This window comes from Mesoplodon mirus, assembly GCF_964341445.2.
Source record: "Mesoplodon mirus genome assembly, chromosome: 17".
NCBI classification, from domain to species: domain Eukaryota; kingdom Metazoa; phylum Chordata; class Mammalia; order Artiodactyla; family Ziphiidae; genus Mesoplodon; species Mesoplodon mirus.
The window spans coordinates 20,582,508-20,870,865 of record NC_138993.1 but is presented as its reverse complement, the minus strand read 5'-3'; the positions used below and the strand labels follow the sequence as shown (position 1 = coordinate 20,870,865).

Below are 288,358 nucleotides of genomic sequence, written 5' to 3'. Positions count from 1 at the left end.
TGATTCCACACAAATACAATATTTGCTTTTCTCTTTCTGACTTCACTTTGTATGACAGTCTCTAAGTCTATCCATGTCTCTGCAGATGGCACTATTTTGTTCCTTTTTATGGCTGATTAATATTCCATTGTATATAGGTACCACATCTTTATCCATTCCTCTGTTGATGGACATTTAGCTTGTTTCCATGTCCTGGCTATTGTAAATAGTGCTGCAATGAGCATTGGGGTGCATGTGTCTTTTTGAATTATGGTTTTCTCTGGGTATATGCCCAGGAGTGGGATTGCTGGGTCATATAGTAGTTCTATTTTTAGTTTTTTGAGGAACCTCCATACTGTTCTCCATAGTGGCTGTACCAATTTACATTCCCACCAACAGTGTAGGAGGGTTCCCTTTTCACCCCATCCTCTCCAGTATTTATTGTTTGTAGAATTTTTGATGATGACCATTCTGACCGGTGTGAGGTGATACCTCATTGTAGTTTTGATTTGCATCTCTATAATAATTAGTGATGTTGAGCATCTTTTCATGTGTTCATTGGCCATCTGTATGTCTTCTTTGGAGAAATGTCTGTTTAGGTCTTCCACCCACTGTTTCATTGGGTTGTTTGTTTTTTGCTACTGAGCTGCATGAGCTGTTTGTATATTTTGGAGATTAATCCCTTGTCTGTTGCTTCGTTTGCAAATATTTTCTCCCATTCTGAGGGTTGTCTTTTTGTCTTGTTTATGGTTTCATTGGCTGTGCAAAAGCTTTTAAGTTACATTAGGTCCCATTTGTTTACTTTTGTTTTTATTTTCATTACTCTAGGAGGTGGGTCAAAAAGGATTTTGCTGCAATTTATGTCAAAGAGTGTTCTGCCTATGTTTTCCTCTTAGAGTTTTATAGTGTCTGGCCTTACGTTTAGGTCTTTCATCCATTTTGAGTTTATTTTTGTGTGTGGTGTTAGGGAGTGTTCTAATTTCATTCTTTTACATGTAGCTGTCAGGCTTAAGCTTTTAAGATGAGCAAGGGCTTCCCTGGTGGTGCAGTGGTTGAGAGTCTACCTGCCAATGCAGGGGACATGGGTTCGAGCCCTGGTCTGGGAAGATCCCACATGCCGCGGAGCGGCTAGCCCCGTGAGCCACAATTACTGAGCCTGCGCGTCTGGAGCCTGTGCTCCACAACGGGAGAGGCCGCGATAATGAGAGGCCCACGCACCGCGATGAGGAGTGGCCCCCACTTGCCGCAACTAGAGAAAGCCCTCGCACAGAAACGAAGACCCAACACAGCCAAAAATAAATAAATAAACTTAAAAAAAACAAAGCAAAAGAAATCTGAATGAAGTATGGTCTTAAAAAAAAAGAATAATAAAATAAAATAAAAAAGATGAGCAAGCAGGTCTCTTTCACAGAAAAACTGGCTCATTTCAGTCTGCTGCCTCTGCCCTGGGTCCCGGGGGGTTAGCCACAGTGTGTTCACAAGAGCCCTTTAAGAACTGTGTCTTAGTTCCCCATAGCTTTGTGTTTTATGGGTGCAAGCCCCACTGGCTTTCAAAGCTTGATGTTTTGGGGGTCCATCTCTCAGGTGGCAGTCTTAAAAGTTTGGGCACCAGACATGGGGTCCATTACCCTTCACTCTTTAGGGAGAAGCTGTGAGTTAGTTCCCTCTTAGCTATGGGTCACTGCATTTGGGGTGGAGTTTATGGTGAGACTGTTTCTCAGCCTCTCCTACCTAAACCCTTCTGTGGGTTTTTCCTCATTTGCCATATGTGTAAGAGCCACTAAGCTAGTTTCCAGATTTATTTCAGAGGAAATTGTTCCATATGTAGCTGTAGATGTGGTGTTCCTTGAAAGGAAGTTAATTCAGGAGCCTCCTATGTTTAACATCGAGTCAAAACCCTCTTGCCTCTTCTGAACTTTTTAAAAGATAATCTTCATTCCTTCCTTCTACTTCCTCACCACCGTCTCATTTTATTTTTACAGCAAACTTTTTACAGTATCCCTGAGTGTAAGCATGACTCATAATTAGTACAGAAATGTGGAAAATACAGAAACTATAAAAAAGAAAGTGAAAATCACTTATAAGCCCACAATGTAGATATAACCATGACTACTAATGTTCTAGCAAGTTTCCTTTTTAGTCTTTTTATCTGTGAGACTAGGTGCATAAGTGGTAGGTATGTAAATAGATCAATAGATACCGATTTTTTATTTTACAAAATTTGACTCATACTAAATATGTTTTATATTCTGAGCTTTGATTAAACATGATGTTGTAATCCTAGGTGATTAATGTCCTTTGTACACATACTAGTGGTAGTGACTAATATTTCACCTTTGATAACCAATTTGGGACATTTAGGTAGTTTTCATTTTCTCATGGTTGTAAGTACTGTTGTGATAGACATTCTTATGCCCGCATCTTTGTCTATAGCCATGCTTAGAAATGAAATTCTGAGCCAAAGGGTATGAATATTTTTAAAGCTCTCAAACCATGGTTACATAAATTTATACCTGGTGAGCTGTGTTTGAAATCTTACGAGCACTGGATACCATCCTTCAGTCACTTCTAATGCCTTTTAGTCTAGCTTTTTCTTGAAACTATGCCAAAATTGCTCTTCACGTTCTCAGGTGAGCTTCTAATTCTTGAATCCAAAATCCCCCTTTTTGTGCCTTTGTCTTCTCTCTGTGTGTGTGTCTGCTGTGTTTGATTGCTTCATCTCCCCTTGAAGCCCTCTTCTTCCTCAGTATCTTTTACTCTCTACTGCTCCAATTCCCCATGACCCCTCTGATACTTTATTGAATACAGGAAGGGCTTATGAGGAAGTGGAAGAGGCAGATACTGTCCTCAAAGAAGTCAGGCCCATCTGAAGTAAACATATGGGATCTTAAAAACCCGAAAAATAAAATCACAGAGGGAGTGTGGTCATCTAAAATAGATTCATTAGAAGGAGGCTACTCTGGAGGGAGCCTATGGCTTAGTGAAGAGGAGGGGGGGGAGGACAGACTACACTGAGAAAGGAGGTGTGACTGGCGAGTACCGTCCTAGTGGCACCAGGTGGAACCTCTGCAAGGCCACATCCTGGTCCTGTGGACTGCCCTCCTCTGGGCTGGATCTCTGGCCCCTTCCTCCTGTCTAATCCCACTGCTACTGCGGGGAAGGTGAACAGCTGAGCCTGGCAAAGCGCAAGCAACTCAGCCACAGTAGAGCACAGGAAACTCAGAGACCAGGACATAGTTTGTGTGTCATGGGTAGGCTGTGGGAACCCGAGGGGAGCTCCAAGCCACAAATGGAAATTCCTAGTTCCTGGGTCAAGCCCCGTGAACCTGAGGGTCTGCGTCATACGGCTCACGGCCGTGCTTTCCTGCCCCCCCTCCACCCCCGCCCCTCCAGTTAGCGCTACTTCAGGCTCAGGACAAGGTCTCACCTTTCTCTGTTCAGTTTGCAACCAGTAGACATGAAAATAGTAAAACCATATGTAGCATTCCTAGAAATTCTGCCCCAATTTGTGGTGTGTGCCTGTGAAAACATCAGGACCAAGGACAGCAACGCTGATTGGCCTCTCACCCCATCTATGTAGTCAAGCTCCTCTCTTTTTCCTTTCTTCTCATTACCTAGAGCATTTTCTTTTACACCAGGAGAAACCATTACTTAGAAAATCATAGGGCTTTAACATCTTAATGGAAAGAAAATGACCAGTGTGATCACAACCAGAGACCTTGGTTAATGGAATAGTAACCCTTCCCTGACCATCCCAGGACTGTGGAAAGGGCGGAGAACCTGGCATTTGCAGAGTTAACATCTGAGTCTTAGACTCTCTGCAAGAACTGGTGAGCCGGAGTCAGTCACTTAGCGAGCATCTCAGTGTGACTTTGTCTTTAAAAAAAAAAACAACAAAACTGGTTTTATGGGGAAGATAATATGCTTGGGAGAATTGTGAAGGTCACAGAAGATTTCTTACATATATTAGAGTTATATATACATCCTTATAGGGTGTTTATATTCAATCAGTCAGATTGTCTGAGTGCCTACAACTCAGTGCCTATAATGTGCCAGGAATAGTTGTAGATGCTAGGGCTGTGCTGTGATTAAGACAGACGAGGTTCCTGCCCTCACTTAAGTCTACTTGGAAGAGAAGGAGAATAAACAAGGAGACAAATACGTAAGGCAATTTTAGCTTATAATGTGCAAAAAGTAAAACAAGGCTAGAAAATGATTGGGGGAGGGGTGGCCAGGGTCTCTGCGGAGGTGGTGTTTGGGCTAAACCCTGGGGAGTGAAGAGCCAGCAAAACTATAGAGCAGCCTCACCTCTCTTGGCTACAACCTGCTCACCTCATAGAGTGAGGGTGCTTGGGTCACAGGGCTGTGTTAAATAAGGGGGTTGGTTACGCCACTTCCAATAGCAGTTGAGGGCAATAAGCCCCTTGCCAGAGGCCAGCCTCAAATCCTCTGTGGAGGGTACTGGTGAGGTTCTCAGATCCCTGTTCCTGGTGAACAATTCTTAGGTAGATTAAAGTCTATAAAACAGTATGGTGGTTCCTCAAAAAATTAACATTGAATTACCATATCCTCCAGCAATTCCACCTCTGGGTATATAGCCCAAGGAATTGAAAGTAGGGGTTCGAACATGTAGTTGCACAACGCTGTTCATAGCAGCAGCATTCATGGTAACCAAAAGGTGGAAATAACCCAAATGCCCAACAACAGATGAATGGATACACAAAATGTAATACATACATCCAATGGAATATTATTCAGCTTTAAAGAATAAAGTTCTCACACATGCTGTAACACGGATGGACCTTGAGAACATTACGCTAAGGGAAATAAACACAAAAGAACACATACAGTATGATGTCATTTATATGAGGTACCTAAAATAGGCAAACTCAGAGAGATAAAAAGTAGAATGGAGGGGAGTGGAATGAGGAGTTGTTGTTTAACTACAGTATATCTGTTTGGGAAGATAAAGTTCTGGAAATTGGTGGTGGTGATGGTTGCACAACCATGTGAATATACTTACTGCCATTGAGTTGTACACCCTTTAAAATCAATCGAAATGGTAAGTGTGTGTTATGTATATTTTACCACATTAAAAAAAAAAGCCTATGGGAGACTGAGAAGAGACTGGTCAGGCAGTGGCAACCTTGCTCTTAGACGTTATTTCAAGTAGTCCGGAAGGGTGTGGAGGCTGAGGGGAATCACACTGGGTCTCTGCAGGCAACTCTCAGGTTGCCTCCTATTCCACGCCCCTGACACCTCCAGGACAGACCTTGCAGCCCCCATCAGAGTAGAAAAGGGGCTTGGGGAGGGAGATAAACCTCAGACTGAGACTAACCAACAGCATGCCAGCCCTGCAGACCAGGAAGAGAACCACTCGCCCACCTGCCACCTCTGTCAGCACCACCAACCGCTTCTGGTGGCTGGTGTGGCTTTCAGGTAGAGGAAGTCAGTACTGAACCCAGTGGGTCTCAAAGGGTGGTCCCCTGGGAATGCTATAAATGCAGATTCTTAGGCTCCACACTGGACCTGTTGATCCAAAGCACCAGATATGGGGCCCAGCAGTGTGTGTTTTAACAAGTCATCCTGCGGGAGATTCTGATGTTGGAGAACCACTGTTCTCAACTGTTACAGAAAGGGCTGGATGCTCTTCTGGGTAGTAACTCAGTGCACTTAGCACCTCCTGAATGCAGAGCCCCAGACTGTGCAATAGGGGACACAAAGCAGGCCATCTCGGGGAGCACCATTGCTATGTGATGCTAGGACCCCAAGGGCATCAGAAGGCGTGAGTGGCTGTCAGCCCAAGTAGGGGACCTGGGCCTGCGTCACACCCTCTCCTGGTGTGGGCACATCTGGCAAGGTCTGCCAGGGCCCCTTCATCAAGGGTGCTGTGGTGCTGCCGTGTCAGCATAATGATCTCAACTCAGCCGCCTGTATACATAAAGCAGATGTGTCTTTCCTCCACTTGCTCTCCCAGCCGTGCTCTGTGGACGCTCACCGTACCCCTGTTGGGTAGAGGATTCCTTCAGAGCATCCAGGCCAGATCCCGCCGTACCTTTCAGGTGACTGTAGATGTTCATTACAGCCCAGTTTGAAACTTCCGGTCTCACGGGCATTTCCTAGCTCACCTTGTCCTTTCCCCGGAGTGCCAGGACCTGCGGTGGGAAAGTAGGAAAGGCAGCACGATCTGCCCTTGAGTTGCCACCTCCGTCTCTCTTCTCAGGAACTGAGCGAGTGAAGGGAAGGTGGATGGAGTAGAGGGAGAGGCAAGCGTCTCTGCACTGGGGTTCAGATGCAGCCCCCTTCTCATCGGGGTCCGGCACTGCTTCTGTTGATGCCCTCGGTGAGGCAGACGTCCCATCAATGGCCCTCTCACGAGGCACATGAAGACTTTGAGTTCCTTGATCCTGTAGGGCCTCCCCATGGCTCGGTTCCCTGGTGTAGGGGGGCCTGCTAAGCCCAACATCGTTCCCTAGTCCACTTCAGCCTCCACCATCAGGAGGCCCCAGTTTTCTTGCTGCCAGGGTCCCTTTGCATGGAGATGGATTTCTGTTAGGATATCAGCAAGATGGGTTACCCTTAGCTCTCTATCACTGTGTCTCCTTGACCAATGGAAACCCATATATCCTTGCCACCTCAAATGGGAGGAAGTACTGAGTGCCCTCGTGCCACCCTTTCGGTCCTGCCATCTCTTTCCTGTTCATGGAAGCACAAGGATAGAACAGGAAGTTCACTGCCTGGGCAATGTCCCCATAGAGAGTGGATTGCCCTCAGGATGGGCCCCTTAATTTGCGGGACCCAGTGCAAAACTGTTGAGCTAGTAAGAATTCCAAGATGGTAACAGCAGAACATTAAACCAAGTGTGGGCCCCTCCTGGGTGCTGGCCCTGTGTGACTGCACAGCTCCCACACCCACGAAGCTGGCCCTGAGTGCCAGGCTCCCATCCTCGTTGGCCCACCTCTCCAGCATGATTCTCTCAGAGCCTCCCTTCTCCCTTGGCTCGGGGGCAGGAAAGCACCACTCTCCTTGAATCATCTCACTGCATTCAAGGTCTAAAGCCCCTCGATCTCTCTCCAGTCATCTTACAGGGGTTAGGAGGGCCCATCTAGCACGATGGTAGGGTCAGCTTGTCAATCTCCTGGATGCCCTGGAGGTGACGCTCTTCACAAAGTGCAAGCACTAATGCCTCCTTTAGAAACAAAACAAAAACAAAAAAACCCAAACAAATAAACAAACAAAAAACTGGAGTTGAATTCACCAAATCTAGGCAACAGGAAAATTCTCCTCAACATCCTTTGACACTGGAGTATGTACTGTGACTTCCCAGGCCTGGCCACGATGATTTATCCAGGGCAGGACACCTGGGCGAGCAGGGCCAAAGAGGCCCCCAAGTGGGCTTCTAGAATTGGGATTCAAGAGTTGTGCCAGCCTCCCTCTGGTGGTTGAAATGGAAGCTCTAAAGCTTGGTTACGGGTGGCTGAGTGTTTACTGACACGTGGCTCAGAACGGAGAAGAAGCTGGCCTGGAAGGGACGGGGGAGAAGGAGATGGGGGAGGGGACAGGACAGGGGGTGGGGGCACAAATGTAGAAAGGTCCTGTCCGGCTTTCATTTCTCCCCTTCCTCTTTTTCCTGCGTCCCAAACACCATGCTCACTGACTTGTGGGGTGGTGGTGACCTCTTGCCAGGGGGAGATTTGAAGCAACCTGTGTGAACACCCACTTCCTCCATCACCATCCGGTACTAAAGAAGGGCTTCTCTCTCTACTCTCCCTAGTCCAGGCGCCAGAAGGGGCCTCCCCATCTCCCTTCCCTTCCTGCAGGGACATGTGTGACATCCTTAAGATCCCAACTCTGACTCCCTCCAGGGTGTCTTGATGGCTGAGGCGGTCACTTTAATACATAAAACTGCTTTCCTCCTGTCTTTATCTGAAACCTGCAGACAGATCGTGTTCACAGATAAGACTCTGACAGACCTAAGCACTTGGTGAAATCCTAGCCTGCCGGACTGCGGGTAGCTAATGCTCTTGGGTGTGGACTGTTAACACGAGGCAGGTCTGAGATAAAATCAGGAGCAACGTGATGGAAGGAAGGCTCCAGGGTCTAGGGCAAATCCAGGTTTTGGGGGGGGCCCAAAGCTTATACAATTTTAAGGATCTTCTTTAAGACGATAATACACAAATGTCTTGTATTCTTAAATTTTACAAAAATATGTGATCTTATGAACACATTTTTAGGAGCCTGTGCAAGGGAGGGAGATTCACCATGTGGCAAGGGGTCCCCAGACCAGCAGCATCAGCAAAATCTGGGAATTTGTTAGAAATGCCAGTTCTTGGGTCTAAAGCTACTTAATCAGAAATTCTAGAGTAGGGCCAGATATCTGAGTGCTTCCCAAACCCTCCAGGCGGTTTTGATACCCACTCATGTTTGAGAGCCACACACATGGTGGTTAAAAGCATGGATTCTGGATTAAGGCTACCTGAGCCCAGTTTGGCTGTTTATTATCTGGGTGACCTCACCAAGGTACCCAATACTCTAAGCCTCAGTTTCACTGTCTGTAAAATGGGGGAGTGATAGCACAGATCTCAGAAGTTTGTTTTGTGGATTAAATAAGATAACAGAAGTAATGCTAAGCATAGTACCTGTCATGCCGTATGCACATAAAAAATTATAGAGTGTTATTCTGCAGAGTGTACATGTAGTTGTTGGCTGGAGGGTAAGGAGGAGAGATGGGGACGTAAGAGGTCCTCTTTAGGCGTAATCACGAAGAAGTTCAGATGTGACCTTGACCCCTTTCCCCTGGGTCTGCTGTGTGGTCCTCCAACTGGTTTGCCCTTCCTGGCAGTCCCTTTCCAGGTCACCTGCTGGTTGTCTCTCTTTTTTAGGATCCTGGGCTAACCTTTTAAAATGTCAAATACAACAAATTTAATGAGTCTTACCCTTTGGGGAGTCATGGACCTCCTTGAAAATACAATGGGAGTTAGAGACCTCTCTCTAGAGGGCTATGTGCATGTAACATGTGCACTGAAGTGACAGATCTTGTCAGGAAACCACTGAAGGACTGGCCTGGGACCTCAGTTCAGAGCCCTTTTGGTCTGTTTTGTTAACAGAATTGACTTTTAGCAGATGCCTTCTGAACTCAAGGTCATACCCCTTTAACTGTGGGAATTTCAGTCACTGTGGCAATGAAGAAGGTCTGGGATAGGGGGTGCCTTTTAGCACTTTTCAAATCACATCAAAAAGCTCCTTCAAACTCTTATACATCAGGGGAGTTCTGTGTGGAAATGTTTACTTCAAAGACATTTACAATCCCAAAAGGACAATTTAGTGGCTGAAGATTATCTAATGCTGGTAAAAGCATAAGTGTGGTTAAATCAGAAAAAACAGACAAGTCAGAGATGTGTGTGTGACATATTAATTTTTCAGCCTGTTTCTGTCATTCTCACTGTGCTTATGAGGTTTGTGACATGTTTGTGTTGTATTTAGCTGTCACCTAGCTGCAATTTACAATGCTTCTTGGAATCATACTTTGGGTTGACTGGGTCAGAGAGAGATTCATGATGACAGCCTATGTGGCTTTGGGCATTTCAAGTCCCTCTGATGATATTGTTCCTTGGTTTGAAATCAGATTGGAAAGAAAATGACACCTGTCTCTAAACAGAAAGGCAGTGGGTCAGGAGATACGGGCAGGATGTAGCCTCGGACTTGGGAAATTTCTCAGGATCTGCCCAACGTTCCCGTTGTCTACTTGCTCTGGGTGCACCAAGCAAAGATAGAAAGGGCTTCCCTGGTGGCGCAGTGGTTGAGAGACCGCCTGCCGATGCAGGGGACGCGGGTTCGTGCCCCGGTCCGGGAAGATCCCACATGCCGTGGAGCGGCTGGGCCCATGAGCCATGGCCGCTGAGCCTGCGCGTCCGGAGCCTGTGCTCCGCAACGGGAGAGGCCACAACAGTGAGAGGCCCGCGTACCAAAAAAAAGAAAGAGCGAGCCTTGGAGCAGCGGGCGCCGGCCTGCCTGACCTCCAGCCCGCTGTGTGCCGGGGCTGCCCTTGGGCCAGTTCATGGGAGGGGAGGTCAACTGCCAGGTGGTCATGGGCTCAAGCAATGGTGAGACAGGAAGAGAGGAGACAAACGGAGGGGAGGGCTGAAGCCTGGGGCAAAGCAGGAGGGGCAGGGAGAGTCCTTGACAGAGCAGGTAGACCCGAGGAAGAAGGTTCCGGGTTCCGCTGCCACCTCCCTGCCCATCACACACACACCCACCGCTTAATGGAATGGGGCAGGCCTCCCCAGCCTGGGCGTGGTCCAGGGCAGTGGAACCCCGAGCCTGAAACACTCGGGCCTCCCTGGCCTCACAGCTACCGCCCTACCAGCACTCTCTCTCCAAACGCCAGGGACAGACCTCTGCATGGCTGCCTGGGCCCCAGTGAGTGCCCTCAGGCCAGCCGTGCCACCCTGTCCTGTGACCGCTTTGTGAACGTGGCCTGCCGCGGCAGGGCAAGCTCAGGGACAGGGGCCCACCGTGTACTTGTCCCCTTTGCCTCTTTGGGGGATGATGAAGCGCTATCTTGGGAAGTCCCAGCACCTTCCCTCATGGAGGGTCACCCTCAGCCGTCCTCCTGCCAGGCCCCGTTCCCAGGAAGAGCCCTTGAACACTGACCCTGACTCTTGGCTCTGGAAGGAGAGAGAAAGGGAAGGGGAGATCTAGCTGAAGGGTTGGCCAGTCGTGCTGTAAGGACCCCTGATGGGGCCGCTGCTTTGGAGCCAGCGGGTGCCTGGGCTTCCTGTTGCTGGGCGGTCACCTGACCTTTCTGAGCCTCAGGTTTCTGCATCTGAGAAGGCCTGAGGTGGAGAAGACCACATGACATGGCAGGTGTGGCAGTGCCTTGCGGATAACGTATCATGATGCGGGCCACTCCCCCTTCTTCCCGTTCCCCTGGCGATGAGAAGGTAGCAACATAGCTGTCCGTGGGCAGTTTGTAAGCAGGAGGTGGAGGATGGCTGGGACAGCCCAAGCCACCATGCAGACAAAGCTAAGGGTCCCTGGCCACCCCCTGGCCCTGCCTGTCTGCCCTCCGGCCCCCTCCCTAACGTACCGCCTCATTTTCTTCCTTCTCCCTTTTTAAATGGGGCAGAGAGAGACAATGGCTCGCTTACTGTATTCTATGGGTTGGGATCTGTGTGTATTATTTAACTAATTTAATCCCTGTCACAACACCGTTTTTTTAGCTGATGAAATAGATGCAGAGAGTTTGAGTACCTTGCTCCAGGTCACAGAGGTAGTGATAGGCGGGGACCAGGACTTGCACACAGGCAGTCTGGCTCCCAAGTCTATGCTGTGAAACTGACTAGTCTGTCATCCAGTGGTTCCCAAAGTGTGGTCCCTGGAGCATCAGCCTGACCTGGGAATATAGTAGAAATGCAATTTCTTCCCCTCCCCCCACAACCCCACCAGAACCACTGAGTCTGAAACTCAGAGGTTGGGGCCCATCATTGGTGTGTTGCCAGGCTTTCCAGGGCATTCTGAGCACATGAAAGTTTGAGAACCACTACCCTCATATCTTCCAGCAAGCCAGTGTTTCATTTCCTTAACGTCTGCATGAACTCGGCTACAGCTGGGGCTGGCTGGGGAAACACGGGTCTGTCTCCAGGTTCTGGTTGAGAGAAGAGGAACCACAGGTGCCAGGGAGAAACCTGGCTCTCGAATTGGCCTTCTCCTGGATCCTCACCTTTGACCTGCTCATGCAAAATGACTTCTTAAAATGTCTTATTTTGCTGTCTCCCAGGCAAGGCCTTCATGATTAATCATGCAGCTCAGCACAGAGAGCCTGGAAGTGCTCGTTTTATTTTATTTTTATTCTGTTTCTTTCATACTTATTTAACAAAAGATCCATGTATATGTGTATGCATGCATGTGTGTATTCTCTCCCTCTGCACGGCCACCCCTGACCTGCCCAAGCTTGACTCAACCTTATATTTCCAAAATCTATTTCTGGAAATTTTTGAGCCAAGTTGGTGCTTCTCAGAGCTGCGAGGTATGGTTACGCAGGCTGTGCACTGCACAATCCAGGAGGTGCCATTTACAGATGCAACCACTCACCTGGCCCAGGAGAGTTGACTCCTGTCAACCACCTCCTCCCTTCTCTCTCCCTGGTTGGCCTCGCCCTCTAGCCTAGACCTTGCCTTCTTTTTTTTTTTTCTCTCTTCCAAGGCATTCTTGCTTTAAACGTTTGCCTCAGGAGTGAGGGCTGCTTCCTCTTCAGAAGCCCTTCTCTCTACACAGTGTTGGGTTTGCCTGCTCAGAGCTCCACAGACCCTTGGTTTCCAGGACTGAGCACAAAGTCTCCTGTGGGCCCTCTCACCCATCACCATCATTCCCAGACCATTCTAAATACCCCCGGGTGATGGGGGAGAGTGACACTGTCCTGGGTTAAAGCCACAAGGAGATGGCATCCGGCTGCTACTAAATACTGTTAGGAAATGATCGGTTCTTACCAGAAACAGGAGCCTCCAAGTCTCTGTTATAGACATGAATCATCATGAGAAGAGCCCAGGAGAAGCATCTCTGGTCCTGGACAGCATGGGGAGGTGATGACTCTGACCCTGTCACTTAAATGGCGTGTGTGGTGAGGGGCGGAGTGGGAGGGAGGAGACAATCTTACATAAGAAAAACCACTTCCTGGAAGTTTGCTTCCCTGGTGACACCAGAAGAGCTTATGGCTTCCTTCCTCACGTGTATCTTTTTCACATTTATTTCTCGCATACCTATGGTTTGTAAGGGTTTTGTTTGCTTTTTTAATTGGAAGATAAAAAGTTAATGAAATATCAACTCTGGGGAATTCCCCGGTGGTCCAGTGGTAAGGACTCTGTACTTTCACTGCCGGGGGCCCGGGTTCAATCCCTGGTTAGGGAACTAAGATCCTGCCAGCCGTGCAGCGCAGCCAAAAAAAAATAATTAAGGGCTCCCCTGGTGGCGCAGTGGTTGAGAGTCCGCCTGCCGATACAGGGGACGCGGGTTCGTGCCCCGGTCCGGGAAGATCCCACATGCCGCGGAGCGGCTGGGCCGGTGAGCCGTGGCCGCCAAGCCTGCGCGTCCGGAGCCTGTGCTCCGCAACGGGAGAGGCCACAACAGTGAGAGGTCCGCGTACCGCAAAAAAAAAAATAATAATAATAATAATTTTTTTAAAAAGATATATCAACTCTGAATATTCCAGACCCTTTTGGCTGGTATTTCAGTCCCTGCAGCCTCTAGCTCAGGGCTGGTTCTCAACATCCACAGGCTAAGTGTTGATTGTCCGACATGTTTTAGAGAACAAACCTGCCTCTGTTTTTTCCTCCAAGTCAATGTCACTTGGCCGGAAAGGCCTTCTCAAAGGACCGCCCTCTGGTGCCCAGCCTCGCCCATATCCGACTGGCTTCAAAGTGAATCCTTACATGGGGGAAAGGCATTTGGCTTTCGGTTCAGCTCTGCCAACCAGTTCTGTGTCCTTAAGAAAACATTTCTGAGCCACTTGGTTTCATCCCAGGTTTTTTTTGCCACCTGTCACTTGGAAATAATGATAATAATTGCATTTGCTTCCTGGGATTGTTTAAAGCAGGGCTGGCAAAACCTTTTCTGTAAAAGGCCTCATAGTAAATAGTCTAAGCTTTGCAGACCATAATGGTCTCTGCAGCAACTGCTCAGCTGTGCCATTTTGGGGAAAGCAGCCATAGACAAAACATGAGAGAATGGGGTTGGGTGTATTCCAGTAGCAAAAATAGGCAGTGAGCAGGATTCTGCCCACTGGCGGTAGCTTGCCAACTCCTGATTTAGCAGAGGAAGCAAGAAATGGATGTGAAAATAAACTGTAAAGTGCCATCAAAAAGTGAGGGACGGCGAGGTGAAGAGGCCGCACGCAGCAGGGTCAGGTGTACGCCAGGAGGCCTCACTGGTACACACTGGAATGACCAGTGGAAAGGCCAACCGTCATGCATCCCTGCCCCTTGTCAGCCTGGGGAGAGGTACCCTGGGACCCAGATGCACAGGTGTGGTGGTCATCAGAGGATACTCCTCCCACTGACACACTCCCTTTCATTGGAATAAGCCTGAGAATGGTTTTGCCCTGAGCTTCCAGTCCAGTCTATGTTTGGGCAGCAAATGATCTGAGTCTGGTTACCAGCTATTTACAGCCATGCTTGGGAAAGTCACCTGCCCACATCTGGAGACCTTGGGGGAGCTTGGCTCAGCCCATCTTCTGGGGAAAGAGAAGCTTCTGGTATCTGCTGGCTCATTGCAGGCCCCCCGGGGAGAGTCCTAAGGCTCTTTCCAGGCAATCCCGTTTGTTTCCAGAGATGACAAGGACAATTGTGCCCCACAATTCAGGGGGGCGGCGTGGAGTCCTGGAGAGACCAGGAGCTACAGAACTAGCTAAAACTGGATTCCCACCAAGGCCCATTCCCACTGTATAATAGAGGGTCAGCATATAGTCAAGTGGCACCACCTGACTATAAATTAAGTAACTTCTCTGAAATTCTTCACTTGTCGGAGTAAAGAATACTACTTACGGCTGTTATGATTAAATTTGATAATATACCTATAGTATGTAGCACAGTTATCCTTCAGGAAATCTTAGCTCCTTTCTTTGTATAAACGTGTCCATCGGATGACTTTCCCCCATGAGGGAGGCGTAGTGATCTTGGATGAACAGGAAGGCTGAACAGGGAAGCTTGTCCTGCTTTGCTTGCGGTGATGTTATAATACTGGGGGGCCAGGATAGGCTGTTCTCTCTCCTCCACTGAAGGTTATACAAAATTTAATGGGCTTACATTTCAGCATGAACAGTTCAAGGCTTCCTGTTAGACCTAAGAATTAATGACTTTTGGATGAAGGAAGACTTGGAAAATTGGGTATCTGTGAGGAGGTAGCATTTTCTTACCTAGAAATATGAGTCCTCTGATCAGGGCCAGAACCACTGTCCACGTGGTCAGCAAATGATATTGTCTGTGCTCCACCTTGAGATTCAGATTAAAGACCCTAGTACCAGTTCTCAACTCAGCTTAGTGGGGACACGTTTATGTAAACCGTGATGGTTGGTTCTATGTGTCAACTTGACTGGGCCTCAGGGTGCCCAGATATTTGTCAAATGTTATTCTGGGTGTTTCTGTAAGGGTGTTTTTGGATGAAGTTAACATCTTTTTTTGTTTGTTTGTTTCTGCTTTATAACAAAGTGAATCAGTCATACATATACATCTGTTCCCACATCCCTTCCCTCTTGCGTCTCCCTGCCTCCCACCCTCCCCATCCCACCCCTCCAGGCGGTCACAAAGCACCGAGCTGATCTCCCTGTGCTATGCGGCTGCTTCCCACTATCTATCTACCTTACATTTGGTAGTGTATATATGTCCATGCCTCTCTTTCGCTTTGTCACAGCTTACCCTTCCCCCTCCCCATATCCTCAAGTCCATTCTCAAGTAGGTCTGTGTCTTTATTCCTGTTTTACCCCTAGGTTCTTCATGACATTTTTTTTCTTAAATTCCATATATATGTGTTAGCATACGGTATTTGTCTTTCTCTTTCTGACTTACTTCACTCTGTATGACAGACTCTAGGTCTATCCACCTCATTACAAATAGCTCAGTTTCGCGAAGTTAACATCTTTTTAGTCAACTGATCTTTGTTATTTTTTCCTAAAACCATTTTATTGAGGCATTGTTGATATTCAAAAAGCTGCATAAATTTAATGTATACAACCTGATGAGTTTGGAGATAAGTGTATACCCATGAAGCCGTCGCACAATCTATGCCGTAAGTGTATCTATCATGCCCAAACTTTTCCTCCCACCCCATCATTATTATTGTGTGTGATTAGAACACTTAACCTAAGCTCTACCTTCTGAGCACATTTTTGAGTATACACTACAGGATTGTTAGCTATAGATACTTTTGGTGGAGTAGATCTCTAAGACTCATTCATCTTGCATAACTGAAACTTTGTACCCTTGAATACTTCTGTTTCCCCCACCCCCCAGCCATTGGCAACCACCATTCTTCTCTGCTTTTCTGAGTTTGACTATTTTAGACTTCTCATACAAGTGGTGTCGTGTATAATAGTATTTGTCCTTTTCATGTTTGATTTATGTCACTTAGCATATTATCCTCCAGGTTCATCCGTGTTGTTGCAAATGGCACGATTTTCTTTTTTATGGCAGAATAATATTCCATCATATGTATATACCACATTTTCTTTATCCATTCATCCATCAGTGGCCACTGAGGTTGCTTCCATGTCTTGGCTCTTGTGAATAGTGCTGCAGTGAATATGGGTGTGTAGATATCTCTTTAAGATCCTGGTTTCAATTCCTTTGGGTATATACCCAGAAATGGGCTTGCTGGGTCATGTGGTAGTTCTACAGACAGACCTGGTTTTTATTGTGCTTTGCTTTATCTCACTTTGCAGATATTATGTTTTTTTGTTTTGTTTTTTGTGTGTGTGTTTTTTTTTTTTTTACAAATTGAAGGTTTATGACAACCGTGAATTGAGCAAATCTATCAGCACCATTTTTCCAACATTTGCGCACTTCCTCTCTCTGTGTCACATTTGGTAATTCTAGCAATATCTCAAACTTCAAAATTTTCAAGTATATTATATTTGTTATGGTGATCTATGATCAGTGATCTTTGTTAATATTGCAAAAAGATTATGACTCACCGAAGGCTCAGATGACGGTTAGATGTATATATGTGTGTGTGTGTCCATCCTAACTTGTTGAGGTGAAATCTCATTGTGATTTTGATTTACATTTCCCTAATGATTACTGATATTGAGCACCCTTTCCACGTACCTGTTTGTCATTCGCATGTCTTCTTTGGAGAAATATCTATTCAGTTCCCTTGCCCATTTAAGAATCAGGTCATTTGTCCTTGTTTTTGTTTTTTTGATTTTGAATTGTAGAAGTTCCCTACTGGTGATGGGCACTGACACTGGGGCAACCAGGGCCTCTGTTAGAGGCACACCCAGCCTCTATGAAAGAGTTTTAATAACAGGAACATGTACTGAGCCCTTACTATTTGCCAGACACAGCAGTAAGTGCTTTCCAAGCAGTTCTCAGTTAAGTCCCCCAACAAATGAGGGAAGTACCCTTATCACTCTTTCAGAGAAGTCAATGGACTTTCCTAAGATGACCAAGGGTAGTACAAGGCAGAACTGGGACTCAAAGTGAAATCTACCTGATTTCAAAGTGCATTACTCTACGCGCCATAGGCTCTCCATTTTACCAGCCTCCAAGGCACTGGGCTCCCTTGGTGTTGTCATCTGTTTCTACCCTGCTGCTGGCCCTTATTCCCATTCACCCTTAGAGATCTCTAGATACTAACTCACCCTGATCTTTATTAATTCATTTACTCACTAAATATCGAGTATGTACTAGTGTGCTCAGCCATGAGCTAGGCACTGGGTATAGAGCAATAAACCAAGCAGACATAACCTACCCTCTTGGAGCCCACAGTCCAGGGAGGAAGATAATTGCACAGGCAGTACCATCTGTGTGATGAAGGATGGGGTGATGAGAAGCAGGATGCAGGGAAGCACAGAGCAGGTGACATCTTGGCTATTTGGAGGAAGGACCACTGCCTCTGAAACCTAAAGAATGAGAAGTTGTTTGGGGCTTCCCTGGGGGCGCAGTGGTTAAGAATCCGCCTGCCAATGCAGGGGACACGGGTTCGAGCTCTGGTCCGGGAAGATCCCACATGCCGCGGAGCAACTAAGCCCGTGTGCCACAACTACTGAGCCTGCGCTCTAGAGCCCGCGAGCCACAACTACCGAGCCCATGTGCCACAACGACTGAAGCCCGTGCGCCTGGAGCCCATGCTCCGCAACAAGAGAAGCCACTGCAATGAGAAGCCTGCGCACTGCAACGAAGAGGAGCCCCCGCTCACCGTAACTGGAGAAAGCCTGCGTGTACCAGTGAAGACCCAACACAGCCATAGATAGATAGATAGATAGATAGAAAGAATGAGAAGGTGTTTAAGAGGCAAAGACTCTTCTGAGTCAAGAGCGGCATGACTAGGTTTGAGTGATGGTTTGTAATTCTATCAGATGCAATATGCCATTTTCTGTTTAAAACAAAATTGTATGCAAGACCCCTTTCAGTTGTAATTTACCTACACGCATAATTTTTTAAAACCGATATAAAGTCCTAATTGTAATATAGAAGAAACAAAGGGAAAGTAGTTTAAATAAAATGGAATGCCTTTCCGTTTACAAGTGCTCAAGCACTAGGAGATAGAGTGAAGCAGGCAGAAAATTACACCTCTCCGTGGAGTGACAGTGAATGACGAAGACGATCGTGTTATGTCGGCAACTCCAGCACGTGAGCAGTATTGCCAACGGTGCTTGGAATTTCTAACACATGATGAACGGTGTTTGGTAATGTTACAGATGAAACAAAGGGCACTCTTTTTTAAATTTTATTTATTTATTTTTTTGCGGCACGCGGGCCTCTCACTGCTGTGGCCTCTCCCATTGCGGAGCACAGGCTCCAGAAGTGCAGGCCCAGCGGCCATGGCTCACGGGCCCAGCCGCTCCGCGGCATGTGGGATCTTCCCAGACCGGGGCACGAACCCATGTCCCCTGCATCGGCAGGCGGACTCTCAACCACTGCGCCACCAGGGAAGCCCCACAGTGCAATCTTTGTTTGATTTACACAGCAGCTGTGTCCTTGGAAATCTTAGTTTGTGCAAAAACCAGATACCTGTGTTTATATGTAAAATGGAATTTGGTTTAGGCTCAGATCATTATAACCAATTTTTCATCTATCTCATGTCTGGTGGGACATTCAGAGTGATGTGGAGTCATGACTAACTCTTCCATTGCGTCAGACTGCTCTGGTAATTACTGGACTCACCCGTTCCTCATGCCCAGCGCACTAGATGTCAGGAGCACCTCCCCCAGGCAGTGTGACACCAAAGATCCTCCAGAGTTTCTAAAAGGCCCTCTAGGGGTGACAACAGCTCCCCACCGCCCAAGAAACACCAAGCTACAGAAACTCTAGAGCAGTGGTGACTTATAGAAGTGTGTGAGCCCCATAATGTAATTTTCAATTGTCCTACCTCTGTTGGAAAAAGTAGAATGAAGCAAAGTAGTTGACTTTTTTTTCCAAATTTATTTCATTCAAGTGTAGTTGATTTACAATGTTGTGTTAATTTCTGCTGTACAGCAAAGTGATTCAATTATATATATACGTATACATTCTTTTTCATATTCTTTTCCATTGTGGTTTATCACAGGATATGGACTATAGTTCCCTGTGCTATACAGTAGGACCTTGTTGTTTATCCATTCTCTATATAATAGTTTGCATGAAGTTGACTTAGTAATATATTTTCTTTAACCCAGTTTAGCCAAAATATTATCATTTCACCAACATAATCAACATAAAAGATAATTACTTTTTTTATACTAAGTCTTTGAAATCCAGTATATATTTTACACTCAGAGTGCATCTCAGTTCCGACTGGCCATGTTGTAGATACTTAACAGCCTCGTGTGGCTACTGCTGTCCTATTGGATGGTGCAGCCCTAGAAACATTCTGTTCCGTTCCTTGGCACAAGGACTTCTTTTTTGAATCCTCAGTTTCCAGAACTCTGACGCTTGGGGAAATCCAGACTCAGGGTTTTCAGACGGGTGTGTAGAATCCTACAAGCAGGGCCGGGACCCTGAACCTCAGTGGACACACTGCTTGGATTGAGCCACAAAGCACATGAGTGCAGTGGCTGGGTCCCACCATCCACTCCCAGCTCCTGGACGTGGCACTGTGTGAAGTCACAAGTAACTGCTGATAACCGCGTGGCTCAGTGCTGCCTGCAAATTGAAGGCCCCCTTGAAAATGCTGGAAACAGATGTTCGGAAATCTCTGACCTCTCATCATTAATTTCAGAATTTAAATGCCTGTTAATTTCCCCCTTTTATTGCTGAGCTCCACACAGCGGCATGCTCAATGTCAATGGGAATATCCTTTGGAAACATTCAATATATCAAATCTGAAGGTCGCTGGAAATCTGGGCGCTTGGAGGAGAGGACTGGGAGAGAAGTGGAGGGGGCTCTGGGGGCAGAGAGTGAGGTTGAGAGGACGCATCTCTGGCCAGAATCAAGGCCTGAGCAGAAGACCTGAACACTCACCTTCCTGCCCTTGGCCTGGGTGCACACCAATAAGGCCTCCAGGGAGGAGACATACAGGAGTGTTGGGAAAATTGAAAGCAGTGATCTGGGGGAGACTTGCTCCCTCCTTGTGTCTGACAGCTGCCTTTCCCATCTGATCAGCTGAAGTGGCTTCCCGGGAGCTGTGCCCGGCAGTGGACAGCAGGCAGACTTGCAGTCAGGCTGACCCAGGTTCAATTCTGTTGCCTTTGCTTTCTAGCTGGAAGATCTTGAGCATGTACCTTCACCTCCATTTGCTTGGTAGGAAATGGAGGTAAAAGCCCACGTTGCAGCTGTGAAATAAAATTCATGTTTTATGGCAAGACAAGAAAAATTTAAACATAAAATTTCTTCTCTGCCCTTTGGCATCCTCTCTCCCCGCACTGTGCATCTGCATTGTGCATCAACCAAACCTCCCCATCGGTGAAAATACCTGCTCAACCATAAAGAGCACCATTCTCCCATCATCAAGACAGCCCCTTAAAAGAGAACATTCCTTCTTAATCTTGTAAGAAGCCACAATGACCTACTACTCGCTAGATTGTATAAACTATCAATAACACGTCACTTAATATACAGTCCTGTCACCAAAACGTATAACTATGCTTTGACCTCTAACGGGTAGAACTGTTCCCGGAGCTTTCTGAGAGGCTGTTCTCGAGTTATAATCCTCAGTTTGGCTCAAATAGAATTTTCCATTTCTTTCCTAGGTTGACTGATTAATTTTTCATCAACACAGCTTTATGAGAATTTTGTGCTATAACAGATACTGCATCGGGCACTGTGCCTGGCACACAGTGAGGTCTTAAATGTCTGTTCCTTCCCCTCTTTATCTCCTGTCCTCAGAGCCTTGGTTGATGGCACTGATGGCATTTACAGTGACACGTGATGCCTTTAGAGTGCTGAAGTTTTAACCATCTAAGGCATCTCCCAGTACTGTGCTCTGGGAAATGGAGGTGTTTTGAGCCCAAAATCTCTGGGAGAAAAATCAAGGCAGTTCCGTCCTTAGACCAGAGGCCCTAGAAAAGCGCTGTGGCTGACACCAGACTGGTACCTAGTGTGTCCAGATGATAAGCCCCTGAGCTCTTGGCTGATCTGATGCAGACCTGCAATTCCACAGAGAGTGAGGGGAGGACAATCCATTGAGAACAGAGAGAGCATCCCCATCATTGCCACCAAGGAGAGGAGACCCCATGGGGCTACTCTGGGCCACCCCATTGCAACTGCCTGCCCAGCCTGTTGAGGATCACACACAGCCTCGCCTTGGGAATGGGCCCTGGGAGGAGCTGTGACCTTGACTGCCCATTCCTCCAAGATCCTTGGTCAGGAGCTCCCCCTCTCCCACCATGAAATCACTTCTCATCTGAGGCCTCCTGGGCTTTCTTTTCTTTAGACATTTCTGTGCAGTGCCCTAGTTTGGCCTTGAGTTTTCAGCCAATTTTTTGTGAAGGAAAACGATTACACTTTATCAGTACTTTGGAGAAAATAGTGTTTCCTTCACAAAAGTAAGACCCTAGGGCTTTTAACTTCCCTTCTTTAAGAGAGGAGGGGAAAAGCTCTCAGTAGCCTACAGGGTGTCACACAAAACTCCAGAGAACACCTCGACTTTCACATTGTCGTTTTTTACCCTTGTAATTTTGCCCACTCCCTAGGGGCAATGGCGGGAAAGGACACAGACTCTGGTAATGCACCCGGAGAGCTCCTTCTGAGCCCAGGTTTGGGTGGGGGGTGACCTCCAGCTGCAGAGCTGGCTGGTGAGATGACCTCACCGGATGGGCCTTGGGTCACCTTTCCTGCCCTCACCGGTGCTGATGAGACCACTTTCCTCTACTGAATGGGAGCAGCAGTTACCAGACTCGCCAGATTTGTGGCCTTGTGTTTGGTGTTTGCGCCCCTGTTTTACAACCACCTTGAGCCCGGACAGGGAGGCCAGTGCCTCCCTGTGTTTGTTGGAAATGATCCTTCCTCCTCTACCACCAGATACTGTCTCAAGTTCCTTGCCATGAGGGAGGTACAGAAGAGGAGTTGGGGGCCCAGTCTTCCCTGTTTGCCAGGATCTGTTTCAGGATTGACATTCAAGACATTGACATGCAGAAGTATCTCATCACAGTTCCATGTCCTGATGGGGTGGCGGTCATACAGATCTATATGTGTGCTAACATTCCATAGTACCACGTGCTGTGCACACACACACACGTGTGCATATTAAAAGTGGCAAAAGCTGAATGAGACCTACAGTTTATCTTTTTAAAAATTTATTGAAGTATAGTCGATTTACAATGTGGTGTTAATTTCTTCTGTACAGCAAAGTGATTCAGTTATACGTATATATACATTTTTTCATATTCTTTTCCATTACGGTTTCTCACAGGATATTGAATATATTGCCCTGTGCTATACAGTAGGACCTTGTTGTTTATCCATCCTGTGTATAATAGTTTGCATCTGCTAACCCCAAACTCCCAATCCATCCCATCCCCACACCCCCTCCCCCGTGGAAGCCACAAGTTTGTTTTCTATGTCTGTGAGTCTGTTTCTGTTTCACAGATAAGTTCATTTGTGTCATGTTTTATGTTTCCAAATATAAGTGATATCATATGATATTTGTCTTTCTTTTTTTTTTTTTTTGCGGTATGCGGGCCTCTCACTGTCGTGGCCTCTCCCGTTGCGGAGCACAGGCTCCGGATGCGCAGGCCCAGCGGCCATGGCTCACGGGCCCAGCCGCTCCGCGGCATATGGGATCCTCCCAGACCGGGGCACGAACCCGTATCCCCCGCATCGGCAGGCGGACTCTCAACCACTGCGCCACCAGGGAGGCCCGATATTTGTCTTTCTGACTTACTTCACTTAGTATGATAATCTCTAAGTCCATGTTGCTGCAAATGGCATTATTTCATTCTTTTTTATGGCTGGGTAGTATTCTATTACACACACACACACCCCCCACATCTTTTTTATCCATTCATCTGTTGATGGACATTTAGGTTGTTTCCATGTCTTGGCTATTGTGAATAGTGCTGCTATGAACATAGGGGTGCATGTATCTTTTTGAATTAGCGTTTTGTCTGGATATGTGCCCAGGAGTGGAATTGCTGAACCATATGGCAACTCTGTATTTAGTTTGCTGAGGAAACTCCATACTGCTTCCCACAGTGGCTGCACCAATTTACATTCCCACCAACAATGTAGGAGGGTTCCCTTTTCTCCACCCCTCTCCAGTGTTTGTTATTTGTAGACTTTTTAATGATGGCCGTTCTGACTGATGTGAGGTGGTACCTCATTGTAGTTTTGATTTGAATTTCTCTAATAATTAGCAATGTTGAATATCTTTTCATGTGCCTGTTAGCCATCTGAGACCTACAGTTTAATTAATAGCATTGTACCAATGGCAGTTTCCTAGTTGTGGAAATGTACTATGGTTGTGTAAGATGTTATCATTGGGGAAAAGCTGGGGGAAGGGTACACAGGAACTCTCGATGCTTTTTTTTTTTTTTTGCAACTTCTTTTGAATCTTAAATTATTTTTAAATCAAAGGTCTTCCCCAGAAGGTCCCTCAAGTCCTCAGGGAAATAAAGCCCTGGAGGCCTGCCCCCGCCCAGCCAGGGAACGGTTCCTCGGGGGAGCAGCATATCTGGCCTCTCTTTGGGATGCTGGCTCAGGAGCACTTTCCTCACTGGGCACGAGACAGTGGTTCATACTCACTGTGCCTTTGGTTCTCAGGTCTAGTCTCTGTTTCTTTAGCTATTGGGGAAAATGTCAATTTAAACAATTTTTGTTTCTGGTCTTTTTTTGGAGGGGTGCAGTGGGACTTGACAAGGAGACGTTGGTGGATCACATGCTCCCCAACATACTTTGTCATGGCTACTTAGAATCAACGTCATTCAGAGCATCAGCCTGTGAGTATCACCAAAACAGGAACAGTGAATTTCTTCCTCCCCACTCCATCCTGAGACCACTCAACTTCTTCCCTTTGCTCTCCCCAGTTACCACTGTATCCCATGCCTGGCACAGAGTACATGTTCAAGAAATGGGTTTTTGAATGAATGAGTCCTAAATAGAATCAGATAAGAACCAAGGGTGCCAGGTAGATCCCTGAAGTCAAACAGTTTCCTCCTGCTTTTGGCCAGCCAAGGAAAATTTTCCTTGCATTTGATTTGTGGACCTCAGAGGAGAGGCATGATGGCTAAGTTAAGAATGAGCTGGGGCTTCTGAAAACATCTCTCCTGCAACTGCAGAGAGCCTGCAGGCTGAGCAAAGACTAGCAGAGACAAGCACGACCTCAGTGGCAGGTGTAGGGATGGGGGAGCTGGAGAGAGAATGGAAGAGAAGAGAAAACCCTGATGTCATTGCTTGAGGTCCTGGATCCAGCTGTGCCCGAACCTTCCTTGTTGAATGCACAGAGCTGCCTGCCTCTTCCCCTGGCACATCTACCTGGAGCAATTCCTGCTTTTAGTGCAGCACATAGATCCCTTTCAGCCTGGCCTAACTTGCCTGGAATCTTCCAAAGCCAAAGTGAGCCTGGAATGCAGTGTCCATTCCCCTCGAGCTCCCCAGGCACACCGTTCTTCTCCCCTTCATCTCTGCACTCTCCCGGGGTTGGTGCAGCAGCTGTTGTGAGATGCTTGCACACTGACAAGATCCCTCTTCTGGCTGATCACGAATGTGTGTCTTTACCCAGCTCATGGGTCCTCCACGCTTCATTGCTCATCCTCACGCATTTGAGCCAAACATGTCCAAAATGTCACAGGTGCTCCAATGGCACAAAACATCGCCATCGAACAATGTGGTCTGAGGTAGTGATCCCAGGAGACTTCTTGGATGTGGCGCATTTTGAAAAATAAGCATTATTTAAAGTAACGGGGAAGTGACGTCAGGCAGAAGGGTGGCATGTGGGAAAGCACCGCAGGGCTGTGAAAGGGGCCCCGTGTAGCATTTGAAGGATGAGCAGAGGAAGGACCAGAGGGAAAGGTGTGTGGAGGACACTGGGGGGGGGGTGGCGGGGGCTGGGGGCAGAGCGTGAGGGCCTAGGACGTTACATCACAAAGTGAGTTTGTCCTGACAGCTGTGTAGAACCGTGGAGAGTTTCAGGCAGCAAATGACTTCAGAACTGTGTGAAAAGAGCTATCCTGGCAGTCGTGTCCTCAGGATTCATCCCACTCAAGACAGAGATCCTTTGCTGGGGTCACTGAATGTCAGAAGCTTCATTTGACAAGCAAAGGAACCCCACGCAGAGCATCTCTTTAAGCCTCAGGTGTGCATATAAAACACAGGGCAAGGGTGTTTGAAGAAGGAGCAGTAAACCCAGTGGTGCTCCTTGGATAATTAAAGGGGAGGCAAAGGTTGCGTTCAGCAAAACCAAGTCCGTCCGCGTGTATGCTGGGCTCACAAATGGACAGGGCAGGTGTCGGTTTATTCCTGCATGAAAAAGGCAATTGGCAGAGTATATCTGCAACCCCTGTGCCCAATCAGTGCCCCGCTTGTTCGAAAGATGATAGCTCCAGTGAGAACTTTTTTTTTTTTTGCCGCGCAGCATGTGGGATCTTAGTTCCCCAACCAGGGATCTAACTCCAGGCCCACAGCAGTGAAAGCATGGAGTCTTAACCAGGGGGTTGCCAGGGAAGTCCCAGTGAGAACTTTTTAAAAGGTCATCTAGAGCAAGAAAAAAAAACAGGGAGGGGCTGTCGCATCCATCCAGGATTAGGGACTTTCCTTTCCTCTTTTCCAGCTTTGGCCTCAAAGGCCAAAACTGTTCATCAGACTGTTAGATGTAGAAGCCCTACGTCAGGGGATCAGTGACACTATCAGTTCCCAGATGCTTGTCATTGTGTGTCAGCCCATGCAAAATAAACCCTGCTCACCAGAAACACATTTTGAGATGATTCTTGTTCTGAATGATAGAAATGCATCCTTAGGGAACATCCAGCAGAGTGCTTTTTTGATTGGAAATTTAGATACCTGGCAAGAAATCCTGGGAGAGAGAGAGAATCTAGCAAACAAATTTCTTCTGACTGTTGGACCACCCTTCATGCTAACAGATGTTTTCATTAGTTAATGGGTCTGTCCAGAGAACTGATAAAGCTGGTTAAATATTGATCATCTGATCAGTATTATTTAAAGAACTCAAGGGACTGCACTAATTGAGATGTCTTTTCTGACTGGAGAAAGGCAAGAGTTGAAAGCAGCAAGGCCAAAAACAAACCAAAAAATCCTATTAAAAAACAAGGACTATAACAAACAGGAAGATAATGCCATTTTTCTTCAATACTAAACTAATTGCTCTTTTTTTTTAAACTAATTGCTCTTTAAGCTGCCAGTCACAAAAGCATTTTACAAAGTTACTGAAACGTGAGTCACTATTGACTGTCGTTTGTTGGTGGCTCCAAAAACTTCAGTCTTAAGTTTTTAAACTCTACCGAAAAAGAAGTGCTATTCAAAAGGAACCTGTTGGTACAGCTGGCTTCCTGGAAAGACTGGGGTCCTTTACAGACATGACCTAATCCAGTCCTCAGAATAATCTTCCTGCCATTTCTATCCCCACTTTGCAGCTGAGGCATATAAAGTTTAAATAACTTAGCTGAGGTCCCACAGCTGTAATTCAGAGGAAGGAGGATGTAACCCATCTCTCAAGCTCGCCAAGACAGAGTGTTATTTTCAGAATTATACACTGACCAGAGACGGGCAATCAAGTCACTTTTAAAGGACAACATATAACACTAATATCCGAGTTTTGAACTACAATGTTTTATACCAGAAGGTAAGGGGTAGGAAATTTAAAACACCCAAGGAAAGAAAATGTAAGCCAAGGACTATATATTGAGACAAACTGGCCTTCAAGTATAACATCCACAGACACATTGTTATGAACATATTAGAATTTAGGGACTATCATTCCTATGAGGAATCTTTTTGAGAACAAGCTTGAACCAACCAAGAGGATGGGTGAGACATAGGCATAAGGACTGATGGTGAATATTAAATATTTACGTATAGAACTAATATTAAATGATAGAAATATGGGAGATAGGGTAGTAAGAACTATGATTTGACAACGTGTATGTAGCTCAACCGTCAAAGTATAAAGAGAGAAGATTGAGAGTATATGGAAGCTAGAAAAGCTAATTGACAGCTTTATAATATTTACTGTGAGTAAAAATAATATTCAGATTAAATGCTGGATGACAGGGAAAGGAGGAGAAAGAAGAGGTTACTTTGCTACTGTCAAGATTGGGCAAAGTAAAAAATAGATGGTGTCCAAAAAAGTGGAATAAGGGTATTAAAAGGAAGCATTCGTTTAAAGGACAAAAAATACAAACCTTCCTAAACACAAAGATACATCAGAGAGAATAAGACAGGAGGTCGCATAACCAAAGAATATGAGGCAGAATATTTCAATCATACCAATAAAAGTGAATGAGCTTAATTTACCTATAAAAATAAAAAGACCTGGACTTCCCTGGTGGTCCAGTGGGTGAGACTCCATGCTCCCGATGCAGGGGGCCCAGGTTCGATCCCTGGTCAAGGAACTAGATCCCACACGCATGCTGCAACTAAGAAGTCCACATGCTGCAGCTAAACATGCCACAAGGAAGGTCCCACGTTGCACAACTAAGACCCAGCACAGCAAAAATAAATAAATATTTTAAAAATAAATAAAAATAAAAAGATCTTCAGATTGACTAACAAAGCAAAATAAAAAATTATGCTGTATTAAAGAATTTCATTTAAAACAAAGATTCAGATAGGTTAAAAATAAAAGGGTGAAAACTGAAAAAAAATTGCAAACCTATTTTAGTTATTGGTAGTAGTGTTTGTATCAGTATTCTGAAGTTATTACATGAGCTACTGGGGGTGGGGAGTAAATGACTAGTTATGTTGATGTGAGTAGTTATGCTGATGTTGGGAAGCAGAATTTTTTATTGAGATATAATGGGCATATAACTGTATCAGTTTCAGGTGTACAACATAATGATTTGATATATAATATATATTGTGAAATTACTACTACAGTAAGTTAACATTCAATACCACACATAGCTACAATTTTGTGTGTGTGATGAGAACTTTTTTTTTTTAATAAATTATTTACTTTGGGCTGCTTTGGGTCTTCGTTGCCGTGTGCAACCTTCTCTAGTTGTGGCGAGTGGGGGCTACTCTTTGTCGTGGTGCGCAGGCTTCTCATTGCGGTGGCTTCTCTCATTGCAGAGCACGGGCTCTAGGCGCGTGGGCTTCAGTAGTTGTGGCACACAGGCTCAGTAGTTGTGGCTCATGGGCTTGGGCTCTAGGGCACAGGCTCAGTAGTTGCGGCGCAAGGGCTTAGTTGCTCCATGGCACGTGGGATCTTCCTGGATCAGGGCTCAAACCCATGTCCCCTGCATTGGCAAGTGGATTCTTAACCACTGCACCACCAGGGAAGCCCAAGAACTTTTAAAATCTACTCTCTTAGCAACTTTCAAATATACACTACAGTATCATTAACTGTTGTCATTATGCTGTATATTAGATCCTCGGGACTTATACTTATCTTATAACTGAAAGTTTGTGCCTTTCAACCACTTTCACCCATTTTGCCTACCCCTACCTACTCCCTGCCTCTGGCAACCAGAAATCTGTTCTCTGTACCTATGAGTTTTTTCTTTGTTTTAATGAGTTGTTGTTTTTTTTAAAGATTCCACATATAAGTGAGATTATAGAGTATTTGTCTCTGTCTGACCTCATTCACTTAGCATAATGCCCTTAGTGTTCATCCATGTTTTTGCAAATGATGGGGCTTCCTTCTTTTATGATTGACTACTACTCAGTTGTGTTACATATATCACAGTTTCTTTGGCCATTTATCCACTGATGGACACTTTGGTTGTTTCCATGTCTTGGCTCTTATAAATAGTGCTGCAGTGAACATGGGGGGCCGATATCTTTTCAAGATTGTGATTTCATTTCCTCCAGTTAAATACCCAGAAGTGGAATGGCTGGGTCATATGGTATTTATACTTCTAATATTTTGTGGCTGTACCAACTTACATTCCCACCAGCAGTGCCAGAGGGTTTTCTTTTCTCTAAATCCTAGCCAACACCTGTTATTTCTGGTTTTTCTGATAATAGCCATTCTAATAGGTGTGACATGATATCTCATTATGATTTCAATTTGCATTTTCCTGGTGATTAATGTTGAGCATCTTTTCATGTATCTGTTGGCCATTTGCATATATTCTTTGGAAAAAATGTCTATTCAGATCCTCTGCCCATTTTTTAATCTGATTATTTAGGTTTTTTCTCTTGATTTATACGATTTCTTTATATTTTTTGGATTTTAACCCCTTATCAGATATATGATTTACAAATATTTTCTCCCAGTTGATGGGTTGCATTTTCATTTTGTTGATGGTTTCCTTTGCTGTGCAGAGCTTTTTAGTTTGATGTAGACCCACTTGTTTATTTTTGCTTTTGTTGCCTTTGCTTTTGATGTCAAATCCAAAAGGTCATTACTAAGACTCATGTCAATAAGCTTACCCCCTGGGTTTTTTTCTATGAGTTTTATGGTTTCAGGTTTCACATTCAAGTCTTTTAATCTATTATCCTTTCCCCACTGTATAATCTTGGCTCATTTTTTTTGTAAATTAATTGAATATATATGCATGTGTTTATTTTTTTAAATTTTTTAAAAATCATTATATTTGCAACATATAATGAAGTAATGGATGTAGACAATAATAGTCAATAGATGGTACCATCACAAAAAGAGATAAGCACATAGCACATGCCTCCTCTTGGAAGTACACACCACCACCCATGAAATGTTTTTGCCAAAATAACCTCATCTCGTATTCAAGCCTCTATTCCTCAGAGAGGTTACTACTTTAAAATGGCACCCCTGCTCTTTACCCAGGTTCACTTTTCATCATAGTACTTATTATGGTAAAAATGTATTTTATGATGATTTGATTGACTTGTTCATTGTCAGTTGACACTACTAGATTATAAGCTTTCATGGACAGGGAATTTGTCTTTCTCCTTCAACATTTTATTCTCAGCACACTGAATACTGCTTGGTACATAACGGGCACTAAGTAAATATTTGGGTCAATGACTTCATGACTCTCAAAGGATCAATCTATCGTCAGCTAATACCTTATGGAGGATTAGCTGATAAACAGTTGAGGGTATAATTCTGCAAGCGTGGAAAAAGGGAGGCAGCTGGAAGTTTGGAGTAAAGAAGAGAACTGTAGAGGGTGAGTGAGGAAAAACGGAGGTTTGGGGGGCAAGAGAGGAAAGACAAGACGAGCTTCAGAATTTGAATGGCAGTTTCACAAAAATGAATCCTTTTAACATGTGGATTCCTCTTTTCAACACTGGTTTTGCTTTGATGGTGGCATATTTCATGCATGAAGTCTGCATGGCATAGGGTTGAAAATACGCTTTGAAGTATGATATTGTCGCTGTTTGACCTTGGGCAATCACGTAATTGTTTTGAATCCCCCTTTCTTCATGAGAAAACTGAGGTTGATGACATCTTTCTTAGAGGTTGATAAGAATTCAGTGAACAGAATGGGAAAGGGCCTGGCACATAGCAGTCACTCAACCCATGGTAAGGCTAGTCACTCTAGCCTTGTCATAGATAAACAAAGGGGTCATCCATGAGTCCGTTCTAAGTCTGTGGGGAAGGGTGGTTCTTTGCAGTAAGCCATTTCTGGGACACACAGGGCAAGGCTCAGTTCAACACTGTCAACTGAATCCCAAGAATTATGTAAAATGCCTATAATAATAGGAATGTGAGAAAGAATAACACTGGACACCAGTGTTATTTAACTTTCACTTCTCTGATCTATTTTACTACACCATAACACTAAGTACTAGATAGGGTGTGCATCTAAGACAAAGTGCATCATGATTAGGACAATAATATCTGAGTTATGAAACAATAATATTACATTTCAGTGTTATCCATAAAGCCTCTGGCATTTGGGATTTTCATTCAGATAAAAATATAATTTCAGCCCGCTTGTGCTTAAGATTAGGTTGAAATCTTTTTGATTCAGTGCAGTTGTTTTTAGGTCTCAATTTTCAATTTTTAAAAATTGTTTCCAACTGAATAAATCTTTAACCAGCCTAAGTTACTTACAGTTTAAAGTATGTATGCAGTTAGATTTCAGAGAGTTCATTATTTAAACTTACATTTTATAAACTCATTGTTAGTCATTAAAGTCTATTACTTACACTCAGCAGGTTTATTTCAATTCCCAGTATTTAAGCTCTTCTCGCAGTTAAAATACCAAAAAGGCTTTACTCTACATTATGTACCAACAGCAGGAAAAAAAAAAACATTTTCATAATTGAAGTAACTCTCAATTTATGAATACAAAACACGTTCAAGATCAAAGAAGTGCCTGCTACCCATCCGCTGTATCATACACCAGAGGAATTTTCTTTTCCCACACGGACAAAGAGGAAAGAAATGCCCACACAGATGGTTTTTGGAGTGTGGGTGGGGGAAATGGGAGAATGGTATTAATGACAAGCAATTACCAGCCCCTTGAGAAATAGGCATCCCTACCTTAACCTGTGCTTATAGTCTCCTTCCCTGAACACACCCGACCCTCGAGGCAGGGTCCTTTCCTGTTTCCACGAATGACTGTTTATTTCATTCACATTTCACAAGGGAAAGAAAGCCAGCACAGCAGTCCTGGGACACACACTAGGGATTAACTAGTTACCAGTGTCCATGGAGCGCCCCTACAAGCCGTGACCAACGGGGCTGCTTCTGCCCACACGTGAGCCCCACGTGACAGGCCAATGCAAAGTAAACAGGACTCCCCTCATTCAAAAAAACGAAACAAAAACCCTGTCCAACAGGGCCTTCCTCTGGTTTAATGATATAAAGTTTTGGATAGAATTTTTCTAACCTAACGGATTCCTGGTTGAACAGGAACACCACCGGCACGTGCTATTTTCCCATCCCCACCGAAGTCTGCTTGTTAAAGATAAGCGCTCAGGGCCTCCCTGGTGGCGCAGTGGTTGAGAGTCCGCCTGCCGATGCAGGGGACGTGGGTTCGTGCCCCGGTCTGGGAGGATCCCATATGCCGCGGAGCGGCTGGGCCCGTGAGCCATGGCCGCTGGGCCTGTGCGTCCGGAGCCTGTGCTCCGCAACGGGAGAGGCCACAACGGTGAGAGGCCCGCGTACAGCAAAAAAAAAAAAAAAAAAAAAAAAAGATAAGCGCTCCAAGTTTAATTTATGCCTTTTCCCGTGGAGTCTGATGGAGAATAAAAGCCAGTATCTATTTAAGAATTGTAATAATGAGATTCTTTTCCAAAGGAACAGGCACAGATCTTCAGGAGAGGTGGTAAAAATATCTAACGTGTAGCCACTAGAAATGTCATGGACTTATTATGAAATGATCTACTAGCCCTTTTAACTTCAAAATGGCTAAAAGAGCTTCTTGGTTGGACCGCTGACTTTAATAGGAAACCTGTCCACATTTGCCCTTTAGGGAATTCGCATTCTCTCTGAACCATCCAATTCAAGAATGGATCTACTGAACATTTTCATTAGCACAATACAAAGGTTAATTAAGCACTAATCTCTTCAAGGCTGCTCACTAGGGGTTGTAACCAGGTTTGCTAGTTAACTTCCTGAAGCTGAATCCAAGATGGTGAATGTCCTAGGCAACTGGTTAACCGTAGAAACAGTTTTGACAAAGTTTATTGCTGCCTTCAATTGCCCTTGATGGTTTGGAACAGTTGTAATGAATTTATAAATATTACACATGAGACAGCGGTGCAGATGGAAAACATTGGCTTTTATCCACGGGGGGGGCCTGAGACGGAGCAAGAACGAAGATAATAATTGAAATGGGATTGCTGCCACCGATGTCAAAAACTGTCTCCTAGTTTTCAGTTTAAAATAAGTATTTTTAATCATTTTGTCCTTTTTCCCCATCACAGATGAAATTGACATGGAAAAATAATGCAGAGACCTAAAGTCTGGGAACTAGAGAGTAAAAAGTAATGAGGTGGGCTTCCCTGGTGGCGCAGTGGTTGAGAGTCCGCCTGCCGATGCAGGGGACGTGGGTTCGTGCCCCGGTCTGGGAAGATCCCACATGCCGCGGAGCGGCTGGGCCCGTGAGCCATGGCCGCTGAGCCTGCGCGTCCGGAGCCTGTGCTCCGCAACGGGAGAGGCCACAACAGTGAGAGGCCCGCGTACTGCAAAAAAAAAAAAAAAAAAAAAAAAAAAGTAATGAGGCCTAAGAAAATCTCCATGACCTATATTTGCATGTTAATATGAAAAAAAAAAACTACACTAAAAGGATGAAAATTTTAAGTGGAATTAACTAGAACCTGACCAAGTATAATGGTTCTATGACAAAACTCCTGTCCTTACTTAAAGGAATAAATCCAAAGGAAAAAAATTGTATGACAGAGTAGAAAATTTTAACCTACCACAACTGGATTCAGTAAATATCTGTGTTCACTATTGTTAAAAGATAAACGGAAGCATGTTAAGAATCTTAAGAGTTTCAGAAACAGAATCAGGGGCATTGAGAATAGACTGGTGGTTGCCAAGGGGGGGTGGTGGGGGAGGGATGGATTGGGAGTTTGGGGTTGGCAGATGCAAACTATTATCTATAGAATGGATAAACAGCAAGGTCCTACTGTATAGCACAGGGAATGATATTCAATATCCTGTGATAAACCACGATGGAAAAGAATATGAAAAAGAATATATATGTATAACTGAGTCACTTTGCTGTACAGTAGTAATTAATACAACATTGTAATTCAACTGTACTTCAATAAAAAGAATCTTAAGAGTTTCAAATTGGGCAGCACCAAACTGGAAGTGGTTAGGAGCCCCTTCTCCAAGGGGAGCTGCAACATGACTTTTATAGAGTAGAGGAAGAAGCAAAGCAAGGAACTTATTTGATTGGCTGTAGCTTAAGTGGTTGCCTCATCTGGGAAAGCTTCATTGGCTGCCCGTGATTGGTTGTCCTTAGGTTTGTTTTTGTTTTTGCTGTTCTTTTTTTTTTAATTTTATTTTATTGAAGTATAGTTGATTTACAATGTTGTGTTAATTTCTGCTGTACAGTAAAGTGATTGTTACATATATTCTTTTCCATATGGTTTATCACAGGATATTGACTATAGTTCCCTGTGCTATACAGTAGGACCCTGTTGTTTATCAATTCTATAAATAATAGTTTGCACCTGCTAACCCCAAACTCCTAATCCATCCCTCCCCCCATCTCCTCTCCCCTTTGGCACCTATCAGTCTGTTCTCTGTGAGTCTATTTCTGTTTCGTAGATAAGTTCATTTGTGTCATATTTTAGATGCCGCATATAAGTGGTATCATATGATATGTCCTTAGGTTTTGATTTCTGAACCTTGAAGCATTTCAGGCTTATGCTTTGGTTTGCCTGCATAGGCTGCTAAGGCGTTAGAGCCGCCTCAGTCTAATGGCCTCCTTGTTGAATTAATTTAACACTATGTTCAAGTGAAAAAGCACTGGAACGACATGGGAATGGGGACTAAAAAGTTCAGTTTAAAATGGTCTCTGGGGGGAATTCCCTGGCGTTCCAGTGCTTAGGACTCTGTGCTTCCACTTGAGGGGGCACGGGTTCGATCCCTGATCGGGGAACTAAGATCCCACATGCCGAGTGGTGTGGCCAAAAAAAAAAAAAAAAGCAAAAGCAAAAAATGGTCTCTGAATACAAGTTGTTTCTAATCTGGAAAACAATCTGGACACATATCCAACCAACTAGAATGTAACTGCAGAAGTGACATAATAGGGACTCTAATAATGTACAGTGGAGATGTGCTATGATAGACAAAAAAAAAAAGTGCAGAGAGAACAGAGTGTTCAATTTGGAACAGGAAAAGAAAAAACTCACCGAAGTGGCATTTGAACTGTATCTAAAGGATAAATACAAATGTGATAAATAATAAAGGAGGCACTGGAGTGATAAATAGGCAGGTGGTATTCAGGGCAGAAGCAACATCCAACATTTATTAAGGAAGTATTTCTATGTCTGGCACTGGGATGTAGGGGAGGAAAAAGTTTTCCTCAACCCTTTTAGGATCCCTGGCTAGGTCTGAAAATTAAGCTGATAGATTAACAGGAGAAAAGCATTCAGATTTATTTGATATAAATTTATATGACACAGGAGCTTTCATAAGAAAATGAAGACTCGAAGCAGCAGTTAAACTTGAGTGTTTTTCTGCTAGGTTTGATGAAGAGTGGAAGGTTGTGGAGAAATATGATGGGACAAAGAGGGTAGCAGCTAAGTGTAATAAACTGGGGGAAACTCTGCTTGCTTCGATGCTTCTCAGCATCCCACCATCTTGGAGATAAGGGAGGGCACCTCTCACACAAGGCTCTTGTGACCTATTTCAAGGGAAAAGGGTGGGGGAAGGTCAGAGATCTTTCTGCTGCTGTTTTTCTCAAATTCCTTCAGCTTAAAATAGCACACCAAGGTGCCATATTTTGGGGTAGCTTGTTCTTTGGCTGTGCTGGGTCCTTGAAAGCTGCACGTGGGCTTTCTCTAGTTGTGGCGAGCAGGGGCTACTCTTTGTTGTGGTGCGCGGGCTTCTCAGTGCAGTGGCTTCTCTTGTTGCAGAGTGCGGGCTTCAGTAGTTGCGGCGTGTGGGCTCAGTAGTTGTGGCGCGTGGGCTTAGTTGCCGCGCGGCATGTGGGATCTTCCCTTACCTGTGGACCACCAGGTAAGTCCTGGGGTAGCTTGTTCTGAACCCTGTCAGTATCCTCCATCAGACACACAAAGGTAGATGAAGACACGGTATCCAAGATGCTCAGAGTCTCACAGAGGATGAACAAGCCCACGGAGCCATTGGAGGTCGTGATGGGAGGGAGACGCAGCTAGAAGGTAGATTGGGGAGAGACTGTGAAGGGCCTTTACAGACCAAGCATGTGTATGGATTTTGTTCCATGGAAAACAGGAAGCATTCACAGATTTTTTAAGTGGAGGAGTGACAGAGAAATTCCTGGAAACTTAAAACAGCCTACAACCCAACTCCCTTACTTTATAGCTTGAGAAAGTGACACTCAAGAGAGACTAATTGACTTGCTTAAGGTCACTATTTGACAGTGCCAAGACCCCAGCTAGAAAACAGGTCGATCCCATCTGTATTTTAGGGTAACTTAGAAAGATTATTCTGGTGGCTGTGGGGAGAATGGATCTGAATGGGGGTGTCTGAATAATAAGCAGCATGGTCCAAATCAAGAAATGAGACTGAGGATTTAGTATTAATGGATGTTTTTGTGTCGTTTTGATGTTTTTGTTTAGTTTCCAAACTTACTGTGCTTTTAAATCAGAATCATCCTTTGTATTCATTTTCATATACTTCTCCCAATGCTTCTTATCATGAGTTAAATAAAGTGGAATTCCCCGTTGCCTGCCTGCAAGTGCTAGGAATCCTGTATAAATGGCAGGGTGTTTTGCCCTAATTTGTTGGTTACTCAAGAATGCACTACCGTTGGGCTCAATTAATTGTAGGTAGATGGTTGTATGTATACTTAATGGTTGTTATTGGATGCAATTTGCAATGTTTAATAAAAAACTTTATTCTTTGAGTATTTTAAAGATAATGATGTGAACCTCCTATACTTGAACTGTGGCTATAAGGATGTACAGGATGGAGAAGGGACCAGCTGTATCCATTTGCTAGGGCTGCCATAGCATGGCACCACAGAGTGGGTTAAAAACAGAAATTTGTTTTTTCTCAGTTCTGGACGCTGGAAGTCCAAGGTCAAGGTGCTGGCCGGGTTGACTTCCTCTCACCTTGGTGAGCACATGGTTGTCTCTCTTGCTGCCTCTTCACATGGTTGCTCCTCGGTGTATACACACCCCTGGTGTCTCTTCCTCATAAGGACATCCGTCATATTGGATTAGGGTCCCATCCTGTCTCATTATAACTTAATCACCTCTTTAAAGACCTCATCTCCAAATATGTTACTTTCTGAGGTATTGGGATTTCAAAATATGAATTTGGTGAGGGGGATGCAATTCAGCCCATAACATTATTCTATAAAGAATTGGTTAGATGAAAATGATAGCTGCAGGTATCTTGCATTTGTATAGTAAATTACAGTTTACACAGCAGTTTAAAATGCTTATCACATTTAATTTGAATAGACTTTTGTTATTTGGTCCAATGTTTTCTTGGATATAGCTGCACCTACAGAAGAATTCTGCTGATAATTAGAGTTTATGTGGAATGATTAAAGGATGCGGGTTGAAAGATCTGCAAATTATATTCCAGTAATCTTCAAATCCCAGCTATCTCTAGATACAGCTTATTTTGCAGATAATATGTAAACAGACAAATGTAAAAGGTGTGATTTAAATGACATATCTTTTACCTCTTCTGAGGAAGGAACAAATCCAGTTTAACCACACTGAACTAAGCTAAAGAATTAGAAAGAAGGCTTGAAGGCTTGACTGGGGCTGGAGGATCTGTTTCCATGATGGAACACTCAAATGGCTATTGACAGAAAACATTCCTTTGTTTCTCACCACATGGACTTCTCCTAAGAGTGGTTGGAAATGTTCTTGTGACATGGCAGCTGGCTTCCCCAGAGCAAGTGATCCAAGAGAGCAAATAAGAAGCCAAAATGCCTTTTATGACCTAGGCTTGTAGTCACTCACCTTCACCATCCATGCTTCTCCATTTGTTAGAGATGAGTCATCAAGTCCAGCCCATGTTCGAAAAGAGTTCCCTTAATTATTTATTTTTTTATTGAAGTATAGTTGATTTACAATGTTGTGTTAATTACTGCTGTACAGCAAAGTGATTCAGTTATACATATATGTACATTCTTTTTAAAATATTCTTTTCCATTATGGTTTATCATAGGATATTGAGTATAGTTCTCTGTGCTCTACAGTAGGACGTTGTTGTTTATCCATTCTATATATAAAAGCTTATATCTGCTAACACCAACCTCCCACTTCATCCCTCCCCCAAACCTCACCCCCTCAGCAACCACAAGTCTGTTCTCTATGTCCATGATTCTATTTCTGTTTTATAAGTAGGTTAATTTATTTCATATTTTAGATCCCACATATAAGTGATATCATATGGTATTTGTCTTTCTCTTTCTGATTTACTTCACTTAGTATGATAATCTCCAGGTCCACCCATGTTGCTGCAAATGGCATTATTTCATTCTTTTGTTATGGCTGAGTAATATTCCACTGTATATATGTACCATATCTTCTTTATCCATTCATCTGTCAGTGGACATTTAGGTTGTTTCCATGTCTTGGCTATTGTGAATAGTGCTGCTATGAACAATGGGGTGCATGTATCTTTTCAAATTAGTTTTTTATGGATGTATGCCCAGGAGTGGGACTGCTGGGTCATGTGGTAATTCTATTTTTAGTTTTTTGAGGAACCTCCATATTGGTTTTCATAGTGGCTGCACCAATTTACATTCCCACCAAGAGTGTAGGAGGGTTCCCTTTTTTCCACATGCTCTCCAGGATTTATTATTTGTAGACTTTTTAATGATGGCCATTCTGACTGGTGTAAGGTGGTACCTCGTTGTAGTTTTGATTTACATTTCTCTAATAATTAGCGACATTGAGAATCTTTTCATGTGCCTATTGGCTATCTGTATTTCTTCTTTGGAGAAATGTCTATGTAGGTCTTCGGCCCATTTTTGGATTGGGTTGTCTGTTTTTTTGTTGTTGTTGAGTTGTATGAGCTGTTTGTATATTTTGGAAATTAAGCCCCTTGTAGTTGCATTGTTTGCAAATGTTTTTCTCCCATTCTGTTCCCTAAATTATTACTTGGAGGAGTAGATAAGTAGATAGAGCATCTGTCTGTCTGGCTAGCTAAGATATATTTAATCTATATTAATGTCAGGAGGAAAATTTGACCCAGAAGCCATAACCTGAATTAAAGTTTGTGATGCAGGAAGATTGAGAAGCATTGGAGGATTTTCATAGTCAAAATCCTGTCCTATTTCTCACTCTCATTGCTAAGCTTTGAGACCTTTTCCTGTCCTGTGCTCTTAGTTCCTGACAGGCCAGCTGACACATCTCTGGCCTGTCTCTGAGCCATTGTATGTCAGCTTTCTGTCTAAATCTTATGATTCTCTAGCACCTGCTTACTTGATAGATGAGAAAGCCAAGGTACAATGGTTTGCTTGAGGTCCCATTGCCAGTTTGTGGCAGAAGTAGGATTAGAACCCAGGTCTCTGGACTATTGTTAAGTTTTAAGAGGTTGGTATCAACAGGACTGAACCTGTGTCCGTGTTCCTCCTTACTACTGAAATTGTGGAAGACACCATTTTTGGCAAACCTAACATCTATATCCAACCCTCATCTCCTCTGGTCATTTCCAATATAAGGGCTAGAAAATTGAAATATTCAATTTCCTAGCTTCCTTTGCTTCTAGAGTTGGCCATGTGTTAATTATGAGAAAGGAAATGTGGACGAAGAGAGGAAATATAATTCCCACCTATCAGAATGACATCAATAAAATGAACTAACCTTCATTTATTTGGTCTATATTGATATAATAATTCCAAGTATTTATTATTGGTGTTCATCTAAGACAGAATGCATCCTGATGGAACTGTATGAGCTGAGAATTAAAGTGCCCATTGGATTCAGTTTTGGTTTGGAGAGGACTTCAGTAGGAACATGGTGGCATAAATCAATATTGATCCCGATTTTCCTCCTTTAAATTGTACTGAAGCAACAAAGTGATTGTAAAAATACTCCGCAAGTTCTATTTCCCATCAAATTAGGAGACCGATATGATCTTCAAATGCCAAAGCAGATGAAAGGGCTGAGATTGAGCAGAAGTGTGGGGAGAAAGTGAAAGGAGGCAGTGCAGTGAGTCAACAGGGACGTGACAGCACCAGATCTCAGCAAAAAATACTCTCTCTGGACGTGCAACGTTCCCCTCTGAAAAGCAAAAGCTGTGTCCCTTATTTGTAACAACCATTTAGGAGATGCAGAAGAGCAAGGCTGGCTGTAGAAGTCCTCCTGGACATGGTCTGGCTCAGAGAAAGAAGGCAGAGCCCTATACAATTCCATTATCCCTCTCAATGTTCACCTTGAGATAAAATTCTAATATCGTCTGTAGCCTGCACTTTCTAAACTTCAGTTATTTGAGCACCAATAATTTTTGTCCTATCTCCATACCACCTGTTCTACTTAATTTCTTCAGCCATTTATCCTAAAAGGAAATGTCATATTGCTACAGTTAATTAAAAAGAATCTGTACCACTTGCCGAAAATAGAAATAACAAACATTAAATATAAAAGTTACAACAAAAAGGTCTTGTGTACCACTTTGGAAAACACTTTAATACTGTCTGAAATGGTAGCCACTAGTCACACATACTTGTTTCAATTTAGTTAATGTTGCACAAAAGTTTAAAAACACACACTGGCTACATTTCAAATACTCAGTAGCCACGTAAAGCTATTACATTGGGCAGTGCATATACAGAGCATTTCCATTACTGTAGAAAATTCTGTTGAATAGCACTGTCCTAGACCCTCCCTCTAGCATTTCCCCCACCCAGTTCCCCCCACTCCATCCAAAGATGAGCTACAGTAGGATTTCAGTTCTTGTAATGGACCAAAGCTCTTTTCCTAGTTCAGGGCTTTGCACATTGCAATCCCTCTGCCTGAAATTCTCTTCCCATTCCTTGTCCTGCTAGCTGCTTTTTAGGTTTTAGGTCTCATTATATACATAAAACCTTCTCCGACCATCAATCTAAACTAATACCCTGCCCCAATCTTCACTGCATTATTTTCCAGCTGACTGGAACTGACTCTGGTTTTTCCTTTCATTGCAATTATTGCCGTTTACAGTTATTTTATTCATATGTCTCTCTACTTCCCCATCTTTGCCAAAGCTACTCCACTTATATTTCGAACACAACCAAAAGAGCGTTAGTTTGGAAAAGAATGTGTCTGAGTTATTCAAAATGACTAAGTCCACAAAAATGCATATCAAGACAATATGATAGAAAATATGAAAGACGAAACAGTTCAGTAAAGTTGGGAAGTTGTATCTGTAGGTCCATGTAGGTTATTTTTAAAAATCTTATTTCACATCTCCAAGTACAGGTTTCCCCTAGAGTATGCCATTGCTTTCAAAATACTCAAATAGATAAAAGAATGAATGAACAAATGCAGTTTATTATATAGTTTAGAAATTTTTAAAGAGAACTGATACTAAGGCAAGTCCAAGTTCAAATTTAAATACAATATTTAGAAAGATGGCTGTATAATTTTAGCTAGGGAAATAAATAAAAGGAAACACCCCTTGAAAGTGGGAGGGGTTCATACACGGTTTTTTTTCCGCATGTAGGAATTTTTTTTCTTGAGATATAATTGACATAACATTATATTAGTTTCAGGTATACAACCTAATGATTCAATATTTGTGTATACTGTGAAGTGATCACCACAGTAAGTCTTGTGAATATCCATCACCACATGTAATAACATTTTTTTTCTTCTAATGAGAAACTTTAAGATCTACTCTCAGCACCTTTCAAATATATAAGGACAATATTATTAACTATACTTACCATGCTGTACTTTACATCTCCAGGACTTATTTATTTTACGACTGGAAGTTTGTACCTTTTGACCACCGCCCCCCCTTTTCACCCACCCCCTATCCTCCACTTCCTTCAACCACCAATCTATTTTCTGTATCTAAGATTTTTTTTTTTAGATTCCACACATGAATGAGACCATACAGTATTTGTGCTTATATGACTGACTTATTTCACTTAGCATAATGCCCTCAAGGTCCATCCCGTGTTGTTGCAAATGACAAGATTTCATTATTTTTTATGGCTAAGTAGTATTCCATTGTATGTATGTGTATTTATATACATACCACACTTTCATTATCCATTCATTTACTAGTGGACACATATGTTGCTTCCATGTATTGCATATTGTAAATAATACTGCAATAAACAAGGTGGTGCACATATCCCTTTGAGTTAGTGTTTTTGTTATTTTGAATTGAATTTATTTTTTTATACAGCAGGTTCTTACTAGTTATCCATTTTATACATATTAGTGTACATATGTCAATCCCAATCTCCCAATTCATCACACCACCACCACGCCTGTCCCCCACCGCTTTCCCCCCTTGGTGTCCATACGTTTGTTCTCTGCATCTGTGTCTCAATTACTGCCCTGCAAGCCAGTTCATCTGTACCATTTTTCTAGGTTCCACATACATGCGTTAATATACGATATTTGTTTTTCTCTTTCTGACTTACTTCACTCTGTATGATAGTCTCTAGATTCATCCACGTCTCTACAAATGACCTAGTTTCATTCCTTTTAAGGGCTGGGTAATATTGCATTGTATATATGAACCACATCTTCTTTATCCATTCGTCTGTCGATGGGCATTTAGGTTGCTGCCATGACCTGGCTATTGTAAATACTGCTGCCGTGAACATTGGGGTGCATGTGTCTTTTTGAATTATGGTTTTCTCTGGGTATATGCCCAGTAGTGGGATTGCTGGGTCATATGGTAATTCTATTTTTACTTTTTTAAGGAACCTCCATACTGTTCTCCATAGTGGCTGTATCAATTTACATTCCCACCAACAGTGCAGGAGTGTTCCCTTTTCTCCACATCCTCTCCAGCATGGGTTGTTTATAGATCTTCTGATGATGCCCATTCTAACTGGTGTGAGGTGATACCTCATTGTAGTTTTGATTTGCATTTCTCTAATGATTAGTGATGTTGAGCAGCTTTTCATGTGCTTCTTGGCCATCTGTATGTCTTCTTTGGAGAAATATCTATTTAGGTCTTCTGCCCATTTTTGGATTGGGTTGTTTGGTTTTTTAATATTGAGCTGCATGAGCTGTTTATGTATTTTGGAGATTAATCCTTTGTCCATTGATTGGTTTGCAAATATTTTCTCCCATTCTGAGAGTTGTCTTTTCGTCTTGTTTATGGTTTCCTTTGCTGTGCAAAAGCTTTTCAGTTTCATTAGGTCCCATTTGTTTATTTTTGTTTTTATTTCCATGACTCTAGGAGGTAGATCAAAAAAGATCTTGTTGTGATTTATCTCAAAGATTGTTCTTCCTATGTTTTACTCTAAGAGTGTTCTTCCTATGTTTTCCTCTAAGAGTTTTATAGTGTCCGGTCTTACATTTAGGTCTCTAATCCACTTTGAGTTTATTTTTGTGTATGACGTTAGGGAGTGTTCTAATTTCATTCTTTTACATGTAGCTGTCCAGTTTTCCCAGCACCACTTATTGAAGAGACTGTCTTTTCTACATTGTATATCTTTGCCACCTTTGTCATAGATTAGTTGACCATAGGTGCGTGGGTTTATTTCTGGGCTTTCTATCTTGTTCCATTGATCTATTTTTCTGTTTTTGTGCCAGTACCATGTTGTCTTGATTACTGTAGCTTTGTAGTATAGTCTGAAGTCAGGGAGTCTGATTCCCCCTGCTCTGTTTTTTTCCCTCAAGACCGCTTTGGCTATTTGGCGTCTTTTGTGTCTTCATACAAATTTTAAGATTTTTTTTTCTAGTTCTGTAAAAAATGCCATTGGTAATTTGATAGGGATTGTATTGAATCTGTAGATTGCTTTGGATAGTAGAGTCATTTTCACAATATTGATTCTTCTAATCCAATAACATGGTATATCTCTCCATCTGTTTGTATCATCTTTAATTTCTTTCATCACTGTCTTATATTTTTCTGCATACAGGTCTTTTGTCTCCCTAGGTAGGTTTATTCCTAGATATTTTATTCTTTTTGTTGCAATAGGATATGGGAGTGTTTCCATAATTTCTCTTTCAGATTTTTAATCATTAGTATGTAGGAATGCAAGAGATTTCTGTACATTAATTTTGTATCCTGCAACTTTACCAAGTTCATTGATTAACTCTAATAGTTTTCTGGTGGCATTTTTAGGATTCTCTATGTATAGTATCATGTCATCTGCAAACAGAGACAGTTTTAATTCTTCTTTTCCAATTTGTATTCCTTTCATTTCTTTTTCTTCTCTGATTGCCATGGCTAGCACTTCCAAAACTATGTTGAATAATAGTGGTGAGAGTGGACATCCTTGTCTTGTTCCTGATCTTAGAGGAAATGCTTTCAGTTTTTCACCATTGAGAATGATATTTGCTGTGGGTGTGTCATATATGGCCTTTATTATGTTGAGGTAGGTTCCCTCTATGCCCACTTTCTGGAGAGTTTTTGTCATAAATGGGTGTTGAATTTTCTGAAAAGTTTTTCTGCATCTATTGAGAGGACCATATGGTTTTTATTCTTCAATTTGTTAATATGGTGTATCACATTGATTGATTTGCATACATTGAAGAATCCTTGCATCCCTGAGATAAATCACACTTGATCGTGGTGTATGATCCTTTTAATGTGTTGTTGGATTCTGTTTGCTAGTATTTTGTTGAGGTTTTTTGCATCTATATTCATCAGTGATATTGGTCTGTAATTTTCTTTTTTTCTAGTATCTTTGTCTGGTTTTGATATCAGGGTGATGGTGGCCTTATAGAATGAGTTTGGGAGTGTTCCTTCCTCTGCAAGTTTTTGGAAGAGTTTCAGAAGGCTGGGTGTTAGCTCTTCTCTAAATGTTTGATAGAATTCACCTGTGAAGCCATCTGGTCCTGGACTTTTGTTTGTTGGAAGATTTTTAATCACAGTTTTGATTTCATTACTTGTGATTGGTCTGTTCATATTTTCTGTTTCTTCCTGGTTCAGTCTTGGAAGGTTATACCTTTCTAAGAATTTGTCCATTTCTTCCAGGTGGTCCATTTTATTGGCATAGAGTTGCTTGTAGTAGTCTGTTAGGATGCTTTGTATTTCTGAGGTGTCCGTTGTAACTTCTCCTTTTTCATTTCTAATTTTATTGATATGAGTCCTCTCCCTCTCTTTCTTGATGAGTCTGGCTAATGGTTTATCAATTTTGTTTATCTCAAAGAACCAGCTTTTAGTTTTATTGATCTTTGCTATTGTTTTCCTTGTTTCTATTTCATTTATTTCTGCTCTGATCTTTATGATTTCTTCTGCCAACTTTGGGTTTTGTTTATTCTTTTTTCTCTAGCTCCTTTAGGTGTAAGGCTAGATTGTTTATTTGAGTTGTTTCTTGTTTCTTGAGGTAGGCTTGTGTAGCTATAAACTTCCCTCTTAGAACTGCTTTTGCTGCATCCCATAGGTTTTGGATCGTCATGTTTTCATTGTCATTTGTCTCTACATATTTTAAAATTTCCTCTTTGATTTCATCAGTGATCTCTTGGTTATTTAGTAATGTATTGTTTAGCCTCCATGTGTTTGTTTTTTTACCTTTTTTTCCCTGTAATTCCTTTCTAATCTCATAGCATGGTGGTCAGAAAAGATGCTTGATATGATTTCAATTTTCTTAAATTTACTGAGGCTTGATTTGTGACCCAAGATGTGATCTATCCTGGAGAATGTTCCATTCACACTTGAGATGAAAGTGTAATCTGCTGTTTCTGGATGGAATGTCCTGTAAATATCAATTAAATCTATCTGGTGTATTGTGTCATTTAAAGCTTCTGTTTCCTTATTTATTTTCATTATGGATGATCTGTCCATTGGTGTAAGTGAGGTCTTAAAGTCCCCCACTATTATTGTGTTACTGTCGATTTCCTCTTTTACATCTGTTAGCAGTAGCCTTATGTATTGAGGTGCTTCTGTGTTGGGTGCATATATATTTATAATTGTTTTATCTTCTTCTTGGATTGATCCCTTGATCATTTTGTAGTGTCCTTCCTTGTCTCTTTTAACATTCTTTATTATTTTTTTATTTTTATTTTTAATTTTTTTTTGCGGTATGTGGGCCTCCCACTGCTGTGGCCCCTCTTGCCGCAGAGCACAGGCTCCAGACGTGCAGGCCCAGTGGCCACAGCCCACGGGCCCGGCCACTCTGCGGCATGCGGGATCCTCCCAGCCCGGGGCACGAACCCACATCCCCTGCATCAGCAGGGGGACTCTCAACCACTGCGCCACCAGGGAAGCCCAACATTCTTTATTTTAAAGTCTATTTTATTTGATATGAGTATAGATACTCCAGCTTTCTTTTGATTTCCATTTGCATGGAATATCTTTTTCCATCCCCTCACTTTCAGTCTGTATGTGTCCCTAGGTCTGAAGTGGGTCTCCTGTAGACAGCATATAGATGGGTCTTGTTTTTGTATCCATTCAGGAAGCCTGTGTCTTTTGGTTCGAGCATTTAATCCTTTCACGTTTAAGGTACTTATTGATATGTATGTTTCTATGACCATTTTCTTAATTGTTCTGGGTTTGTTTTTGTAGATCCTTTTCTTGTGTTTTCCACTGAGAGAAGTTCCTGTAGCATTTGTTGTAGAGCTGTTTTGTTGGTGCTGAATTCTCTTAGCCTTTGCTTGTCTGTAAAACTTTTGCTTTCTCCATCGAATCTGAATGAGATCCTTGCCGGGTAGAGTAATCTTGGTTGTAGATTCTTCACTTTCATCACTTTAAGTATATCATGCCACTCCCTTCTGGCTTGTAGACTTTCTGCTGAGAAATCAGCTGTTAACCTTATGGGAGTTCTCTTGTATGTTATTTGTCTTTTTTCCCTTGCTGCTTTCAATAATTTTTCTTTGTCTTTAATTTTTGCCAAGTTGATTACTGTGTGTCTCGGCATGTTTCTCCTTACTTTTATCCTGTATGGGACTCTCTGCGCTTCCTGGACTTGGGTGGCTATTTCCTTTCCCATGTTAGGGAAGTTTTTGACTATAATCTCTTCAAATATTTTCTCTGGTCCTTTCTCTCTCTCTTCTCCTTCTGGGACCCCTATAATGTGAATGTTGATGCATTTAATATTGTCCCAGAGGTCTCTTAGGCTGTCTTCATTTCTTTTCATTCTTTTTTCTTTTTTCTTTTTTTTTCTTTTTGCGGTATGCAGGCCTCTCACTGTTGTGGCCTCTCCTGTTGCTGAGCACAGGCTCCGGATGCGCAGGCCCAGCGGCCATGGCTCACGGGCCCAGCCGCTCCGCGGCATATGGGATCCTCCCAGACCGGGGCACAAACCCATATCCCCTGCATCGGCAGGCGGACTCTCAACCACTGCACCACCAGGGAGGGCCCCCTCATTCTTTTTTCTTTATTCTGTTCCGAAGCAGTGAATTCCACCATTCTGTCTTCCAGGTCACTTATCCATTCTTCTGCCTCAGTTATTCTGCTATTGATTCCTTCTAGTGTAGTTTTCATTTCAGTTATTGTTTTGTTCATCTATGTTTGTTTGTTCTTTAATTCTTCTATGTCTTTGTTAAACATTTCTTGCCTCTCCTTGATCTTTGCCTCCATTCTTTTTCCAAGGTCCTGGATCATCTTCAGTATCATTATTCTGAATTCTTTTTCTGGAAGGTTGCCTATCTCCACTTCATTTAGTTGTTTTTCTGGGGTTTTATCTTGTTCCTTCCTCTGGTACATAGCTATCTGCCTTTTCATTTTGTTTATCTTTCTGTGAATGTGGTTTTCGTTCCACAGGCTGCAGGATTGTAGTTCTTCTTGCTTCTGCTGTCTGCCCTCTGGTGGATGAAGCTACCTAAGAGGCTTGAGGCTCCAGCCCCGTTTTTTCCCCTCAAGGCTGCTTTGGCTATTCAGCGTCTTTTGTGTCTCCATACAAATTTTAAGATTCTATGTTCTAGTTCTGTAAAAAATACCATTGGTAATTTGATAGAGATTGCATTGAATCTGTAGATTGCTTTGGGTAGTATAGTCATTTTCACAATATTGATTCTTCCAATACAAGAACATGGTATATCTCTCCATCTGTTTGTCTCCTCTTTAATGTCTTTAATCAGTGTCTTATAGTTTTCTGCATACAGGTCTTTTGTCTCCCTAGGTAGGTTTATTCCTAGGTATTTTATTCTTTTGTTGCAGTGGTAAATGGGAGTGTTTCCTTAATTTCCCTTTCAGATTTCTCATCATTTTTACCTAATGAAATTTTACCAAATTCATTGATTAGCTCTAGTAGTTTTCTGGTGGCACCTTTAGGATTCTCTATGTATAGTATCATGTCATCTGCTAACAGTGACAGATTTATTTCTTCTTTTCCAATTTGTATTCCTTTAATTTCTTTTTCTTCTCTGATTGCCATGGCTAGCACTTCCAAAACTATGTTGAATAATAGTGGTGAGAATGGACCTCCTTGTCTTGTCCCTGATCTTAGAGGAAATGCTTTCAGTTTTTCACCATTGAGAATGATGTTTGCTGTGGGTTTGTTGTATATGGCCTTTATTATGTTGAGATAGGTTCCCTCTATGCCCTATTTCTGGAGAGTTTTTATCGTAAGTGGTGTTGAATTTTGTCAAAACCTTCTTCTGCATCTATGGAGATGATCATATGGGTTTTTTTAACATCTTTATTGGAGTATAATTGCTTTACAATGGTGTGTTAGTTTCTGCTTTATAACAAAGTGAATCAGTTATACATATGCCTATGTTCCCATATCTCTTCCCTCTTGAGTCTCCCTCCCTCCCACCCTCCCTATCCCACCCCTCTAGGTGGACACAAAGTACCAAGCTGATCTCCCTGTGCTATGCAGCTGCTTCCCACTATCTATTTTACGTTTGGAAGTGTATATATGTCCATGCCACTCTCCACTCCCCATATCCTCAAGTCCATTCTCTAGTAGGTCTGTGCCTTTCTTCTCGTTGTGCCCCTAGGTTCTTCATGACATTTTTTTCCCCTTAGATTCCATATATATGTGTTAGCATACGGTATTTGTTTTTCTCTTTCTGACTTACTTCACTCTGTATGACAGACTCTAGGTCCATCCACCTCATTACAAATGACTCAATTTCATTTCTTTTTATGGCTGAATAATATTCCATTGTATATGTGTGCCACACCTTCTTTATCCATTCATCTGTTGATGGACACTTAGGTTGCTTCCATGTTCTGGCTGTTGTAAATAGAGCTGCAATGAACATTTTGGTACATGACTGTTTTTGAATTATGGTTTTCTCAGGGTATATTCCCAGTATTGCGATCGCTGGGTCATATGGTAGTTCTATTTTTAGTTTTTTAAGGAACTTCACACTGTTCGCCATAGTGGCTGTATCAGTTTACATTCCCACCAACAGTGCAAGAGGGTTCCCTTTTCTCCACACCCTCTCCATCATTTATCGTTTGTACATTTTTTGATGATGGCCATTCTGACTGGTGTGAGGTGATACCTCATTGTAGTTTTCATTTGCATTTCTCTAATGATTAGTGATGTTGAGCATCCTTTCATGTGTTTGTTGGCAACCTGTATATCTTGTTTGGAGAAATGTCTATTTAGGTCTTCTGCCCATTTTCGGATTGGGTTGTTTGTTTTTTTGATATTGAGCTGCATGAGCTGCTTGTAAATTTTGGAGATTTATCCTTTGTCATTTGCTTCATTTGCTAATATTTTCTCCCATTCTGAGGGTTGTCTTTTTGTCTTGTTTATGGTTTCCTTTGCTGTGGAAAAGCTTTTAGGTTTCATTAGGTCCCATTTATTTATTTTTGTTTTTATTTCCATTTCTCTAGGAGGTGGGTCAAAAGGGATCTTTCTGTAATTTATGTCATAGAGTGTTCTGCCTGTGTTTTCCTCTAGGAGTTTGATAGTGTCTGGCCTTACATGTATGTCTTTAATCCATTTTGAGTTTATTTTTGTGTATGGTATTAGGGAGTGTTCTAATTTTATACTTTTACATGTAACTGTGTGGTTTTCCCAACACCACTTATTGAAGAGGCTGTCTTTTCTCCACTGTATATTCTTGCATCCTTCATTAAAGCTAAGGTGACCATACATGCATGGGTTTATCTCTGGGCTTTCTGTCCTGTTCCATTGATCTATATTTCTGTTTTTGTGCCAGTACCATACTGTCTTGATTACTGTAGCTTTGTGGTATAGTCTGAAGTCAGGGAGCCTGATTCTTCCCACTCCATTTTTCGTTGTCAAGATTGCTTTGGCTCTTTGGGGTCTTTTGTGCTTCCATACAAATTCTGAAATTTTTTTTTCTAGTTTTGTGAAAAATGCTAGTGCTGGTTTGATAGGGATTGCATTGAATCTGTAGATTGCTTTGGGTAGTAGAGTCATTTTCAAAATGTTGATTCTTCCAATCCAAGAACATGGTATATCTCTCAATCTGTTTGTATCATCTTTAATTTCTTTCATCAGTGTGTCTTATAATTTGCTGCATACAGGTCTTTTGTCTCCCAGGTAGGTTTATTCCTAGATACTTTATTCTTTTTGTTGCAGTGGTAAATGGGAGTGTTTTCTTAATTTCACTTTCAGATTTTTCATCATTAGTGTATAGGAATGATAGAGATTTCTGTGCATTAATTTTGTATCCTTCTACTTTACCGAATTCGTTGATTAGGTCTAGTAGTTTTCTGGTAGCATCTTTAGGATTCTCTCTGTATAGTATCATGTCATCTGAAAACAGTGACAGCTTTACTTCTTCTTTTCCAATTTGTATTCCTTTTATTTCTTTTTCTCCTCTGATTGCCATGGCTAGCACTTCCCAAACTATGTTGAATAGTAGTTGTGAGAGTGGACATCCTGGTCTCGTTCCTGATCTTAGAAGAAATGGTTTCAGTTTTTCACCATTGAGAATGATGTTTGCTGTGGGTTTGTCGTATATGGCCTTTATTATTTTTGAGGTAGGTTCCCTCTATGCCTACTTTCTGGAGGGTTTTTATCATAAATGGGTGTTGAATTTTGTCAAAAGCTTTCTCTGCATCTACTGAGATGTTCATATGGTTTTTCTCTTTCAATTTGTTAATATGGTGTTTCGTATTGAATGATTTGCGTATATTGAAGAATCCTTGCGTTCCTGGGATAAACCCCACTTGATCATGGTGTATGATCCTTTCAATGTGCTGTTGGATTCTGTTTGCTAGTATTTTGTTGAGGATTTTTGCATCTATGTTCATCAGTGATATTGGCCTGTAGTTTTCTTTCTTTGTGATATCTTTGTCTGGTTTTCGGTGTCCGGGTAATGGTGGCCTTGTAGTATGAGTTTCGGAGTGTTCCTCCCTCTGCTGTATTTTGGAAGAGTTTGAGAAGGATGGGTGTTAGCTTTTCTCTAAGTGTTGGATAGAATTCGGCAGTGAAGCCATCTGGTGGTCCTGGGCTTTTGTTTGTTGGAAGATTTTTAATCACAGTTTCAATTTCATTACTTGTGATTGGTCTGTTCATATTTTCTATTTCTTCCTGGTTCAGTCTCGGAAGGTTGTGCCTTTCTAAGAATTTGTCCATTTCTTCCAGGTTGTCCATTTTATTGGCATAGAGTTGCCTGTAGTAATCTCTCATGATCCTTTGTATTTCTGCAGTGTCAGTTGTTACTTCTCCTTTTTCATTTCTAATTCTATTGATTTGAGTCTTCTCCCTATTTTTCTTGATGAGTCTGGCTAATGATTTATCAATTTTATCTTCTCAAAGAACCAGCTTTTAGTTTTATTGATCTTTGCTATCGTTTCCTTCATTTCTTTTTCATTTATTTCTGATCTGATCTTTATGATTTCTATCCTTCTGCTAACTTTGGGGTTTTCTTGTTCTTCTTTATTTAATTGCTTTAGGTGTAAGGTTAGGTTGTTTATTTGAGATGTTTCTTGTTTCTTAAGGAAGGATCGTATTGCTATAAATGTCCGTCTTAGAACTGCTTTTGCTGCATCCCATAGATTTTGGGTCATCGTGTTTTCATTGTCATTTGTTTCTAGGTATTTTTTGATTTCCTCTTTGATTTCTTCAGTGATCACTTCGTTATTAAGTAGTATATTGTTTAGTCTCCATGTGTTTGTATTTTTTACAGATTTTTTCCTCTAATTGATATGTAGTCTCATAGTGTTTCTGTCAGAAAAGATACTTGTGAGTTCAGTTTTCTTAAATTTACCAAGGCTTGATTTGTGACCCAAGATATGATTTGTCCTGGAGAATGTTCCATGAGCACTTGAGAAGAATGTTTATTCTGTTGTTTTTGGATGGAATGTCCTATAAATATCAATTAAGTCCATCTTGTTTAATGTATTATTTAAAGCTTGTGTTTCCTTATTTATTTTCATTTTGGATGATCTGTCCATTGGTGAAAGTGGGGTATTAAAGCCCCCTGGTATGATAGTGTTACTGTCGATTTCCCCTTTTATGGCTGTTAGTATTTGCCTTATGTATTGAGGTGCTCCTATGTTGGGTGCATAAATATTTACAATTGTTACATCTTCTTCTTGGATCGATCCCTTGATCATTATGTAGTGTCCTTTTTGGTCTCTTCTAATAGTCTTTATTTTAAAGTCTATTCTATCTGATATGAGAATTGCTACTCCAGGTTTCTTTTGATTTCCATTTGCATGGAATATCTCTTTCCATCCCCCCACTTTCAGTCTGTGTGTGCCCCTAGGTCTGAAGTGGGTCTCTTGTAGATAGCATATACACAGGTCTTGTTTTTGTATCCATTCAGCCAGTCTATGTCTTTTGGTTGGAGCATTTAATCCATTTACATTTAAGGTAATTATTGATATGTATGTTCTTATTACCATTTTCTTAATTATTTTGGATTTGTTTTTGTAGGTCTTTTCCTTGTCTGTGTTTCCTGCCTAGAGAAGTTCCTTTAGCATTTGTTTTAAAGCTGGTTTGGTGGTGCTGATTTCTCTTAGCTTTTCTTGTCTGTAAAGGTTTTAATTTCTCCATCAAATCTGAATGAGATCCTTGCTGGGTAGAGTAATCTTGATTGTAGGTTTTTCTCCTTCATCACTTTAAATATGTCCTGCCACTCCCTTCTGGCTTGCAGAGTTTCTGCTGAAAGATTAGCTGTTAACCTAATGGGGATTCCCTTGTGTGTTATTTGTTGTTTTTCCCTTGCTGCTTTTAATATTTTTTTGTAGTTAATTTTTGATAGTTTGATTAATTGTGTCTTGGCGTGTTTCTCCTTGGATTTATCCTGTATGGGACTCTCTGTGCTTCCTGGACTTGATTAACTATTTCCTTTCTCATTTTAGGGAAGTTTTCAACTATAATCTCTTCAAATATTTTCTCAGTCCCTTTCTTTGTCTCTTCTTCTTCTGGGACCCCTATAATTCGAATGTTGGTGCATTTAGTGTTGTCCCAGAGGTCTCTGAGACTGTCCTCAATTCTTTTCATTCTTTTTTCTTTATCCTGCTCTGCAGTAGTTATTTCCTCTATTTTATCTTCCAGGTCACTTATCCGTTCTTCTGCCTCAGTTATTCTGCTATTGATCCCATCTAGAGTATTTTTACTTTCATTTATTGTGTTGTTCATCGTTGCTTGTTTCCTCTTTAGTTCTTCTAGGTCCTTTTTAAATGTTTCTTGCATTTTCTCTATTCTAGTTCCAAGATTTTGGATCATCTTTACTATCATTATTCTGAATTCTTTTTCAGGTAGACTGCCTATTTCCTCTTTATTTGTTAGGTCTGGTGGGTTTTTATCTTGCTCCTTCATTTTCTGTGTGTTTTTCTGTCTTCTCATTTTTCCTGACTTACTGTGTTTGGAGTCTCCTTTTCGCAGGCAGCAGGTTTGTAGTTCCTGTTGTTTTTGGTGTCTGTCCCCAGTGGCTAAGGTTTGTTCAGTGGGCTGTGTAGGCTTCCTGGTGGAGGGGACTAGTGCTTGTGTTCTGGTGGATGAGGCTGGATCTTGTCTATCTGGTGGGCAGGTCCATGTCTGCTGGTGTGTTTTGGGGTGTCTGTGGCCTTTTTATGATTTTAGGCAGCTTCTGTGCTAATGGATGGAGTTGTCTTCCTGTCTTGCTAGTTGTTTGGCATAGGGTGTCCAGCACTGTAGCTTGCTGGTCGTTGAGTGAAACTGGGTCTTGGAGTTGAGATGGAGATCTCTGGGAGATTTTCACCGTTTGATATGTGGAGCTGGGTGGTGTCTTGTGGACCAGTGTTCTGAACTTGGCTTTCCCACCTCAGAGGCACAGCCCTGATGCCTGGCTGGAGCACCAAGAGCAGTTCATCCACATGGCTCAGAATAAAAGGGAGAAAAAATAGAAAGAAAGAAATAAAGAAGATAAAATCAAATAAAGTAAAATTAAATAAAGTTATTAAAATAAAAAATAATTATTAAGAAAAAAATTTTTTAAGTAAAACAAAAAACGCACAGACAGAACCCTAGGACACATGGTAAAAGCAAAGCTATACAGACAAAATCACACACAGAAGCATACACATACACACTCACAAAAAGAGAAAAAGGGAAATATATATATATATATCGTTGCTCCCAAAGTGCACCTCCTCAATTTGGGATGATTTGTTGTCTCTTTAGGTATTCTACAGATGCAGGGTACATCAAGTTGATTGTGGAGATTTAATCCACTGCTCCTGAGGCTGCTGAGAAAGACTTCCCTTTCTCTTCTTTGTTCGCACAGCTCCTGAGGTTCAGCTTTGGATTTGGACCCACCCCTGCGTGTAGGTCGCCGGAGGGCGTCTGTTCTTCGCTCAGACAGGACAGGGTTAAAGGAGCAGCTGATTCAGGGTCTCTGGCTCACTCAGGTTCGGGGGGAGGGCGGGGTACGGATGCGGGGCAAGCCTGCAGCAGCAGAGGCCAGCGTGACGTTGCACCAGCCTGAGGCGTGCCGTGCGTTCTACCCAGAAAGTTGTCCCTGGATTACGGGACCCTGGCAGTGGCGGGCTGCACAGGCTCCCAGGAGGGGAGGTGTGGACAGTGACCTGTGCTTCTCACAGGCTTCTTGGTGGCTGTAGCAGCAGCCTTAGTGTCTCATGCCCGTCTCTGGGGTCCGTGCTGATAGCCACGGCTCGCGCCCGTCTCTGGAGCTCCTTTAAGCGGTGCTGTTAATCACCTCTCCTTGCGCACCAGGAAACAGAGGCAAGAAAAAGTTTCTTGCCTCTTCGGCAGCTCCAGACTTGTTCCCGGACACCCTCCCGTCTAGCTGGCGTGCACTAGCCCCCTTCAGGCTGTGTTCACGTGGCGAACCCCAGTCATCTCCCTGGAATCTGACCTCCGAAGCCCGAGCCTCAGCTCCCAGCCCCTGCCGCCCCGGCGGGTGAGAAGACAAGCCTCTCGGGCTGGTGAATGCTGGGCGGCACCTATCCTCTGTGCGGGGATCTCTCCGCTTTGCCCTCTGCACCCCTCTTGCTGTGCCCTCTTCTGTGGCTCTGAAGCTTTCCCCCTCTGCCACACCCCGTCTCCACCTGTGAAGGGGCTTCTAGTGAGTGGAAACCTTTCCTCTTTCACAGCTCCCTCCCAGAGGAGCAGGTTCCATCCCTATTCTTTTGTCTCTGTTTTTTCTTTTTTCTTTTGCCCTACCCAGGTGCATGGGGAGTTTCTTGCCTTTTGGGAGGTCTGAGGTCTTCTGTCAGCGTTCAGTAGGTGTTCTGTAGGAGTTGTTCCACGTGTAGATGGATTTCTGATGTATTTGTGGGGAGGAAGGTGATCTCCACATCCTACTCCTCCACCATCTTGAAGCTCCCCCCGATCATAAAGTTTTTATTCTTCAATTTGTTAATTGTATCACATTGATTGATTTGCATACATTGAAGAATCCTTGCATCCCTGGGATAAATCCCACTTGATCATGGTGTATGATCCTTTTAATGTGTTGTTGGATTCTGTTTGCTAGTATTTTGTTGAGGTTTTTTGCATCTATATTCATCAGTGATATTCGTCTGTAATTTTCTTTTTTTTTTTTTTTTGCAGTATCTTTGTCTGGTTTTGGTATCAGGGTGATGGTGGCCTCATAGAATGAGTTTGGGAGTGTTCCTTCCTCTGCAAGTTTTTGGAAGAGTTTCAGAAGGCTGGGTGTTAGCTCTTCTCTAAATGTTTGATAGAATTTCCCTGTGAAACTATCTGGTCCTGGACTTTTGTTTGTTGGAAGATTTTTAATCACAGTTTCGATTTCATTACTTGTGATTGGTCTGTTCATATTTTCTATTTCTTCCTGGTTCAGTCTTGGAAGGTTATACCTTTCTAAGAAATTGTCCATTTCTTCCAGGTGGTCCATTTTATTGGCATAGAGTTGCTTGTAGTAGTCTGTTAGGATGCTTTGTATTTCTGGGTGTCTGTTGTAACTTCTCCTTTTTCATTTCTAATTTTATTGATTTGAGTCCTCTCCCTCTTTTTCTTGATGTGTTTGGCTAAGAGTTTATCAATTTTGTTTATCTTCTCCAAGAAGCAGCTTTTAGTTTTATTGATCTTTGCTATTGTTTTCTTTGTTTCTATTTCATTTATTTCTGCTCTGATCTTGATGATTTCTTTCCTTCTACTAACTTTGGGTTTCGTTTGTTGTTCTTTCTCTAGTTCCTTTAGGTGTAAGGTTAGATTGTTTATTTGAGATGTTTGTTGTTTCTTGAGGTAGGCTTGTATTGCTATAAACTTCCCTCTTAGAACTGCTTTTGCTGCATCCCATAGGTTTTGGACCATCGTGTTTGCATTGTCATTTGTCTCTAGGTATTTTTTGATTTCCTCTTTGATGTCTTCAGTGATCTCTTGGTCATTTAGTAATGTATTGTTAAGCCTCCATGTGTTTGTGTTTTCTTTGTTTTTTTTCCTGTAATTGATGTTTAATCTCATAGCATTGTTAGATAAAAGATGCTTGATATGATTTCAATTTTCTTAAATTTACTGAGGCTTGATTTGTGACCCAAGATGTGATCTATCCTGGAGAATGTTCCGTGCACACTTGAAAAGAAGGTGTAACCTGCTGTTTTTGGATGGAATGTCCTATAAATATCAATTAAATCTGTCTGGTCTCTTGTCTCATTTAAAGCTTCTGTTTTCCTTAGTAATTTTCTGTTTGGATGATCTGCCCATTGGTGTAAGTGAAGTGTTAAAGTCCCCTGCTATTATTGTGTTACTGTCGATTTCCTTTTTACAGCTGTTAGCAGTTGCCTTATGTATTGAGGTGCTCCTATGTTGGGTACATATATATTTATAATTGTTATATCTTCTTCTTGGATTGATCCCTTGATCATTATGTAGTGTCCTTCCTTGTCTCTTGTAACATTCTTTATTTTAAAGTCTATTTTATCTGATATGAGTATTGCTACTCCAGCTTTCTTTTGATTTCCATTTGCATGGAATATCTTTTTCCATCCCCTCACTTTCAGTCTGTATGTGTTCCTTGGTCTGAAGTGGGTCTCTTGTAGAAAGCATATAGATGGGTCTTGTTTTTGTATCCATTCAGCAAGCCTGTGTCTTTTGGTTGGAGCATTTAATCCATTCACGTTTAAGGTAATTATCGATATGTATGTTCCTATGACCATTTTGTTAACTGTTTTTGGTTTGTTTTTGTAGGTCCATTTCTTCTCTTGTGTTTTCCACTTAGAGAAGTTCCTTTAGCATTTGTTGTAGAGCTGGTTTGTTGGTGCTGAATTTTCTTAGCTTTTGCTTGTCTGTAAAGCTTTTAATTTCTCCATCGAATCTGAATGAGACGCTTGCTGGGTCGAGTAATCTTTGTTGTAGGTTCTTCCCTTTCATCACTTTCAATATGTCATGTCATTCCCTTCTGGCTTCTAGAGTTTCTGCTGAGAAATCAGCTGTTAACCTTATAGGAGTTCCTTTGTATGTTATTTGTCTTTTTTCCCTTGCTGCTTTCAATAATTTTTCTTTGTCTTTAGTTTTTGTCAATTTGATTACTATGTGTCTCGGCGTGTTTCTCCTTGGGTTTATCCTGTATAGGACTCTCTGCACTTCCTGTACTTGGGTGGCTATTTCCTTTCCCATGTTAGGGAAGTTTTTGACTATAATCTCTTCAAATATTTTCTCTGGTCCTTTCTCTCTCTCTTCTCCTTCTGGGACCCCTATAATGTGAATGTTGATGCATTTAATATTATTCCAGAGGTCTCTTAGGCTGTCTTCATTTGTTTTCATTCTTTTTCCTTTATTCTGTTCTGAAGCAGTGAATTCCATCATTCTGTCTTCCAGGTTACTTATCCATTCTTCTGCCTCAGTTATTCTGCTATTGATTCCTTCTAGTGTAGTTTTCATTTCAGTTATTGTATTGTTCATCTCTGTTTGTTTGTTCTTTAATTCTTCTAGGTCTTTGTTAAACATTTCTTGCCTCTCCTTGATCTTTGCCTCCATTCTGTTTCCGAGGTTCTGGATCATCTTCACTATCGTTATTCTGAATTCTTTTTCTGGAAGGTTGCCTATCTCCACTTCATTTAGTTGTTTTACTGGGGTTTTATCTTGTCCGTTCATCTGGGACATAGCCCTCTTCCTTTTCATCTTGTCTATCTTTCTGTGAATGTGGTTTTCGTTCCACAGGCTGCAGGATTGTAGTTCTTCTTGCTTCTGCTGTCTGCCCTCTGGTAGATGAGGCTATCTAAGAGGCTTAAGCAAGTTTCCTGATGGAAGGGACTGGTGGTGGGTAGAGCTGGCTGTTACTCTGGTGGGCAGAGCTCAGTAAAACTTTAATCCACTTGTCTGCTGATGGGAGGGTTGTGGGTGAGGGGGGGCTGTGTTCCCTCCCTTTGGTTGTTTGGCCTGAGGCGACCCAACACTGGAGCCTACCTGGGCTCTTTGGTGGGGCTGATGGCGGACTCTGGGAGGGCCCATGCCAAGGAGTACTTCCCAGAACTTCTGCTGCCAGTGTCCTTTTCCTCACGGCGAGACACAGCCACCCCCCGCCTCTGCAGAAGACCCTCCAACACTAGCAGGTAGGTCTGGTTCAGTCTCCCATGGGGTCACTGCTCCTTCCCCTGGGTCCCGATGCGCACACTACTTTGTGTGTGCCCTCCAAGTGTGGAGTTTGTTTCCCCCAGTCCTGTCGAAGTCCTGCGATCAAATCCTGGTAGCCTTCAAAGTCTGATTCTCTAGGAATTTCTCCTCCTGTTGCTGGACCCCCAGCTTGCGAAGCCTGACGTGGGGCTCAGAACCTTCACTCCACTGGGTGGACTTCTGTGGTATAAGTGTTCTCCAGTCTGTGAGTCACCCACCCAGCACTTACGGGATTTGATTTTACTATGATTGCACCCCTCCTGCCATCTCATTGTGGCTTTTCCTTTGTCTTTGAATGTGGGGTATCTTTTTTGGTGAGTTCCAGTGTCTTCCTGTCAATGAATGTTCAGCAGTTAGTTGTGTGTGTTTTTATTTTTTTCAGATAAATAATTAGAAGTGTAATTGCTGGATCATATGGTAATTTAATTTTTAATTTTTTGAGGAAACTTCATACTGTTTTCCATAGTGGCTGCACCAATTTACATTCCCACCAACAGTGCAAAACGGCTTCCTTTTCTCCACATCTTCACCAACAATTGTTGTTTCTTGTCTTTTTGAGAACAGCCATTCTAATAGGTGTGAGGTAATATCATGTGGTTTTGACTTGCATTCCCCTGATGATTAGTGATGTTGAACACCTTTTCATGTACCTGTTGGCCATCTGTGTGTCGTCTTTGGAAAAATGTCTGTTCAGATCCTCTGCCCATTTTATAATGGAATTGTTAGGGGTTTTTTTTCTGTGTGAGATTTTTGGTTTGAGTCCTGTGAGTTCTTTATATATTTTGGATGTTAACCTCTTACCAGATATATGATCTGCAAATATTTTCTCCATTTGGTAGGTTTCCTTTTCATGTTGTTGATGGTTTCCTTTGCTGTGCAGAAGCTTTTGGTCTGATATAGTCCCACTTGTTTATTCTTGCTTTTTTTTTTTTTTTTTTTGCTTTTCTTGTCTTTGCTTTGTAGTTCCAAAAAATCACTGCCAACTGATGTCAAGGAGCTTACTGCCTATTTTTTCCTCTGTGTGTTTTATGGTTTCTGGTTTCACATTCAAGTCTTTAATCCATTTTGAGTTAAATTTTTTTTATGGTGTAAGATAATGGTCCAGTTTCATTCTTTTGCATGTGGCTGTCTGGTTTTCCCAGCCTCATTTATTGAGGAGACTGTCCTTTCCCCATTGTATATTCTTGACTCCTTTGTCATATATTAATTGACCATATATGCATGGGTTTATTTATGGTCTCTCTATTCTGTTCCATTGATCTACATGTCTGTTTTTATACCAATACCATACTGTTTTAATTTCCATAGCTTTGTACAATAATATAGTTAGAAACCAGGGAGTATGATGCCTATGGCTTTATTCTTTTTTTCCAAGATTTGCTTCAGTTATTTGGGGTCATTTGTGGTTCCATGCACATTTTAGGATTGTTTGTTCTATTTCTGTGAAAAGTGCCATTGGAATTTTGATAGGGATTGCACTGAATCTGTAGAGTCCTTTGGGTAGTATAGACATTTTTACACTAATTCTTCTAACTCATGAACATGGATTATCTTCCCATTTATTTATATCTTCAATCTCTTTCATCATTATCTTATAGTTTTCAGAGTACAGGTCTTTCACCTCCTTGGTTAAATTTATTCCTAAGTATTTTATTCTTTTTGATGCAATTATAAATGGGATTGCTTTCTTTTTTTTTATTACTTTCTGATTTATAACAAAGTGAATCAGTCATACATATACGTCTGTTCCCACATCCCTTCCCTCTTGCGTCTCCCTCCCTCCCACCCTCCCTATCCCACCCCTCCAGGCGCTCACAAAGTACCGAGCTGATCTCCCTGTGCTATGCGGCTGCTTCCCACTATCTATCTACCTTACGTTTGGTACTGTATATATGTCCATGCCTCTCTTTCGCTTTGTCACAGCTTACCCTTCCCCCTCCCCATATCCTCAAGTCCACTCTCAAGTAGGTCTGTGTCTTTATTCCTGTTTTACCCCTAGGTTCTTCGTGACAATTTTTTTCTTAAATTCCATATATATGTGTCAGCATACAGTATTTGTCTTTCTCTTTCTGACTTACTTCACTCTGTATGACAGATTCTAGGTCCATCCACCTCATTACAAATAGCTCAATTTCTTTTCTTTTTATGGCTGAGTAATATTCCATAGTATATATGTGCCACATCTTCTTTATCCATTCATCTGATGTGGGACACTTAGGTTGTTTCCATCTCTGGGCTATTGTAAATAGGGCTGCTATAAACATTTTGGTACATGACTCTTTTTGAATTATGGTTTTCTCAGGGTATATGCCCAGTAGTGTGATTGCTGGGTCATATGGTAGTTCTATTTGTAGTTTTTTAAGGAACCTCCATACTGTTCTCCATAGTGGCTGCACCAATTCACATTCCCACCAGCAGTGCAAGAGTGTTCCCTTTTCTCCACACCCTCTCCAGCATTTATTGTTTCTAGATTTTTTGATGATGGCCATTCTGACTGGTGTGAGATGATATCTCATTGTAGTTTTTATTTGCATTTCTCTAATGATTAATGCTGTTGAGCATTCTTTCATGTGTTTGTTGGCAGTCTGTATATCTTCTTTGGAGAAATGCCTATTTAAGTCTTCTGCCCATTTTTGGATTGGGTTGTTTGTTTTTTTGCTATTGAGCTGCATGAGCTGCTTATAAATTTTGGAGATTAGTCCTTTGTCAGTTGCTTCATTTGAAAATATTTTCTCCCATTCTGAGGGTTGTCTTTTTGTCTTGTTTATGGTTTCCTTTGCTATGCAAAAGCTTTTAGGTTTCATTAGGTCCCATTTGTTTATCTTTGTTTTTATTTCCATTTCTCTAGGAGGTGGGTCTAAAAGGATCTTGCTGTGATTTATGTCATAGAGTGTTCTGCCTATGTTTTCCTCTAAGAGTTTGATAGTTTCTGGCCTTACATTTAGGTCTTTAATCCATTTTGAGCTTATTTTTGTGTATGGTGTTAGGGAATGATCTAATCTCATACTTTTACATGTCTCTGTCCAGTTTTCCCAGCACCACTTATTGAAGAGGCTGTCCTTTCTCCACTGTACATTCCTGCCTCTTTTATCAAAGATAAGTTGATCATATGTGCGTGGGTTTATCTCTGGGCTTTCTATCCTGTTCCATTGATCTATCTTTCTGTTTTTGTGCCAGTACCACACTGTCTTGATTACTGTAGCTTTGTAGTATAGTCTGAAGTCAGGGAGCCTGATTCCTCCAGCTCCGTTTTTCGTTCTCAAGATTGCTTTGGCTATTCAGGTTCTTTTGTTTTTCCAAGCAAATTTTGAAATTTTTTGTTCTAGTTCTGTGAAAAATGCCAGTGGTAGTTTGATAGGGATTGCATTGAATCTGTAGATTGCTTTGGGTAGTAGAGTCATTTTCACAATATTGATTCTTCCAATCCAGGAGCATGGTATATCTCTCCATCTATTTGTATCATCTTTAATTTCTTTCATCAGTGTCTTATAATTTTCTGCATACAGGTCTTTTGTCTCCTTAGGTAGGTTTATTCCTATATATTTTATTCTTTTTGTTGCAATGGTAAATGGGAGTGTTTTCTTGATTTCACTTTCAGATTTTTCATTATTAGTATATAGGAATGCCAGAGATTTCTGTGCATTAATTTTATATCCTGCTACTTTACCAAATTCATTGATTAGCTCTAGTAGTTTTCTGGTAGCATCTTTAGGATTCTCTATGTATAGTATCATGTCATCTGCAAACAGTGACAGCTTTACTTCTTCTTTTCCAATTTGGATTCCTTTTATTTCCTTTTCTTCTCTGATTGCTGTGGCTAAAACTTCCAAAACTATGTTGAATAAGAGTGGTGAGAGTGGGCAACCTTGTCTTGTTCCTGATCTTAGTGGAAATGGTTTCAGTTTTTCACCATTGAGGACGATGTTGGCTGTGGGTTTGTCATATATGGCCTTTATTATGTTGAGGAAAGTTCCCTCTGTGCCTACTTTCTGCAGGGTTTTTATCATAAATGGGTGTTGAATTTTGTCGAAAGCTTTCTCTGCATCTATTGAGATGATCATATGGTTTTTCTCCTTCAATTTGTTAATGTGGTGTATCACGTTGATTGATTTGCGTATATTGAAGAATCCTTGCATTCCTGGGATAAACCCCACTTGATCATGGTGTATGATCCTTTCAATGTGCTGTTGGATTCTGTGTGCTAGTATTTTGTTGAGGATTTTTGCATCTGTGTTCATCAGTGATATTGGCCTGTAGTTTTCTTTCTTTGTGACATCCTTGCCTGGTTTTGGTATCAAGGTGATGGTGGCATCGTAGAAAGAGGTTGGGAGTGTTCCTTCCTCTGCTATATTTTGGAAGAGTTTGAGAAGGATAGGTGTTAGTTCTTCTCTAAATGTTTGATAGAATTCGCCTGTGAAGCCATCTGGTCCTGGGCTTTTGTTTGTTGGAAGATTTTTAAACACAGTTTCAATTTCAGTGCTTGTGATTGGTCTATTCATATTTTCTATTTCTTCCTGATTCAGTCTTGGCAGGTTGTGCATTTCTAAGAATTTGTCCATTTCTTCCAGGTGGTCCATTTTATTGGCATAGAGTTTCTTTGTAGTAGTCTCTCATGAACTTTTGTATTTCTGCAGTGTCAGTTGTTACTTCTCCTTTTTCATTTCTAATTCTATTGATTTGAGTATTCTCCCCTTTTTTCTTGATGAGTCTAGCTAATGGTTTATCAATTTTGTTTATCTTCTCAAAGGACCAGCTTTTAGTTTTATTGATCTTTGCTATCGTTTCCTTCATTTCTTTTTCATTTATTTCTGATCTGATCTTTATGATTTCTTTCCTTCTGCTAACTTTGGGGTTTTTTTGTTCTTCTTTCTCTAATTGCTTTAGGTGCAGGGTCCGGTTGTTTACTCGAGATGTTTCCTGTTTCTTCAGGTGGATTGTATTGCTATAAACTTCCCCCTTAGAATTGCTTTTGCTGCGTCCCATAGGTTTTGGGTCGTCGTGTCTCCATTGTCATTTGTTTCTAGGTATTTTTTGATTTCCTCTTTGATTTCTTCAGTGATCACTTCGTTATTGAGTAGTGTATTGTTTAGCCTCTATGTGTTTGTATTTTTTACAGATCTTTTCCTGTAATTGATGTCTAGTCTCATAGCATTGTGGTCGGAAAAGATACTTGATACAATTTCAATTTTCTTAAATTTACCAAGGCTTGTGACCCAAGATATGATCTATCCTGGAGAATGTTCCATGAGCACTTGAGAAAAATGTGTATTCTGTTGTTTTTGGATGGAATGTCCTATAAATATCAATTAAGTCCATCTTGTTTAATGTATCATTTAAAGCTTGTGTTTCCTTATTTATTTTCATTTTGGATGATCTGTCCATTGGTGAAAGTGGGGTGTTAAAGTCCCCTACTATGAGTGTGTTACTGTCGATTTCCCCTTTTATGGCTGTTAGTATTTGCCTTATGTATTGAGGTGCTCCTATGTTGGGTGCATAAATATTTACAATTGTTATATCTTCTTCTTGGATCGATCCCTTTATCATTATGTAGTGTCCTTCTTTGTCTCTTCTGATAGTCTTTATTTAAAAGTCTGTTTTGTCTGATATGAGAATGGCTGCTCCAGCTTTCTTTTGGTTTCCATTTGCATGGAATATCTTTTTCCATCCCCTTACTTTCAATCTGTATGTGTTGGGATTGCTTTCTTAGTTTCTCTTTCTGTTAGTTTGTTGTTAGTGTATAGAAACACAACAGATTATTGCACACTGATTTTGTATCTTGCAACTTTACTGAATTCATTTATTAGTTTTAATAGTTTTTTGATGGAGTTTAGGGTTTTCTTTATATAGTATCATGTCATCTGCAAATAGTGAGTTTTAGTTTTTTCTGATTTGGATGACTTTTCTTTCTTTTTCTTGACTAACTGATCTGCTTGGGACTTCCAATACTATGCTGAATAAAAGTGGTGAGAGTGGGCATTCTTGTCTTGTTCCTGATCTTAGAGGAAAAGCTTTCAGTTTTTCACCATTGAGTATGATAGCTGTGGGCACATCATATATGGCCTTTAGTATGTTAAGGTATGTTCTCTCTATACCAACTTTGTTGAGAGTTTTTATCATGAATCGTTGTTGAATTTTGTCAAGTGCTTTTTCTGCATCTATTGAGATTATCATATACTATTTTATCCTTCATTTTGTTAATGGGGTGTATCACACTGATTGATTTTCTGATGTTGAACCATCCTTGCATCCCTAGAATAAATCTGATTTGGTCAAGGTGTATGATCCTTTTAATATATTGTTAAATTTGGTTTTCTAATATTTTGCTGAGGATTTTTACAACTATGTTCATCAGGGATATTGGCTTGTAATTTTCTTGTGGTGTCCTATTTTGGTTTTGGTATCAGGGTAATGCTGGCCTCATAAAATGCATTTGGAAGTGTTGCTTCTTGTATTTTTTTGGAAGAGTTTGAGAAGGATTTGTAGTAATTCTTTAAATGTTTGGTAGAATTCATCAGTGAAAACATCTGGTCATGGACTTTTGGACTTCATTGGGAGGGTTTTACTTAATGATTCAATGTCTTTACTAGTATGAGTCTGTTCAGATTTTCTGTTTCTTCATGACTCAGTCTTGGAAAACTGTATGTTTTTAGGAATTTGTCCATTTCCTATAGGTTGTCCAATTTGCTGCTGAATAATTGTAGTAGTTTCTTATGATCCTTTGTACTTCTGTGGTATCAGTTGTAACATCTTTTTCATTTCTGACTTAGTTGAATCTTCTCTTTTTTCTTGGTGAGTCTTGCTAAAGGTTTGTCAATTTTATTTTTTTCAACCCCCCCCCCCAGCTCTTAGTTTCATTGATCTTTTCTATTGGCTTTTAAATTTATATTTCATTTATTTCTGCTCTGATCTTTGTTATTTCCTTCCTTCTACTAATTCTGGGGTTTGTTTGTTGTCCTCTTTCTAGTTCTTTGAGGTATAAATTTAGGTTGTATATTTGAGGTCTTTCTTTTTTCTTTTTCTTTTTTTTTTTTTTTTCTTTTTGCGGTATGCGGGCCTCTCACTGTTGTGGCCTCTCCCGTTGCGGAGCACAGGCTCCGGATGCGCAGGCCCAGCGGCCATGGCTCACGGGCCCAGCCGCTCCGCGGCATATGGGATCCTCCCAGACCGGGGCACGAACCCGTATCCCCTGCATCGGCAGGCGGACTCTCAACCACTGCGCCACCAGGGAGGCCCTCTTTTTTCTTAATGTAGGGATTTATTGCCATATCCCATAACTTTTGGTATGTTGTATTTCCATTTTCATTTGTCTCAAGGTTTTTAAATTTTCTCTTTTGATTTCTTCTCTGACCCATTGGTCATTCAGTAGCCTCCCTACACATACTTGTGAATTTTCCAGTTTTTTTTACAACTGATTTCTGGTCATACCATTGTAAGTCAGAGAAGATGATTGATATGATTTTGATTTTCTTAAATTTATTAAGATTTTTTGTGGCCTAACATATGATCTATCCTGGAAATATTCCAAGTGTACTTCAGAAGAATGTTTGTTACTTTTAGATGGAATGTTCTGGATACGTTTCTAAGTCCATCTGGTATATGTCCTTTTAAGGCCAATGTTTCCTCATTAATTTTTATCTGTATGATCTATCCACTGATGGAAATGGGATATTAAAGTACCCTACTATTATTGTATTACTGTCAATTTCTCTCTGTAGGTTTGTTAATATTTGATTTAGGTTCTTCTCTGTCAGGTACATAAATATTGTAATATATCCTCTTGTTGGATTGACCCCTTTATCATTATACAGTGACCATCTCTGCTTCTTACTAGTTTTTGTCTTAAAGTCTATTTTGTTTGATGTAAGTATAGCTACTCTAACTTTGTTTTGGTTTCCATTTGCATGGAATATCTTTTGCTATTCCTTCACTCAGTCTGTGTGTGTGCACACATCTGAAGTGAATCTCTTGTAGGCAGCATATTAGATGAGTCTTGGTTTTTTTTATCCTTTCAGCCACTCGATGTCTTTTGATTTGAGAATTTAGTCTATTTATGTATAATCTAATTATTGATAGGTATGTACTTATTGCCATTTTGTTAAATTGTTTTCTGGCTGTCTTGTAATTCCTTTGTTTTTTTCCCTCTTCTCTCTTTGTAATTTGATGATTTTCTGTGGCGGTATGCTCAGGTTTATCTTCTGTGAATCTATTATAGGGTTTTGCTTTGTGGTTACCATGAGGCTTACAACACTTATTTATCATAGTCCATTTTAAGTGGATAAAAACATAAGTATCAACTCAACCTAAAGCTCTACATTTAATCCCCACCATTTTATTTTAGTGTTAAAATTTATTTTTTAATCTTGTATATCTATCCATTAACAAATCATTTTGGCTGTAGTTTTTACTAATTTTGTCTTTTAACCTTCATACTAGCCTTATAAGTAATTAACCCATCACTGTTACATTAGATTTTTCTGAATTTTACCATACATTTACCTTTACCAGTGAGGTTTGTACTCATATGCTTTCCTGTTAGTAATTAGCACCCCTTCTTTTCAGATTAAAGAAGTCCCTTTAACATTTCTTGTAAGGCCAGTCCAGTGGTGATTAACAACATTAGCTTTTCTTGTCTAGGAAACTCTATCTCTTCTTTAATTATGAGGGACAACTTTGTCAGAGAATTCTTGATTGGCAGTTTTTTCCTTTCAGCACTTTGACTATATCATGCCACTCCCTTCTTGTCTGTGAAGTTTCTGTTGACAAAATCTGCTGATAATCATATAGGAGTTCCTTTATAGGTATCAAGTTTGTTTTTTTTTTCTTGCTGCTTTTAAATACTCTCCTGGTCTTTAACTTGAACTTTACAGCGTGTCTGTGTGGGTCTCTTTATGTTGTTGTTTGGGGGACTTGTCTCTCAGTGGCAAGTTTTAAAAGTTGGGGTGCAAGATGTAGGGTTCAAACCCTTCACTCCTCAGGGAGAACCTCAAGGTTGCAAGTTCCCTCTTGATTGGGGGTCTCCATACTGAGAGTGGGGTTTATGGTGAGATTTTGTCTCAGCCCCTCCTACTAGCTTAGATGTGGGTTCTTCCTTATAGGAGTCTCTCAGCTAGTTTTGGGTTTTGTCCAGAGGAAATTGTTCCATATGTAGCTGTAGATTCAGTGTGGCCATGGGAGGTGGTGAGTTTAGGATCCTCTTATGTAGCTATCTTGTGCTGGAACCCATACACCTTTTAAAATAACAAATTGAGGTTCAGATGCTGGCTCTTCTTTCTGAGATTTAAAAGCATCATTGACAATATAGATACTATTTACCTTAATCTTACAGTAAGGAATAATGTGGGATGTCCTGCTGATGCCACAGATTTTCAAATTAATAAGGATAAGTCATAAGTGGTCATGGGGAAGGATGGGGACAATAAGCTGCAGTTACTGATCAGAATAAAGAGAAGTGATGGGTCAGATTTTAACATTTGAGTATAGTTACAAATTTTTGTGAAGAAGCTACCAACTATTATAAGTTTAGTATAAGACTTTACTAAATAGTGAGGACATCTGCCAAAAAAAAAAAAATCAAACAACTGACCCAACAAAATATAAGTGTCTGGTAACTCCCGTTTTATTTACTTTGGATGGCAGACATAACTCTGCCTCTTCTGTAGACAGACAACTCCTTATCACTAGCAGCTGGCGTCCAGTTGTGCAGTTATGGCAAATGGACAAAGTTCATCATCAGTTATGAGACAGAAGACCATTAACTGTACTAACAATTTATAGATTGGAAGATGTTTCCAGGAATACTGGTTTGAGACTTTATGGTCCAAGAGCTTTTATGGAAAATTCAACAAAAAGATTTGCTTTAGAAGAACTTTATGGGTATATGATTAGCAATACACAGAATGTTTGAATTTTTTTAAAATTATGAGACTTAACAGGACATTCCCACAGGGAGCATAAAGCTCTGAATACTGTGACTAAGCAAACAAATGGTTTTAACATTTTCTTTTACAACCTAACAAAAAGATATTCAAAACTAAAATGGCAACGGATTTGACTATATGGCAAACCTACCTACAGAGTTTTCATTTCTGTGGAGAAATAACTTGTGAAATATTCCTAAAGTCAGTGCACAAAACAGGAAAACCCTTATTTCTGTTACACTCCACAATTCTTGGAACTAATATTAGAGGTTCTATGACTTTAAATCTTTATGCTACAGAGAATGATATTATCCACTAAAACAGGAAGTAGTTTTCTAAAGGTTATTCATTCTCCAGGTCATTAAAGAACTTTATCTTTTTTTTCTTTATTCAAAACATTTACCAATTGGAAGAGGAAACACACCTGAATCTTTGTTTACAAGTAGCAAAACAAAAACCAAGAAGGTAGTTTTCTTATACATGATTTCCAGGTCATTTGGAAATAAGACTATTTCCTTTGCTGGGTAAGTATTTTGTAAAAATTAAGTGCACAATGAATGTTTCTTGAAATGAATATAACCTTTCAACCAGTAACATTAGGTTACCTGTAGGAAAAGGATACACAACTACTGAGACAGGTAACAGGATTACAGTTTTAACAAAAACCTCTGAAAGGCAATCATCAAATTACAATTTTCATTGATTTCCTTCATTATCATCATTACTGTCTGCCCACAAATTCTGCAGTGGAGTCCATTTCAAATCCTTCTAAGAGTCCACTTCATGAGATAAATACGTACATACAAAATAAAGCAGATATATTATAATTTATAAAAAGTAAATTGTTTTATATATTATTCTTCTAGGATCTTTAAAGGAAGAGTGATGCCTTGACCACATTTGCATTATAAAAAATATCTTATACGTTATGATACAGTAAAACTGGCTTTTTATGTATAGTTCTGTGAGTTTTCACTCATGTATATATTCAAGTAACCATGACCACAATCAGAAGTGTCATCATTCAAAAAAATTCCTCTGTTGTCTTTCTCAACTGGGGTTCCTTACCCGAACCAAACAGAAAATAATGTTTCAGTTTCCTTTATTCTTCAAGTAAATGCTTACATAAAATCACTTGTATTTATTCCCTCTCTTCAATTTGGTATATTCTCATATAATCTCACCACCACTCTGTATCTGGAGGCAGGTTAATGTAATCAAAGGTTATAGCTCTGAAAAGTATGATGGTAGGATTTTAAAGCTCAGATTACATAGGTTGGTTAACTCTTGGTTTGTTTCAAGTATTACTGAGCTATATTTGAAGTACATCCTCAACTATTAATGCATTATTCACAGCTGTCCAATAATAACTTCAGCAGTAAAATATCTGAAGTATGAAACATGTAATGGTGATGACAAATGTTTTAGAACATCAGGAGTAAGATTAATGAAGAGCCAAGTAAATCTACAACAAGAAAAGGGAAGGTACGTTTATTAAAAATAAAAATAGTCCACAGTCTCTGATAACAAACAAAACCATTCAGACTCGAAATATATCCAATATACATTGTAACAATGCACATATATTAAAAAAACCAAAGAGCCATTAAGTCGTTTTGTTACAATTTTAGAAAGGAAAACAGGATTGTGGCTTGCTCCTGCCTACACACAGCATGCAGGCCCAGCCCTGCTTTCTGTAAGGATGATCCAGTACGTAAATCAGTGGCTCCATTTCATAAAAAAATCTGTGTAGGCTGGAAGAGCAGGGATGACCGTTTTCAAAGTCTTCAGTTTTTTGTTTTATTTTCTGCAGCATGCGGGCCTCTCACTGCTGCGGCCTCCCCTGCTGCGGAGCACAGGCCCCGGATGCGCAGGCCCAGCGGCCATGGCCCACAGGCCCAGCCACTCCGTGGCATGTGGGATCCTCCCGGACCGGGGCACGAACCCATATCCCCTGCATCGGCAGGCGGACTCCCAACCACTGCGCCACCGGGGAAGCCCCAAAGTCTTCAGTTTTAACAAAAGGTACAGAATAAACTACTAAATCTAGATGTTTCACATTATTTTACATGAGTATCAATCAAGTACTGTGTAAAAATTTTTGTAAAATCTTGTTAGCCAAACTAGTGTCTTTAAATCAAAGTTTGTCACTCTTTTAGCATGGCTGATAAGTCTTTTCTGCCTTTGTCACTAATAACACTTGTCAAACCAAAGAACTTTGAAAAAGAATATGCACTGATGAAGGGAAATAGTACCGAAAATGTGCCTGGACTTCAGTCTTAAGACACACACAGTTCCTGTTGGATACTGGACTGTGAGAGTTTATTATCTTCAGTCTTTTCAGGTCCTGAGGCCTGGCAAGTAGTCTTCCGCTTAAATAATCGAAGACTCAGTCGTAAGAGTTCATTGTCTACCATTGGAGCATTTGTATAAGCTTGTTTTATGGTGCCCTATTTGGAGAAAACAAAAACAAATTAAACATGTAAATTATTAGTTGACAGTAGAAAAGACAGGTTAACTGCTAAAAAAAATATCAGTTATAAGAAAAATTAGTTTGTGATGAATATTAAATTAGCTGTATTGGATATTTAAAAGCAAAATTAAGAAATGTTTGCAGACTCAAGGAATCTTAGAAAAGAAAGCCATCTCTAGAGGGTGCCTAGTCTAACTTCTTGCTTAAAGTAGGAATCTTCTCAACAATCCCTGACAGGTAATCAAGTAGTTTTTACTTCATCATTTCCAATGACAAAACAAAACAACAAAAAACACACTGCACATTCTATTGTTGAATGGTACTATTTCTTCTACATTTTGAAATAAAATCTCTTCTATGGAGCTACACACTAATTTCAGTCTTACTTTCACATGACAATCAATTCTCTGAAGAGAAGCACCGAACATTCCATACTCCTTACTGGTCTGTTGATATGCCATTAAGATGTAGGCTCCAGAACTGAACAAATTCTCCAGAAGACAGCTAGCCGATCAGTGCAGGCTACTAGAGAAACTACTATCTCCTTTGTTCTAAGATGTAGATCTCTAGTATTGGAACTTAAAGCTACATTAGCAGTTTTGAACATTATTGTCATAAAATTTTGTTAAATGTTCTCCAACCATGTGTATAATGAAATAAAGATTTGAATATCTCCAGCATTCTGCTATTTCTCTTCTAGGATCTTTAAAGGAAGAGTGATGCCTTGACCACATTTGCATTATAAAAACTATCTTATACATTGGGATACAGTAAAACTGGCTTTTTATGTATAGTTCTGTGAGTTTTCACTCATGTATATATTCAAGTAACCATGACTGCAATCAAAAAAATTCCTCTGTTGTCTTTCTCAATTGGGGGTTCCTTACCTGAACCAAACAAAAAATAAGCTGAGTTTCAATTTTCTTTATTCTTCAAGTAAATGTTTACATATAATCACTTGTGTTTATTTCCTCTCTTCAATTTGGTATATTCTCATAAACACTATATAATCTCCTCACCACTCTGTATCTGGAAATTTTTTTTCCTTGACCTTCAATTTAAATAAGTTTCTAGTATATTTCATTATCTAAAGAAACTTCGCAAATGAAAAATATTTCACAGGAATAGACTATTTACAATTTTTTCCAGTACCAATAACAATTTGTCATTCAAAACAAATGTTATTCAAAACTATTAAAGTAAAATAAAAAGTACTACAAATTCTAATAAAATTCTTTCTTTTGCATGTGTAAAAGACTGGGAAACTAAACTCATAAAAGCAGATAATGAGACCTTAATTTCACCTTAAAGCAATCAAATGAAGAATATGTCATCCATACTACTCAACAAACATGTTCCAATTTTTCTAAGGAAACAACAGTACCTTCTCATTTTTAACAAGCTGCTTTCGGATTGCAGAATCCCGCCTGAAGCATAATGCTTTACAGCATGGTCCAAGATTACTAAGAAGACTTGCTCTTTCCTCTTTTCGTAGTAATGCAGCCATGTTGAGAGCCCCCAATTCATGTTCAAAAAGATTGTCTGCGTCTTTCAATAAAAAATAAACACATTAAGGCTTCTGAAAATAGAAATGTTATCAACTGCTTAGATGAATATTCCACAAAGTCTATCTATACTAAGTTTATCTATACTTTATCAAAGTTACCAACAGTGGTGAAAACTATTTCATATTAAAGGCAATATGTTCTCTGTGAGAGAACTCCAGCATGTAGTTTTGGTGCTGGGCTCAAACAAAAATAAATACTCTGATAGCCACTTTAAGATATAAGAAAAGCAGAACTGGGAGACAGAATTTAGACACGGATTACTAACTATGGGAAAAAAGTTCAAGTTAAGAATGAGTAAAGTCAAATTCAAAATATTGCGTACCATCAACTACTAAAAGTTCTAGATTCAGGACTTTATTATGGCAAGATTCAAATGTAGTAATGTGACTACATTCTGTGAACCCTAAAAAACTTAGGAAAGGGATTAGCTGTTTGCTAGATAATCTGCAAATTTTATCCAATATTTGGTCACTGTAAAAACCTGGGACAATGTATCAAAATCACTTAGTTTTAAGTCATAACATGCAAAGTAGGGAGAAAACACTTAATAAAAATAGAGAGTGAGTTAAAAATAGACAAGAAATCAAAATTTACAGAATAGGGTCAGTCATTAATCTAAATAAATAACAGAAAGAGTAGTAACTTCAAAGTTAACGTTCCAGGGGTTGGCCAAGAGTATGAATGGTATCAGGTAGTGTTTCTATAGCAACATGATCAAACAGGTTACTGCTAGAACCCACAAAGGGAAATAGTAAATAACACCTAGGTAAAAACAAAACAAACATTTGAGAATTAATGGAATTGCATTACATATTTCATTTCCTGAACTGCAGAGCATAAATAGTGAGATTAGATAACAAGAAACCTGTCTCATGTAATATACCTAGTCGGTAAGTTATACACCTAGTGAATAGGTTTATAACAAAAGCAAAAATAAATGTAAACAAAAACTCAGAAATAGTTCATAAACTTTGATGTCTATCAGAATCATCTGAGGAGTTTTTAAAAATACAGTGCCAGGGCTCTACCACCAGACCTACAGACTCTCCAGTTGGAACTAGGATACCTTAGTGGGGGGAAAAGGCAGTTCCTCAGGTAATTCAGCCATACCAATGTTTGAGCCAACCAATGACAGTCATATAATGCACACCATTAAAAAAAAAGCACCAAACATTCACCACCAATCTACTATAGATACAAATAAAGAAATCTCCATTGAGTCCATGCACTTCCTTGAAAATTGCTCATTAAGACAAATTACTTTGTATATAAATCTTTTCTGCTTTCACAACAGTAGACTATAAAACACACTTGCAAACCTCCCTAGAATGTATAACATGTCTAAGCTTAGTCTCTTCCTGGTTTTGAACTGACCAGCACCAAATAACTCGAGACAGATTAAACACGTATATAAGTACAAGTAAACCAAAGGAACTAAGATAACTGGGAAAGTTTAGCTTCAAAGAACTTAATCATACTAAAATCATAAAACCTGGACAAAAGCAATTTAACCAATAACCAATTTGCTTAGATATGAACAATATCTAGTTCACTTCCCCAGGCTCTATTTCATTTAGCCCTGGGTAAAACCACTGAGCACTTTGACATTAGAACTTACCTGTTAAAAAGTAACTTTGATACAGTAAGATCATTGTGCTATGTTTACAACTTTTCTGTAGGCTTAAACTTTTCTCAAAATAAAGTAAAACAGACTTTGACCGTGAGGATTAAATACTGAAAATAAGTGAGTCCTCAAAAAAAAAAAAAAAAAAGTTCTTATACTGTATGTAACTGCTACATGAGAACAGAACAGAATCCTTTTCAAAGGCACCTTAATATTTATATTAAACATTATATAGTCGAAGTGGGACAGAATTACCTTTGGGTTTTTCTAAAAGTCTCTGACATGTTTCTTTGACTTTAGTAAAGAGTTCAGAACCAGCCAACTTTTTAGAGATCCCAATTCTCAGCATAACGGCTCCAGGTGTGAATTTTAAGAGTGCAGCCCCAGGCTCTCGGGGTTCTTTTGGATGCTTTGGCATAAGACCAGACCAGTCCACATCTATCACATCTAATGGATCTAGAAAAAAGTTAAAGAACAGAATTTTATTACACCAAGAAATATTCTCGTTATCTATAGAGAAATATAGATTCCAAGCCACAGAAGGCGTTAAATAACAAGTAATATAAATCAAAAAAGGCATATTCTTAAAACAAAAGATTTTCTATTAAAAACTAATATTTAGAATCTTAAGGACCTCTACAAATAACTTTCTCACCAAAGGAAAAGAGGCGAAGAGGTCACAGGCGAGTGCCTCCACCCCCCCCATTTCATTTATATGTGGAATCTAAAATGAAAAGAATCAAACAAAAAGAAAACCAAACTCATAGATACAGAGATTGGTGGCTTCCAGAGGGGAAGGAATGTGAAGTTTAGACAAATGTGTGAAGGGTATCAAGAGGTACAAACTTGCAATTATAAAATCATGGGGATGTAATGTATAGCATGGTAACTATAGTCAATAATATTGTATTTCAACATTAGAAGTTGCTAGAAAGTATATCCGAAAAGTTCTCATCACAAGAAAAAAAATTTGGTAACTTTGCATGGTGACAGATGGTAACTAGACTTAATGTGGTGATCATGTTGCAATGTATACAAATGTCAAATCATTAGGTTGTGTACCTGAAACTAATGTATGTCAATTATACTTCAATAAAAAACACAAACCCCCCCCAAAAAAAAGGCAAGCAAACAAACACCTAAGCAAACCCATTCCTACAAATAATGCATTTAAATTGCCTGAGAGATCCTCAATGAAAGAACTCCATCATTTCACTAGATTAGGTCTGACATTTTGAAGCTTGGTACCAGTCATTTCAAGGGTTAGTTAAATCCAGGAGTGTATTTAGTCTGCATGTGTGCATGCATACACAGACACAGTTTACCTTTTAAAAACAGATGATTCATTATGAAATAAATTTAAGAATCAGGTAGTGGCTATGATTAAAATTGAGAATAATCTATCCACTGATAAGTCAGAGTTTAGGAAATTAACAAAATAATGTTCTATTCAGAAATACCTAATAGCTGATAATAATAAAGATAACACTCATATATACATTATACATTAGTAGAAAAAACTGTAAAATACAAGAGCAAATTAAGTCAAAATAAGAATTTAATATTCTGTATACCCAAACAAAGCAAAGACCCTCACTATGATAAAAAAAAATTGTTAGTAACAACTAGACTAATTGGGATGATTCAACAAGAACACTGAAGGTGGCTGCTTCATGGTACAGTCACTGGAGTAAGTTCTGGCAACGAATAAAGTACTATAAATGGAAATAATTACTGAATTTAGAAAATTGAGAGAGAGAAGTATATAAACAGTGTTCAAATATAACCCCAACCTTTCGAAATTTCTGAACGGTCATTTCAAAAGTTGGTTTCTGGCAGCACAGTTGTGAAGCTCTGTACCATACACCTACCATCTAGAACACTGCTAGACAATCACTGTTTGACAGGAAATCTTACAATTGTGCTATTTTAAATAATGCCCTTTCCAATTTATAGGCAATGTCTACTTAAAAATGAGCAGAGCATATTAACTATAATTTTCATTTTATTGGCCCTTCTATGTTAATTAAAACAAATGGGAAAATTCTAACTGCATTTTATCAATTCTTACAGCATGAAAGGGAACAAAGAATATCACAATACCATAATTAAATATTTCTTACATTCAACCACCTCTGCAAATGATTACCTGGCATCTTCTCCTCATCCTGTTGGTCCTCCCTCTTTTCAGCATCACCTGCCAGAATTTCATCTAGTTCATCATCACTAATTGGCTCATATCCTTCTCCAGCACCAGATCCTAACGAATGCACATCATCTAACTTGGATTCGTCATCTCCTGCTAAACAGAAAAATTAATTTCATGCCAAAGAGAGTGTTAAGGGAAAGGGATATCTAAGTGAAACCAAAGAGGAGAGGCTGTGCACACTAAGCAAAGTGGAAAAGCATTTTTTTTTTTCTTTGCAGTACGCAGGCCCCTCACTGCTGTGGCTTCTCCCATTGCGGAGCACGGGCTCTGGACGCGCAGGCTCAGCGGCCATGGCTCATGGGCCCAGCCGCTCCACAGCATGTGGGATCTTCCCGGACCGGGGCACGAACCCGTGTCCCTTGCATCGGCAGGCGGACTCTCAACCACTGCGCCACCAGGGAAGTCCCAAAAAGCATTTTTTTATTTGAAAACTGTATTTCTTAATTATTCAAAATACTTGATACCTCCAAAAGAAAACTTAAAAATTAAATTTAGGCAAGAACACAATATGGACAGCAATATCAAAATAGGTTATAAGATTACAATTAAAATGAGAAATAAAATCTACCACTAACATGTTAATGTTGATATTATGTTAAGTTTTTATAATAAAACTTTAAGTCCAGAGAAATCTAATTTCAAAAGGATGCATTAATTTCTTTATCAAAATAAACTCATTAATTTTAAAGAACTTGCAAACTAATTAGTAAAATTTATTTGAAACTTTAACCACTAGCGTACCTTCCATTTCTTTATTTACCAACTTTTCTCAACTACCTAGGCTAAAGCTTTGTCTCCTGGTGACTTAGTTGTGAACTTGAATTATCATAAAACTATACAGTACACTTAATATTTCTAATCAGGTGTTATCCATACACTTTAGAGTTTACAACACTAGTTTTCAAAATGCAACAGCATGCTTTATAAAACTTACAGCAAATAAAATATAATAAACTATGAGATGTTTCTAGTCATTCTAATAATTTTCTACTCTACTAAATTCTGTAGTAATCTCCTCATACCCCCACCATTCACTTCTAAAGTAAACAATTTTAATAACTTCATTACACAGATATACATCTAAACATAAATGCAAATAATAGGATTTTTAACTTTTCAAGCTTTATCAAACTCATTGTCCTACTTTAACTGGATAAAATTTTGCATTTCACAATAGGTAATTCACCTCTAAATTTCTATGCTATGTTATCTGTGATCACAACCAATGAATGGTATATTTTAGGGATGAAGGGCACGAACTCCAATCACAAGAGAGATATTACAATGATTAGTTAAAATTATATTCAATTATACCCCAAGGTTGTACCTCCAATAGTACTACGGCTCACAAATTGATGCCATTTAAATTCAAATTTGAGATAAAAATGTGAAGACCACTGAGGCAGAAATGTTTTTGTCAAGTAGAAAAAATATGTAACAGTTGGCGTATTGGAATATATCTAACCAAATAACCTAAAGATGTAAGGATGTTTATAGTTTTAAAAGAATGTGAATTTTATTCTGGGACTAGTGCTACAATACAGCAAATAAAAAGAATATAAAATATTACTGCTGATGTACCAAGTATCCCAGAAGTTTCTTGGGGGCTTGAAGTAGAGAGGTTATGTCAGAACAATGGTGTAAGCACCAGCATCAGAACTGGACAGTTCATGGAGGCAGAATTTCCAAGAGAATTTTCAGGGGGGCCATTACTATTGTCAACCTGGGCTATAATTCACCAAAGACCTGGGCTATAATTCACCAAAGAATAAGATGCAGAACATGTATGCACAGCAGAACATATTTTCATTCATCAGCCATTTATTGCATCCTTGCTAGAGTCTTGATGATAAAGAAATGAAAAGCTATGGTGCCTAACAAAGGAGTACAGTATAGTGGTGAGAAAACTATGGAAAAATAATTATAATACAGCACAGAGATGCTATTAAAGATGTATAAACAAGGTGGTATGGCGATTTGAAAGAGTAAAGCACCTTTAGCAGAGAAGGCTTTGTAGAGGAAGTAATGCATAAACTGGGACTTGCAGTTTGAGTAAGAGAAGATAAAAGAGAAAAGGCCTATCAGGCAATGGGAAGAGCAGGTACAGAGAAGGCTAGAGAAGGAAGCCTGTGCAGAGGCGTAAGTCAGCTTGTACAGCATTATCAGGGGTGAAGGATTGGAGAGTGGATGTCCATAGCTGAGGTTGGCTCTGAGTGGGCAAAAGGGTGGATGTGGCCTTCTCAGGGTCCCTCATTCTAGGAGCGGGAAGTCATTTTAATACGGGACCTGAGCATCCCCAGATTTTACTATCTATGGAGGGCTCTGGAACCCATTCCTGCAGATACTGAGGGACTGAGGGACGACTGTAATCATTTATTTCATTTAGGCTTACCTGAACCAAGTCTACCTTGATAGTACTAATGAGCGGAACACATTTTTTAAGTATCATAAGGCTTTTCCTTATAAACTCTATTTTCCCTAAAACAACGGAGTCAATATGCATATCAGATGACCTTTCAAAAGGAAATATTTGTTTGCTATGAAATATGAAAAGGAATGGAGCATTGAAACAGACAAAAAGGTGTGACACTCACCTTCCATACTCTCTGTTCTCTCAGCTTTATTTGTATCTTCAAATCCCTGCAGAGATCCTAGATCTTTATCCATTCTTTCTTTATCCAAAGCTAAAGAGTCCCGGGAAGTGCCTTCTAGATCTCTTTCATGTTCACTCTCCAGTTTTGCTTCACTGCGTTTTACAGACTCTATTTGAGGACTCTCAAAAGTTCTGTCTCTGTCCCTGTCCCTTTCCCTTTCCATAGAATCAGAGATTAACCTCTCCCTTTCCCTGTCCAAGTCTCTCCTTTTGTCTCGTTCTCTCTCCCGTTCCCGTAGTCGATCTCGGTCCCTGTTCCGGGGCCAATCTTTATCGGCATCTCGCTCCCATTCTCTCTGCCGTGCATCTCTCCTCTCTCTCTCCCGCTCTCTCTCATGCTCATAACGATCACGATCTTGAAGCCTATCTCTGCTCTCAAACGACCCTGATCTTGAATGGACCTGTCGATCTGACTCAGGAGAACTTCTTCTTGAACTATGGCTTCTTGAATCCTGGCGATCTAAAATAAATACACCATATACAAAGAGTTAACACGTGATAAAATGGAAATAAAAGGCTTCATTTTAAGGCCCTTTAAAACTGACAATTTTTCTTTTTCTGTATTTATTTTAAATTATCCAAAGGACCCATCTTAATGAAAAATTCCATCTCTCAAAGTGTTAATTAAAATATGTAAAAAGCTTGTTTCCTTATTTCCGCTATAACTACAAAATATCTTCAAAGAAATAAATACATAAAGTGTTTAAGCAGTAACAGAAATGATCATTTCATTATCTGACCTCTTCCTATCCCCCTACCTTATTTTCTGTGGTCAAACGAGAAAGTACTGGTTGCAGGAAGAAGAGCCAGAAGGTTAAAATTTTAGGCATCAACAGAGGACTTGAATACGTAAGTGCTTCCACCAAGATACACTACTAAAATCCTGATATTAAACTGACTTCATTGAATGTGCCTCTACTATAATGCTGCTAGGAATGTGATTAACAGGTAACATTTTGGGGGGATGGTTAAGCTTTTAGGTTCCTTGAAATTTAAGGCAGCATGTAAAGTAACCAATTTAGCATTTACTTTAAAATTATGATTTGAACAAAGCATAAAACTGTACAAAATATACAAATATACTAACACAGGAAACAGTGGTTAGATTATAATTCATTCTTATTACCTGAAGAAGTACTTCGACTGGGCTCTCCACGCTTTAGCTGATCAATCCTAGACTTTCTCTCTCCTGTGATTTCTAGACTTTTTGTTTTTTCTCTGTCTCTTGAGCCACTATGCAGTACTCTCTTTCGACCACTTTGGTCATCCCCACTTCGATGTGCAGAGTCATTGGACGGGGAGCGGAGACGGCCAGATGTATGACTACGAATACTCCGATTGCTGCCAATGCTGCTACTCCTCTGTTGATCCACCGGCTTGCGATGTGGTGCATCCTCTATAGTGACGTGAGGTGCCTCTACCTTCTCCACTCGTGTTCTGTGGCATTTCCGATGTGAGTCTTCACTGGTAAAAGTGTTGCTGGTGGTGCCTGGGGTGAAAGAGGTGGAAATGGTGGCGGCCAACGTGTGGAAGGTGGTGGCAGCAGGAGTCGTCGTCGTGGCAAGAGGAGGAGGAGGAGGAGGAAGAGAAGACGGGGAAGGAGTCCTCCTGGGAGTAGCAGCTGTGGCGGCGTGCTCTGGTTCTGTCACCTCGGCACGGTCAGGCACGTCCTCATCAGACCAGTCACTGAACGCTGTATCTTCTTTCTTCTGAGGATCCTCCAAAGTGCCATCCTTATCACTGGGCATTTCAACCAATTCCTCCTTGGTTGTGATAGGGGGAGTCCGTGGGCCTCTCTTCTTCTTACTCTGCTGGACTGCTTCTTCATCAGAAATGTCAGAATCACCTCTGGACCTTTTACGCTTTTTTTCAACGCTTTTCTTCTTCTGTCCTTTTTTTGGTGAAAATACTTGACCATCTTCAGACGTTGTCTCTGTGTTACCCCTGTCCATTCCAACATCATCTTCTTTCTTTTTCTTAATAGGTTTCTTCTGAATTTTTGCTTTTTTCTTGTTTTCATCATGAGCTCGATCAGATGTGTCTCGATCTTCAGATGGGTGGTGTCCTATCATGTCTTGTGAACGAGTTCTTGAGCTCTCCGTGATTTCTGTCTGTTCTCGCTGCTTATCTACAGAAGAAACTTTCTCTTTGAACTCCTGCTCTTCATAGCGCCTTGAACTTTCTTTTCTTTCTGGTTTACGATCTTCCTCTTTCCACCTACCCTGCCTGTCTTCTGTAAGGTGGGATGGACTAAGAGAACGAGATTCTTGAGGTCGAACAACCTGGCTCAAGAGTCTGTGTTTTTCATCTATACAGAAGGATAAAAGTAATCACACTTTCACCATGTTAACAATATTGCATGCTACCTATAAATAATAAACCAATCTCTCCCTTTTCATTTTAAAAGTTTAAAAATAACAACTTCAGTAAAAATAAAAATATGGCTTTACTACAACTAGTAGGAAATGACAATGCCATTATGGTAGAATGACTATTTCTAACACATACTTTAGTCACAATGGGAGATATTCAGAGGCAGTAGAGCAAGAAAACATTTTAAATCTTAATTCATCATTTCCTATTGATGTGAAAGAATGGTCTCGTGGTTACAAATGAATATGACTATAGAAACGTGGAAAACAGATCCTGCTTACTTTTATCATCTCCACTGTTGTAGGTGTCACTGTCAGGAGAATGTTCTCGCCGGCGCTTAGGTGACTGACGAGGGCTAGGACTCCCTTCATTTCTATAGCGCTTCCTAAATTGGACAAATGTAATTTATAAAATTCCAGGGGATGAAAAAGATTTCTTTACTACATTTTTACTATTATTTTTTGCTGTAACTAGAATGTATAATTGTAGGATTATAATACTATCAGAAGCTAGTGGGAAGCAGCTGCATAGCACAGGGAGATCAGCTCGGTGCTTTGTGACCACCTAGAGGGGTGGGATAGGGAGGGTGGGAGGGAGGCGCAAGAGGGAGGGGATATGGGGATATATGTATACATATAGCTGATTCACTTTGTTATACAGCAGAAACTAACACAACATTGTAAAGCAATTATACTCCAATAAAGATGTTAAAAAAAAAAAGAGTGATGGAGTATGGCAAGAAAGAAACAAAAAAATTAGAATGAGAAAATGGTAGTGATGGAAATTCTATGGTAATTTTCTACTATATAAATGAATGAATATCCAGTAATCAATAAATTATGAATTTTAGGTCTCAAAAAATACTGTATTCCTGCTTCATCCAGAACTTTAAATGTCCATCACAATTAGCATTCTAAGTAAAGATAACACTCAAATGAACTTATTCACAAAACGGGAGTTTGTAGAAAACTAACTTATGGTTACCAGGGGATAAGGGTGGGGAGGGATAAATTGGGAGATTGGGATTGAGATATACACACTACTATATATAAAATAGACAATAAGAGTCTGCTGTATAGCACAGGGAACTCTACTCAGTACTCTGCAATGACCTATATGGAAAAAGAATCTTAAAAAAAAAAGAGTGGATATATGTATATGTATAACTGACTCACTTTGCTGTACACCTGAAACTAACACAACATTGTAAATCAACTATACTCTAATAAAAATTAAAAATAAATAAATAAAGGTAACACTGGAAAAAATAAAGAGAACACAATTAAAACCAAAAAAAAAAAAAACAACAACAACCAATACTCTCAGAACTATCTATATCATGCAAAGGGTATTCAGCATCTTTAATAAAATTCTTCATTTGTTAAGGCTTACAATTGTGGACTTAAAATACATGGCACCACCTCTGCTTTTTTTCATGTAGATGTAGAATCACTCACTGAAATTCACCAGATTTAACTACTACAAAGTGGTAACATATAGCAGAGGAATCAATGTACCCTCTACTGAAACTTATTCATTAGTTTTACCTTTTTATGGTATAGAAATACCTTATGTTGGGAAGCCAAATGAGAAAATCTAGTATTGGCTTTGGAGTCAAAAAAGACTTGAGTTCAACTTCTAGTCATGTTACTTATTATGCAACCTTAGGTAAATTCCTTGAAGTCATTCTTAGCTTTCTCATCTGAAAATAGGCAAAAAAATGGGGGTCCATCTCATAAAACTGCAATGAGGAATAAGTTAGTTATGTCATAAACCCAGTGCCAGTCATGTTGTGGGTACACTGTAAAAATCGGTTTCTTCTCATCTCTTAGAACTAAATCATCTGCTTGGTGACAAATTAATAAAATAATTCATATGTTCACTATATTTCTTGTTCTTCAGTTAAACTTTAAACGACTAGTGATTTATATCTCTGGATACTTAAGTTATTCTAGTGTTTTCCTATATTTTTGTTAAATTTTGACTTTTTTTTTTTTTTTAAGCTAACAATGTTTGTAAATACTATGGCCAAAAGTTGAGAAACACTGCAGCACATGAGCACATTATCTCCTTGACAGCTCATTCATAGAGATGAGCAACCAGGTGGAAAAGGAGACCCCAGATGTAGTATGACAACTCACAGGCCCAAGCTTATGCAATTCCTTATCAAAAGCTCCTGCCATCATTAGGCAGTCTCTGTCCCCATTCTTTGAATCTGGGCTGGCCCAGTGACTTACTATGACAGGAAGATGTGGTGAAAATGACAGTTTAAGTTTGGACATTTAGGCCTCAAGGCCTTGCAGCTTCTGCTTTTGCCTTCTTGGTATGTTTCTACTATCATATGCAAAAGCAGAGTTTAGACTACTGGAGGATGAGAGGTCATATGGCAGAGAAAATAAGATGCCTAAGCAACAGCCAGCACCAGTTGCCAGACATGTGAGTGAGGCCATTTTGGGTCATTCAGACCCAGCTGAACTGCCAGACTGACTGGAGAAACATGAGTGATCCCAAGTGAGACCAGGAGAAGAGCCACTCTGCTGAGCCGAAACAAAATTGCTAACCCACAGAATCATGACCAAATAAATGGTGGTTGCTTTAAACTTCTAACTTCTCATGTGGTTTGATACACAGCAAGAGATAATTGATAACATAAGAAAATATAAAACATGCAAAAAACCGAAATTTAATTTCAAGGAAGTATCTACAGAAACAAAATTAGAGTAAAATAAATACTACGGCAATTCAACAAACCTTCCTCATAACCATGGTTAAAAACAAAAGTGCTGGATAAATTCAACTACTGAGATGACAATATAATTGATGAAACATCAAGATGTTAACCTCATATAACTAGTTATTTTATAGAGCTGTTGACTCCTAAATTTCTGGGGCCCTTGTCAATGCTTGGAATGTTTAGCCATGAAAAACTAGAAGAAATTTTGGCTACTGTAAGCTGAGATGAGAAGCAGTAAAATATAATCAAAGCATAGGATTAAATAATAATAAATAAATAACAAAGATTTCAGAATTTTAATCTTAGAAGATAGAGAGTTAAAGAGGTCAGAGGAGAGAAGAGAAATAATATGTACTGTGTGCCTGCATGTGTTAAAGGTATTATCAATTTTATGTTAATGTGAGATTTTTTTTTTTTTTTTAATGTGGGGAGAGGGAAGCCAGAGAGTGAACTGCAGAAAACCTTGGCTGCAGACTGAAGGGAAGGCAAGACCTAATGGAAGAAGCCTCCATTTCTGTGCTACGTTGTTTGTTTATAACCAAAATCCATAATAGCAATGATGAAAAAAGCCTAAAGCAGAGAGTGTATTCACCATGAGGCAAATGAGGTAGAGGCAGAGGCAAAGAAATGGAATATACATAAATTATTTCCAGTTTGTCTTAACAAACTTAAATATACCCTCTATTCTAGTTGGTATTTAAAAAAAAAAAAGCACTTAATTTTGATATGTTTGGTTTTATGTCTATAAAACCTCAAAATTGACCAATCGGAGTCCAGATTCCTCATGGCTATAGTGATTGGCTTAGCTCTCTTATCTAACTCCTCTACTGATGAGAGCCCCAGCACAGAGAGGGCTACTGAGCTGATAGGTATAACCCTGGGGTCATCCTAGCCATCATTTGGGTAAAAGCCTTCTGAGTCTAAAACTAATACAGAAAAAGAACAGTGGAGATACACCACTCTACGCTTTGTTTGAGAATCTGGATATAGTCATATCAAAACAAATAAAAACTAACCCTGGACTTCCCAGATACCAGAGCAAATAAATTCTTATTGATATTTTTTTTAAAAAAGAAAAAAGAGAGAGAGAGAAAAGAAAGGAGAAGAGAGAAGATGCCCTCAGATATATAAGATAATAAGAACACATCTTTTTATTCCAATAATCTACTATAACTCCACAACCCAAGAGAGGATACCTCTCTATTTCTCATCTTCTTCTAGCCATGCAGTGGTTCCAGAACTTCCTCAGTTCTAAGACACTGTGAATGCTTCTGCAGCCTGGGGGTAGTGACTCTAGACTTATACGTACACAAAACTCATAAAGGATTATCAGGAATAGCACAAGCATTATGTCTTGGTGACAAGCCAACTCCATTAACTAGTTATAAAGTGGATATGATGGGACATAAACCCACTGATTCTACTACTTTTAGGTTGGATTCCAGTTAAAAACAAGTCTGTAGCAGTCAAATAAACCAATGTACCATCAAAAATGGCTGTAACTGGGCTTCTCTGGTGGCACAGTGGTTAAGAATCTGCCTGCCAATGCAGGGGACACGGGTTTGAGCCCTGGTCCGGGAAGATCCCACATGCCGCGGAGCAACTAAGCCCGTGCGCCACAACTACTGAAGCCCACGCGCCTAGAGCCCGTAAGCCGCAACAAGAGAAGCCACTGCAATGAGAAGCCCGTGCACAGCAACAAAGACCCAAGTCAGCCAAAAATAAATAACTTAATTAATTTTAAAAATGGCTGTAATCAAACAGTAAATAAGAATTATTAACTATATATCTTGGATACAGAAATAGTAGAATGAGAAAACTGTTTTTTCCTAGACAATTCAAAAGATGTTGAACACCAAATACACATAATAAAACTAAAATACAGGAAAATGGAGAGAGGAAAAAGAATTAAGAGGATATTAGGGGCCCCCGAGAAGCATTAAATGGAACTTTCTGAATTCCTCACTAACATGTAAAAAACTGGCTCACAATCACTTACTTTGATTTTCTCTCCTCGTGTCCATCTCTTGGATTCCTGTCTTCTCGGATATCTTCCCGCTTTTCTCTGCGGTCCTCTCGTCCTTTGTCTTTGTCTTCCCACTCCCTCTGGCGTTCTCGCTCTTTCTCCCTTTCTCTTGCTCTTTCTCGCTCTCGCTCTCTCTCCCTCTCCCGCTCTCTCTCCCGCTCCCTTTCTTCTCTCTCCCGCTCCCGCTCCTTTTCCCTGTCGCGCTCCCTCTCTCTTTCCCTCTCTCGATCGTGGTCCCGATCTCTCTCTCTTTCCCGGTCTCTCTCTTTCTCTCTTTCTCTCTCCCTCTCCCGTTCCCTAGCGCGCTCTCTCTCTAGTTCTCTTTCTTTCTCTCTCTCCCGATCCCTCTCCCGTTCCCTCTCTCTCTCCCGCTCCCGCTCTCTTTCCCGATCTCTTTCCCTAGTCCTTTCGTCTCTTCTATCATCCGTTCTGTCTACTCTTCGTTCCTCTCTTCTTTCATCACGCTCAATCTCGTCATTCCTTCCCTGATGTCGAATTGGTGAGCTTGGTCTTTGATCTACAATGAAAACCAAGTTTCGTCAGTGATTAATTTCACAGATAACCTATTGGTAAGACAGTATGGCAAATCTTACATTTTATCTGTGTATAGGGTCACACTGGCAACAAACATAAATCAGGTACTGTATTTACTTTTAATTTAATCATCCAAATAATCACCACTAGATGTTTAAAAACATTTCTTTTTCTTAAAGGTAATTTTTATTTGCCCTCTAACTACCATGTTTTCTGCTCCCCATCAACCCCCCTCCCGCCTCCCACTGATCCACCTTTGATCCTTCTCTGCATGCTCCCTACCCTACCTCCAGCCCACTGCTCCAACCCCACTTTCTGCCATCTCTACCCTTCACCTCTGATCTTCTCTGTCCCCCCAGCAGGACCTGAGAACACTGGTGGCAAAGGATAGGGGCAGCAGGAGGTGAAGAAGATAGGAGCTGAAGGAAAAAAAAAATTTCCCTCGTAAGTCACACCTCTAATTTCAGGCCGAAATATATACACATCAAAGTGCAGCTATTATGTGAGGAAAATATAGTAGAACAAAACATCTGTCAATATTTGTTGCTGCAACATCAATTTATCATAAACTAGAATATTAAGGGTACTGATGCTTAGCAATCTTGAAATAATCAAATGTAAAAAGTGTTTCATATTAGTGATATATAATTAATAACTACTGATCGACTAAAAATTGTATTTAATCATATAACTGATTACTCAGATGAAGAACTGTTTTCTTAAAATGTTAAATGATAACCCCATCACATTTATGTGTGTATATATATATATATATATATATATATATATATATATTTATTTTTTAATACATGAATCATATAAACACAAACTGAATGCATGCTGCCCAGTATGCCCAGTTGAGCAAAAAGTTAGACTGGGATCAAAAGATGTCTAAGAAAATGGCATGAACTTTTCCACAGAGATAGCCATTTTTGAAAATAGGTCACTGTACTATGATCTAGGCTATTGCGATGTCTCTATTTTCACACTACACAGTACTGTTTACTAGTTAGTCATAAAAGGCATACTAGAATATGGCCAACAGGTTTGTAAGTGAAATCTCTGACATCAACTTATTAAGCAGAATAATTTTAGGATATTTTTAGTGAAGGGTTCAATCTAATAATTTGAATTTCCTTTCTTATCACAGATGAAAAAGATAAGAATTATCCATATTTATTAGATCAAGATATGAAAATTCACAGAATTTTAAAGCTAAAACAAAACAAAGCTAAACCTTGTCCAGCCCCTTTACCCCTTTTCTTCTTAGAATTTATGGTCAGAAGTTGATTTGTCAAAGTCACAGAGATGGTAGATACTTGGGACATCAGGACTAGAAGTCAATTTTCTTACATTCTTTTTTACTTTTGCTGAAACCAGTTTAAATTTAAAATGGTTCTATTGTACTGCACTCTAGATTCCTGGAAGGCTGTACACTCATGTCTTAGACTGTCTGAATTCTTGGTTTGGGGATCATACTAATGTCACAATGATTACAAAACAACCTGAAACAAATTCAATACTGCAACTTATAGCAATTCATACTTGAAATTCCTGATTATAGCAATGTCAGGGAACAGACTCCTTTACTCAGGCAAGCTTTTTTTGACAAATAAAAACTCTACTTTCCCAACCGCAATGACAAGGTTACTTACTTCAGAGAAAATGGAAAGGAACACCACTTTAACACATCTCAACTATCTTCCCTATCTTTCCTCAAAAATGTGTTCTTCAAAAGCGTGCTTCTCTTCATGTATTTCCTTATTTTAATGAATGGTATACCCATTCATGAAAGCTGGAAACCTCTGAGTTTTCCAAGTACCATCATATTCAAGTACCATCAATTTCACTCTCAAAATATTTCTTTATTCTATTTCCTCTCTCAAGCCCTACAATTAATATTGTTAACTTAGACTCTGATCAGCTCTTCTTAGATGCCCATGTTATCAATGGTCTAACTGGTTGGTATCCTTGCCTTCAGTCTTTTGCCAGACTCCTTAATACCTTTTTCCTTTTTTTTTTTTTTTTTTGAGGAAAACTCTGTATTTTTTTCCAGCTGCTAAACAAACAAACAAAAAAACTGCTTAAAAGCACTTATCTCGTAGGCAATGAAAAAGGCAAATAAATCCAAAATTTTTAGCCTGACTTATTAGGCCATTTACAACGTGGTCTGTAGTCTCTCACGCATCCTCCTTCCTAGCTGCTTTCCTTCCCTACCGATTACAGCACACGTCTACTCCAACCTCATAACTCTTTACTACTCCAAAGCATATGTTTCTTTTAGTCCTGTGTGTCTGCACATGCTGCACCCTCTCCCTGCAGTGTTTCTTCCATGGTTCCTTCTAGCCAACTCCTATTTACCTTTCAGGCCCTAATTCAGATGTCTCTTCTTTAGGAAGCTTTTATAGATTGCCTCAGTATTCTGTCTGCATCTTGGTCTTCTCACAGAACTTTATATAGTTAGTAGTAGTGTTTATCATATTTAACTGTCTATTTGTACCCTAATTAGGCTGTGAAGAACGGGAAGATTTAAATTCCTGAGCACAGAACAAGGTCCTGAACACATCTCTACCTTCAACCTTTATCTATCTCCCTTTGCTCACCACACTCCAGTCACAATAATCTTATTTCAAACTCTAGGACATACTGAGCTACTTCCTATCTCAGGGAATCGGCACACGTTCTTTCCTCTGCATGGAATGTTTTTACCCTCCAATACCTGCAATGCTAGCTTCTTCCCTTGCATTTATGCCTCTGCATAAATGTCATCGCAAATTTTTCATAAGCACACTACCTGAATAAAGTAGGTCCCTCTCATCCTTTATTTCTATCTGGATCCCTTGTATGTTTCCTTGGCAGCACCCAACAATCACTCTTCTTTTCTCAGGGGGTATCGTCCCCTTTATAGAGTTCTGCAAGCACAAGTGTTGTGCTCCAGAAACCTAGCAAAGTGCATGAGTACTCAATAAACATTTGTACAATATATCATTAGCAAAAACATATTTCTCTCTCAATCATACCACTGGTATTTACTGAAGTAGTTACAGTAAAATAAAATAAAAAGGGAGTAAGACTCACAGTCAGAAGACCTGAGCTTGACTTTTAGCTTTAGAACTTACTTCTCTAACACTGGAAAAATCACTACCCTTCTCTTAGCCCAAATCTCCTAAAATATGAAACACAGATTCTCTTATCATACATAAACTCACGGATACTGAAAGATAAAAGGATTTAAAATATACATTCTCTGACTTAATATTATAAAGAATATTTGATTTAATTCAGCCCGCTGTGAAGCATCAATACTCAATTCCCTACTCCATCCAGTCTTGTACTATATTAATCTCAGTCAGCATTACAGCAAACCTTACTTTAGTAACCAGGCAAGGTTAGTAAGACCTTCATAAGGTCATAAATGTTTAAAGGCCCTAATCTGTACAGAATAAAAGCTTGTTAAAGAAAGTACTTATAACCCTTCTTAAATGCCTTCTAGTATGTTGCTTCAAAACTGATTTAAGGGACTTCCCTGGTGGCACAGTGGTTAAGAATTTGCCTGCCAATGCAGGGGACATGGGTTCAATCCCTGGTCTGGGAAGATCCCACATGCCACGGAACAACTAAGCCCGTGCATCACAACTACTGAGCCTGCGCTCTGGAGCCCGCGAGCTGCAACTACTGAGCCCACATGCCACAACTACTGAAGCCCATGTGTCTAGAGCCCGTGCTCCGCAACAAGAGAAGCCACCACAATGAGAAGTCCCCACACTGCAACAAAGAGTAGTCCCCGCTCGCCACAACTAGAGAAAGCCCGCGCGCAGCAACGAAGACCCAACGCAGCCAAAAATAAATAAATAAATAAATTTTTTTTAAAAAAAAAAAACTGATTTAAGAGATCATCTAGTAGAGTAACAGAACACTTTTAGCTTAAAATATACAAGAATTTAAAATTAGCTAAACCAAGTATTACATATTCTCAGGAAGGAACACGAATAAAACATTTCTCCAAACAACCCTCAGCCCTATCTTCATCAGTTTTTTCTTGTTTCTCCCTGGCAGTCCTTACAAGACTGTGTATCACAGCTAGTGAGTGAGTGGCCAGGATACTCAGGTGAGAAACTTTACCTCCTGAATCAGAAATACCTGAAATGTCACCCAAGCATCTATATTCTTTAAAACGTTGTGAGCTGTTTGGTTAAGGTAAGAGACATACAGCAAGGCACCTTAACTCTTGCATTATGCAAGTACCTACTAATTCAGTACCTGCTCTGTTACCAAGTAGGTACTGGGAGCTAGCTATTTACATAATCTCTCCTAAACTAAGTAAAAAAGGAAGATTATATGAATAAGTATAATAATTTACAATGTGTCAACAAGCAAAAGTCTTAAAAGATATTTTATGTTAAAAAGTAAACTGATAATGGTTGAAAAAAACCCCAATTCTCCCAATTGATGTTGGTCACTATTTAGTAATATTTCATTTAACAAACCTCTCTCTCTGTTGTCACGACGGTCTCTCTCTCCGTGTCTTCTCTCAAAGGAAGAATCTCTCGCTGGATCTCTGTTGTCTCTTTCAGGGTATCTGTCTCTTTCAGGGTAGCTACTTCGAGTTTCCCAGCTGTCATGATAGTTGCCAGTACTACTGTGACTATCAATTTGGGAACTTCTTGTGCCTCGACTTCCTAAACAAAGGATATTCAAACAAATATTTAACAAGTACACTTTATTCAACAAGTTGTCAGTCACAATCTTTCCTCCTCAAAACATATAAAGATATGTGGGGTTTTTTTGGTTTTGGTGCGTTTTTTTTGTATTTCAAAGTGTGGTATTCATTGTCAAAAAGGATACTAAATGTTGGATCAGAACACCCAAGGTGTCTAATGACTGACTTGGGTAAGCTAAGTGCCAGTTTTCCCTATCTATAAAAAAGGACATATAATGGAATCACAAAACAAAGAGACTCATTTCAATTCAGCCAAAAACCAACAAAACAAAAAATAAAAACTATTAATTCATACCTAAATCACAGAAATACCATAAAAATAATTAAGGATATGGATATATTGCACTGGCTACAGTTTATAGTGAAAACATCCCAACACAGAACCAAGGTACTTTGCTGACAGTAGGTGGTACCTGAAATTTTTCATTAAAAAATTGGGAAATGAATGTTCACAGTAGTAACATTTTAGAATGTTCACAGTAGTTATAGCCCCAAACTGGAAAGTACCCAAATGTCTTTCAATGGGTGAAGGCTAAACAAACTGTGGTACATCCAGACGATGGAATATTACAACAAGGAGCAAACTGTTGATACACACAACAATTTGGATGAACCTCAAGGAAACTGTGCTGAGTGAAAAAGCCAATCTCAACAGCATACAGACAGCAGGATTCCATTTATGTAACATTTGTGAAATAACAATTATAAAATGATGGACATATTAGTGGTTGCCAGGGGTCAAGGATAGGGGAGGGGATTTGAGTGTGGCTATAAAGAGGTAACACAGGGAGTCTTGTGATGATACAGCTGAGTATCTTGATTGTGGCCATGGTAATACAAGGCTACACAGACACTGTGGAAAATAGTATGGAGGTTCCTCAAAAAATTACAGAACTACTATATGATCCAGCAATTCCAATTCTGGGTATAGAGCTAGAGGAACTGAAAACAGGATCTGAAAGACATATCTTTACTCTCATGTTCACTGCAGCATTATTTACAATAGCCAAGACATGGAAGCAACCTAAATGCCCAATGACAGATGAATGGGAAAAAAATGTGGTAAAAAAAAAAAGTGGTATATACATACAATGGATTCAGCCTTTATAAAGAAGGAAATCCTGCCAGTTGCAACAACACTGAGGAACCTGGAGGATATTATGCTGAGTGAGATAAGTCAGACACAGAAGGACAAATGCTACAGCATATCACTTATATGTGGAATCTCACACAGTCAAACTCATAGAAGCAAAGAGTAGAATGATGTTGCCAAGGGGCTCCAGGGAGGGGGAACAGGGAGGTATTAGTCAAAGGGTACAAAGTTTCAGTTGTACAAGATGAGTAAGTCCTAGAGATCTACTGTACAGCACAGTGTCTATAGTTAATAATACTATACTGGAAACTCAAAAATTTGGTAAGAGGGTAGACTATATGTTAATAGCATTCTCACCCCCCCACACACACAAACAGACAAGTAATAAAGAGCATGAGAAGAAACATTTACATGTTAATGGCACAGACTGTGGCGGTGGTTTCAAGGGTGTCTACGTGTCTCCCAGCTCAGCAAGTTGTACATATTAACCATGTACAGCTTTCTGTATGTCAACACACCTCAATAAAGTGGTTTAAAAAACTGTATAGAGCTACACACACACCTTACATATAAGAGGCTTTGAGCACTGAAAGAATTATAGCATAATTCTAAATATTTTAACGGGGGTATTTTAATAATCAAAATATCTGTAAAGAATATTTTAATAATTAAAGACCAGAAAGAAGAAATTTAAAACATTTTTTAAAAAGACTACAAATGGTCTACATATAACATCGAGGAATGGAAAGGTTAAATGTCAGAACAGATGCTGCTAAGAGAAAATTAGTAAAAAAAAGTTACGTCTGAGGATACAACTCAGAAAACGAAAGAAAGATACAGAGATGGAAAATCTGAAAGTTAAGAATCAAGGAAGATACAGTGAGAAGATTCAACATATGTCTAACATGTCTAACTATATGCTATTTAGATAGAAAGGTTGAAAGGACAGAATAAGCTGTATCATACAAATACTAACCAAAAGAAATCTGTGAGTGGGATAATATTTTTAGACCAAAAAAAAACACCATTTGGGGTAAAGAGGATCATTCTGTAATGATAAAAGGAGTATTTTGCCGTATGTGTACCTACTAGCAAAGCCTGAAAATATTCAAAGCAAAAATTGATCAAATTACACAAAATCAACAAATTCAAAATGACAGTGGAAGATTTAACTCACATCTCTGTAATGACAGAAAAAAGCAGACTAGAACAAAAATTAAATGTAGATTTGAAAGCATGGTTAACAAACTTGATCTTAGAGATACACCTTTCATACTGTGCAACCATTAAAAGCATATGTAGAATACGTGAAAACTGACTGATGAGCCACAAAATAAGTCTCAACAAAAACAAACGCCAAAAAACTGACTTCAATCTTCTCCAATGACAATTAAAATTGGGGTAGGGGATTTATTTTTAAAAGCATGACTGGAAATTTAAAATCCTATTTCTATACAACTCATGAGTCAAAGAAGAAATCATACTAAAATTCAGAAAGTGTTTAGAACAGATAAATATTATCAAACTGTCAAGAAACAGATAACTAGGACTTCCCTGGTGGCACAGTGGTTGAGAATCCGCCTGCCAAGGCATAGGACACACGTTCGAGCCCTGGTATGGGAAGATCTCACATGCCGCGGAGCAACTAAGCCCGTGCGCCATAACTACTGAGCCTGCGATCTAAAGCCCGCGAACCACACTACTGAAGCCCGCACGCCTAGAGCCCGTGCTCCGCAACAAGAGAAGCCACCACAATGAGAAGCCTGCGCACCGCAACAGAGTAGCCCCTGCTCGCAGCAACTAGAGAAAAGCCCACACACAGCAACGAAGACGCAACGCAGCCAAAAATAAAAATAAATAAATTTATATATATATAAAAAAGATAACTAATCATTTATACATAAATTGTTCCAAAGAAGAGAAAAAAGAAGCAACACTTTCCAACACGTTTTATACGGCTACTATAACTCTGATCTCCAAACCAAACAAAGACAATATAAAAAACAAAAGCTATGCAGTGGTATGGTGGAACCGGCTAACTAACTGGCTCCAAAGAGCCAACTGTGTGCACCTCTTCCCATGTCCACACTGAGTGACATTAGTAGCTCAAAATCTGCTATGGCAGGAGTAATTTATACCATGGAAATTGGCATTAGCTACAAGCCAGGGCTTTTTTCCTGAAGAGTAAGTTGTTAAATATTTACCATCATACCACTGATTATATGCCAATCTCAATTAAAAACAAAGATGCTTAATTCAAAATTAAATTTTAACACACCTATTTTAGAACTTTCTTAAGTGAAATGTGTACTTATCTTAGAAATGCAAGAATAGTTCTAAATTTTAAAAAAATACATTAACATAAGTAACAAGGTAAAAGAGACTGACTATACGATCTCAAGATACAGAAAAACAGTCATGATAGAAGCTGTCAGCTAAGTTTGGAAAATTAGGAGACATCCTTAACACAATAAAAAGCATCTGCTAAAAATTTACAAACACTATACTTAATGGTGAAATGCCAGCAATAATCCTTTAAAATCTGAAACAAAGCAAAGAAGCCCATTATATCACTTGTAGTAAACAGTTCATTGAAACAGTTGCTCAGCAGGTTACTTGACAGTAAATAAATAATTCTCAGAAAGGAAGAGCCAAATCTGTCTGTTCCCATACATACATGTTTAAGACAATCTAATTAGATCTACTAAGAAAATACAGCAACATCACAATGTAAGATTAGTATAAAAATATTATCATTTCCATATACCAGCAATAAGCGTCAGAAAAAATGTTTTAAAATATATTATTTGGTGCACCTGTACACAGTTATTCACTTAAGCAGTATTCAAAAACAAAGAAAAGATTAGAACACCTAAATACATAGGATTTATTAACTTTATGGTATATCCTACAACATACAGTATGCACCCTTTCAAAAGGAGGTGGCTATTTAACAAGTTGACTGATATGGAACCATCTCCAAGATTTTTTTTAAAAAATGAATTTATTTATTTATTTATTTATTCATTCATTTATTTTTGGCTGCGTTAGGTCTCTGTTGCTGTGCACAGGCTTTCTCTAGTTGTGGCGAGCAGGGTCTACACTTCGTTGTGGTGTGTGGGCTTCTCATTGCGGTGGCTTCTCTTGTTGCAGAGCACGGGCTCTAGGTGTGTGGGCTTCAGTAGTTGTGGCACACAGGCTCAGTAGCTGTGGCTCGCGGGTTCCAGAACGCAGGCTCAGTAGTTGTGGCACACAGGCTTAGTTGCTCCATGGCATGTGGGATCTTCCTGGACCAGGGCTCAAACCTGTGTCCTCTGCATTGGCAGGCGGATTCTTAACCACTGCGCCACCGGGGAAGTCCCCAAGATATTTTTTAAGTGAAAACAGCAGGGTATAGAGTATATAGTTGTGTGGTTTTTTTTAATAAAAAAATTTTTTTTAATTATATTTGTAAAACCAGAGGAGAAAATGAATAGACATATACATCTACTTATGTAGAATATTCTTCAGATGGATACATACAAAATTGGCGAAAGAAGGAACCAGGTCAGGGATAGAAGGGAGGCTTTCACTATACATCCTTTTGCAGTTTTGAAATTCTGAACCATGTGAATGCATTATTAAAAAGAGAGAATTTTTTTTAAGTACCATTTACAATGGCAACAAAAATAGAGGGTACACAGGAACAAAACATGTACAAGACCTTAACAGAAAGTTACACATCAATAAATTTAATGTACGTGAAATAAAAATCCAACAGTTTTTCATGAAGTTAAAAAAGAAGAAAAGACAACTCATTTTTAAAATGTATATGAAAAAGCAAAGGGCCAAGAAAAGCCAAGACAACTATGAAGGAGAAGGTGAGGGGCCTTCATCTTAATGTGAAACTGTAATACTGACCAGGATAAACCAACAGGCCTATGGCAAGAGTAAGAGTGGTCAGAATTCTGCAGCAGTGTTTTGGGGAAGGGGAGCGAAGTGGGTGGAGGAAGAGAGAGGTCAAAGCTAACTCAGTTAAGGCAGTTCGGAGACAGTCAAAAACACATAGGTAGGTAGTTACTGATGACAATAGTGATGGCAAATGCTTTTTAGAGGAAGATGAGAAAAATGGCTCAAGATGCAGATATGTGATGTTCTGAGGTGGCTTTGAAGCAAGCACAAGTACTGATGAATACACAAGTCAGTCATTTCTGACACCACCAATTTTGAAAACCCACCATTTAATCCCATTTTAATGATCATTTTATCTATATACCTGTTTATTAGAAATTACTTATTTTTGATGCTACTTTTTTGCCTGATAGCAATTTTCTTAGTGTTCCACATTAAACAAGACGGTAGGCATGACTGGACATAATTCAACCAGGAGGTCTAAGTCAGGCCCCATCTATCTTCTGCTACTATAGCTAACAATTCCTATTCGGAACTAATAGGGAAAATCACAAATTCAATTAATTGAAAATTACTTTGACAAAGTGATAATGAACGTCAGACATAATGTCTTTAGAAAACAAATCTTAGGAGGTTAATAATTTCTCTATGAACATACAACATACAGTTCACCGACAAGTCAAAAACCTTACCCTTTTCAGGTAACTCTGGACCTCTTCCCCTACTTCTGCCCATCCGATCATTCCTAATTTCACTTCGAGACTCACTTCTGGACTCATTTCTTATTTCAGTGCGAGAACTTTCTTCTCTCAAATGGTTTCTGCCATAACTTCGGGATTCTTCCTGATATGCATCCTCCTTTCGATGAGCATCTCGACTTTCACGGTCCCTGTAGTCGTGGGCATCACGAGTAGACCGAGAATCTCTGGGATCGCGGCTCTCTTTGTTATCTCTGCTGTAATCTCGCATCTCCCTGGAGTCCCGAATGTCTCTGGAGTCTCTTAGTTCCCTTCGGTCTCTAGTATCTCTGGCATCTCTCCGATCCCGACCATCTCGAGGTTCTCTGTCATCTCTGTGGTCTCTGGAAGAGCTCTGATCCTGTTCATACTCTCGTTCTTCTCTTGTGTCCTTTTCTCTATCCCTTTTTCCTCTAGTCTCTGTAATGCAATTTTGGAAATACACTGTAATTCCTTTCACAAAATTTTAGGAAACCAGATGATGTATTTAATACAGAGCTTTAAACTTTTAATACAATGGTAATTCATACTCTTTACAAAAAATAAGAGGAGAAAACATGGGCAAATGAGAAAAATAAAACTATCTGTAAGCTAAAATTCCAAAGGTAATTTTATTAACACCTGGATTATTTGTCTTGATTGGATAAACTTTGAACACGATCTTCTCGTATCAACGTACCCATACTTACAAATCTTAAACAACTGAAACAAGTAAGTTGATCTATCAATGATGGCCTAATTTTTAGAAATCACTTTTAGATCCAGAGGCACAAGTGACTTTAATCATCTCTACCAAGTATTAGGCCAGACTAGAGCACACATGACTACCTCCAATGTACTTAAGCACTTGAGACTAGCCTACAATTAGTATGCTGGCTGGTAAACACATACTGTTATTCTCTCTCTCTCTCTCTCTCTCTTTTATTTATTTATTTGAGCTGTTTAATGAAATCACACTTCTGTCTCTAAAGATTTTTCTACTTAAGGCATTTTCTAACATGTCATAGAAAAATTAAAAAAAATAATTTCAGTTTTAAAAAAGCTGGAATGAACCTCAATAGTTATTTAATCCAAACTTGTCACTGTATACATGAAGGAACAGAGGCCCAGAGCTTAAACGGTTTAGTCAGCCCCGGACATCACAGGAATCTGCAAAGATTAGAAACTATTCTTTAGAGATGCCTAGAAAAGTATACGTTGATTACAGCATAAATCTGATATGAACTGAAAGAATTAACAGGAGACCCTCAAAGAACAAACGCTGTACTTTTTATCAGATTCCTTCATACATTGCTCTTACGCTCTGGAACAGCCCCAGGATCTGAGGCTATTTTAGCAACTGCAGCAGCTCTTGGTCGAGGACATTATAAGTTTACCTATGGCTGGGTCCACAGACTTTCTCCGCCTGGCATCCACAAGACCCCTAGATTCGCATCAATAACTTATCTCCCCTGCAAAATAACTCTGCCCATATGCCTACATCCATAAATGCCATATAAGGATAGAAGCACTAGGCAAGATTCTGACAACATCCCCATCTCTTTTTGTGCACATCCATCCCTTCCAGTCCTCCTCCAATACCAACTGTGCCTAGAAATTTGTTCACTTAGTATTAGATTCTCTTTTTATGATGCCCCCAGATGTCTTTATGAATACATCTAGTTACTATATTTTGTTCTTTATCTACCTCCCCATCCTTTCACTAAAATTATTCTTATTTCAAAAAATGACCTCTAAATAGAGAGGAATAAACACCTACTACATCTCTTGTATGGAAGGTTAAAGAAACATCCTCTTTACAAAGAACCTAAAAATGTATGGTTTATTATTAAAAGGATTCCTCCTATAACATAAACCTCTCTTACTACAAAAAAGCATTCCTATGAGACTCAACTGCATACTAAATTTCCCCTTCATTAGGATATTTAATCAATTATGTTTTGAAATAATAGTTTTCATTCAGTAAGTAGTCACGAAATATATACTATATTCCCAGTCAACTGTAGTTGTTCATAGATAGGTATAAGAGAATTTTCCCATCTTACCAATGTTCCATAAATACGGCTATGCTGATCTGGTTCCAAAATCATGTACACAAGGAATAATTCTTTAAAATAGGTGCTCTCTCCAGTGCCTACCTATGCACCCATCATTTCTTGAATAAAATAACTTGCACTGTTGATTGGAAGAGAAAGACTAACTTCGACACGTTTCATAGACGACTGCTATGCGATACTCAAATTGTGACTTTTTGTCTGTCTTGTGTGGGGTGCAGAAGCATGCTGTACGATGCTTTAAAAATGCACATTAAACAGAAATGTTGTTGCAAGTCAACAAGTACTGTATTTCCTGAGTACTCATTATGTTAAAAAACTAACTCAGGAGATGTCAGGAAAAAGACTTAAGTTAAATAAACAAGGACAAGAAGCTTAGATAAGAAATACAGAAGGAGATGAGAGCTATTAGATTGTATTGCCAAGTTTTGATGATAATAACATCTCAGCGTGAACAGGGAACAGCAAATTCAAAGTTAACATAATTCTCAGGGATCTAGAAAGGAAAACTGCTTTGCTTAACTTCTTTGTTGAGTTAGACCTGGAATATTGATCACTTGGTTCACACTGACTTTCTGAACATTCCCCCAGCCCTCACCTCTTAGTCAAAATATTTCTGATATGTTCAAACTCTGCTCCCCGGTTTGCTGCTTTTCTTTCCTTCACCGCTGTTGTTTTTAAAGAATTAGCTAAGCAATTAGACTGACACTCTAAGAATCATACCATCCCAAATTTCTAGAACTTGAAAGTACTCAAGTAAAACATCATAACTAAAGAAAGGACCAACTTAGCATACATATAAATGCTCACTTACATCTATTTAGTAGCTTACATTTCTGTGTCCTTAAGCACCTCCTATTGCCCTCAAGAGCTATCATCCACGTGTTACAGAAACGTAATATAACACAGTTCTCTTCTGTCTCTTATTTTAACAATAAATCTGAAAGTCCATTTTTTTAATAAAGAAAATATCCACTTAAAGAACTCTAAAAAAAAAACCCACTACCTTCCCTCCTTTCATGACGCCGATCGTGAGACTGTGAAGTTCGTTCATGATCATGCCTCCCTTTTTCTCTCATTGGAGACCGATGTCTTGGGGGACTTTGCTTTCTCTGAGGAGAAGACAGAGAGTGTGACGGATAGGGAGAAGCAGAGCGGCGTAAAGGTGGAGTCACTGTCCTCTGATAAGATGGTGAAGGAGTTCTTTTTCGGCGAGGAGAAGGAGAATGTCTTTGAATAGATGATCCTGATTGTGAGGAAGATGAGTGATGTCTAGAAGATATAGGAGAATGATGCTGTCCTGCTGGGGAAGTGGACCTATAAAGAAAGCAACAACAATAAAAAAAAATGTGTTCAAGAGCTTTCATTTCTAGCCAAAGGAAAATCTTCTTTAAAAACAAAGAAACAAACAAACAGAACACCTGAATGTAAAAGTTAAAGCTAAAACTGTGAGTCATAATTCCAAGATAAATTTTAATTCACAATGATGTAAAATCATTAACAAGTTGATTTTTAAAGATCTGACTGATTTTGAAGTCAGCTTGAGACAACGGTTCTAGATGAGACATGCATTGCCCTTCTCCTGAGCTCTGGCTCCAAGGCACACTCCCTTTTCCAGGTAACATCCTCCCTGAGCACAGATGGTTCTTACTCTCATGTGAAGTCTGGAACTCACTCTTACCAGAGATCATCTCTGACAGTGTAAATACGTATTGGAGGAGGGAACCCACAAAGAGATAAAGAGAAAACATACTAGTAAGATCTAGATAGAAAGTGGGTGTAAGAACGCCTGTAATTCAGGGCTGTGGGAGAAGGGGAAAGCTATCACCAGCTACGCCAAACAAAAGTTTGCACTGCCTGGGCTGACATTTAGGATAGGGAAAGAAAGCTAGAGTTAAGGAAAGGACATACTGTCTACACTGTCTTTATCTTAAATAACCTGCCTTCACTCTTGGGCAGCACAAACTGAAATTTAGTTCATAAGCTTTGGTTTAACTGAGGCTTCCCCTGCTCCCTTCAAATCATCTTCTTTGACTGTTGCCAGAGAAATAACTTATAAACTCATGAAGCACATCTGAATCACTCCTATAATCTGTAATGTCTTGGGCTGTGTCTTCAATGAATATGCAAAAGGTGTGTCTGACGGAGAGCTAGAATACACATTTGGGCAATAACTAAAAAGAAACAGGACTAATGTTTAAAAAACAATACTTCAGACATCACATGCTCAGATGAGTAACATATTTCTCAAAGTAATCATTTTGAGGACAGATGTTTGTTCAAAAAAATTATGAGTTCCTGTCAAAATATTTTAGAATTACCTTCACTGCCTATGATAAATATTTTTTAACTTCCGCAATGTTGGCAAAGTCATTATTAATCCTAAACCAGGATTCCTCAATTTTGACACTATTGACATTTTGTATTCAGTAATTCTTTGTGGTGGCGGGCTGTCCTGTACATTGTAGGATGTCGAGCAGCATCCCTGGCCCCTATCCACTAGAAGCCAGCACCATCTCCCTCCCATCCCCATTCATGCCGATAAAAAACTACTCCAGGTATCTCCAAATGTCCCCAGGGAGGTAAAATCAACCCTGGTTGAGAACCACTGCTCTAAACTATGCTGTTTATAAATGATGCCTTAGTATAACTTTTATCAATAAAAGGTTTAAATCTATAAAATACATGTTACTGAGTCAGGAAAGTGGTCAGATATATAGGAAAAGAATTTTGCAAAACAATAAATTAAGCAAATAAATAAAATCACCTTTTGGATAACAGTTGACTTAAAAAATAAAAGTCAGCTAACTAGAACACCACATTATCCTAAACATTATAGTTATTTATGATTCTGCAGTACTTTCATGCTTTTAATAAAAATTGTTATTCCTGGGCTTCCCTGGTGGCGCAGTGGTTGGGAGTCCGCCTGCCGATGCAGGGGACACGGGTTCGTGCCCCGATCCCGGAAGATCCCACATGCCGCGGAGCGGCTGGGCCCGCGAGCCATGGCCGCGGAGCCTGTGTGTCCGGAGCCTGTGCTCCGCAACGGGAGAGGCCACAGCAGTGAGAGGCCCGCGTACAGCAAAAAAAATAAAAAAAAAATAAAAAAAAAAAAAAAAAAAAAAAAATTGTTATTCCTTTCTCACATTAAAAAAATAAGACATAAACCACCATAGCTTAATTGAGTCTAAACTGAAATTTATTTACTAACAGATATGAGTACAAATGCTCAATGGGTCTTGCCCAAATTTGGAAAACCATTTATGACCAATGGCTATTCAAATACTGAACAGAAAAATCACTGCAAGACTAAGAAATTCTAATTTGACTATCATTTGGTGCTTTCCAATTTCCATTTCATTAGGTTCTAGTCAGTTTGGAAATACCTAAACTGAAAAAAAAAAAGAATGTGGCTCTCCACTGAACTGACATTTTGGTTCGTTTTGAGTTTATTTCTGGGGTATACTCAAAATTGTTTCAGGAATGTCTGCAATACCCTTTGGTGATTTGTTCACAAAACTTAAATAAAACAGTTAATAATACTATCTTTTAAAACACATTACAGTGTAATCACATGTCTATTCCAATTTGGTGTCTATAACATGGAAGAAAAAATCTCGGTTCAAGCTTACATAATCAAGCTATCATATTAAGGCCAGAGCACCAATGTGTTGTCACATTATGGCTTCAGCATTTTAACCACATTTTTCTTCCTACTTATCCTTCAGGGAAAAAATAAGTTTGTTGATTTAATCATCCATTATCAAATGAATGTTTGTGTCCACCCTCCACCCCAAATTTATATGTTGAGGCCCTAACCTCCAATGGGATGCTGGAAGGAAGGGAGGAAGGGAGGGAGGGAGGAAGGGAGGGAGGAAGGAAAGAAAAGAGTCATTTTGATTCACTGGACAAATGTTAAGTGAGTACCTTTTATGCTAAGCATTATTTTTGACACTGAGGATACAGAAATGAAGAAGACAGACAAAATCACTAACAAAATAATAATGATGATTATAATAATATTAACAATAGCAGGTAACATATGCTGCTACTATGTCCACAGCATTGTTTTAAGTGCTTTTGTATATTAACTTATTTCGTCTATGAGGTAACTGAGACAGAGAGGACTGAAAAACAGTCTATCTTAGTTGCAGAGTCCAGGAGTAGCCCACCACCAACAAAAAAAGCCAATTTCGGCTAATTAATGCAACATACAACTCTATACAACAGAGTAATGAAGTATAAACTGTTAGGTCCAAAAAAAGTACATCGGGGGACTACATTAGGTGCTTGGTAAGGAAAGGGCCTTTACTAAGAAGATGGCTTTTGAGCCAAGAGCTGAAAGTTTGAGGGAAGAGCTTTTCACGCTGAGGACTCAGCAACCACAAAGGAGGCAGGAGGGATGGTGATATATAAAAAGAACAGAAAGAAGACAAGTATAACTATGATTCATGGGAGAATGAAAAGTTCATGAGAGGGTCAGAAAGCAGGCAGGGGACAGAGGATATGGAGTCTTATAGGTCATGATAAAAGTTCAGATTTTCTTCTAAGTATAAAAGAAATCACTGGAGAGTTTTGAGCAGGGAAGTGTCATTCAGAAATTGAGCAACTTGCCTAAATAAATATGTAAGACAGAGAAAGAAAATGCTTCTGTGTGATGATTTGTTTTAGACCTAGTAGCTTGCTCTCCCTTTGCAGCAGGTGATAAATACTCCTCAGAAGGGGAATTATTTCTAACCAAATGATCCACGGAAACGAGGAGAATACTTTTGTTGTGGGAATCTTTTGAAAGATGTCTCCTCCATAAATAAATGGTACTTGAAAAACAGATTTGATTCAAGCAAACTAGTAAGAAGTACATAATACAAGTAAATCTAAGCCAAGTACTAATAATTTTGGTTCAATTTCATTTTTGCATTTATGTAGAAATGAATTGATTTCAAAAACCTCAGTCTAAGAATGGAGAAGAATGTTAAGATAAGCATTATTAGCACATACTTCAATGATATTCAAGTCCAGAATTATGTGCCATTTAATTATAATAATTTTTCAGAATCTGGTTCAAGAGCCTTACATGAACTTGTTCAATCCCATGACTTGAGTGAGCTAAAAACTGTACCTATCATTGTGATCAAGAGTCAGAAGAGACAAATATCCAGTATCCCTGGCACATGGGGAGATTGTTTTTAAGCTCTAGGAGAGTTGGTATTCCAAATGCAATAAAGCCTAGAAACAATATACACCAGCATAACAAATATTAAGACAGCTGGCTCCTATCTTCTACCTGGTGGAACAAGTTAAACTTATCACTTTCTCCTGGGACAGGATGGGGTGATGAGGAGATGGAGAGGCCCAGCCCCTGCCTAGAAACAGCAAGCAATCCAGTCTTGGGAAAGAGGGAGGTAAAGAACGGTTCTCAAGTCCCTAGTCCGACTTCTCAGACCCCAAATCTCCTCAGCTCAGGCCAAGAAAATGGATGTCAAATAAGGGAGTTTCTTGAAATTGCTGCCACTGTCCTGGAAGTTCGATCCAGTCACAGGTCATTTAACTGTCAGTAGAAAATTACCACCAGATAACACCAAACCAGAGCCAGACAGAAATGGATTTTGATAGTGTGGCTGGGTATCTGTTATTTCATTAATCTCACTACATACCACACAGTCCCACATTTTTACCAGATTAAATTTTTGGCCTTTGTATGCCGTGTTATGCATTTCTGATTGGACCAATTATTAAACAGGGCTAAACTTCCCAACCACCTCCTGCTACTGAAAACCTCCCCGAAGAACAATTTTCCTCTCAAGTCTCTAATTCCATCAAACATGATAGACAAAGGGTTAAGAGCACAATTTTTAGGAACATAAATACCACTCTAGATTTTGGCTGCAAAACAGGGGCTTTTCTGAGTTCAACAGATTTTCCCAATATCACACCTATAAAAGGAAGTCCAAGCCTTGATCAATTGGACTAAATGTAAATGGCTTTTTTGCCCCCCGATGAAGTTATTTTGATATTTATAAAATGATTTCATTTTTAACACATCTACCATGAATTCAGTATATTATATAATTATGTTCAGCTATATTACATATTTCTTTAAGTGTCTTAATTTTATATCCTAGCCTAAATTAGTATTCATGTAAAAATACTTTTTAGGTCTATAGACAGGGCTCAATTAAATGCAGAAAAAAGACAATGCCTCAGACAAGCAATTCCCAATCTGAATACAAAGGTTCCACATTAATATTAAAAGATTTGCATATCCTTCATGATATTATTTGTGCTAATGTCCACTAATTGGGAAAATATTATAAAAGATATTACAAATTCATCGATGTTTTTAAAGTCTGAATTTTAAAATTACATTATTTTCCTTTTAGATGGGATACTGGTATAGTGATTGTATTTTTTTTTTTTTAATGTATGGTTATTTACAACATTGTGTGAGTTTCTGGTACACAGCAAAATGATTCAGTTATATATATATATAGATTGTGTGTGTGTATATATATATATATATATAGATAGATATAGATATAGATAGTGATTGTATATTTTTAAGTGCCTTTCTCTTTTAGAGATATATACTAAAATATATACAGATGAAATGAAATAAGAAGTCTGAGGTTTGCTTCAAAGTAACACTGGATGGGGGAGGTGGATGGGGTACAGATATGGATATGAGGGTCATTATAATATTCTATTTTTATGTTGTGAAATGCTCCGTAATAATAATGTGAATGTAACATTAACATGTAATTCTTCCATCCTCTATGTATAACTGAGTAACACTGGTACACCTTTACTCAAGAAACTATCAATTCAGTCTACAGAAATGCTTAGTGCACACATGGATTCCTCCCTGTCCTGTCCTTCATGGCCACAGAATAAGATTCACCAGTCCAGACCATGGTATTTGAACATGAATGGTAGATAATGAATAAATTAAAGAATTAATCCAATAGGTAAATAGTCTTTGTCAAACATCTGAAACATTCTGATTTTAATTATTCAGATGTGTGCAATCAGTGAAAGAAAATAAGACTGTCAATTTGGTGGTAATTTGCTTATTCTACTAAGCTGATGTCAAAGTCAGTAAGGTTTGAATGATCACATCTGTCTTTAAAATCTGAGGAAGACTCATGCAGGCATTTATAATCCTATCAAGACGTATTCAGGTAATTATAATAAAGTGATTTAAAAAAATACAACTTACTATGCTCTTAATACTATCTTACTAAACCACAAAATTCTGCATTTTGATTAGTATTTTGATCAAAACATATTACCTATCATAAAACCATATTTAACCAGCAGAATGAACTATACGCACTTGTTAGCTAACTTCTCTGGTTAACTACTATCCAAAAAGTTTTTGTGTTTCCTTAGGCCCTTGTTCTTAAACTACACTAATACACTGGTTGCTCCTAATTCAGCAAAGAATATAGAATACAGATTTTCATTGATAAAGATGATATTAGAGGTCCACTGAAACACTGCTGAAATATCCAGTTTAGGATTATCTAGATACAGTAGGTTAGGAATACTGATACAAAGTATTCCCTTCACAAGTGATTTTCTGACTAAATACCTAACTCAAACTTAATTTTCCTGTGAGCTCATCTCTTCTAAAACAAATTACAGAATATAAATGGTTTAGTTGAGTTCCAAGTAATCAAGATTTTGCTGTTTTCTGTACTGAACAGATCATAGAAAGTTTATTTTTCAAAATATTACGGGAAATTGCTACATTCTCTAAAAGCAGAGTAACAAAATAAATCCATAAGGCATTTTGGTTTTTTTGGATAAACAAATGGTATGCAGGTTTTGATCAATGTTGCATAAATAAATCATTGCTGAGTAAAGTCTACCAGTCAAATTGTAAGACACTGATACAGAATCCCTTTAAGAACTATGGCCTGGAAACTATTTGTTTCAAAAGCAACTATATAACAGAATTTAGTGTTATTCAAATTAACAAATATTCTGGGAAGAGAGTATATTCTTAACTAGGTTGACACGGCCAATAAAGGTTTGGGATGAGAGTACTGAAATCCTCGATGCCAGATTAGTGGCAAAGGCATAAAGAGTGATTAATAACTCTTAAGAATTTTTGGAGAATGGGGAAATTATGAATTTTTCTGGGAGGATATGGACACTCTCCCCCCTCACGAAAACATACACGGGCAAATTTTAACTCACAAATCAGACCTCTAAAATCCAGGTTAGTAGCTCCTGGTGTAGAAAGTTTAAGAACTGAGACACAGAAGACAGGGAAAAGGACTTAAAGTCATAGGATCATGTGGCTTTGTTACATCATTTGTCTCACATTTTTGCATATGCATTTGGGAACCACCCTTTAAGAAATGTAAGCAATCCCCTATATCCAATAGGCCTAGTAAGTCTTACTTTACTTGGAAGGAAGAAAAACAATCCACATTTGGAAAGATATTATTTTATACACACATGATTACTGTATTACTTCCACCTGTAGTAACAAAGTTTCTGACAAGATTTTTGTTCACTGCTGCATCACCCATGTTTAAAGCAGTGTCCACCACACACTATTCAGTAACCTAATAAATAATAAATGTATTAGCATACTTTCACTTAAGCACAGCACATCCTGATAACCAAAATACTCCCAATAAACCCATTATAACATCTAAATTAATATTAAATGGCAATTTTCTCCAAAAGGAATTTAGATACTAACCTTTAATTACATACCCCAGAATCTGAAAGCAGTGACAAAGATTCTTAAATATACTGTTTGGCTTTAGAATTATTCTTTATTCACAGTAATGGAGATAAATTAAATGAATGAATCGGCCTTTAAAAAAAAACACCTGGAAATCAAATTAACTCCTCCTAAATCAAAATGCCCCCTTTCAACCTTGTCAAATATGGCTTTAGAACTCCAGTGACAATCAGGTACCCATGCAGTCCTTCAGTAATCTGCTGCTTAGTTTCCTTAGACAGAAGAAATAAACCAAGTTCAGATTTTTCTATACACTGAGCAACAGGTGAATCCTAGGCATACCTTACTGCTCCTGGTAGAGATGGCCAGGGAGAAAAAAAATGGAAAATGAAGAATTAACCTCTGTAATATTATATTCATCATAATACAAAATGTGTTACCATTTCAGTGGTGAACTACCCAGGGATATAAGTTAAGAATCACCTCTCAAAGATTTCTGGGTCAAAATAACAAAACAAGAGCACCAAGAACCATTAGAGAAGAATAAAGACTTCTTAAAATGTAAATAAGCAAGAACATTTAACATAATTTATATCTGATTTACATGTCATTTTCAAAAACAAACCTACCAGATTGAATAAGATAAAGAGTGTATTTTAGGAAAATATGTTCAAGAATTATGGATGCTCCAGTTAACCATTTTTTATTGCTCCAATAGACATAATAATGTCGCTAGGTCCTAGCGACAGCTGACAGAATCATTCTGGTTCTTCTAAGTCACCAAAGGGAGGAGAGAAAAAAAAATTGATTCATCTAAAGAAGTTAGACAAGATGATCTCTTACCAAGACAAAGAAAGGGCTAAGCTTATCACCAAAATCTTTTTGGGGGAAAAGACTGGGTTTTGTTGAACTTATATATCATAAAACTATTATCAGCTGCTTACTGGATGGATAATTTATCCTGAATGACTGCAACATAAAAAAGGCCATTTAAGAAAAGTCCATAGCAAACATCATTCTCAATGGTGAAAGACTGAAAGCTTCTCCTCTAAGGGACAAGGCAAGGATGCCCACTCTCACCACTTCTTTTCAACACAGTATTGGAAGTTCTAGCCAGGGCAATTAGTCAAAAAAAAATTTTTAAAGGCATCCAAGTTGGAAAGAAAAAAGTAATTATCTCTACTTGCAGATGGCATGATCTTATATGTAGAAAACGCTATACATTCCACAAAACAAAACAAACTGTTAGAACTAAAAAATGAATTCAGCAAAGTTGCAGGATGAAAAATCAGCATACAAAATCAGTTGTGTTTCTATACAACAATGAACAATCTGAAAAGGAAATTGTAAAAAACAATTCCATCTACAATAGCATAAAAAAGAACAAAATAAAGCATAAAAATTACTTAATGTAAAAAATACTTAGGAATAAACCTAACCAAGGAGGTCAAACACTTGTATACTGAAAAGTACAAAACACTGCTGAAAGAAATTAAGACACAAATAAACAGAAAGACATTCCATGCTCAAGGACTGGAAGATTTAATATGGTTAAGATGTCCATATCAACCAAAGAGATCTACAGATTCAATGCAATCCCTATCAAAACCCCAAAGATAGTTTTTGCAGAAATATAAAAATTCATCCCAAATTTATATGGAATTTCAAGGGACCTCAAATAGCCAAAATAATTTCAAAAAGTAATAACAAAGAGGATTCATGCTTCCTGATTTCAAAATGTATTATAAAGCCATAGTAATCAAAACAGTGTGGTACTAGCAGAAAGACAGACAAGCAGACCAATGGAGTAAAACAGAGCCCAGAAAAAAACCCTTGCATATATGGTCAAATGATCTTCAAGGGTGCCAAGAACATTCAATGGGGAAAGGCGAGTTCCTTCAAAAAATGGTGCTGGGAAAAGTGGTTTTCTACATGCGAAAAATGAAGTTGGACCTTTATCTTACACCACATACAAAAAATTAACTCAAAAGGCATTAAAGACTGAAATATAAGATCTAAGACTTTAATAAAACTCCTACAAAAAAACATAGGGAAAAATCTTCATGACACTGGAGTTGGCAATGATTTCTCGGACATGACACCAAAAGCACAGGCACAAACATAAAACTGACAAATGGGACTACCTCATGCTTTAAAAACCTCTGCGAATCAAAAAACACTATCAAGAGGATGAAAAGGCCACCTATGAAAAGGGAGAAAATATTTGCAAATCATGTATCTGCTAAGGGGTTAACATCCGTAATTACAATGGATTCCTATAACTCAACAACAAAAATCAAATGGACTCAATTAAAAAAAGGATTTAAATAGACATCACTCCAAAGATGATACACAAGTGGCACAAAAGCAATGAAAAGATGTTCAACATCATCAATCATCGGCGAAAACGCAAGTGAAAACCACAGTATCAACTCATACCAGTTAGGATGGCTACCATCCAAAACACAGAAAATAAGTGTTGGTGAGGATGCGAAGAAATTGGAACTCGTGTACACTGTTAATGGTGTACAGCAGCTGGTATGGAAAACTGTATGAAAGTTCCTCAAAGAATTAAAAATTAAATTACCATATGACCCAGCAATCCCACTTCTGAGTACATTGCCAAACGAACTGAAAGAAGGGTCTTGAAGAGATGTGCACACCCATGTTCATAACAGCACTATTCACAACAGCCAAGAGGTGGAAGCAACCTATACGTTCATCAGCAAATGAATGGATAAACAAAACGTGGTATATAGACAATGGAATACTATTCAGCATTAAAAAGGGAAGTAATCCTGTTACATGCCAAAACATGGATGAACCTTGAAGACCTTATGCTAAGTAAAGTAAGCCAGTCACAAAAAGAAAAAAGGATTTCATTTATATGAGGCATCTAAAGGAGTCAAAATCAAAGAAACAGAAAGTAGAACGATGGTTACTATGGACTGGGGAGCCGGGGGATAGGTGGGGGAGTGAAAAGGAGCTGTTTAAGGGTTATAGAGTTTTACATTTGTAAGATGAAAAGGTTCTGGAGGTCTATTTCATGTCACTGTGAATATACTGTATATACATATATATAGTATATATATATATAAAAAGCTACCAAATTGACATTTAAAAATGGTTAAAATTAAGAAATTTTATGTTTTTTAAATCATGATTTATATTACGTTTTATAAACATATTCACATTGATTGAAGTATTCATATTTCAATATGGTAAGTATTAAATACTTATAGTTTAAAAACACTAAATAATCCATTGTAGTAATGCCTAAAAGCTTCTGAAGAGTAGTTTAGATTCTAAGAAAGTAAGATTATTAAAAATATACAATCCTACTTACCTTGGCTTGTCTCTCTTTTCTCTTTGTCTTTCAAAATCTCGTCCTCTGTCCTTTCCATCTCTTGGTTTTTCTTCTATCCTGTCTTTTACTTTATATTTTTCTTTATATTTTTTCCCCAGAGCAATATCTTCCTGTATAGGAGGGGGTGGGCTAGGAGTACGAGGTCCTTTCTTCTTACTTTGGTTGCTTTTTGAATTCCTGAAGGTAACACAAAGCTATCAGAAGTCTAAAGACTTTTAGAAGGTCAAATAAATATTTTTTTCATTTTAACAAAGCACTTTTAAAAAATGGTAGCATTCCTTTCAATAACTTGCCATTTACTATTTTATATACTAGCAATCAATATCAAAAAAAATTTACTTGCTACCTACTTCATTAACACTGCTTATTATATAATTTTAAAGGGTATATTTCTGAGAAAAGATAAGAGGTGGAGTAGGAAGAGATTCTTTCAGGACGGAAAAGATCATAAAATAAAACAACTGCATGAACTGAATTTTTTTTTAAAGCTTATTATAGAAAAGTAGATGAAAAAGTAAAAGTCACCTATAATTCCATTACCCAAGGATAGCCAATGTTAACACCTTGGATATATGTCCACACTTTTTCCATGTCTCTTTCCCTTCTTCCCTCCCTGCCACCCCATATGCACAGTCATAATACAATGTTTTGTAAAATTTTTTGTACTATAGCATGAGTATCTTTCTATAACAAAAAAGTGGATTTGATAATTATTCTTATGGACTGTACAGAATTTCCTTTAATAGATATGCTCCATAACTTCTTTAAACAATTTCACATTGGTAAGTTTTTCAGGTGGCTTCCATGTTTTCAGCATTATAAAGAACAATTACATCAACTATAAATGAAACCTTAAGCACTGTTAGTAAATATTCTTTTAAATCTTTGTTTTAAATCTTAAACATTCATTTAAATCTTTTCCAACTCTTAGATTACAGAGATGATCCTTTAAATTTTAGAATTTTGTATCTCACAGTTAATCTACCTGGGATTGTTTTTTTGGGGTCTAGACTATCCTCTTTAATTTGGCATTTAAAATCGTTTTATCTAAATGCTATAACTTTGAGTCTTTACACATTACAAATTGTCCGTCTTTACTTCATACCCTGACAACAGTTTGAGCATTTTGGTGTCATATCCTTTTCCCTCAGAGCTCTATAAATATTGTTACAATATTTTGTGGCATTTAGTGTTTTGGATGAAAAGTCCAAAGGGAGCTAATTTCTTTTCCTATGCAGGTTACCCAGCTCTTCTGCCTGTATGTATTATTATATTATTCCTTGCAAACTAAAAATTTCAAAATAAGTGTACGTTCTCTTTTTTTTTTAACCTTTTCCATCACTCAGTGTGCTGCTTCAATCTGAAACCCTTGTCTTTTACTCATTTTTTTTTCTATTTTTATTTCATTAATTCTCCATATGACCTGAGTCTCTCTGGTTTGCTTTATTATAGTTACTACATCTCCTAGATCACTCCTTCATTGTTTTCCATTATTCCATCTCTCCTTTTACTTTCCAATATCTTAAAATATTGGAAATATCTTAAATGTGTTTTCAAATTCAGTAAATTTTCTTTTAAATTGCACTTATTCTACTAATATTAAATTTGGCAATCTCTTTATTCTGCTATTTCCAGTTTTGTTTTGTTTTTTTCCTGCGGTACGCGGGCCTCTCACTATTGTGGCCTCTCCCGCTGCGGAGCACAGGCTCCGGATGCGCAGGCTCAGCGGCCATGGCTCACGGGCCCAGCCGCTCCGCAGCATGTGGGATCTTCCCGGACCGGGGCACGAACCCGTGTCCCCTGCATCGGCAGGCAGACTCTCAACCACTGCGCCACCAGGGAAGCCCGCTATTTCCAGTTTTAAAAATCATTTTTCATCCAAAATATCTCTGTTCACAGATCGCTTTTATTTTCACGATCAACTGCTCTCAACAGATCAATCAATATCCTCTCAAATCATATTAAAATTTTGAATTAATTTCTTATTTAAATTTGTTCCTGTTTTTTGCAACATTGAATGTTCAGTCTGGTACTGAGTTTTTAAGTAGCCCTTTCTCTTCACACATCTGGTAAGTTTTCACCAGCTACTTATTTCACTAGTTATTGATATTTATAAATGACAACTTAGGCCAAAATCCTAGAACTTACTTCCTGTGACCTAGAGTTCTCTAATCCCAAGATGCCTTAGCTGTAAAAAAGGTAATGGATAGTATCTTCCTCAAAATTGCTGGTAAGATTAAAAACAGATAAAAGCAACTGACTCATAGCGGGCATTCAGAAAATTTACCTCTCTTAGTCCTTATCCCTACTTCTTATTGTCATAGATAGGGTCAACGATCTAGCAAGTCAGAAATTATTAAAATATGACCAAATCTACTTTTCATCTTTGTCTTCTGCCAAAACGATTATTAGTTACATATCTCACTGCATATTTATGAAGTGACTCAAATTTTTAATGTATTTAATGGATAAGTGATGTGTCTACATTTCTAAATATTTTTCCACTTAAAAGATACACACTAACCAACAGTTGGTAGATAGTATGAAAAATTACTTTAAAAACCATTTTCAAGATAAAATGATAGAGAAGTTCTTGACACAGACTGTATTTTCACATTATTGCCTGTGACAGAAACTAGCTAGGTGTTTACTACACTTTTGTCCTGGCCATACTGTTGAACCATACTGTCTAGACTTTTTTGAAGTTAGATGTGGCCAATTGACCAAGCTCTGGCCAAAAAGAATGTGAGAGAAAGTGATGTACACCACTTCCAGGCCTAACTAGTAAGGAAGACTCTCATACTCCAGGTAATTGTAAACTATGTAACTAAATAAGTACAATACTCTTTTTTCTTCACATATTGCATTTTTTGGTATCCTCAAAAACCTAAGAAAGTAAAGCCATGGTCAGAACGGGCCTAGGTACTGAAGCTGCATGTATAGAAGAGTCACATATTAATCAGAAACACCCACTTCTTACTTGAGTGAGAAATAAACTTCCGTTGTGTTAAATTCACATTCTGGGATTAAGCTATTGTAACAACCAGGATTATGCCAGTACACTCACTGGCATAAGTGCAGAATTTCTTCAAATACCTTAAAAAATATATGTAGTTAGAAAACATAGTTGTGTTACAGATACAGAGTTTGCAAGTAACTTCCAACAGAATGGGCCAAAATTGATTTTGTGCATTCTGAAGTCAACAAGATCTTTCAACATTTTTTTTTAAGTCAAATGATTATCCTTTAGTGTCAAAGAGCCCACTTCCTATTTGTGGCACACAGCTCAATTATCTACTTCTATCACTTTCAGAGCCTTTCTCTTTCTCTCTCTCCCCAAAACTTATTTCTTTTGAATAGCTTTTGACACACTTCACATGTCTCAGCTTAAAAGCTTTCCATCAGGCTCTCTCTTACAATAAATGTCTAAGAAAACTGCCAATTTTTACAGAGAAGTGTGAGTCTTAATTTGTCTGTGATTATCTCTGCCTACTCAATATGATAACCATGTAAAACCAAGGAGTTTGTTTACCTGACTGTCACCTCAGTTGATTTACTGGCAGTGGCTGCAACATTCCATTGAATTTTAATTGAAATTTCAATCCTTAACTTGTTGAATGTATTCAAACAGTTTATAGTATGATCCACAATGTAACTAAAAGTTGATGATCTGACCCACTCTAGGCAATGTAAACTGCACGACTACAGAAACGCTATACCCAATTCAGTGTTTTCTTTGTACTTTTAATGTACTGTTTTCCAGATCTTTCTGCTTCTATTATTAAATTAATGGTGCATCTTAAAGTCAATATCTTACAATACAGAAATATAGTAGTTAAATCAATGTGAGTAATTATTCATGCTCAATATTCATCAAAGGATAAGTGAATTACTAACAAAGCAGTAAGAGAAGACTACATGAAAATGAACAGGATGAAACTAACCCTTCATTTAAATAGTTATAGAAACTTTCTATGAAGAGATTAAGTTTTGAAGATTTTATAAATATTTAGAAAGGATTAGAAAATGAAAAGGAGTATTTCTGGTATGCTGGCGGTTTTTTTGGGAAATGAATGGAATTGAGGGAAAGTTATATAATTGGTTAGTCAAAAGAATAAAGAGCAAGTGGGGTAAATCATATCACTCTATAGTTCAACTTCTTTCATATCCCTTTATTCAATCTTAGGAGCAAAGGAGAGAATCAAATCAACTTTACAGAGTGCCTTATTACAATACAAAGCTCTTTGTAGAGCAGGTGCTGTGGGGAGATAGAACAGTGAACCATCAAGATTGCAATCTTCAAGGAGCTTAAATTTAATAGAGGTTGTAAAACATGTGTGCCACAGCTAAAATATAATGCAAATAGCAATTAGTATTAAGTGAGAGGTACAAATAAAATCTGATATATAAAGGGAACAGAAATTATGTTCAGTAAGGAGAAATGGGAAAACTTAATAGAAAGACAGAATTTGAGCTGGACGTTGAAGGTCTGAAGGTGATGAGTATAGGAAGAAGGCTGGACGAAAATATGGACAAGAGTGGAAAGATCAAAGTATGAATGCTATTCTAAAAAATCTGAATTTCAGCCAACAGAATGGAAAACTACTAAGTTTCTCAGTGGCATAATAAATTAATTGTAATTGTTGTTTTAAGATTTCTCTCACATCTCTAAAGTGAAGGGTTAGGGCAGCTGAATGAAAATGTTTAATGTGTGGCAGAATGGACACTAGATAAATAGAGTGAGTAGGATGATGTAATAAACTGGGTAAAAAGTAAATGGAATCTAGAATAGGGTTAAAGCCTCTAGAAACTAGAAGGAGACAACTATGAGTTTCATTATGGGTTCAAATAGACATTTGCCAACTGGTCAAATACTGGGAAGAGGTTTTTAGTTTAGCCTTTTTCTTAAATAATAAATTAGTGTATGTCCTTTAATAAAATTTAAATAGTCCATAGTGACATTAAATGAAAAGGTATCTCCTGCCTTATCCTCAACCCCTCAATGTAATTTATTTCTATCTTTATTCTTTCAATTGACCACTACAATAATTCTAAATAATATATTCATACTGCTTCATACATACTATAAACAATTTAATCTCTTGATCATGTACACAAGGAGACAAGAAGAATGTTCATTGTGCATAATTTGTAGTAACTAAAACCTGAAATCAACTTAAATGTTCAACAAAAGTAGATAAATACATAAATACTACTATGAAAGAACTACAGCTACATATATCAATACAGATAAATGTAAAAAAAATGCTAAGTGAAAAAGTTGCAGAAGAAAAGTTGTATCTATATTAAGATTAAATAGATGAAAGTAATACTATATATTGTAAGACAATACATATTATGGAAGTATAAACACACATGCATAGGTATCATAAACAACAAATTCAAGAGGGAAGGACCAGAAATATAGCTGCTTATTTCTTAAAAAATAAAAAGCTCTGAAGCATATATAGATGTGACACAGAACTTTGCTTTATTGTTCTCTATAATTTTCTTTTAAATGGAAACTTTTCACACTTTTTTCTTAGAAGAAAAAAGTTTACATTAAATACTGAATGTATTAAAAGTATCTTTATGTAATCTACCAAGTAATTATTTTGAATATCACTTCAGAAAAAGCAATTTAATTCTGGTACTATTTATCACCCTACTGACCTCTGCTGGTCCAGCAAGGGAGAGGATACTGCAGTTGTCTTCCTGTCTTTCTTGCTAGTTGAAGATGATGACTTAGGGCTTGATTTTCGCTTTGGAGATTTGCTAGACTTTCTTAGAGAAGGTGATGGAGATAACTTTGATCTAACCACTTCTGGTGAAACCTTCCAAAAGAATTCAGTAACTCAATTCAGAAACTCTTCCAATCATGGTTGTTATAATCAAACAACAAAGCACGTGTTTTAAAATTATACCAAACTTCAGATGAAGTATTAAGTGTTACGATAGCCACCACAAATTAATATTAGTCTGGCTCCTGAACCTATGCTGTTAACCAATACTAACTGCCCCAACATAACACTAATATCAATAAAGCAAACTAAAATTATGAAATTTCAAAATCTCCTCAGAAAAAACACAAATTATTAAAGAGTAGAAAGATACAATATATTTGAATATAATGTATCTTTCTACTCTTTAAAAAAGAAACAAGTATTCTAGAAATAGCATGGGCCTAAAAACCAGATGTATATAGATTCAAGCCCCATTTTACATTAGCTGGTGACTCCAAGCAACAGAAACTCAGTTTTGTTTATCTATTCAATAACAAATATATGTCCTATTTACCTAATAGAGAAATATGAAGATTAATTAACATACGTGAAGTATCAATATTCTAATACAACTTAAGATGTAGCAAGCAGCTAGTGAGTTCTCTGATCAATACTCATTTTGATGTTAATTACTAACATATTTCAATAAATAGCATACCTCCTTTTTAATAATAATTTCTTCTCTTTTCTCCATGTTTTCTTGTTCCAGCTTCATTAATTCCCTCTGTATCTTTTGACGCTTCATTTCCAGTGACAACTCATGAACATAATCATAATTAATATCTCCATTATCAGAATCTTTAAAATAAAAATTCCATTACTTGTCGGAAACTATTATAATTATCTATACCAAAAATTAGAGAAAATTTTTCAACAATTTTTTATACAAATTAAAATGGTAGACTCTTTAACAAGAACATACTTCAAAAAGATAAAAGAAATATACACTGTTTCTATAAAGAATTAAAATCAATATGGCTAATTTCTTTATGAAAACAAACATTTTTAAGGTTCCTGGGTTTTCTGGAAGTGATTTTGGGCTGTTTGGGTTTTTGGTTAGGAGACGGAATTTTTAAAAGATACACTTAAAACACTCAGCTATAAATTCTAAGCATTAAAGGCACCAAAGCCTTCAATATTTCATGCTGCATATGATATGATTCATTATCTTCTTCATTTTCTTAAAGACTCGTTAGTATTAAATTAAAGTCACATTAGGTGTGCAATACTGTTTCCATAGTTTTGTTGCTTTTTAAAAATTAATATCCTGATTTGTATCTAAAAATAAAGTTAAGTAATTTTAATACTAATGTGTACATGAGCTAATTTTGGAAGGATCTATAACATTTTCATTATAAGTGATTTGTACTAGTTTCTTAGACTAGAATTGTCCATCTCTTCAATGGATCTGATAGCATGTATCTATTTCTATTCATCTTTTCCAATGAAAAGAATCTGAGGGTTGGTTTGGGTGGGGGAAGAGTGGTGTGAAGAACTATTTCATCACAACATGTAGTTTTCAGAGGCTCCTGGCACTGCTACCTATTTGCTAATAATGCCAAAAGACTGGAGGAGGAAATTTCACTGACTTCTATTCTAACACATGAACACACTGGGCTTGACTGATTATAAACTGAGGTGCCTTCTCAAGCCATACTTTTAGCACTTAAGATCATCACTTCTTAACCTGGGGTAGAGAAATAAAATGAAGAACTAAAAAACAATAAAGATAAGGAGTCCTACTTGATTGCTTAAAGCACAAAAAAAACGGACATCATTGTCATGTACAGGTAAATACATTAGAATGAAAACTATCCATTCATGCTTGGGGACTAAGAGGGTAATTATATATCTTATTATCTGTGTCACAAAACTTGATTACTCATCTTATATTGGTGTATGATGATAAGTTCTCAGTAAATACATAACACTGACTAAATCATGCCTTTCAGTCAGCAAGCAATTACTAAATATTTATGGGCATGTAGTTTTTACTACATAAAATAATTAAAGATACTGAATTTAATTAAATGAATAGTGGCTATCTCTAGTTACGATTTTACACTCCGTTGAGACACTTTACATCAGTGAATAGTAGGGTTCGATGATCCAGTTTGTTGTGTTCTTAAATTATTAACAGATAAAATTTCATTACTAAATACTAAGGGTAAAACAAAGGAAAGGGTAATTAATTGAGAAGAATGATTTACAGTGTTTCTGAAGGTATTATCAGTAATGTTCTGCTCATCTAAAAACTGCTATCTGGGAATATCACCCATACAGAACACATGTAAAAAAATGACAAATTGGCTTTCAGTCTTTAATCCCTAACCACTCAACCAAGGGGAAAGTGCAGGTAGGGGGAGACCTGAGCAGTTAAAATATATGTCGAAGTCAAGGTACTATAGCTAATATATTTTGCTTAGAGGGAAAGCTCTCAAGTCTTTACTCAGAAACTACTTATTCTAACTTTATGCATATCTGTTATAATCAAATGTAAGATGTTTTCCCAATCTATAAGAGATGGGCTATGAAGTAGGCACAATGCAACTGATAGTCTGACAAAAGAAGAAAAATCAAAAAGCACAAAACATTAGGAGAGGACTCAAAAATAGAGTCTGACGAGGGGAGGGATATAATGGGATATTGGGACTGACAAATACACACTATTATATATAAAATAGATAACTAATAATAACCTGCTGTATAGCACAGGGAACTCTACTCAATACGCTGTAATGGCTTACATGGGAAAAGAATCCTAAAAAAAAGAGTGGATATAGGTATATGTAAACTGAATCACTTTGCTGTACACCTGAAACTAACACAACATTGTAAATCAACTATACTCCAATAAAAAATTTTTTTAAAAAAGGAGTCAAACCATTTAATAAGTTTAGAAAATGTCTCTCATATCTTACAGCTCAAGGTTATCATTACAATTACCTTAGAATCATCTATATGAATCAGCTGCTGTAAGTCATCAGGAAAATATTAAATATAATTAGAATGGCACATTTAACAGGCAGAGATTTTTTAAGAATATGTAACAAAAATACATGCAGTACATAAGGTTGACATTCTTTATATATAAAGAACTCTTATTAATTAAAAGAATGGGCAAAGGACACGAACAGATATAAACACAAAAAGAAATGCAAATGATATATAAATAAGCCTTTTTCATGTATTAAAGAGCCATTTTTTCCCTAATTATAATATTTGGTACTGGCAAAGGTACAGATAACAGGCATGTTCATTCTTTGGAGGTAGCAATGTAAACTAGTATTTCTAGCCTGGAAAATAATTTGGTAGTATGGGTAAAAGCTTTTAGAACATTCATACCCTTTAATATGACAATTTTACTTCCAGCAATCTACTGTATGCAAGTAATCATATTCAATAGATATAAAAATAAGCCTTTATATTTATACTCTTCTACACGCATTGCCCCATAGAAAGATTTTTCCATGTCATACACAAAGGTAAAACACCTCCATTTTAACATCTGCAAAGCATTTCATGATATGAACATATCATAGTTTAACCATTTTCCTTCTGACATTTACTTTGTTTTCAACAGTTTGCTATTATAAACAAGACTTCAGTGAACATTTTGATACCTACCTTACTTCACAGGAACAAGTATTTTTTTTAGAACAAACTAGATTTGCTGGACAAAAGATAAATATGATTTTTATTTTTAATATTGCCAAATTATACTCCAAAACAGCTTTACCAATGTAAACTTCCACTTGATAATACTAGTATTTTTCATTTCTGCCAATCTGATGGGTGAAGAATGCTATCTCTATTTTCATTGGCATTTCCCTGTAGTAAGGCTGAGCATTTATCGTCCATTTCTATTTCCTCTATGAATTTCATAACCAATTTTTGCTTTTTTTCCCTGTTTTCCAACTGTACTATCTTTTTCTTATATATTTGTGGAACTTCATTATAGGTTTATACAGTGCTTTTATTATATAGTTACTCATTACACATGTCAAATACTTTCTTATAGTGATCTATTTTTAATAGATCACTTGTGCGTTTAGTTATACAAAAAAATTTAAATCCTTATGTAATCAAATCTTTTATAGCTTCTGGATTTTATGCTTTATTTTAGGCGGATGTACGTACCACCAAGATTGCCAAAATATGTTCATTCATTTTCTCCTCTACTGAAATGATACTTTTGCTTTTTATATTACTGCACTGGTCCTTATGGTAAACAAATATGGTAAGTTTAGGGAACCAAATAAAAACAAAGACTTGGGAGTGGGGAGCCGGAAACACAGAAAGCAATTGGATAATGAAAAGTTTTGTAGGTACAGAAGAATTTGTACTTGATCCTCAAGGCAATGGGAAATCAGAGAATTTTAAATAGGGGAATGAAATGAACCAATTTATTCTTTTAAAAGCTCACTCTAACTCAGAGAATGAGAGAGATATTTGCAATACATATATCTGATGAAGATCTCATATTCAGAATATATAAAGATACTCAATTAAAAAAACAGTAACACAGGGCTTCCCTGGTGGCGCAGTGGTTGAGAGTCCGCCTGCCAATGCAGGGGACACGGGTTTGTGCCCCGGTCCGGGAAGATCCCACATGCCATGGAGTGGCTGGGCCCGTGAGCCATGGCTGCTGGGCCTGCGCGTCCGGAGCCTGTGCTCCGCAGCGGGAGAGGCCACAACAGTGAGAGGCCCGCATACCACACACACACAAAAAAAAACCACAGTAACACAATAAAACAATAGGCAAAAGTCGAGAATAGAGTTTATAAAACAGGTTGTACAATGGCCAAAAATGTAAAAAAGTTCTCAATTTCATTACTCATTAGGGAAATGCACACTAAAACCACAAAAAGATACTACCACACACCTCCAGAATGGCTAAGATGAAAAAGGCAAAAAACAACAGAGAAAGGAGAATCATTTTTTTTTTTTTTTTTTTTTTTTTGCGGTACGCGGGCCTCTCACTGCTGTGGCCTCTCCCGTTGCGGAGCACAGGCTCCGGACGCACAGGCTCAGCAGCCATGGCTCACGGACCCAGCCGCTCTGCGGCATATGGGATCCTCCCGGACCGGGGCACGAACCCGTGTCCCCTGCATCGGCAGGCGGACTCTCAACCACTGTGCCACCAGGGAAGCCCAAGGAGAATCATTTTTGACTTGACATTATCTACTAAAGATGAACATATGAAAACTCCATGGCCCAGCAATCCTACTCCCAAGCATAAACTCAAGGGAAATGGGTACATGTTTACCAAAGATATGATTAGGAATAGTAATAGCAACTTATTCATAACAGCCCAAAACTAGAAATTACTCAAATGTTTATCCACAGTAGAATGAATAAATCATGGTATATTCAGTGAAATACTACATACCAGTAAGAATGAATGAACTATAACTATACGCAATAATCTCACAGACATATTGTAAGCAAAAGAAGCTAAGCAGGGACTTCCCTAGTGGCGCAGTGGTTAAGAATCCACTTGCCAATGCAGGGGACACGGGTTCGAGCCCTGGTCTGGGAAGATCCCACATGCCGCAGAGCAACTACGCCCATGCACCACAACTACTGAGCCTGTGCTCTAGAGCCCACGAGGCACAACTGCTGAAGCCCACGCACCTGGAGCCTGTGCTCCGCAACAAGAGAAACCACCGTGATGAGAAGCTCACACACCACAAGGAAGAGTAGTCCCCGCTCGCCGCAACTAGAGAAAGCCCGTGCACAGCAACAAAGACCCAATGCAGCCAAGAATTAAATAAAAAAATAAATTTATTAAAAAATAAAGAGAAGCTAAGCACAAAAAGAGTACATGCTATAGGTTCTATTTATATAGAGCTCAAAAACAGACAAAAGTAATCCATGGTGGCAGAAAATCAGGACAGCAGTTATCTTTGGGAGATGAGGGCTGGGAGGCAGTAACTGGAAAGGGAGTACAAGGGGGCTTATGGGATACTAATAATTTTCCATTTATTGATGGGTGCTGGTTATACAAGGCTGTTCTGTTCATGAAAATTCAGTAAGTTGTACACATGAATCATGCACTCTTCTGAACATATTATTGTACTTCAGTAAAAAAAATTTTTGTGAAGAGTATTCTGCCTGTAAGTGAAGAATGATTTAAGAGACAAGGCTAATCTCAAGGCATGAGGTTAGAAGGTTATTTAATAAAATATATTTATAGGCAACAAATATCTTAAGAACTAGAATATTAGTAGTAATTTAGAGAAACAGATGGTTCTGAAAGACATTCAGTAGATAGAAATGTTCAGAATTCCATAAATGTCTGGGTTGAGGGTAAAAAGTAGTATCAACAATGACTCTCAGAAAAGGGAACCCTCTTGCACTGTTGGTGGGAATGGAAATTGATACAGCCACTATGGAGAACAGTATGGAGGTTCCTTAAATAACTACAAATAGAATTACCATATGACCCAGCAATCCCACTACTGGGCATATACCTAGAGAAAACCATAATTCAAAAAGACACATGCACCCCAGTGTTCACTGCAGCACTATTTATAATAGCCAGGTCATGGAAGCAACCTAAATGCCCATCAACAGATGAATGGATAAACAAGACAGATGAATGGATAAACCATAATTCAAAAAGACACATGCACCCCAGTGTTCACTGCAGCACTATTTACAATAGCCAGGTCATGGAAGCAACCTAAATGTCCATCAATAGATGAATGGATAAACATATATACAATGGAATATTACTCAGCCATAAAAAGGAATGAAATTGGGTCATCTGTAGGGATGTGGATGGACCTAGAGACTGTTATACAGAGTGAAGTAAGTCAGAAAGAGAAAAACAAATATTAAAAAAAAAACAATTATTAACGCGTATATGTGGGATCTAGGAAAATGGTACAGATGAACCAATTTTCAAGGAAGAAATAGAGACACAGATGTAGAGACAAACGTATGGACACCAAGGGGGGAAAGCGGGGATGGGATGAATTGGGAGACTGGGATTGATATATACACACTAATATGTATAAAGTAGATAATTTTTTAAAAAAACGAAACAATGACTCTCAGGCTTTTGGGAAACCAGTAGGAAAGTGGTGCCCTTAAGATATGGGACTCAGATGGAGATATCCAGTTGGCAGATGCCTCAATTAAGAGCTCCAGATATTGGAGTCATTAATACATAGATGGTAATGATGCCCTGGGAGCAAGATTTCATCTGGACAGAAAAATGGAAAATGAGAAAAAAAGAAGTCTTGGTGAAGGGGAAACAACTAGAAATTTTAGAAGCTGCTTCTAGAGACAAGTGGTTCTCAAAGAGTAGTCTGAGGACTCCTAAGGATTCCCAAGACAATTTCTAGAGTTCCAGGAGATCAAAAATATTTCTATAATACTACATTATTTGCCTGGTTTACTCACTCTCTCTTGAGTATATAGTGGAGTTTTCCAGAAGTCACATGATATGTGATATCAGTAACAGACTGAATGCAGAAGCAGATACGAAAATCTAGAGGTCTTTCATTAAGCCAGTTAAGAGTTTACTTTAAGAAGTTAAAAAGATTTTCAGGGAGTTTCCTGGTGGTCTTGTGGTTAGGATTCGGCACGTTCTCTTCAGTGGCCCAGGTTCAACCCCTGGTTGGGGAACTGATCCTGCAAGCCTAGCGGTGTAGCCAAAAAAAAAAACCCCAAAAATGTGCAAAAACATGTAAAACATTGCCACCTCCTCCAATTTCTATTTTTGCTTTGCAAAGCATAGCTATTTTCCATAAAAGTATATGTTAGGTTTACTGTTGTCATTGTTAAATAAATTAATAAATATTTTTAAATGTTCTAATTTCTAAATTAGAACCAATTGGTTCTAAATGAACCAATTTCTAATATGGAGACTACTGAAACAGATAATCCACAAAACAAAAGTTCTTTGGGGTCCATAAAAAGAGTGAAAAGTGTCCTGAGATCGAAAGTTTGACAATTACTCATACAGATCAACTTCTTCTGAGTCTAGCTAAAATTGCTGTTCACTTTAGATTGAAAATGCAGAAGGTAAATATATTAAATGAGCTCAGTCTAACTCCATGCTTCAATATTCTTTAGAACAGAAAAACCAGAGATACACAACAATCAGAACCTCAAGAGAAAGAGTAAGAAATAGCAGTGTATTTTGTATGTAAAACTACTATGAGACATTTACTCACCTTTTAAAAGAATTTCACACATAAAAGCCTCTTGTAATAAAATCACTTTCGTTTTTTAAAGATGACAGTCTGAGCGAAGACTTGGGAATGAACATTTAAGGGACAGACAGCATACAAGGAGCCTCTATGTAAGACCAAAGGGCTTCAACAGGAGAACAGAAAACCTGACAAATGACGGATGGAAGCCAAGGGGAAAGTGTTTCAAGAAGACAGAGGCTCTGGGATGTGTCACATGCTGCAGAAAGGTTATAGAAGGAGACAAGTGTGTCTCCTTTTATTTAGCAAAGAGGAGGTTACTGTGACCTTAAAGAACAGTTTTAGTGAAGACAAGGGTCAGAAGACTGAATAAATATGAGGTGAAAAAGTAGAATTTGGGGGCTTCCCTGGTGGCGCAGTGGTTGAGAGTCTGCCTGCCGATGCAGGGGACACGGGTTCGTGCCCCAGTCCGGGAAGATCCCACGTGCCGCGGAGCGGCTGGGCCCGTGAATCATGGCTGCTGAGCCTGCGCGTCCGGAGCCTGTGTTCCGCAATGGGAGAGGCCACAACAATGAGAGGCCCGCGTACCGCAAAAAAAAAAAAAAAGTAGAATTTGGTTGTAAAGTGGGAATAAGCAGGGTGATGGCTCAAAATAATATGGGGAAAAGAGAAAATGTGCCAAGATGGATGTTAAAGCTGTAAAAGAGAATGCAACATAAATGAAGAAGACTGCAAAGGGGGGAGGAAATCAGGGGAATATAACCTTATGCAGCAGGAGGGAGGCCCCTTGTAAAGAAAAAGAGGGAAGTTAAAAAGTTTAGATGTGAATGAAAGACTAGTTCATAGGTGTGGTGGCAGGAAGTTGAAAGAGTTTGTGGATAAAGAATTCCATCATCTCTGTGTTGTAAATAGCAAGCAGGAGAAAGGGGCTGGAAGGTTTGAGATTTAAGGAGTTGGAGATTTAAGGAGAGGGTCTGAAAGAGCTACTATGAAGAAAAGGAGCAAACTAACTTAGGCTTTTCTGAACCTTTAAAATGTTCAACAATTAGCATGCATTATTGTAATGGGAATAGAAGTTTCTATTTTGAAAAATAAGCAGCCAATGTATTTCAGAATGTGTTTTATACAAAAATAATTAAAATGAAAAAAAAATGTTGAGTGTGTTAAGAGTTCATCCCTTAGAATTTAGGAAAAGTTAGCCATTCATCCTTGAACAGTTAAGGCTTGTAATATTTTATTTATTGCTATTTTGTAGGAGGTGTTAGATTTATTTATGAAGTCCCATGAAGTAATCATAGAGAAGTTTCCTACTTGTTCTTAGAAGCAATGTTTTAACAGACAATACTGTATAAAGATGGAATGGATTTCCTTAAAAAGTACTGATGTTCAAATTACTGGACAGCCATTTAAGGTACTTTTCAAGTATTAGTCTGTAAGTTTTCAGAGATAGTTCTTAAATATAGTAGTAAACATTTTAGGCTTGCAGGCTCTTGGCTGTCATAGTACTCAACTCATCTATTGTAGCTCAAAAGCAGCCACAGAAAATATGTAACCAACAGACATGGCTGTTATCCAATAAAACTTTACTGCAAAAACTGGTGGCAGGCCCACAAGCTATAATTTTCTAGCCCCTGGTTTAAGTTTTCAGCTATCTGATGAGGAAGTTGCTTACATCCTTAAACTCTTTAGTTTTGTCATCTATAAGTAGAGTAACAAAGCTACTGATTTAATGAGGTAATTATATGTTATATTAAAATGCCCAGTACACCCAACACATTCAACAAATGTGAGTTCCCCTTCTCTGTATTTGGTAGTGTGAGGCTACAGTGCTCACATTCCAGAAGATCACAGAAGTAGAGAAGAGAGAACATTCATGGTGTGGAAAGTAAATGCTAACTTGTTAAAGACAATGACGCAAAAATAATTTTGCTAATTTCTTATGAACAAATCCCAGGTCTCAATTATCATCTGATTTCAATTTCTTGAAAGATGAAATCCAACAATTTTTTAGAAATAATTTTCCTAGGTCTTTAAGGTTTAAGAATCTCACTTTTAGGGCTTCCCTGGTGGCGCAGTGGTTGAGAGTCCGCCTGCCAATGCAGGGGACACGGGTTCGTGCCCCGGTCTGGGAGGATCCCACATGCCGCGGAGTGGCTGGGCCCATGAGCCATGGCGGCTGAGCCTGCGCATCCGGAGCCTGTGCTCCGCAATGGGAGAGGCCACAACAGTGAGAGGCCCGCGTACCGCAAAAAAAAAAAAAAAAAAAAAAGAATCTCACTTTTAATATTTTATGCAAAACAATAAACATAAATTTAGATTCTTTTAAACCTTGGTACTGAGGAACTTAAAGATTTACAAATGTAATAAAATTCCAAAGGACTGTGATGCTGTACAGTAAGTTCTAGGGAGAATAGCTTTCTCTGCTTTTGTTCTGCTACTATATGCCATTTTCTGCCTTATAACTCAGTAAGATAGACACAAGTCAATTAGACAATTCTGAAACTATAGCTGGAAAGTGTTTTGAAGCCCACAGGAAGTCTACAAAGTGAATAATCAATAAATTGACTATATAAACAAAGATTTTTGAAACTCACCATCTCTATTAGTTTCCCATTCTACATTTTCTTCTTCACTTTCTGGAGTTCTCTCCTTAGTGATTTTTATGTCTTCCTTTTCCCTATGTCTCCCTCTTGAAGATTCTTTCTAAAAAGTACATACATACATATGGGTTATTATATTTATAAAAACTACATGAGGTAGTTACTATAATACAGAATATTTCTAACTTCATTTTTGTTTCATTAAAGAATCAGTCTTGCAAATAATCACGCATCCACTAAGTAGAGGAAGTAACACATTCTAGAGTATCACAATGATAAGACTGTACTATTATCTATTTTACTAAAGAACGGCAACTTGGTAAATGTTTGAAGTAACTAAGATTTTAAAAGATACAACGAAAATTGAATACTTTAATAAGCATTTGTTAGTATACTACATACTCAGTTTCTACGTGAAAATTATGGGGTAAAGTTTAAAACGGATAAAGTACAACTGGAGGAATTGTGACTATATTTTTAAATGACTTTAAAAAGGTTACACCGTTCACAGTAGATTCTCAAATATAATTGCTGATCTAAGACTTGTCATATACTAACGTAAAAGCATTTACCTACACCTAAAGATAAATCCAAACTCATGTAATAATTTTATAAATGCTTTAAAAGGGGGGATTTCCCCTATTTTGATGAAACCAAAATGGTAACTAAAATAGTTAGAAAAGTTACCTTTACACTGCAGTTAAAAACCAAAAAGTTTTACATTTTATTCCAGGTATAACAGTAGCCTATAGACAAAGCAGGACAACAGTGATTCACCTCATAAAAGTTAATTAAATATCCTGTTACATAAGATGAAGACTCTAAACCACATTTTACTAAGTGGTAAGAAAATAACCAGTGTCATGGAATTGTTATCTTCCCCCCACCATGTCTCACTTTTATTAACACTAAATCCTGACTATGAAAGACACTAACACACAAGGACATTAAGTGCTGAGAGTTCTTTCTGGGCATTACCAGACATAAAATTTGGCTGCTTAAAACACAAATTAATTTCTCTTTGTCTTCTTTTTAAAGAACTCTAGCATATAACTGCCCCTAAATTTTACTTATTTAGGTATGAAGTCACGTTGTAAGTATTATTGCTAAATGACATATATAGTTGCTGGTACGACAGCAGAGGCTGACAAATATCATTAAAAGATTATATAATTGTATCAGCCATGACAAAACGGTAAAAGGTCAAAAAAAGAGAAAGAAAAAAGAAACGCACTCCTATTTGTACATAAGACAAAGGAGAAAAAGGAACACAATCTATTTTTATTCTTAAAACACATTTTGTGGGGCTTCCCTGGTGGCGCAGTGGTTGAGAGTCCGCCTGCCGATGCAGGGGACACGGGTTCGTGCCCCGGTTCGGGAGGATCCCACATGCCGCGGAGCGGCTGGGCCCGTGAGCCATGGCCGCTGGGCCTGCAGGTCCGGAGCCTGTGCTCCGCAACGGGAGAGGCCACAACAGTGAGAGGCCCACGTACCGCAAAAAAAAAAAACAAAAAAAAAACCAAAAAAAAAACCACCACATTTTGTGGAATATCAATGAAGGGCTATTCTATATCCCAGGTTAACTTTTGAATGTTCTGTAGATTACACCCACTGTAAATATATATTAGTATGTGCTACATCAAAAAATTTTCATAGAAAGTTATCTCCAAATTACTGAATAATATATTCTGGGTTTTTTTGTCTATAGGTATCAGACTACATTTGTCTATATGTAGTTGTAATACCAAATACAAATGTAGTTGAAAAGGGTTTCAGAGCAGTAATTCTGGTACTGGAAAACAAAATAATCTGCAAGTTTGTAACAGAATGTTTTTAACAGATTTAGAAACAGATATAATAATCTCAATAAATTTCATTAATAATTTATGTATTTTATAATATTTACCCTACATATTGAAATTATATAATTTTTGTATTACCTATTTTTTTCCAATATGACTCTAATACTGGCCCCAGAGATCACATATAACTTCTATTATTAAGTAATAGAGACTGAATGCAGGCTTCAATATGTGGTGGGATTTCAAGTTAGGAGATATGTTTTTTCCTAATACTTTGTTACTATCCCACCTCAAATCATAATAGAGGAAATTACTTTGATAACACCTAAGGCTCAGGTCATTTTTTTAAATGTTGTATTTCCTCATTTTTCCACTTCAACAGTGTATAACTTGTTTAGGCATGTTATTCCTTGTAAAATAAAATTATTTCCCTCTTTCTCTGATCATATTCAAATATAAGGGGTCTGGTATTACTTGTCCCATGTAGTACAGCATGGTCTGCTCTTTCACCTTCCTGTAATTTCTTGAATAGAATGGACTATCATCTTACTGCTCTTATATGCAAACATATTAATTAGAGGTACAACCATTTGATTATTACTTATTCTAAATTAATCATTCTGGAACATGTACATGTTGAAATACTTGTTAAAGAACCACAATATTTTAGCCAGTACCCATGGGATGAGATATTTTATGAATTCAGAATTATTTGGATTTCAAAATATATTAAGTAACAATGCCAGTAGAGTCTGGAGCAGCAACCTATAATCAAATATACTGATATTTTTGCAGCAAAACATGAATTCACTGACTGGGTAAAGACTGTATAATAAGCTTCATATCAATTAAAATCAGGTTTTGCTGCCAAATAAGTCTATGCCTAACTTAGGAAAAATGTTTGGTTTTAAAAGTCTCTTACATCAGCAATGCAATAAATAATTGTGAACTTTACTTTCACTTTATTTCTACTTTATATTACATTCATATTTATTTCTTAAACATTATATGTATGGACAGATTATATTTATTATAAAATTTATTCTTAGCTAGTAAGGAGGCATTACCAAGAATATGATCTAAAAAGAAGTGTTGAGGCAAAAAGAATTGAAAACCAATATTAACTGGATTAGCAACCATAATAATAAAATGTTAGGGGTCTTTGAAATAATATAATTCAATTTCCTACCCCATGCTGAAATTTTTTTCCTAAATATTGTATAGTTATAGAAGTCCTCTAATAGAATAACTTCACGGACAAAAAGATTTACTCCCAAGGTCTCCACTGATAAGCTCTCCACTGTTGCATTCTTTGCCCCCATTTTCAGAAAGTTCTAAATATTAGAAAATTATTTCTTATACTGATCACAACTCTTTTATACCGCTCCAGAATTTCTATTGATTGGAACTAGTTCTGGCCTCTAGAATCGTGCAAAACAAATCTGATAATTCTTCCATGTGATAGCTATTTAAATATTTCAACACTGTCACTAAATCTCTTCAATATCTTCTTACATCAGGCCAAAGATACTCTACACACTGATCATACATGAACATTTCACAATTTTCATACCCCCCACTACTCTGTCATCTTCTCTGGGCACACTAATTTGCCAATGTTGCTTCAATAAAATGTGATAACTAAAATTAACCTAGTCCTGCCAGAGCAGCATAGAGCATATAGCTTCCACCTCTCCTAGTATAGAGCTGAAATTATTCTTGCATTAATGAACTTGTTTTGTGGTGGGGGGGGGGAGTCTGGGGTAGAGTTTAAATAAGAAACTATAATCTTATAAGCTATATAAATTTACATTACAATCTCACATAAAATGAAGTCTAGAAATAGGGTGAACTTCAGGGCTGGGTGATGTAGTAACACAGTGAAATCACTGGAGACCCAATTTTCCTGTTGTTTTTTTCCTTTCTTACAGCTCTGCTATTCCTACTGTTGACTTCACATTAAGGCATATTTCTTTTACCACGATGACAAGCAATCTAGGTTCACCCAGTGTGTGCCTCTCTACAAATAAGAATTTTTTCTTTCAGTTTGAGTAGGCCAACTTCAGTCACATGGCCACATCTGAATCAATAACTGATACCAAGATAATAGCCACAGGCTAAATAAATTAGGCCTGGTTCCTGAATCAACAGAATTAGCAAGGAGAATGGGATTATTATGACTAGATTAGACTAATGAGGGACTAGCAGTGAATCTGGGGTCAACTCCCCAGACCAAAATGCAGCTTCAAAATGAAAACAACTGAATGGATTCTGGGGAGTTCAAAGTAATTTATACTATACTTTTGGTACTACACTTCACCTCCTCAGAGTACAATGCCACATTTCTGACAACTGCATAGGCCATAAAAAAAAAAGACACTTTCCGACCTAGTAAATGTTTCCTCTGTTCACCTTTACTGTTGCATTTTGGACAGAAGCTTCCTTAGCTTCTAAGGTCATTTTCCATCGTCCTGATGTATATCCTTTTAGACATTCTCTGAGTAATGAAGGTCTCCTGGTAGTCAACACTCTCAATTTTACCAGAAAGCTTCTTTATTATATCCTCATTCTTGAAAAGCAGTTTTGCTGGGCTCATAACTATGGGTTCATACATTCACCTCAGCTTTGAAAATATCATTCCACTGTATTTTGGCTTCCATTATTGTTACTGATGGTATCAGTCTATCGTTCCTTTGTAGAAAGATCTGCCTTTTATCTCTGGGTGTTTCCAATATTCTCTCTATACCTCTCATGTTTTGCAGTTATGATATAATATCTACTTGATATGTATTGTGCGTTCTGCAGGCTTATATCTCATCAATTATGGAAAATTCTCAGCCACTATTTCTTTCAATATTGCCTTTCCCATTTTCTATTTTTTTCCTGGGATTCCAATTAGATGTACATTAGGTTCTCTAAGTTTTTCCTCCACATTTATGAACCTCTTCAATATTTTCTATAACCTTGTTTTTATGTGCTGCATTCTGGATAAACTCTTCAACTCCATCTTCCAAGTCACCAGTTCTCTCTTCACAGATGGGCCCAAGGCTTAGTGTCTGACCAGCTCTAATACCTGTAAAAGTCTTAAAGTCACTACCGGCTTTCACACTTGCTGCTCAATCCTTGGTTTCAATTCTGTCTTTGTTTTGCTGCTGTTTACATTCTTGAGAAAGCACGTCAAACCTTTCTTTCAGCAGCTCGAGTTAAAGTTAATGTTAATCCAAAGTTTTCTTCTGTCATTTACTATCACATATTATATCAAAGCTATTAACAATTCAAAAAGCTATTATTAATTTTTAAAAGATTATGGTTCTCACCTTAATGTTTTCAGAACTTTTCAACTGGACACTTCTGATCAAGGCTAAAAACTTTTAAATAATGAACAATGCTTATTGTGGTTTTTTGGCCTGAATATTAGCCCAACAACTTAGCTCAGTATATAGCTTTTAGGACAGATATAACTGACATTTTGAAATTTTAAAATGATTCACAAGGGAGACGCAAAAGGGAGGGGATATGGAAACATATGTATAACTGATTAAATTTGTTATAAAGCAAAAAAATAAAATAAAATTACCTCAATCTAAAAAAAAAAACAAAAACATAAAACAGAAGCAAAAATAAATAAATAAATAAATGAACAGTAGGGTTTAAAATTTTTTAAAATAAAATACATATAAAATTTACCATCTTAACAAAAAAAAAAAAAAAAAAAAGAGCTCTAAGGACAACAGGGTCATCCCAGACTGTCTGTGGGGGGACAGAAATTCTTCCTTCCCCATCTGATGAACTCTCTCGGGGCAGAAAGCCTGGACATGCTGGCTAGGATGAAAGCTCAAACCATTTAGATGTTCTTAACTTCTGTGTGGCATGTGTAGCCCAGGAAATTAGAAATAAGACTGATTTAAATAAACATATTGAAATTCAAAAAAAATAAAAAATAAAAAAATAAAATGATTCACAGATGTGCAATTTCAGATCCTTTCAACACTATAGAAACACAGACGGTAAAGAAACTTAGATCTACACTAAGGAAACTGTAGTTTATTTTGTTTATACTATACTGAAGAAAACCCCCCTAACAGGGTTACCAGAGATTTTCTTTTATGAAGTGGTCATAAAAATTATACTAGCTCGTCTCAGAATAAGCAGAGTCACAAATAAACAAACAAGATTATAAACTTCAAAAAACAGTCAACAGATACAGGTCATCTCCAAGTACCACATTTTAAAAATTACAATGAAGAGAGAACAACTATTAATATTTCTGTATCTATGTACCAACTAATACAGCACTGAAGAGCACAGCTACAGGAGATGGGGAGTGAACTAGACAGAAGCATACTACTGACAAGATACTCTAAAAGACATTCTCAAACCAAGACAGATCAAGTAGACAAAGATATGAAAACTACAGGAGATCAAAACAACAGATGTTTCAGATATACTTTAGAACGTGAAAGCCAAAAAATAGAAAATATACCTTCTTTTTAAGCATATACAGAAAATTCAGAAAAACTGACCATATCTTAGGCCACAAAGAAAATCTTATCAAATCTGAGAAAAAGAAATACAAAAAGTAATAATATAAAAGTTATTTTTTAAAAAATCAAAAGAATACACACATAAAACAAACAAAAGGCTCTTCAATCTGAAAAATTTTAAACATGCCATTAAGCAATTATTGGACCACAGGTGAAATACAAACCTAAAGATGAGAATTCCTTAAAAATAATGACAATGAAAGCATGATATATGAGATCCATGGAATTCAGCTAAAGCAGTTATCAGAAAAATGCTTATAGCATTAAATACATGTGTGTATATGAAAATAAATAAATGTTCCACCAATTCAAAAAAGAAAAGGAATACAATAAAACCAAGGAGGGAATTAATAAAGAGAAATAAATGTGTTGAAAAGAGAAAGAACTAATATATAAATCCAAAAGCTGATGCAAATAAACCACTGACTAATGAAGAAAACAGGGAAAAAGCACAGGTATTCAAAATCCTATATGACAATGTGAAAGTAGCCATTAGAACAGAGAAAACTGAAAAACGTGATTTCTTTGCACAACTCTATGCAAACTAGTTTAAAAACCTAGACAAAGTACATAATATTCTAGAAAAAAAATTAACAAAACTGACTTAAAGTCAAAAGTCTACTAATTTCCACTGGAAAAATAAATTACTTACAGAACTTCTTCATAAAATAGTACCAGACTCAGGTGGTTTCACATGGGAATTCTACCAAACCTTTCAAGAGCAGAAAATCCTGATACCACTTAAGATATTCCAGAGCAAAGAATAAGGAATATTTTGTTATTATAAGGTACTTGGACTACCTGTGAAGTGCTACAGTATTATTTGAAAGTAGACTTGAATTAATCGTAAATGTAATTGCAAACTCTAGGGAAACCACTAGAAGAGTAAAAATAACAAGTATAATTGACATGTTAAGAAAGGAGAGAACATGTAATAGTATAAAATGCTCAATTCAAACCATAAAAGGCACAAAAACAGTGGAAGTCAAAAAACAGGAACAAAGAACAGTGGTATAACAAATATAAAACAGTAACAATTACAGTGGATATTAATACAACTGTATCAATAATTACTTTAAACATCAATAGACTAAACACACCAATTAAAACACAGAGATTGTCAGAGTGGATCAAAAAACAAGAAGCAGCTAGCTATATGTTGTCTATGAGAAACCAACTATAAAAATAAAGACATAAATTAAAAGGAAGGGGATGGAGAAAGATATACTATGCTAAAGAGAGTGGGAGTAGATATGTTAATTTCAGACAGGCAGACTTCAGAATAAGGAAAGTTAGCAAGGACAAAAGGGCATTACATAATGATAAAGGGGACAATTCTTCAAAAAGACATAACAATCCTTAGTATATATGCAGCTAACAACAGTGTCAAAATATATGAAGTAAAAACTGATATTACTGCAAGGAGATATACATGATCCACTAATACATTTGGAGACTTTAACACCCCTCTATAAGAAATGTACAGATTCAGCAGGGAGAAAATTAGCAAGAACACAGTTGAAATCAAAAGCACCTTCAATCTATTGGATATAACTCACGTCAATAGACTACTTCATCTGGTGACAGTAGAAAACACATTCTTCTCAAGCTCACACGGAAGGAACATTCTGGACCATTTTATGGACCGTATTCTGGACCATAAAACACATTTTTAAAAGAACAAAAATCATATAATGTCTAACCTCAGACCACAATGGAATTAAACTGGAAATTAATAATGGAAAGATAGCTGGATAATCCCCAAATATGTGGAGATTAAATGACACACTTCTACTTGACACATGGGTCAAAGAAGAAATCTCAACAGAAATTTCAAAATATTTCAAACTAAATGAAAATAAAATACAATTTATCAAAATTTGTGGGATGCAGTGAAAGCAGTGTTTAGAGAAAAATTTATAGCATTGAATTCATATAGTAGAAATGAAGAAAGCTCTAAAATCAATAATCTAAGTTTCCACTTTAGAAAACTTCAAAAAGAAGAGCAACTGAAATCTAAAGTAAGCTGAAGAAAAATAACAAAAATCAGAGCAGAAATCAATGAAACCGAAAACAGGAAATCAACAGAGAAAACCCAACAAAACCAAAAGCCAGTTCTTTGAAAAGATCAAGCTTCTATGCAGGCTAACTAAGAAAAAAAGAGAGAAAACAAAAATTACCAATATCAGAAACAAAAGAAGAGACATCACTACAGATTCCAAGGACATTTAAAGGCTAATAAAGGAATACTATGAATAATGCTATGCCCACAAATTTGATAACCTAGATGAAATGGACTAATTACTTGAGAGACACAATCTGTCAAAACTCACACATCAAGAATAGACAATCTGAACAGACTTATATCTACTAAAGAAACTGAATCAATAATTAATAACCTTTCAAAACATAAAGCACCAGGTCCATATGGGTTCATGTGTGAATTCTATCAAACATTTAAGAAAGAACTTATACCAATTCTCTATAGTCTTTTCCAGAAGACAGAAGCAGAGGGAATATTTACAGAATTATTCTGAGGCCAGCATTAATACCTAAATATCTAATACCAAAACCAGATGAAGACACTACAAGAAAAAAAAAAAAAAGGACCAAGATCTCTCATGGGCATTGATGCAAAACTCCTGAACACCAAAATATAAGCAAATGAAATCCAACAATATATAAAAATAATTATACACCACAACCAAGTGGGATTTATACCAGATATGCAAGGGTGGTTCAACATTCAAAAGTCAATTAAGGTAATTCATCACATCAACAGACTAAAAAAGAAAAAAAAGACAATCATATCAATAGACAAAGAAAAAGCATTTGACAAAATCCAACACTCATTCATGATAAAAACTCTCAACAAACTAGAAACAGAGGAGAACTTCCTCAATTTGATAAAGAACATCTATACAAAACCTACAGTTAATATCATAATTAATGGTGAGAAACTTTCTTGCTAACCTCAGGAACAAAACAAGGAGATCCCCTCTCACCATTCCTTTTCACCATCATAATGTAAGTCCTAGCTAATGCAATAAAACAAGAAAAGGACATAAAAAGTATACAGATTGAGAAGGAAGAAATAAGTGTCTTTGTTCACAGATGACATTATTGTCTATGTATAAATTCTGAAAGAATCAACAAATCTGTAGGTTGCTTTGGGTAGCATGGATATTTTAACAATCCTCATTCTTCCAATCCATGAGTACGGTATATCTTTCCATTTATTTGTGGCATCTTCAATCCCTTTCATCAATGTCTTACAGTTTTCAGGGTACAGGTCTTTCACCTCCCCGGCTAAATTTATTTCTATGTATTTTATTCTTTGTGAGGCAGCTGTAAATAGATTTTTCTTAATTTTTCTTTCTGATCATTATTAGTGTATAGAAATGCCACAGATTTCTGTATATTAATCTCACAGCCTGCAACTTTACTGAATTCATTTATTAGTCTAAAAGTTTTTCTGGTGGAGTCTTTAGGGTTTTCTATATATAGTATCATGTCACCTGCAAATAGTCGTGTATATATATTTTAAAGTAGCGGGATAATCCAATAATTTCGTTTTTAGGTTACCTATAGGGAAAAAAGTAGAGTGATCAAGAGATAAAAGGCAGACTTTCCTGAATGTAACCTGTTCTGCAGATTTAACTTTGAAACCATAAGGTACCTTATTAGCCCAGTAGGCATCAGTCTCATAACTTTGAAACCATGAAAATGTTTTATATACTTAGAAAACAAAACTGTATTTTTAAAAAACCCCTAAAACTAAAATCAAAATGAAATGAATCAACCCAACTTCATCAATTTTGTGGTTTAACCACATAGACAACTGTTCAAGTGACTTAAAATACAATAATTTGCACTTTGCTATAGAGCAGAAACTAACACAACACTGAAAATCAACTACACTCCAATAAAAATTAATTTTTAAAAAATACAATAATTTGACTATCTCTTCCTAAAAAACATATATCACAGATATTTCCCTCACGGGATATATCCTAAGAACTACAAAGACATCTTAAATTGTTCGAAGTAATCATATTATTAGTAATACTATTGTTAATTATTATTCTGGAACTATTAAATGTAAGATAATGCAAATGAATGTCAACAGGGACTAAAATTTTCAGCATAAAAGTGATACAACTATAAAATCAAAGAATTAGGTAAAAGTCTTGCAATTCTAAGTTTGAACTATTTGAACTCATGTTTGCTTGCATGTTCTTAAAGAGAAGATACATATGTATTGCCTAGGTGAAATACAATGAAAAGCCCTAAAAATGACTAAACTAGTGGTTTCCAAGTAGTGGTCCTGAAATACCATCTCCCAATAAAAGAACCAGGGCTGTAGGTAGGGGGAAATGGCTGACTCCAAGTAGAGGATATAAAATATATACAACGAGCTGGGAACATCTTAACAGAAACAAAGAAACTATCAAGGACTACTGAAGCTGTGTCAATACAGGCAGGATATAGTTGGACTTCATCAAAGTTAAAGGATATCTTTAAAGACACCACAGGGACTTCCCTGGCAGTACAGTGGTTAAGACTCCGTGCTTCCACTGCAGGGGGCATGGGTTCGGATCCCTAACTGGGGAACTAAGATCCTGCATGCTGCACGATGCAGGAAAAAAAAAAAAAAAAGACACCACAAAGAAAATGAAAAGGCAAGTCACATACTAGGAAAATATATTTGCAATACCCATGTCCTACAAATGACTGGTGGTATTCAGAACATATAAGAGCCACAAATCTGTAATAAGACAAACAGCCCAACTTATAAGCAAAAGACATAAATAGACACTTCACAAAAAATATATAAAAGGCCAATAACACATGAAAAGATGCTCAACATCACTAATCATCAAGAAATGAAGGGCCTCCCTGGTGGCGCAGTGGTTGAGAGTCCGCCTGCCGATGCAGGGGATACGGGTTCATGCCCCGGTCCGGGAGGATCCCATATGCCGCGGAGCGGCTGGGCCCGTGAGCCATGGCTGCTGAGCCTGCGCATCCGGAGCCTGTGCTCCGCAACGGGAGAGGCCACAACAGTGGGAGGCCCGCATACCGCAAAAAAAAAAAAAAAAAAAAAAAAAAAAAAGAAATGAAAATTAAGGGACCTCCCTGGTGGCTCAGTGGTTAAGAATCTGCCTGCCAATGCAGAGGACAAGGTTCAAGCCCTGCCAGGAAGATCCCACATGGCATGGAGCAACTAAGCCTGTGCACCACAACTACTGAGCATGCGCTCTAGAGCCCGCAAGCCACAACTACTGAGCCTGAACGCCACAACTACTGAAGCCCTTGCGCCTAGAGCCCGTGGTGTCAGCAACAAGAGAAGCCACTGCAATGAGAAGCCCACACACCGCAACAAACAGTAGCCCCTGCTCGCCGCAACTAGAGAAAGCCTGCATGCAGCAACGAAGACCCAACACAGCCAAAAATAAATTAATTAATTCTAAAAAAAGGAAAGGCAAATTAAAACCACTATATACCCAGTAGAGCAATGCCAAGTGTTGGCAAGAATGTAGAGCAACTGAAACTCTCATACACTGTGGGTTGAGGATGTAAAATGGAATAACCACTAGGGAAAACTACTTGGCAGTTTCTTATAAAGTTAAAAGACACATAACATACACATATGACTCAGCAATTCCACCTCTAGGTATTTACCCACAGAAAACTATGTCCACGCAAAGACTTGTACACAAATGTTCATAGCAGCTTTATTCATAATAGCCAAAATAACCAGAAAACCATATGGCCAATAGCCATAATAACCAGAAAACAACTCTAATGTCCATCAACTGGGGAATGGATAAACAAATTTTGACATATCCATATAATAAAACACTAACCCACAATAAAAGGAACTGTTGACACATACTACAACATGGCTGCATTTCAAAAGTACTGTGCTAAAAGAACCAAGACCCAAGAATATATAATAACTGATTCCATTATAGTGACAGATCAGAGGTTGTCAGGAGCCTGGTTTGAGAGGGGACTGACTCTAAAAAGACATGAAGGTACGTTCTGGGTTGATGGAAATGTTCTGTATCTTCATTGTGGTGGTGGTTATACAGGTGTGTACATTTGTCAAGACTCAAATGGTGGGCTTCCCTGGTGGCGCAGTGGTTGAGAATCTGCCTGCTAATGCAAGGGACACGGGTTCGAGCCCTGGTCTGGGAGGATCCCATATGCCACGGAGCAACTGGGCCCGTGAGCCACAACTACTGAGCCTGCGCGTCTGGAGCCTGTGCTCCACAACAAGAGAGGCCGCGACGGTGAGAGGCCCGCGCACCGCGATGAAGAGTGGCTCCCACTTGCCACAACTGGAGAAAGCCCTTGCACAGAGGTGAAGATCCAATACAGCAAAAATAAATAAATTAATAAATAAATAAATAAGTTCTGTTGTCATGATTACTATGACATTAAAAAAAAAAAGACTCAAATGGTACACTTAAAATGAATACATTTTATAAAGTAAACTTTTAAACAGAGCTCAGGATCTAATATAAAGCTAAGGAAGGGACATTTGAAGGAAAAAGAAAAAAAGAACAAAAGAATAATAGTGGTACTGGATTAGAGTTAAGAGACACCAATAAGAACTCATGTTTAGCTCAATACAGATAAAGACGGTTGCTTGTAATATTTATAGATATATGCATATACACCAATTAGTATACACTCATATATTTCATTGCTCTGTCAGCTGAGAGGGCCTAAAAAAAACACCACCCCAGTAGGAACAAGCACACCTAGTACCAGATTTTAGCGCGCGCTCTCTCTCTCTATCTCCTAGCCATCAGAGAAAAAGCCCGTGCTGCCCATACAAAGAGGTCCACATCGAGAGAAACTGAGGCCTCCAGCTGACTTCCAGCATCAACAACCAGACATGGGAGTGAAAAAACTCTTCAAATGATTCCTGCCTCCAGCATCCTAGTACTTTAGCTGAGGTTCCAGACATAAAGAAAGAGATAAGCCATGCCTACTGTGCCCTTTCTGATTTCCTGACAGAATCCATGAATAAAACAAATGGTTGTTTTACGCCAAGGTTTGGCAACTGGAACTCCTTTTAATACTATCAAAAGATATTAAACATTTGCAGATCATACAAGGCTAAAGGCATATTTTTTATATAAAATGAACACATTTTAATCTACATTTAAAAATCACAGTAATCCATCACGTACTATATATACATTATCAAATTCCTACCAGGTGGTATATAATGTATCTCCACTTACACCCTTCCCCTTCTCTTCTAAACCTTTTCCTTTGAAATGGGTAAACAACACTCATCTGTTCTACTTAATCCTATACTCACTTCTCATATTTTTAATTTGGTGACTCTCTACTCTTGCTGTTTTACATTTACTGTGTTTTATTCTTTCCAAAGAATTTTCACATGTACGTCCTCACTTGGTTCTCACTATAACTTGTGACATATTGGTGCAAGAGACTTACTCAGGATAGTTACAAAACTGTTAATAAGGCCTTCTAAGTTAAAGTCCTCCATTGCATGAGTCAGCTTTTTATAACACATATAGTCCTATCTCCTTCCTTATCAGTGAAACTTCTTCCTCATCTAGCCAGAAATATCAAGATGTAGAAAAAGAACAAGGGAATTTTTTTAGGTGGTGGGGGGAGGGAAATGAGGGACAGGAATAGAACTGGGTAGGGGTCTATGAAGCCAAGCTAATAATCATGTATACATTCTGGGAGGTACAGTTCCCAGAGACAGAAAGCTTCATGCTAGAATCAGTTCTCAATTCAGAATATCAGAGAACAAAGCACTAAGGGTAGGTCAAAATCAATTGTAGTGTGCAAAGTCAAAATCAGTGGTAGCCTGTAAAATGTCTGAAGGAGGCTGGAAGTTGGATAATCAACTTGAGATTCAGCTAAAGACTGAGATCTGAAAAAGTAATTTGCATAGTAGTCATCTTAAATAGATCCAGAGTGGAAGTGAGGATAAATATCAAGTCTAAATAGATTCTCTGAAGATAAGTCATCAGGTTGAGGTGGGGTAGGAAATGATCAAAATGACCTTTGAAAAAATACTGGACAAGGAAAAGGGAACATCATTCTAAAGTCTCAAAAGAAAAACTTCTGAAAATGACTTATTATTGGAACCAGAGAAGGTCATTAAAATGATAGATTAAGAAAAAATATTTTTAAATATATTACACAGATCAGTTGAAACATTATTCCAATGGTTTTAATTTCATATATGAGAAAGCAGACTGACAAAAAAGATTAAGACTTTAAAAACAAAGATCATGAAAAATACTGGAGATGGATGGTGGTAAAGATTGCATAACAATGTGAATATACTTAATGCCATAGAACTGTACACTTAAAAATGTTTAAAATGGTACATGTATAATGTATTTTATAACTTAAAAAAGAAAAAAAATGATTTAAAGGATCAATTCATCCAAATAAACTCAGACCATTGCCCATCTGCTCTAAGGTAAGATTTCAGGTGAGCAGGGGATGCTCACAGTGCATCTCTAAATCCTAAACTATTAGACATCCTCCCACAATGATGAATTATTTTATACTTTCTTGAATGTGGCCACAAAGCTTCTCTTAAGAGACAAAGATCCCCTATAGCACATGCACGCCCTAATCATCAACAAATGCTTGAATGTTCCTCCTGACTCTATATTCACAGGTCTCATTTTGCTTTCAAAGCTATTTTAATTTTGTGCTCGAATTATGTAAAATAACAAGTCTCCGTTATAGAAGAAGAAAACACAATTCAATTACTGCATTTGAAAAGTTCTATAGACTGGTGGAAAGTATCCAGTACCATAAAAATATGTTTATTATTTCATACCTGTTCTAAAATAGCATATTAGTGTCTGTGCAAATACAGAAAACAGTGCCAAAAGTTAGTAGTCCATGATGCTATGAGTCTAGTGTACAGAAGGAGCCTTTCCATCTTAGTTAATAGCATGCAAAGCCCGTAGTTAGGCTTAACACCTCCCCTCCACCCATTCTTTTGGTCATCAAATCCTACTGACACTACCTCAAATTAGCCTCTCACCATGTTAAATTCAGTTCCATTACGTTAAGCATGGTTCTGATCACCTAGACCAGCCAACATGTCCAAAATATTGCCAGTGCAACATATGACCAACATAAAAAATTATTAACAAGATATTCGACTTTCTTTTCTTCATACTAAGTCCTTGAAATGCAGTATGTATTTTACACTCACAGCGCATCTCAATTCAGACTAGCTACACTTCAAGCGCTCGACAGCCCCACTGGACAGTGCAGACCTGAGACCATCAGGACCTCTCAACAACGGCTGCGCATAAGAATCACTTTTCATTTATTCAGTAAGTGAACTTACTAGTTCCAGGGTCTGGAGATGAATTGGTAAACAAGATAGACCTCTTCAGCCCTCATCTCACATACACATGCCGTTAATTCTTTCACTCTAGGCACACAGCTTCACAGGTTCTCAAACACACTAGTCCTTTAAAACTCCTTGTTATTGTGTTGGTTTTCTTCCTCTTCCTACACTCTCACCCATTCCCTCCTTCATCCCATCTATCCTTCAACATCCAGTGCAAACGTCATTTTCCTCTGGTTCCCCAGGCAGTTATTCATTCCCTCCACTGTGAGCTTTGCTCATCTCTCTCTGACATACTACCACAGTCTATAGCATTACAGTTTACCTATTTAGGAATTTGTCTCTCCACAAGTTCAGGGTTTATCAACCTCAGACACATTGGAGCTGAGGTCAATAGCAGAGAAACGGTGGGATTAGTTTGCGGAAAATCACACACATCCTATCTTAGCCATGCTATGTTATCTATGCGATACTTGCCCCTACATAAACTACATCTGATTTTCCCACAGAAATTCATTACGTGAAGATCAAGTCACACATGTTACAATAGGGAGTGTACCAGAGAAACGATCAGCACCTGTTTTTGTGCCAGATACAGCACTCACAATAATACCTGCTATCCTAACTTATTAACAGTTTTCTCTAAGTTTGGATAGTGAATTCCCTAAAACCTGACTACTCTTGAATCTTGAGACTTTATCCCTTAGGTGTGCATGAAGCTAAGTGCCTTTGAGGGCTATCTCATCTAAGGAAAGCAAGAATCAGGCTTTAAAAGTCTTAACAAAATACTAACTTTGCTGTCTACTAAAATGATATGCTGAACATATAAACCTTTACAATCAACAACTACTTACACTTAGATATCTGCTAAAAACCTCAATCTCCAATGCCGATATTCATCTCCTATTAAGAGCCTAAAACCAATTTATATTTGAGAAAAAAGGCTAAGAGCTATTCTAATACCAGTACATACCATTTATTAAGCTGTCACATTGGAAGAGTCAGTCATACTTGTTTTACATATATTTTCTTCACAGCAACACAATAATATGGCTATCACCTCCATTTTACAGATAAGGAAACTGACAGTAGCATTAAATAACAATTCCTAAAGTAATGTGTTCAGAATATGAATTCCAGATGTCTGCCCTTTACATTAAGTACAATCCACCTAGTGGTATGCTGGAGCCAGGTCACACTGACTCACAAGAGCTAACTGTTAAATTTTTAGGAACTGCACAAGCTGTAACTAAAAATTAAATTATAAAAACTAACAACTAAATAAGTAATATTAAAAACAACAGTACTAATTATTCAAAACTCACTTCCCAAATATTTTAGTATACTTTACCCTTGTGGTTAATAACATTTATTGTGTGTGTGTATTCCCACACTTCCCAACTCTGTATTCAGTGATACCATTTTAGTAGCTTGAAACTGACCATGATGGGAGTATTTACACCAAAGAAATTGATAAATCCTACAAAGTATGGCTTTCTTTTTTTCTGAGTGGTTGTTAAACATATACCAGCAAACCATGGAGTCCATTCATTATTCTGAAATAAAAAGTTATTTCGAAATGCAACACACATGCTCAGACCCTACCCAGAAATTCTAATTCAGTAGATTAAGGATAAAGTACCTGCGTGTGTATTTTGAAAAAGACCATTTCTCCTCCAAAAGGATTTTGATACATACCGCCAGCTGAGAACTACCATTTGAGATTTCTAAAACGGTTTTATGTATCATATCAGACATTAGAAAGCTACATACTTAAAACTGCATTACTTTAAGTCCCCAAAGATATCTTTACAAACTATAATATAAAACTGTGACACAGCTTTTTTTCAAGGATCAAAATAGCCAAAAGAAAGCTTCTATATATCTAAAATTATCAAAGAGGTTGCTGCTTATACAATTCAGTAACTTTCGTAAAAAGGCTATAATGAGCCAACTAGATATCCATATGCAAAAGAATGAGGTTGGACCCTTACCTCACACCATAAATAAAAATTAACTCAAAATGGATCAAAGATTTAAATGCAAGAGCTAAAGCTCTAAGATTCTTTGAAGAAAACATAGGCATAAATCTTTCTGACCTTGAATTAGACAACAGTTTCTTAAATGTGACACCAAAAGCACAACAAAAATATAGATAAACTGGATTTCATCAAATTAAAAACATTTGTTTTTTAAAGGACACCATCAAGAACATGAAAAGACAACCCACAGAATAGGAGAAAATTTTTGCAAATCATATATATAAGGGACTTGGATCCAAAATACATAAAGAATTCTTACAAATCAACAATAAAAAGACAACCCAATCTAAAAATGGACAAAGGATCTGAATAGACATTTCTCCAAAGAACATATACAAATGGCCAATAAGCACACAAGAAGATGTTCAACATCACTAGCAATCAGGGAAATGCAAGTCAAAACTACAATGAGATTGCCGATAGGTATAATCAAAAAATTAGGTAACAGCAAATTTCGGCAAAGATGTGGAGTACTGGAAATCTCACACACTGATGTAAAGAACTTAAAATGGTGCAGCTGCTTTGGAAAACATCCTAGCAGTTCCTCAAAAGGTTAAACATAGTTACCACATGACTGAGCAATCTCACTCCCAGATATAAACTCAAGAGAAATAAAAACATATGGCCACACAACAACTTGTATACAAATGTTCATAGCAGCATTATTCATAAGAGCCAAAACATGGAAACAACCCCAACATTCATCGACTGATGCATGGATAAACAGAATGTGATATCTCAATACAATGGAATATTATTTGGCAAAAACAAGAAGTGAAATACTGATACATCCCTTAATCTTTCACAAACCTTGAAAACACTATGCTAAGTGAAAGAAGCTAGTGACAAAAAAACTCACATACTGTATGACTCCATTTATATAAATATCCAGAATAGGCAAATCTACAGTGACAGTAACTGGAATAGTGCTTGCCCAGGGCTGGTGGTCAACTGAGGGGCTAGGGAAATGACTGCTAAAGGTTATGGGTATTCTTTCTGGGGTGATGAAACTGTTCTAAAATAGACTGTGGTGATGGATGCATGACTGAATATGTGAAAAGCTGCCCAAGTGTACACTTTAAATGGATGAACTGTATCTCAATAAATTCATTGCAAATGCACACACAAGAGCACAATAAATTTCTTAAAAAAAAAAAAGATCTGGGAAATTTCCATTCCTGACAAACATCTATGTTTTCTTTTAATCAATAAACGACATCATAAATTGTGCTCTTTTGGTTTCACCACTAAATTCTGTGATCATATGTGCTTTCTAGTTCAGTTTCTGTCACCACCATGCCTTGCCTTCACCGTTTTAATTTAAAAGTGTTGTACTGCAAGGCACTTCAACCCTTCTTGGAAGCAGGCAGGAAACGATGGCTGGCTGAATTCTGAAAACGTAAGAATACATTTACATACTCATGATGTCCACCATGACACAGAAACCCTATGAAGTTCAGCTTGAGCTCTGCCAACCAGGTCCCTTCATTTTAACTACCACCAAGAACTAAAACGGTAAGAATTATGAGTTTTTCCAGAGGACTTTTTCCCTCTAAATTACATTATCCATATAGAACACTGTAATGCAATATTACACATTTACCATATATTTAGCACACAAGATAATATTTAAAATAGAACATAAATAATAAATCACTACTGAAATTTAACTTTGTTTTGGGAAATTCATTCCTACCCTAACAGGTGAGGATGACTCCTCTGTATTTCGTTTCTGGGACTCAGTGTCCACATCTTGGCGCTTGTTCTTCATTCTTTCTCTAAGATCCCCTGTAGGTCTTTCTGGTGACCTTTGAACCAAAAAACAAAAACAAAACAAAAAACAAAACAAAACAACAAAAATCTATATTTATATAACATTTTATAAGAATATATTTAAAGAAATAACCTCACAAATCTCAATATAGTTTTTCTACTATCCATGGCTACTAAAGTTCAGAAAAACAATTAATAAATTTCAGCTTATATATTAATATATATAAAAAATATAAGCATCACTTACAAGTTTTCTCCCAATACCAATCAAAATGCATACACTAAAACTCCATGGGGTGGCAGGTACTGGTGATATTAATAAGAAACTATAGGTGAGCTGAGAGAAAGGAGTTTGTAATTAATAGCTTAATTTGTTTTCCTATGAATCACATAAATATATTACTTATATTTGAAAGCAAAAAGTAGGAAGGTAAAGTTTTAAACCACAGCACTGCAAAATTAATCTAGAAACAACAGTATTATCATCTATACACATATATGGTTGGATGCAACATCAACAACTGTGAAAATATTTTACGCATCTCAAGAATGAAAGCAAATACAGGAATTTTTAATGTTATTCTTACAATTCTTCTTAAATTTGAAATTATTTCAGAATAGAAAGTATTTGAAAAATTCAAAGCAAGATTTTCAACAGTGAGTTTATACTCTGCTTTTATACTCTTGTTTTTAATTAAGGAAAAATATACATATTTATATTTAACACTGGTAAAGCTTCATAATTTATACTAGCAATTTGATAAATGGCTGTTCAATTATTTTCACACCATCACTAAGTGAGAAAAATAAAGCAGAGGTAGAAAACAAACTGCCTTTATAGACTATTCCTAGAGCACCATTAAAAGAGGGCAATAGTTGTTAAGGAATGATGTCCCTCTTTAGCCACCAAAAAAAATGTGTATAATGTTTTTAAAAGATATAAACAAATTACAAAAATATTCACATCTATTTCAAGTAATAGCTGTTCAATCAAATCGAGTCCTTTATCAATCATTAATACAAATCAAATGATTAGTGAAAAAATAATTTCAGTCAATTCACTTTAAAGGAGCTCATTAACATTTACATGCACATTTTATAGATCTATATTAAATGTTTTAACAGTTAAAGCTGAACTGGTAAATGGAACTTCTTATTAAGAACCAGCACTTAAATGCTTTAAATTATAATTATGATGCACATGTAAATTTTATGTGCCCTAGTTTCCTTTATATAATAAGACAGTTTATTATAAACTTGTTTCTATCCTAACAGTACCTAACAGAATGCTCTACATACAGTGAATGCTCAGTGACTTAAATGATTTGTGACTAAGTAAGCATTTCTGAAATACATTACTTTTCTTTCCATCTCTGAATCACATTATGAATTATGTTTCTCTTCCTTACCAAAAAAAAGGGAAAATACACAAATACAAAGGAAGTTACTGGGGAAAAAAATGCACAAAATAGCAAAATTATAACAAAAAATCCTTTATTCTAAATCTAGTAATGACACTACTTTTTTCCATTTTAGACAAATTTCTCTGCCCATTTTCCTCACAACCATCTCTTGTATAAAAATTTTGAGTATGTTAATGTCACAGATAAAGTAAAGCATGTATTAAAAGTACAGTAACAATATAAGAAAAACATTAAAATTATTGAAACAGTTTCTCCAGGTATGTGTTTGTTTATACAGGTATTAAACTTATAAAGACTAACTTTCTCACATTGACAGAAAGGACAGATGACAATCTAAATACAAATAAAACAGAGTACTCAGCATCACAAGTAACCTAAAAATGTACAACATTTAAGTGAACAGAAAGTCAGCTAATGTTAAGGTTTTGAATTTTAAGTTCTGTTAAACTTCAAAATCTATACACATACACAAAAATTCACCCAATTAAAAAGGAAATCTCCAAATGCTAATGTTCAGTTTTTACACTGTTGCTGAAGCCAACGCAATCAGCACATTCAATTTTAGGACTAGGTAAATCAGTTGTTTACCAATCAAGTTTAAACTGCTTTTGTGACAATTTAAACACCATAACAAAATCATCATGAGGGAGCCAAAAGAAAACTAAAAGATTTTTATTAGGAAAGTCTAATTTAGCCTTGCCTTTATTAAAGGAAAAATGATATTCTAAAGAGGTAGTACATTTATCCACATATAAATACATACTTTCATTTACCTCAATATATTGTGATAAGAGATTTGGCAAATGCATTTTAACCTACAGAGCTTGCATTAGATTATCTTTTGTAATTAAGATTTGAATTTAGAACATCTTAAAAAGCTAAAGTTATGCTTATTTAAATTTTACTATTTTAAGAGTTGAAAGTAGTCTCTCCTTACTAAAAGCAAATCCATGAAATTCTGCCATCTTAAACAGCACTTTAATACATAATTGGGGGGCAGGGCACGAAAGTAAGCCATACATATATTACAAAAACAAATTTTTGAGGAAATTAATTTTAAAGCAAACATCTTTATTAATCTTGAAATTAGAAACTAAAAAATCCTGTAGACCTTTGCTATTGATAAGACTACCACCAAAACAGAAAATCTGACCAAACATATGGTAAGTATTTCAGATTTTTATACTAGATAAATTACAAAAGCCATCTTCTAATAGTATATGAATAATTCAAAGTTCTCAATTTACCTTCTATAATTGCTGCTATAACCTTTACCACGGGGTGAAGGGCCATGTACGAATCTACATGTGTTTCCATAGAGGCAGTTGCCAGTCTTCAGCCAGTTACGGCACTGTGTCTAAGAGACAGATATTGCTATGTAAATTTCATATTTAGTCATATTTATTTCTGGAAAAAAAAAGATGCTAGTGGGACAAAATTTAAATAAATGCTATCAAAATTCCAACTAACCTGAGATATATTACTCCCCAAATAATAAAAACATCCAAAAAAGCCCATAAACCCTAATGCCCATCTCACTCCTTTTTTATGAAACACATTTCTAAAAATTTACACACAATATTCCTACAATACAACAACCTATTCGCTTTTGTGATACAAATAGGAAGTTGAAGAAGAGGAATTCAAGAGAACCCCTGTGACTGTACCAGTGACAACTCACCTCTGCTGTACTGCCAGTGCTGGGTCCAAGCCTCTCAAATACACTGGGTCTTCGGGATGTGCTATCAGATATGGTCTTGGTATTTTCCACTGTGACCTTCCTTCTAATTTTTGACATTTTGTACTACTTTAACCAAAAAAGAGAGAGGCAAACTGTAAAATTCTTCAGTTTTAAATAACTGAGCCAATAACTTACAAGTAGATAAAATGGTAGATAAGATAACACTGCAAAATTACAGGGGATTTTTCTCAGAAGAAAAAAGTCATAGGAGAGGCCACAAGTAAACAGAGGTAAACAAACTATCTTCTAAGACATACCTTAGTGAATTTAGAACAATTCTGAATCTTTTGGCTAGAATTTTACCTCTTCTACAGAGTGAGTAAGATTCTACTCACACGGTTAAGTTTCCATAGTACATTCAATTTCAGAAAACACACTATAAAATGTTTAGTTTCTAAGTTCCTTATAAAAGTTGTTCCAAATTTAATAACTGTCTTTTAAAGAAAGTTGTGCTATCATTCTCCATCAACTAGTTAACGGTTAAAGAAAACTTTGCCAAAAATAAAATCAGGTAAGAATTTTAGTCAGAGTAGAAATTATGTTTTACACAGTTTAAGTGATAACATCAGCTATGTCCCAAAAATCAGCTTGGGAGAAAAATACTATTTAAATATTTTCTTTGTCTTACAGAAGCCAAAGAAGAACAGCATAATCAAGAAATTTATTTTGCAATAATACAAAAAACAAAACCCTCAATGTTGAAAAATGACCTTCTGTCAAAATATGACAGGCTGTAGAACTAGAAAAAGTGAAGGTGTTTTGATAATCTATACTGCATTGAATTGACATAAAAGTCAAAGGTGCTAAAAGAAATAAACAGGCTATTTACCATTACTATTAAAAAAGAAAGACGAATTATAAAAATATTTTACAAAAGTAAATAAAACATTAGAAACTAAAATATACCATCAGGTGATTCAACTAGAAATGAAAATATCACATAACAGCACTATGATATATGTTAGAAAACAATGTTAAATTCTAGACCTAGAATAATCTAGAGAGTACACTACTGTGGGAAGTGGGTAGGAACTGCCTAAGAGAAAGAAAAAGGAACTAAACCGTATCACACTTTATACACTAAATATTAGTTGAAATTTTGTTAGTAGTCAAAAGTTACTAGAATGAATGATGTCAATTAAAGAAGTAAAGGTTCCATTTGGTAAAGAACTGGTCTCTATAAAGTTCACAAATGCTCTTTAATGTGGTTTCAAAGTAAGGTCCTATCACTTAAAAGGAAATTAAATCATGGTAGTACAGAATCAAAACTTAAAACAAAAATTACAATGTTTGGTCCAGTTAGATACTTCTTGTCAAGTCACACTTTGAAAAGGTCTAAAGAATATGGACATTTGACAAATTAACAGGTAACGAACCAAAAGGAAAATATGATATGATACAATATGGTAGTTTTAAATTGGAAAAATGTATATTCTTATTTTCTAATATACAATGTAATCATTAATTATGATTACAATCAATTTTTAGTGATTCAAAAAAAGTAACTTTAAATTACAAATTTTTAAAAATTACAGAGTGTCACATAAGTGAACAAAAATTTGTGCAACATAAAATCACTTATGTATCAACTGTTCATCAAGTAAGGAACTATGAGGTCCACCCTCCACACCAGAGTGAGTATTGTAAGATAATCTTTGATTTAACTTTTCTTGAGCTCATTCTCAGCCCAAATGTGAATTTATAAAGGAAAAGTTGGTAAATTCCACATGTACATTTGACTTACTGAACATAAATAAAAGCCAAGGTAAGCAATAAGTGGAGCTGAGAAAGATCTAGAAAACACAGAGCTTTGATTAACTGAGAAAAACACTTTTTTATAATTTATAACTAAGATTCGATAAGAAGTAAACATGTAACAAAATGTAAGGAAAAAGTTAGAACAAAAACAAATTTTTAAAGTCCCATTATCTGTTACTATAAAAACATACAGGTGTACATTGAAATCCTCATTCATTAATTCAATTTTAAAAACATTTATTAATAAACTTAAAAATGAATGTGTTCTAAAAGTTTCTTATTAGTTTTTATTAGTTATCTACAACTTGGGAAACAGGCACACCATCCCACCACACTGCATCAAGACAAGTAACCCTAAGCTTGTATTTTTTCCTTCCACTATCAGTGGAAATGGTCTGTCCCCAAAATCTCTATCCCCAACATGCCCTTACTCCCAACACACCCTCCCTCCTCCAAAAAAAATCAACAGTAGTGTTTTGCACAATTGGGGCAACAAGCTATTTATTATTATACTTGAAACACTGATCATATATTATCTCTTTCCTTGTCTTTCTGAGGGCTCCAGGTATTATTAACTCTACTGTTTCTCTTCCCCACCTATAACCTGTTGCTTGGATCAGCACTCCTCTCCTCCTCTGACCTACTGCTGGAAAGCATGGTCTCACAGCTTCTCTCCCATCCTAGATCCCTAACATAAGCTTTGCAGACTTCAAAGGGTTTGGTCTGCGACAGACAATCAACTGAGGGCTAATGATCCAATCTTATCCCTTTACTTGTATTCTTGACACCAAAAAAGTTCCTTCCAACAGAGACAAAGTAGCTTTTACAGGTGACATCAAGAACTACAAGATTCACCTACATAGTGATTATCCCAGGAGTTTTACTTCTGCTACTGTTGAGTCTTCCAACTTAGGGAAGAACAGCAATGAAGTAAAGACGTATTCTCCTCTTTTCTTAGAGTGTCCAACAGTGTCACACCTTGGCCTAAAATGACACTGAGTTTGAGGACCAGGTCTAGGTTACAAGGAGGTCCTAGACAGGAAAAAAAGAAGAAGAAAGAAAAAAAACCCTGAGGCAAAAAAAGAAAAAGTAGAAATTGAACTTTTCTAATTGACAGAAACAGAAATTCTTCTGATCGTAGATCTAGGAACTTCCATCAGTAGTCAACAAATTATCTAAATATTATTATGAAACATTTATGATTTTTGCACAGATAAAATGCCTTATGCTTGCAAATACAAAATATAACATTTTAAATCCCATTTTTCTAAATATATACACATAACCTACAGTACACCAGAAAAACATTTGCTCATATATATTAATTAATTTAAAACTATGTTACCATCTAATATGATGATTAGAATTTTCACTCTAAAAATTTGGGCCCAAAGAGAAAGATAAACCACAAAAGAATAAAATGTAGATTTGAATGAGAGGAGGAAACCTTTTTCAATTAATATCTGAACAGGCTTCAATAAGAAGTAAATACTTCAAAATATATGAGAAAAATTAGAAACAATAAGAAAAAATGTAAATATTAAAGTCTTCCCTATCTCAGAGACTTTGAAGGCTTTCCCTCAGTTTTCAATTTGTTCTTTAGTTTTAAGTAACCATCACACTCCCACTCACATTATCATGTCTTTCCCAAACACGAGCATTATTAGCAAAGCCAGAGTGACAGTGGTGAAAGCCTGTTGAGTTATTCTCCTATTTCTCCTCTCCATTTGTAGAGTAAATAAATATCAGAAGTTTTAATATTTTTTAACTGAAAAAGAAAATGAAGGGAATTCCCTGGCGGTCCAGCGGTTAGGACTCTGAGCTCTCACTGCCAAGGGCCCGGGTTCGATCCCTGGTCAGAGGAACTAAGATCCCACAAGCCGCGCGGCATAAAGAAAATGAAAAACATGGGACACAAAGTTTAAATCTATTAAGACACGACAAAAAGTCTTAGTAAATGGGAAATGTCCTCCTTTCCCCGGAAACTTACAAATATCACAATGGACTCATAGCTTCATGCTATAAATATGACTGAGAAGGGAGAAACACAGGGGCCACTTTTTAAATTGTTTCTGAATCCTGATTACTAAAATCTTGTCAATAAAACATATTAGTTCTAGTATTCTCACTGCAATCCACAATTACGTCTTTTTGAGTTCTCATCTTCCGGTAGCATAAATGAAAGCATAAAACACTTTAATCTGGATAAGTAGCACCATAATATTAGGAAACTGTCAAATAACTAAGCAATTAAAGCTACATAATTACTGGTACTAACTGGTAAGAGAATAAATCTCTATCCACTGGCATCCTAAAATTAAAAGTGTTATATTAAAAATAAGACCTCTTCATATTTATATTTCTTAGTTTTGAAAGAAAAACAGTTAAGTTTATTTGTTGCACAGTGTGAGAGAATTTTTTCTTAACATAATTTAAGAAAAAAAGAACTTTCTTGAACAATCTTGACGATTGCTTATATGTAGACAGACAAAAACAATTTCAAACTGAATTCAGAACAGATTCGTCAGCACTAAACTGACTACACAGGTATGAGGAAGGCAATATTGTAGCACTGTGCAGATAATACATTTTGTTAAAAGACTCTGCAAGGAGAATATCCCATGCTGGCAACTACTATAAAGTGAAGTAAACAGAACTGCAACAAACAAAACGACCAAAAAGAGAATAGAAGACACTTTATATATACCAATACCAGTTAACATTTCAACTGCTACTAAATATCTGCTGAAAAAGCTCCAACTCAACTGTATATGAAAAGCAGAGTGGGATTTGGGGGAGGTAGGAAAGACTAAAATTTACTGAAAACCAATTCTATAAATAAATGTTAAACAACTGCTTTCTATATGTAAATGTCAGTGCATATTACAATACAAATTAACACCGATAACTTATTAAATGTTTGATAACTTGTACAGAAAGTAAAATAGCATCCACCTGTGGGATTTTAGTTTTAATTTACAAATATGAAAATCAGATAAATTTGCATAACTTAAAATATGCAATCAATGTTCATTTCGAATCACCGATAGTTAGGAAGCGCGTAAGAGGCATGCACCTGAAAAAACTAGATCCTCACAGATCCCCACAGTAAAAGTCTTAGTTTCACAATACAACTATTTTTACAGACACAAATTGCTATATACCTGCACCTACATTCTTAGTCTCTTTTTGAAATTGTCATGTTATAATCGAAATATTTCATTAAATTCTAAATTATTCGAAAATCTAGAGATATGTCCACAAAACTGTCCAAAACATTGTCGCTTAGGTTCTAAAGTCAGTAATTTCAAACACTGCAGAACCAGACTCCGATAACCGGCACCACATAACATACGCATGGATTGTACTGCATAAGCATTTGGATTTACTGCAACAGTATTTTTGGCAAAACTTTGAAAACTTGAGGTGTGAAGATTTTTACAAACTTTTAAATTATTTCTTCAAAAAAACCCCAAAACCTTAAGAGGTTGCGTACGCCCATAATTTTCAAAGTAGTTCAAATTATCTGAAAAACTCGGAATATAACCGAATAGCTCGACACTACGCTCCACAAACAAGATCCTACCGATATCATTCACGTGGTATCGACTCTGAATAATTTTCCAGCCACATAAATTATTTTAAGCTATTTAGAAAGAGACAATGCCAAACATCAGAGCCTCTCCTTTCATTCCACCTTTCCGGGTTTCTGACAGATAGTTGCCAAAAGTAACTACCTAGGGACTGTGAAGATAAAGTAGCACTCCTCAACTCCGAGGGCCTGCGTCGTAATCACTGCCGGGAAATAACCAAGACCAAATATAACCAAAAGTAAGATACCTTTCCCTAACGGGTCTGGAATGTGTAAAGAGGGAGCTTCTCAATCTAAGACCATACTCCGGCACCCTTCCATCTCATACCAATGCGAATACCGCGCAAGAGTTCCCAGGCTCACATCAAATGGTAGTGACCCAGCAAAGCCTCCAGTCTGAATCCACTTGCCCCCTTAGGCAAACTCGCCAGAATCAGAACCAGGGCGAGAAACCAGTCAGGAGCACGGGGACCTATTGCAGAGTTAAGGGTGGGATGCTCAAGGAGAGCTCAAAATTCCGGCGTGACCCAAGCAGGTATGGAGGACAAGCGGGGCCTCCCAATCCCGGGCCCACCCAACGCCTTTCCCCCGGTACCCACGCCAATTCACGGAGTTCACACTTACCTCCTCGCCGAGCTCCTTTCGCAAGCGCAGTCCGGAGGCGGCACCGCCGCCGCCGCTCCAAGGAGCGGGGGAGGCGACTCTCTGTCCCCGCGCCTTGCCCCGGGAAGACGACAGCGAGAAGGAGGTGCGCGCGCGGCTCCCGGGAACCGGTCCTCGGCTACCGAGGGACTCCGGGATGGCTGGGGAGCGGAACCCGCCCGCCGCTTCGCCAGGGTCAAGCGAGCCTGGGACGTAGGAAAAAAAGGAACGAAGAGAGCCTGGAGAGTAAGAAAAGACAAGGAAAACACTATCAGGCCGCTAGGAGGATCGCCTCAAAATGCCTCCGGAAGTCAAGAGCTCTTCCTGTTCCTCTGTAGACCGAGGCAGCTTCCGGCTGCCAGATTAGTCGTCAGCGCGTATGCACCACCCCTTTGTGGACACGCCCTCTGGGCGTAACGTCGCCTCCTAGGCGTGCGGTCGAAATCAAAAAACCTGTGCCTAACGAGCTAGCCCTGGAGAAGAAACCGGGAACCCGGGAGAGATAATATACCCAATTAACAGTGAATTTAGGAAAAAGCGTTTTCTCCTTTTATTACATAATTTCTTACAATAAACAGCTGTTGTGAATATGCAAAAGTGCCACGATTGTTGTCGAAGATAACTGCATTCATTCGCTCAACGTTTTTATTGAGCAGCTGGAGTGACAGGTGGTATTTGTCCTGTTTTTCACACTCCTCTGCTTTCTCGGCCATCGCCTGTTACAGTGGAGCAAACGGAATGCACGGGTGTGTTTTTAAAGGCGTTAGCAGAAACTTACTGTATATTTGGAGCAGAAATCTTTAATGTACTTGTGACAGCCTTTCCTTTTCTTGTTCAGGATGCAATGCTCTGCATGAAAGTAGTTATTACAGTTGCTTGAGGTGTCTAGTCAAATGTCGCGAATCAAAGAAAAAAATCAGTACCTAGCCTCTCAAAAAAAAAAAAAAGGAAAAAGAAATGTGAACCCTTGTCTGCCTTAATTTTAAGGTAGCATTTATTTTGTTCTTTGACAAAACCAAGGAATGGGAAGACCTTTTATGAAAACTGATAAAACTTAAAAAGAAACTGGTACAAAGATTTGGTTTGGCTTGAATCAGTAAATTAAAATATGGGAACAGAGTGAAAAAATCAAGGGCATTAAACATTCTTGATGACATGCCAAGCTATTTTAGAGACAGCAGCGAAAGCTTCTGTACAAGTGGGTTTGATGTAACCCTCTGGCAGCAAGAATCCGTATCTGCCTGTATCTCGAAGTTCAATTGTAAATGAATATTTGATGCCCAAGTCATGGATCCAGTCATCCGAACCTCCAGGAGCTAGATCTACAAAAAGAAAAAAGAAATTACTTTTTGAAATACAGATGTTTCAAGTTAACTAACAAGATGGGATTTTTTTTCCCCTAAAAATGAAAATAGCTTTGCTTTTTTCTGATTATTAAATAATCTAATTTTATGGAAGAAAATAGAGATTGAAGGAAAGCAGGTTAAGGAAGAAAATGAAAATTACCCATATAACCCTACCAAGGAGTGATGGTCACCATTTATATTCTAGTGATTTCTTTTTCAGTGCATACTTTAACATAATTTTTTCCTACATAAATAAGATTATTCTATACAAGCTATTCAGGAACATTCCTAAACATAATCTATCCTGGCCAACTTTATGTATTAATGAGTTCAAATCTACCTTATCATTTTTTTTCTTTAATTTTTGGCTGCATTGGGTCTTCGTTGCTGCACGCGGGCTTTCTCTAGTTGCGGTGCGAGGGCTTCTCATTGCAGTGGCTTCTCTTGTTGCGGAGCATGGGCTCTAGGCATGGGAGCTTCAGTAGTTGTGGCACATGGTCTCAGTAGTTGTGGCGTACGGGCTTAGTTGCTCCGTGGCATGTGGGATCTTCCCGGACCAGGGCTTGAACCCATAACCCCTGCATTGGCAGGTGGATTCTTGACCACTACACTACCAGGGAAGTCCTACCTTATCATTTTTAATGATCTCATAGCATTGCTCTGTAAAGCTGGATGTAATTAATTTTAATAATTATTTATTTGGAGAGCTTTAATTTTTTCTAATATAAACAACTTTACAATGAACATCCTTGTGTATACATAATTGCTTCTTTGTTTCTTTAGAATGTTTTCTCCCAGAAACAGATTTGCTAGTCTAAGGGTATGTACTTTTCACAGTTGTGCTGCATGTTGCCAAATAGCCTTCAAAAGAATTGAACTAATTTATACCTCCATTAGCAGGGTATGAATATGCCCATGCTCCATTCCCATACCATCCATGTGAATTATACATTTCTGGCAATTTTGTGGGTGAAAAATAATATCAAAATTGTCTATGTTTGATTATCAGTGAGTTGAACATTTTTTTGGTATATTTATTGACCATCTCTATATTTTTATCAATTGTCTTTGCTCATTTTTCTTCTTGATTCATTTTATAGATTACCTATAAAAGCAGCATTAGTGATATTAGCTCTGTGTAATATGTGGAGATTTTTGTTTCTTATTTGGTAATTTAGCCTTCTACTTGGTTTATGGCAGTGTTTTTATATTAAAATATTTTATGTATCTGGAATTTATTTTGGAGAAAGACATGTTAGTAATCTAATTACAATTTTTTTCTAAGTAACTCACCAGTTTTTCCAACCCTATTAATTGAACAATCTAACATTCTTTTTTTTTTTTTTTTTGCGGTACGCAGGCCTCTCAACTGTTGTGGCCTCTCCCGTTAGCGGAGCACAGGCTCCGGACGCGCAGGCTCAGCGGCCATGGCTCACGGGCCCAGCCGCTCCGCAGCATATGGGATTCTCCCGGACCGGGGCACGAACCCATGTCCCCTGCATCGGCAGGCAGACTCCCAACCACTGCGCCACCAGGGAAGCCCAATCTAACATTCTTAACTGTTTGAAATGCCTTCTTTATGAGATACTAGATCTTATATATCTGAGTGTCTTTCTCTACTCAGTATTCCCTTCTATTGATGTCACTTCCAGGCTGAGTTCCTTTACATTGAACCTTCTTGTTTATCCATAATTGCTTCTTTGTGTCTTTATAATTAGTATAATTAAAACAAAACAAAAAAAAAACCCTGCAACTAAGGCAGGTTTATAATGTGTTTTAATACTTGGTTGGAGCAAATTCTCTCTTATTAATCTTATTTTTCAGAATTTTACAAGCTCTTCTATCAAATGTATTCTTTCAAATGAAGTTCAAAGTCATTTAAGTGTTCATTGGGACTGCATTAAATATACCAACTAATTTAGAATGACTGGCACTTTTTTTGTATTGCTTTTCCACTCAAAAACATAGTGGGTTTCTCCTTTTATTTGTCTTCATTTATGTACACCAGTAAAGTTTTCTAGGTTTTTCATAGAGATCATATGGATTTGTGTGCGCACATATATACATTTAACAATGAATCTATATATCTATGTATGTATCTATATGTACACGTCTGCATTTGTGTACATGTATATTGGGGGGGCAGTAGGATCTTTTTTCCATTTTACTTTCTTCCTGATTGTTTTTGGTATATAAGTAAGTTATAGATTCATATATATTTAGCTCATAGTCAGCCACCTTACTCAACTCTTTGTTACTAATATTTTTGTGTTTTCCAGGTAGACAATCATATAATATGCAAAGTGATCATTTTTCCTCCTTCCAATACCTGTACCTGAATTAATGACAAAGGTGTTTACTGAAGCACTGTTTATACTGAAGTACTGAAAAATATCCATCAACAGTGGATTAGTTGTTATTCATTCAGCAAATATTTCTGATAGCTATTATTAATATTTGGCATTTATTCTTCCAGTTTTTTTTTATACTTACGTACATGCGCATGCGTGCGCACACACACACACACACAGATTTGTATTGAATGAATGCATGCCTGGAGATGGAATGATTTCGTCAAAACAGGAAGTTGCTCTAGAAGCACCTCCAGCCCTGAGGCACTATGGTCATGCTTTGGGGAACAACAGGAGAGAGAAGATGGGAATCAAGAAAACTCTGAATTATGAAAGGAAGTTGTGACCCAGAGCAAGGACCTGGGTCGGCAAAGGCAGAGGTAGACCAGTGACAGCAAGAGACAGAGATACCATGTGGACCAACCTGGCCTCAGTTTGTCCTGAGATAATTTGCGATGATTGAGGAGGAAGAGGAAGATTCTGGACTTTCTACTAATAGAGGCTTTGGTGCTCAAGTAATTTATTGAAAATAATATGGATGTGATTATTAATATGAATGTGTTTTTATCCCCCTATAAATCATACCTGTTAAAGGAAACTCTGGGACTTGGAACATACTATCTCAAAGCCTTTTCACATGCCATTTCCTCTCCCTGTTTTTTTCCCACACCTTTGTTTGGCAGCCACTTACTGGGTAGGTCTCCCAGACATGTCACCTACCGAGGAAGACCTTCCCAGGCCACCTGAGCTAAGTTGCCTCTCTCTCAGGCAGTCATTTTCAAACCTATACACTTATATTATGTTGTTCACTTATCAATGGGATTACACTATATTTTACTATTTAATTGTTTACATCAGAGATTGCCGAACTTTTTCTGTAAAGGACCAGATAATTAATATTTTAGGCTTTGAGGGCCACATAGTCTATGTCAGAGCTACTCAACTCCACTGTCCTGAAAGCTGTATAGACAATATGCAAACAAATGAGTGTGGCTGTGTTTGAATAAAGCTTTATTTGTGGACACTGAAATTTGAATTTTACATAATTTTTGCATGTCACAAAATCTTATTCTTCTTTTGGTTTTCTTCAACCATTTAAGAAATGGAAAAACCATTCTTAGCTTACAGGCTATCCAAAAACAAGCAGTGGGCTGGATTTGGCCTATGGGTTATAGTTTGCTGACACCTTGTTACATGCTTATTTTCTGTTTCTCTTCTCCCATCTCCCCCCTCCAGTTTCAAAAAGAGCAAAATTGTCTGTTATCCCACTGTGGATACAAAGGAGTCCCTCAATAAATATCTCCCAGCAAAAATTAATTTAAAATATTTGTTAAGAGCTTGCCACATACATGTTCCCATCAGTGTGATACAAACAAAGGACATTCAACTGTAGTGTGCCATGAGCTATACTCTTGGACGCAGGTTGCCACTAAAAAGCATCGAATGTAAATGTTATTCCTAGATTTGTACGGTGTTCAACCTGCACAACCTTACATGGTAGCCCTGGGCATCTTAAACATTCTTTTGACCCTTTATGACTTTTTCTGCTTCACTCAACTAGCGTCATACCAATTCTATAATCCCTACTCTATAGCACTGAGCATAATTTCTTAAGTATCATTTTGGTTTCTTTTTAGTATATTTATGTATTAATATAGCCTTATTCAGTACTGTCATAGCTATTATGCTTCCAATTCTAACTGTTATAATCCAATTGTTTTACATGGGACCATGTTTAAAGATTCCACTTAAAAAAATTAAATCCACACAGAAAAACCAAACACAAATTTCTTTAGTACCTCACAGTCCCCTAAGATATTAAGAAGAAATACTTACATAAACTTTCTGAACCACTGCCATGTGTATATCTGGTATTTTTATTAGTATTCTCAATAGCATGGACTGCTTCACTGGCCACTAGAGACTGAAATCAATAGGATATGGAATTTCAGTTAATGTACAGCTTTAAAACAAGACAGGTAGAAGTTTCTTAAAAAAACAAAAACCCAATCATATATTTATTCAATCAAACTGTATATATGAAGAAGTAGAGAGCAGAATGGTTGTTGCCAGGGGCTGGGGGTGGCTGAGGGAGGAGAACATGGAGATGCTGGTCAAAGGATACAAACTTCTAGTTATAAGATGAGTAAGTTCTGAGGATCTAAAATACAGCCTGGTGACTATAGTTAACAATACTGTATTATATACTTGAAAGTTGCTAAGAGAGTAGATCTTAAGTGTTCTCACCACAAAAGAAGAAACTAATTATGTGAGGTGACGAACGTGTTAATTAACTTTATTGTGGTAATCATTTCACAATATATATGTGTATCAAATCGTCACATTGTACACCTTGTACTTACACAATGTTATAAGTCAATTATATATCAATAGAGCCGGGGTGTGGGGAGAATTGTATATATGAAAAATCTGCATTTATCCAAGAGATAAATTGAGAAGAATAAATTAACTTTAAAAAATGTTTTTCTCTTTACGGAACTCACAGTTGGGTGGCTTTAGACACAGACTCTTCCAATATATTGAAATTTTATTTAAGTTGAAGAAAAAATAATTCTCATATGCCTTTTTTAGGAATTCATTTATTTTGTAAAACAAAGTATATGTAACAAAATTATACTGTAAAACAAAGTATAACTATATTTCAAAGGCAAACAACTAGACAAAATTTTCACCAAACTTTAAACCCAGCTTCTCTAAACAATACACATATGTCAGCAATGTATGATTCCCTCCTCATCCTTCTCACAAACCCTATTTCCTTTTTGTGTAAAATGTCTAATACCTCCCAAAGGCTCATCAAATATAAAAGTTTATGTTCCTGGAGTGCTGCAGGATAATAACCAAGTCCCCTGTTCCACTACTTTTGTTTCTAGCTTATGCAGATCTTTTCTAAAATTGGCCCTAGCATCATGGTATTCATTGTCTCTCCCTTGAAGGACCTGAGGAATATCAGTGGATATGATGTGTCATTCCTCTGCTCAAAACAAAAGTTTTAATGGAACCCCCTGACCTATAGACTAAAATGTAAATTTATCCTGACATTCAGACCAGGTGACCTCTGCTTCACAGGCTGACCTCATCTACTTTCTGAGGAATCAACTTCCTTTTTTTGCCCCTACATTCCCCTGAACATACTTCCTGTGGGGAGAACCTTGGCCACAGATTAGAAAGTCTTCCCCTCTGGGTCCACTTAGAGAAATCCTATCTTTCAGTATCTGGCTGAAATTGTGCCTGTTCCTTCACTTCACTGGCACTTTATCGTTCCTTTTTCTTTACAGTATGTCACACCTTAATAGATTATAAGCCCTCGGGACAGGGACTTTATCCCCTCACTTATCTTCTGAATGAATTAATGAGGCCACCCCTAGCTATCCCAGTCCGAAGTGAGCTGTACCACCTGTGTCACTTACTTAGTAGTTACTATACCTTAGAGTACAGCTATCTGTAACAATTGCTAATGGCTGAGCTCCCATATCATAATCTCTTAAAGGGCAGGGTCCTACCTGATGCTTCTTTCAATGTCCAACACAGTATTTTACACATAATTACTCTCAACAAACACTTGTGATGACAGTAATCCAAAAATAATTCAAAACCACACTAAGTCTATTTCCAGATCATGATGAATATCCTCTCACTTCTTCAAAGATAATACCAATAGGGCTTCCCTGGTGGCGCAGTGGTTGAGAGTCCGCCTGCTAATGCAGGGGACACGGGTTCGAGCCCTGGTCTGGGAGGATCCCACATGCCGCGGAGCAACTAGGCCCGTGAGCCACGACGACTGAGCCTGCGCGTCTGGAGCCTGTGCTCCGCAACAAGAGGCCGCGATAGTGAGAGGCCCGCGCACCGCGATGAAGAGTGGCCCCCGCTCGCCGCAACTAGAGAAAGCCCTCGCACAGAAACGAAGATGCAACACAGCAAAAATAAATAAATAAATAAATAAAAACCTCCTACCCCCAACATCTTAAAAAAAAAAAAAAAAGATAACACCAATAAAGGAGCTTTCCTTAAAAGTTTTCCCTCGAGAGGAAAAAGGAATCATAACTATCAAGGATGTTTCTGTTCTAAATGAGTTATTCTTAGCAACTGCAAATAACTTTATATTTGTCATCAGGAATTGCTAGCCCCGAATGTAGCTATAGTTTATTCTGTTAAGAGAACCAGAGCAAAACAAGTCAATAAGAAACAAACTATTACATAAAGATCAGACCTTGGGCAAGAAGTGGAGTGTTGCCATAGCACTTCCATTGTCTAGAGAGCATCAGGGATGAGGATTTGTCCAAACCTAGCCACAGTCCATCAAGAACCCTTGCATCCTTTGCCATTAACCCAAGCATAGAATATCTGGGACCAAAAAGTGATGAGTGGGTAGCAGACTGTGCAAGTCCTCTTTGAACTCACTGTATCATCCACTGCATTCCACAAAAGGAGGGAGGTCTTGCCTCAGTGCTGAAATTGGAGTTGCTTTTAATAGGACCAAACCCCTGCAAGTTAGGAAGGTCAGTGTATAAACAATTCCCAATGCTAGTATCAAATCGATAAGTATTGTGCTAAGACTTGATCTGTGGCGGGCTGTTGTAGAAAGCTAGCACCTACAAACAGACCAGTAATTCCAGAAAGCTTTGTCCTTGTCCTTGTTCATATGGCTTCATATGTAGATCAGGTCAAGGTAGACTGGTTCCCTCCTGAGGTTCCAAGAGCTTGTCTGACATTTTCCTAGAGAGCCCCTCTGCTACACGGAAGTTCATGTCCTCAAAATAAGGCTCAGTTCTTTACAATCTCTCAATGAACCCTGACCTAGGGTGACTCTCAGAAATGTTAGATCAAGATATAAAGCATCTATCCCCCTTTGTCCTCTACAGAACATTTTCCCCCACAGATTTTGATACTTGAACTACGTATTATTTTACTTCTGACATGCTAATGAGAAAATTAATTAAGCAGCACTTACTAGTTCCTCGTGGTCTTTGCTTTTGCTTCTGCTATAGGAATACGGAAACACTATCTTCTGGGAGTATGAATGCATGCTGACATAAGCTTTAATGTGGTTGATATTTCTTCTCAAGAAATCAGCCACTGCCTTCACTTCTGGTTCCGACTCAGGGTAGAGTCCACAGTAGGTTTCCGAGCATGAGAAACTCGAGGCACCTTCCCCTGTAGTGAAATTGATGGAGTAGAATCATAAGTAGATATTGCAACCTATTGTAATTTGTGATCTCCCTGACCATGTATTCTCCTAATATATAGGGTGTAACATTTTTAGATAAACGGATTCACTCGAGCTCTGTAAAGAACATATTTCTAATGTCCCCTAAATGTTGTTTATGTTTATTTTGAATTCAAATGTTTACATGCCCTCATAGCAAGCCATCCAACAGTTGCTGCCTGAGGGCAGCCATCTTGCAGCCTCAAGAAAGTGGCTAAGAGAGTCTCAGCAGTGCCAGCTCTGCCCCCAAACTTGTGGTTACAAGAGAAAAATAAACCCCATTTTCCTTCATCATTGTAAGTTTGTTTTTTTCTGATATGTGTAGCTTAAAAATCACTAATTAATACAGCCCATAAAAGCCTCATTTGAGAACTCAGAATATGTAAGTCTGCCTTCAGGGCTACTTCCAACTTGCTAAAGTGGTTTAGTAAGTAAAATGGAAGGGCGATCTTTGGTGCTAGACTAATATGTGTTCATTCCTTTGAGAAATTATACAAAACATCACTTCGGATGGTAGCCTGACTCCCATCACTTCTCTCCTCTGTACCTAATTCACAGTGGTAGAGCCCCAGGGAGCCACCTCTGACCCAGAAAGATTCTTCCCTCCTGGAAACCGTTTATCAGCCCCAGTTTGGGTCCCTCACTTGTCTTTGGCCATTCGGAATCCCTCCGCTGATAACTTGAAATCAAGATGCAGATTCTAGTTTCAGTCAAGCTACTCTCTTGAAAGCAAAGAAGATAACAATAATAACATCACCAGCTGACATCCAAAGAACACAAGCTATCTGTCAGAAACTCTGCTAAGACTTACAGGCGACATCTCATTCAATCTTTACGGCAAACCTGTGAAGTAAACGCTCTTATTTTAGGAGACTCAAATTGGGCACCATTGGCGGTAACCATTCTTTACAATAAGAGGCTATCATCACTTGATTTCAATCTTGTCTTTGCCATTTAATAGCTATATGGCTTGGGTAATTTTTATTTTTATTTTTAATTTTTTTTACGGTACGCGGGCCTCTCACTGTTGTGGCCTCTCCCGTTGTGGAGCACAGGCTCCGGACGCGCAGGCTCAGCAGCCATGGCTCACGGGCCCAGCCGCTCCGCGGCATGTGGGATCTTCCCGGACCGGGGCACGAACCCGTGTCCCCTGCATCGGCAGGCAGACTCTCAACCACTGCGCCACCAGGGAAGACCTGGGTAATTTTTTTTAACCTATAAGTCAAAAGTTGATGTACTCTAAGTTAGTCCTTTATAGGAATGAATAACGGTAATGGAAGATGAGGCCTTAAATTGGACACTACTTTTAGACTTCCATGATAAGGACTGTTTGGAATCCCCATTCTATGTAACATCAACAGAACTTTTGTGGCCCAGCAGGAAATCTGAATACGCATATGCTCTCTGGCTTCCCAAAGCAACCAAGCAAGACAAATTCTTTTTACTCAATGGGTATTTTACGTTAAAAAAAACACTTGTGGCACAAGATGGGCATCTGACATGGTCAACTCTTAACATGTTGGAAATTTTCGTTTCAAATATACTTCTGTTTTATTTTTTAAAATGCCAGTAAGGCACTGCTAATTGTTAAGACTCAACAGTAATTTTACAAAGTTCTAGTCTTCTATTTTGGCATTTAAGCTGTTTATCACTCACTTGCATTTCAATCAATATTCTAGAGTGGTTGAGAAAGAGTAGAATTACTGGGCATGCCCTAGGAGGCAAGTCAATCTTGATTTTTTTTAAACCTATCTATACCTCAATTTCCTTATCTACTAAATGGATAAATTATAAAATGCTTTTCCCAGTGCTGGCATATACTGAGTGTTTAGTAACTTGTTTATCAGCTTTATCATCATCATTATCGTCACATGGATTGGGACACAGAGAAGGCCAGTGTGCATTGCAGAGATGAGGTGGGGAGAGAAAGGAGCCATTGAGCCCCTTATAGTGCTCCAGGCCCAGTTCTAGTCTGTTTCTGAGGTCAGCCTGCATCCCAGTCCTTGGGTTCCATGTGCTACTCCATGATCCTTATTAACCTTACAGAGCCTGCCTTTCTTACTTTATACATAAAGCCTGCCTTTCTTACTTAAGCTTGCTCTATTTTCTTCCTTTTATTGCAACAGAAACAGCCTTAATGTTTGTCAAACATTCCCCCCGCCCCCAAGAAAATGTGCTGAACACCCAAGGCCTTTCCAAGTATTTGTGTCAATTTTTAATCAATAATGTTATTGGACAAAACATTTTTGATAGTTTAGTTATGTTTGAATACTTTTAATTTATTTAACCCCATATATACAGAGTTTATCATTTCAAATGTAATCAATAAAAAAATTATTCATGAGATATTTTGTGTTGCTTTTTCATACTAAGTCTTTGAAGTCTGATGTGTATTTTATACTCATTGCACACCTCAGTTCAGACAAGCCACATTTCAAGTGCTCAATGGCCACATGTGGCTAGTGGCTACCGTACTGGACAGTGTAGCCTCAGATTCTCATTTTGTGACTGTGATTCTAGAGATTTCAAACTTTTGGTTGAAAGAGCCATGTGGAGTCAGGAGACTTGTGTTTGAGATTCTGTTTTGCCATTAAATAGGCATGTTAATCTGGGCAAGCTATTTCATCTCTTTCAGCCTAAGTTCTTTATCCATACCAAGAGGTGCTTGGTCTTCCAGGTCCCTTCACACTCAACCATTCTTTGATCTATAGGCAATGAGATCAAAAAAGTATCTAGGGCTTCCCTGGTGGCACAGTGGTTGAGAGTCCGCCTGCCGATGCAGGGGACGCGGGTTTGTGCTCCAGTCCGCGAGCATCCCACATGCCGCGGGGCGGCTGGGCCCGTGAGCCATGGCCGCTGAGCCTGCGCGTCCGGAGCCTGTGCTCTGCAACAAGAGAGGCCACAACAGTGAGAGGCCCCTGTACCTCAAAAAAAAAAAAAAAAAGTATCTAGAGTAGGCACACTCATAGAGACAAAAAGTAGATTAGAAACTACCAGAGGCTCCTATGGGTGGTGAATAAGGAGATATTGCTCAACGGTTACAGAGTTTCTGTCTGAGATGGTGAAAAGTTTTGGGAATGGATGGTAGGTAGTGATGGTTGCACAAGATCATGAATGTACTTAATGCCATTGAACTGTACTTAAAATGGTTAAAGTGGCAATTTTATGTTATATATGTTTTATGACAATTTTTTAAAAAATTGAAAGACCACATGGTCTCTAGAAAAAGAAATAAAAGATTTTTCCATCCCATGCCAGTTGCAAAAACTGTGTAGTTTAACTTAATATTTCAGAAAATGCATGGAACTGTTTTAGGAAGTTTGAGATCAGAGGTCCTCATAAATACCCCCCATTATGGACTGAATTCTACCCCCCCACACCAATTCATATGTTGAAGCCCTAACCCACAATGTGCTATATTTGGAGATAGGGCCTTTAAGGAGGTAGTAAAGGTTTAGTGAAGTCATAAAGGTAAGGCCATGATCCACTATGGCTCTTGTCCTTATAAGAAGAGAGAGACACCAGGGATGCTTGCACACAGAGAAAAGGCCATGTGAGGACACAGCAAGAATGCGGCCATCTGCAAGCCAAGGAGAGAGGCCTCAGGAGAAACCCACCCTGCTGATAACCTTGATCTTGGACTTACAGCCTCCAGAACTGCAGGAAATAAATGTCTCTTGTTTGAGCCTTCCAGTCTGTGATACTGTCTTATGGCAGCCCTAGCAGACTAAGATACCCCTACAACCTATTCCCATCTCCAGCACACACACACACACATACACACACACACACAATTTTAATAAAGAGGAAAGGTAAAATGAACATAAAATGAATAAGTAGGCTTGATATATCACTTCCTATTAATAAGTGAGGTGCTCCTTTAGATCCTTTACAAAGTATCTTAAAGGCACATTCTAGGTGTAGGGACAAGGAAAAGATTAGATGTAATTCCTTTTTCTCACTGTCTTACTCACATATTCCTGAAGAGATGCTGGCGCACTTGGCAGAAAAAGAGTTCCTCACTGTTATTTTTTTGTTTTATGTGAAACTCTCTCTTATCCATATGCTTGCTGCTTCTGTTTCTGCTTTTAACTCTTGTGATATGTAATCATACAAAACCAGGCCTAATCGGGACCTGAGATATTTCTTAATGGCAATAACAGAATATATCTTGAGTACTTGGCTATTCAAATTAGGTAATGCGGGCTTCCCTGGTGGCGCAGTGGTTGAGGGTCCGCCTGCTGATGCAGGGGACATGGGTTCGTGCCCCGGTCCGGGAGGATCCCGCATGCCGCGGAGCGGCTGGGCCCGTGAGCCATGGCCGCTGGGCCTGCGTGTCCGGAGCCTGTGCTCCGCAAGCGGAGAGGCCGTGGCAGTGAGAGGCCCGCGTACCACAAAAACAAAACAAAACAAATTAGGTAATGCTAGTTTTACCAGGAAAAACATTAAGTAAAATAGAGCAGCAAAAGAGCTTGCGGATGAAAGAAGTTCCAAAAAGGAACTTATAACTGAAGAGTGATTGTCAGACTTAGAAGAATTTCAACAAACTTGGAGTTAGTCAGCCTGGCTTTATATCCCAGCTCTGCCGCTTCCTAGCTCTGTGCTCCTGGGCAAGGGACTTAACCTTTTAAAGTCTGGGTTTCTTCATCCATGATGTGTAGATAATGAAACTCAGGGGATGGAATATATAAACTGCTCAGCGCTTAGCAACTGTCAGCTCTATTTATTCAGAGGTCTTTTATATTAGCTGCTGTTTCTCTGGCTCCCTGCCCAATTATCACTGCTGTGGCAGTCTTTACACCTCAGTGGGCACTTCTTTTTTTAACATCTTTATTGGAGTATAATTGCTTTACAATGGTGTGTTAGTTTCTGCTTTATAACAAAGTGAATCAGTTATACATATACATATGTTCCCATATCTCTTCCGTCTTGCGTCTCCCTCCCTCCCATCCTCCCTATCCCACCCCTCCAGGTGGTCATAAACCACCGAGCTGATCTCCCTGTGCTATGCGGCTGCTTCCCACTAGCTATCTATTTTACGTTTGGTAGTGTATATATGTCCATGTCACTCTCTCACTTTGTCACAGCTTACCCTTCCCCTCCCCATATCCTCAAGTCCATTCTCTAGTAGGTCTGTGTCTTTATTCCTGTCTTACCCCTACGTTCTTCATGACCTTTTTTTTCTTAGATTCCATATATAAGTGTTAGCATACTGTATTTGTTTTTCTCTTTCTGACTTACTTCACTCTGTATGACAGACTCTAGGTCCATCCACCTCACGACAAATAACTCAATTTCGTTTCCTTTTATGGCTGAGTAATATTCCATTGTATATATGTGCCACATCTTCTTTATCCATTCATCCGATGATGGACACTTAGGTTGCTTCCATCTCCTGGCTATTGTAAATAGGGCTGCTATGAACATTTTGGTACATGACTCTTTTTGAATTATGGTTTTCTCAGGGTATATGCCCAGTAGTGGGATTGCTGGGTCATATGGTAGTTCTATTTTTAGTTTTTTAAGGAACTTCCATACTGTTCTCCATAGTGGCTGTATCAATTCACATTCCCACCAGCAGTGCAAGAGTGTTCCCTTTTCTCCACACCCTCTCCAGCATTTATTGTTTGTAGATTTTTTGATGATGGCCATTCTGACCGGTGTGAGATGATATCTCATTGTAGTTTTGATTTGAATTTCTCTAATGATTAATGATCTCCAAAGGAGATATACAGATTGCCAACAAACACATGAAAGAATGCTCAGTGGGCACTTTTACTGAACAATCTTAACGACGGCTCTTACGAAGAAACCACTAAGTGATTCCCTTGAGCCTGAGGCAGGATCAACTGTTCTCTCCTCTGTTTACTAACTGTATCTGTAGCTCTCTTAAAACAACTAATTTCACGCACGTGTTCGTTTGAATAGCTTTCAGAGACCCCTCAGTGTGTCAGGTACTGCACTAGGTAATGGATAGTGGTCCCTGCCCTCATGGGGTTTCTGACTTAGAGGAAGGAGGAAATGAAGAAAAAAGGTAAGTACTCTACCGAAAAGTTTTCATATGTACTCTGGGATAATGATGAAATGTTTCAAAATCATGAATTTTCACTTCTTTTTTTAAAAGGAAATACAGAAGATCATGTACCTAGGACTGTGTAGAGTAAAGGAATGGGAGGAAGAGGATGTTTCTGTGGTTTCAATAGCTGTGCTCCCTTGTCGTCACACGCTCCCACCTCCAAAAATATGGGTGATTCCAGCTCGTCGTTAAGTTTGGTGTGGCTCTGTAGTTGTTTCTTAAATGTAGTAACTATGAAACATAGTGAGGGGGTGGTGAACTAACACCTACCTCCCTGAGAGCAGACAATATCCCCAAATGCCTAAATCAGTGTTCACTGAGTGTCTTAACTCATTGGAATCAAGGAACAAGGAGCTCCCACAGTGCTGGACACAAGTTTCTCTTTACGATATTCATGAAAGAAAGAACTTAAGAAAGTGAATAGTGAATACGAAACAAAATGTTCTGGGAATTCCAGGATGGTCCATTGGTTAGGACTCCACGCTTCCACTGCAGGGGGCATGGGTTCAATCCCTGGTTGGGGAACTAAGGTCCCACAAGCCAAAGGGGAAAAAAACCCACAAAGTGTTTTGCAGCACTATAGAAATCAATATTTTCCAAAGCAATTGAAAATAAGAGGTACCCACCCAACCCTAGCCTTTGATATCCTCATAATGAATGTTATTTGTCTATGAAAGTAGGAAATTTAGTGGTCACTTCCTTATGATTTCAGAGAAATAGAATTTTAGAATTTTGAAGCTAGAAGGGACCTTAAAGAACTAATCCAACTTCCTTCTTTTAAAGGTATGGATATGGCAGGGAGGAACAGGATAAGGGTGTTTTGCTGAGCTGAGTCAAACTTCATAGCACTATGTTTAACCAAAACGTTTCTTATTTAAATTATCTTCTGATTCAGATAGGCCTCCCCTCTAATCAGTTTGAATTAATGGGCTTTTAGGAATAGCACCTTTTAAATGAAGAGACATTTGCTAGAAATAAAGCAAACAACCTACCACACCAGTGTTTGGAGGCAAAGTTCCTGTTCAGGTCCGTTCCGATGCAAGAATTGTTTTCGTGAAAAGAACGGTTCTTTCTCCACATTCGATTCTAAATAAACAAAACACAGGTAACCAGGGCAGCCATGTTTGCAGTTCAGGAAAGACACGACTTTTAAAGCCCAAGTGGACAGTGTTGTGTTTCTCTCCGTCAACCCCATCTCTTTATCCTGTCACTGTCTTCACAGTACTTCTTGCATAGCCCCTGTTCTATCTAGGTCTCAGCTGGGTTCTCTCAAACTTGAATCAACTGAAATGGTGCTATTTCATGAGCTTTGACCTATACAAAAAAAAAATCCATTTGGTTTTGCTAGGCTGCTTACTGGCCTTCTTATTTGGCCTTGTTTCCTTTAATTTTATGCATTGTCATTTTAAGTTCCTTCCGCGCAAAGCAAAATAACTTGGTGTTTCAACTCAAATTAAAACTATGAGTCATGAGTTTTTTTGTAATTGAAATGTATTTGACATATAACATTGCACAAATTTAAGGTGTTCAACATGTTGATTTGATACGTTTACACATTGTAATATGATTCCCATTTTTGGGATAGCACCTCTATCATGTCACATAAATTATCATCTCTTTTTTGTGGTGGGAATAATTCAGATCAAGTCTTTTAGCAAGCTTGATGATTATATAATACAAAATTGTTGAGTCATGAGTTTCAGTGCTCTCTTTAGATTGAATTCAACATTCACTTAAAACCTATAGGAGGCAGAGGTGTGCAGATACCTCTAGCCTGATGGCTCCTTTGATTATACTGATTCAACCCTGGTTTTTAAATGTAAAAGAAATACTCCATTGGGTTCTTGGGGTAATCTGGGAATTTGATCATGTAAACAGTTGCACAGACTTTGTCTAAGTTCTGGGTTGGGATGACATAGCACACTTTTCCCTATGCCACCAACACTTTTGCCAAGCCTCCCAGTCTGCTTCCAACCCCAGACCTGTGATTCTGGTACCAACAGTTGTTCTGAGGAAATCAAGTTCTCACACTTCAGGGACTAATTGGCAGAGTTAAGATACAAAGGACAGTTGGGGAGTAAGAATATCTAAAAGGTGGCTGAATTCCACTGTGATTCCAGTGAAGGCATAAATTTATTGTAATAGCAACCTACAAATGGGACCATTTATTGAACACCAGTTTTGTGTTACGTACATACTAGGTATTTCTCATTTACTTAGTTCAGGGTTTGCTCACTCCTACGGACAAACTTTTGCTCACAGTATTCCTCTTCCCTGAGATGACTTTTTCATCAATCTCCTTCACTATTCCTATCTCTTCTGCTTAAATTACCCTCTACACAAAATAATTCCTGTATAATTCCTTATGTATCTAATCACTGCAATTATTCTCATTCCCCTTAGTGTTTGTATGTGCTATTCAAGTAGGTTTTTCATATATGTTCAACTATGTTTTTATGTGCCCCGCATTAAATTAGAAAGGACTGTACTTCATATCACTTGAGTAATTTTACATGAATCATGATGTTGATGGATTAGAAATAGTAACGGTTTCCAGTATAGATGAGACGGACCATGATATTCATACTTATGTTCATGATTGGGTTAAAGGGTACTAGGATTAAATTTGCATATTGGTTAGAATGCAATTCTGCTACAATGCACGTTTGGTTAGAATGCTGTTCTAATACTTGCAATTCATAATTTTACGATCAAAATACCATTCAATCAATTCCTAGTAAGAATGAATGGATGTAGGCACTGCGCATCAGGGTAGCTAACATCACAAAAAGAGATACAGCCAGACATTGTGCACCTCCTGTTGGGAGAACACACTATCACAATGAAGTAGTCTTGCCAAAAACGTCAAACCTGAATCTTATAAAGCTTCTAGAAACCAAATATCAAGTTTTAGAAAATACAGAGGACAAAGGAACATGGCAAAGCAATTAGCAAATCCAGACAACAGGAAGCTCTTTTCTTCAATGAAAAAATTGCAAGGAAATAGAGAAAAAGAGAGATGGAGAGAGAATCTACAGATTAAAATAAAAATAAAAGCTATAAACCAATCACAATATATTATCCTTATTTGGATCCTGAACCAAAGAAATAAACTTTTTAAAAAGTTATGATACAATTGGAAATTTAAACACTGCTTGGAAATCTTATGCTAGTAAATAATTATTGTTCATTTTTAGGTATAATTGTACCGTTATTTATTTTAAGACCTCTTTTAGAGAGGCATACTGAAATATTTATTGATGAAATGATATGGTATCTGAGATTTGCTTCAAAATAATATGGGTAAGATAGAAGGGAGTTGGGGATATAGATGAAAAAAGATTGGCTATGAGTTGATTGGCTGTGCGATGGGTACACAGGAGTTTACCATACAATTATTCCCACTCATATGTTTGAACTTTTCCATAATGAATTAAAAAATTTTTTTCATAATAAAACCATTATGCCAGGGTCCAGGATTCTATAAATAATTCAGCCTATGTATCCTGTACCCATTTTGTTTTCTTTACCTTCACCTACCTTTTTCCATGTGTAGTCATAACCATCCACGTTAACCACCGGCATAACATAGAAATCCATGTGCCTCAGAAGACTGGTAGGCAGATTTTCTTTCCCATAGAAACGAGTTACCTATAAATTAAACCAAGTACATTTGATGATATATCTTTTATGTCCTTCTAAACTTAGTCTGTGTCTTCTTCTTTAACTGAGATATAATTGGCATATAATCCTTGAACAACACAGGTTTGAACTGTGTGGGTCCACTTGTATGCAGATTTTTTTCAGATTTTTATAGTACTACATGATCTGCAGCTCATTGAATCCACAGATGCAGAACTGTGGATATGGAGGGCTGACTGTAAAGTTATACATGGATTTTCAAGTGTAGGGAGGGTTGGCACCCCTCACCCCTGCATTGTTCAAGGGTCAACTGTATTAATTTAAGGTGTATAATATAATGATTCAAATTTGTGTATATAGTGAAGTGATCACCACAATAAGTCTAGTTAATATCCGTCTAGTTAACATCCACTAAACTTAGTCTACTTTTTTATTAAAAAAATTTTTGAGATGTTTAGATTTGCAGATTCAACTTTCAAGAAGAGTATTAATTCCTTGAAAAGTCTGAACTTAGGGTACTATGTTGCCAAGTGGTGGTAAATGTCCTGGACATGGGACAATTGGTCTTTCTATTTATGGAGGCAGAAAATTCAACCATCTATTTTCTAAAACTTCCTTCAAGGAACAAAAAGAATTCTTTATTAAAGCCTAAAGACCACTACAAAGATTTAAGGAAACAAACACCTATATTTCCACTCTTTTCACAATAATCCATCTCAATCAAAGCTTAGACTAACCTTGTCTTATTCCCACACATGTCTAGATAATATTTTCTGCATTGTCCTTATAAGTTGTGAGCTATATTTTTGCTAGAATCGAGTTTGTTTCCCAAGCATCAGATCATTTGGCTTTAAAGCCAGTGTTAGCTTTTCCTAGGTACTGGCTATGAGTTTCGTAACAGATATCATCTGACACTGCTCTTCTGTGCTTTAGACTCATACCCAGCTTAGGGTCACATATTTTAACATGATCCAAGGACATCCACATTCCAACGACTGAGACGTTCACTCCAAAATGACCAAATATAGACGTAGCAGAAGCACAAAGACAAATTTCAGCCAGTTAGATCATTTCATCCAGGACTAAGCTTTGGTATAAATTCTTCATTTGTGGCAACATTGTTACATTTTAATTTGTGGATTAGTTCACAATTAGTTGTTGATTTAAACTTTACTCAAAAGACTTTGTGAAGTATTTTTTCATTGTTGATAAAAAGAAAATGTCTTTTTTAAAAATTGAAGTATAGTTGCTGTACAATTTTATATAAGTTACAGGTGTACAATACAGTGGTTCACAAAAAAAAAAAGAAAAAAGGAAACCATCGACAAAACTAGGAGACAAACTACTGAATGTGAGAAAATATTTGCAAATGATATGACCAATAAGGGGTTAATATCCAAGAAAAATGTCTTTTAAATCTTACCTTTGCTATAGCTAAAACTTTACCATCTTTTCTTTAAATATTTAAAATATTATATCCATATTTTCCTAGAACAACCACAATAGTCAAATTTAAATTATTTGCCATAGATAACCACTTATTAAATATGGGAGAAAGGAAAGCAAAAGTACAAGTTACTTTTTAATCTACTATAGGTCAGAAACAAAAACTTAATGAAAAGGAAGTAATTTTATAGAATGAAAGAGGCAATCTTTTAAATAGTTGAGCGACTGGTTAAATACATTTTTATGCTACAAATTTGTAAATTTATGTTAGTCATCTTTCAGTAATAATGTGGCATTCATTATCAGAAAAAAAAGATTAGGAGATCTTATTTTCTTTCAAATAATAAAGCATTTATCATTTTTATTTCTACAATGTTTGCTGAAATTTTAATAGATGTGCTATGGTTGTTTTTTTTTGTCCTTTTCACTCTCTTTATTTCTTTCCTACTTTAGCAATGGTTGGATGGGAGTCTTTCAGGAAAAAGTTAGTCTCTGAGAGATGATCAATGTTAGTCTGAGAATTTCTTGTCTCAGAAGCAGGGCTCCAAACAGAATGAGTGAGTGCGGGCTGAAATATAGCCTATACTCTGTGTGTCAAGCCCTACTTTCATGTGTGGTTGCAGCTGAAATCCCAGAAGAAGGGGTGTCTAGCTTTTAACAGCTTTATTGAGATATAATTCACATGCCAGAAAATTCACCATTTTAAGTGCACAATTCAGTGGATTTTATATCACAGAGTTATGCAACCATCACCACTATCTGATTGTAGAATATTTTTATCACCCCGCCCACCAACACCAAAACCCAAAAACCCCTTAGCCATTAGGAATTACCCCCCTCCTCCTTCCTCCTCTTCCCCCAGCCTGGCAACCACGAATCAACTTTCTGTCTCTGTGGATCTGCCCATTCTGGACATTTCATGTGAGTGGAATAATAAAATATATGGCCTTTTGTGTCTGGCTTCTATCACCTAGCATAACGTTTTCAAGATTCATCCATGTGGTAGCATGAATCAGTACTTCATTCCTTTTCATTGCTGAATGGTATTCCATCATAAGGATATACCACTTTTTATTTATCCACTCATAAGTTGATGGACGTTTGGATTGTTTCCACTTTTTGACTTATGAATAATGTTGCTTTGAACATTTGTAAACATACATGTTCAAGTCTCTTGGCTATACACCTAGGAGTGGAATTGCAGGGTCAAATGGTAACTCTATGCTTAAACTTTTGAGGAACTGCCAAACTGTTTTCTAAAGTGTCTGCACCACTTTATGATCCCAACAGCAATGGATGAGAGTTCCAATTTTTCCACACTCTTACCAATATTTGCTATTATCTGTCTTTTTAAAATTTTAGCCATCCTGGTGGGTATGAAGTGGTATCTCATTGTGGTTTTGATTCATATTTCCCTAATGACTAATGATGTTGAGCATATTTTCATAATGCTTATTGGCTATTTGTATATCTTCTTTGGAGAATTGTCCTTTCAGATATTTTGCCCATTCAAAATTGTCTTTTATTTGTCTTCTTACTGTTTATTTGTAAAAGTTATTTATATATTTTGGATATGAGTCCTTGATCATATATATGATTTGCAAAAATTTTCTCCCATTCTGTGAGTTGTCTTCTAACTTTCTTGATAGTGTCCCTGGAAAAGCACAAAGGTTTTTAATTTTGGTAAAGTCCCATTTATCTCTTTTTCTCTTTGGTTGCTTGTGCTTTTGGTGTCATATCTAATAACTCATTGCCTAATCCAAAGTCCCAAAGATTTACTACTTCTATGTTTTCTTCTAAGAATTTTACAATTTAATTTTTTAAATTTAGGTGTCTGACCCATTTTTGCATTAATATTTGCATATAGTATGAGGTAGGAGTCTGAATTCATTCTTTTGCATGTGGATAGCTAGCTGTTTGATTCTGCACAAAGGCACCATCTGGACTGGTGGTGAGCCTGTTTAGGTCCACAATTAAAGAAGATGAGGGTCCAGAGCAAGTGGGAATTGGTGACAATCTGAGGAGCAACAGCAGGATGAGACCATGATCTCAGGGGAGAGGCTTAGAAAAAGGAAGGATAGAGGGAAAATGCAATAAGGGGACTTCTTAATGCCTGCAAGAGGAGAAGTGGACCCCGATGGAAGACCAACCTGAACGGATTAGCCAGGTAATGTTGCAGAATCCTCACGACCTGAGGTATCTTCCTGATTGGCTAAGGGAAAGACTGGGTTGAACTTGGTAACTGGGCAAACCTGTGTCTCCTTCAGGCATGTGGGGACTAACGGTAGGGTTACATACACAGACATAGAAAACAAACTTACAGTTACCAAAGGGGAAATGAGGGGAGGGATAAATTAGGAGTTTGGGATTGACATATATACACTACTATATATAAAATAGATAGCCAGCAGGAACCTACTGTAGAGCACAGGGAACTATACTCAATATTTTCTAATAATCTATGAGGGAATAGAATTTGAAAAAGAACATTTATATATATATATATATGAATCTATTTGCTGTACACCTGAAACTAACATAACATTGTAAATCAACTATACTTCAATAAAAAGGCAGGGGTGGGGATAGGGTTACATAGATACAGAGAAATCAAGGAAATGTTCTTAATTAACTTTGTAAAACGTTACTTATAAAAATATTTTCAGATGTGACATTTATCCAGTTATTTATATTTCAAAAGTAGGCCATCTAAATATCTAATCATGTCACTGAAATAACTTCTAGAACTCTATAAGCCTCATAATTCTGACAGTATATCAACTGTTTAAAGACATGATTTTTTTTAAATAACATTTTCAACCAAGTTGATCATGTTCATGGATCTAATTCTTTACTACTAATTTTTGATCTGTGTATCATGGGACTCTCCAAGCATGTGTTATCTGATGAGTTTTCACAGTATTCTATAAATATATTTACAGTCATGGTTTTATATCTAGTGAATGAATCACTGTTCATGAGGCTGGTCGCTACAGAAATTATGCCTGACACACAAAGATAATACATAAATATTTGTTGAAGGAATGACTCACCAGGAAGATAAGTAACATAATTAAAATCACTGTCTTACTTTTTAAAAAAAAAACAAAAACAAAAAGCAAGAAGAAAGATGAGGATGGAGGGTGCCAAAGGAGAGCACAAGAGCAAGGGAGCACTTAGAGGGCAGGAGATAAAGGCTCGACTAATTCCTATCAGCTGGACCTGTGACAGATGATTACTCAGCTCTCTTTGCCTGGGGGATGCTGAAGCTTTGTCTTTCTTACAATCCTGGACAACAACAACAAGGCCTGCCAAGAAATTAACCAATAACCATTCGACAGAGAATAAATTAGTACATAAAAGCATATAAGACACTATGAATGGGAGATTTTGAAATAAACTGTTATTCTCATGACAATTAGAAATACAGCAAAGAGCTATAAGTCCCAGTTTTCTCCAATCTCTAAGTATGGATGGATAATTTAGACCTTCCCCAATGGCAAGAAAGTAGCCCAGTAGTAGGCACTGCTTAAGTCCTCTCTGGACCCCAGACTTGTATTTCAGCCTGAACCTGCAGCATTAATTTACATTTCAAATACAAGAAATGGATGTTGAGTGCTGATTATGTGGACCAAAAAATACACAGTTACGGGAACCAAAAAAAATGACTTTAGAGATAATCATTGCCCTTAAAAAGCTAAGAAAAGTGTTAAGTTGGAAAGGAAAGAACAACAATTCAACATTATAATAGTAAAATTGGGATGTGCAGGGTGGCTCAGAAGAAGGCTGGTTAATTCTGTGGGGTGTTTGGGGTTGGAATTCCTAAAGGGCAGATCAAGGTAGCAAGAAATTCAGGATATGGGTGAAGGGTGGTTTTTGATGGGATTCATACTAGTTAGGGAAGGAAGAGATCCCTGGAAAGGAGCTGATGAATTAGAAGGAAGCAGATATATCCAAGGACTGGAAATTTACTAAAGGGGGAAAAAAAAGCATACATAGCAAGTGTAAGGAATGAGAGGAAATTAAGAAGTCAGTGTCTTCAGAGGCTCCCCCTGGCCTTCCTGGTCACTGTCCATGGTCATATTCTGGATCTAAGGATCAGAGAGAGAATTCTTTCTGAGCTCCAGATAATGGCCATGGGAGAAATGTACTAAAACAGAGTTAACGTTAGGTTTAGTCATGTAAAAGAGTTCAAGGAGCTGAGAAGATAATTTGCTAGATGAATCTCACATATGAACTTTTTTTTTTTAGGTCAAGGTGAGTTTATTGTCCAAATAGCACAACCTAATTGCATCCAAAACCATTTTCAAATCCATCTTTAAGTTAGTCAGAAAAGCAGGTTATTATTTTTAAAAATCACTTAACACTGAACAGATAGGACCTATGAAAAGGCAGCTTGACTCTACCATGTCACCCTCATGGCCAATACAACATTTATTTCCCATACTTCTTAAAAGCCTTCCGTGTATACTGATCAGCTACTTTAGCACTTGCTCGCATGCCGACCAAATAAACACCCACATCTCTTACAGAGTACATGGTGAGAGAATAAAATTGACTGGATATGGCATCACACTCATTTTAAAGCAAAAACCATATATATATAATAATAATAAAAGAGAGTCCAAGACGAGAAACTGTAACACACAGAGAGAGAGAGAGAGATCTGAGGTACATAATAATGAACACAATGGAAAAAATCCAATGGCCCGGTGATCTGCCAGGGATTTCAGAGTAGGCCAGCAATTTAAAAAAAAAAAAAAAAACACAAAAAACACGAGAACTTTTTTTTTTAAAAGGATAAGCACCTGTCAAAATACACTGGCTACTGTAATGGCTACAGTCAGTAAGGCACTTTTTTCCCCCAAAGTAGGCTGCAGGCAAAGGGATAAATGTGGCAGCTCTAGCATGTGTGTGTATGTTTGCTGATGGCTTCTGGAAACCTAAGCCAAGAATCCGGTCTGACAGCCCAGCCAAGTCTAAAAGCAGAGACACGGATACAGAACGGTGGTTCTGGCTGAAGTGAACGTCCTGGGTCGTTCAGAACCCAGAATCATGTAAAGCCAAGTGGGATGAGGAAGCCATACACATACATCCTCTTGAATCTCCCGGCCCTATTGTGTACAAACGGGTGACAGGAACTGCCCCGAGCCCCCTGTGCTCCGTAGCCAAGGAGCGCCGGCTGGCTGAAGACGCTCTCAGCACTAATTACCGTCTCAGCACTAGTTTCCCTTTTAAAGCTATTCTCAGGGTCGGACTGTCTCAAAGATAAACAAAGAGGAATCCTTCTGGCTTAGAAGCCAACTGGCGTACTCAGATTTCCTCCCCATTCTTACCTACCATTTCCACTCCACCAATATTCTCTTCTTGAGCTCGAAAATCATTATTTACGTGAGCTAAGGTGCGAGTCTATTTCTTCTCCCAGCCCTGCCCCCTGTGGCCCGTGGAGGGAAAATTCCTCTGCCCTCTTTGAGAAAGTCATCCAAGGCTGCTACCGTCCTAACCCGGCAGTCCCGGGGCTCCCAGGGCAGCGTGGACATGGCCTTGGGGACGGGCGGCAGCCCCTTCGGAAGGGAAGCCCCCGATGGCCGCAGCCGGGGTGGCGTCCCCTCGGAGCCACGGGTGCCCGCCTCGGATGCTGAAGGAGGCCGAAGGGGAACCGGTCTGGGGGACGCAGGGAGCTGCTCGGTGGGGTGGGGCAGTTCCGGAGGACAGCGTCCTCGGACACAAGCCCCTTCTCTCAGCCTGGGGTGGGGGTGGGGGGGCATTCGGCTGAGGCATCGGTCCCCCGCCCCCGCCTGCAGGCTTCTCGGCTGTTAGGGACCCGCATCCCATACGGACTTTTCATTCATTCAGAACTGTGGCAAGAGTTGGAGGAGAAAAAAGAACCTCATCGGCAATTTATCATATTGGTGGAATAACAAACTGAATCTTACAAAGATTCAGCACGTGGGTGGAGGGAGAGGGTAACATGGAACCGGAGGGAAGAGATGTCAGGGTAGGAGGGACAGCCGCTAGGGACAACTATACCGATATGCATTAGAGTCCTTACAACCGGAGTTTCTTTCCAGCCCTTTTCAGGTTCGGTGACAGAATGAAAAAGAAATATTCTTCCCCTCTCTCTTTGCATGTGTCTCTCTCCACTAAGTGCTGCTCCCTTCATTATCTAAAAATGAACAAAACTATCCAGGTTGGGGAAGGTTCCAGATCTTCAAAGGGCTGTGTTTAGGGTCTGGCGGTTGGGAACTTTTCAGTAGGCTCGGGGATTCTGCAGTTCCATTAGTGGGAAGAGAAGATGGTAAGGCAAGTAAAGGTAGGTAGAGATTTATTTGTCCAGATAGATACAGAGACATTTGTGTGGATACAGAGACAACAAAAACCATTATCAGAAGGACACATACTTCAGGTTATTCTTCCAGTGGCGATAGCTCTTTGTATGAATCAGTGTAGAGGACATATATGCCCATTTTATAGGATATGAAGCATAATTTTTACGGTTTTCATTTATTATAGAGGTTTACAGTCATTATACTTTTTACTTTTATGGTGTACTCTTTGTCCCATATATGGATTTTTTGATGCCGAGGCCTTCTTCGGGGACAAAATTCCCTATTATGATATATGGGATAATACGATCTGCTCTGTAATGTTGCTTTATGTTCAATTTCTAAGGGCAGAACATGGCAAAAGCTATCTGCATAATTCAAATCAAAAGAAAAAAATTCATTGGGACTCAATTCCGATAATTGCTTCAGTTCTTTCTTTTACTTAGGAAACATACCATGATGGTATACTATTTCTTAATTATGTTCCAGTGTTTAGCACCAGCCAGAAATGTAGAAAGGATAAGACAGACAATCTTTAGGGTAATTTAAATGCTTAAAGTCTTGGTTCTCAAACTTAATATGCATAAAAGTCACCTGAGACGATAGTGAAGATTGTAGATACCCAAGTCTCACCTCCAGACATTTTAAGTCACGAATTCTAGGATGTGACTTGGGAGAATGCATCTAATAAACAGGCCAGTTGATTCTGATGCCAGTGGTCTTAGGCCACATATTGGGAAACCCTGGCTTAAGAGAATGTGAATACTTACAGAGCCTATGAACCACAAGCAGAAAGCAGGAGAGATCCACTCTCTGGCATGGATTCCACAGTCAATCCACATGGCAATTTTGGGCCTTTGTTCTTTTCTAGAAACCTGCACAGAGAAAATCAAAAAACAGTAATAAGAGGCTTCAGGATAATAACTTCCATATATATAGTGCTTCTACTTAATCCTTTTAGCAAATCTATGAAATATGCATTATTCGCTGCATTCCTTTGAGAATTCTCAAGGGAAATTAAAAGCTGGTGTGATTAAAGGATAGTAGCTAAGGTCACATAGCTGGTGAGGGTTGGGACTGAGGTCTGAAGCCAGGACTCGATTTAAAACTCTTTTTTCTTTAACTTTTATTTTTTTTAATGTTTAAAATTTTTTATTGAAGTATAGTTGATTTAGTCTTGTGTAAAGCTCTTTTTATTCCCTCACAATCCCCTTGCGATACCAGTGCTGCATGAGGTGGGTGTAGAAGTAGACAGCAGGGAACTAGTGTTTCAGGCCATACCTTCACACTCTAGTTAGAATTAAGCGGTTATGTGTTGGGTGCACAGTTTTCTGTGGGAGGGGTGGGACAGAGAAAGGCTTGGGAGAGGAAAGCCAGTGGTCCAAGATAAACTTGGGTTCCCTCACCATTTTCCCCGGGTGCACACTCTTAATGTGTAGATTATTTCCCTATTTCACACAAAAAGAAGCACACATCTAGCTTCACACCAATTTATTACCAACAGGTCTGGGGACAGAGGCGTCATTCTGATTTCCCATCTGGGGGACTAGTGGAGCTTCCAGCTTTCTGGAATAAGAACTCCCAACCTTTCCTCCATGATAGGCTTTGATGTCTTTAGAAGAATTCTCAAAAACACCTCCAAACAAAATGAATCATAATTCATTTGCTTTTAAACATTAGTTAGACACACATTTTAGAGTATGGAGGGAAGGGAGAAGAGTGTTGCAAAATCAAACAACTATGTGGGGTTGGAATTCCAAAACAAGAAAAAGAGAGAGTTCGATTTTTAAACTCCCATCTATGCCACTCAGGGAGGTTCTTCTTAACTAACCTGGAGCTAGTGATATCCAATAAGAAGGCAAGTGAGAAAGTCAAATGGCTTTGGCCACAAAGGGTCAAATTGTACAAAGAGGAGAACTACCCAGCTGATTTAATCTACTCAGGGTAAAAGAAATCCTGAGTTGTCTGCACTAGTTGCCTTAGCAGACCTTCTGTTTTACTGTGCTGAGCAAATGCTCTTGGTGCCGGTCCTTACACTGGGAGGACGGAGGAATCCCAGAGACTCACATGATGTGCACATCCTTGGTTGAGTACGATTGGGAGTAATGCATGCAGAAAGCATGGTTTTCCAACATGTACATTAGGTCCCAGAAACACAAGTTCCAAAGAGTACACACAACACGGCTGAAAGTAAATGTCATGGGTGGGTAGGCCATGATTACATGGATCCAGTCTGGTTGACCAACTCGGCTGCCAAGAGGACCCAATTTTCCTACGTCTGCCTTGAGTTTGCACTGCAAGTTCTTGTCAGAACAGATGAAAACCCAGAAATCCTGAGTCAAAATCTTATCTTTGGATGATCGAAGAGGTCCACCTATCACAATTTAGATAATGTTGGGAAACTGTATAAATTAAATGTTCCTAAATCAGATGTATTTTTCCAATGATTAATTTTTTTTCCAGAGCTTCTTTTTAATTTATTTTATTTATTTATTTTTTTCCTTCAGGGGAAAGAGTGGTTAAAAAAACAGAACTGCAGACTTAGAAATTAACAGGCAGGAATTAGTTTGGTTTCATGGCTCCCAATGTTCTTCCTGTGGCCACATTCATTGACTTTACTAAGGCCAATTTATTCAACTGAAAATAAAGAACCAGACAGGTGGTGACTGAAGCAAAAGCTATCATATCACCCCTGCTGCCCAAAATCCCAGCATTGTCCTAATTCCTATCCTTTCCTAAGTTTTGCCGTTCAACTCTTTCTTTGGTTCTAAAAACTGTATCAATGTCAATATTTGTTCAATCACAGATTCCCCTACTCTTTTTTTTTTTTGCCTAAGTCAGTTAGTCAGAGGTGGTGGTGTTAATAAAACAGGATTTGAAATTTAATCTAGACCACTCCCCTCATTTTATGAAGGTAGGCATTAAAGCCCAGGAAGGTTAAATGGCTTATCTATGTCACAGAGTTGATACTCTTAGACCAACACTACATTAGTAAAGGAAAAAAATTTAAAGGTAATAACCAATCCCTAAATAGCTGGATATTAAAGTTGAGGAACACTTATAATACACATATTTCCAGAACTCAAAAAACAAAAAAAATCCAAGTAATAACAAGCACTGCTGGAGAATTTAACACATCCCCCAAAGTTGAAAGGTCAACCACTCTTCCCACAACATACCTTTAAAACATAAAGTGGGTACTTCTCATATGAGGATCCAATGTGGATTTTTTCAACCATATCAGGATACCACTCAGTCATAACTTCTATCCAAGAATAGATCTATCAGAGCAGAAACCAGCAGTCACAGAGCAAGTTCAAAGCATTTTCCTGACAAAGGAAACAGACCACTTCTTCGAGGAAGGGCAATCCCTTGAAAACACTTGTATGTGGAGAGAATGAGGGACTCAAACACTTGGGGTAGGGTGTTTCTTCTGCTGTTTAGAAAAATCAGTAAAACTAAAGTTTTGAAAAATATCAAGGTTTAGGGAAAAAGTACTAAGAAACTTACGACAAAGTAGGAAAAGATTACCTTCAAAGCAGCGCTCCTTAAGTTATTTTTAAAGGCTCGTCACATTGAATCCCTACCTCTGTGTATGAAATCCTCTTTACCATTCAAGAGTTCATTTCTATATGAAAATTTTTTTTAAATATCCACTTTTCAAGAGTAACCTAAGGAAGTCCTGGGCACTGTCTTTGAACAGGATAAATCGAGGTGCCATTATTTCTTACTGAAGACCTGTGGACTCACAACAAAAACTGTGAAATGATGAGAAGCAAAGTGGAAAACAATCTGGAGGAAAAAAATTTCTCTTCTACCCAGGGAAGGAGTTTGATTCTGGACCTCTCTCCTGGGTGGAAGTGTAGTGGTCTGTGATTCTGTCAAGATTATAATAGAAAGAAAAAACAAAAATTTCTGGGTCTGACTTTAGGCTAGTGCCCACCTGAAAGCAGGCATTGAATGATGGAGCCTGGCCATGTTTTAATGTAGACCAACTTCTCAGGGGCCATTTTTAAACTTTTACACCTTCTGCAGTGGGAATGACCAACCCATGGCCTTATCTCTGGGAACTTTTCTAGAGGTAATTTCAAATAGCCATCCTAGCTGATGGGAACGGGAGCACCATTTACCCTTGGATCCTCTTAGAGGAACATAACTAGGGTGAGTGGTATGTGGGAGCGGTTGTCTTGTGCCGAGAGTTCAGGTGCTCCTGGAAGGCCTACCTGCTGCCAAGTACCAGTGCTGTCAGTATCTGAGGTGCCGGAAGTTTAACCAGCAGGGATTTCCTCATTGGGCCTCTGTTTACTGTGTTAGTCCTCTAGGGCATGCATACACCTGAGAGAACTACTATATCAAACTATTTTGTGTTACAGCATTGATGGTTCCGTAGATTTCCTCCAACAGCGAGGCTGTGTTATATAAAGGCAGCTTTACGGAAAACTTTATTCATTTCACAATCTGCAGTAATCATGGTCACATCCTTTGAATAACTCTTTTCTTTTGCCATTTGTTTTATGTGATGCTTTTCAGTCATTTGTTTTTCTCCCCTGCAGGGGATTACTTAAAATTTCCTAGTGAGAGTCAATGACAAAAGAAACCCCTCTTGCCCCTCAAGTGAACGTGTGGTGAGGACCGAAGGAGAGATCAATGTTGAAGGGGAAGAAAGGACTTGGCAGATTTCCGGGGAGCAAGATTGCCATGGTTCCTACAAACTTCTTAGAAAGGATTGGGCGTGGGAGCGAGGAGAGGTCCAAACTGTTTTCTGGAATGTCACTGTAATGAAATGAATTGTGTTCCCCCTCAAATTCATATGTTGAAGCCTTAACCTCCAGTACCTTAGAATGTGACTGCATTTGGAGATAGGGCCTTTAAAGAGGTAATTAAGTTGAAATGAGGCTGTTGGTATGGACCCTAATCCAACCTGACTGGTGTTCTTATAAGAAGTGGAGATTAGCACGGACAGAGAGACGCCAGGGATGTGCACACACAGAGAAATGGCCGTGTGAGGACACAGCAAGAAGGTAGCCATCTGCAGGTCAAGGAGAGAGGCCTCAGAAGAAACCAGCCCTGCTGACACCTTGACCTTGGACTTCCAGCCTCCAGAACTGTGAGAGAGTAAATTTCTGTTGTTTAAGCCACCCAGTATATGTCACTTTGTTATGACCGACTAATACAGTGTATGGCAAACTAATACTTTTTTCCTCCCATGTCTTTCCAACTCTTTCTTGGGGTGAGGGTAAGAAAAAAATAAGCCCTTTGAACAAAGTATTTAAAATATACCAGAAAAAAAAATTTTTTTAATGTTCATATCCTTTATTTATTTATTTAGGCTACACCATGTGGCTTGTAGGATCTTAGTTCTGCAACCAGGGATTGAATGTGGGTCCTCGGCAGTGAAAGCACGGAGTGCTAACCACTAGACTGCCAGGGAATTCCCAGAAAAATGTTTTTAAATACCTCTGTTTAAGGCATTCCACTCTTCCCACCAAACCCAACACAGCATTGACATAGTTAGATTCTCCATTTGCAAACTGTGCCTACCCAGCCTCTCCACTCTGGACCTCAAGTTTGCTGATGCAGGGCTGATGTAGGAGGCTGGAGGGAGGTGGTCTAGGTAGAATAGACAGAGGCAAGGTAGGAGAGAGAAAGGAGAGGGCTGCAATTGTAAGATCCCCGTCAACCAGCCAGGTACATCCATTCTAGAAGCACACTGAGTTCTGGTGTAACTAACTGGAAAAGAACAGATGCTTTTGAAGATTCAATAGAAAACTTTCTCATTACTTAAGCCTTAGATGTCTTAAAAATATGGATATGGTTCTTAACAGTTTCTGGGCACCTAGCCAAAGATGATAAAAATACTTGTATTAAGGAATATAGCAGCATATGCCTATGAAAGAATAGAAGGTATCAAGGGATTTGTACTACTTGGAGTATATTATATTGAAAAGAAAGTGCTCCAAGGGGTTCAACTAACAAATATGGCGAAATGGCTTTTAGAGTATGATGCGAAAGCTTACTGAGGCCAACTGAACATTGATATATTGCTTAGGTTCCCTCTAGAAAAATCAGAACCTATAAGTACTAATAGGAAAAAAACCAATTTCTTAAAAATTAAAACACAGGCATTACCAACATTATTATTATTACTATTATTACTTAAATAGGTTCTTTCTGAGAGGAATAAAATGCACTTAAATACTTTATTGTGTACTAAATATAAGTGAATAAATTCCTTTAATTCAGTGAGATAATATGGCGATTATTCAGTAAGAGTACAATTAAGATAATGGTCTAAGGAGACATGATTAATTGGACTGTTAATTTTTTTGTGGCAGTTTCAATAAAAAGGCCCTATTTTTAATTTCCTGTTGTTCCTTAGAATGCAGTGTTACTCCTAACAGAGATACTCCTAGCTATGGACAAACAGGCTGCTTAGAGGCAATTTCCAAAATATGATGCCATCTTCCCAGGGAAGATATCTACAAAAGGATGAATTACTTCTGTATAATCAACCTAATTGTGATTTTTTTTCACCCTCTTCCACCAATTATGATTCTCTAATAATTTCCCATGGCTGAAATGGCAATGCTCGTTAAACGAAAATAGGAATTTTTGAGAGAAACGTGACAGCTTACCTCATTTAGTGAGTGATACTGCTCATAGTAGGAGGTGGAGGCCCGGGGGCTGATGGTGTCATTGGAAGTCTGCTGCTGGATAAGATCTTCCACATTTTCCAACAGGACCCTGGGTTATGAAACAGGGCATGAGCTGGTTGCCAAAGAGGGCTCTGATTTTCCTGCATGGCCCATTGCAGGCACAGCAGGTGAGCAAGGGGGAAAAGTCACTAAGAAATCTAACAAGCACAAGGTGAAAACACCGCCAGCTAACATTATGATAAGCTGAAATACACAAGTGCTCTGGGTAGAGCCTCATGGGCATTGGAGGGATAGTGGCTCCTATGGGGTATGTTTTCAGGGCCTCCAAAATCTCACCCCTTCTCCAACATTATGAACATTTCTCAACTGTGACTCATTAGTGTGTTTTATGTGAACATACAGGTTAATGGACAATGTTCTTCAATCCAGAGGAACATTGTATTATTCTGTTTTCAGTTAAGGACCGAGGAGAAGCAGAAAGCCTTTTCTTTTTATTTTTCCCTGTGAGTCACTGACCTACACCAGATGCATGTATAGGTATATATATGCATGTATAGGTTCTGCATGGCCAAAGTTGGTCAAATCTCTAGAGAAATAAGAGCACAGGAATAGGGAAGGTACAGGAAAGTGATCTCATTTAATTTCTCTTGCAAAGGATCACACAGTCAACTAGGCACAAACATCTTAATTAAGACAGACTGAAGCCATTCTGTCACCTGGGATGAACAATTGAAAGTTAGCTGTCATTCTAATAAAGCTTTCTTTACTTTTGCTTAGGTCAGGGGGTAAAAGCCAAGCCTTTGACATCAGAAAGGTCTGAGTATGACTCCTAGCTCTGCCACGTTCTAGCTGGCTGACCTTGAGAAATTCCTTTGAAAATCTGCAAATTTTTTTCATACACACAATGAGGATAGTATTTACCTCACAGGATTAAATAAGGATTAAATGATACAATGTATAGAAAGGCTCAGCACCTTTCCTGGAAGGCAGGAAACACCAATAACATATTATTAATAATAATCATAGTGTATTATCCAAAGGTTGCCCATTGATACACAGAAGACAGCATGGCCTCCAGGAAGTGTCAGGGCAGTAGAGGGACACTGGCGCTTGGGCAATGGATACAGAAAGGAGATGTGGACAGGAGACTCCAAAAGGAAGAAGGCATGGACTCTGAACAGAAATCATACCTGATGCAAATTTTAGTTTAGGGCCAGACATTCCAGAATGTTCACTGACCTTGTGAAGGAAGCAAAATCTCCTTCAGCAGCTGCTTTTTCAAGAGATACCACAAAGCCTACTAAAGTGAATGACAATTTTGCTCCCCAAGTCCAGGCACAGAGTAGAGGGACTATAAAAAGGAAGGAACTGGGAGGAATGGTAAGAGGCTCCTCAGCTCGTTGAGTCTAACAGTGCTTTTCAGATAAGGGACCAAGGTCATGAGAGGTAAACCACTTGTCCAGGGTCACAGAGCTAGCCCCTTGGGCTTCATCACCAATCCGTTCCAGAGATGTCCATGTTGTCATGTTTAATGTAAGTATTTATTTTTCCAGGAAGCAACGACACAATCACTAGTAAAATGCATCATAGGTGCTTAGAACAGCTGCTCAGTAAATATGGAATCATGCCTACCTGAACGGAATTCTGCTCTCATTTAAATGGGCTTTCACGTTGCTTACATCAGACGCATTCACAAAAAAATGGACTTCTTTGTTCTTCGTAATAAATTCAGCTGTTACTGGCTGCCAGAGGACAATCTGCAGTTTCAAGGGGGAAAATTGATAAAAACAAAGACAGTTTTTCACATCATTCTCGTCTGTAGCTAAAGCCATAAAAGGGTTTTTATAAGGGAAATAAAAAAGACATTCCTGGTCACTGGTCCCCATTTACACATGTGGTAGTGGAAACATTTATTTTACAGGGGGCTTGTTTTATTCTTTTCTGTAACCCCAAGTGGTTAAAGAGGGCCTGGAACTTACTAGGTACTCAATAAATATTTGGCGAGGCAATGAACTAATGAATGAATTCATGAATGAATATATTTATGGTCCAACTGTAGAACTGGATGTGTATGTCAAATGTTTAAAGAGAAATGAAAGTTTGTCTAGAAAGAAAGTTGATTAAATGTTGCTTTTCTTTAATAAAAATTCCATATCCTTGATACTATTATGATGTTAGTGTTCCTTTTCTTTAATCTAATTGCCTTTGGGAAATGTATTCCCATACATAATATTTACATTTTTTTTTCTATTTTACTGAGCTTTTTTTAAAGCACTTTCACACTCATTGCCTTTGATCATTATAACAACATCTTGCCATAAACTAAGCAGGTGTTATTATTTTCATTGTTCAGATGAAGAAATTAAGGCTCGAAGCTAAGTTGCCTAAAATCACACGCCAAGAAGTGGCAGAACAAGATCTAAGTCCTGAATCTCAGATGCTTCCTCTGGCAGTATTTCCTCTGTCCACGGTGTGGTGGCTGTGAGGACGCGCCGGGCAGCTCTTCTGTTGGGAGAGGCTTAGTTCACTAACCTTCCCCGCTGTTGTCCCTCTTGATTCCCCCCTGGCTTCTCCAGGGCTGCAGCCAGCCAATGACAGAGCATTGCGGGTGTATTATTGCAGCCCCATTCCTGCTAGATTAGGGTTTCCTCTTACAGATGTCTTCGGCTTAAGGACTTATCATGGTCCAGCCAAACCTTCATTGGGACTGCCCTGTGGTCTAGAGGTTGTCCACGCACAACCCTCCTTGCACACATGTCAGAGCTGCCTGATGGTCTGTGGGTACTCCCTGCCACCTCCAGCTCCCTCCTCTTCATCCTTCACAAGCAGCCCCCATAACAAGTCTCTCACATCTCTAATATAGTTTTGACCTCTGCTTCTCAGAGAGCCCTAACCCAGCAACCATGGAGCCATCAATATTCTATCAGGATATTTTGTAAGGTATCAGTTTTCTATTTTCTGGGGAGTTGAGTCCCAGGCATGACAATTTCAATAAATTTTCCTTTGTGTTTTTGGTGCTTACACCTTGGTTAAGTATTATTGCTTTTTAAACAAAGATCTATTGGATTTCTGTTACTGTAGCATTTTTGTAAGTACTCCCCCCCCCTTTATTTTTTGGTGCTGAAACCCAGGAATGAACCAGTAAGTTCACACTTTCAATGCCTAGGTACTGTCATGTAATTCGCTGAAAAGCCAATAGCATAAATGAAGAAAGTTTGACTTGGGGAACCAGTAAAATCATGTGATTATGGGAAGGAGGAGAAGGCTACAAGGAAGAGGTTTACACCAGCTGTATATAAGTCAGACGACATATAGGAGAGAACATGGCACACCAGACTTGTATAAAATATAAACAACAAGAAGATAAATGAGGGAGAAGTTACCTCATATGTTGTAGTAGTATTCTGCAGAATTTGAACTTGCCTGGAGGTTCTAGGAAGAGCAGATAAAACCTGGCCACTGGGGGAAAAAATAAAACAGGATTTTGATCTTAAATAAAAAGTGAAAATAACATAAATTATATTGGGAGGTGCTTCTAGGAAATTGTAAAAAGGAAACAAAATGTTGAAAGAAAAGAGGATCTCACCACAGATTTTAAAATAACCTTAGATTTTGCTTCCAGTCAAGATGGAGAAACAGGGACCAAGTTTACGCTCCTGCTTGAAACAAATAAAACACTGGACAATGTATATAAAACAATGTCACTCAAGAAATTGAACATCTGCAATATGATGAAACACTGTATCCTGGATTGGGTCTTGGAACAGAATCGTGGAAAAACTGGTGTAATCTATAGAAAGCCTGCAGTTTTGTTAAGAGTAGTGTGCCAGGGCCTCCCTGGTGGCGCAGTGGTTGAGAGTCCGCCTGCCGATGCAGGGGATACGGGTTCGTGCCCCGGTCTGGGAGGATCCCACATGCCGCGGAGCGGCTGGGCCCGTGAGCCATGGCCGCGGAGCCTGCGCGTCCGGAGCCTGTGCTCCGCAACGGGGGAGGCCACAACAGTGAGAGGCCCGCATACCGCAAAAAAAAAAAAAAAAAAGAGTAGTGTGCCAATGTTGGTTTCTTGCTTTTGACAAATATACCATGATAATATAAAATGCTAACAACAGGCGAAACTGGGTGCATGGTATAGAGAAACTCTCTGTAATATCTTTGAAACCTTTCTGTAAATCTAAAAATATTTCAAATAAAATTTTATTTAAAAAATAAAACAGGGCTTCCCTGGTGGCGCAGTGGTTGAGAATCTGCCTGCCAGTGCAGGGGACACGGGTTCAAGACCTGGTCTGGGAAGATCCCACATGCCGCAGAGCAACTGGCCCCGTGAGCCACAACTACTGAGCCTGCGCGTCTGGAGCCTGTGCTCCGCAACGGGAGAGGCCGCGATAGTGAGAGGCCCGTGTGCCGCGATGAGGAGTGGCCCCCACTTGCCGCAACTGGAGAAAGCCCTTGCACAGAAACGAAGACCCAACACAGCAAAAATAAATAAAATTTAAAAAAATAAAAAAAATAAAAAAAATAAAACAAAAACATGCACTGAGAACTCCAGAAGACAAAAGGTTATGATAATTTCTGCTTGTCATTATGAGCAAAGGCTTCATGGAAGAGGTAACTGGGTAAGTAAGCAGTGTAATGGCAGACTGGCAAGAGACAAAAGGGCATTGTTGGGGAAACGGCAAGCTGTTTATTTTTGCCAAGTGTAGGATTTAGGTGTTTAGGGCAAGAGAAGAATGATAGAAGTGAGTTTGGAAACTTATGTTAGTTCTCCCCTAGAGAAGTTTTCCAATGCACGCTGAGAAATTTGGCCTTTATCTAGCAGGCAATTAGGAGTTAAGAAAGTGACATCATTTGACTTGTGATTTACAAGAATAATTTTGATGCCAGAGTGGAGGATAGTTTATTTTGGAAAGCCTGATTAAAAGATTCTAAACTCTGGAAATAAGCCTATGGAGACTTGATTATCAAAAAAGAGAAAGAGGAGCTCCCAGAAACAATAGATTCAGAGATTTGGTGCCAATCACTGCTACAGTTAAGCGTAAACTATTCAACCAGTGATAAATGACATATGTCCAAGGATATGTATCACAAGATGATTCATAGTAACAATAACTGGGAACCACATGAGCGCTTATCAGTAACAGAATTGTTGAATGTTGGTGATGTCTCCACATTCTAGAATGTTTTGTAGCCATTATAAAGAAAGAGTTAGTTAAAATAGTTAACTTGGGGGAGATTTACATGATTCATTAAGAGAAAGAAGCAAGAAGTGAGTGGATAATTGTAAGAAATATTATCCCATTTTTGTAAAAAAATCAGTTCGAAAGCAAAAGGAAACTTATAAGTGTTAAAAGAAGGAGAAAACAGCCTCATCCATGAGAGAGCAGACAGCAGAAGCAAGAAGAACTACAATCCTGCAGCCTGTGGAACAAAAACCACATTCACAGAAAGACAGGCAAGATGAAAAGGCAGAGGGCTATGTCCCAGATGAACGGACAAGATAAAACCCCATAAAAACAACTAAATGAAGTGGAGATAGACAACCTTCCAGAAAAAGAATTCAGAATAACGATAGTGAAGATGATCCAGAACCTCGGAAAAAGAATGGAGGCAAAGATTGAGAAGATGCAAGACATGTTTAACAAAGACCTAGAAGAATTAAAGAACAAACAAACAGAGATGAACAATACAATAACTGAAACGAAAAATACACTAGAAGGAATCAATAGCAGAATAACTGAGGCAGAAGAACAGATAAGTGACCTGGAAGACAGAATGGTGGAATTCACTGCTGTGGAACAGAATAAAGAAAAAAGAATGAAAAGAAATGAAGACAGCCTAAGAGACCTCTGGGACAACATTAAATGCAACAACATTCGTACTATAGGGGTCCCAGAAGGAGAAGAGAGAGAGAAAGGACACGAGAAAACCTTTGAAGAGATTATAGTCGAAAACTTCCCTAATATGGGAATGGAAATAACCACCCAAGTCTAGGAAGCACAGAGAGTCCAATACAGGATAAACCCAAGGAGAAACATGCCGAGACACATAGTAATCAAATTGGCAAAAACTAAAGACAAAGAAAAATTATTGAAAGCAGCAAGGGAAAAATGACAAATAACATACAAGGGAACTCCCATAAGGTCAACAGCGGATTTCTCAGCAGAAACTCTACAAGCCAGAAAGGAGTGGCATGATATACTTAAAGTGATGAAAGGGAAGAACCTACAACCAAGATTACTCTACCCAGCAAGGATCTCATTCAGATTCGATGGAGAAATCAGAAGCTTTACAGACAAGCAAAAGCTAAGAGAATTCAGCACCACCAAACCAGCTCTACAACAAATGCTAAAGGAACTTCTCTAAGTGGGAAACACAAGAGAAGATAAGGACATATAAAAACAAACCCAAAACAATTAAGAAAATGGTCATAGGAACATACATATTGATAATTACCTTAAATGTGAATGGATTAAATGCTCCAACCAAAAGACACAGGCTTGTTGAATGGATACAAAAACAAGACCCATCTATATGCTGTCTACAAGAGACCCACTTCAGACCTAGGGACACATACAGACTGAAAGTGAGGGGATGGAAAAAGATATTCCATGCAAATGGAAATCAAAAGAAAGCTGGAGTAGCAATACTCATATCAGATAAAATAGACTTTAAAATAAAGAATGTTACAAGAGACAAGGAAGGACACTACTTAATGATCAAGGGATCAATCCAAGAAGAAGATATAACGATTATAAATATATATGCATCCTACATAGCACCTCAATACATAAGGCAACTGCTAACAGCTATAAAACAGGAAATCGACAGTAACACAATAATAGTAGGGGTCTTTAACACCCCACTTACACCAGTGGACAGATCATCCAAACAGAAAATAAAAAAGGAAACACAAGCTTTAAATGACACAATAGACCAGATAGATTTAATTGATATTTATAGGACATTCCATCCAAAAACAGTAGATTACACTTTCTTCTCAAGTGCACATGGAATATTCTCCAGGATAGATCACATCTTGGGTCACAAATCAAGCCTCAGAAAATTCAAGGTAACTGAAATTGTATCAAGCATCTTTTCTGACCACAACACTATGAGGTTGGAAATCAATTACAGGGAAAAACTGTATAAAACACAAATACATGGAGGCTAAACAGTGTGCTACTAAATAACCAAGAGATCACTGAAGAAATCAAAGAAGAAATAAAAAAATACATAGAAACAAATGACAATGTAAACATGACAACCCAAAACCTATGGGACGCAACAAAGCAGTTCTAAGAGGGAAGTTTATAGCAATTCAATCTCACCTCAAGAAACAAGAAAAATCTCAAATAAACAATCTACCCTATACTTAAAACAACTAGAGAAAGAAGAACAAAGAAAACCCAAAGTCAGTAGAAGGAAAGAAATCATAAAGATCAGAATAGAAATAAATGAAATAGAAACAAAGAAAACAATAGCAAAGATCAATAACACTAAAAGCTGGTTCTTTGAGAAGATAAAATTGATAAACCCTTAGCCAGACTCATGAAGAAAAAAAGGGAGAGGATGTAACTCAATAAAATTAGAAATGAAAAATGAGAAATCACAACTGACACTGCAGAAATACAAAGGATTATAAGAAACTACTACAAACAACTATATGCCAATAAAATGGACAACCGTGAAGAAATGGACAAATTCTTGGAAAGGTACTATTTTCCAAGACTGAACCAGGAAGAATTAGAAAATATGAACAGACCTAACACAAGTAACAAAATTGAAACTGTAATTAAAAATTTGCCAACAAACAAAAGTCCAGGACCAGATGGTTTCACAGGCAAATTCTATCAAACATTTAGAGAAGAGCTAACACTGATCATTCTCAAATTCTTCCAGAAAATTGTTGACGGAGAAACACTCCAAAATTCATTCTATGAAGCCACCATCACCCTGATACCAAAACCAGAAAAAGATATCACAAAAAAGAAAATTATAGACCAATATCACTGATGAACAGAGATGCAAAAATCTTGAACAAAATACTAGCAAACAGAATCCAACAACACATTAAAAGGATCATACACCATGATCAAGTGGGATTTATCCCAGGGATGCAAGGATTCTTCAATATACGCAATATATGCAAATCAATGAACACTAACAAATTAAGGAGTAAAACCCATATGATCATCTCAATAGATGCAGAAAAAGCTTTTGACAAAATTCAACACCCACTTATGATAAAAACTCTCCAGAAAATGGGCATAGAGGGAACCTACCTCAACATAATAAGGCCATATATGACAAACCCACAGCAAGCATCATACTCAATGGTGAAAAACTGAAAGCATTTCCACTAGGATCAGGAACAAGACAAGGATGTCCACTCTCACTACTCTTATTCAACATAGTTTTGGAAGTCCTAGCCACAGCAATCAGAGAAGAAAAAGAAAGAAAAGGAATACAAATTGGAAAAGAAGAAGTAAAGCTGTCACTATTTGCCGATGACATGATACTATACATAGAAAATCCTAAAGATGCCACCAGAAAACTACCAGAGCTTATCAATGAATTTGGTAGAAAGTCCTAAAGATGCCACCAGAAAACTACTAGAGCTTATCAATGAATTTGGTAAAGTTGCAGGATACAAAATTAATGCACAGAAATCTCTGGCATTCCTATACACCAACAAGAAAAAGTCAGAAAGAGAAATAAAGGAAACACTCCACTTATCATTGCAACAAAAAGAATAAAATACCTAGGAATAAACCTGCCTAAGGAGGCGAAAGAGTTGTACTCAGAAAACTATAAAACACTGATGAAAGAAATCAAAGATGACATAAACAGATGGAGAAATATACCATGTTCTTGGACTGGAAGGATCAATTTTGTGAAAATGACTATACTATACTACCCAAAGCAATCTACAGATTCAATACAATCCCTATCAAACTACCAATGGCATTTCTTCACAGAATTAGAGCAAAAAATCTTACAATTTGTATGGAAATGCAAAAGACCCCAAACAGCCAAAGCAATCTTGAGAAAGAAAATGGAGTTGGAGGAGTCAGCCTCCCTGACTTCAAACTATACCACAAAGTTACTGTAATCAAGACAGTGTGGTACTGGCACAAAAACAGAAATATAGATCAATGGTACAGGATAGAATGCCCAGAGATAAACCCATCCACATATGGGCACCTAATTTATGACAAAGGAGGCAAGAACATACAATGGAGAAAAGACAGCCTCTTCAATAAGTGGTGCTGGGAAAACTGGACAGCTGCATGTAAAAGAATGAAATTAGAATGCTACCTAACACCATACACAAAAGTAAACTCCAAAGGGATTAAATAAAGCCTTAAATGTAAGACCAGACAGTATAAAACTCTTAGAGGAAAACATAGGAATAACACTCTTTGAAATAAACCGCAGCAAGATCTGTTTTGATCCACCTCCTAGAGTAACAGAAATAAAAGCAAAAATAAACAAATGGGACTTAATTAAATCTAAAACCTTTTGCACAGCAAAGGAAACCATAAACAAGAGAAAAAGACAACCCTCAGAATGGGAGAAAGTATTTGCAAATGAAACAACAGACAAAGTATTAATCTCCAAAATATACAAACAGCTCATGGAGCTCAATATCAAAAAAACAAACAACCCAGTTAAAAAATGGGCAGAAGACCTAAATAGACATTTCAGCAAGGAAGACATACAGATGGCCAACAGGCACATGAAAAGATGCTCAACATCACTAATTATTATAGAAATGTAAATCAAAACTACAATGAGGTATCACCTCACACCAGTCAGAATGGCCATTATCAAAAAAGCTAGAAACAATAAATGCTGGAAAGGGTGTGCTGAAAAGGGAACCCTCCTGCACTGTTGGTGGGAATGTAAATTGATACAACCACTATGGAAAACAGTATGGAGGTTCCTTAAAAACCTAAAAATAGAACTACCATATGATCCAGCAATCCCACTACTGGGCATATACCCTGAGAAAACCATAATTCAAAAAGAGACATGTACAATGTTCACTGCAGCACTATTTACAATAGCCAGGACATGGAACCAATCTACGTGTCCATCAACAGATGAATGGATAAAGAAGATGTGGCACATATATACAGTGGAATATTACTCAGTCATAAAAAGAAACGAAATTGAGTTATTTGTAGTGAGGTGGATGGACCTAGAGTCTGTCATACAGAGGGAAGTAAGTCAGAAAGAGAAAAACAAATACCATATGCTAAAGCATATATATGGAATCTAAAAAGAAAAAATGGTACTGATAAACCTAGTGGCAGGGCATAGAGGTAGGCATAGAGAATGGACTGGATGACATGGGGTGGGAGGGCGAAGCTGGCGCGCAGTGAGAGTAGCATCGACATATATACACTACGGAATGTAAAATAGTTGGCTGGTGGGAAGCAGCAGCCCAGCACAGGGAGATGGGCTCGGTACTTTGGGATGACCTAGAGGGGTGTGGGATAGGGAGGGTGGGAGGGAGGCTCAAGAGGGAGGAGATATGGGGACAAGTGTATGCATATGGCTGATTCGCTTTGTTGTGCCACAGAAACTAACACAGTATTGTGAAGCAATTATACTCCAATAAAGATCTATTTTAAAAAAAAAGGATAATCAACAAGGACCTGCTGTATAGCACAGGGAGCTCTGCTCAGTATTATGTAACAACCTAAATGGGAAAAGAATTTGAAAAAGAATAGATACATGTATATGTATAACTGAATCACTTTGCTGTACACCTGAAACTGACACGGCACTGCTAATCAATTATACTCCAATATAAAATAAAAAGTTAAAAAAATAGAGGCTGAATTTCAATTCCGCATAAAGGAAATTTTGTGTTGACTATAAGATAAGATGCTTGGGCGTTTTGCAAATGTATTAGAAGACAAGAAAGTAACAAAGTTAGTCAACAGAAGGGGAAAGAAAATGTAAAGGTAAAAAATGTGTTATCTAAATGGGTCTCTTTCTTAAGGAGAAAAAAAATTGAGGAAATACAAAAATAAATTAGGAAATGTGGAGGAGTACAATTATGGGGATATAAATTTACCATAAAATATATTAGTATGTCCAAGTTCAAACTGTGGTGAGCTGGATTCTTCCTATCTCAAGTTTGACAAAAGTGCCAACACAACAGAATCAAATAATGAGATGGGGTCAGTCAGAGACTATGAAGCCCAGGCATAGAAACTGGTTTTAACCACACAGGCTAGTTGGGTTTTATTAACAGGATGCTGCAAAGGCCCACAACAAAACCAGACTGAACTAGCTAGATCCTAGATAGAGGGCAAAATAGGCTAAAGGTCACTGGTTTCCTGAACTTGATTTATCTCTGTGTTTGTTTCAAAAGTACCTGGTGTTCGGCAGAGATGTTTTGCAGCTGTACTTTGAGAGATACACAATGGTCAACCGCCCCGAACCGGCTCTGACTTGACCACAGGAACACACCTACGTAGATGAAACCTGGAGGTGTCAGAGAAGGCGCTTTGCTTCATAACCATGCTTATATCTCCGCCCTAAGGGGGGATTTGTACTCTGCTGGCAGTTTGTGCCGTGTGCAAAGGAGCATGGAAGACTGCGCATGCCTGGCTGCCCCTGGAAGTCTCCGCCCCCTTCCTCGAGCCCTGATGACCTCTCTGCCTGCTAACCCTTAAAATTCCATTAGTGCCCTCCCTTCTGGGAGAAGATACCTTTAGAGCAGGAGCTCCCCTTCTCCGTTCTCTGGCCATTGAGTAAAAGCCTGTCTTGCTTGCACCAAACACTTTCATCATTGGCAGCACAAACCTGAGCCGGAAAGAGCTCCCTGACCCAGCCAGGGGGACTTCGGTTCAGCCGGGGCCCCAAGAGGGGGGGAGCTCACATCTCATTCGGTAACAAGATCACCTTATGCAGAGCTTACCATTTTTTCCAATCAGTTTCCTGGCTCCGTGCCCCCTTAAGTCAGAGAGAGGATGTGAAAAGTGGTCAGAGGGGAGACAGGGGGAGAATTTGTGAGTATATTTCTTTGCATCAAATTGTTGCGATTCTGTGAATCCCCACTCTCCCAAAGGGGATGAAGTTTGGGGATGTTACTTCCTTCAACTCAGCCTAGAGGGGAGGAGGATGGGTGAGTCTAAAGCATGTTCCCTCAAGTTTAACTGACACAAGCACCGGTGCCTGACTTGCTCCTGAGAAAGCTAAACCTGCATGGGCTGGCCTCCAGTTGACTAGATTAGCCATTAATATCAGAAGAAAAGGCACTTCATGTTATGTACTCGTTATGGCTCAGATGCCGTCCAATAGCGCCACCTAAAGGGGTGGAGAGCTCACAGCAGCAAGAACCTGGAGGTGAAGGCAAAATTCTTAGAATGAAAGATGGAGTCACAAGTGGCTACCTAGAAACAGCTGCCTCTATCCTGGTCTGCAGAATTTCCCAGCAAGGGAATCTCAGAAATCTCTAAGAAGTTAAACCCAAGAAAAGGACTAATGAGAAAAGGAGTCAGGTGTGTGTGTGTGTGGAGAGGTGTGAGGAGTTGTTTTCCTACAAAGATTGAGATATTTGAATAATGCCTTGGTTGGAGTAGACAGTCTAGTTTCTGAATTGAGGTTTGCATTTCAACATGACCCAAGGACTACCAACTATTTAAGAGTGGGCTAAAAAGCCATAGAATTTTCTAACTTTCCATGCAAGGGCAGGGAAAGAGTACTCTGCCACATAGAATATATTGGGGCAATGGGAGATGAAAAATAAAGGTGTGGGGTTTTTTTGTGTGTTTGTTTTCATTTTTATTGGAGTAAAGTTGATTTACAATGTTGTGTTAGTTTCAGGTGTACAGCAAAGTGAATCAGTTATATATATACATATAGCCACTCTTTTTTAGATTCTTTTTCCATATAGGTCATTACAGAGTATTGAGTAGACTTCCTTGTGCTATACAGTAGGTCCTTATTATCTATTTTATGTATAGTAGTGTGTATATGTCAATCCCAATTTCCCAATTTACACCTCCCCCCTTCCCCCCACCATAAGTTTGTTTTCTACATCTGTATCTATTTCTGTTTTGTAAAGATGTGTTTTGATGATGACTCTGAAGGGATACAGTTACAGATGTAACCAATAACCATTTAGGAAGAAAAAAGGCTTGCACCAAAAATAAAGTTAAAAATACAAGCACAGTGAAATAACAGGTCACTTTACACAAAAAGTAAAACGAGGCTCAAGGAGGGCTCAAATTGTTCAAGACTGCATGACTCGCAAGTAGCAGACCTGAGGTTTCAACTCAACTCTCCAGCTCCTGAGCTTTTAATACTTAGGCAACATTTCCTCAGCTGCTTCCCCTCTAAGAATATGATTATGGTCCTCAAGGTCTGTTCCCTGCTATGGTTTACAGGGATGATTCACACTTGCCATAGCTCTGAAAGATTATTTTTGAATTTAAAAAACTGGTGAGATGGCTCTGAACAATGGAATATAGCCCAAGGCTGCAGTTTTGTTTTATGCATTACAGCATTTTAAAGCCCTGTTCTAGTGCCCTGTTCTCTAAGATGAAAGTAATATATCAGTAGGAGCTAAGTGAAAGAGAACAAGCTGGTCTCCAGGTGGCAGACAGTATATGAAGTCAACAAAAGGAACTCTTCCTGTGGTCTATTAATAATTCAAAAGCCTCCTCCACTCTCCTCCAACTCCTTTTCCTTCTTTTCGTCCTATTTCATCTTCTTTCCAAATAAATAGCCTCAGCTGACTGGCCACACTTAGGTAATCAGAGCACAATGCAATTAATGACTGTTTACAAGATTCTTGCTAGTATTTTATTTTTACCCTTTATAGTGTTTGGCCTTTAAAATCAAGTGAACATGGAGACTTCTTTTTTTTTTTTTTTGGCTGTCTTTCTCTTTGACATATGGTATTTATGCCTTTAAAACTTTTTTTTGTTTTCATTCCAGAGCATTTTACTGATGAGATTTATCAAAATGCCACTGCAGATCAGCCATTGATTGTCCGAACACAAAGTGCTATTAGGAAAATGATCATGACAAGAAAACAATAACAAAGAGCAGCTTTAAAAAAAGACAGGGGCTTCCCTGGTGGCGCAGTGGTTGAGAGTCCGCCTGCCGATGCAGAGGACACAGGTTCGTGCCCCGGTCTGGGAAGATCCCACATGCCACGGAGCGGCTGGGCCCGTGAGCTATGGACGCTGACCCTGCGCATCCAGAGCCTGTGCTCCACAATGGGAGAGGCCACAACAGTGAGAGGCCCACGTACCACAAAAAAAAAAAAAAAAAAAAAAGCCAGACCCTTAGCTCTTTTTAGGAGGGGTTATATTTTTTACCCCCAGAAATAATTCATCAAAGTCTGTCGCCCTGAATAAAATTAGATTTTTCTTTTAGCTTTGGTAATAGGCAATTCGTGGAAAGGCAATGCTCAGAAACATTTGGTAAAAAAAAAAAAAGAATTATTTTTACTCACAGAAAGCAGAGTTTGCGATTTTATTTCTAGTGGAGGAATGGGACCCAGGAATCAGATATGCATCTGCCCACAAAGCTGCAGTCCCCTTCCCCAGTACATGGGGACCGTTACGATAGGTACAAAGTATTAAATATTTTCAACATGATATTATTTGATTAAAATATAGTCATAGTCTCACCCCTCTCTTCAAGCATAGGTATCAAGCAGACTTCAAAGCATATGCTGAAGCAAAAAATAGTAAGAAGAGCCATGCATGAGGGAATTTTTCTCATTCATTTCTTACTATTTTCTTTCTGTGTATTTCCTTTATTTGCCTAATGTCTAGTTCCACTGAACTGTTACAAGCTTATTCGTTTTGCAGCAACATGGTCAAGCTTTGGTATATCTTGCTAGTGGTTGTCTTATCAAGGATTTTAGTTTACTATATGATGCAGATGGTGGTCTGTAGGTGAGCCTGCTAACCTCTGACACAGCCACCTGTGACGATGCTTGTGCCAGGCTGCCGCTGAAGCCACCTTTAGACCTGCCGTAGTGAGGACCTTGAGACCGGACTTGTAGCCCCGGCCTCTCTTCCAGGTTACCTTCCAGACTGCCTGTCTCTGCCAATTCACTGTGATGAAATCTGACCTCCCTTCAAACTGGCTCTCTTCCTAATTTCTTTAATTTTTAGAGGAAATGCTGTGCAGTGAAAAGAGTAGAAATGAGGTGGAAATGGGGTTGAATACAAACTCAACATTTGTTGTTTGATTTGGAGCCAATGTTATTCTCCCTGAGGCTTATTTTCCTCCTCTGTAAAATGTCAGTAAAAAAGACTGGAGGATTGTGGGCACTTAACAGGTTAACATTTCTAAATGCCTATCTCAGTGCCTGGGACAACACAGATGCTAAATAATCGCTCACTTCCTCCCCTTTCCCTCTCTGGCAATGACACTGCCATTGCCTACAGTGTCCAGGTTGGACATGTTGAGAGCAGTTTTTCTCCTTCCCTCTCCTTTACCCTTAATTAAAGCCAACTGCCAAGTAATTCAATATTAGAACTAGCAAGAACCTTAGAAATCATAGCCATCTGATTTATTGACAATACATAGAGACATAAGTCACCAATTCTCCTAGCAATTTGTCTCCCGTGTCAATTTCAGTAACAATCATTTGGTGATGAAATTCGTTACTTGATACTCGGTGATTATATTCAACAAAAAGGAATCAACCAACTATTCTTAGTTTAGTAATGATGGGCAAACACAGCTTCCAACTCACAAGTCAAACTTTATTTTGTGGCTGCGCTGTGCAGCTTGTGGGATCTTAGTTCCCCGATTGGGGATTGAACTCGGGCCCTCAGCAGTGAAAGTGCCGAGTCCTAACCACTGGACTGCCAGGAAATTCCCAAACTCTATTTTCTTAAATGCTGTCCTATGGCTCTTTATGACTCAGTTTTTTTGGCAGAATTTTCCCCGCCCCTGGTATGTCCCTTCCCTCTTTGCCATTCACTGAGGATAGGAATACATATCAGAGACAACTGGAGGAGAAAAGGATCATAGAAAAAAACAACAGGAAAAAAAGATAATTCCAAAGGAAACAATATCAATTTTGAAAAGCCTAAAAGTTGACTAATGAATTACAATAATACATATAGCCTCAAAACTATTTACACCATGTTTTATATATGCTAGGGCATGAGTTTGTTTGTGTTCTGTCAGTGGTTTATAGTAGAAAATCCTAAGGGATTCACTCTACCAAGCAAAATAAGAACTAGATATGTTCATGTGTGTGTTCTTTATAACACAACTATTCTTCCTTTCCTATTCCATGCTGAACACCCGTGCACAACCCAAACCTCCTATCTGATACCTTTATCCTCTTCTCCCTCCCATGTTCTATGTACAAGAAAAAAACAAATTATCCATAGTCAATGCATAGTATATGTGAAGACAAGAAAAACATAAATCACGTGAAGTGTTAAGGTGTAAATAATTACATATTTTAAAAAATCAAGAGTCTATTTCTTTAATTTTCATAGCTACTGAATATACATATCATCCAGAGTTTTCTCAGTAATAAAACTAGAGCCAGAAAAGAAAAAAAAGACCCTAGATCCAGTGAGATCCTTATTATACTGACATCTACAATTTGGAAGGGCAACATGGAAAGTTTCAGAAAGAGCTGACCTTCAGACTTGAATGTTTTGCTCCCCAGTCCAATGCACTGACTGGATTCCATGAGGGGCAAACAAGTGGGGGAAACGACCCACCACCATCTAGGATTCTAGCGGGTTACCTCTGAAATGCGAAGGCATGCTGCTCACAGAACAGGATGGTGGCCACAAGGACTCCAAAGCTATAAAGCTTCATCCCCACAGCGATTTGCTATAAAACAAAACTCTCTGAAGAGAAGGGAAGAGATAGCTGATTACTTAAGAGCCTTCTTTGCACACTGGTTAAAATATAATGGCATGTTCCCTGTCATTTCGGTGCTCAATCGACTTCGCTTCCATTCCCACCCTCAAAAAGAAAGTATGATGAGAGTTGTTATTCTCATTGTAGACTATCTAGAAAATATTTAACTCTTCAGGGAAGATGAGGCCAAGAATAAAAGGATAGTAATACAGTGGAAACGTGCCTTGTTTGTTGAAGAACCGTAGCCATAGAGTATTGACCCATGGATCTCAGCCCATGCTGAGGGAGGTCTCCTGTGGAGTACTAACTCATTAGGTCTTCCATTGCTTTTCTCTTTTTCAACATTTTCAACTTAGATGAAGACATAAAAGGTGAGTTTTTCAAATTTATGGCTGAGAAGGAGAGCTTAATGGAGGATTCTAGGATCTCCATTCAAAGAGAGTTTTCCTTGTCCATGTGGAATGATGGGTCCACCCATAAAAGAATAAGAATGCTATGCGTGGGTGCTCTTTTGAGAAGTAAAAAAATCAGGTAGTTGTGAATCATGTTTATTTAGGGAAGGTCACCATAACAGCCATAACACCATAACAGTCTGAATCAAAGCTGACCACACGTCATTCTGAAGGTAGCACCATATAACATTTTGTCTGGTGTGAGGCCACGTCTAACCTCTGTAAGTGGAGGGACCCTGGTCCCCTTCCTACATTCCCACTGGTAAGTGCATTTGAATGCCCTTGAGGTCAGGGCAGGCAAATTTGCAAAATAAATCATCCTCCCTTCAGTGGACTTCTGAGAAGGAACGGATTGAGAGTTCAAATCTCTCTCTGGGATTCAAAGGTATTGAAACATATTTAATGGATCGAGGTGACCACCACTGAAACTACTGGGTTGGCCAGAAAGCTTGTTTTCCATTGAATGTTTTTCCATTCCATAACATCTTATGGAAAAACCCGAATGAGCTTTCTGGCCAACCCAATACATTTTATATAAGAAAGAAGGAGAAAAAAGAAAATACATGCGTTTCTGCTCATTTGTGGAGAAAGAAACACAGGAAGGATAGATCAGAAATCAATGAGATGGGTTACCTCCAGCAGGTGAGTGAAAAACAGTGGGAATAAGAAGTGGGTAGAAGAGGGAATAAGAACCGGGTAGAAGAGATGGGGGGAGGGACATTTCTTCAAGTAAAACTTTTTGAATACCTCTGTATTTTAGAACCGTGTTAATCTTTCACATACTCAAAACAACCAGTCAAGTAAATAAAATGAATACAAACCAAACCAAATGAATGTAATTTTGTTTCAAATAAATAACATAACCACACTGAAGTGGAGAGGGGGAAAAACTAACCAAAGTGAACTTTTTTAACACAAAAAGTAACTTTAAAATAACTTAAAAATAACTCTAAAATTACAAAAAGCAATTTTAAAGTAACAGTTAAAATTTATTGACAAACTTTATCAGTGTTTGTGCTATTTATTTTGTATCCTATGGTTTTCCCTCTGGATTTAAAACCATTTCTCCTTGCTGAAGCAATCTTTGAAAGGCCCCTTTAGTTAAGATCCAACGGTGGTAAATTCTATTATGCTCTGTATATCTAACAATAACTTTATTCAGCCATCACTTTCAAAGACTAGTTTAGTTGAATGTAATATTCTAATGTGACAGGTCTTCTGTTGTGTTTTGGCATCTAGTGTTGTGTGGTTGAAATTGGCCATCCAGGAACTGTTGTTTCCCAGCAGGTCAGCTGTCCTTTCTAGTCAATGTCTTTTAAGGGATTATCTTTATTTTTGATGCTCCTCAGATCCATTACTCTGGTATAGATGTGGAATTATTTTTAATTATCTTGCTTGGTACACAGAATGTAGTTTTGATCTGAGGATTTAGATATTTCTTCAGGTTTGGAAAATCACTTTATTGTTTCCTCAGCTGTTGGATGGATCTCTGCTAGTCCCTTTGGAGATCCTTGATCTGCCCTCCATGTCTTGTAACTATCCTTTCATGTTTTTAAAAACCATAATCTTTGTCTCTGTATGCTGAGTTCTGAGTGTGTTTCTCAGCAGTATCTTCAAATACACTAATTCATTCTTTGTGTCTTGTTTAGACTACACAGTCAGTTGAGGTGGGTATTTTTTTGTTATTGTTTCAATAACTATATAAATATTTTCCAACATTTGCCACTGGCACTTTTTCACATTTATCCATGTTGTTTTCATATCCATATTTTAAAATATCATTTAAAATATTTTATTGTTTCATTTTTTATGAGTATTGTTTCTTCAGAGCTCTTGCTGAGAATCCTCAGAACACTTATTTTTAAAGTCTGTGCCAGGCTGCTCTAGAAGTTTAATTGTATTTGGGGTGATTTTATGCACTGAGCTTTGGTTTTATTGGCTGCCTTTCTTAGTATTTGACTTCTTCTGTGATTTGGAACCTGGGTTTGTAAGCTCATTGGGAAGCCTTTTGTTTTCCTTTTCTATCTTTCTACCTCTTCGCTCACTTCTCTCCGTTTTGCACAAGGCTTCAAGCAGCCCCTGGGCTTCCAGTCCAGAACCTTGTCTTACTCTGGTTTTCAGAGTTTCTATGCCATGATAACACTGTGGCCTTCAAAGATCCAGTCACCAGTCAGATGACTTGACTTAGTTACTGGTTTAGTTACTTCTGGTTTAGTTACTCCTTTGTCTCCTACAGACCAGCAGCTATTATAAACCAGTCCTAGGCAGCAGTGGGCAGTGTCTTTTTAAAATTGAGATACTTACAATGAAATGCACAGGTATTACGTACATAGCTTGATGAGTTCCAAAAATATGTATACTTGAGTAACCCCCACTTCTATCCAGGTATAGAAAATTTTCATCACTCCAGAAAATTTCTGCATGTCCCTTCCAATCAGTTCCCCCCACCTCCAACAGCAGCTGCTCTGATTTTATTACCACAGATTAATTTTGCCTGAACTAGAACTTCATATGTCGTCCTAGTCAGTTCGGGCTACTAAAACAAAAATACCATAGCCTGGGTGGCTTAAACAACAAATACTTATTTCTCACAGTTCTGGAAGGTGAGGAGTCCAAGATTAAGGCACAGCTTCAATATCTGGTGAGGACCTGTTTCCTGGTGCAAAGATGGCCCCCTTGTTGCTGTAGCCTCACATGGCAGAAAGAAAGCTGGAGAGCTCTCTGGGGTCTCTTTTATAAGGGCACTAATCCCATTCATGAGGGATCCACCATCACGACTTAATCACCTCCTGAAGGCCCCACTTCCAAATATCATCACATTGGGGATTAGTTTCCAACAAATAAATGAGGGGCAGGTGGGGTGGAGGACACAAACTTTTAGTCCACGGCATATAGCACGTACTCTTTTGTGTCAGGCATTTTTTACTCAGAATGTTTTTTGTTTTTAATTTTTTTTAATTTTTATTTTTGGCTGCATTGGATCTTTGTTGCTGCACACAGGCTTTCTCTAGTTGCGGTGAGGGAGGGGCTACTCTTTGTTGCGGTGCGCGGGCTTCTCATTGCGGTGGCTTCTCTGGTTGCAGAGCATGGGCTCTAGACATGCAGGCTTCAGTAGTTGTGGCACATGGGCTTAGTTGCTCCATTGCATGTGGGATCTTCCCAGATCAGGGCTCGAACCCGTGTCCCCTGCACTGGCAGGCGGACTCTTAACCACTGCACCACCAGGGAAGCCCAGCATGTTTTTAAAATTCTTTCATGTTGCTGCATATGCCAGCAATTCATTCTTATTTATTGCTGAGTAATATAATACTATTTGTTTATCCATTATCCTATTAATGAACATGTGGGATGTTTTCAGTTTGGGACCACTATGAATAGAGCTGCTATATACTTTTACAAGGCTTTTTTGATAGCCAAACATTTTCATTTCTCTTGGGTAGATATCTAGGAATGGAACTGCTAGGTCATAGAGATATTTAGTTTTATAAGCAACTCCTGTGCCTTTTTTTCAAGGTGGTTGTATCATTTTATACGCTCACCAACAATATATTAGAGTTCTAGTTGGTCCACATCCTTGTTATCTGATGCAGTCTTTTTCATTTTAGCCATTCTAGTAAGTGTATGGTGGTGTCTAATTTGGCTTGCATTTAAATTTCTGAGGTGGCTAGTACTGTTGAGAACCTTTTTTGTGCTAATTGGCCATAAGTATATGTGTGTGTATGTGAGTTCCAATTGTTTGCCTGATTTTTAATCAGATGATTTGTCTTATTGCTGATTTGTAGGAGGTATTTATATACTCTGGACATCTATATGACACAATAAAAGGCAAAATTACAGATACAGAAAATAGGTTAGTTGTTGCCAGGGCCTGAGGCTGGGGAGGAAGGGATTAGCCTACAAAGAGGTACAGGAGAAATATTTGGAGTGGTGGGAAAATTCTCTGTTTTGATTGTGGTGGTATTTACACTGCGTACAGGCAAAATTCCTCAAACTGAACTCTTAAGTTGAAGTTATTGCGTGGAGAGAGAGAAGAACACAACAGCTTGATCAGATGGACTCCACCCTGGCTCACAGGCAAATCTCTTAGCTTCTCGGAGGTGCAGTTTCCCCTGCAGAAAAATGAGGTTAATGATAACCTACCTCTGAAGGCTGTTGTGGGAATTCAGTGGGATAGCAGCTGAAAGTGACTGGCAAAACAGATGTTTAGTATGTCCCATTCATTAAAAAAAGAAAAAAGATAAACCAGGAAGGGAGCTGAGAGGGGCCAATGTGTTCTCTTCCCGGAGCCTTACCCAGGTCAGGTGAACCTTGGTGACAGCTGTCCTCTGCTTCTGCTGCTCCCAGAGAGTTAGGGGATGAGTCACTGCCCCAGAAGCCAATCTGGTCCCGGGGGATCCATCTCACTGAATCATGCCCCCTAGGGACCAGCTAATTTGTACATTTGTACATTCCCTGTTTCTAACCATTACTCCCTCTCCAGTCAATTTGGAACATTAGGTGCAAAAATAATATGGCAAGTGTTTCTTCAAGAGCCGTAACCCTCTGCCTTTATTAAGACGGTGCCTAAAAAGATAACCTCCCCTGTGAATAGTGGCTGCTTTGCCTTCTCTCAATTGGAGCGGGCTGAGGATAAGGGCAACGCCACCGTGATCTGGACTGGCCGGGACTTGGATATGCAGCTCAGGCTTACTGTTAGGTAAGCGCTGAGAGAGTCAGTCAATTTCATGGTATTTTGTCATGAGTTTAGGTGCAACTCAATTTACAAGTTTCCCTTTCAAAGTCTTTCAGCCATTAAAGCTGCATAATCTTGGGAGGTTTGGAGGACACGTAATTGATAAATGTGTTTTCCCTCCACACACTCTCTCTCATGTTTATTCATGCAGAGCGAAGCAGTTTTAGAATTTGCACAAAGGGTTGGCGTATCCGGCCTCCGTGTTTCTGAGGGGGGAGGAAAGATGATTCCATCCTGGGAGTCATTGAAGAGGGGGATTTGAGGCTCGAAGGCAGAGAACTCCATCTCAGGTTCTCATGACCTCGCTTTGGCTACAAATACTGAGCCTGGGAGTCGTGGCCCCAGGAAGGTCACTAGGCACCCAGAGAGGCAAATGCTTGTCGGCTGGATGGTTAAATTGTGAAGAAAGCAGGGTTTGTCCTTGAAACACTTCCATCCCTTCATTCCCCGTTTGTAACCATTACTCCCTCTTATGGGTCTATCCGCTTTTTAAGATGCTCCCCCCAGGCCACCCCTTTGTTTTTTTTTTGCGGTATGCGGGCCTCTCACCGTTGTGGCCTCTCCCGTTGCGGAGCACAGGCTCCAGACGCGCAGGCTCAGCGGCCATGGCTCACGGGCCCAGCTGCTCCGTGGCATGTGGGATCTTCCCGGACCGGGGCAGGAACCCGCGTCTCCCGCATCGGCAGGCGGACTCTCAACCACTGCGTCACCAGGGAAGCCCAGGCCGCCCCTTTGAAGAGCACCCCAGGCTGTATCCCATTGGTTCTCAAATTTGACTGGTAATTAGAGTCACCTGCGCATCTTTGAAATCTCCAGCTGCCCTGCCCACACATCAGATCAATTATATCAAAACCTCAGAGGGCGGGGCATAGACACCAGCTTCTTGTAAATCTCCTGAGATAATTCCATTGTGCAGCCAGAGCTGAGAACAGCTGGGTTGGACTAGTGCTTCTCCATGGGTGGCCTGTGAGTCCCAGAATCTCTGGGAGTATTTGTGGAAAATGCAGACTCCTGGACCCACCAGCCCTCTAAGCACTGAACCTCAAGGTGGGATCTGGAAAGTCTGTGTTTTAACAACTTCCCCAGGTGATTCTCAAGCACACTTGAGTCTGAGAATCAGCTCTAAACCTTTCTCTGGTCCATCTGTTTCTCATGATATGGCAAATTTCCCTTTCCTTCAGCCATACTAGTCTTTCAGTTCCTCAAAGATAACCAGCTTCTTCCATCCTCTGGACCTTTGCATATTATAGCTGTTTATCTGGAAGGCACTTTGCTCTCTCTTTGCCATTAGGAAATTGGCAAAGATAACAATGATGAAGCTATAGCCCTAGAAAGTCGTTGTAAAGTGCATGTTTTGGAGAAGAAAAGAGTGGGCACTGAAGGGCCACAATCCCCTCCCCCTGGGACAGTTTGGTTTACTAAGTCAGCTAGCTGTCACTGGAAGTCATAGAGACGTTGCTCCAGAGATGGTGGGAGAAAAGTCAGTAGGTTTGATGGAGGTATTGAAGGAACGAGAAGACTTAAGTGATGTGGCACCAATTGGGTCAGATGCATGAAAGCAGCAGCCCTGGGCAGCAGGTAAGAGAAGGCAGTGCCAAGAGACACCTTAAGTTACCCAGCAGGACCAGGGACATGAAGCTTTTGGAGCCTGTGGCTGGCAGTGGGTGCCACAGGGAAGAGAGGGGCCATGGGGGAGAGGGACAGCAAAGGACAAGGCTGGGTGATGGGGGATATACCCAGGTGGAGGGCAGAGCCACTTTGGCTACCTCCAATGAACAATGATGATGGGGAAATGCTAGTGGAGGGCTTTTTCAATCTCTCAAGTCTAGTGTTACTGGGAAAGTGTAATCTAATTTAAAGTTGGTTCAAATGCAACTGACTATCAATTGCAGATCTTCTCTTAGGACAGTGTTTCTCAAACTTTAATGTGCACATGAATTAAGTGGTGATCTTATTAAACTGCAGATTCTGATTCAGTAGGTCTGGGGTGGGGCTGAGATTCTGCATTTCTAACCAGCTTCCAAGTGCCCCTGGTCTTAGCCCCAAACTTAGAGCAAGGAGGTCTGAACATTCCGACTCTTAACAGTGGGCCCGTGGTCTGGCCCAATCCAAAAGTGCCTGCTGAATCATTAACTTTTATGTTGTATTGCACAGAGCTTTAGAATTAAATATTTGCATGCATTCTAATCCTCCAAAAAGTATACATGCTAGCTCTGTATTAACCAGAATACTTATTGAAATGGAACTCCCCAATTTTGACATGCCAGATAATATAAAAATCCCTGCCATTTTGCCGACCTCTGAGTTGTTAAAGGTGAGATGTTGGGTGCTGACTAGCTTATCCGTGCTTTTGTGTCTGACCTAAGGTGGGTTATTAAGTATATGTAGACTTTAGACATGAGAAAACATTTACACAATTTTCCTTTTCCTTTTTTTTTTTTTGGTCACCTACACATAGCTGCAGTTGGTAAACTCTGCCTTCTGGAAAATAGGGGGCGAGGACACCGTGGAAAGAGCAGTCCTTGGCAGCTGAGAGTTTAATTCCTGGAATTTTATTAGGAAACTGTCAAAGGAACTAGATTTCACAAGAGGATCGGTCAGCACTGCTGACCTGTGCTGAGCATCAGCTCTGGTTACTGGATCATGAGGCCGACAGAGACGTGCCATGTCAAGCTCACTAAGAGAACACTGCCAGCATTTCATCCAAGCACACTGGTACACTGGGGGGGTCGGGGCGGGGGACAGAGAGCAAAGTCGATGATATCTTGGCAGCTGCTGAATGACAACAGGTACAGTAACTGCAGGGAAGGTGGGCCTCGGAGCCGCCCAGGGACACTGGGAGCACAGGGGAATGTCTCTCGTGCATTAAGCATCAGTCTGAGATGGGCTGGTGTAAGGTGGGCTGAGTTTCCATTCTTTTTATAATCGAGACCACCGTTGTGCTCCAAGGGACAGACTAGATTGTGTGTGTGCGTTTAGGTGGATGAAATCACTAGGTTGGCTGAGACTTGAAAAGCCCATCTAGTCCTATGCACTGTCTCAAGACAGGCTCTAATGGCCTAATTTCCAAACAGGAATCCATCCCCTTCTAAAAACTCTGCAGGTAGGTCTATTTCACAACTTTTCTCACAATGACTTCTCTCTGGCATCTCCCACAGTCAGGAAACATTTGTTCATGTCTAATACAAATCGATTTTTCAGTTACCCAGCTCTCCTTAAAAATCTAGAAAGTGCTTGGCACTGCTGGAGACATCAACATGGTTAGGCATGGTTCCTGCCCACTTCTCATTAGTCAGGGCTCAGATCTTCTGAAAAATGTTGCTAATCCTTCCTTCAGAATTAATCTTTCCCCTGAGCTCCCATACTTTATTTACAAATTTGTTACAGGATTTATCACATTCTGCTTTTGAGTACATTTTGCATGTGCACATTATCTCCCCACTGGATTAACATACTTTAGATGTGAGATGGAGAAGATGGGAGGGGCTCAAGGGCCCATCCCAGCTCAGGGCTCTTTGTCAAATACTTCAAGGAAACTTCAGAGGATTGATGTGTGACTCTACAGTGTTTAATACCTTTGCTAGAGCAGAAACTTAAGTACCTGTTACATTAAAATGAACATTCTGAGCACAAGAAGTGGACATAATATTCACTGTGGCTTTATATGCTGTAGCAAAGGATTGAAACAACCTAAATATCCATTTATAGGTCACTGGTTAAATACAAGTTGGCACATCCATTCAACAGAATACTTTGCACCTGTTGAAAAGATTGAGGCAGGTCTATAGTTGGCAACGTGGAACAGTCTCCAAGGTTTAGTGTGAAGACCATGAGATGCAGAATGATGTGTATGGTGTGCTAATATTTGCAATAGAAAGGTGTGTGTGTGTGTGTGTGTGTGTGTGTGTAACATGTGCGTAGACTATTTCTAGAAAGATACAAAAGAAATTGGTAACAGTGGTTGCTGACGAGGAGGGGAACTGAGGTTTTGGGACAGAGGTAGTGGTGGGTTGGTAAACCAGATCTCTGGGGATAAAAACCCCTATTTGTAGAGTTTGATTATTTCTATACTGTAAATACGCCCACCATGGCCAATTTCAAGATAACAATGATTTAACATTGGAGCCAGGTGGAGCCAATATGAGCTGGCTTCAAAGCACATCACTAGACACGGGGGTGGGAAGGTGGCCTGCTTTCCACTGTAGACTCTTTGGTACAATTTTACTTTCTTTTTTTTTTTTTTTTTTTTGCGGTATGCGGGCTTCTCACTGTTGTGGCCTCTCCCGTTGCGGAGCACAGGCTCCGGACGCGCAGGCTCAGCGGCCATGGCTCACGGGCGCAGCCGCTCCGCGGCATGTGGGATCCTCCCAGACTGGGGCACGAACCCGTGTCCCCTGCATCGGCAGGCGGACTCTCAACCACTTGCGCCACCAGGGAAGCCCCACAATTTTACTTTCTGATGTCATACTTGGATGGGCTAAAATGTAACAAAAAACTTTTAAATTTAGAAAAATTATCGTGTTCAGATGGCTGTATTCCTTTAGGCTTCTCGTCTCCAAGAGTCTTAGTTTTCTTCCCTTGATAGTATTCTGCTTTCCTGTACCTGTTCAGTCTTTCTGGTCAGGACCTATCAGTGCAGTCTTATACACACAAAAACACACTTAATATTGGTAACCTCTTGATATGTAGGGCAGGCCGCTACCTCCTAAGTGTAGAAGCTGTAGGAATGTCAGGCCAGGAAAGAGCCATCTCCAAAGAGCTGCTGCTGGTGAAGCCAGGACGCACAGCTTAAGCACAAAAGCCCAGCTTCCCAGCAGCTGCGTGGGCGAGTGACACCTGTGCAGCGCTGGATGTGACCCTGCCAAACAGATGCTTTTCTGTCCCAGCAGCCCACCCGTGGGGGCCGGCTGCAGCAGAATGCCTCAGCAAACACCTTGCCTCCCACCCCGTGCCAGCCAAAGTGAGGCCCAGCCAGGCTAGAGAGGAAACCTCAGGCACCGCCAGCCCAAAAGATTCCTCCTCGAATCATTCTAGAAACCATTTCGCACCAACTCCCAAGTCTGGCTTTTGCTCATGGCTGGGTTCAATGTGTGTCTGAGAATTTGTGTCTTAAACCTTTCATTCTGGCCTCCTCTTTGTCCACCCCCCTCCAACTTACTCTTCAGCTTTCCGCGAAAATATTTCTCCTTAGATGGCGTCCTGTGTTGTGAGCCTGTCTCACCCTGCCCGCATCAATCGCTCTTCACAGCTGTCAGTGGAGTTGTTTATCATCAGGCTTTCCTGATCAGCTGAGCGCAATGCCTGCCTCATTTACAGGTGTATTCCCCAAACCGTGCGCAATGCCTGGCACATTTCAGCCCTCAGTGCGTGTTGGCTGAATGAATGAATAAGTTAGGATACACTCTTACGAAACCTTCAGAAGACATCCAACACAGGGAACATTTTATTTGGAGAGAACTTGAGCATTACTTCATCTTCATTGTCCTTTAAGGCAGTAACATGCTTCCTGGAGGCAGATGGGGGAGAATTGTCTGAGGCTACATGGTGAAGTGCAGATTAAGACAAAGCCAACCGCTTTGCATTCAGATGCAGCAGAAACACAGGTTATGGACCGGGAGAAGCCACAGGTCGGCTTCCTGAGCCCACTGCCAAGGAGCAGATCTGGGGCGATGCATTTTCGATTGCTTTGAAAAATGGCTAAGTTCCACTACATACCACCCCTAAAGAAGATACCTCATTGATGAGCCCTTCCACCACAATAGAGGGGGTCTAGTGTTGGTGCCCAGTGCTCTGTTGCTATTTAGCCTTTGGTAAGCTTTCAAGGAAATTGCATAGTCTATTAGAGCTGCTCAAATTCACACTGTTCCTCTGGTTTTATTTTGGAATTCTTTAACTATCCAGTCATTAGCTCTTCGCAAAGCAATGCAGCCAGTTCTTACCCAGCTTGACACCTGGCTAGGTATGTGTGTATGTGAGTGTGTGTGTGTGTGTGTGTGTGTGTGTGTGTGTGTGCTGGGGTACGGGGGTAAGGTGGGGGTCACTGGTCATTGGCACATATGGCCCCTGGGAGCTTGAGGGTACCAAAAAAGTAAACATCGGTCCTATGGCCTGGCAGCAATCACGTGCACTATGATCTAAGAGCAAATGAAATCAGAGCAAGATGGTTCCCCGTCACCAGATATCCAGCCACACCACAACAACTAGATCTAACACACAGAGCTACGTACACGGAGAGGCAGCACCCAAGAACAGATGCTTTGTTATGGCTCTGCACTGCCCCCTAGTGCCTTGCTGCTCAATGACACCCTCCTTGGATAGAACCTTCCACCAAGAGTTAAGTAAGAATCTATTTGAAGGCACAGTATTCAAGATGTTAGATCTGGTCAGAGCCCAAATCGTAGGGTTAAAAACAGAGGGCTTCCTATTGGCTGAAAAAAAAATCTGATGACATTTGGGACTCTAGTTCTGAGAAAAGGCTCTGATGATGAGCCTTAGGTCTTCAGGTTACCAGAGACTCTTGGAGATCCCAACAGCCTGACTGATTGGTCAAATGATCCAAATGGCCCCAAGAGGAGGACGGCCGGCAGAGGTCGGCCACAGAGAAGGCAGAGTTCTGAGAGAGTGGAGAGCAAAGTCACAGGGAGAGAGAGCACAGAAGGGCTACACGAAGGAGGCTCGTAACAGATCAAACGCTGGCCTCCAGAAGCCGGTTTTAGGGCTGGTCTGATGGTTCTCCCCTCCTGGTTCTCACCCTAAACAAGAAAGCAGCCGATTTAAGCTGGTTTGAAAGATTATGTTAAAATTAACAACACTACCTACAGCTTCTATACCTGACTATAATGGCAAAAGCAGAAAGGGTGCCTGGAAAATAAATTCTTCTTGTCTCTAGATTTTCAAAGCAATCAATTCAATAATAAAAAAAATATTTGTAAGAGACTGGGTCTTTTGCAAAGAATAAAGCACTTTTTGTTAAATACACGAAGGCTACTTGGCTGAACAGATACACATTTTTTTTTGGAACCTTGTATAATGTCACCAAGTTCAAAACGTTGGAATGGTTGGACTTGTCCCCGTGTTTCCTGGGAGCACCCAGTGCTGAGCAGCCAGAAACGCATGTGCGCCTCCAGTCCTGCCCGCTGGGCCTTACACCCTCTTCATTCCTTTCCCCATGAGGCAAGCAAACACTGTCATGACCATCTTGGGGTTCACTTCAACCAAGTCTTCTGGAAGGGCATATACTCTTGCTCCAATTTTTCGGGCCATAGAGATGGCGTACCTAAAAGAGAAGAGAGGAAGAATGAGAGGAGCCTAAGCAAGTATGAAGGGGACACCTGAGGATCACAGTTATAGTCATTCTATATAATCTATACTATATACTCTCTACTCTGCACTATAAACTATCTGCTATACAGAGCTCATTCCTGGTACGGCTGGAGCCAATCACTGGGCTCCTCCCGAGACTCGAGGGCAAATGCTGGCCTGACAAAGCTCCTGACTCCGTCAAACTTGCTGTCCAGCCTCGTGATAATTACCAAATTTATTATTTGTCCTTAGAGAGCTTCCTAGCTAGCACCACTTTTGGTGCCTACAGCATGCTTATTTGCTTGGGCTGTACAGTGGCAGAAAAAGTCATAGAACTGAACAGGAGTGTGTGCCAGGGAAAGTCTAAAGACACCATTTCAACTACAGGAACATTTTTACAAGGCAGAAAAAAGGGGAAATGCATCTGTAATACCTCGACCTTACCCATCAAGTCCTTTCTTGTTCCATTCTAATCCTCGCCTCCATGTATGTGTATTTATTTATGATACTATAATAGTAGAATAACCAGAGTTTTATATTACACATTTTTCACATAACATCACCATAGCTGTAGCAGAATATTTTTGCTCTGTTTATAGTTATATGAAGATAATTTTTATTAGCTGTAGTCTATCTTCAAATGAGCCCACACTATTACCTGGCAGTTCTTTTCTTCTCCTCATTCATTATCTAGTAACTTTTTTTTTTTTTTTGCGGTACGCGGACCTCTCACTGTTGTGGCCTCTCCCGTTGCGGAGCACAGGCTCCGGACGCGCAGGCTCAGCGGCCATGGCTCACGGGCCCAGCCGCTCCGCAGCACGTGGGATCCTCCCGGACCAGGGCACGAACCCGTGTCCCCTGCATCGGCAGGCGGACTCTCAACCACTGCGCCACCAGTAACTTCTTGCAGTGGCTACTCCAGAGATTCTCCATTCCACCCAAAGCCCCATTACTCCCTTTGCTCTCCTGAAATAACTTTATTCTTACTTTATTGATCAAATTAATTTAAGAGCATTGGGCCAGAGCATCCCCATTCTTTCTCCTTGTCCATCTCTCAATCACTTCCTCTATATTAATTATTAATGAAATAAAATTAATTTTTCCATTATAAAATAGAGGAAAAATTATTAAAAAGTTAGAAAATAGAGCTTCAAAAACCAAACAAACCATGCACAATCCTGCCACCATAGCCACCTTTAGGATTCTATATAATTCTTTTTACCCATTTTTCTAAGTAATTTTGTATCTTGCCTTTACAGGACAGTGCTTAGGAGCCTGGGCTCTGAAGTCAGACTTTGAATTTCAGTTGAACCACTTGATAATTGTAAAACCTTGGGCGAGTTCCTTAAACTTAATCACACCCCTCTTGAACATCTATAGGTTCAAGGCCTTTTTTTTTTTTTTTAAAATTTCTGGGTCTTCATCCATGTTCTTCCCTCTGCTAGAATAGTCTTCCTAGCTCTTTCACCTGTCCAGCTCCTTCTTTTTTTTCTTTTTTTTTTTTTGCGGTACACGGGCCTCTCACTGTTGTGGCCTCTCCTGTTGCGGAGCACAGGCTCCGGATGCACAGGCTCAGTGGCCATGGCTCACGGGCCCAGCCGCTCCGCGGCATGTGGGATCCTCCCAGACCAGGGCACAAACCCACGTCCCCTGCATCGGCAGATGGACTCTCAACCACTGTGCCACCAGGGAAGCCCCCTCGAGCTCCTTCTTCCTTGTCCTTTCAATCAGTCCCAGCTTCGATGTTATTTGGTAGAGCTTCAGTTCCCTTCCTGTCCCCTCCGCAGCACCCTGGGGTCCTCCTTCCACACCATCCCTCACACTCTACTCTAACTGCTGTTGAATTATTTCTCTTCTCTCCATTAGATCATGCTAAACGTCAGCATACCAGGAATGCACGTCTCCACTTTCCCAGACTGGGCACAGAGAGAAGGGCGCTGCTGGGATGAGATACACAGCAGGGCTGCTGGGCACTAGTCATTCGTTAACCCTGGACTTGCGTTATGGGTTGAATACTGCCCCCCAAAAAACGTATGCAGAAGCCCTAACCCCTGGTACCTCAGATGGTGATGTTATTTGGAAAAAGTGTTATTTAAGGTATAGTTAGTTCAGATGAGGTCATGCTGGGGTAGGGTGGGGCCCTAATCCAGTATGACTGATGTCCTTATAAGAGAGGGAGAAGAGACACAGACATACACAGAAGACAGCTACGTGAAGCCACAGAAACACAGGGAAGGCCACGTGAAGACAGGATTGGAGTGGTACATCTATAAGCCAAATGATGAGGGAGGTATGGGACAGATTCTCCATCCAAGCCCTCAGGAGGAACCAACCCTGCCGACACCTTGATCTTGGACTTCTAGCCTCCACAACAGTGAGAGAAGAAATTTCTGTTGTCTGAAGTCACCTTGTTTGTGCTATTTTGTTATGACAGACCTAGGAACTAATACAGCCTGCTCTTAGAAAGGCACCTCTCTAGGGTAGAAAGGCACCTCTCTAGGAAGGCAAGCTTTCCATAAAGACCAGATAGCAAATATTTCAGACTCTGTGGGCTTTTTCACAACTATTTCAACTCTGCTACTGTATCAGGGAAAGAGCTATAGAAACTACGTAAATAAAACCTGATGTATAAAAGCTGACAACAGACCAAATCTGGGCTCTGCTGACCCTCATTCTACAAGTAAAGCAAATGGCAGTTGCTCTTAAGCTGGAGAAGACTCTGGTCTTGAACCCCACCCCTGTCCATGCATATCCACAGATATTCACAAATAGAATGTTTATATTTGCACGCACCGTGTACAAACTCTATTCAGGAAGCCTCCCATAGATTATGATTAGGAAATTGGTTTTATGAAATTACAGGCTTGCTTATCAATCAGAAGTCAACTGTTTTCAATTTCAATTGCTTCAATTGTTACCAAGCGTTTTTGTCTTGTTCCCTCTAACACCTGGAGCCTTAAACTGCTATTGCCCAGTATTGAAAATAATGATGATGGGACACAGTACGTCATGAGAAGAAAAAGCATCAACAGTGAACCTAAAAGTGTTTGCATGAAGGCACAGGCACTGGGGTTTACAGCTACCCAGGGGCTGGCTCATCCTTTCCTCCCTGACCCCAGGTTTATTTACGTACTTTGCATTGTTGAGTTTCTCTTCGTCGTTCAGGTTTTCTGTCTTCAGGAGGTCATAGTTAATGGAACCTGGTTGAATGGCATCAATGAGATCCAGGACGGGCAGACTTGTACTAATCTTTGGGTCCTGCATAGAGAGAAAGCATGGGTTTTAACAATATGCTCCCAAGTTACTTCTATTTGGCTCAAGGAAACTGAGTGGTTCTTTCCTCTTAAATACGAATATATACAGCCTGGTGTGGGAAATGCCACAGTGTCGCACATGGTGTTTCAAACCAGTGGTCATTTCTGTAGGGGCATCACTAGTAGCTTCGTGGTGGTTCACTAAGTGGAGGAAATCCATTGTCTGCCAACAGGCAGGGAGTCATTCCCAAATAGTGAATGGAAGGAAGTTAGAGCAACTAGAGAAAAGCAGAGAGGTTGATATATAGTATGTTTCATTCAAGTACTGGTTATTAGTAGAGGAAGGGATGATTTGAAAAAGAAACCATCAGAAAAGAGAGACTAAAGACATTAAGAGGAACCCCACGGGCTTCCCTGGTGGCGCAGTGGTTGAGAGTCCGCCTGCCAATGCAGGGGACACGGGTTTGTGTCCCGGTCCGGGAAGATCCCACATGCCGCGGAGTGGCTGGGCCCGTGAGCCATGTCTGCTGAGCCTGCGCGTCCGGAGCCTGTGCTCCGCAACGGGAGAGGCCACAACAGTGAGAGGTCCGCGTACCGCAAAAAAGTAAATAAATAAATAAAAATAAAGAGGAACCTCGCTTCATTTTCAGGGGACATCCCAGAGGTGACAGGCAGGGAGAGTGATGCGGGCTCAGTTGGATGGGATTCAGTGAATGCCCCTCTTCTGGGGACCTTAGGGAAAGAAAAGGGTCCATAGGTCCAGGCAGACAGTGACAGCAGTTATGTGATCAAATGCAGTGACTGCAACTAATATCCATTGGTGTCTCACAGTTTGCTCAGCACTTTTTATAGGTTATCTCACTTACTGCTACAAGCCTTGGATGGAGGCATCTAATCTTAATTTACAGCAAGCAAAGGGAGTTTCTGAAGTTAAGTGGCTTGCTAATAAGTGGTGGGGCTGGGATCTGAACCCAGGTATTCTGACTTTAAATCTTGGGCTCTTTCTTTGGCGTCTGTAAACAGTTTGATGGACACACGCAAAGCTGTGAATGTTTTTTTTTTTTAAAGGTTCTATCTGATTTTTTTTTTAAAGGAACATTATTTATTTATTTTTTGGCTGTGTTGGGTCTTCGTTGCTGCGCACGGGCTTTCTCTAGTTGCAGCGAGCGGGGGCTACTCTTCATTGTGGTGCGCTGGCTTCTCATTGTCGTGGCTTCTCTTGTTGCGGAGCACAGGCTCTAGGCATGCAGGCTCAGTAGTTGTGGCTCACAGGCTCAGTAGTTGTGGCTCGCGGGCTCTAGAGCGCAGGCTCAGTAGTTGTGGCTCACGGGCTTAGTTGCTCCGCAGCATGTGGGATCTTCCCAGAACAGGGATCGAACCTGCATCCCCTGTGTTGGCAGGCGGATTCTTAACCACTGTGCCACGAGGGAACTCCCTGTGAATGCTTTTAAGGTGTAAATGCACAAAACTCTGCACCTGTGAGTACAGACATGCCGAGGCAACTGTGTGTCACCATCTGAGCATAGTCAAGTTCAAACACCTCATACCTTGCGGGTCCAGATCAGAACCAATTCTAACAAAGAAACAAGACACAGGACCCCTGCAAGATGCTAGGTCTCCAGCACTGACCCTCTGTAGAGGTAGAATACTATTTTAAAAAATAGAATGGGTCCATTTTTATTTACTTCTGGGTTATGTAAGAACTACCACAAAATTAAGATCAATATACATATAATCATAATCTAATTTCCACCATTAGCCTGAGCTTCTATCTCCATAGAATTTTTTGGTAAAGAAGCACAACGGAAGCAAAATGGAGAGATTTGAGTTTCACCTTCTTTGCTACTTCCTTCCCACAGTCTTGGTGCGCTGACAGGCAGCGAGATGGCCAGCAGCTGGCAGCATTCATAGGTGAGGAGGGCCCAGGACTGTTTCTGCGATGGTTAATCGGGGTGCGCTGTGCTCAGTTTTTGAAGGGTTTCACTTAAAAGCAGTATGGGGCTAATTTGACATTTTCCTTTTGTGGTCCTTTTGACCTAATCAATTCCACAATGACTCAGTGAGAAGACAGGAGAAAATTAGCCCAGAGCATCACAAGGAGCAAAAAATTGCCAAACATTCCCAAGAATGAATCCCCACAGGATCACCCCAGAAGCTGCTGGGTAATGAAATGGGATGCATTCCTGTAAAGTGGCAGCTGTTTTACAGAGAGACGCATGCCCGGGGCTATTCACTTCATAGCCATGGTCAAGTGACCTATAGATACTCTCCACTCTATAACCTCACCTCTCAGGTGAAAGGTGCTTTCCCCTCCCTGATGGACACCACCTGCAATTACTAGCTGTAACCTCAGGAGTTCAATGAGCCCCCAGTTTCCTCACTATAAAATCAGGAAAATGGTGGGACTTCCTGGTGCTTCAGTGGTTAAGACTCCACACTTCCACTGCAGGGGCCGCGGGTGGGATCCCAAGTCAGGGAACTAAGATCTCGCATGCCGCCCGAAGCAGCCAAGAAAAGAAAAACATCAGGAAAATGGTAAAGCTGTCTTCATCATGTCTGTGAAGAGGAAATGAGGAGCCCCCTGTTACAAACAAGGAGCCCCTAGTACTGAGACCACGCTCCATCCTGGGAGCACCCCTCTACTGTGCTGTTCGCCACCGCCTTCCCAAATCTCCTTCTGGAAGGACTTGCTCACATCTGTCACCAGCCTCCACTTCGACCTCCAGACCAAACGGATGGTGAGCAGAGGGAAGACAGAGCTGGCCACTTCCTGTGCTAAGCTCACAGGGACTGGGCACTCCTGGTAGAGCCCGGCCTACAGATACACCTTCTGCCCTTTCTGGGAGGGGAGAGATTTTCATTTTTTTCTTGATTTTGAAGGAGAGGATTGATAGCATGACGAACTGCCTCACCCACCCTGTTAATATAACTCTGAAGGGGTCCCTCTCCGCCATCTTGACCTTTAAGCCAGGAAAATGTAGTTAAGATATGACGCAGATATTATATGGTCAATCAAGTGCGCAGGGCCCTTGAGGAAGGATCCAGCTAATGTATAAAACATGAGTGAAGAAATGTAATAAAATGTCATGCTGTTATTAATAAAAGTGGGATTTGGATACAAGTAAGCAACTGCTTTTTTTTTTAGAAAAAAAAAACATCCCATGGGAGATCTTTTAGCATTTTACATTTCACCCTCATTATGTTAATAATCTGAACCATGGAGCTATGCACATTTAAAAAACATTATATTTTACATTACTTTGGAAGAACAACGTCTAAAATCCCGTGTAAAAAACGAGTGGGTTTTTAAAATTAATTATTATGGGAGAGAACGACAAGAAATCTGTCAATGAAGTGGCCTATGAACGTCAAAACAATAATGGGTCATTCAAGCAAAATCAAAATGGGAGGGCGAGCCTCAAAGACCTCACACTGAAGGTCACTCTTGAAAACAGAGTGGAAGCAATAAAGATAAGCATAATGCTCAGGTGGCCGCGAGTAGGAGACACGCGTGTTACCTTGAAACTAGAGATGGATGAACTTTTCTCCGCTTCCTTCAACGTTTCATTCACCCAGTTGACAATAGTGTCGTCGTTGACCTTCTGCCCACCTCCAAGTTCTTCAAGAATATTCAGTGTGTACCTGAACAAAATCAAGAATGATTTCTGGAGAAAAGTTGCTAAAGAATTCACTATTGTATAGCACAGAGAACTGTATTCAATACTCTGTAATGACCTATATGGGAAAATAATCTAAAAAAGAGTGGATATATGTATGTGTATAAGTGATTCACTTTGCTGTACAGCAGAAAGTAACACATTTTAAGTCAACTATACTCCAATAAAATTTTTTTTTTAAAGAATTCACTATTCACAGAGAGTCGCCAGCACAGAAAAGTTTTTTTTTTCCCCTGTCACAGAAGATGGCCTGAACACCATTACATCTGAGGAAAAAAGAATATGTAAAGACATTAGTTCCTTTTAGAATAACAAAATAGAACTTTATACTTAGAGTGAGATGCAGAGCGCATACCACTGTCATTGTACAGAGAGAAAGCAGAAGAGAAGCAGGGAAAGGAAAATGAAATAAAGGATTTGAACCAGTGACGCTTTTCTTAAAGGAACTATGAAAATCAAGGAACAATTCAATGTTAGAAAAGCCCAAGCACATATGCAGAAAAAAACTATAATTCAAAAAGCTACACGTACCCCAATGTTCATAGCAGCACTATTCACATTAGCCAAGACATGGAAACAACCTACATGTCCATCGACAGATGAATGGATAAAGAAGATACGGCATATATACAACGGAATATTACTCAGCCATAAAAAGAATGAAATAACGCCATTTGCAGTGACATGGATGGACTTAGAGATTATCATACTAAGTGAAGTAAGTCAGACAAAGACAAATATCATATGATATCACTTATATGTGGAATCTAAAATATGACACAAATGAATGTATCTATGAAACAGAAACAGACTCTCAGACATAGAGAACAGACTTGTGGTTGCCAAGGGGGAAGAGGGTGGCCAAGGGATGGATTGGGAGTTTGGGGTTAGGAGAGGCAAACTATTATAATAGAATGGGTAAACAACAAGGTCCTACTGTATAGCACAGGGAACTATAGTCAATATTCTGTGATAAACCATAATGGAAAAGAATATGAAAAAGAATGTATATATATATATATATATATATATAAAACTGAATCACTTTGCTGTACAGCAGAAATTAACACAACATTGTAAATCAGCTATACTTCAAAGCCCAGGCAGCCAACATAATAAAGAAAAAATATAAAAGACTTTCCTCTGTGTATCACAGAAGTAGAAATATTGGGAATACATTATTAATCTCTAGTTAATCTCTAGTTTGAGGGTAAGAATTGCCTTAGATACATACTGTTATGAGAAGATGCTTCAAGCTCTTAAAATTCCACGGAGCAGAGAAGACTCACCATTCCCCAAGCTAATCTCTCTCAAAGGGTAAACACAGGGAGAGAGCCAAGCAGTAGGGCAGGTGGGCAGGTCTGCTGGCCTCACGGTTCAGCCTTGTAAGGGGGGAGAGTCAAATTACCTACGAAAGACTAGAATTTCAGTGTGTGTTGTCCAAAATGAAACTCAAGTATCATGCCATTGAGCCCTGTCTGGAGGGCCTCCCTAAAAGAGGTCACCCTCCATTTGGGTGCCCAGGGTTTTGCTCATTACATAATCCATCGGGTATCTTCCTCCAGTTACTGCTTCTGTGCCAAACATAGTTCTTCCACAATGGTTTCCAAGTGTAATCTCGGAAACAGGAGCAATGCCCTGTTTCCTTCAGGTGAAATCACTTTCCTATCATTGGCAATGGGGAGGAAAAGGGTTTCTGCAACTTTTCTTTATCAAAACAATAAAATCCTGTGGACCAATCTGGCATCTAAGTCCTCTCAGTGACACCTCCCCAGACTCCCTCACATCAGCTGGTTCCTCTTCATTCTGCCTTTTCTAAACTACTGTTCCGGTCATGTCATTTAAAGTGACTCTCCGAGGCCCAAAGAACACAGATCAAATTCCTTAGAATGGCACACGAGTCCTTTCGCAATTTGACCTGAGTGTCCCTTGTCAGTGCCTCTCTCATTTCCTCCTTCCCCTCCTTCTTCAAGGCTTTGTGGTCACACATACTCATGTTCTTCCAGCTGCACAGAACCATCAGCAGCTCACCGACTGCATCATGCGTCCTCCTGCCTCCTGCTTCCATGACTCAGGTGTGCGCTCTGCCTTCCTCTCTAGTGAATTTCTAATCCTGAGAACAAGTCCCAGTTCAAGCATCATTTTTCTGACCCATGCAGTATATTAATCATTATTGCTACACTTGCTTCCAACCTGTTTCCCAGAGCTTTAGATGGAGTTGATGTGCATGTCTCTGCCTACCTCGTGCCCTTGGACAGAGTCCATAGACCATTTTCATCTCAGTGCTTTCACGGGTTAGCCGAGTGCCCAGTACATACTGGGTATCTAGCAAATGAAAGAGTAGAGTAGTAGATGAAACTAACAGAATGATTTTCTCCCAGGAAAAGCAAGGAGAAAGTCAAGATGGGAAATGCTTAGTCTGCGCCCAGAGATGGGACCAAAATGCCAAGGAATAACGAGTACAAATGGGATAAGTTCCAGTTAGATTTTCAAAATATTACTGGTTTGGAAAAAGGCCTGAGGTTTGATCATATCATTTATGTCATAACCGGCTTGTTTCCTAACAGCATGTGCATTAAGTTACCAGCATTTACTATACCATGTAAGAATTTCTGCCTAGTCCACTCATTAAGAGATGGTGGGTTAGTGTTTGTTTCATCAGGTCACGTCCATAAATAACCTAGGAAACAGACTAGGTTTAATCTTCCAGCAGCCTCACTCATCTCAGGACCGAACTCTCACTTCCCTTTGCCAGGAGGCCCAGCCTGCTTTGTTGACTCTCTCCAGTGGACAGGAGCCGTGCTCTCAAGCCACTCCTTGAGTGAGGGAAGAAAATGGTACAGAGGAGAAGCTCACCCTTATACAAAAGTCTATTCATGCAAATATAAAAGGCCACAAAGGGACAGGGAGACTTAGACACAGAACACCCTGGAGGCAGCTGACTGCATTCGGGGGTCTGAGAATAGCCCCTCATGGTGGCACACAGTGGTCGGGAGCACAGAGTTGTCCTTCGGCCGCCTCAAGGGAGATGTGGAGGTTTAAAAGGAATCAGACAGCTGCTTGTAAGGACATCAGAAAAACAAAGGGAAGAAAGGCACACATTTAGGTTGGAGACCCCAGTCTAGAAAGTCCATGAAGCACCAAATGTAGATTCAAAATTGAAAACAAAAATCAATTTGGCTTGTGTCTTCCTAGGATTTTCCCTGTGAGATAATCATTCCTTATCATGAAACATGTTTTTGGGGGACTGTGCTATTATTAAATGGAACCCTGCAGACAAGATCCCAGTATCCCTGGTGTTTGCACACCACGCGATGCTGAGAAGCCCTCTGTCAAAATGAAGTGGCCCCATGAGCTCCAGCTTAAGCCAGGGCCTCATCCGACAGCAGACGATGGATGGGGTGTGGGGCTGGAGAAGCTGTGATTATGACTTGTGTGCTTTCCTGCCATCAAACACTTGTGTTATTTATGTAACATGTGACCCAGAGGGACATACCTCAGTGTTTTGTTTTTCAAGGACCTATCCCCAATTCACCATCCACAGCCTGTTTGATCTGGGGAGAATTCCCTCCTTTGCCTGCCTCAGACTCTTGATTCGTCTGCTGGAGTCTAACTATTGTGGCTGTCTACCGGCAGCCTACTTGCCTCAGGCTTTTGTCTCCAAACTTAGACACGTGCAATTTGCCAGCTTTCCAATCTGAGAACGATTTCTAGGCTACTGAAGGGGAAAGGGAGGTTTAAGCTTTCATTTGTTTCTAGAGGGAAAAATGACATGCCATTTATTGTCCAGATAAATGACCAAATGAGCACATCTGTGAAATCCAATGAAATAAATTCCAGCTAGAACTGGCTCTAAATTTATTAGATATGTTAATGTGTGGCATACAGAGAAAAAATATACCCTTCTGGTGGCATTTACATAATTATCAGTCATTTCATCGCCTTTCACAGTAATGTATTTCTCTGTCCATTTTCTTATAGGTACAATTCTTATACAGTAAAGACTCATGAGAAATATGACTTATTTACCAGGTAGAGACACAGCAGCAAACTAGCTCTTATCATATACATACTAGCCTTAAACTATGATGTTGGGTCACATTTTTATAAAACTTCCAGAACGAAGATCATATTACAAAGTGATTTTCAGATATTATGAAATTCAAAATAGAATAGAGTTGGCCTGAGTTTTCTTTTTTTTTTTTGCGGTACGCGGGCCTCTCACTGTTGTGGCCTCTCCCGTTGCGGAGCACAGGCTCCAGGCGTGCAGGCTCAGCGGCCACGGCTCACAGGCCCAGCCACTCTGCGGCATGTGGGATCTTCCCGGACCAGAGCATGAACCCGTGTCCCCTGCATCGGCAGGCGGACTCTCAACCACTGCGCCACCAGGGGAAACCCCCTGAGTTTTCTTTTTAAGTCACTAAAATAGAAAATAACAAAGGTAATTTCATCTTCAAACCCATGAGTCAGTTTAACTGTTGCAACTAAAAAGACTTGTGCTTTGGTTTTTAAAGCAATCAGTACCAAAAGCCAGTCTGTTAAGAATTAAAAACACATGTGAAAGAAAATAGAGAGTAGTTCGGAAATCGTTTCTGCAAATACACCAGTGAGAACGGCCCTTAGGAACTTCCAGTGATGTTCTAGATACATGCAGTAAAATAGAGGCTAACGTTTCTTTAGCTCTGGAGTTTTCTGTGCCAGAGAAGCCTTATGACATCTGCCTTCAATCATTAAGGAGATCCCAGTTGAGAAAGGAGTAATGGAGCATCATACTTGATAAAGCAAATGTAAATCAGGTAGTTAAATTGATTATGATCATTTCTGATCACCCTACATCACCTGGAGACACTGAAATGATTACTCCAAGGACCATTATAAATATTAGGATCTGCAGACAGTGGCCTGGGAATAAAGCGGCAGTGCTTAGGGACAAACCCTTGTCTCTGCCATTACCTTGTTAGACATAATGTAATGTGACATATGGTTTCTTGGGCTTCCATCCAGGCAGAAAAGTGAATTAAGTCACACTAACATAGGTTCTAATTAAGTAACGGAAGACTTCTGCCTGGTCAGAGCTATCAGTAAAGGGGGAAAGAGCAAAGCATGTAAAAGTAAACCAGTTCATGCTTACAGATTTGCTGTCTAGAATTCTTCCCAGGCTCATGCTTTTGTGCCCAAAATTGTTTACTTTTCTCACCATTTATTTTCTATTTGTATATCTTATTATATTCTACTGTTGCTTAAATAATATGGCCACATAGCTCTCACATTAATCAATTTTATGTTTGACTCTAAAAGGTACCTAAAGTTCTCTGTTAAGGAAGTAGCAGGAAATTCTGCTTTTGGTCGTGATGGAATAACAGGGACCAGTTTACCTTTCTGCCTTAAACACATAAATCACAATGAAAAAATACGAAACGATGTTGTGCAGACATTGGACAACAGGAAGCACAAAACAGTGGTCCCTGAGAGAAGGAAACCAAATGTGGTGAACCCTAAGATTGTTCCAGCTTATTGCACGGAGAGTTTCCAGGCTGCAGTGCAGGGAGAGAGAACTCAAACACAGCATGACAGTGACCCCTGAGGCAAGCGGACAGGGTTGAGAACTCAAGGAAGCCAGGGCACTAGAATGTGTGGGGCAGAATAGCAGAGAGAAGAGAGATGCCTGGAGAGGACAGTCATCTAGAAAGAAAGCTCCAGAGATCTTCAGAGGGTTTGCCTCAAGTGTTCAGCTGAGTGCTACTTGGAGCATTCATGTGAGGAAATTACCAGAGGCTGGGAAAAGAACTTTCAGAAATAAATAGGCAGAACAATCCTTGGCGTTCACACAGGGCTGGCATAAATTTGGTTCCTACCAGTCAGAGTGGAAAAATCTCATGATACATGGAGCATCAAGTAAAGTACTCAGAAGAGATTATCTCAGTACTGAGAGACAAAATTAGCTCAAGATTAATTAAGATATTAAGTAAGCCCCCAAAGGATCAAATTGTGCTTAAGTAACTTAACTGCATCCCAGGACAAAATTCAAGAATATTTAAAGGAATACAGAAATATCTAGCACACAGCAAGGTCATATTCACAGTGCCTCACATACTATGAAAAATCAGTAGGCATGCAAAGAAGCAGAAAAATATGACCCATAATGAAGACAAAAATCAGTTCATAGAAACAGACCCAGAAATAACAGTTATTATAATTATATTCTATATGTTCAAGAAGGTTAAGGAAAGACATAGAGGAGATGTCAAAAAGACCCAAATCAAATTTCTATACACGAAAACTATTATGTCTGAGATAAAAAAAGTATACACCAAATGGAATTAATGGTAGACACTGTAGAAGAAGAGAGTGGTGAATTTAAGACAAGGCAATAGAAATTATCCCAAATAAAACAGAGAGAGGAAAAAATGAAATGTAAAGGAAAAAGATGATCTGAGCATCAGTGAATTTTGGGACAACTTCAAATGACCAAATAAATGTGTACCTGAGGTTCCCAAAAAACTAGAGGGTGGGTACAGGAATCATATTTGAAGAAATAGAGGCCAAGATTTTTCCAAATTTGATGAAAACTGTAAGCCCACAGATTCAAGAAGCTCAACAAACCTCAAGCACAAGAAACACCAAAGCACATCATAACCAAATTACTTAAAATGAGTGTTAAAGAGAAAATCTTAAAAGAAGCCAGAGGAAAAAAGACATATAACATACAGAGGAACAAAGACAGGAATGACAACAGATTTATCATTGGAAATGATGCAAGCTAGAAGACAGTGAATACATCTTCAAAATAGTGAAAGAAAAAACTATCAACCTAGAATTGTACACTCAGATAAAATACCTTTCAAAAATGAAAATATAATAAAGATTTTCTCAGACAGGCAGAAGCTGAAATAATTCCTCGCCAACAGATGTGCACTGCTAGAAATATTTCAAGTAGAGGGCAAATGATATCAGATCGAAATCTGGATCTACACCATGGGAAGAAGAGCATCTGAAATGACAGATATGCAGGTAAATATAGCATATTTCCCCCTTTATTCTGAAAGTCCCTTTAAAAGATAAGTGACTGTATTTATACAAATCAGTTAAAAGTTAAAGGATGGGAAAAAAATGTGCCACGCTAAACTAATCAAGAAGAAGCAGGAGTGGCTGTATTAATATCAGAAAAAATAGGCTTTAGAGAAAAGAATATTATCAGGCATAAACAGGGTCACTCCATAATGAAAAAGGGTGATTCATTAAGAGAACATAACAATCTAAAACATTGACGATCCTAATAACAGAGTTTCAAAGTACCTGAAACAAAACTGTCAGAACTGAACGGAAGAAAAAAAAAAAAACAGGAGTGCTCCGCCAACGTTCCTTTGGTTTTAAGTTTAGCTTAAAATATAGTTTTATTAAATTAAATCACAACTCTGAAATTTGCAAGTATTTTTCTAGATGAAGAATACATTCAATAAAATGCCATTCCCCTGAGTTGCATTACCTTCTCATTAACTGCCAGACCAAGGCCAATGTCAGGGTGTGGTTTCCTTCATTGAGATCTTGTCCAGCAATGCCAACCAGGGAAAACTTCGCTTGATTCTTCCCCAATTCCACTGCATAGTTACAGTTCTCAAGCTGTTAATGAGCAGGAAGGGAAACAACCTAATGTCATCATCTCTATGATGATAAATACCCGAGAAAATAAGATAATAAAGACACAAAATGAAATAATAAGGTAAGATTGATTGATCTCTCAAGCTTCGCCTGGTTCTGCAATTCTAGGATTCTAAGTTAGTCAAATAATTTTCTGTCTTTTCTTAAATCGAACCCCTCACTCCCACCAAAAACATATTCATAGTGTACTTTAAGTGCAAAACCCAAATGAATTATTATGATGAACATTTTCATGGCTATATCACACTACAGAACTAGACAGCCATACTAAGTAACCTGTCTATAATATTCCTAAAATAGCTGAATTCATAGAGATTGACATAGAACATCTGAATTCTCCATCCTACACGCACACAGTAGACCGAAACGTGGGACAGGTATTCCCGTGGCTATGACTCATGGATCATTGGGTCACAGGCACGAGAAATGGTGGGAAGTGATCGTGCCAACCCCGTGGCTGCTTTTACAAAACAATGTGTTCCCATTACGTTGACACTAGACATACTATTTGTACAAGTCAAACTGTTAGTACAAGGCTTCGATTCTTTAGAAAATTAGAATGATGATCTTGCTGGGGCAAAAGCAACCCTGCAGCTCTGCTTGCTCTAATTATCTTAATTAGAATTTTTACATCATAAAGTTTAAAGACATCCAACATGGAATTATAAATAAGTAATCAACTGAAATAATGAACTCACTTTAATAAAACCATTCAGGTTTCTGATTGCAGTACTCTTATTTAATCCATGGATAAACAGTTATCTAAGTTTGGCCTCCTGATAAAGTATTCACAAGGTACTCTTGCAGGCTTATGACTTCACCTGCCTACCAGAATATCAGAAGAGTCATTGTTTGGGACTTCCCTGGTGGTGCAGTGGTTAAGAATCCGCCTGCCAATGCAGGGGACACGGGATTGAGCCCTGGTCCAGGAAGATGCCACATGCAGTGGAGCAACTAAACCCGTGAGCCACAACTACTGAGCCTGTGCTCTAGAGCCCGCGAGCCACAACTACTGAGCCCATGTGCCACAACTACTGAAGCCCATGCACCTAAAGCCCGAGCTCTGCAACAAGAGAAACCACTGCAATGAGAAGCCCGCACAATGCAATGAAGAGTAGCCCCTACTCAATGCAACTAGAGAAAGCCTGCGCGCAGCAACGAAGACCCAACACACACACACACAAAAAAAGAGTCATTGTTTACCTTCTTCATATTGCCCCCCAGTTTGGGGTATGGTGGTTTGTTTACTCTGTTCCAATCAACAGGGACTTTAATCTTTTCATAGAGCTGGAAGATGACCAGGGCATCTGATAAGTCACTGAACAAAAACAAACACAAAAGAATTCTCAGATACTCAGCATTTATGAAGCTCCTGCAGCAGGCCAGGCAATTCCTTATATATTAGCTCAAGGAACATTCCCAGCAACTTGGCAACACTGGCATCAGTAGCTCCATCTTTAGAGGTGAAGAAACCTCGACTCAGAGGAAAGGGAGGGAATTTACTGGAGGTCTCCCCCAGGTGTGACCACCTTTGCCCCTTCAGCAGAAACACACAGCCTCCAGAAAAAGAAATACGGCTCTAACAAATGGCACAGGAGATACAACCACAAACTGAACATTTACTGTTTGGCCTGCTTCTGAGCAGATCTTGGGTTTACAAACAGGGATTCCATTTGTCCTTTTGCTGCTGGGTTATGATTTTTGTACTAAATACACAGCAAGGTTGGTGTATGGAAGTGAGTTTCTTAACATCTGCTGCTCAATGTGGCATTTCCCCCTTCTCACCGAGGTGCACACACTTTGTAAAGAGAATTGCACACCACAGTGGTATTTGAAATCTTGGGGATCTTTCCAGGTCTTGGTATCTCATATTAAGGAAGAGTCTCCCAATATTCTTACCTGTACAAATGATTGACTCGAGGGTTTACACCCAAGGAGTTCATCCAGTTCCTAAATGTCCGCTCTTCTCTTGTCTCACCTAAATGAATGAAGACCAGTTATCTTTCACGTACCTAGAAAATATGTCTTTTTTTATGATCAAAGTTTAACTAAAGAATCTGTAATAAACACTGAAAGTAGGGCTCCCCTGGTGGCACAGTGGTTGAGAGTCCATCTGCCGATGCAGGGGACACGGGTTCGTGCCCCGGTCCGGGAGGATCCCACATGCCACGGAGCAGCTGGGCCCGTGAGCCGTGGCCGCTGAGCCTGCGTGTCCAGAGCCTGTGCTCTGCAACGAGAGAGGCCACAACAGCGAGAGGCCCGTGTACCGCAAAAAAAAAAAAAAAGAAAGAAACAAAAGGAAAATTCGAGAAAAAAAAACCCACTGAAAGTAGAAAAAAATAATAACCCTAATGGATTTGGATGAGGCTTGCTATTCTGTGTTAATTTTTTTTCCATTTCAATTCAATGAGTATCTCTAGAGCATCTATTAGTGGTGTGCAAGATCCTGTGTGGGGAAACTCTTCAGGGCTGTCCCTCAAATGCTTACATTCTTTCTGGAAAAGCAAGTATTTTAGGCATCAAAGAGGGGTCATGCAAGCTAGAGGGCTAACATATGAGGTAGATATTTATATTTGAGTTGAGATAAAGGAGAGAATTTTATGGGCTAAATTTGGAGGGAGTGCAATTTGAGCTTTACCTTAGAGGGTTAGTAAAATCTGGATAGTAAAGAGGAAAGAAGAGAGGATTTGGGGGGATAAGTAAGGAGTGGAAGTAGGAGATTGTGTAAGTATGAACACAAAGGGAGCGATAGGCAAGGTCTGTCTTAAAACCATTAGGAACTGATTTTTCAGGGATCTGTGTTGTATAGTCCACAGAGACAAGGCTGTCTAGTGGCTGGAACCAGAATCAGGGATCTTTGGATGCCAGGTAGCAGATTTTGGTTGATATATTAGACAGTGACAGTCATTATGGGTTCTTTTTTTTATTACTATAATAAATTCTTGAGCAAGGCAGAGATATAATGAAAACAGCACTGTGATGTGCTTGGCAGCAGCGTGCAGAATTACTGAAAGGCAATATGCATTTAAATTAAACACACAGAGGGGATAGTGTTTGACACCAGCACGTGGGCACATTCAAGTGCTTGACGGATGGAGGAGTAGACCCCTAAGACCTAGTGAAAGAGTTGGTGTATGATTTAATGAGTCCGGAAGAGCCGAAAGGAAAGATAACAATCTAAAGGTCATTCTGTGGGAAGAATTATTAGTATTTGTTGATTCAAGAGATTTTGGGGTGAAGGAGAGGGAGATATCAAAGTGGAACCCAGAGTTTTGGTAACTGAAGAAAAAAATGGTATGATTAATGGAAATGGAGAAATTCTAAAGGAGAGTGGATGGAATGGGGGCAGGGGGTAGAGAGGCAATGGGGGAAGGGGAAATGATCAATTCTGTCTTTTATATGCTGAATTTCAAGCGATAGTGATGGACTCAAATCTGGATGATCTAGAGGCAGCTAGAAATGGGTGATTAGAGGGCTTGATATACATATTTGGTAGTCAACAGAATGCACAGACCCCTGACCACTGTTTATCAAATCATACAAATGCAGCAGTGTTGGAACACAGATTGATTTTGCACCTCCAGCTAGAGTAAAGCGTTGCAGAAAAGGATCAACCAATTCTTTAAATTTGCATTTTCTTTCTTTGGTGATATTCATTTATTATTACTTTTGTATTGATTTTCTGTCTCAATATCGGGACAATTCATGATGAAAAACAGAAAAACATCTCTGGCACTATCACCTATTAGAACTTGACTAAAGCTGTGTGATTTTTTGTCCAGTCTTAGGGCTTTAACCTCCTAAATATAAGAGTCATGGATTCTGCCTCAAAATATTATTTTGCGGCCCCCATTATCCAAATCAAAGAAGCAAAACAAAAATCTCAGTAAGCATCTCTTAACATAAGTTAAATATCATTTTTAAGTGATGAGTGGCTGCAATTTCTTGCCTCTAGGAATTAACACTCAGTCCATTAAGTACATAAATTAGGTTTTTGGAACTCAGGATTTATTTCATCTGATAATTAAATGCATTGTCTTCCCTAAAACATTTAATTCTGATAATGGATGAAGCCTATGTATAATGGATGTGATATAATGGTATTTGATTATTCCTGTTTGTCTGTAATTGACTTGATTAATCTATTTATTCTCTTTGTTATGTACCAGAGAATTGATGAGCTGTTTGCAAACCTTCCACGTGAGGGGCTTATGTTTGCTTAGGAGGTGATTTTGAATTGCCCTTGAATTAGTATTGTGACTGCTTTTCCGAACATTTAAGCAACCAATTTCCAGTTACCTTCAAGAGCCCCCCAGTCGATGTCCTGGTTCTCTGGTTTGTGCAGGGCAGGGTATCTGTTAAAGAGGTTGGCAATAAAAGCCAAGTTCAACTTGGGGTTCCCTCGGACAACATCTGTAGCTGTGACAAACTGCCGGCAGCCCAGCCTCTCCGCCTGCTGCAACATGCATTCTGCCCTCTGGATGTCATCCTTCTCCTGCAATGAAAAAGGACGGATGTCTCAAGGCTGGGTCAAAGCCTCTCTAGGCACAAAGTAGACATGGATAACATGAAAAAGAGATGGGAGTCTTACTGAAACCCTTAGTATTCAACCTCAGATAGACACTTAATAACAGCAAATTATCACTTGTATTTGCCTGAACCAAAATCAGAAAGTCACAAGTAAAAGGAATCTCAAAAGTTAAGTAATCAAGTCCTTCCATCTTCATACAGAACAGAACCATTTCAGATGAATAGTTGGTTGTCTTGCTTTTAAAGGGATTCAGTAGAGTCTACAGTTTTATCATTTAAGTTCATCTTAATTATTTTCAACCATTAGGTTTCCTTTTTATTATCTTCTTGCATAGACCTCATGAAAAATGTTCATTTATTAAGTAATAAATTATATTCCTATTTTCAGTTCATCAAAGATATTTACATCTGCCAACAAGAACTTCTGATTAGTTTAACCGCCTTTCCCACACTGAGTTGGTGTACTTGCAGCTCAGACAAAATAAGTTTAAGCTACACAGTGTCATTGATAAATATATAATATCTATTTGGCTTCTGCAGACTTCAGATTGAGGATCACCCCCTTAATATATTAAAAGTCTATTCAAATAGTTCTAGAGAATCTCCAGTCATTTGTAAACAGACTCTTATTAGAAAACTAAAGTTTTGTTGAAATATGGTCCGTTGCCCTTTAATGCTCTTAAAAGTGTATGAAACCACAAATTTTCAGACAACTGGAACTTATTAAAACTAGAATTATCTCTTAATATGATGCTTTGCTAGATAACACTATACATTTCAGGAGCTCTACTTCTCATGCAGGAATAAGTTAACTTAAATATTAACTCATTGGATTTAACTCTAATGATATGAAATGAGGCAAAAGAATGGGTAAGGCAACTTCTCTACATCAATACTAAAGTGCTGGCAAAACTGAAGTTTTAATTGGACCCTTGTTGTGCCCTTTGTTTTCTTTTCTTTTTTTTTTATACTGTATGGTTCTATTTATTTTTTTGTCAAAATCTTTTATTTTCTTTCCAAAGTTGTTTTTCTAAATAAGATAAAAACATTCCACCAAGATTTTCTTTTGTATTGACCCACAGGATTTTTTTTCTTGAGGATTTCAACCATACTGATTTTCTAAGATTATTCTTTCTAAATCCTATCTGTGTCAGATAATGTGGCTGAACAACAGATGAGACAACTGTAAGAATAATTTTTTTGGATGACCACAACAAAAGCAACAATGATTGCAATTACCAAACACGAAACACACTCATACTATGTCATAATATTGACATTCAGTCCAGTAATCCTCCACTGTAACAGCTCCTTTACTTTGCAGTGAAAATTGATTTGTATATTTTTTGTCCCTGAGTCCTTGTGGGATTTTTTTTTATTCAAACAGAAAGTCACAAAAATTATAATCATCTTCATCAGTTCACTCAGTCCCATGTAATTAATTTTTTTATCTTGATCTTTTGTTAATACTTTTATGAATTCAGCAGTTTTCCGTTAGAGTTCTGAAAACGCTTATTCATTCAGTTCAGCAGTATAGTCAGTTACCAGAAACCTGTACTTGTCAGAGTCTTTTCCATGAATTCCTTGAAGATGAAACCCTTTTATAGGAATATTTTTGCAAAAGCATCAGAGTACACCCAGAACTGTCTGTAAATGACAAAAGTCTTAAAAATGACCATGGTTAAATATTTGATGAAAGTTCATAATAATGCAATTGACAAGAAAATTTAGTTATTTCTGAGATATACATTTTAAAGTAATAACTAGAATTATGACTTATAACATTATACCAGAACATGTAAGATTTTTAGAAATTTCATGTAATGTCTAAAACATTTATATTAACATATTTCCATACAAATAACCCAAAGAAAGTTTAGTATTAGTTGTTTTTTTGTTTGTTTGTTTACATTGCAGGTTCTTATTAGTCATCCATTTTATACACATCAGTGTATACATGTCAATCCCAATCGCCCAATTCAGCACACCACCATCCCCACCCCACTGTGGTTTTCCCACCTTGGTGTCCATACGTTTGTTCTCTACATCTGTGTCTCAACTTCTGCCCTGAAAACCGGTTCATCTGTACCATTTTTCTAGGTTCCACACACATGTGTTAATATATGATATTTGTTTTTCTCTTTCTGACTTACTTCACTCTGTAGGACAGTCTCTAGATTCATCCACGTCTCAACAAATGACTCAATTTCATTCCTTTTTATGCCTGAGTAATATTCCGTTGTATATATGTACCACAACTTCTTTATCCATTCATCTGTTGATGAGCATTTAGGTTGCTTCCATGACCTGGCTATTGTAAATAGTGCTGCAATGAACACTGGGGTGCATGTGTCTTTTTGAATTATGGTTTTCTCTGGGTATATGCCAAGGAGTGAGATTGCTGGATCATATGGTAATTCTATTTTTAGTTTTTTAAGGAACCTCCATACTGTTCTCCATAGTGGCTGTATCAATTTACATTCCCAACAACAGTGCAGGAGGGTTCCCTTTTCTCCACACCCTCTCCAGCATTTGTTGTTTGTAGATTTTCTGATGATGCCCATTCTAACTGGTGTGAGGTGACACCGCATTGTAGTTTTGATTTGCATTTCTCTAATAATTACTGATGCTGAGCAGCTTTTCATGTGCTTCTTGGCCATCTGTATGTCTTCTTTAGAGAAATGTCTATTTAGGTCTGCCCATTTTTGGATTAGGTTGTTTGTTTCTTTAATATTGACCTGCATGAGCTGTTTATATATTTTGGAGATTAATCCTTCGTCCGTTGATTCGTTTGCAAATAGTTTCTCCCATTCTGAGGGTTGTATTTTCATCTTGTTTATGGTTTCCTTTGCTGTGCAAAAGCTTTGAAGTTTCATTAGGTCTCATTTGTTTATTTTTGTTTTTATTTCCATTACTCTAGGAGGTGGATCAAAAAAGATCTTGCTGTGATATATGTCAAAGAGTGTTCTTCCTATGTTTTCCTCTAAGAGTTTTATAGTGTCCGGTCTTACATTAGGTTTCGAATCCATTTTGACTTTATTTTTGTGTATGGTGTTAGGGAGTGTTCTAATTTCATTCTTTTACATGTAGCTCTCCAGTTTTCCCAGCACCACTTATTGAAGAGACTGTCTTTTCTCCATTGTATATCTTTGCTTCCTTTGTCATAGATTAGTTGACCATAGGTGCGTGGGTTTATCTCTGGGCTTTCTATCTTGTTCCATTGATCTATGTTTCTGTTTTTGTGCCAGTACCATATTGTCTTGATTATTGTAGCTTTGTAGTATAGTCTGAAGTTAGGGAGTCTGATTCCTCCAGCTCTGTTTGTTTCCCTCAAGACTGTTTTGACTATTTGGGGTCTTTTGTATCTCCATACAAATTTTAAGATGATTTGTTCTAGTTCCGTAAAAAATGCCATTGGTAATTTGATAGGGATTGCATTGAATCTGTAGATTGCTTTGGGTAGTATAGTCATTTTCACAATATTGATTCTTCCAATCCAAGAACACGGTATATCTCTCCATCTATTGGTGTGATCTTTAATTTCTTTCATCAGTGTCTTATAGTTTTCTGCGTACAGGTCTTTTGTCTCCCTAGGTAGGTTTATTCCTAGGTATTTTATTCTTTTTGTTGCAATGGTAAATGGGAGTGTTTCCATAATTTCTCTTTCAGATTTTTCATCATTAGTGTATAGGAATGCAAGAGATTTCTGTGCATTAATTTTGTATCCTGCAACTTTACCAAATTCATTGATTAGCTCTAGTAGTTTTCTGGTGGCATTTTTAGGATTCTCTATGTATAGTATGTTGTCTGCAAACACTGACAAGTTTATTTCTTCTTTTCCAATTTGTATTCCTTTTATTTCTTTTTCTTCTCTGATTGCTGTGGCTAGGACTTCCAAAACTATGTTGAATAATAGTGGTGAGAATGGACATTCTTGTCTTGTTCCTGATCTTAGAGGAAATGCTTTCAGTTTTCACCGTTGAGAATGATGTTTGCTGTGGGTTTGTTGTATATGGCCTTTATTATGTTGAGGTAGGTTCCCTCTATGCCTACTTTCTGGAGAGTTTTTATCATAAATGGGTGTTGAATTTTGTCAAAAGCTTTTTCTGCATCTATTGGGATGATCATATGGTTTTTATTCTTCAATTTGTTAATATGGTGTATCACATTGATTGATTTGTGTATGTTGAAGAATCCTTGCATCCCTGGGATAAATCCCACTTGATCATGGTGTATGATCCTTTTAATGTGTTGTTGGATTCTGTTTGCTAGTATTTTGTTGAGGATTTTTGCATCTATATTCATCAGTGATATTAGTCTGTAATTTTCTTTTTTTCTAGTATCTTTGTCTGGTTTTGGTATCAGGGTGATGGTGGCCTCATAGAATGAGTTTGGGAGTGTTCCTTCCTCTGCAATTTTTGGGAAGAGTTTGAGAAGGATCGGTGTTAACTCTTCTCTAAATGTTTGATAGAATTCACCTGTGAAGCCATCTGGTCCTGGACTTTTGTTTGTTGGAAGATTTTTAATCACAGTTTCAATTTCATTACTTGTGATTGGTCTGTTCATATTTTCTGTTTCTTCCTGGCTCAGTCTTGGAAGGTTATACCTTTCTAAGAATTTGTCCATTTCTTCCAGGTTGTCCACTTTGTTTTTAATAAGTCCTCATACCAGACATCTCTAAACACTCTGACGATCTTGTCCAGCCCTTTCTCCCGTTACCCTCAATGGTGCAGTGAGGCAGGGCTGTGGCTGAGTGGATTTTGCAGCCATCCTGGGCCTAAATCCTTGCTATGCCACATACTGGCTCTGTGGCATGAGGTGATTATTAACTTTTCTGACCTTCAGTTTTCTCAATTATAAAACAGAGTTATCAGCATTTACTTTAGTGATGTTTGCAAGGATTAGGGGCAGTGTAAGCAACATGCCCAGCATAATACCTGGTACATAGGAAGAACCCAGCAAGTGGGGTTTCCTCATATTATGATTAATAGAGGAAAGAGCCCCAGCCTTGGATCACATGACTTCCAATAATCTGTCATATGATCTTGAACATATTAATGAACCCCTCTGAATCTCATTTTGTTTTTCATCGTGATAGTGGGAATTTATTTATTTGTGTAAATATCCTGTCTATTTCTAGAAATAATATTCAGGTACCTAAAAATGGAAAAAATAATCCTTCTTGGTGTTGTAGGACCTATTAAATGATGGGACACATGCAGAAGTGCCTCTGATGGTGTATGGCATTTAATTAGCATTCCTCTCCTTCCTTAATTTTATTTCCAGATTCAGTTTTCCACAGTTACAGCCCAAAACTGTTAACAGTCTTTAACAATTTAACATGGCTCTAAGCAGAGATGTCCACTCATGGAACTCTGGAGCCAGCATCACACAGGGCAATAGAACAGCCAATGCAGAGGAATCATCACATCTAACAACTTGGGGCGTGGCCTTACCCTCAGTCCTGACATGTCAATAACAACAGCAGGAATACCTTCTTCTTCTCCTTTTGGAGCCACCTGTTCAAGCAGGTGGTAATAAGCTTTTGAGTCCTGTGAGAAATGAGGAAATTACAATTTCAAAATGGCACAGCTAATTACATACTTAGCACGACAATAATTTCCCCAAAGCAAACATATTTCATTTCTCATCCAACTATCATTCAAGAATGCAACTTAATTAACAAAGCTGGGAACATTCACTAATTTGAATTTTCTATTTGTCTCTTTATATATTATATTTGCCTTTCTTTAAAAGGAGTATAACAGTTAAAAATACAGGACATACATAAAAGGCAAATGCTATTCTGTTGATCTTAGGGGAGAAAAATAATTTGTTTACATGTATTAAATTGTATACAGGAAAATATATATACCTTTATATTGCTGTAGAAGTCAGTCAGCTAAGGTTTAATTAAAAAAAAAGTGACAGAAAAAGGAAGCAGAAGTTTAAGGCAGAGTTTAAAAACACATTTAAATGGACAATCAGCAAAAGAAAAAGATTTCGAAGACAGAATATTGAAGCATTCACAAGCAGTCTTTATGTAAAGGGAGCAATATTAAGGTAAGTGCATTTACTATTTATCAAGAAGCTAGAAAAAGTGGTTTAGTTTAGCTATTGCAGAGTAGATATGAATATTGAATTCTCATGTTTTCTTAGATTCTGGAAATAGGTTTATTGACAACAAATTTTCTGAATCATAGTCTTAAAATTATAAGTTTATTCTCATTCAATGAAAGCATCAGATTTTCAGGTAATTTATTTAAATCATTTAAAGACATCTTAATTTCTCTTAAAGACTGAAAAATCAGCTGTCGCTCTGTTTGTTTTTAAAAACTGGGTAGAGCCCAGGGAGAGCAGAGGTATGCTCACCTCTTGTAACATTAGAAAGATGAGAAGAGAGAGCACCGACCATGGATGCTGCACCTGGGAAACTGATTTTCATCTCTTCTCTCTACCTTCTCCTTTCTCTTACTTTTTGCTGTAGGTATTTCGAAGTCAGTGAAAGTTCCATGCAGGGTTAGGCATGAATAAAATCTGCACATCATGTGTCACATCTGTTTAGCTTTGCTAAGAGTCACCTCATTTCACCAGACCCTAAGAAACTTGTCTCATTGTATTTTGGGGGTTCTCCCCTCCTTTGCTGACTTTGTGTGATTTAAGGGCACCTCCCAAAGTTGCCACATGCTCAGACTTACATGTCACAGCGCTGACGTTTGTGGTGAGGCAGCTACTCCCAGAGAACAGGCACAACCACTGTATAAGTGCTCAGCATGCCAGTTCCTATCTCATATTCTAAAGAACACAGCCTTTCAGTCATAGGAAATCAGGTGAATTTATGGCTCCAACCAAGCATCCTAATTTTATCTGAAAAGTTTGAGATTTTTGGCTGAAATAATTGCAGAGCCTAAGTGTTGAGCACAAAGGGAGATAATGCTGTCCAGTTTCTGTTTAATCCCAGGTTGGCTGGTGGTGCAAGAAGAATGTTAATAACCAATGATAGCTGTGTAGTTAGAAAAAATAAATTTGGCATTATTAGCTTATGTCCTAAGGAATGGGGGACTTTCCATCTAGAAGCTTCACTCTAATTGGTACTGTGCCTGGCAGACCTTGAGTTCTAAAAGCCATTAAGTCCACAGCAGGGAGAAGTTGTCACTCAAGAATTACAAGCCTGGGTTGACTTGGTGAGTCATGTGACCTTTCCTCTGACTCTTCCTCTTTGGAGAAAATGTCTTTAACTTTTGAGAAAGTGGAGACTGGAATGTTTTTCTCATGTTGCATTCCAGCATCTCATACCATTTCCTCCTGGGACTGACATTCTTTCCCGCTCCTTAAGCTCTTTCTGTGTCGGTCCATCTGTTATCAATGCTAACAAGCTGCTCCTTTCACCTTAGCATGGAACTTTTCACAGACTTGAAAACTACAGTGCATGCTTCCCTCAGCCTTTCCCCCTTTGGATCACTGTTGTAGGACTAATTGTGTCTTCTACGTTTTCTGGGGTTAATTCTCATTGCAGATGGTTTCCAGAATCATTATCTTTTAAACATCACTCTGGTGTCTACAAATAAAAAGCTTTCAAGAAATTTACGAATTGTTTTAGAGGAGCAGTATGTATGGTGGTCAAGTACCATGGAGGTCACCTGCTCAGTTTGAGGCCTGACCCCATTCCCCCAGCTATGTGAACTCGAACAAGTTACTTATATTCTCTTTACCTCGGCTTCCTTATCTGCAAAATGAGCAAATAATAATCCTTATCTCAAAGATTTGTTGTGAGGATTAAATGAGTCAATACATGCATAAAGCAGTTAGAACAGTGCCTGGCATGCAGTACATACTGTTTGCTATGATTAGGATAATTAGAAGAGTAATCCTGGTTTAATTTTTTTTAAAGGAATCCCCATCTGATGCTCCCGTTGATAAAATCAGAAAGACATTAGAATCCTACACAGACTCTCTTTACCTAAAAATCAGTCTTACCTCTTGCTCTTCCTCTATCTCACCCTCATCCCTCTACGTTCTGATGTTGAAACTCCAGGGGACACCCATCTCGTTTGATGCGGTGCGGTTGCTAGGGCCTTGGGCAGGTCTGTATGTGGCCCTGAGCTGGAGCTGCACATGGACTCAAGAACAGCATGGGCTCCAAAACAGCACCGGCCACTCTAACTAACACCAGAACTTCTGAAGAGATGAAGCCCTTTGTCTTCATCTTTGTCTCTTGTCTGTTAATGCCCAAATTCCCTTCACCCTTGTGGTTAGTCGTGTACAAAGTACACTCCTCCTACCTTGATGTCACTGCTGAAGTTGCTGATTTTGTTGCAGCCTGCGTTTTCCAGGTGGTAATTAGCCCATCTCAGCAGGAGCTCCTCAGGGGAGAGTTTCATCAAATCCTCCAGACTCTCCCCTTCTCTCAAAAGAGCAGCCAGTGCTGAGGAAGTGCAAAAACCGAAGAAAAAATAAATGCAGGGGATATTTGGATGGATTAGTTATAAATTAAACTGAGCCCTGCTGGGAAGTCAAAGATACCACGTTATCTCTCTGGGATAGAGGGACATATAGCCTTTGCCATGGAATAAACACTTTATTATTATTCCCTAAAAAGAGGTGTACGGTACTGTAAACCTATTTATTATCCCCTTTTTTCAGGTGGGAAGGACAAGGCACTAATGAATATCAGTGCTATGCCTAAGAATGCATGAGCAGAGCCATGGAAATAACCAAGACTATCAACTCAGAATACTCTGCTGGGTCTGTCAGAGCACGTTTGATATGATACGACATTTTTGCTTTTAAGAGATCTATTTCATAATAATGACAATGTCCTCTTCTTTATTCCCATAGGTGTTTTATATTTCAAATGCTTACCTGCATAATTATAGCATCTCAAAAAGTGTAATTAACGCTTTCCTCTGTTTCCCAGATGAATTAAGTCATTTTTGCTCAGCTAGAAGGTTTAAATTTAGCTGAGGTCATTATTTGCAAATCAATATTCTTTCTAATGTGTTCTAAGTTCCCTATTTGCTTTTTCCTCTTTATATTCTGTTTAATATACTGGTTTTCAAATGGTACCCCAGGATTCTTCACTGATTACTTTGATTTGGACATGTAAATAAATATATATATATATAAAAGGTTAGAATTTGGCTACAGATTTCATATTACTAGGATCTGTACAGGAAAAATGAAAGGTAACAGTGTGTTTTGTATGATATTTACCAAGGTCTACTATTACTGTCTAAAGGACAGGCTGAATTATTTAAATGCTTAGGACCCTGACAGCAGGTAGAATAAGACTGACAGCTACAATATTTAGTTGAGAACTCTGAAACTCTAAATGTAATTTCCTATAATCTTAGTAAGAAAGAAACTGAGTTTCTACTCTGGTGCTATCACTGCAGTATATGAATGTGAATCACTTAGTAAAATCCAAGTTTAAAATAGCCAAAGTTGTTACAAAGTGTCTAAAGGCAAAGTGAACTCAGAAAAGCTCTTGAGGTTGGGGTCCCAGACAGCTAGACTGAGCTATAGGTTCTAAACAAGCCTTATTAGTAGTCTGTGATCTTAAAAAAGCTTTTGCTCTGTTATTTCAAAAAGTCTGGGCAGGGGCTTCCCTGGTGGCGCAGTGGTTGAGAGTCTGCCTGCCGATGCAGGGGACGCGGGTTCGTGCCCTGGTCCGGGAGGATCCCACGTGCCTCGGAGCGGCTGGGCCTGTGAGCCATGGCCGCTGAGCCTGTGTGTCTGGAGCCTGTGCTCCGCCAACGGGAAAGGCCACAGCAGTGAGAGGCCCGCGTGCCGCAAAAAAAAAAAAAGAAAAAAGTCTGGGCAGTGTGGAAAGAACGTGTTACATTAATACAATGGATTGGATATAACTGTAGTTTCAAAAACTGAGGATTCTGAGTTTGACAACTCCTGACATCTTCCTCTCACAGCCCCCAACACACACACTAACAAAAAGTCATGCCGTGATTAACGTTGGAGGCTTTGCTGGTACCTTCGTTTCTGCTGAGTTCGATGTCGGCAAATAACCCAATCTTGATGACCTGCCACAGCAGTCCCAGGACCAGGTAAGGCTTCCCCTCCTTTAAGTCCTCAGCCCCGATATTAACCACGTGGCAGCCGATGGCTGAGGCAGAGTTCAGAGCCAGGTTCAGATTCTCCTGAAGGAGGAAAAGTATGCAAGTTTTGGTTTTGACTTTGCAGATGCCAAATGATCGTTCTTGATTGGCAGCAGCAACGTTTTGCTTCTAGAAAGTTCATAGGTCTAGAGGCATTGTCTTCACTAGATTTTTAACATTGAAAAAAAGCAGGGAGTAACACCTGGATTTTACTGGAGTAAGATCCAGTAACCCAGACAGTGGGCTCAGGCAGTGCCTAGTCCATCAAGCCAGAGCCCTGAGTTGAAGGCTCATCCTGGTCAGGATGAAACTAACGAGTCTTCTTTTTCCATACTGCTCTGTGATGGAGCCTCCTCTCTCAGCATCTCCATCAGGCAGCAATGAAGGGGCACATTTGACGGCAGTCACTGTCTTGTGACTGGCTGTTGTCAATAACCCAGTTGTTAATGTAAATCAAGGTCATGAGAGAGAGTAACAAAATATCTTTTTGACATTCAGATTGGATATTGAAGGAATGAAAAAGATTCAAATGAAATTCCTAGAAAAGACAGAGCGGTTTTTACTAGGACAATTTACTGAGTATCTATAATATCTAGGGACCTTGAGTACACACACACATACACAAACACACACACGCATATCCACATACATACAGATTACATGTTCTTATAACTAACAACAATGTAGGTAAGGTAACTCATATACAGTTGGAATAGGGTCAGTGAAATGTGCAGTCCAGGGTCTTTCTACAGTTGACCCTTGAACAACACAGGTTTGAACTGCTGGATCCACTTCTATGTAGGTTTTTTTTCGATAGTAAATACTACAGTACTACATGATCCACGGTTGGTTGACACCATGGATGCAGAACCGTGGTTATAGAGGAACCAAGTACAGGAAGGGAAGACTGTAAATTATATCTGGATTTTGGACTGAGCGGAGGGCTGACACACCCCCTTCCCCCCATGGTTCAGTGGTCAACTGTACTATTATTTTTGAGTCAAAGATGTACAGAACTTGTTTTTAGGATAAATTAAAAACAAAACATAGGCCACCAGTGAATTGGGAAGGGGACTGTCAGAAGAAAACTGGGTTTTTACCCTAATGTAGAGCTCAAAATGACAAGTAAAAAATATCATGTCCACTTACGGCCAAGACTAAAATTTAACATCAAGATTAAGTATGACGTTAAGTGCCTTCATGTACATTTAATCATAGTTCTTGCTTTGATCACGGCTTCCATTTTTTAAGAACACAGGGTTGCTTAAATCCAAACAGGACATAATATATTGCTCATGATTTAAGAAGTGAGATGTGGTTTCTGAGCAAGAAGATTACAATAATGTTAAAATGCTGGAACATAAGACAGAAATGCAGCTTACTTACTACCGGTCACTGTTCCAGTTAATCAACAAACTGAAGGCATAAAAGCAAGTTATATTTATCACATTGGTGTCTGTGGCCAATACCACTGTGAAGGCTGCTAGAGCACTTCCCGTTTTTTACCCCCTCACTTCTTAGAAAGGCTAATCTTTTCAGATAAAATATTGTGTAGTTGGCATCAGCTCCAAGATAAATTGCCAGGGAAAGTTTGAGTTAAATTTTAGCCAATGTGAATTTTATTCATACGTGGCCAGAACAAACAAAGTCTACCCCAACTACTAATACTCACTAACTTCCCTCATCCCCCCACTATATTAATACAAGACAAAATAGAAATGTGTCCCCCTCTCCCTACTAGTCATGACAGATCACCAGCCCAAAGCCTGGGCTTTGGAAATAATGTCTGAGCGCCTGAAAAAGGCTGGCTCAGCAGTCACGGCGACTCATTTCTTCAAAGCACAATCCTACATTAAGGTAACACAGGGAAGACACACCTGAATGGTGAAAGGGGTGAGTTTCTTTTTGTTGATTGTTCTTTCATCAATTGTGTCCGGCACTGATAGGTTGATCATTTTACTGAAAGAGAATTAAAGAAAGCAGGCTTCTAAATAAAAGAGCCCAGTGACACTGAATTTAAATTCTAGCAATGCCATAAGCAAAGAGGACAGCAACATCATTGGTGCTACCCAGTGTTCAGATACAAAATCAATTTTGCAGTTTCAACTAGATTCAAACTATCTGTGGGAAAGGTTAATTTTCCTTGAAGTCATACAATATTTTGAGGCAGGAAATAAGAATCCTACTTCATTCACTCACCTAAAAAGCTGGAAGATTATTCTGGTTCCCTTAGCACATTAGGAAATTCTGGGTGGATAGCCAAGGCAAATTCTCTATGAGTGCTTCACGATTATCTATACACTTTTGAGCTTATATAATGTCTAAATTTCTATTTGACAGCTGGTCAAACTCTATACCTTCAACTGATCATATAATAAAATGTTTTATATTCTCCTGTAGTCATTATAGTGTCAGTACTTCAGAAATGTCTCCCACTTAAGTATCTAATACATTGGTCAGACATCCAAAATAAGTAGCTGTTATTTATGAAAAACTTATTTTACACACTTAGCTTTGGTTTAACCTCCAATGAGTCATTAAAAATAAATTTCCTTAGGTCACTTCCATCTTATTTAGAGAAAGGAAGTTGGGAAAAAATCCAAAGGAACAACAACAAAATCAAAGAATAATAAACTTGAATGTGACTATTTCTTTTTTTAATAAGAGAAATCAACATTAACTTTTTTTCTAACAATTTTTAGGCATATAGATGCTTAAATAAAGATGTATTTCCACAACTTTGCTCTGTGTGTGTGTGTGTATATATATATATATTTAAATAAAAGGCACTTTACTGCAATTAGACAAAACAAACCCCTAAATCATTATTTGAAAAATTTGAAACTCTAGTGAACTAGAAGCTCTGGGAAACAGTAGGAGAGAGGGGTGGCTTAAAAAAGTATAAGACATCCCTGCCCTTGAAAAGCTTAGAGTCAAATTACAGAGACAAAATATATGGATATGAAAATTTACATAACAGTCCAAAGCAGAACGTTATAATGGCTCCCAAAGTACTAAAAACAATATGTGCTTTAAGAATTCAGTGAAGGGAGAGATCAGTAGGAGTTGGAATAACCAGAAAATTTTACAGTGAATGGATTTGTGTAGGAGGAGAGGGTGGGGGAAGGACGTTCTTAAAAAGGAAAATAAAAGGCAAAGCCAGAGTTGCAAGTTGTAAGCAGGGCGTGTATGGGGAAGAGTGAGTATGGTTGATGAAGCAGCCAATCCTTCATACAACCCTTCACTCGTGCCCTGGGCTGGGTGCCTGAGTCATGGGGGTCTTGGGAGGTACAACTAGAAAGAGATTGAGGGAAGACCAGGGGGTGGTCTTAAAGAGTCAGGACCTAAAGAGTCAGGACCTGAACATGCAGGCTAGGTTTCTGATGTCTTTTTTTCAGCCGTTGAACTTTTTAAAAATGAAATCTCATGGTGAGCTCTAATAAACAAAATACCAAAAGTGGAATTGCTCTGGTCAGAGTAGAGGGGTAGGAGGCTCAAAGTCTTGCCCACACATCTTTCCCTTCAATTCCCGAGCCCACTTGACATTGGGCCTTTCAAGCCTCCTCATTCATGCCACATCTTACAACCACAGAGAGGCTGCCAAAGCAAGAGCCACAGAGGCATTTTCAAAGGCACCATCCTGAACTGACCAACCGTGTTGAGAGGGCTCCCATGCATAGAATACATCCCTCCTTTTCCAGGCGCCTGCAGCATTTGTGCAACACTCAATAGTTCTTTTTTTTTTTTTTACACAACATATATTTAGTTCATAATAGCAGTTCAACATAATTGTTCTTTTGCTTGAGGATTTGCATTGGATGCTTCAATTATCATGCTGCTATTATCATTCAAGTCTATGTATTCTCACAGCAGGCCATGCTCAGATGAAGCAAAATGGCATATATTCTAAAAATAATTGATTTTGACCTTGTGTTACTGTATCTCTATGTTCATGTTTGTCTCTGTACTGTGCATCTCTCTCCTCCACCCAAGTGATGGTAGTTTTACATTTCTCATTATAAGCTGCTTTTGAAATCAGTTTGCTCTCCTGAACCTGCCATGTGAAAGTCTGGAAAAGCATTTCAGATCCAGCTGAGTACCAAAGGAAGTGAGCCTAAAGATAAACGCAGTGAATTGTTGGTATTCCAGAAAATTCTAGGGAAACCTTCGGAAGCCAAGAAGGTAGCATTATTTACCAAAGCACAATGCCATCTCCAACAGCACTGAAGAGATCATTGGTGTTTGGATTCATTGGGATGACATGCCGACAATCGGGGTCATTTTCCAGGGCTTTGTTTATCCAGTTGACAAAGGCATACTTCTCTTCCTCTGCAAGTAAATGATTAAAATGACTTATTTACAAAGTGAAAATCTGATACAAACAAAATTATACACATGGATCTTAGATTCTTGGGCCGGGAGAGAAATTGTGAGGCTAATCTTGTCCATTATCCTATCATCTCACATTTATTGACATTTAAAAATCTCAAATGACTTGGGAAATAGGCACAGAATCTCTGCTCACTCCAATCATAAAACATATATATAGCAAGCAGATTTAGAAGCTACATATATGCAAATGTATTATATTTAAAAGTAAATATATAGGGACTTCCCTGGTGGCACAGTGGTTAAGACTCTGTGCTCCCAATGCAGGGGGCCCAGGTTCGATACCTGGTCAGGGAACTAGATCCCACACACATGCCGCAACTAAGGAGCCCACCTGCGGCAACTAAGACCCGGCACAACCAAATAAATAAATATTAAAAAAATAAAGACATCTATTTAAAAAAAAGAAGTAAATATATACATATCTGTATCTTATACATGTAAATATATATAAATAATTAAATGTTTATTTATATTTATATACAATTTAAATGTGAATGTGGTTTAATGTTTAGCTCTAGCTCTGCTGATTTAAATGTGGGATGATCACAGGCAATCTCTGCAATATCTCTGAGCTTCTTTATACAATTACGGGTAACCCCACTTTTTGAAACTGGCTGTATGCCACTTCACTTTTACAAAAGACCTACATTGGTACCTGCTTCCGTTAACCAAAAGAAATCCAAAGAGGATTTTTGCTTTTACGAGAAAAGGTTAAAAGTAAAAATAGCTCTCCGTGTTTGTTTTGCAGTGTTTGTTTTACAGAGGCGGTGGGCACCCCTAGCAGGGAGAGCGGCCTTGCCCAGCTCCTTCCCCGGGAACTACACACTCCACACCTCAGCATCAAGCGGCCATTGTTTTGAACTGTGTCTGTGAGCATCTGTCTCATCTCAACTTATTCTGTGCATTCCATTAGCAAGATATGTCCTAAGGTAGATGCTTCTTTGCTTTACGCCATTTCAGTTTATGAAAGGTTTCATAGGAACACTCTACTTTCAGGTAGCAGGGGAAAACTGTATAATGAAATTGCTATGAAATGAAATCATTTGTGATACGTTATTTCTTTCCTATCAGTAAAGCTGCCAGAAGTTGATTTAAGAAATGTTAATAAGCCTCAAGTTATGCCTTACAGCCCAGCACCGTGTTTCCCAAATTGTGTGTCACCAAAAAAAAAAAGTCCCTCAGAAGAATCCTAAGTCACAAAAGTTTGGGAAACATCACACAGCATATTATTGTCTTGAAGATTCCTAATGCACTTTACATAGTAAAAGCTGTGAAATTTTCTTCGCAATTAAGAGTCGTACTTGGGCTTCCCTGGTGGCGCAGTGGTTGAGAGTCCGCCTGCCGATGCAGGGGACATGGGTTCGTGCCCCGGTCCGGGAAGATTCCACATGCCGTGGAGCGGCTGGGCCCGTGAGCCATGGCTGCTGAGCCTGTGCATCCGGAGCCTGTGCTCCGCAATGGGAGAGGCCACAGCAGTGACAGGCCCACTTACGCAAAAAAAAAAAAAAAGAATCGTACTTAACCATGAGCTGATCTTTAAGATCAACTAATGTTTTGAAGACCTCAGTTTGGGAATTATTGGATTACTGTACTGTTCTGGAGAAGTTTCCATGAAGGCTGCTGGATGGCAGCCTTCAGAATAAATATACAACTTTCCTTCAAATCAATGAAAACACAACTTTTTTGGGACCGCTCAGCAGGCATTTTGGAGCATGAATTTTGGAGGTAGAAGCTTGAGTAGCTCTTTTTGTCCAGAAGATTTACAAAGGAATCTTGGCAGCCTTTAATGTACTTTTTAAATGCTGATGCAATTATTTGGTATCAGATCCTACCTGGAGCCAGAACTGCTGGCCCACTTATACATAGGAAAATAGGCAGTAGTCAACAAACTCATGTTAACATCTGTCTTTCTTTGTACCCCTTAGGTTTGAATACTGAGTTTGGAATCTGTAACCCTAGAAGACGTGGATCCTTCTGACATGGTTCTGTCTCCCTCCGCCCTCAGCTCATCCCAACACTCTCTCCACCTCAGCTTCCCCGCCCCACACTGGTACACCTACCTGAATAGGAGTGTTGGGTCCCAACACTAGATTGCTGTGAAGTGCCCCCGATCGCACAAATCCCTTCCTTCTTATTGATTGCTTTTCTAAAGGTCTTGGCAACATCTGTGCTTTTCAGGCCATGAAAAACCTGCAAAAACATAATTTATCTTTAGAAACCCACTCTGTCATTGAGAAAACCATAAAGGAGAGAATAAGCAATGTTGAAGCAAGAAGGGTGGGAATGTATTTCTGGACGTTTTCCGAATTCAACTCCCACATTTCAAATGCATCTCCTTGGATTCTGCGTCATACTCACCTTGATAAACTCATCAAAGCTTATCTTCCCATCCCGGTCCAGGTCACCTGTAGCCATCAGGTTTTCTGTAATTTCTCTCACTCTGTACCCAGGCAGAGGCAAGCAGGCAGCCTTGAACAAATCATTCAGCTCATTGCAGCTGATGTACCCATTGCCATCAGAATCTGTAAGGCAAACGGGGAGCTGAAGGTTTGGGGCGATTTGGGTCACAGCATGAAGAGAGGTGAGAGTAGGCTGGATTGGAGGGGAGCGGGCAGGAGAGGCAGTCATTCAGGGGTTGTGGCCTGACCCCATGCAAAGTCAGAATCTCACAAGAGGCCTGTTGCTATTGGATATGGGCATTAGCATCACTTCCAACATCCAAGAGTCATAATTTCAAAACAGAGGTTCTGAAAGCTGAATCTGAAGAGACTCTCATAGAAACAGATGGGAAAATAAATTACAGGTTTGGGGCTATAGAGTAAGAATAAGTATGGAATACTAGGAAAACAAAGGAAACCAAAGAAAGCAGACAAGCTATGAAAGATGAGACTTAGTTGGCCATTACTAGGAAAGGCTACAGGTGACAAAGGGCCCATATTCCATGTTTAGATAGAGAAAGAAGTAATTTTCTTGATGAACAGCTTTCAAAAATGTTTCCCAGCTCCTCTAGCCAATACCACTGTATTCCTGTCCCTTCTGCTATTTTGCTCATGTTACCATTCACTGAATCTGTCCTAAAGCTACTAAAAAAGAAGAGAATTGTGTGAATTGAGGTATCAGGTTTACTTACCAACTTTGGCAAAAGCTTCTCTAAGCTCCATCATTTCTTCATCAGATACTGATCCTCTGGCCATTTTTTATTGCTTTAGGCAACAGATCTGCAGAGAGGGGACAACATAGGGAGTGGTTGATGTGTATCTTCTTAAAATACAACACTGAGAAGCAATTCTCATTTATTAAGTAAAGAAATATTCCTCTGCATCCATCATGACTTATAATTATCTTCCCAAAATGTAAGAAATAGCCTTTTTCTTAACCCTGAATGTGGTGGTCTCCAAAGATGGTCTGCACCAATTTCTCTCTTCCCTTTGACATCAGGAGATGCAGCTTATTTCCCTCTCCTTGAATCTGGTCTGATCCTCCGACTGCTTTGACCATTTAGAAGGCTGGAGAAGCCATGTCTGGGGCTGGAAACTTCTGCTTCCTGCCTTTTGGAATGCTCCCTCCTTTTGGAATGCTCATCCTTGGGCTGTTCCCTCTTGGAACATAACTGCTGTGCTGTGAGATGTCTAAGCCACAGGAAGAAGCCACATGAAATATGAAAACTGGATGCTCTGGTTAACAGTCCCTGCTGTGCCCCCAGCCGACAGCCAGCATCAACTGCCAGCCAGTGGAGTGGGCCATTTTGGACATTCCAGCCCACTTGAGCCCCCAGATGAACACAGTCTCAGCCAAAATCACATGAAGCAGAATTGCCCAGAATTCTGATACCAACAGAACTGAGAGATGGTAAAATGATGGTTGTTCAAAATCACATTTTGGAGTAGTCTGAAACACAGAAATATACAACCAAAACACAACTTTTATATAAATGCCTTTTTAAGAGATATCTTCACGTTCATACTTCAAATGAATATATTTGGCCAAGCCAACAGATAAATTTTATAACTTCAAAGGGAGTTATCAAAGTTCTCTAAATATTTAAGAAAAGAGGAAGGGAATCTGACACGCTAATAATTCATATATGGGAATTTGAGGGACTTTTTAGGTGTTCTCAGAAAGGCTAGGGTTGGCTGAGAAACTTAATGCTAATGCTGGAGTATTTTCCCTTTCCCTGTGCCTTACTGCTGCCCTCTAGTGGGTAGAAAGAGAATGCAACAGAAAATGGATTATATTCTTGTCTCTAGCTAATTCACACGCCCATGTTTCAAAGAGGAGTTCCATTAAAGCTTATAGGATTTCCTGGTGGGGAAGGGATAAGTGGGGTGAGAGTGTGGGAGAAGGGGTACTTCTATGTATAATTATATTTGGGGCATTTTCATGAAATTACTGATTTTTAAAAATATTTAAAATTTGTGACTGGATGTTGTTTTAAATGGATTTCCTTTTCTATATTTGCACATCATTTTATAGTGCTGTACTTGTTCTCAGTGGCAACGCACAACCACACAAGAAAGGGAACAGTGTTAGCACTTAAACCTGTTGGCCAAAAATGCATTATGCTCAAGTTTGCAAATCCTCATCCATTATCCACCAACTCACTATCTTCTCACATACCATTTATCACATGTATCAGTAGTTTCAAACTTTTGTTTTCCTAAGCAACCCTCTGTGAATAGAAACCTTACATGTAAATAACAGCGAACAAATAAAAATAACTCTGGGGAGGGATAAATTAGGAGTTTGGGATTAACAGATACACACTACTATATATAAAGTAGATAAACAACAAGAACCTATTGTATAGCACAGGGAACTATACTGAGTATCTTGTAATAACCTCTAATGGAAAAGAATCTGAAAAAGAATAGATATTTATATATGTATAACTGAATCACTTTGCTGTACATCTGAAACTAATACCACATTGTAAATCAACTATACTTCAATTTTTAAAAAACCCAACTCTGAAAGCCTTTGGTTGAAAAAGACCCTGAAGATCACCTTACCTCCACTATCCCACCTCCTTGTCACCTATGCACGGTGGGAATTCCAGGGAGCATGATTTAAAAATCGTGGAACTACATATATTGTTATTATTTCAATTCCTTTAAAAATATCTTTTATTATCAATAAAGATTTATTGTATTATTATTTACCTTATATCTAAAAATGTACTGGTCCATTGGGTTCTCTGATGGAAGGTAGAAACTGTTGAGGTCTTAACTGAGTAAGGAGACACAGTCTCACACATCACAATAACCCTCAAGAGACAGCTACTGGCTTTCTGACTTTCTTGCCTTCACTTCCTTTCCTTCCTTTTTTGTCTGTCTGTTTCTCTCTCTGTCTCTCTCCCTCCCCACCCTCCCTCCTCTCTTCTTTCCTTCCTTCTTTCCTTTGTTTTTTGTTTGTTTGTTTGTTTCCTTTCTTTTTTTAAAATCAAGCCTTGTTCCGAAAACAATCTGAGCCCAGTGACAAAGATCTAACCAAACCTAAGAAGTAAACCAATAAAATCATGTGATCAGGGAGAAGAAGTAACTAGCTTAGGTGAAGAGCTTGCATATTTCAAACACATGGTTAGGACTGAACGTTTTGCTAGAAGTACGCTGAAAATCTAGCTCTGAGTTCTCTAGATGCTCAGTGAAGAATGGACATATCAGTTACATAATTCACTCTATTTACATAAGACAGACCACTTTTCTTAGGGCAGGAGAACTGAGGTCTGAGAGCAATACCTTCACCTAGGCCTGGAGAAGAGGACACTTGTGGGATGTAGCAAACACAAGTTTTATGTTGCTTATAATGTTGCTCAAGGAAGGCTGATGGCATAGGTACATGTAGCCCTACGTTATAGAGCAGGAACCAGAAGCTCAGAGAAGATTCATCTTTCAGATCACACAGCCAGGTAGAGGAACAGCAAGATTCCAGTTCTCAAGTCTTTTCTCCTCTCCCATGCTGTCTATTTATGTTGCTTTGCATTTCGGTTAGACACTCATTCCATCCACCCATTCATTCATTCATTCATTCATTCAGCAATTATTCATTAAGTATATAACATGCCTAGCCTATGGGAGATTAAAAAGTCTATAATATGAAGTCTCTTTCCAGGTGTTCTAGCTTAGGAAGCTTTCGCTTTCATGTGTTAAGAAATCAAAGCTTGGGACTTCCCTGGTGGTGCAGTGGTTAAGAATCCGCCTGCCAAGGCAGGGCACAGGGGTTTGAGCCCTGGTCTGGGAAGGTCCCACATACCACAGAGCAACTAAGCCCGTGCACCTCAACTACGGAGCCTGCGCTCTAGAGCCCGTGAGCCACAACTACTGAGCCCACGTGCTGCAACTAGTGAAGCCGGCGCACCTAGAGCCTGTGCTCCGCAACAAGAGAAGGCACCACAATGAGAAGCCCGCGCACCGCAACGAAGAGTAGCCCCCACTCGCTGCAACTGGAGAAAGCCCGTGTGCAGCAACGAAGACCCAATGCAACCAAAGATAAATAAATAAATTTATAAAAAAAAGAAATCAAGGCTTCCGTCGTAAGAAATCAGTATATAACTTTGTCTACTTTACTAAATTCTTGTGACTAATTGGCTTGACTCTTCTTTATACCCTCTACCAATACACCATGGATGCATTAAGAGAAGGCTCTCTCCCATCATATTTTAGCAAGGCCTTTGGTAAAGGCTTGCCTTTCTTATTTTGGGGGTGTCTTATTTCTTGGTTCACAGATGTTCACGGGATTATGAGACAAATTGATTCACTTACAAATATTTATGAACGCCCACTCAAGCCAGGCGCTGCTCTTCATTTCAGGTGGGGCGTGCCTACACTGCCCTAGTTACCCTGAAAACATGAACCAATGTTAAAGGTCAAGAGAATGAATGGGGGCTTCCCTGGTGGCGCAGTGGTTGAGAGTCCGCCTGCCGATGCAGGGGACACGGGTTCGTGCCCTGGTCCGGGAAGATCCCACATGCTGTGGAGCGGCTGGGCCCAGTGAGCCATGGCTGCTGAGCCTGCACGTCCGGAGCCTGTGCTCTGCAACGGGAGAGGCCACAACAGTGAGAGGCCCGCGTACCGCAAAAAAAAAAAAAAAAAAAAAGAGAATGAATGGGATCTCCAAATCTAAACTTGGCCTATCCTTTGACGTAAGAGTTTTAGATTTGAGAGCACTGTGAGACACTGGTGAGAAATATATGTAAAGGCAGGGAATGAGACTGTATTTTAAGGATCAAGGGCAGGGCCAAGGAAGAAAGGAAAGAATTACAGTGTTGGGTAAGAAAAAAAATCTCAAGATCATGGTACAGTAAAAAAGCAGAGAAAATATTTTAGAATAAAAATTGCAGGGCCCATTCAAATAAAAGACCTAGGAAGGGAAAGTAGGGTTATTTTAAAACCATGTGATTTTTAAACCATGGCAGGTAGGACAAGGTGAAAAACCTTGAGCATCTGGTAAACCACATTTTTGTAAGAGATTTACATAAATGAGGAGGATCAACTGGGAGAAGCCAAATAGTGAGACAGCCTTCAAATTAAAAAAAATCCAAAACCCTCCAGTGATTTAACAGCTAAAGGAAAAGAGAATAGATTAAATTAATTTAAGAGGTGAATTGGAGAAGAAGCCTTCACCAGCCTAAATTACTCTGATACCATTTGTTGTTTGTCGCGCCCAAACACAAATAGATATGGAGAGAGAATCTCTTTTACCATTAGAGTGAGCTGTAAGTCCTGGAAGCACAACCCAACTTTTAGAGACAGAGCGAGCTAAGAAATAATTTAGTACAACTCCCTCATTTTATAAATAAAGAGATTTAAGTTCCAATGAGATGAAATGCTTTGTCTAGGTACAAGTCCTCAAAGCACTGCCAGGCGAGAGTGTGTAAATGCAGAGCTGAAAAAGCAGAGCAGGAAAAGGATGGACTGACCATTAATAGGGCCATTAAGATCCAGAACTGAGAACAGACTCTTTAACTCATTAAACGGAATGTGCAAATGACAGCATTTTCACAAAGCAGAGAAGCAGGAAGAGGAGGTAACTGATGGAAAAACACACAGATCAGACCATTTCTAAGAAGGACATGGCTGGGGCTAGAATCAAATATTAGGTACTTTACACAGTCTATTAATATATTTAACTGAAAAAAACACCCACTTTAATTCACGCATGTTTGATGGTTTGGGTTATAATATGACTAAGCTTCTTAAGGAGAATTGACAAGGGTTTGTTTGCAAATTACTGGCACCATATTGGCAGCTGAATCTAGAGAGGTCACTGCAGTAATGGGATGGGCTGTGGCTTTTGGATGCTCCCATTTGGAGCTTAAAAGAAGTGGCTGAGGAAGGCATGTCCCTTTCAGGGCATGAATGAGCAGCTTCTTGGGCTCTGCTCTACTGCTCCTGCAGTAAGTGTGGCCCTTTTCAATGACTGCATCCTCTAACTATGACTTGCCAAGAACCATCTTAAGGTTTTTTGCAAGTCAGTGGTGAATTTTGGAACCCCATTTCTGAATCACTGCCCAAGTCATAAATCTAAGAAGACACATCTCAAATCATTCATCTAAGTCACGTCTGGCTAGTTTCTCTGTAAGCACTTACATTTATTAAATCAATGATTATAAAATCCCAGGACATTTGGCCAAAGAAAGTACCAGTTGTTCTTTTTTTATAAGATTATTTTTAAAGTCATAAGAAAATCAAAGAACCACCACCCCAAACTGCAAAAGCCACCAAACCTGTTCATTCCTTTAGGTCAGCCAGTTCTGAGTCTCTGTTTCAAGGAGGCTGGTATTTTCCAGATGGGTAGTGAAAGAGAATTTCTGAGAATGACTTCTTATAACAAAAGTACCTGACTCAAGTTCCCTGAAATCTAAATGTAGAAACAATTTGTAGGAGTTTACTATAGAACACAGTGCTGTAGAATTTACAGAAGGAAATGCGTTCTTTAAAATAAATGTAAAAATGTAAGCTGAATTTTCTCTGAGGAGTTTCCTAACTGATAATGAAAAGAAGTCGACAGGTTGATAAAAGGTGACCTGGCAAAGTGAAATGGCTCCTGGACTGGCATCATTTCTGAAAGGAGGTAACACTGTGTGCGTTGGTATTTTGATTCGATAGATTGACACCCAATTATATAACTGCCAGGATCAGAGTGGCATCTGTAACATGGCGTCACATTGCCAAGGGAATCTTTTGAACGTGCCCTACTTCTCCTGCAACTTGACACAGTGGGGAAAGTAAAACTGGAAACTCAGGACCCAAATTCCCACCTTTACCTCATAAGTTCAGTATGTATCCAGGGGAAAATTGCACAACTTCCTAACAACTCATTGAGTAGTGAGTAACCCAAAACAACATGTCTTCCAGAACATCATTAATCCCGTAATCTTTAGCGTTAGACTCTGATGATTAAAGAAGTGAAACATAAAATACTTAGGATTCCGAAGCAAAATAAAATCCCCATAAATTTTTTTAAAAGCTATCATACTACAGTTAGATAAGGAAGGAGTTTTGCTTTCACTTAATTCTGTCTGCTTTCTTTTACAAAGTAGAACACTGTGCAGGGGCGGGGTGGTGGTGGTGATAGCTTACTATGTATGCTGGGGATACAGTTTCTTTGTGGATACAGATATTCCAAACTTTCACACAAGGGACGATTCTCAAAATGTATTTTAAAAGTGCCTTTGTTTTTAAGAACCAAATAATTATAAATGTCCTCAAATACAGATGGCCACTTAAGGGGGCTCTTATGAATTCTTTTGTCAAGTCAAAATCTCTTTTAGATTGTCTTTTCTCTCCCTGCAGACACACTGGTTCTCCCAAGGCTGCTGCAGAGGGCAGACTTCTTCTCTCTGCAGTCTTGGAAGGCTATTCCCAGCACAGGCTCAGCGGCTTGCTGTCTATCTCAGGGGATGAAAACACCACCCCGAGGAAGCCAGCAGCCCTGATTACTCCAAACCTGATGAACCTGATGTTTCTCTGGGGGTCTCTGTGGTTTGATCACTCAGCTGAGGGGCTTCTGAAGCTGTATTAGCATGGCACACAGAGCCCTACTCTGTCCCCAACTAAGGAGTGTCCAGCTCCCCGCTTCCTCCCCCAGCACCCCCCTGATGTCTGTTTTCTACCAAGCTGTCCAACCCCATTAAGGATGGGACACAGAGCAAACCTCTTGCAAGCAAAGGGGATGCTCCAGGCTGGGGTTGGGGAGGCCCTCATTGCCTTGGCCTCTCTCTCCTTCCCTGGGCTGTACAGTGATATTCTTGGCGTTCATGTCTAGAAGATCCACAGCTACGTTTCATTTCACATGCAGCCACAAGGACTTAAGATCCAGACTTCCCCTACTGAAAGCTCAGGGGACCCCAAAGATTATTTGAAATCTTTTCAAAAAGCTGAATATTATTATGGGCTAGTTGATTATTCACTGTGACACCATTACCTCAATATCAGACGTCATTCATTCATTCATTCATTCACGCCACCTAGAAGTCTAAGTGCAAAGCACTGCCCCGGTTGCTGGGCTACAAGCAAGGGGGCCACAAAGACTGGGGCTTCATGACACCCACCGTTAAATGTCAAGTTTCAAATGCAACACAGAGATTACAGCTCACTTACTGCAAAATGGTTATAGAGTGAAGAGAGGTCTCAAGATTAAAAATGAACAGGTGGAAAGGCTAAACACAGGGCAGCGGTGGGAGGAGGGGCAGGGAAGAGATTAGATAAGAGTAAGAAGTTAGCACAGAAGCTTTTCAAAAAATAAAATAGCAAACAACTCAATCAGCCCATGCAATACAAGTAATCAGATCATTTATACACATGGACATCTCCAAGGAAATCAGAATAAAATAACGAGCAGGGGGCGGAAGAGAGAGCCTGGGGATCGGGAGACCCAGGATGCTACCTGTCTATATAACGTCAGACTCCACTTAGCCTCTCTGGGCCTCAGTTTCCTCATCTGTAAATTGAGAGATGAAGTCCCTTCCTTCCATGTTAAAAGTTCCAAAGTACAAGTTAGAGCCAGGGTAAGGTGTATTTCAAGTGAGCCTAGAAATAGGGTCAGGGGCCATCAGGAGCTGTGACCATGGCCTGAAGCAGCTTCTGGGGAGATACCTCCTCGGAAGTGGACCCAGCATCTCCCAGACCCACCTTGCTCCTGCTCTTACCTCAGCAGCAGGTAAAGCTCTGTCCTCATGCATTCTCCTCACTGACCAAGGCAGATACCCACTGCTCAGCTGCTTGACTGCTCAGCACAGAGCAGGGAAGTTTCCAGAACGGCACGTGAGATCTGCTTTCTGGGATGTCACTGCGTACATCTTAAGTCCCGCTGCTCCAGTTCACTCCTAGTTTCTAGGCAAGACTGCATGCAAACTGCCCCAGAAAGAGAGCCATCTACTATTTTCTCAAAAATATCCAAATAAGGAAACCCTACAACCTCTCTGGTGTCTCATATCCCAACCCTGTAACCTAAATCTTTTCTGATACGATTAAAGCTCCCTCTCTTGGGCTATTCTCAGAGGGAATTACAGAAGCTGCTCAATTCATAAAAATTCTGTCACATGCCTTGGTGATAGCCACTGGGCCTTCGAAAAAATTATTTTAACCTGCTTTGGGAGGCTCTTTTTCTCCAAATCTTTAATAGTTTCCTTTGCTATCTTCTGCATCTATGTCAAGTTCCTTAAATGATAACACAAGAAAAACAGAGTCACAGAATGTAGAGGTAAAGGCACCAGATTTTCTATCTGGCCACTCTCTTCCTGTCACAGAGGAGTGAAATAACACCCAGGTTAAAGGGTGTGACCAACGTCACCGAGCTCATTGGGACTGGAGTCCAAGGCTCCTTATTTCTCCTCTTTCCTTTATAATAAGCTTTCAAACCTAAGAGGGAATGTTGTTCTTTAAATAAGACCTGCTCAACATATGGTAAAGTATAATTCCCCCATGATTTCAAATATCTTATGAATATAATTTCATGTATGTTTCCTACACGTGAAGGAGAACTTAATCTAGGTTTTGAGCAGGCAGCATCCAGGTCTGGGCTACAAACAACACATGCCCAATACTACATACATATCCTACTGGCACCTTCAGGGTTACAATGACCGAGGCAAGGTGAACGTCCTCTGTATTCATCTGTATATTCATTTTTGACTTTGCAGGAAGGACCTCTGATATTTCTTAGCAACCAAAAAGCAAACCACATTAAAATAACTCACGCTGAGGCACAATGGTCTTAAGACAAAACACCAAATTCATAGATGAATATGAAAATGATACCCTTAGACTTCTGAGATCAGCAAGGTTTCAGACATCCTGTCCTCTGTTGGTTGGGTGGGGCTCTGTGAGTCCTTCCTCCTGTGAGCTCTGGTTCAGACCCCCATGTCCACATCTCCATTTCTTCCAGCAAATTATGAGATCACAAACTATATGAGATCATCTCACAGCACTGCCTCCTGGCTGGCATGCAGTATAAGTACGTAGGAAATCAGTTGTAGCCATGAACAAACAAACCCATAAACCAACGGTATACAGGGCTTAAGAAATCTACTATCAAGAGCGAACATATGGACACCAGGGTAGGAGGGCGGGTAGGATGGATTGGGAGACTGGGATCGACCAATGTACACTACTATGTATGAAGTAGATGGCTGGTGAGGGCCTACTGTATAGCACAGGGGGAAAAAAAAGAAGGTACAATCTGTTTGCAGGACATATATGAAGTTAACCTTACAAATGCATTCCAGTGTACACTAGGTGCAGACAAATACTGTTTGATTCCACTTATACAAGGTACCTAGAATAGTCAAATTCATGTAGAGTCAGAAAGTACATTGGTAGATGCCAAGGGCCAGGGGGTGGGGGGCATGGGGAGTTAGTGTTTAAAGGGGACAGAGCTTCAGTTTAGGAAGGTGAAAAATTCGGGAGATGGATGATGGTGAGAGTTGCACAACACTGTGAATGTACTTAGTTCCACTGAATTGTAGAGTTAAATATGGTTAAAATAGTATGTTTTATATTATGTGACTTTGACCACAATAAAAAAAACATTAAAAAAAAGAAGTCTACTATCACCTTCTTTGAGGAGTTTAACAATAATATTCTTGTGTACATACTTAATCATATCCTTCCCACTGAAAGATACAAACAACAGAAGAAGGCAAGTGGATGCATCAAGTTTATATGAACCACTTTGTAGGAAAAATGACTTTGCAAGTGTCCCTTGGCAGTCTTTGAACTAGGCTGGGGATGCCCCCCGGTCCCCACCCTCCAGCCACCAGAGGGTTCTGGCTGAGGTAACAAAACCTGGGGCTGGGCAGTTTCTGTAAACCCTGCTGGCCGCGGCTGATGCTCAGGTCTCTCTACCTAAGTGTACAGTGTCTGACTTGGAGCTGAGTCCTGCTGGGAGGAAAGGGGCTGTGGTGTGCAGACAGAGCAGGACGGAAGGGAGGGTAAAATCAGCTGAGATGCACAAACTCAATGTACCAGGAACACACAGGAAAGATTTAGGAATGGGTGTTAGAGTTCACTTGAATGTAATTTGCATATCATTATCTGGACTATGAAATTCATCCTCTGGTAATTCTAAGTGTCTACCACTAAGCGTATTCATATATTTATTTGTACATTTCTTCTTTCACTAAACATCTGCCAAGTAAGTACCTACCATATGCTAGGTCGTGGGTTAGATGCTGGCGACGCAGACATAAGATGTGGTCCTGGCCTGTTTAGTAGGGGAGAGAGACACCAGTCACTAGAATACAGGGGGACTTTTTAGATCCACAGGAATGGGGAAAACAGCTCTCCCCTGGGGAGCCACGTGTGGTGCCCCGGGGAGAAGTGACATGTGACCTGGGTTTCCACAGATGAGGAGGAGAGAGCTTAAAGATCAGTCAGTCTTTTCCTTATTCATGTAGAATGATGAACCCAGATACTCTCCACAGAAAGTTTATCTATATATCTAAATAAAGTATTATTTATCTATGTTGGAGCCAGAGAAACCAAGAGCTAAAGGACAAATGGAAGATGAACTAATGTTTACTGAGTGGTTACCCAATGCTAAATGTTTTATATGCGTTATCATATTTAATTCCAGCACAGCTCTATGGAGCATCATGATGATTTCCTCTTTATAGATGAGGGAACTGAGATTTAAGTAACTGGCCCAGGGTTACATTGCTCTGAACTGGGGTAGCCTCAGACATTATGGCCCTGCCGCACGAGAAAACGGGAAAATAGGGGACCTGAAAAGTGAAGTTCTTCCCCAAAGTCTCAAAGTGAGTCAGTGACTCGTCAGAAAAGAGGAGTAGAACCTCCAGAAGCTTAGTTTGGTGTAACCAAAGTACGGGAAACACACAAGTCAATGAACATGTAACAACTTAAAGGTTAAAAAAAACCCGGAGATGCACAGTCCATGAAATGTACTTTACATCTTCAATACGTGGATGGAGAGAATGAGGGGAGGCGTTTCTTCCACTCGTTTTAAGAACAGCACAGGCTTAGTTTACAGCTTCACCTGTGCTAGAACACGACCCACTTTCTCCCAGTGTAAGCAAGGGTGAAAAGGCATCATAGGCATCTCACAAACCTCATCTGTATGTTAACGATCTCATCTTCCTTTATGAAATTAAGCTTGCTATATATATAAAAAAGAATGAACTAGGAAGCAACATGGTATGGTGAAAAGATGCTGGATTTTCTGATGCAACAGCTTCTTGCTGTGTGCTTGAGTACACGTTACTTAAAATTTCTGAGCCTCAGTTTCTTCATATGTACAAAGGGGATATTAATAATGCAATCACAGTGCTCACCCCATAAGAGTTGTGTTAGAATGAAATTAGATAAAGTGTTTAAATTGTATACAACAGTGCTTGGCGAAGGAAGGGAGGGAGGGAGGGAGGGAGGGAAGAAGGAAGGAAGGAGAAAATAAAAAAGAACCAGAACTTTTACAAAATTATCTTGGGGAACAAACCCAATTTCCACTATAAACTATATGAAATATTATATAGAGTCACTGTCTAAAATTCACACTTAATTGTATGTATGTTACATGTGTGGGTAGGTGTAAATCTAGATTTCACACCTACGCTTTATCTTCAAATGATCTTAGCTTGGTTGCTTTGGCTCTTGTACCACATCTCTCCTCCAGAGTCCTTGAAGGCAGTTTCAAAAGCAATTGTGGAATTAGAAGATGATACCAGTTAGAAGCCAACAGCATCGGTATTGGCTGATCTCATGCTGAGAGGTCAAGGGGCTCTGGGCTTAGTCTTGCCTGAAATACTTATCGTGGAAAGTACCTTCTGACAGTTGAGGAAGTGTGGCCAGAGTGGGAAAATGTACAGCAATCTTAAGAAAAGCCTGCACATCCATTGTGAGACATGAAATGAAAAAGGATCTTGGGCATCTGTGATGAAGACCATTGGGCTATGTCTCTCCTCACTCTCAGGTACACCAGTGCTTGGGGACTGAGTCTGTTGGCCTCTTCTCTGCCTTTATCTCTTATCCACTCCAGAATTCTCCAGGCACTTTCTCTGCTGTGGTTTGAGCTGATGTAAAAACACCAAGACAACATGCCGCTGACAACTGTATACTAGCAATGACAACAGAAGCTTCTATTGACTCTCAATAATGTGACTTCATTTTCTATGGGCTCCTTGGGGTAGTTCTTTTATAACTTCTAAGGACCAGCTCATTCTCATAAAAAACAAAACGAGCAGTCACAGATAAACTGAGGCAGGAATTTGTATTCATTTGATAGACTAGATTTATCTACACTTTCTTGGAAGCCACAGTTTGGTGGGCAAATATTTACCAATACCAATTTACTAATGGGATATGCTATGACATTTCATCAAAATTTTAATAACTAAATAGCCTAAATGCGTCATAACCCTTAAGAGCTCTGTACCATAATATCCTCAAGCATTTATTTGTTTGGTATAGCAGCAGACCCATCAAAAGCAGAGTTGGGATCTCCGCCTGATGGAAAATCAGGAATAATCATTGAATATTCAACCGCAGAAAGGAATATTTAGACTTATTAGAAAGTAGCCAGTGGATCATGTTAGAAAATACAATGCAATGAAAACAGACATGGTTTACATGTTTAAGAAACTGTGAATATTAAAATGGAAAAGAGGCCAGGTGTGAATCTCGGCTCTGACTAGCTCTGTAACCTTGGACTAAGCCTCCCTGGACCTCAGTTTGATCATCTGTTCTAAGAAGATGACAACATCAACCCCACGCAGATTTTGTGTGGAAATATAAGAGCAAATATATGTCAAGAGCTTAGCACAATGCCTAGCAAATAGCGAGGGCTCAATAAGTCAGCAGCGATGGTGAGTAGAACAGAGGGAGATATACACACAGACTAATGAAATGGGGAAACGGAAGGGGAAATCGACCCAAGAGAAGACCCAGCGGATAGACAGTACTTTTCCCTATTTCAGAGATGAGGGGACTGAGCATCAGGGAGCTTAAGAGACTTGCTTGGGCTCCACAATGAGTAAAAGGCTGGAAAAGGAATCCAAATTTGCTCTTTTCTTTATACCATACCTGTTTGTCTCATGCACAGAAACTGCAGACACTCAGACTCACAAGCTTTAAAAACTGACATTATGTATGATATTGAATACATTTTATGTTATATACATTATATTCAATCACCAGACAGATTAAGAGTCCCAACTGTCTTCCTCTGCGGTCACAGGAAAGAAACAGAGCATCAGGGATATTTTGATGAAAAATCTCAACTTGAAAGACAATGAGGGAAGGGAAAAAATCTGAAAAAAGTCATCAAAGGTGCCCATGATATTCCATCTTTCCAAAGGGAAAAAAAATTAATGTTATAAAGCATTGGAAATGAAGGGAAAGTTCATTTACATCTTTGAGATGAAGAAAAAGGGGCTCAATAATGCAAAACTGCATACACGTTCCTCATTTTTTCTTACTTTCTCTTTGCATCTATTACGTAGCTTTCTCCATAAGGAATGTATTTTCCACTCTTCTTTCTTAATCACATTGCCTCCTGGTGAAGGTAATGTGAGCCCATGACATCAAGGATCCACATTTTAAAATGTGACACCTGAGGTTAACAAAGATGCAGGTCTAATTCTAAATTTTGCCTGAGGAACGGCGAAAAGGAAGAGGATGCAATTTTTTTTTCTTTCCTTTTTTTTTTTTTTGCGGTACGCGGGCCTCTCACTGCTGTGGCCTCTCCCGTTGCGGAGCACAGGCTCCGGACGCGCAGGCTCAGCGGCCATGGCTCACGGGCCCAGCCGCTCCGCGGCACGTGGGATCCTCCCGGACCGGGGCACGAACCCGTGTCCCCTGCATCGGCAGGCGGACTCCCAACCACTGCGCCAGGGAAGCCCAGGATGCAAATTTTATACAGATGCATTTGTGCGCCTCTTTACTTCATTCATTCAGATACACACTTTGGATAAATATTGGAGACAACTACCAGACTGAGGAATCAAAATGCAGGGTATTATTTAATTGTAAAGTAATTAGGCCATTCATTCACTTCCCTCTTGAAAGTGCAACCAGAGAAAAAAGGAAAAGAAATTATCTTAGAGATTGCAATTCACATGCAACATTAATTTGCCAGCCAAATTTGGCATCTTGGCTTTTCTGCCTGTGGAGAATGTAATCTCTTTTCCATTTTAGCTCAGCCAGTCAAGAAGATGTGTGTGTGTGTGTGTGTGTGTGTGTGTGTGTGTGTGTGTGTGTGTGTGTGAAAGAGAGAGACAGAGAGGTGGGGGGAGAGAGGGAGGGAGAGAGAGAGAGAGAGAGAGAGAGGAGAGGGAGAGGGAGACACACAGACAGACAGACAAAGAGATGGAGAGAGCATGCAAGTGTGTCCATCTGTCCGTGGAACTGGTGCTAAACTAAAACAAGAATCAATGCTGCAACCACAAAACTGTGGCTTTCTTTGCAAGTTCCTCAATTTAATATCTTAGCTTTTCCTTCCGCCAGAAAAAACCGACCATATTTGAGAAACAAGCCTCCTTGTAACTTAAAGTGGGGCTGAGGCAGGCGTGGCTATGAAGTTGAGCAAAACTTATTTTAACTCAGTAAGTGGGTCACTTTTTACCTCTATTCTTCAGCTCACAATTAAAACAATCTTTCATTCTTTCACATTTTTTAGGACACCTATATTTGGCCATTACTATGTAATTATAGATATGTGTGCTTGGGTATAAATACTAAATTGTTTAATTTATTCTTGTCTATCAATCACAACAGTTAGAAAATGGGAATGCCACTTGACTCAAGTATTCTAATCTTCTATGACTGAGAACTTTTCAAAGCTTTTGAGGGTAGAGATCATGTTTTGTGACCTATGCACAGGTCTATAAGTTGGTAAAAACCAAATAGTCAAGTGCAGAGGGGCTGAGTAAATACTGATGATGATGATGTTGACAAAGAATAGTCTTTAATAAAAGCAATTAACAATACAGATGCATTTATTTAGGATAAATTATTATTATCTGTGTGCAACTCAAGGTCTAGGTACAAATAAGCACCATGGCCTGCTGCCTGTTTATTCCAGGAGGTTTCCCCTGGAATTCAGTAGTTAATATAAAATTGATTCAATTGTAGAAAATTAAAGTAATAAACACTTGAATGGATTAACTTGCCTTCAAACATGAAGATAACACCAATACCTACCTCACAGGATTGCTGTGATGACTCAATGCATTAATACGGTCAAAACATTTAGAAAAACACTCAATTCAAAACAGTAGTATAGAAGGCTAAGCTGTTATTATTAGGATGATGAATTGAAATTCTTTGTTCCCCATCTGCTGCTTACAGTATCTTACAAGATAGAGTGACTATGAAATTGCCGGGAAAACGGATGTAATGACTGAAATTGACAAACAAAACAACGGGAACAGTATAAGGAAGTTCAATCAGGAGGCAACTGAGGAAAGCAACGGGGGAATTGCCATCTGGGGAGCCCAGAGGTCACAGCAGCTGTAGGGAGATGCTCCTAGAAGATGAATATCTGATTGGGTGGTAACTTCTTATACTTCAAAATGAAAACAATGTGAAACATGAACTCTTCTGATTTAAGAAGTGCATTGCCATCTGGCAAGATAGGGAAACTTGAAATTCTTGGAGTCTGCTGACACTGATTAGTTTTATATTTTGGTGCACTCTAATTCTAATTTTTATTTCTGCAGGGTTCATACGCAGATGGAATAGAATCATTGCATTTGATGATATCTGTGAGTTGGAAAACTAGCAAACAAAAAATATCCTAAGGAGACAATTACATGAACCTAAATAATGTCACTTTGCTATAAAATCTATGAGTCATAAAGTCATCAGATTTTATAATTTTACTTTATAAATTTTTGACTCTTCATAAATATCATCTTAGGAGAAAATTTCTTAGTTTTATTTTACCTAACTTGATTTGAGAATTCATTTGCCATCTCCCCCGTATACGCAGAGGAGCCTTCACTTTTTTGGTAACAAGGAGAAGTTGACTTGAGAATTTTCTGAGAGGAGTGCAAAGTGAATAAGTAAAAGTTAATGGTATCTGTTCCTGTGCTCTTGGTCCTTATACCCTTACATAATTTTGGTAAGGGTAGCTAAGTTTTAGCTCAATTAATGTATTTAAACTAAAATAATAAGATTAATTTTGCCTGCTGGCTATGGTCATTGGACAATTTCTTAAATTCCTTGAAGTCAATGTCTATTTAGTGCTTTGAGACTAAAATGAAGAATAGTGCTTTGACAAAAAGGAAACATGTTAGAAAGCAAAATACTGTAATAGTGTTATATCTCTGTTCATAGCAGTCACTGGGGAAACTCAGTAAATATTAGGTTAACAAGTGAAATTAAAAAAAGACTTCTATGCATATCTAAGGAACTGAGAAAAAATTCAGTAAATATCATGAGCACCTACTACATGCCAGGAGAGACAGAGAAGGAGCTCAGGCTGTCAGCAAATTAAGGACTTGAAAGGAAAACAATATGATTCCTGCTCTACTTACTCTAAACTCAAGGCATTAAGCAAACACACACAGAAGAATCAGTGGAGGCAAGAACCAGTAGGAAAGACCTGCAAAAGGACGGGTTTCTTGAAATAAGCCTTAAAAAATGACCAGAAGTTTCACAGATAAAGAAGAAAGCACTTGGAAAGACAGTTGGAGTGAAAAGAAGTGAAAGAGCATGGAACTTTCTGGTGGTTTGTGGACTTGTGCACTTGGCATGTGGGTAAGTGGAGGGAGGAGGGGGAGAGGTGGGAGATGGCAGCTAGAGCAGAAGGAAGTGACAAGAAATAAGGTTGGGAAAGTGGCTGAGGCAGGTTTGTGAAGGCACACAATTCTTGAGTAAAATTATGCATTACTTAAAAGAAAACACTTCATTCTATTATTATATGAAAACCACAATGATACCTCTTATTTATGAAAAAGTTTCTGGGTTTATTGCAAATTATTGTCTTCTTTCTTTCTCTCTTCAAATCATGAATGCTAAGATCTCTTCAGTCAGCTTCAGAATGAAAAGCCTATAACAAGGTACATCTGGGAAAAAGATGCTGGTGGGGAAGATAGGCTCTGGAATAGACGGACGCTTACAGAGAGGCAGAATGGAGCCTGAAATCCTGGCTACCTACCGCCCTTGCCCCTCACCCAGTGACCTTGGGCCGTGTCCTTCAACCATCTAAGCCCATTCCTCATCTCTAAAGGTAGTTGGGAGGATTAAATGAGGTCATGCATGAAGAGTGGCTTACATAGTAAGTACGTATCAATATTAAGTGGTATTACTACTTGTTCCGTCCTAATTTAAATAGATACATTTGAATGAGAAAGTTACTTTGTGGCCTCCCATTCCCCAAAGGGTTCAGCAAAAGAATTAGAAATGGTGTTAAAACACGGAAATTGTTTCCCAAATTACCGATTGTTTCAAGGCACAATTTATGAAGGAGACAAAATTTCAAATGTGACAAAAGAAAGCATCCCTGGGATAGCTAATGAAATGTCCCACCTCAGCAGTGCTTGTTCAAAGGGCAAGACCCAGAAGATTCTTCCCTCATGTTGCTGGCAGTGAACAAGAATGAAGAGAAATGGATATTTTATAACATACCAGGTTGATACTTTAACAATCTAAACTTGATTCCATTTTTATTTCCTCCCAATGTAAGGAAAATACTGACATACCTTTGCGTCCTAATTCATTTTATTCTCATCAATATATTTACTTAAAATAAGACATAGCATATTTTTAATCTGTTATTTTTAGGGGTCCAAGTCCTTCTCCCTCAACTCCACGTTTTTGCTAGTTTAGAACTATTCAGGTAAGATGCGTCAAACAATATTGATGATCACATTTTACAACTTCAGAAATTCACATTTATAGGTAAGCAGTTAATTCCATTGAAATTTGCCTGTGTAGATGTTCTTTAAACCATTTCATTTACTAGAAACCAATTATGATAAATTACGTAAATTCAAAATCAAAACGTGTGGATAAATCACCTTTGTTTAACGACAGTTTGTTTTTTTTTAAGTTGTCCTGAGGAGGTAATTTTAGAAAACAAGTTGCTATACTTGATTAAGAAAAATTGGGTTTTGATAAGTGTGCGGATAAATGAATCCATTTCCAGTCCGGATGGCTTTTATGCTTATCATCTGTCAATGGTACTAAATATTGTTGAATAATGGTAATTAATAAAGGCTGATGCTACAAGTTTCAAAGCTATGTTTCAAAAAAGTTTCTGGAATAAATATCCCATATCAACTTTATAAGAATTTCTATTATAGACTGAAGCCTTTCTTCTGTAACTTAATGGTCATTTGTATGATCATAAGGATACCAAATAGTTCAGACAATTCTACAAAACAGTACAATTAAGCAACACAAATTACTCTTATTTTTAGAGAATAAATGGAGAAGAGGCAGCCTCTAATTCCATGTTAGTAAGCACACCCATTAAAAACCATCGGTACCCAAAATCACTCAAATAACCAGTATCACACTCAGTAACATATGACTCAAGATGTTAGTACATCCACTAAAGTACTGTAAAGGAGTTTTTTAGAAAAACAGAACCACAGGAGCTAAAGTTAACTATCCCCATTAGGCCAATGAGCAGCACCATCTAAATGATCAATAACCACCTTCCTGAGAACATTTGAAAGTAGATCAAAACACAGTAAATAGCCTCCTTGAAATAAAGCAATAGAAATAAATCAGAACTTGGTTTGGTTTAAATAGGAAACAAAAATCATAGTTTTTTTGGGGGGGGTGATAACTGCATATAACTGGAGAAGAAGCCACCCCAGAGAGCGGAGGGGAGGGTCCCACTCTGGGCGGCCACGAGACGTGGCTGGAGCTTTGCTGGGCAGTTAAACGGTGCCGCGGCTCATAGCGGACAAGGGCAACAGGTGCTCAGATCTCTAGTCCCCTGGGGGCAAAATCCACAATCCACAGAACCAGAGCCACCCAACAAGCAAAACATCATAAGCACTTAGAAATGACAAAAAGACAAAGGAAATTTACCTGGTAGCAAAACTGTTCTCAGTGGTACTGGTATGTGACCAGAAACCCCCTTCTTTCTGATCTGCAGAACAACTTTGTCAACCCCGGGTGTGTGGTCACAAGGCAGGAAGTGACTAGAATGACAAATCATCAGCCAGGAAAGAAATAGATTTTGTCTTTATAAGGACATTTTTACTTAACGTGTTTTTTTTTTTTTTTTCTCATGTCCCCTCCCCTGCAAAAATCACCTGACAGGTCACACTGAAATTCAGAAGCCTCTTACCACTTCCTCTTTATAAGCATTTTTCTCTCTCCTTCCCTTTCTTTCCCCTCTAGCTGTCTTGTAGGCACTGGGCTATTTAAACCTGTTGATTTCAGATAACAAGGCAAGGTCAGCCTGCTACCTTGACTTCTTGCTCTGACCCTAATTGCGAACGCAATGCTCTGGTGCCTAGTTACTTACAGCAAAGATAAACAAATTATTCATTTTTAATGAAAGGGCCAAGGGAAGAGGTGGCAGTATCCCTGAAACAAGCTAAAAGGGAGTTCCTTGGGAAAGCCCCACCCCAGGTGAAACCAAACCCCTCTCAAGAGTCCCTGAACAGTGACCTTATTGGTGGAAACAAAACAAAATGATCTCTTTAAGGGGAAGGGCCCGAAAGGGAAGGTCACCATATTATTTACTCATTCTTTTATTTATAGAGCACCTATGTACTAGGGATCTCTTTAACCCAATTAAAGATTTCAATTATTTAGACGCTTCCTACAAAGAGCACCAGCAGATCACTTAGGCAGCTGCTATAGTCCAATGTTGCTAAATTCCTTCCTAGAGACCACAACTTATTTTTTGAATGCACATTTTATAAAATTAGCAAGAGACTTAAAATATCTCAGTTCTATGCCCAAACCCCAAATGCTCGTCCTGAGGGCTAATTCTCATCTTCAAATGGAAGTGCTCAAGCGCTCACAGCCTAACAGAGGATGTGAAGGTTGTATAGTATCCTGAGTAATGCTGACCAAACATTATACAGTCTGTCTCCGTGTTGCCCAGAGCCTGTGTGCAGCTCCAGCAGCCAGCCTGCTATCGAGGAATGAGAATATGAGGCTATGCTCCAGCTCTGATGGTGAGTTGAAGATGCTTGATTGTTCAATACACTTCTGTATTTGCGAGGGGCCTGGGACCCCACCAGTGCGTACTATGGTTGGGGGGCTGCCATTATACTCCTTTTGCTTCTTTGATTTCTCCTCTAGAAAGTTCCTGCTTCCAACCTCAAATATCAGACCCAGCTGCTCTGGTTTCTCTACTTCATTAGTCAGCGGTGTGGCAGTGCCTTGGTCAGAACCCTACAGGGGCCATCTTGGTGGAGAGGCTGGGCAGAAGAATAGGAATAGATGGTGGAGATTCAGTCCATTCTAGAAGTGGTTCACCTCACAGAGAACTGTCAACTCTCTCGTGACTCCCCAGGGAAGACTGAGGGGGTGAATTGGACCCTGTTTTCTCCATTGCATAATCACTCCCAAGTAATTCATTGCAGGGGGTGGGGTTCAAGAGGCACCCAAGTTCTTTCAGGACACCAGAGACACATCCATGCATCACAGTGACAGGGCTGATCACACGACAAAGCAGCCAAATGCTTGTGGTTTTCACTCTGGGGTGAATCATCATCGGTCAGGACTCTGCAGCAGCACAGATACTGTCTTGATGGTCTGATGGATGAAAATATGTGAGATACTGTGGATCTCCCTAACTGCATCCCTGTGGTTTCAGGATGGAACGGAGGTGTGGCAGTAACACTTCATAAAGAAGAACAGAGACTCATTTCGTTTACCTGGGAGGACAGCAGCGGCATGGTGTCTACTGGTGCCTGGTCATTGGACATCTGAGGAATCTAAAACAAGAGCAAAATACACTTGTGCGTGGGTTCAGTAGGTGTTTGAGTGCCTGTCTGGAGGCACTGGTGATTCAGAAATGAGTAAGACACAATCGCTGCTCTTAAGGGGCACACAGTCTGCAGAGGAGAAAAGCATGTAAGGAAATAAATGCCATCTGCTATAAAAAGGGGTGAAAAAGGCGGTGGAACATCGAGGCAGATGCAGATGTGCGCAGAGCTGATGTTTGAAGAGGGTGAAATGTGCGGTTATGCCTAGCAGCTGATTCAAGTCAAAAAAAAAAAAAAAGCTCGTAGGATTCCAGTCAACATCTAGATTCTAGGAGATGAAAGCCATTGAATTCTGCTGCTTGCAAACACCCACCTGAAGGAACGCTCCTCTCTAGCACCCACTCAGCTGTGGTCCCCACCTCAGCCTCCCACCACCGCCTCACCCACATCCTGGACCACTCCCTCCATCGTAATCTCTCTATCTGCCTCAAGGGGCACAAGGCTACCCGGCGGCAGTCAGTTGTTTAGGTCTTAGACCAAGGCTTTTTTAGAGAGGAATACTTTATGACTGTCAGTGTATAGAATTGCTTGTGCATCATGATAATCAACAGCAGACTGATTTTGGTTTTATTATTCTTACGTCCTCTATAGGTCATGCCCCCCTGATGGCCTACACCCAGAGAGGACCTCTCCCACTTCCTACCCCACCATCCACATGCCTCTACGGCCACCTCTGCCTCTTAACTGGCCTGTGCTTTGCCTTCCCTCTACCCTTACTGCCTTCCTTACTTTATCCCACCCTGGGCGGCTATGGAAAATATATGGATAGACATGGCCATTTTCTTGAAAATGTTGAATTTCCGCATTTTAGTCTATTAATTCATTTCCAGTTAAAATGCCAACAGATTTTACGGCCCTTGAAATATTAAATCTAAAATATGTAAGGAAGAATAACTGTATGAGAATAACCAAAGACAGTTTTGAAATATATCAAGAAGGGTACTAGGAATCAAAGTATATTACAGAGCTATAGTAGAAATACTACAAAGAGTATGTACTGGTTAAGGGAATGGATCAAAAACAATTCCCTGTGTACGTGTGAACTTGGCATAAGGAAGCATTAAAATAAATGAGGACCAGTTCTTCAATAAATGGGACAACTTGTTTTCTTATGGAATATTAAAAAAATTAAAAGACCCATCTTTTCCTTCTCTTTCACTCTTAAAAGGGAAGGTGTTCTATCTTCTCAAGGTCAATAGTTCCTCATTTTAATCTTAATCTTATATCTTCTACTTACTTAGATACCTTGCTCCATCAATTATCTCGTTTTTCTAGCCTCTTTAATGGCTTATACTCTCCCCACTTCCCCTTCATCCACTGTGGGGACTGTTCAAAGCGGACAATGCCTCTGCCTCACTCTACTGCCCATCCCCTCCCCCTGATATTTGATGGGCAGGGAATGAGAGTAATTAAGGTGAGCACAACCTCCACCTTTGCAGAATGTCCACTGTATTCAAGGATGCAGACAAGTGACCTCACAGTGGTACTCAGAAAAGCTGGGTGCCCGTGAGAACACACAGCATTAACCCAGACTTGGGGTCTGGGAGGCATGCAGGGGGATCATAGCAGAGTGATTAAGAGTCAAGATGCTGGGCCACTTGTCTGGTTATCAAACCTCATCTCTACTACTGTATTAGTTGTGTGACCTCAGGCAAATTATTTGATTTCACTGGCCTAAGTTTCTTCATCTAGAAGATGGGGATAAGAACAGTGTCTGTTTTCTATGCTGTTGTGAGGGTGAGGTCGACTGATACATGTAGAGAACTTGGAAGAGTGTGTGGCACACAGTAAATGCTATATGTGTTAACTAGTCTTGTAATATTTATACCAGGCTCTGGACTAGACTGTTCACATACATTATTTTATTTATTCTTCACAATAATCCTATGAATTAGGTATTAGTTTTCTTTTCTTCCTTCAATTTTTAAAAATTATAGTTTCCAAGTCTACACTACTTCTCCACTATAGCATTATACACTGACATCCTTGCTGTGAGATGGCTCAGGACCTCCCACTCAGGCAGGTGGAGCATACTTCTCCTCCTACCGGAGCTTACTGCACGCGACTTGCTTGAGCTTTGGAATGTTAGCAGACAGGACACAAACAGAGGTCTTGAATATGCCTACGTGATTCAACTTGGTCTCCTGTACTTCTGAGTACATTTACCATGAGAAAATCACATCTTTGTCCAAAGGGAATGAGGAGATGCATGAAGCCAACCTGAAACTGACCCGCAGCCCAGGCCAACTCCAGCTCACCATGTTCTGAAGCAGAGCCCTCCCAGCTGACACAGGAATCTAGGTTCGTTGTCGTAAACAGTTGAGATTCAGGGTTGTTTACAAGGCAGCAGTATCACAGAAACAGATGACTTGTACTTCCCCTGCCACGACCAGCTATTTAAAACTGCACTCCTTCTCCTGTCGTTTCCAATCACCCTCACTCTGTTCTTCCACAGATTTAACACCTTCTAACATACATGTTAAAGATTAAGCTTACTGTCTCCTCCCCCAAATAAGCTCAACTTTGGGCAGGTCTTCACTGGCTCTTGGAGCAGGACCAGTGCCCAGTTATGGAATGGCATGAATGAGTGAATGAATGTGTACAGCAAATATGAAGATAACAGGAGAGTGAATATGTAAACTGTGGTTCAGTACAGTATCCAGAAGTTAAAATGAGTGAACTAGAACTAGACTGACTAAGTAAGAGTGAACTTTGAAAATATGAAGTTGGTGTAAAGCAAAAGTTGCAGAATAATACTAATATATTTGTATACATTTTAAAGAACTCTTATAGTGCAGTTTATGGATATGTCTGTACCTGTGTGTGTTTATAATAAAAATATGTCTGAGACATGATAAATACCAATTCAAGAACACAGCTACTCTGGCAAGTTAGGGAGGTAGTGGGAAGGTAGACAGAAGAATTCAACTATGGCCACAGCAAAATGTTGAGATTTGGCAAAAGTAAGTGTTGGATACATGAGTGTTGATGATGATATTCTCTTTCATCATGTTTTAAATACTATTCATTTAAATTTAAAAATTAATTTCTTGATTAATAATATATGTACATGGCTCAAAATTCAAAACATGCAATGAATTATTTAGTAAAAATATTATCTTCCAACTCTATCCTCTGGCAACCCATTTCCCCTTTATTTTTTTAATAATGGCTTGACTGAGATATGATTCACATACCATAAAACTCACCTTTTAAAAGTGAAAGTTAGTGCTTTTAGTATACTGACAGAGTTGGGCAACCATCATACTATGTAATTCCAGAACGTTTTCATCACCCCCAAAAGAAAGCACCAGCAGTTGCCCTCCATTTGACCCCCAACCTCCCAAACCCTCAGCCACTATTGTAATTTTTGTCCCTACAGATTTCTTGTTATGGACATATCATATGAATGGAACCGTACAATATGTGGTCTTTAGTGTCTAGCCTCTTTTACTTCACAGGATGTTTTTAAGGCTCATTCATGTTGTAACGTGTATGAGTGCTTCATTCCTTCCTATGGGAGAATAGCCACTCTACAGATACACCACATTTTATTTATCCATTCATTAACTGATAAACATCTGAGTTGTTTCCACCATTTGGATATTATGAACAACGTTGCTGTGGACATTTGTGCACACACTTTGTGTGGACATATATTTGAATTTTTTAATAAATACATGTGCATCGTTTTAGAAGTCAAACATTACCTCCGGGTTTATAATGAAACACTGGTCTCCTGACACAATCCTTCTCTACCTCTGATTCCCATTCCCCAGAAACAATTATTTTCAACAGTTTAGATATTTCTTCTGCTACTTCATATTTCTAGAGGCTATGCTTATACTATGTCTTGATTGTTCAGGTTCAATTTTTTTTTAACTTCTTACTTGGGAGGTGAAGGTTTGACCCTCTCCCTCCCCCAGTGTGTACACACCAGCCCTCCCACCATCCTCTATAACAGGTTATAATACCTTTAAACCAACATGCAGTTTTGACAATGACTATGTAAATATTCATAGCTGAGTTATGTAGAGCAAAATGTGTATATTTCCTTTTTTGTATCCTGTTTTTTTCATTTGTTAGGTTTCTACATGCATATTACTAATTCTGTACCAAACTCTCCAACAGAGCTAAAATGCAATTTGAAAAACCAGAAAATGAATCCATTCCTCTCTTTTCCTCCTGGAGAGGTCCTTCCCAGAGTCCTCCATCCTGCTGCCTGGTCCTGCTTTCCAGCTGCCATCTAGAAGCTTCCCTTCACCATCATCCTGGGAATCCCCTTCTCCCTGTGGGTTGGATCTTCTGTTTCTGGACCACAGACCTTCCACTTTCTTGGTCTACTTCCTTGTCTTAACAAGCATATCCTCCAGTAGATGCCTGAGAAAGACTGCATGGGACAGAAGCTTCTTGAGACGTTTTATAGCTGAAAACATACATAGTCTACCTTCATTCTTGGAAGTCCACACAATCATTTTCTTTCAAAATTCTGAAGAAATTGTTCCAGTGTTGTTGTTGAGAGCTCTGCTGACCTGTGGTCCTGACTTATGGTCTCTTGCATGTCACTTTTTCTTTCTGGAAGTACTTAGGGTTTTTACTATATGCCTGACATTCCAAAATTTTATATGTTTTAAAGTGGGCCTGTTTCCACCCACTGTGCTAGGGACTCAGTGGTCTCTTAATTTGGAAATTCAAATATTTCAGTTCTGGTAAGACTTCTCTCCCTTTTTCTCTTATTTCCTTTCCGTACTTTTTTAATGTTCTTTTTCCTTGAGATTAGATTTATTTGGATGTTGGGCTTCCTGAATTGATCTTCTAACTTTCTGTCTCTTGACCTTCCTGTTCTACTGTCAGGGAAGTTTTTTAACCTTTTCTTCAAAACTTCTATTGAACATTTTCTTTCTTTTATCATTTTTTAAAATAACTCAAAGCTCTTTCTTTTTCTATGAATCTCCCTTTTTTATAGCAAGGTAGGGGTCAGGATGGAGTTAGGAACGTCTTGTGCTCTTTATATAAGCGTTCTACCAATGCTTCTGTTTGATAGCTCTATCCTGCACCCCTGCCTTCAAAGATACGTGGTATCTCAGAGGTCTGAGCTTTGCTGAGAGTCTATGGTGGGCTTTGAATTGCTTCGTGTTGCCTTCCCTCATTACAGGTTTGGGGTCCAGCTTTGTCGTGTGTGCTTGGGCACTTTCCACAGTCCACCTATTTAATGGCCTCCAACATTCTGCTGACGTTGCTCGTCCACTGTTGCCTCATTTGACATTGGTCTCTCCTGCGAGACTGGGAATCCCATGAGGCCAAGGGCTGTGTTTGTTTTGTTAACTTCTAAATACTATACCTGGCATTTCGAAAAGATTTGTTGAATAAATAAATGAAGAGGACTAAGCTGAGACTTGAAGGATGAGATAGAATGGAAAGGCAGAAATGTACTCTGACCACAAGGGACTGGCATGTGCGGAAGATCGTAGGTGACAGAAAGCAAGGAACATCTAGAACCGGATACAGCTGAGCACTCCTGCAGTGAAGAGTGCAAGGCAGCTGGAGTGGGGGTGGGGTGGGGGGAGGATGCAAAGAAAGAGGAAAGGCTGGAGAATGCAGCAGAGAGCAGATGGTGGTGGGTCTTCTAGCTGTGTTAAGCACTTTGGGCTTTACTCAGCAAGCAATGGGGAGCTCTTTTATGGTCTGTATAAGCGCACTAGGGCTGCTGTAACAAAGTGCCAGAGATTGGGTAGTTTAAAATAACAGAAACGTATGGTCTCATGGTTCTGGAGGCTAGAAGTCTGAAATCAAGATGGCAGCAGGGTTGGTTCCTTCTGAGGGCTGTGAGGGACAATCTGTTCCATGCCCTTCTCCCAGCTTCTGGTGGTTGCTGGCAAAATGAAAAAATGGGATTCTTTGTTCAAAAATGATTAAGAATTTTCAGACCCTGACAGCAGAACATTAAGCCAAGTGCAGAACCCTTCTGAGCACACGTGGCAAATGCCACACGCCCATGGAGGAGCCCCCAGTCAAGAATCCTTCCTTGACCATCAATCTAGTCTTTCTTCTCCTCCTAAAACCTACAGTGTTTGTTTATAAGCTATTCTTTACATTGACTGCATGCTACCTTTCTTTGTCAATTAATCTCTATGACTAGCTATCTATGTGTTTGCAGCATCTTTGTTCATGCATCAAGCTCTTATTAGGAACATACTATGTTCCAAGCCCTCAGAAAACAAACCCAAAAGATTCAGTCTCATAAGCTCGAGGACTTCACAATCTGGGAGGTTACCAAACACACTAACAATTATCATCCCCTGTGACAAACACTGTGATAGAGAGATGCCCAGTGTACCAATGACAGGGGAGTGGGGAAGCAGGCAGGAAGGTGACTTAGAAGATGTGTAGCTGAACCTCCAACATGCTTAGAAGCTTGTCAGGCAAAGGATGGGAAAGAGAGCGATAAAGGGCATTTCAGATAGAGGGACCAGCATATGTACAGTGTGGGCATCTCCCAACTAATATGTCAGCTTCTGGAGGACAGGAATTGCACCCTCTCCTAGCACCTAACACAATTCATTGCTCACAGTACAAATTCAATAAATATTTGGTTAGTTGAGAAGGCAAATTGATTCTATGAACAGTATGGCATTTAAAGGTTAAACCAAAGAGCAAAAGTAATTAGATGTTTTAAATATACCTCTAAAATTCACTCTCTAAGCATGATAGTTCTCCCAGAGAATTTATATATGCAGCTGCCATATAAAGACTGACTTTCACACATGTTTAATGCTAATTTTACTTTCCCTTTCTGATAATGGTGCAATGAAAGCTAATTATAGCTATTATTGCCAGGTAGATTATAAAAGGAAGAGGGCTGTTCATAGCTGCAAATTTTATTTTCACAAAATGTCAAGTACATAAAAATGTTATCTCTGCAATATTTCTAAGTATTAAAAAGTTGAATCCAGCACAGTATATGGTCTATGACCATTTCAGAAGTAGAGCATCTGCACATCTTTGGTTTATAACAACTCCCTAGATATTCACTGACATTTAATAACCCATTTGCACTAACAGAGTCATTAAAACAGATGCAGGCTGAAATGTATGCTACTTAACATTCAACTTCAAATGTGCGCTACTTACATTCAACTTACACTGGAAATACAGTATTTTCTCAACTTCTGTAAATAGATATGCTGCTGCTGCAGCTGAGACCATGTTTGAGACACTCCCAACCACCAAGAATACAAATACAAGGACAAGGATTTTTAAATAAGCATATAGAAAACAATAAAAGAAAGAGTGTGAATCAAGTATTAAAATGGAAAGTCATGAGCCTTTTAACAATGCAAACCTAAAAATAATAAAAATTTAAGAACTAATAAGAAAACTCTTTGAGGATGGTACACAGGAAAAGCAAAAGACCTGAAATTAAAAATTTTAGAGACAAATCCTGATTCCAGCATACGCTAACAGATCTTGAGTGAGGCATTTTCCCTTTCCTTAGCTGAACTTACATGTACATTAGAGAAAATACCACCTATATCATAGGGTTACTTTGAAAATTAAACGAGATGATGTATGCTAACACACCCAACACTGTGGTCCTAGTTAGTGTCAAATTTTATTTGAATCTGAATTTGTAAATTGTGATTTATATAAAATACCTAAATATTTCATTATATTGATTCAAATTCATTCCATCAATCAATCTTGTTTTTTAGTAAGATTCAATTGGAATTGATTTTACATCTACCACTGCCCTGAGCTGGGGGCCGTAATGCATCACATTGAATACCTCCAATAAACCCATGATATAAGTGGCATTTACTCTATTCTAAAGTAAAGAAACTGAGGCCCAGATGAAAAGTTTTTGTCTTTTCTGTTTATCTGCAGCTGCAATATGAAAATATTTCTGGTCAAGTTCTCCATTCTTTAAATAGAAATATGAATCAGCCGCTAATTCTCTGCGTTTAGGCCAAAGGATAGTCAGCAGAGTTTCAGTGAATTCGTATGACACAGTTTCCAGATTTCAATCACTCACTTATTAAGCACTCACTTATTACATTTACTGTGTACAATGAAGTGCCAAGGAAGACACAAAACAGACCCAGGTAAAGAGCATCTTAGGAAACATACACAATAGAAAGTAAAACAATGAAATGATTTTAGATTAGTCTGGTGGCAGAGAAATGGGATGGATGGGAAATGACTGGAAACAGGGAGAAGGGTCAGGAAGCCATGGCTACTGACAAGGTATGACGCAATAACTGCCGGGTCTAGACGGTGGCAGTGGGCATCGGGGCAAGAGACAAACCTAAGAGATATTTCTGAGGCTAATTGTCTATAGAAAATAAGTGAGAAGATGAGTCAAGGATGACTTTGAGGTCAGTCAGCTGAGGGAAGAGTGATCTCCTGGATGGAAATGTGGCATTTAGGGAGGACACTGACCACCTGACCACAGTGAGATCAGGGCCACACGGAAAAGGCTCAGGAGAGCTCACCTGTGCAAAACGCAAGCTGTGTAACTGGAGTGTGAGGCTAGATCAAGGCAGAAGATGCAGATTTGAGCCTCATCACCATGGATGTAACTAAAACCATGGGATGGAGTCAACTCTCTAGGAGGGGGAAGCGCTTAGAAGCATGTGAGCAGAAGTTCAAGGACTGACATCTAACATTAAGAGAGGGAGAAAGAAGAAGAGCCAATCTGATCAATTTTTGGCATGTACTGGAATATATTTAGATAATATTATTTTAGCATTCATATTATTTTAAATTAGATGAGCTAATAAAGGACTATATTTTATTCCTGTTTTTCTGTGCCCAGTAAAGGTTAAGTATCAACAGAAGAGAAGGCACATGCACTTTCAATTCTGTCCATTTTGAGAAGAATCATATTCAGGAAAAGGAAATCATGGCTGAAAATCAAGTCCCTTCAACCATATAGGAATATTTAGAATCCACTTCCATTTACACCAGTGTGTAACATCTGTTTCCATCAGCAAGACCCTGAAAGAGCCCAGCTTCTGCCTTCAGTGATCCCAACATCCAAATTCATTCACTATTTTCCTCATTCATCCTACTTTCTGCAAGGTGCTCAGCCAGACACTGAGAGGACAGTGGTGGATAAGATGGACACACTCTCTGTTCTTGTGTAGTTCATAGTCTAAGTCCACAATTCATATCCTGCCTCTTTGCTTCTAATCCAAAGCAATCAGGATTGAACTTCAGTGACATTTCCCATTGTCCTTTGGCCACGTACTTCTTCTTCTTTATTTTTAAAATTTATTTATTTAATTTATTTATTTTTGGCTGCATTGGGTCTTCATTGCTGTGCGTGGGCTTTCTCTAGTTGGGGTGAGCGGGGGCTACTCTTCGTTGTGGTGCACGGGCTTCTCATTGCGATGGCTTCTCTTGTTGTGCAGCACAGGCTCTAGGTGTGTGGGCTTCAGTAGTTGTGGCACGTGGGCTCACTAGTTGTGGCACACGGGCTCAGTTGCTCCACGGCATGTGGGATCTCCCCGGACCAGGGATCGAACCTGCATCCCCTGCACTGGCAGGTGGATTCTTAACCACTGTGCCAGCAGGGAAGTCCCTGGCCACGTACTTTCTACAGATGAAGGCTGTGTTTGTTAACCAGCAAGTAGAAGTCTTCTTATAAATGAATTATAGAGTAGCCAGAAAATGTGACAAATATATGCCCCAGTGGTTACACATTTTAACCTGAGTAGTTTAACAGGAACTTGTGGTTCCTGTTACCACTCCAGAGGGCTGTGTCAGTTGTCAACACAGTGAGGTTTGGGCCTTACAGAGGCCTCCTAGTCCATTATGACTCCAGTCAGAGGAATGAGAACATGGGAGGGAGAAGAATCTTTTGCCATCTCATCTCCTTTCTCATCTCATTGCTCCTTCCCATGTAAATCAAAAGAAATGAAGGGTAGGGCTTCCCTGGTGGCACAGTGGTTGAGAGTCCGCCTGCTGATGCAGGGGACACGGGTTCGTGCCCCGGTCTGGGAAGATCCCACATGCCGCAGAGTGGCTGGGCCCGTGAGCCATGGCCACTGAGCCTGCGCGTCCGGAGCCTGTGCTCCGCAATGGGAGAGACCACAACAGTGAGAGGCCTGTGTACCGCAGAAAAACAAAACAAAAACAAAACAAAAAAACAAAACAAACAAGAAATGAAGGGTAAATGAAAGATAAACAAAAAAATATATATTTTAAAATTAAGAATAAAAAAAGAAATGAATGAACCAGAATGAATGAACTTCTCCAAAACCACTTCCAGTGGTAGATTCACTGAAGCTACTGAATTTATAAATTTTCATTTCGTAAGTGTTCAGAGGAAGCAAAGCTTCAGAGTAAGTATACAACTCTGCCTACTGTAGCAGATGGCAACAGTGAGCACACAGGGTTGTTTTAATCTCTAAGCCATTTCCCTGCCTATGGTTTGAGTCCATCTCAAATACATCCAGGGACCAGGGAGGTAACTAAACTGAGCTAAGTGGGCCAAGTGTAGGTGGCAGGAACTGACACACTGGAAACTGTATGCCTTGTCTAAAGGTAGTAGCAGAAGGAAGGCAAATTTGACTGTTCAAGAGAAACCAAAAATCTGATATTTTTTGGAAATCATCTGATTTTTAAAAATACTGGCAATGAATTTAAAAACATTAAATGTCATATTGGTTACTCTGTAACTGATTCATCCAGTGGTCATTAATTTACAACCTCTGGTCTATAGCAAGTTTGCTGTGTTTGCACAGAAACGTGGAACTCATCACAGGTTTACAAACATGATTAACCTTAGCACATGCAATCAGTGCAAAAGACTTAAGAATGCTAAAATAACCTAAAGGAAGAGGCATGCAATTATAATTGAAATGAAAAAAGAGAAAAATTTAAAACAAGAATAATGAGAAAATAATGACCATTACTAGTGCATATTGGATGAAGATTTGACAGTAAAGATGATACTGAAAGGTTGATAACAAATCATGCAAAATGTTGAAACAGGTGTTACCTATGTAACATTATCATCATCATCATCAAACATTATCATCTGCAAGAAACTATGCAAAAATCTTTGGTGTGATAAATGTTGGATGTCTAATGTTAACTTAGAGGAAGAAAGCTAAGAA

At 39.3% G+C, this 288,358-nt stretch overlaps 2 protein-coding genes across 9 annotated transcripts; both read right to left on the bottom strand.

Moving 5' to 3' along the window:
• Nucleotides 1-70,238: 70,238 nt before the first annotated feature.
• Nucleotides 70,239-206,746, bottom strand: ZC3H13 (zinc finger CCCH-type containing 13). Of its 6 annotated transcripts, none has more exons than XM_082601921.1 (21): nucleotides 156,748-157,906; nucleotides 153,391-153,563; nucleotides 150,714-150,839; nucleotides 150,280-150,389; nucleotides 147,532-147,643; nucleotides 128,063-128,171; nucleotides 117,962-118,101; nucleotides 117,194-117,354; nucleotides 111,500-111,697; nucleotides 100,459-100,769; nucleotides 97,354-97,818; nucleotides 91,445-91,636; nucleotides 87,293-87,376; nucleotides 86,397-86,940; nucleotides 81,945-82,048; nucleotides 80,417-81,598; nucleotides 79,232-79,750; nucleotides 76,578-76,730; nucleotides 74,684-74,884; nucleotides 72,621-72,784; nucleotides 70,239-71,213 (listed from the first exon to the last, which is right to left on the bottom strand). In XM_082601921.1, the coding sequence occupies exons 3-21, from the start codon at nucleotides 150,828-150,830 to the stop codon at nucleotides 71,043-71,045; spliced, it is 5,037 nt and encodes a 1,678-aa protein (XP_082458047.1). In that variant the 5' UTR covers nucleotides 150,831-150,839; nucleotides 153,391-153,563; nucleotides 156,748-157,906; the 3' UTR covers nucleotides 70,239-71,042. The 6 variants fall into 6 exon arrangements, 5 of the variants coding, with proteins under 5 accessions (XP_082458047.1, XP_082458045.1, XP_082458048.1 ...); XM_082601919.1 differs by lacking the exon at nucleotides 153,391-153,563 and having other exon boundaries at nucleotides 156,748-156,971; nucleotides 157,544-157,906; XM_082601922.1 differs by lacking the exon at nucleotides 153,391-153,563 and having other exon boundaries at nucleotides 76,578-76,727.
• A 10,575-nt stretch (nucleotides 206,747-217,321) lies between these two features.
• Nucleotides 217,322-275,615, bottom strand: LCP1 (lymphocyte cytosolic protein 1). Of its 3 annotated transcripts, XM_082601917.1 has the most exons (17): nucleotides 275,317-275,431; nucleotides 266,465-266,521; nucleotides 255,951-256,038; nucleotides 255,179-255,342; nucleotides 254,881-255,010; nucleotides 252,625-252,757; nucleotides 250,306-250,387; nucleotides 248,305-248,470; nucleotides 246,599-246,741; nucleotides 243,773-243,868; nucleotides 238,086-238,281; nucleotides 235,686-235,764; nucleotides 234,990-235,104; nucleotides 233,614-233,747; nucleotides 225,969-226,092; nucleotides 222,330-222,454; nucleotides 217,322-219,170 (listed from the first exon to the last, which is right to left on the bottom strand). In XM_082601917.1, the coding sequence occupies exons 3-17, from the start codon at nucleotides 256,012-256,014 to the stop codon at nucleotides 219,038-219,040; spliced, it is 1,884 nt and encodes a 627-aa protein (XP_082458043.1). In that variant the 5' UTR covers nucleotides 256,015-256,038; nucleotides 266,465-266,521; nucleotides 275,317-275,431; the 3' UTR covers nucleotides 217,322-219,037. The 3 variants fall into 3 exon arrangements, with proteins under 3 accessions (XP_082458043.1, XP_082458042.1, XP_082458044.1); XM_082601916.1 differs by lacking the exon at nucleotides 266,465-266,521 and having other exon boundaries at nucleotides 275,317-275,430; XM_082601918.1 differs by lacking the exons at nucleotides 217,322-219,170; nucleotides 222,330-222,454; nucleotides 225,969-226,092; nucleotides 266,465-266,521 and adding an exon at nucleotides 229,215-230,547 and having other exon boundaries at nucleotides 275,317-275,615.
• Between the last annotated feature and the right edge of the window lie 12,743 nt (nucleotides 275,616-288,358).

Excerpts from the sequence above, each read along its gene's own strand:
- ZC3H13 (XM_082601921.1), bottom strand. The coding sequence starts at position 150,830 with ATGTCAAAAATTAGAAGGAAGGTCACAGTGGAAAATACCAAGACCATA. Across the intron at positions 118,102-128,062 it reads ATGGGAAACTAATAGAGATG|ATTCTGATAATGGAGATATT; the intron begins GTGAGTTTCAAA and ends TTTATTTTAAAG. Across the intron at positions 74,885-76,577 it reads GGATGAGGAGAAGATGCCAG|ATCCATTAGATGTGATAGAT; the intron begins GTAATCATTTGC and ends ACTTTTTTCTAG.
- LCP1 (XM_082601917.1), bottom strand. The coding sequence starts at position 256,014 with ATGGCCAGAGGATCAGTATCTGATGAAGAAATGATGGAGCTTAGAGAA. Across the intron at positions 255,011-255,178 it reads GCTTTGATGAGTTTATCAAG|GTTTTTCATGGCCTGAAAAG; the intron begins GTGAGTATGACG and ends ATGTTTTTGCAG. Across the intron at positions 246,742-248,304 it reads CGAACTCAGCAGAAACGAAG|CACTGGCTGCTCTTTTGAGA; the intron begins GTACCAGCAAAG and ends GCACTTCCTCAG.